Source organism: Mobula birostris, chromosome 21, assembly GCF_030028105.1.
Source record: "Mobula birostris isolate sMobBir1 chromosome 21, sMobBir1.hap1, whole genome shotgun sequence".
Lineage (NCBI taxonomy): Eukaryota > Metazoa > Chordata > Chondrichthyes > Myliobatiformes > Myliobatidae > Mobula > Mobula birostris.
Window position 1 is genome coordinate 3,479,690 of NC_092390.1, and position 288,358 is coordinate 3,768,047.

General features: G+C 42.1%; 1 protein-coding gene across 4 annotated transcripts; it reads left to right on the forward strand.

The window, feature by feature from the left end:
• The first annotated feature begins 33,772 nt into the window (after positions 1-33,772).
• xpnpep1 (X-prolyl aminopeptidase (aminopeptidase P) 1, soluble) lies at positions 33,773-156,189 on the forward strand. 4 transcript variants are annotated; one of them, XM_072238880.1, is made up of 21 exons: positions 33,783-33,868; positions 39,664-39,700; positions 43,985-44,103; positions 47,546-47,609; positions 51,666-51,770; positions 54,609-54,701; positions 55,194-55,337; positions 62,142-62,237; positions 69,021-69,102; positions 79,757-79,967; positions 83,217-83,306; positions 83,819-83,869; positions 84,074-84,132; positions 89,017-89,094; positions 109,942-110,013; positions 112,508-112,568; positions 118,660-118,729; positions 125,220-125,393; positions 136,830-136,906; positions 147,213-147,311; positions 155,843-156,189. In XM_072238880.1, exons 2-21 carry the CDS (start codon positions 39,688-39,690, stop codon positions 155,963-155,965), a joined length of 1,881 nt encoding a protein of 626 aa, XP_072094981.1. In that variant the 5' UTR covers positions 33,783-33,868; positions 39,664-39,687; the 3' UTR covers positions 155,966-156,189. The 4 variants fall into 4 exon arrangements, 3 of the variants coding, with proteins under 3 accessions (XP_072094982.1, XP_072094981.1, XP_072094980.1); XM_072238879.1 differs by lacking the exon at positions 33,783-33,868 and adding an exon at positions 33,937-34,227; XM_072238881.1 differs by lacking the exon at positions 39,664-39,700 and having other exon boundaries at positions 33,773-33,868; positions 155,843-156,188.
• Positions 156,190-288,358: the final 132,169 nt, after the last annotated feature.

Sequence of the window (288,358 nt, forward strand, 5' to 3'; positions counted from 1 at the left end):
TAACACTCTTGCACTCAGGTATTTGGTCTATATATTTTTTAATGTATTTTATTTGTGTCCTATATGTACTTGTTATCTTGCATATGCTTGATATCTTATATATGTGCCTTGTCTGTGTTTTCCTGTTGGTACTGTGTTTTGCACCTTGACCCTGGAGAAACACTGTTTCTTTTGGCTGTATTCATGGGTATTCATGTATGGTTAAATGTCAATTAAACTTGAACTTTATTATCCCTCTCAACCCCATTCTCCTGCCTTCTCCCCATAAACTTTGATGCCTTTACTAATCAAGAATCTATCAACTTCTGCTTTAAACTTAAGCATTGACTTGGCCTCCACAGTCATCTGTGACAATGAATTCCATAGATTCACTACCATTTGGCCAAAGGTAATCCTCCTTACCTCCGTTCCAAAGGGATATCGTTGTCAAGAACTTGCAACAGAAAATTGGTAGTTAAGGTTTTATGTTAACCAATTTTTACCTCACTATAATCCTTTTAATATCATCACAATATTCTTTAGTAAGAATCTTAATCTGTAACATTGATAAGCAAAATGGAGACATATTCACAATGCTCAGGAACACATTTCTCTCAAGTTGTGAATTTGAGAACTGATCGTGCTTTGTCATGTTATATAACTAAGCCAACACATTTGCTCATATAGGATTGGTATTGAACTGGAATTTAAAAAGTGTCTTTCATCTTTGGATACCAATCCTACCAAAATTAGGCTGATTCTAATACATAAATTTTGGTCTACACTTCAGTAACTAATTTGGAAATTTATCTTACTGAGCTAACTTTTATGTGAATCATAAATTGGATTTCAGGGGCCAAATATCAATCTGCTGGGTCGGGACACAGGTTTAAATTTCAAAGATTGACACAGACCTGTAGATTGACTTTAGCTCTTACCATGTTGTACAAAAAGTGGAATTATTCCTGACAGAACATCAATGCCAGAGGCCCTTGAATTTCAGAGTTTGTAATATCCATTTGCAATTACTTCCTCCATTTTTTAGCAGCAGACTCCAGTTTTCTTGCTCAAGTTCGGGTAAATCCTTTGAAATCCTGAAATCTTGGCTCTTAGCTGTGAATGTGCAGAGGTTCATTTAACACTTACATTTAGCAACCGTAAAAAGCTTACCACATTGTCTTGAGAAGGGGTTGGTGTGAGAACTTGAGACTACTTATCCATTATGTGTTTCTCTTTGTTTTTTAAATGTGCGTATCCATCATACTGTATGCCTTTAAAGGGAGTAAAGAACCAGAACAGCTGTGTACAGTTCCAGTCACAAAATAAAGTTTAGGCAACAGAATGACTGGTCTCTGTGTATTGCTTGAGTAAGTGACTCTCAAAGAAACAGAACTATTTTGTAAAGCATTTTTAAGAGAGACTTCCCTAAATGTTTGGGATTCAAAGTTCAAAAAAGGTAATATTTATTATCAGAGTACATACATGTCACCACATACAACTGTGAGATTCTTTCTCTGTGGGCCTACTCAGCAAATCTATAGAACAGTAACTGTAAACAGAATCAATAAAAGAAGTGCGTAGAAGACAACAAACTGTGAAAATGCTAAATAAATAAATAAGTAGCAATGATGAGAGCATGAAATAACAAGATAAAGAGTCCTTAAAGTGAGATCAGTAGTTGTGGGAAGATCTTGATAGATGAGGGTAGTTATCCTCTTTTGTTCAAGAGCTTGATGGTTGAGGGGTAGTAACTGATATTGAATCTAGTGGCGTGAGTCCTGAAGCTCCTGTACCACCTTCCTGATGGCAGCAGCAAGAAAAGCACATGGCCTGGCTGGTGAGGATCTTTTATGATGAATGTGGTTTTACAACGATAGCATTTCATGTAGATGTGCTCAATGGTTGGGAGAGCTTTACCAGTGATGTACTGGGCCAAATCCACTACCTTTTGTGGATGTTCTGCTCAAAAGCATTGGTGTTCCCATACCAGGCTGAAATGTAGCCAGTCAATACACTCTCCACTACACATCTATAGATGTTTGTCGAGGTTTTTGATGACATGCCTAATCTCCGCATACTCCTGAGGCACTATTGTGCTTTCTTTGCAATTATATTTATATGATGCCTCTGAGATAGGGACAGACAGAAATTTAAAGTTACTGATCCTCTGATGAGTACTGGCTCATGGACCTCTGGTTTCCCTCTCCAAGTCCACGGTTCCTTGGTCCTGCTGACATTGAGTGAGAAGTTGTCATTAAGTCACAACTCAGCCAAATGTTTAATCTCCCTCTTGTAAGCTGATTCATTACCACCAAATCTTATAAAGATTCAGTATGAATCGTTATAACTCTTTCCCCTCAAATTCTCAGATCAGTTTCCCCTGCAACCCAATTACTCTTTGTGAATAAGAAACAAAATAAAATAAATGGTCCAAGGCTCTGACTTTGCCATTAAAGTAAATCAGACTGCATCAGTATAAAGTGTAGAAGCCTTGTATTCTGGGTGTTTATTATATGCATTATGGTAACTATTCAGGTGAATGGGGGTGTGGCAAAATATAACACTCGAGTTTAACACAAACTGCTGGAGGAACTCAATGGGCCTGGTAGCATCTGTAGAGGGAAATTTATGTATAAGGTCAAGATCTTTTGTCTGGATCTGAAATGTTGACTGTCCATTTTCCTCTAGAGAATCTGCCTGAATCCCTGAGCTCCTCTTGCAATTTGTTCTTTGCTTCATCTTCTGGCATCTGCAATCTGAGTCCCAATGCCTGTGGCACTTGAATTCAGTTAATAATCTGGAAATTAATATAGAAAGCTTATCTTTGATAAGCATGACCAGAGATTAAGGGAGCCAGGGCTTTACTCTTTGGAAAGGAGGAGGATGAGAGGAGACATGATAGAGGTATACAAGATATTAAGAGGAATCGATAGAGTGGACAGCCAGCACCTCTTCCCCAGGGCACCACTGTTGAGTACAAGAGGACATGGCTTTAAGGTAAGGGGTGGGAAGTTCAAGGGGGATATTAGAGGAAGGTTTTTTACTCAGAGAGTAGTTGGTGCGTGGAATGTACTGCCTGAGTCAGTGGTGGAGGCAGATACACTAGTGAAATTTATGAGACTACTAGACAGGTATGTGGAGGAATTTAAGGTGGGGGGGGGTTATATGGGAGGCAGGGTTTAAGGGTCAGCACAACATTGTGGGCCAAAGGGCCTGTACTGTGCTGTACTATTCTATGTTCTATGACCACAAAGGGCAGATTCTTAGACCTCTTTGAAATGCGATGAGCAATAAACGATAGCCTTGCAGGTAGATATTTGAGCCCTCAAAATTAAAAATAAAGCATGCTTCTGAAGTTGAGTCTGCCTTTACTTATTATGGGCCATTTGTAATGGAGACTTACTGCTGTGACTATTCTGAAAAGTCAAGTGGTCCATAGGTTATGACAAGGCCTCAGGCAGATCCAGTGGCCCTTAATCAAAATACAGTGAAATGTGTCTTTTGCGACAATGACCAATACAGTCCAAGCATATGCCGGGGGCAGCCCGCAGGTGTCACCATGCTTCCAGCACAAATATAACATGCCCACAACTTACTAATCCTAACCGGTACATCTTTGGAATGTGTGAGGAAACCAGAGCACACTGAAGAAACCTACATGATCATGGGGAGAATGTGCAAACTCCATACAGTAATTGAGCCCTGAATGCTGATCGCTGGCATTGCAAACTGTTGGGTACCTTGGATAAATTGTCAGGCAATGTAGTAGAGAGGAGTACAATTGCAATCTTTAAATGGAATTTGGACATGTTCACAGAGAGAGAAGATTTAAAAACAATATCAGGCAAATGGGACAAGCTGAGGAAGACACCTTGACTGGCATGAACAAAGGCTGTATAACTCCATGACTCTAAAAGCACTTTAAGATGAACTAACATGAGTAAGGTAAACTCAAACCAATTAACAGTTCTTAACTTCGACACTTATAGTCATCATCTCTTAAAATGGATGCGTAGGGCTACATACACGCCCATCAAAAATGCAATGCTCAGGGACTGAATGTGAAATGCCTCAGTCCCAAAGGTTCAAACATAGTCACCCCCGTGCTGAGTCCCCTAGTAGAGGTGAAGGCAAATGTACCAGCATGTGACACCTAGCTTGTTTCCAAATGCTTTGCTGCAATGCTTGTGCACAGAAGTGTGGAAAAGAAGTCAAATATGATTGAGACATATATTTCTTAGGATACTGTGTGAATCTGAGGCCAAGGACTGGAGGCTTGAGGTGTTCTGTCCTGGGGTTGGAGCGTGTGAGTGGGTGGATGAAAAAGGGCTTTGTTCTGCTATTGTCGTTGTTGCTCTTTGTTGTTTTACTGAACATTTTGGACATTGTATGCTTTACCTATCACTTTGCAGCTAGCCTCTTTCTCCTCTCCCACCTCAGACATCTCCCCCACTTCCTTCTCTGTCCTGAAGGTTTGCGGGCCAAGACATTGACTTTACGCTTTTCCATTGATGCTGCCTGACCTACTGAGTTCCTCCAGCATTTTGTGTGTGATGATGTGTTGATGCTGGATTGTGTGGCAGCACTTGTGGGCTGCCTCCAACACTTAGCTGGCTGTGTTGGTTGGTCACACAGCAACACATTTCACCATATGTTTCAATGTATATGTAACAAATAAATCTGAATCTGAAGTAATACAAAGAAACTTCTGCAGTCCTCCATGTGCATATTTTCTCATTAAAGGGGGCTGGACACAAGCATCTGATGGTGGGAATATTTTTTTTAGATTATGAAGACACGCAGTCCTCTTTTATTGTCATTTAGTAATGCATGCATTAAGAAATGATACAATATTTCATCTGGTGTGATATCACAAAACACAGGACAGACCAAGACTGAAAACCTATGTTTTCAGTTGGATAATATGCTGTTAGTTTTCACTTTTTAGCTTGACCAATGAACCGGGTAAGGAAATCTCATTAAAAAAAAGTTCTGCTTGTCTGACTTTCTATTTAAACATTGTAAATATTCTGTGTGGTTACATTCACAAACAGAATGCAAGCCCAGAGCTACTAAAAATGAATCTATTGAAAATGAACTGGAATTGAAAATAAACTTTCCATCGACCGATGTGTGAAATTGATTTTTTAAAAAAATCTGGATATTTATTCCCCTTTAATTCAGGGAGAATTTAAATTAAACACACATTTTTCAACCAATATAGGAGACTGGAAATTCTTATCCCATTGCTCCCTGTGTAAACAAGGAAACTCTATCTCACTGTTGTAAATACACACATTGGAAACAGGAGCATTAAATTGCTGTGGGGTCCTGCAATATGAAATAAATTACAATCAGGATAAATTGTCACTACTAATTCAGTACCTGAAAATCAACACCTGAAATGACAGAATTGATCTTTGACACATAATAGATTCAACTGAGGGCAGACTAACTGCTTAATTTTCCAAAACAATTATTGAAATGACCAACTTTCCAAACATCTGAAGTCTGATCCTGATGACCACTTCTGTAAAATTACAATAGTGGCAATCAAATCTTGAATATGATTGAATAGTATTTATTGATTATATTAAAAAAATCAATGGGGATCTGTCATTATTATTAGTTATAATTGCAAGTCTCAGAGTTGCTGCATGCTAATGATTAAGTTCAAATAGAAGCATGTCCAACTATGTTGATATCCCAGCTAAGAAAGCTTATCAATGCCTCTACTTCTTCAAGAGGCAAAAGCAATTCCCTGTTGACTCTTATCAATTTTTATCAATGCACCATAGAAAACATTCTGTCTGGATGCATAACAGCTAGGTATGGCAAATGTTCTCCAGGAAACTGCAGGGAGTTGTGGACACATATTGTATCAGCACATCACAGAAATCAACCTCTCCTCTGTGGACTCTGTCTATACTTCTCGCTGCCTCAGTACAGTAGCCAGCACCCATCCTGGACATTCTTTCTTCTCCCTTCTCTCATCACGTAGAAGACACAAAAGCCTGAAAGCATAGCAGCTAGGATATCTTCTAGCCCACTGTTATCAGACTCCTGAATGGACCCCTTGTCTCATTATAATCTTGCACTTATCATTTACCTGCACTGCACTTTTTTGTAGCTAATACAATTTATTCTGCATTGTTATTGTTTTATCTTATTCTACTCCACTGCACTATATAATGGCATGGTATGTATAAACACTATGCAAGACAAGTTTTTTACTGTATCTGAGCACATGTGACAATAATAAACCAATACCAAGAGCAATACTAGTTAGAGCAGGTACCGAACATCATTGATAGAATATCAATTCTCTGACAGTAAAAATCCAGAAATTCCTGGTCAGTACATTTGTTGCCATTTTATCACTGGAGAAATCGCTCTGCTACAAAGAGGGGAGACTGCCTTTTTATCGCTGGTGAGATCGCTCTGCTATGGAGAGGGAGACTGCCTTTTTATTGCTGGCGAGATCGCTCTTTTACAGAGAGAGAAAGACTTGCCACTGTGCCTGGAGAATATTACCCAGGTTTTCTGCATTTTGGATATGGATTTAGACTATAGCCTTTTCTCAGTCTTAGAGTTTTTTGATATTCTGTTTTTCACCTGATCTTTCTCTTTTTTTTTGTGTGTGGATGGGGGGAGTTTGGGAGTCGATGTGTCTGTTCTGTTTTTGTTCATTTTTTTGTGCAGGGAGGAGGAATTTGGGGGTTGATGATCGTGCTGCCGTTCTTTTCTTCTTGTTTTCGTGGCTATCTGGAGAAGAAGAATTTCAGAGATGAACCTTTGAATCTTTGATCTTGTGTACACCACGGTCATTGGGAAATAGGTTTTAGCATAACTTGAACCATACTGCCACCTAAGTAAACATACTATATTGAAGAGAGTCTTACTCTTGTACTCCTGTTTGTAAACTATATTTGTGAACACCAGTATATATTAGGTGAATGTTAAGCTTTCTCCAGACTGCTACACAAACTTGCCAGATGGCAAAAGACCATTTCTCACCGCACATAATTCCATGTGTCAATGAAACTGCTAATTTCATCCTAATTGGGGCTAGTTTCGTGCTGTGGGTTTACATGAGGAACAGAGCTGAGGCTATTTCATTCAAGCTTAGCAGTTAACAGAGAGAGGATTCTTCCATCAGTGTGAGCTGGATCTTGAACCAAGGTCCAAGTAGTGAAAGGGTAGCCAGTTAATCTACTGTGCCAAACATTAACCACATGCCAGCCTGCTCACAGCTGAAGTGTAGACAACGCTGGACTCAATCACTGTCGTTTTTGGCAGTCAGTGCTTAGCATTTTACATCAGGATCTCTTTTATTTTTGGTGTTCTTGCAACAATTTTTTTTCTTCAAATTCAATTGAAGAGTTACTTGTGAGTATGGTCACATAATGTTTAAATCTAGAAGGCTGCATAAATCTGAAAATATGAGCTTGGGTCTCATTATTGAAACTGATTATTGTAAATTATTAAATAAATCTGTAAAAAAAGAAAAGGCTAACACTAGGACAGGCAATTATGTGAAACTATTGCATTGTCATAATATCTACTTTGAATCAGTTCACCTTATGAAAATGACAAGCATTTTTATTGATCCAGAGTCACTGGTTCACTATTAACTGCCATTAAACAGCCAAGAAATCATTCATGAGGCAGAGGCAGAAATACACGGGAGTTACAGGGAGATAGTCACCCCTAAGAGTCAGGAGACAGGTAGCTAGGTGACTGTCAGGAGAGTGAGGGGGAATAGATAGAATGAGCAGAGCACCCCTGTGGCCGTTCCCACCAATAATAAGTACATCATTTTGGATACTGTTGATGGGGACGACCTACCAGGGACAAGTTCCAGTGGTTGTGTCTCTGGCACCGAGATGGGGCCCTCAGCTCAGAAGGGAAGGAGGGAAAAGAGGAGATCAGTAGTGATAGGGGATTTGATAGTTAGGGGGACAGATAAGAGGTTCTGTGGAAGAGATCGAGAATCTCATATGGTCTGCTGCCTCCCTGGTGCTAAGGTTCGCAATATCTCAGATCGAGTTCTCAGTATTCCTAAGAGGGAGGGTGAGCAGCCGGATGTCGTGGTCCATGTAGGGACCAATGACATGGGTAGGAAGAGTGAGGAGGTCCTGAAAGGTGAGTTCAGGGAGTTAGACGCCAAGTTAAAGGACAGGACCTCCAGGATCGCAATCTCAGGATTGCTACCAGTGCCACGTGCTGGCGGGTTTAGAAATAGTAAGATAGCGCAGATCAACATGTGGCTGAAGACTGTGCAGGAGGGAGGGCTTCAGATTTATAGACAATTGGGCAGTTTTCCAGGGAAGGTGGGACCTGTTCCGGCGGGACGGTTTACATCTGAACTGGAGGGGGACAAATATTCTTGCGGGTAGGTTTGCTAGAGAGGCTCCAGTGGATTTAAACTAGATACATGGGGGGAGGGGAAACAAAGAGTAGGAACAGATTTAGGGGAGAAGGAAGAAAAAGGAGATAGTAAAGTTGTTTACGTCAGTGATAAACACAGAGTAAGAGGTGGAAAATTTCTTAAATGTATTTATTTTAATGCTAGGAGCATTGTAAGAAAGGTGGATGAGCTTCGAGCATGGATTGACACCTGGAAGTATGATATTGTAGCTACTAGTGAAACATGGTTGCAGGAGGGGTGTGATTGGCAACTAAATATTCCTGGATTTTGTTGCTTCAGGTGTGATAGAATCAGATGGACAAGAGGGGGAGGTGTTGCATTACTTGTCAGAGAAAATATTACAGCAGTGCTCTGGCAGGATAGATTAAAGGGCTTGACTAGGGAGGCTATTTGGGTGGAATTGAGGAATGGGAAAGGTGTAGTAACACTTATAGGGGTGTATTATAGACTACCTAATGGGGAGCAAAAATTGGAGGAGCGAATTTGTAAGGAGATAGCAGACATTTGTAGTAAGCACAGGGTTGTGATTGTGAGAGATTTTAGTTTTCCACACATAGGCTGGGAAGCCCATACTGTAAAAGGGCTGGATGGATTGGAGTTTGTAAAATGTGTGCAGGATAGTTTTTTGCAGCAATACATAGAGGTACCAACTGGAGAAGGGGCAGTGTTGGATCTCCCGTTAGGGAATGAGATAGGTCAGGTGACGGAGGTATGTGTTGGGGAGCACTTCAGGTCCAGTGATCACAATGCCATTAGTTTCAATATAATTATGGAGAAGGATAGGTCTGGACTCAGGGTTGAGATGTTTGATTGGAGAAAGGCTAACTTTAAGGAGATGCGAAAGGCTTTAGAAGGAGTGGATTGGGACAAATTGTTTTATGGGAAGGATGTAACAGAAAAATGGAGGTCATTTAAAGGTGAAATTTTGAGGGCACAGAATCTTTATGTTCCTGTTAGGTTGAAAGGAAAGGTTAGAAGTTTGAGAGAGCCATGGTTTTCAAGGGATATTGGAAACTTGGTTCAGAAAAAGAGAGATATCTACAATAAATATAGGCAGCATGGAGTAAATGAGGTGCTTGAGGAATATAAAGAATGTAAAAAGAATCTTAAGAAAGAAATTAGAAAAGCTAAAAGAAGATACGAGGTTGCTTTGGCAAGTAAGGTGAAAATAAATCCAAAGCGTTTCTACAGTTATAGTAATAGCAAAAGGACAGTGAGGGATAAAATTGGTCCCTTAGAGAATCGGAGTGGACAGCTATGTTTGGAACCAAAAGAGATGGGGGAGATTTTGAACAATTTCTTTTCTTCGGTATTCACTAAGGAGAAGGATATTGAATTGTGTAAGGTAAGGAAGTTATGGAAACTATGATGATTAAAGAAGAGGAAGTACAGGCGCTTTTAAGCAATATAAAAGTGGATAAGTCTCCGGGTCCTGACAGGATATTCCCTAGGACCTTGAGGGAAGTTAGTGTAGAAATATCAGGGTCTCTGACAGAAATATTTCAAATGTCATTAGAAACGGGGATGGTGCCGGAAGACTGGCGTATTGCTCATGTTGTTCCATTGTTTAAAAAGGGTTCTAAGAGTAAACCTAGCAATTATCGGCCTGAGAGTTTGACGTCAGTGGCGGGTAAATTGATGGAAAGTATTCTTAGAGATGGTATATACTTTATACTTTATTGTCGCCAATCAATTGATACTAGAACATACAATCATCACAGCGATATTTGATTCTGCGCTTCCTGCTCCCTGGATTACAAATCGATAGTAAATATTAAAAATTTAAATTATAAATAATAGATCAGATATAATTATCTGGATAGACAAGGTCTGATTAGGAACAATCAACATGGGTTTGTGTGTGGAAAGTCATGTTTGACAAATCTTATTGAATTTTTTGAAGCGGTTACTAGGAAAGTTGACGAGGGTAAAGTGGTGGATGTTGTCTATGTGGACTTCAGTAAGGCCTTTGACGAGGTTTCACATGGAAGGTTAGTTAGGAAGGTTCAATCGTTAGGTATTAATATTGAAGTAGTAAAATGGATTCAGCAGTGGCTGGATGGGAGACGGCAGAGAGTAGTGGTGGATAACTGTTTGTCAGATTGGAGGCTGGTGACTAGTGGTGTGCCTCAGGGATCTGTAGTAGGTCCAATGTTGTTTGTCATACACATTAATGATCTGGATGATGGGGTGGTAAATTGGATTAGTAAGTATGCAGATGATACTGAGATAGGTGGCGTTGTGGATAATGAAGTAGGCTTTCAAAGCTTGCAGAGAGATTTAGGCCAGTTAGAAGAGTGGGCTGAAAGATGGCAGATGGAGTTTAATGCTGATAAATATGAGGTGCTACATTTTGGTAGGACTAATCAAAATAGGACATACTGGGATGGCAGGACTTTCATATGATGAAAGATTGGATGAATTAGGCTTATACGCGTTGGAATTTAGAAGATTGAGGAGGGATCTGATTGAAACGTATAAAATCCTAAAGGGATTGGACAGGCTAAATGCAGGAAGATTGTTCCCGATGTTGGGGAAGTCCAGAACGAGGGGTCACAGTTTGAGGATAAAGGGGAAGCCTTTTAGGACCGAGATTAGGAAAAACTTCTTCACACAGAGAGTGGTGAATCTGTGGAGTTCTCTGCCACAGGAAACAGTTGAGGCAGGTTCATTGGCTATATTTAAGAGGGAGTTAGATATGGCCCTTGTGGCTAAAGGGATCAGGGGGTATGGAGGGAAGGCTGGTACAGTGTTCTGAGTTGGATTATCAGCCATGATCATACTGAATGGCGGTGCAGGCTCGAAGGGCCGAATGGCCTACTTCTGCACCTATTTTCTATGTTTCTATGTTTCTATACATGGTAAATGGTAGGGCATTGATGAATGCAGTAGAACAGAGGGATCTAGGAATGATGTTGCATTGTTCCCTGAAGGTGGAATCTCATGTGGATAGGGTGGTGAAGAAAGCTTTTGGTATGCTGGCCTTTATAAATCAGAGCATTGAGTATAGGAGTTGGGATGTAATGTTGAAATTGCACAAGGCATTGGTAAGGCCAAATTTGGAGTATTGTATACAGTTCTGGTCACCGAATTATAGGAAAGATGTCAACAAAATAGAGAGAGTACAGAGAAGATTTACTAGAATGTTACCTGGGTTTCAACACCTAAGTTACAGAGAAAGGTTGAACAAGTTGGGTCTTTATTCTTTGGAGCGTAGAAGGTTGAGGGGGGACTTAATAGAGGTATTTAAAATTATAAGGGGGATAGATAGAGTTGACGTGGATAGGCTTTTTCCATTGAGAGTTGGGGAGGTTCAAACAAGAGGACATGAGTTGAGAGTTAAAGGGCAAAAGTTTAGGGGTAACATGAGGGGTGAACTTCTTTACTCAGAGAGTGGTAGCTGTGTGGAACGAGCTTCCAGCAGAAGTGGTTGAGGCAGGTTTGATATTGTCATTTAAAGTAAAATTGGGCAGCTATATGGACAGGAAAGGAATGGAGGGTTATGGGATGAGTGCAGGTTGGTGGGACTAAGTGAGAGTAAGCGTTCGGCACGGACTAGAAGGGCCAAGATGGGCTGTTTCCCTGCTGTAATTGTTATATAGTTATATGGTTATAAGAAAATCAGCAGGTTTTATTAAATTGCTACAAATAAACAAATCGAGGATAATAAGATGGGGCATCCATCAACTGAGCTGTGTAACGCACTTGACGAAAGTAGATCCACCCTGACCAAAAAGGTTACATTCTCAATAACATCTGCAAAAATGGCATGTTGGTAAATCTGACCCGTTAATTGGCAATGATCTAACTCACGGAATCATATCTTCCAGCTAATATCTATCATGGACCTATCATAGATGGTGGAACAATCTACAGTTTAGAGGGATCTTCAGCATTGACTGTGGATTATTTGAAGTCTAATGGCAGCAGAGCAGGAATGGAAGACCACGTTTGGTTACCACATTGAGGGAACAGGGGACTGGAAGACATTCAGGCTGCAAAGCCAAAGGTTTCTGGTCATGACTTCATTGAACTCTTCCTGCACATCCTGGCGTTCAGATGACTAATCAGTATATGTCTATGCTGAATGCCAGCTGGAAGAAGCATCGACGTCAGCAAGAGTGTGGGCCATACAGTACGTGGCATTGACATTGTCTGTATTCAAGAGTGGCTTAGTAATGCCATTACCATTTGAGTTTATCTGTACCCTAAACAACACGGATTCCAGGCTGGTTCTGCAGTAGGTAATAAGGAAACAAACACAAGGATAAGTATACCTGACCTCATCTTCACAAATATATTAATCATAAATACTGTACACCAGTTGACAGCAACCCTCTACTGTGTTGTGTGTGAACACTATTGTGCTATTTTAGATTCAATCAAGCAGCTCGAACACATGCAAGTTGACCCATCAGCAGCCACAGAATTATATTGCACCCCAAATGATCTTCAGTGTCCCTCATATATCATTGTCACAACCAAGGAACTGACATTGGCTCAATAAAGATTTACAGTTCATACCATAATAATTGAACAAACTCAGTGAGGGTAACACCTGGATCCTTAATCCGCCTATTGAACTATTATCTTTGAGAAAACATGATGTGGGAGGGAGTAAAATGATCAAGTCAAGTTTACTGTCATTTAACTATATACATGTACATCAGATATATAGCCATTTCATGTATATAGAAACAGGACAACACATCTCTGAACCAGGGTGTAAAGCACTGTAGTACACATAACACATAACACGTGGTTACTTATGAAGGTAAGGATAAAATCTACAGATGAGTCACACATAAATAACAAACTAATGTGCATTAATAGTAAATATTGTAAGTACAGAACAGAGTAATTAGTGATACTTTGAATACGATGCAGCAGAGAGTTCAGAAGCTTAATGGCCTGGGGCAACAAATTGTTTCTCATTCTTGTTTTTATGCATCGTATCTCCTGCCTGATGGTAGAAAGTCAAAGAGGATGCTGGATGGGTGGGTGAGATCCTTAATAATACGAAGGGCCCTGCGTACGCAACAGTACGAAGAAGTAAAAATTGCTTAACAACGTAATTGTATTCTGGAATAATATTTAACAACCATTAATAATTCATTTAATAACAAAATAAAAGTTGCAAAATTTACTAAAGAAATCTATATTTTGGAATTATTTGAATGCAGATGCCCATGTTTCTAATGGAATAATTATTATTACAATTTTGTGGATTGCCACATTACAGTACTCCAAAAGAAGTAAGAACATTACACCAACTCTTTTCAATTGCAGTTCGGGATAGTTGTAGTTCTAATCAGAGCAGGAAAACAATCTATCCACACATTGCACTGTAGAGTATTTATTAATATTCAATGCAGCTAGGTTATTTATTATGCACTTCACTGAAGCCTTTCCAATTCTGCTCTGGTAAGCTATCCTTACTATTAACATCTGTGTAACTGGCTGACAGACTACATACCAGAAAATGACACCAACTATCTTTGTTATTTTCCTTTTGTGAAGTTGACACTCATCATTGTGAGTGATAGTGAGGTTTGAGTAATGGGTGACTTCACAGCTCTGGGTCCCCACAATGCCTGAGTTAGAAAACAACAGAACATCACAGTAACAGACTTGTTGGCTCACAAAACTCTGCTGGACTAATTAAGATAATGACACCTAATCCCTCCTTCCTGTACATGGTAAATATCCCTGAATTCTCTGCATATTCAAGTGACAACCTATAAGCCTCTCAAGCACTTCTTTCATATCTGTCTCCACCACCAACCTGGAAGGGCATTCCAGACACCCATCATCCTCTGAGTAAGAAACTTGCCAAGCACATCTCCTTTGAACTTTACTCCTCTCACCTGAAATTCATGCCCTCTGGTATTAGACATTCGCCCCCTCGGAGAAAGGTACTCACTGTATACCTGTGCCTCTCATAATTTAATGAACTGGTATCAGGTCTCCCCTCAGCCTCTACCGCTCTGGAGAAAAAAAAAAACTCTAGTTTGTCTAACTTCTCCATATAGCACATGCCCTCTCATAGTTATGGACAAACAGAATACTTTAGTTCAAGAAGTTCAAAGTTCAAAGTAAATTATTATCAAGGTACATACATGTCACCGCATACAACCCTGAGACTCATTTCTTGAGTATACACAACAGAATCCAATAAGACAGACAAACAACCATTATGCAAAAGACTACAAACTGCAAATAAAAAAAAATAATAAATAAATATATAAGTAATAAATATTGAGAACATGAGTTGAAGAGTACTTGAAAATGATCCATTGGTTGTGGGAACATTTCAGAAAGTTCAGTGATGGGGTGAGTAAAGGTGAGTGAAGTTAACTCATTTGGTTCAAGAGCCTGATGGTTGAGAGGGAATAACTGCTCCTGAACCTGGTGGTGTGAGTCCTGATACGCCTGTACCTTCTTCCTGATGGTAACAATGAGAAGAGAGCACAGCTTTGGGGGAGGGCATCCTTGATGATTGATGCTGCTTTCCTGCAACAGCACTCCATTTAGATGTGCGCAGTAGTGAGGAGGGCTTCACGTGTAATGGACTGGGCTGTATCCACCACTATTTGTAGGATTTTAATGCTAATATGGTACAAAGATTGACAGTAAGGTCAGTATCTGGAGGCAACAAATGTAATTACCTAAAAAAAAATCAGAAGAAAACTGAGAAAGTGAGTTTCACTCAGTGAGGAAGAGTACATTGCCCAGAAGCTTGACAGAAGCAGATTTATTAACATGATGAAGAATCTGGGCCCAAAATATTGACTGTTTATTCCTCTCCATAAATGCTTCCTGACTCGCTGAGTTTCTCCAGTATTTTATGTTATTTTAGATTTACAGCATCTGCAAAATCTCTTGTGTTTAAGATTCATTAACAATCTTTGATGCAATGTGGCAGTGAGGAGTTTTTGAAATAAGGGAAATTTTAGCTGTCTGGAGTCATACATGACACAAAGGAAGATAGTGTTGGTAGTTGAATGATCATCATCTCAGCTTTAATATCTTTTTGCAGGAGATCCTTGGGATGTAACATAATGAAATGGATGATGAATTGGTTATCAGACAGAAATAAATGGATCTTTGTCAGATTGACAGGTTAGGAATATTAGGTACACAGGGCCTGGACCCAAGCGATTCGTCATCCAGATCAAAGAGAAGATTGCATATTATATTTCTGTCGAATATGTAAAATTCCACGGAGATCTCAAGAACATAGAGACAAGGAAGTGAGAAGGCATGGCCAGAGCCAAAAATCTAGTTGATTGTCACATGCACGAGTGCAATGAAAAACCTACTTGCAGCAGCATTGGAAACATGAATTAAACATAAATTATACACAATTGGGTAGAGTAGCCGTTAGTATAATTATACTACAGTGACCCAGGTTTAATTCCACCACTGTCTGTAAGGAGCTTGTACGTTCTACCTGTGTCTCTGTGGGGTTTGTCCAAGTGCCCTGATTTCCTCGCGCTTTCCAAAGACGCATGGTGTTTCTGTGGAGTTTGTCCAAGTGCCCTGATTTCCTCGCACTACTATGGGAGGAAACCTACAGTGTTTGCCAGCAGGTTAATTGGTCACATGGGGTGTAATTGGTCACATGGGGTGTAATTGGTCACAGGGGGTGTAATTGGTCACATGGGGTGTAATTGGTCACATGGGGTGTAATTGGACACATGGGGTGTAATTGGTCACACGGGGTGTAATTGGTCACACGGGGTGTAATTGGACACATGGGGTGTAATTGGTCACATGGGGTGTAATTGGTCACATGGGGTGTAATTGGTCACAGGGGGTGTAATTGGGTGGCACAGGTATGTTGGGCCAGAAGGGCCTGTTACTGCACATTATCTCTAAATAAATAATAATAAAATAAATTTCTACAAGAAAGATTACAATTAGAGCAAAAACATTAATTTCAGTCCAAAGCAATCAAAGTGTTTGGTGTTGCTAAACTGTAGTGATTAGGGTTCAAGAATCAAATGGTTGAAGGGAAGTAGCCGTTCTTGAAGTCGGACCTCCTGGCTGACGGCAGCTGTGAAAGGATTGCATGGCCGTGATGGCGAGGATCTTTGATGATAGATGTTGCCTTTTCGAGTCTGCACCTCTTATAGGTGCTACCCCTGGTGGGAGGGATGTGCCCATGTTGTATTGGACAGAGTCTACTACTCTGCAGCTTCTTACATTCCTGGCAGTTGCAATACAATATGGACTTATTCACTACGATGAAAGGCTCCAAAATGGCAAGTATGTTTTAAATCAGGAGTTCCCAATCATTGTCTACAGACCCCTCAGTTAAAAAAACCATAAAACCACACAAGCTGAATTAGGCCATTTGGCCCATCGAGTCTGCTCCATCATTTCATCATGGCTGATCAATTTTCATCTCAGTCCACAATCACCTGCCCTCTCCTCCTTAGAACCCTCTCCAATGTCAGCACATCCTTTCTTAGATAAGGGGTTCAAAACTGCTCACAATACTCCAAATGAGGCTTCACCAGTGCTGTATAAAGTCTCAATATTACATCCTTGCATTTATATTCCTCTCAAAATGAATGCTAACATTGCACTTGTCTTCTTCACCACTGACTCAACCTGCAAATTAACCTGTACAAGAACTCCCAAATCCCTCTGCACCTCAGAATTTTCTCTCTATATGAAAAATAGTCTATGCTTGTATTTCTCTGAACCCTTTCCAATGCCAGCACATCTTTTCTTAGATAAGGAGCCCCAAACAGTTCACAATACTAAAGGTGAGGCCTCCTCAGTGCCTTATAAAGCTTCTGTACCACATTCCTACTCTTACATTCCATAATATATTAGAGTATGGCAATTACTGGGCTAAAGTACAGAATCTGCCCTTTTGAATGGTCTTAACCACATTTTTTTAGCCTACGGCCCAAATGAGATTTTACTGTCCCACTTTATGTACCTCCAGGCAGTCAGATTTTGCCTGAGCTATGATGATGTCATAACTTTTGCCATTGTTGGTTACAGTGCTTGAGGTTGGACTTAAACAACAGGTGATTGACCGTGGTCATTAATCCATTGCAACAAACTTCAAAACATGTTTGCCAGCATTTCACAAGAAAACTGAAACATTTCGTTGCTTACCACCAAATCTGGAAAGCCCCATACAATTGGAGAACTAATACTGCAAGCACTAAGGGAGATTCTGAGTACATTTTTGCGTAAGTCACCAGAGCAAATAATTAAAGCAACTTCACTCAGTGATAATACTATTCATGAAGAAATTGATGGAACGACTGAGAGGACAGAAGACACATTGTGCAACATACTTAGGGACAACAGAATCAACTTTGCCAAGCAATGAGTCTTTGCTTCTTGGTTATGTTTGCTTCATAAAGGATTAAATCATGATTCAAGAGTTGCTATTTGCACCAGGACTAGAAACATAACAAAATGGGAGTCAATAGACCTATCAAGTGTGACAGTGGGAAAGTATGTATGGAACTGGAGAAAACAGCAGAGGTACTTAATGAATACTTTACATCAGTATTCACTATGGAAAAGGATCTTGGTGATTGTAGTAATGACTTGCAGCAGACTGAAAAGTTTGAGCATGTAGATATTATGAAAGAGAATGTGCTGGAGCTTTTGGAAAGCATCAAGTTGGAGAAGTCGCCGGGACTGGATGAAATATACCCCAGGCTACTGTAGGAGGTGAGGGAGGAGATTGCTGAGACTCTGGCAATGATCTTTGCATCATCAATGGGGATGGGAGAGGTTCCAGAGGATTGGAAGGTTGCGGATATTGTTCCTTTATTCAAGAAAGGGAGTAGAGATAGCCCAGGAAATTATAGACCAGTGAGTCTTACCTCAGTGGGTGGTATGTTGATATAGAAGATCCTGAGTGGCAGGATTTATGAACATTTGGAGAGGTATAATGAGATTAGGAATAGTCAGCATGGCTTTGTCAAGGGCAGGTCGTGCCTTACGAGCCTGATTGAATTTTTTGAGGATGTGACTAAACACATTGATAAAGGAAGAGCAGTAGATATAGCGTATATGGATTTCAGCAAGGCAACTGACAAGGTACCCCATGCAAGGCTTATTGAGAAAGTAAGGAGGCATGGGATCCAAGGGGACATTGCTTTGTGGATCCAGAACTGGATTGCCCACAGAAGGCAAAGAGTTGTTGTAGACGGGTCATATTCTTCATGGAGGTCGGTACTCTTCGTGATTTTTATAAATTACCTGGATGAGGAAGTGGAGGGATGGGTTAATAAATTTGCTGATGACACAAAGGTTGGAGGTGTTGTGGATAGTGTGGAGGGCTGTCAGAGGTTACAGCGGGACATTGATAGTATACAAAACTGGGCTGAGAATTGGCAGGTGGAGTTCAACCCAGATAAGCGTGAAGTGGTTCATTTTGGTAGGTCAAATATGATGGCAGAATATAGTATTAATAGTAAGACCCTTGGCAGTGTGGAGGATCAGAGGGATCTTGGGGTCCGAGTCGCTAGGACACTCAAAACAAGCTGTGCAGGTCGACTCTGTGGTTAAGAAGGCGTATGGTGTATTGGCCTTCATCAATCATGGAATTGAATTTAGAGTCAAGAGGTAATGTTGCAGCTATATAGGTCCCTGGTCAGATCCCACTAGGAGTACTGTGCTCAGTTCCGGTTGCCTCACTACAGGAAGGATGTGGATGCCATAGAAAGAGTGTAGGGGAGATTTACAAGGATGTTGCCTGGATTGGGGAGCCTGCCTTATGAGAACAGGTTGAGTGAACTTGGCCTTTTCTCCTTGGAGTGACGGAGGATGAGAGGTGACCTGATAGAGGTGATGAGAGGTATTGATCGTGTGGATAGTCAGAGGCTTTTTCCCAGGGGTGAAATGGTTGCCAGAAGAGGACACAGGTTTAAGGTGCTGGGGAGTAGGTACAGGGGAGATGTCAGGGGTAAGTTTTTTACTCAGAGAGTGGTGAGTACGTGGTAAAGGCTGCCGGCAACGGTGGTGGAGGCGGATACAACAGGGTCTTTTAAGAGACTTTTGTATAGGTACATGGAGCTTAGAAAAATACAGGGCTATAGGTAGGGACATGTTCGGCACAACTTTGTGGGCTGAAGGGCCTGTATTGTGCTGTAGGTTTTCTATGTTTCTATGTTTCAATATTTGGGGTTGTTGAGCAATTTTTCAAAGAGAAGGACATTCCGCTCACCAACATTCTTGCGTGTCCAACAAATAAGGCACTATCAATGCTAGTACACCACCATGGGGTTATTACTTTCTTGAAAAAAAGCTGGACCTAATATGTTTACCATTCACTGTATAATTCAAAGACAACATCCAGTTAAGAAAAGTCTAAGTGATCGGATGCACAAATCATTAAATACTGTTATCACTGAAGTAAATGAAATCAAGGCCCATGCTCTGAATTCTTGACTATTTTAAGAGCTTTATATTGAGAATCATGAACAGTTTGAACACTTGTAATTATGCACAGAAGTCAGATAGCTCTCAAAAGGAAACTGCCTGAGAAATTTTCATGAACTTTTTGAAACTCTGATAAAATTCTTTGAAGACTCCAATGCTGCATTCAGTAATCAACTCAAGCATATTAGGCAAGACATTGCATATTTGTCAGAATTTTTTGCAGAGCTTAATGAAATCAATCTTCAATTGCAAGGAAATGATATGAACCTTATCAAAATAAAATCACTATCATCTCCATATTTCTGTTCAAGTTAACCTTTGACAGAAGTGCATCATCGGCTGTCACAACCTTTTCCAATTTTTGATCCTCTCTAAGTTGGAAGAGAAAGATGGAGTACCAGATGATGATCTTCAAGTAAACTGTGTCCACCTGGGTGAGCTGCATAAAGACATGTCAGAGAGATTTCAGGATCTTCTCTTGATCCAAATTCCAGATTGGGTAATAAATCCATTGCTGAACACTTGTAATGAGGAATGAATAGGAATGACAGAGGAAGAACTGATCTCGCTACAAAATGATTTTGAGCTGAAGCTGAGTTTCATAAAATCATATCAAAATGTTTGATTGCAGGAAGAAATCTCTGAACATTATTCTGCATTGTGGAAAAAAGGTCAAAATGTTCTTCATTACCTTTCTAATATCACATTTAGCGGAGTGCCGTTTCAGTCCAGCCACCCAACTTCTTTCAAAGCAATGAAACAGACTGCAACTTATTGAACGCAAACACGAGGAAATCTGCAGATGCTGGAAATTCAAGCAACACACATAAAAATTGCTGGTGAACGCAGCAGGCCAGGCAGCATCTATAGGAAGAGGTACAGTCGCTGTTTCAGGCCGAGACCCTTCGTCACACAGAAGAGATGGAAAGAGATTTGGAAGTGGGAGGGGGAGGGGGAGATCCAAAATGATAGGAGAAGACAGGAGGGCTGGGGATGGAGCTAAGAGATGGAAAGTTGATTGGCGAAAGGAATATGAGAAGATCATGGTACGGGAGGCCTTGAGGGAAAGAAAGGGGGAGGGGGGGAAGCCCAGAGGATGGGCAAGGAGTATAGTGAGAGGGACAGAGGGAGAAAAAGAGAAGAAAATATATATAATAATAATAATAAATAAATAACAGATGGGGTGCTAAGGGGAGGTTGGGCATTAACGGAAGTTAGAGAAGTCAATATTCATGCCATCAGGTTGGAGGCCAACTTAGGCCTCCCGTCCCATGATCCTTTCATATCCGTTTTGCCAATCAACTTTCCAGCTGTCAGCGTCATCCCTCCCCCCACTTTCTACTCCTATCATTTTGGATCTCCCCCTCCCCCTCCCACTTTCAAATCTCCTACTATCTCTTCTTTCAGTTAGTCCTGACGAAGGGTCTCGGCCCGAAACGTTGACTGTACCTCTTCCTAGAGATGCTGCCTGGCCTGCTGCGTTCACCAGCACTTTTTATGTGTGTTTCAACTTATTGAATGTGGGGATCTGAGACTCCTTTGGAGTGACAATCAGCCTGATATTGAGAAGCTGATATCACTGCACCAAGCCCATCCATCTCATTGAAAGGAGAAAAAGCAATGAAGCAGTGAATCATTGGAATCTCTACACACTAAAATTGTTGATGAATATTGTTTTCACTGTAATAAAATAATGAAATCATTTTATTTGTAGCTTTAAATAGATTTGAATATTTTTGTAATTATTTGTTACTGCTTTGAATTTGCAGTTTCTATTTTCTTTCACTGTGCATCATAAACCATTTTTAAAAAATGTAATGCCTGAAAGAGAGTAAGAAACACTGGGTATGTGGTCTGGGATTCAAGGGGATGGTAACCCAAAAACTTTGGGAACCACCTGTGTAGAGCTTTGTGCTCTATATCAATATTGGCAGAGACACAGAGGAAGATGGTGATTAGTTACACATGTTTGACACTGGGAAAAATTCAGGAATGCTAATGAAAATATCCTGTCTAATTCTGTGATTGCCCTGTTTTTACCTAGTAATGACTATTCCAGGCAGAATGGATAGTTTTGTGTCTTTAAAAAAAACAGCGTGACACAGTCAAATAGCTAGGCTATTGATTTCAAAGCAAAGACTGCCCTCTCGAGGCAAACAGTGAAATGTTCAGAAAACATGATTTCCTGCATTGAAGATCTATATGGACCCAATAATACCTTACAGTATCAGGAATGAAAAGCTAGTAAAATCTAAATATGAAGTTTAGACATAAAATCCAGGGACTTCAAGAAAAATATCTCCTCTTATGACTGTAAGAGGCCTGGAGTCCATTTTCTTCTCTTGTGCTCACTTCAGTGAAGTTCTGTTTCTTTCTAGTGCTCAACAAGATGGCCTTAGCAAAAGTTTACAAGAAAATGTGAGCTACGACTTGTTTCTCACTGCAGTCTCAGGGCGTTTGGTCTGTTAGTGTATCATTTAAAAGATGTGGGCATTATTGGCAAGACTATTGTCATACTTAACTGTCCTTTGCAAGTAATTATGAATCACATTTTTGAACTTCTGTACCATAACCTCTTTACCAGAAGGACTGAAGTTCAAGAAAATGTCTGATCACCAGGTACTCTCATGCACCAAAGGTTCTCCCATTTTCTGTCAGCTAGAGAGGTCCAGAAAATAGACCTAGAGAAGAAATTGGTATACGTTTCCTGGTTAGGATAATACTTAACTGGTACCCTATTGAGTGATGACACTTCCATATGCAGAGTCATTGATTTCTAGGTCATGGGCTTGGGAAATGCTGTTGGGAACAGTGAGTGAGCAAGATCGTCACACTCAGGCACCTTCTTCTGACAGCAGTGAGCGAGGGGCTGGTAGATGGCACTGAATACTCTCTCGCCTTGCATGCTTGCCTCAATGTTTCAATCTTACTCACAAGATTGGCGAGAGATAGAGCTGATCATGGACTCACACTCTGTCTCTAAATTTATTGTATCTTCTATTTTTATTTCAGATTTCCAACATTTGCAATTTTTTTTGTGATTTTGTTCATAAAGAGTTTAATAATCAATCACCCCACTGCATACACAAGATACTACAGATGCTGGAATCTGGAGCAACGAACAGTCTGCTGGAGGAACTCAAAGGGTCGAGCAGCATTTATGAGAAGAAAGGAATTGTCGATATTTTGGGTCCTGATGCAGAGTTTGTTACCCCATTACAGACCATCAATAAACAATACTGAGCGCTAAATTGCTCTGTCTATTGCTAGGATCACTTAGATCCACAGCCAATCCTTGATCAGGCTCCAACTTAAGTGATATTTAGCTTAACTTTAGGATAAAAGTATAAAGTAAAGTAAAAGGTGGGAATATTTGGTGCATATATTTGCAGAGGTTAACAGCATAGAAGGAGGTTATGGAGCACGCCATGTCGATACATGTTCATCTCTTTTTCCCAACTCTGATGAAGTGCCTTCAAACTGAAAAATTTCTCTCTATTTCTCTTTCAACGGGTGTCACTCAGCACATCAATCTCATCCTCATCGAGGTGCTGAGTGTTCACAGCATTTTCTTCATCTATATCTATACTGTGTCCAGGTCAACCTTGTTTCCCAGCTTTTGTTCTTACTTCTGCAGGTTCTTCCAGTGTTCTTTGCCCCCTTCACTCCTCACTACCCTTTCCAGATCCCACAACTCTTCTCAACTTCCTTCTAATCGCTCTGTCATTTAAATTGAATCTGTGTTCTCCAGTTAATGACCTCTCCGCTGGGGGAAATAAGTACTTTCCGTTCACTCTGTCTTGACATCTCATAATTCTGCACATTTCAATCTCCCTTCATCTCCTTTCTTCCAAAGTAAGAAAAGTCATTGCCATAATTATAAAACTCCAATTCTGGGAACATTCATTTAAATCATTTCCTTTCTGCCAGTAGTCCTGTTACATCTTTTCCATGGAGAGAAGTCAAGAGGGTGAATGAAATTTGTCATATGTAAACACTACAGAACTTAAAGAGTTCCTTAGTATTAATCAGAGGCATCAGGGTTGGAAAATTGCAGTTGTGCACAGGATGTTAAACAGCTGAGGTTGTCTCATCTGACAACAAATTCAATTTGTGAACACCTGAGCACCTGAGTGCTTTCTGTCATATTGGGCTATCATGCTGACAGCTGCCAACTTTATCCAAGTCTATGAGTTTATTATACTCTGTAGCCCATCACAGTCTGGCAGATCATAGCTAGATTCCAGCTGTCACAGACTAGTTGAGGTCTCTTGTCACTGTGTGAATGAATACACTATAATACAGACTGCAGGGCCATAGAAATAGATAATTCAAGCACAAAAGCTTAAGGTCATACATTGAAGCTTTCAGTGATATTCCTCTCAACACCCTCTACACTTCCCTCCTTGAGGTCAGATTTACTCCTTTATGCTTTACAGTTATTTTTCTAACAATACAAATGGATTAGTAGGGGAAAATACAATGTTGCAGCCATTCCAAAAACTTGCTTGAAAGACTGGCAGTGCTGTAGAGTTTAGACATTTCAGATGTGAGAGCGAGTTATTTTATTTAATTTTTCATTTTTAAATCTTTTTATTAATTATTATTGATGATCAACAAAAAAACATTAAAGTAATCGTCAATATGTACAATGAGAAATTAAATTACCAAATAACTGATTAACAAAGCTAAACAATATATCAATAATAAGAAGAAAAAATAAAATGTTAAAACTATTTTTATTTGGAAAAAAGAAAGAAGGAAAAAAGAACCCCTACTAACTAAAACAAAAAAAACCCCTACTAACAAAAAAAAAACAGAAAAAAAAACATTGGGAGCACAACCCTGGAGCTATACGTCATACAAGCTTCCATAAAAGAAAAACATCAATCCGCCAACTCAAATCCATTTAAACAAGAATTAGAAGGAAACCATCTTAATTAACTCAAATCAGATGATAGTAGCGGGCAAAAGAACCCCACCTTTTCTCAAAGTCAAATCAAGGATCAGTTTGACTTCTGATTTTCTCCAAACTAAGACATAGCAAAACCTGATATTTTATTTTGTTTAGAGATAGAACATGGTAACAGACCTTTCTGGCCTTGCGAGCCCACTCCCCCAATTACATACATGTGACTAATTAACCTACTAACTTGTTCCCATCTTTGGAATGTGGGAGGAAACTGAAGCACCCGGAGGAAACCCATGTGGTCATGGGGAGAATGTATAAACTCCTTGCAGACAGCGGCACAATTGCACCTGGGGAATTACACTAGCTGCTACCAAGTATGTTGTTCATTTCTTTAAGAAGGGCAACAAAGACAAACTCAGAAACTATATGCCAATGAAACTTATATCAGTGGTGGGAAAATTACTGGAGTTGATTCTCGTGGACAGGATTTACTCACAATTTGGCAAAGCATGGACTTATTAGAGAAAGTCAGCAGAGCCTTGTTTGGGAAGAGAATGCACCAGGGTGTTTCCCAGAATTGTAAGTATTAACCATAAGGAGGGGTTAGACAAAATGGGATTGTTTTTGCAGGGGCGTCAGAGGCTGAGGGGAGACCTGATAGAGGTAAATAAAATGAGAAATAAAATAAATAAATGGGGTAGAATTGATAGTTATTTCCCAGAGTGGGAATATTAATTATAAGAGTGCACAGGTTTAAGATGAGTGGGGCTTTGTAGAAGTAGATCTGATAGCAATGTTTATGATGTGTTTAGACCAAGGGTTCTTAACCTGGGGTCCACGGACCCCACAGTTAATAGTTGTGGTCTATGGCGTAAAGAAGGTTGGGAAGCATTGGTTTAGAAAGACACATGAGCAGGCATGGAATAGAGAGGTACAAACTATGGGATTGGTTCGAAGGGCAAACACGAGGAATTCTGCAGATGCTGGAAATTCAAGCAACACACATCAAAGTTGCTGGTGAATACAGCAGTCCTGACGAAGGGTCTCGGCCCGAAACATCGACTGTACCTCTTCCTAGAGATGCTGCCTGGCCTGCTGCGTTCACCAGCAACTTTGATGTGTGTGGATTGGTTAGAATGGCATTTTGGGGAATGCAGATATGGTAGGCTGACGGACTGTTCCTGTGCTGTACATTTTTATGAATCTGCCTCCAGCAGTACGTGCAAGACACTAACCACTTGATGTATAAAAATGTTCTCCTCATGTCACTTTTGGTTATTTTTGCCAACAACTTTCATTTTTCTCTGATTCTAAACCCTTCAACTTCTGTGGTATCTACTCCGTCCATACCTTTCATTGTGTGGGATCTTTTCTTCAGCTGAGCAATTATTTTTAGAAAGCTAAACCAGAGGTGTGATGAAAAATGATGGAAGGATTTAATAAGTTTGGCAGCAACTATGAACTGAGAAACAGAGAAAGAGATATTGAGTCAAGTAGCACGTAAACCAGCCCGTGAGTAAATACCCCTTTACACCCCCATCCCATTTTATCCTCCCCTACGTACTCATCAACTATGCCCAATTTACAGTGGCTAATTAAACTACCAACCCCAAAAATAAAAGACAATGCTGGAAATAATTGGGAGATTAGAAGGATTTATTTATGTATTATTTTGTAATTTATATTATTGTTTATGTCTTGCACAGCAAACAACAAATTTGACAACAAAAGTTGATGACAGTAAACTTGATTCTGATTCTGATCTGTGGACAGAGAAAGAAGATGTAATGGACATCATTCAGTTCAATTCAACTGAAGTTTAATTGTCATTCAACCATACATGAGTACAGTACTCAAGAATACAGTCAAACGAGACAACGTTACTCTGGGGTCGAGGTGCAAACACAGTACCAACAGTCACACACAGCACAAACTACACACAAGATAGTAAGCAGAAATGGTATCACAATCACCCGATAAAAGATATAAAACTCATGCCAACAATCTACAGTCGACCACAACAGAGTTTGCTCTCCACATAACGAACACCAGGAGGAAGGGCAGCACTGATCCAGTCCAGACGCTACACCATACCGCCCAGTGGAGTACACCAGCTCCGGTGCCTCTCCAAGGTAACACCACGGCTTGAGGCCCAGTCCCCTCACATAGAAGACAACAAGCACACACAGAGTATCAGTAAACTACAACCACACAAAATATTTATGTATATAGTCCAGACCCTTCAGTCCATTGAAATCTTCAGTTGACTCCAATAGAGCTTACCTTCTGCCGAGTGGACACTGATTCCAGCCCGGATGCTGCTCCACACTGCCCTTGGAGGGGCGCACTGGCTCTGACATCTCTCTGCTGGCAGCTATAAACAGGCAGCACCATATCTTGAGGCCTAGTCCTTGCTGCCATAGAGGCCACGCAGCTCTCCTGCCACTCATCCCTGCTTTTAGCCAATAAATCAGTGAATCAAACTTGTGGAATACCAATGTCCAAAAGGGTCTTGCAATCACAAGAAAAGTGACCAAGATGGCCACTCACTATTAGACTGTATGCCGCCGTCAACTCAGGCAGCAACACTTCGTGCGGCTCCTTTATTATCACCAGCAGTGAGCAGCTCACTGATGCTGAAAACCTGCAGTACTTTAAGTTTTTAATGTATAGCAGGATCTTGCGATAATGAGAGATATGTTTAAGTAGGACAGCGGCACCTTTTGTTGACCCAGTGGAAGCCACTGTGACCAAATGGGCTGCCATGTTACCAGAATTATGGAGTTGGAATTAGTTTACTCTTGTCACATGTACTGAGATACGGTAAAAAGGTTCTCAATTCATTATAGTATATTGAGAATGGACAAGGTAAAATAATAACAATGTAGAATAAAGTGTAACAGCTAACAAAAGTACTGAGCCACTGCAGTGCAGATAAACAATAAAGTGCAAGATCATATTTGATCACTTTACGTGAGAATTGATGGGTCTTGGTACTGACGAGAAAGGCAGAATTTTCCGAATTCATCTTTGAATCCTGAGAGACATTATGGAGCCTTAGAAAAGAACAGCACAGAAGCAGGTCCTTTAGTCCATGCTGAACCATTTAAACTGTCTAGTTCCATCAACCTGCTGCACCCAGACCATAGCCCTCCATACCCTTTCCATCCATGTACCTATGCAAGTTCCTCTTAAACATTGAAACTGAGCTCACATACACACATGGGCTGGCATCTCATTCCACAATCTCATGACCCTCTGAGTGAAGAAGTTTCCCCTTGTGTTCCCCTTAAACTTTTCAACTTTTACCCTTAACCCATGACCTCTGGCTCTAGTCCCACTGAACTTTGGTAGGAAAAGCCTGCTTGCATTTACCCTATCTATTTTGTGTTCCTCTATCAGATCTCCATTCCATCTTCCTAGTTCCAAGGAATGAAGTCCAAACCTATTCAATCTTTCCATGTAGCTCAGGAACTCATTCTGGCAACATCCTTGTAAATTCTCTCTGTACTTTTTCAATGCTATTTACATTGTAGGCCTCATTAACATCTTACACAAATTCAACATAACATCCCATCTCCTGTACTCAGTACTTCGATTTATAAAGGCCAATGTGCCAAGAGCTTTTACAACCTTATTGACCTGTGTCACCACTTTCAATGAATTATGGACCTGTATTCCCAGATCCCATTTTTCTACCACACTCCTCATTGCCCTACTGTTCACTGTGTAAGACCGACCTTGGATGTTTTTACCGAAGTGCAACACCTCACACTTGTCTGCATTAAAATCCACCTGCCATTTTTCAACCATTCTTCACTCTTGCATCCCATTGCAAACTCTAATAGTCTTAAGAACATAAGAAATAGGAGCAGGAGTAGGCCATCCGGCCCATCAAGCCTACCCCGCCATTCAATAAGATCATGGCTGTTCTGTCTGTAAAGTCAGCTCCATCTACCTGCCTTTTCCCCATAGCCCTTAATTCCCTTACTATGTAAAAACCTATTAACTGATTCTTAAGTATATTTAGTGACGAAGCCTCAACTGCTTCCCTGGGCAGAGAATTCCACAGATTCACCACTCTCTGGGAAAAACAGTTTCTCCTCATCTCCGTCTTAAATCTTCTCCCCTGAATTTTGAGGCAATGTTCCCTAGTTCTGGTCTCACCTACCAATGCAAACAACTTTCCTACTTCTGTCTTAACTATCCCTTTCAAAATTTGGTCTTCCTTGCTGTCCACTACACTCCCAATCTTGGTGACATCTGCAGATTTGCTGATCCAGATTTTGTAACCACATTATCATTGATATATAATAGATGACAAACATCAACCGAGCCAGCACTGATCCTTGCATCACTTCAGTAGTCACAGGCAGAGAGGCAGCCATCTACTATCACCCTCTGGCTTCCCCCAGAAAGCCAATGTTAACTACAATTCACTACCTCTAATGAAAGCCAAGCGATGGAACCTTCTCGACCAACATCCCATACGGGACCTTGTCAAACAGGTATACATACCACTTTGGACACCACTGGGGGGGGAATGACCAAGCAAAGGACAGTCACAGTGGTCAGGTCTCTGGCACCGAGTCTGGCTCTGTGACTCAGAAGAGAAGTGGGTGAACAGGTGAGCTGCAATGATAGGGGACTTGTTAACTAGGGGAACAGAATGGAGATTCTATGGATGAGAACAAAATTCCCAGATGGTATGATGCCAGGGTGAGGACATCTTGGATCAACTCCTCAGCATTCTTAGCTTTGACCAACAACCAATCCACATTTGGGATTGGTTAGCAAAAGCAAATTAAAGGAAGGCAGAGGCCAGCGCAGCGGCCATAATCACAGCGGCCGCTGGTTGAGTGGATAGTCAGAGTGGTGATCTTGACGCTTTAGCTCTTTAAGGCTTCAGTCAGAGAAAATAAAAAAAGAAAAGCTCAAATTTGTTTTTTTTCTTCTTCCCTTCTTTGTATCTGCTCAGCTAGGGACAGTAGAGATGTCAGGTAGGATAGTGGATTGCTCCCCTTGTGGGATGTGGGAAGGCAGGGAGACCTCCAGTGTCCCGGACGACTACAACGGCAAGAAGTGCATCCACCTGCAGCTTTTAAGAAACCACAGTAAGGAGTTGGAACTGGATGAACTCTGGATCATTTAGCAGGCTGAAGGGGATAATAGATAGGATATATAGAGAGGTAGTTACACCCAAGGTACAGGTCACAGGAAAATGGGTAACAGTCAGGAAGGGGAAAGGGGTTAAGGAGCCAGTGCAGGGTACCTTCGTGGCCATCCCCCTCAACAACAGGTATATCACTTTGAATACTGTTGAGCATTTGACCTAACAGAAGAAAGTCACAGTGGTTGGGTCTCTGGCATTGAGTCGGGCTCTGTGACTCAGAAGAGAAGGGGATGAAAAGGCATGTTGTGGTGATAGAGGATTAGCTAGTTAGAGGAATGGACTGGAGGTTCTGCGGGCGAGAACAAGATTCCAAGATGGTATGTTGCCTCCTGGGTGCCAGGGCCCAGGACGTTTCAGATCGAACTGTAAACATTCTTAAATGGGAGGGTGTACAGCCAGAGGTCATGATCCATGTAGATACCAGTAACATGGGTAGGAGGAGTGGTGAGGTTCTATATAGTGAATTCAAGGAGTTAGGTGCTAAGATAAAGGGCAGGACCGCCAGGGTTGTGATCTCAGGATTGCCACTCATGCCACGTGTTAGTGAGGTCAAAACTAGGAAGATTACACAGTTTAACATGTGGCTAAGGAGTTAGAAACATAGAAAACTTACAGCACAATACAGGTCCTTCAGCCCACAAAGCTGTGCCGAACATGTCCCTATCTTAGAACTACCTAGGCTTTAACCCATAGTCCTCTATTTTCTAAGCTCCATGTAGCCATCCAGGAGTCTCTTAAAAGACCCTATCGTTTCCGCCTCCACCGCCGCTGGCAGCCCATTCCACACACTCGCCACTCTCTGCGTAAAAAACTTCAGTTGATGTAGGAGGGAGGACATATGATTTTTGGATTACTGGGCTCTCTTCCAGAGTAGGTGGGGCCTGTACCGAAAGGACGGTTTGCACCTGAACTGGAGGGGGACTAATATCCTAGCGGGAAAGTTTTTTAAAGTTCCACGGTGTAGGGGGATGGGAACGAGATTTGCAGATTCTGGAGGCAGGATTTGGTAAGAACCCAGACAAAGTTAGGAATCAAAAGGTTGAGCATGGTGTTCTGAGCTGCGTATATTTTAATCCAGAAGTATCATAGGAAAGGCGGATGATAGTGCTGAAGGTGAGGTAGCTGGTTTACAGAGACAATATCCAGTGAGGAAAGGCTGTTGATAGGGTAAATTTGCAATTGACAGGGTAAGTTGCAACATAAAAGGCAGACAAAATCAGAAAGGGTAAATACAGAACTGAAGGTGTTATATTTGAATGAGATGAATCATGGCTGAAAGAAGATTACAGCTGGGAGCTTAATGCCCAAGGATACACATGGTATCGAAAAGACAGGAAGGCAAAACAGGCAGCATTGCCCTATTGGTAAAAAATTAAATCAAATCATTAGAAAGAGGCAACATATAGTCAGAAGGTGTTGAATCATTGTGGATAGAGCTAAGGAACTGGAAGGGTAAAAAGGTCCTGATGGGAGTTGTACACAGACCCTCAAGTAGTCCTAAGGCTGTGGTCTACAAATTTCAATGGGAGATAGAAAATGTATGCCAAAAGGGCAATGTTACAATAGTCATGGGGGGTTTCAATATGCAGGTAGATTGGGAAAATCATGTTGGTGCTGGATTCCAAGTGGGGGAATTTCTAGAATGCCTATGAGATGGCTTTTTAGAGCAGTTTGAGACTGAGCCCACTAGGGATTCAACTATTCTGGATTAGGTGTTGTGCTTAAGATAAAAGAACCTTTAGTGTCAAATGGTCATAATATGATCAAATTCACCCTGAAATTTGAGAAGGAGAAGCTAAAGTCAGTATTACAGTAGAGTCAAGGGAATTACAGAGGCATGAGAGAGGAGTTGGGCAGAATTGATTGGAAAAGGACACTGGTAGGGATGATGGCAGAGCAGCATTGGCTGGAATTTCTAGACGCAATTTGGAAGGGATAGGATATATACATCCTCTCTTATTCCTTAATAGCCAGTTAGCTTTCACACACTTTCCCATTGGGACTTCTATGTACTGAGTATATAGATTATTTGATTATATAGGCATCCGTTAGTCTCGTGAGACCGTGGATTTGCGCCTTGGAAGGTTTCTAGGGCGCAGGCCTGGGCAAGGTTGTATGGAAGACCGGCAGTTGGTCATTGTGCAAGTCTCCCCCCTCCACGCCACCGATGTTGTCCAAGGGAAGGGCACTAGGGCCGATACAGTTTGGCACCGGTGTCGTTGCAGAGCAATGTGTGCTTAAGTGCCTTGCTCAAGGACAGAACACGCTGCCTCAGCTGAGGCTCGAACTAGTGACTTTCAGATCACTAGACCGACGCCTTAACTACTTGGCCATGTGCCAATACTGTACTGATTAAGGCAACTTTCTAAAAACAGTTACAACCTCTATTCCATCTAGTCCTTTGACATTATGGGAGTCCCAATCAATTCGTGGAAAGCTACAATCAAGAAACCTTTGTTCCTTGCAACAGTCTGTGATCTCTCTGCAGGTTTGTTCCTCTCAATGCCGCGGACTGTTGGGTGGTCTGTAAAGTAGCCCCATTAACATGGTCATATCTTTCTTATTCTTCAGTTCCACTCACAATGCAACACCAGACAAGTTATCCAGTCTGTCCTGGCTGAGTTCTGCCGTGACATTTTCCTTGACTAGTAACACCATCTCCCCTTCTTTAATACCTCCTGCTCTGTCGTACCTAAAGCAACAGAACTCCAGAATATTCAGCTGCCAGTCCTGCGCTTCCAGCAACCAGGTCTCACTAATGGCTACAATATCATAATTCCAGGTATTGATCCATGCCCTGAGCTCAGCTGCTTTTCCTACGATACTCCTTCCATTGCAATATACCCAGCTCAGGACATTAGTTGCACCATGGTCAACCTTTTGATTCCTGACTTTGAGTTTTCAACATCTCTCTCCACTATCTGTTCTGGGCCTCTGGTTCCCATTCCCCTGCTACTCTAGTTTTGAACCCCATTGTGCAGCACTTGCAAACCTTCCCGCTAAGATATTAGTCTGGGTCAAACAATCTCTTCTGCACAGGTCCCACATTCCCCAGAGGAGAGCCCAATGATCCAAAAACTCCTCAGCCATTTGTTAAACTGAAAAATCTTCCCATTTCTGGCCTCTCTAGCACGTGGCACAGGTAGCAATCTTGAGATCACAACCCTGGAGGTTGTGCCTTTTGACCTAGTACCTATCTCCCTGAACTCACTTTGCAGAACCTCGTCCTTTCCATGCCATTGGTACCCACATGGACCACGACCTCTGGCTGTTCATTCTCCCACTTAAGGAGTCGATCAGAGATGTCCCGGACTCTGGCACACGAGTGGCAACATAACATCCGGAAAACTCGTTCTCGATCACTAAACCTCATTTCAGTTCCTCTGACTAATAAATCCCCTATCTCCACAGCTCGTCTCTCCCGCCCCCCTCCACCCCTCACTGAGTCGCAGAGTCAGGCACGGTACCAGAGAACTGATCACTGTGACTTTCCTCGGCTTGGTCATTACCCCCCACCAGTATCCGAACTGATATACTTGTTGTTGATGGCTCCAGAGGCTGACAGACCTGCCAATTCTATTTTCCCAGTTTTATCTGTTTTTATTTTCATGAGGAGTTGTCTGTATGGTCCTTCTTTTTCGTATTTATTTTGTCACCACGGAAATACGTGCTATATTTCAGAGAGGAGAATGCTGTAGAAACGTATAACAAACAGTTAATAGAAAGATGTAAAAGATATACCCGGCAGCAACATCCACATCGCGCAGCTCGAAAGTGCCGGCAACAGTTGCGGTAATACGCATGCGTCAATGGGCGCCGACTGCGCACGCGTCGATCTCCCGGCTGCGGTGGGATTGACGGGCATGCGCGGCGTGAGACCTGCTGGTAGACAAATGGCGTTCTCTAGCCGGTGAGGATTCGCATCAGGAGATTGGGAAATCGGTGTGAGGTGAGGTGTCAGGGCGGAATTAGAGGCAAGGGTGAAAGCCAGGGGTAGAGCGTAGAGAACCAAAGGGGATTTGTAATGGACAGAGGAAGGGAGATTGAAGTTGGGGTGAGTTGTGGGGAAGGTTTGAGGATTGAGGTGTGTCGAGTGCCGGGGCCGGATGTTAGAGGGGTTCGTATGCATGGGCCACAGTGGAGTTGAACATGAGCTGATGGACTAGGTCAGATTGAGCTAGGTGAGCCATGCCCAGCTATGGGAGAGGGTCACATGACAGCCATGTTTCTGCGGAAGTCATAGTTGGGTGTAAATCGAGGCTTTGGTTCAAGGGGCTTCGGAAAGAGGATGTTAAGCAAATAAATTGGGTAAGTGCAAGAAAGTTTTTCCTTAAAAATTAATGTGCTGATTTGGGCAGGAATAGAAAGATAGAAGAGATGAATGTGTGGCTGATAAACTACTCCAGGGTTTCATCTTCTTGGGGACCATTAAAATCTCTTCTTGGGTATGAGTGACCTCTACAAAAGGGATTTATTGCATCTTAACTGGAGAATAATCAATATCTTGGCTGAGAGATTTGCTTGTGTTACTCAAATTATTCAAAGTACATTTATTATCAAAGTATGTACAAATTATACAACCTTGAGATTCATCTGCTTACAGGCAGCCACAAAACAAGAAACCTGAAAAAACCCAATTTAAAAAAAAAGACCAACACCCAATATGCTGAGAAAGGGGGAAAAAAAACACGATCACACATACAATAAAAGCAAGCCACAGCATTCCGAACCAGATTAAACCTATAAATCCAGAGCAGCCTCAGCAGCCCCATAGCCTCAGTCTCATTACATCACAGAATGGGACGCATTGCCCTGAAGCTCGCATTCACTAAGCATGTAGGAGCTAGAGTAGTCTCACAGACTCTGTGCCACAGAGATGGAGTAAGCGCAGTGGAAGAGCAAGAAGAATCATCCGGACACACTGTCTTTTCAGTCTATCTGAGAAGGCGTTTAAATTGTATTCACTGGGTTATGTCCCGCTCTGGGGTTAGATCTCTCCGGCCAGCGCAAGGAATTTCATGACCTTTCCAAATCAGCTTGGCGCTTGGATTGATCCAACCTCGCTCCTGGTTTAGGTGGGCGAGCTCCAAAACTCCTCCAAATCCTCTCCGATTCGCTCATTGCAACTCCGACTTCATCTCAATCTTGCTTCTCCTCAAACATGCGACGCTCCAACTTTGCATCGCACCCGCATGGCTCACCCTCGAGTCAGCCTCCCCCTCGCATGCCTCTTCATTGTTTGTGATGCTAGTTTACCACAATTTATCACAGAAAGAAGTGTTATTAATAATGTATTCAGTTGTATTTTTTGCCTTTTGATCAACTGGTAAGCTGTTGCCCAAATTCAGTAGCTCCATCTTAAACCAGGAGGAGAGTTTAACTTAGTTTGACAGGGGGATGGGAGCCAATGGACCAGTAGAGGGATTGAGAAGAAGGTATATGTCCTGCCCAATATGTCTGTAAGGAAGGACTGGCAGGATCAAGGTAGTAGACACAATGAGATGAACAGGATCAAACTGTGTTTAATTTAATGCTCGGAGTATTAGGGTAAGAGCGATGAACTTAGAGCATGGAATGATGATGCTGTGACCATTGCAGAGACTTGGTTGAGAGAAAGACAGAAGTGTATTTATTATCACTAGCATAAGATATGAATTTTGTTTTGTGGCAGCAGTAAAGTACAAAATATAAAAACTACTATAAGTTATAAAAAAACAGAGCAGAAGAGGAATGGTGAGGTTGTGTTCACGGACCATTCAGAATCTAAACATGAAAGGGAAAAAGCTGTTCTTAAGCCAGTGTGGGTCTCCTCCCTGCAGGTAGTAATGAAAAAAAAACATGTCCTGAATGATGAGGATCCTTATTGATGGATACCAGCTTTGGAAGATATCCTTCATGGTGGAGATGGTTGTACCATGATGTGGTTGGCTGACTCTACAACCTTCTGCAAACTCTTTCAATCCTGTGCATTGTTGGAGAGTTCATATCTGGCAGTGATGCAGCCTGTCAGAATGCTCTCTAACGTACATCTGGAAGAAATTTGCTGGAGTCTTTGATGTATCAAATCTCCTCAAACTACTAACCAAGTGTAGTTCTGACTTAATTGTTTCAGTATGCTGGGGCTCGAATAGATCCTCTGAGATGTGGAAATGGGTAGAAGAGGTGAGCTGTGGTGATAGGGGATTCGTTAGGTGAATGGAAAGCAGGTTCTGAGGATGAGAACGAGATTCCTGGTTGGTATGTGCCTCCTGGGTGCCAGAATCTGGGACAATTTGGTTTAATTCCTCAGCATTCTGATGTAAGAGGATGAGCAGCCAGAATTTGTGGACTATTTAGGAACCAATGACATGGTAGGAAGAGTGACAAGGTTAGGGAATTAGGTGCTAAGTTAAATAACAGAACTGACAGATTATGATGTCAGGATTGCTACTCAGGCCATGTGCTAGTGAGGCCAGAAATAGGAAGATCATACAGTTTAACACATGGCTGAGAGTTAATGTAGGAGGAAGGGTACTGGATTTTTGGATCATCGGGTTCATAGGGAAGGTGGGACCTGTACAGAAGTGATGGTTTGCACCTGCTGGTGGGGGGGGGGGGGGAGAGGGCTAATATCCCCGCAGAAAGATTTGTTAATGCAAGGGGGGGGAGTGGATGGATTTAAACTATAGTTGATGGGAACCAGAGTGCCATAGTGGTGAGGTTGTGGAGAAAGATGTTAAGTCCTCAGACAAAGTCAGGTATCAAAAGGTTGAACATGGTGTGACTAATGTCCTGAGCTACGTCTATTTCAATAAAAGGAGTATTGTAGGAAAGGCAGATGAGCTCAAGGCATGAATCAACACATGGAATTATAATATTGTAGTCATTAGTGAAACTTGGTTGCAGGAGGGGCAGGACTTGTTGTTTTAGATGCGACTGCAGGAGTGATTAAATGGGGGGGGGGTGGCGTAACTAACCAGGGAAATGTCATGGCATGCTAGGTCAGGACAGATCAAAGAACTTGTCCAGTGAGCCTTTTTGGGTGGAACTTAGGAATAAGAAGGGTATGACCATGTAAATAGGGCTATATTATAGACCACCCAATAATCCACTGGATTTAAAGGAACAAATTTGTGGAGAGATTGCAGACTGTTGCAAGTAGCATAAGGTTGTTATAGTAGGTGATTTTACCTTTTCAAATATTGACTGGTAGTCCTATACTGTAAAAGAACTAGATGGGATAGAGTTTGTCAAATGTGTCAGGAAAGTTTTCTTAATCAGAAGAAAAGAAGTCTCAATGAGAGAGTGTGCGATGATTGATCTACTATTGGGGAATGAGACAGGGCAGGTGACAGAAGTTTATGTAGGGGAACACTTTGCATCTAGAGATCATAATGCCATTAGTTTCAAAGTAAATATACAAAAAGATAGGTCTGGTCCTCGGGTTGGGATTCTAAATTGAAGAAAGGCCAATTTTGAAGGCATCAGAAAGGATCTGGTGAGTGTGGATTGGGACAGGCTGTATGCTGGGAAAGGAACTCTTTCAGAAATGAAATTTTGAAAGTACAATGCTTGTACGTGTCTGTCAGAATAAAAGGATAAAATACCTTCCAGCTAGCCTCTTTTCCCTCCCACCACCTTTTAATCCTGTTATCTTCTCCCTTTTTTCTCAGTCCTGAAGAAGTGTCTCAGCCAGCATAAGTGGTGAACTCAAGCTTGATTTCAACATTTAAGAGAATATTGGATATTGGATACTAGGGATATGGATAATGATGGTCTGGGTGCTGATTGATGGGACTAGGCAGTTTAAGTGGTTTGGCATGGACTAGATGGGCCAAAAGGCCTTTTTTCTATGCTGTACTTTTGTGTCAACCTTGATTCTAATTCAGATTTATTGATCATGCATACATTGAAACATACAGTTAAACGTGCCCAAAGATGTGCTAGGACAGCCTGCGAGTGTTGCCACACATTTTGGTGGCAACATAGCATGACTACAATTCTCAGCAGAACAATTGACACCAGCCTCTGTTCTTCAAAAAAAAAGTACCACGGCATGTTTTGGGTCCACCTGAGACACGGACCGATGGACTCTTGCATTAATCTATCACTTGAAAATGGCACCTTCAACAGTACAGCCTGTTCTCAGTATTGTACTGGAATATTGATTTAGTTGCATGCACATGCGGAAGTCGAATTCAGATAAAGTCACTCAGAGCCCCGATAAGTATAAACATTTTATTCAAAGCACCCAGGGCTTACTTGGTTATTCGCTCAAACAGGAACAGTCTATGACTGTTCCTGTCCAGTCCACCAATTAACTCACAATTCCCCTTAGAAAATGGATATAGTCGTTCAGCTACCCCCCACAAGCTGGAATCAGATTTATCTATTGCTTGACAGTACCAAGAGACAAATTACAGAATAGCTATAATGGCCTCATACACAAACAGGCTGGAGTGGTCTTATCCCTGCGCTTGACAGCACGCTGAGGGTAGCAGACACCAACAGAATCAACAAACTCATTCGTAAGGCCAGTGATGTTGTGGGGATGGAACTGGACTCTCTGACGTTGGTGTCTGAAGAGAGGATGCTGTCTAAGTTGCATGCCATCTTGGACAATGTCCCCCATCCACTACATAACGTACTGGGTGGGCACAGGAGTACATTCAGCCAGAGACTCATTCCACCGAGATGCAACACAGAGCGTCATAGGAAGTCATTCCTGCCTGTGGCCATCAAACTTTACAACTCCTCCCTTGGAGGGTCAGACACCCTGAGCCAATAGGCTGGTCCTGGACTTATTTCCTGGCACAATTTACATATTACTATTTAATTATTTATGGTTTTATTACTATTTAATTATTTATGGTGCAACTGTAACGAAAACCAATTTCCCCCGGGATCAATAAAGTATGACTATGACAAGGAAACAAAGATCTTGAAACACTGTCTTATTCCGAGAAGAAAAATGGCTCGGCATGGCTTAGCCCATCTGTTGATCATCAGCGGTTTCTTTCCGAAAGATCAGGCTGCTATTGTTTAACTAACTTGTTAGCCCTTTTACATACTTTATCACACGGATCCGTAGAGTGTGACTTGAACTTGATGTTCTAATACTAAATGAGTAAATAGGTTCAGTATTAAAAATTTCATAAACAGAAAAATAACTAAAATTTTGCTCTGCCAAATTGATAACAGAACTGTAGATTGATTCAGCTATTCGGCTGTACTTTAGTTTTAAGAATTGTTAGACCAATTGATTAAAAAAATCAGTGGTTTACTTGAGATATTGTGCGGTATATGAGATCTGCTTTCAGTCAGAAATTGTCTATTTAGCAATTCATTCAATGCCTAATTAGGCATCCTGTATGTTGGATTACACGCTAAAGGCAGCCCAAGACTTGCACAGGTGTTTAAACCTTAAGTTGTGATCTTGCATTAGATCACATGTGTTTTAATTTTAAGAACATCTGATACTGCAGATTTGATGCTTTATTGGTATCCAAAGTCCTCAGCTTTGCAGTAATGATAATCACCCACCCCAACTACACAACTTGCTAAGTTAACTTGATAGTAGAATGAAATTTCATAATGACTGTTGAGCAAGTTTATTGTAGGTGAGGATTAATATGTTACAGGTTTAGATGCAAATTAATGTTGCCTGGGGGTAGAAGGGATAGATAACAAACTAGCAAAGTAAAGTTGAATTGTAAAGGGCAAGGTCATATGTTCTTCCTGGTAATACACTTCTGACATCTCAAGGCACCTACACTGTACCTGCAAAAGATGGATGTTAAAGGTAAGTGATCTCCACTGTGCGCTTTAGTTTCTTGTATTTTAAAAAATTCTCATTAAGTATCAAGATTTTCCTGGTTTGTATCAAAATTGGCTGGCGGTGATAAAAAAATTATCACCTTGTAATGTTAAATCTGTTTCTCTCTACCCACTCCTGTTGACTAGTATTTCTAGCATTTACAATTTTTATAGCACCCGCAGAGCTAGTATAATTGGTGAATTCAGAAACTGTTCTATCTTGTAATGCAAAATTACTGATTCTGGGATACTTTTCTACTGTGGTTTCTGAGTTATTGAAAGTTTCCTTGAGTCTTCTTGAACTCATCTTAAACCAGACCTTTGTGGCGATTGGAAATAGCTGTGAGTTTGAGTAACTATGAAAATCCAGAAACTTTTTTAGGTATGATTTGGATCAGATTGAGTTTAATAAGGTGTTGATTAATTTTAAACACCTACTCGGATGACAGAGCTTGAAATACTGAAGTATTTGTCACACCATATAATTTTTAGGTTTAAAGAAGGATGTAATTTAAATCTTTGTTGTGAGAAGTTCTGAACCGGTATAATGATGTGTTACTAAAATATAATAACTCGCTTTTGTCAGATACGTTATGCAGATCATATGGAAAAAAATTCTATAAACAATAATGAGATAATGAGTTCTGAATTAACATGAAATAGTGAAAACCCCTGATCAATTTTAGAAATTAGTTCCATGCAATGTTTTTTGCCCAACTGTTCAGACGTGGTGGGCTTTGGTTTAATGTAGAATCCAAAATGTGACGTTTCTGACAGCAGTCAGAATTAGAATCAGGTCTATTATCACTAATGTGTGTTGTGAAATTTGTTGTTTTGAAGCTGTAGCACAGTGCAAGACATAAAACATACAGGAAGAAATAATTCCTCCTTCAGTCTAGAATCTCAATCAGTTGAGTGCTCAAGTTTGTCTTGTTGCCCATACCTTCTGATTCAGTGAGATAGTTCCAAGATAATTATGGGGATTTTAATATGGAAGTGGATTGGGAAAATCAGGAAGGTAATGGATCTCAGGAGAGGGAGTTTGTAGAATGCCTGCAGGATGGTTTTTTGGAGCAGCTTATCCAGAAGTCCACCAGGGGACCAGCTGTTTTGGATTGGGTGCTGTGTAACGAACCTGAAGCGATTAGGGAGCTGGAGGTAAAGGAACCCCTTGGAAGTAGTGATCATAATATGATTGAGTTCAGTTTCAAATTTGAAAAGGAGAAGCTGGTATCAGGTGTATCGATATTTCAGTGGAGCAGGGGAAATTACAGTGGTATGAGAGAGGAACTGGCCCAAGTCGATTGGAAAAGTAAGCTAAATGGAGGGACGGCAGAGCAGAATTAGATGAAATTCCTACAAGAAATAACAAAGATGCAGGAAAAATATATTCCAAGAAAAAAAGAAAATCATGAATGGAAAAATGGCACAAATGTGGCTAAAGAGAGAGGTTAAGGCAAAAATAAAAGCAAAAGAAATGGCATACAAGGAAGCAAAAATTAGTGGGAAAAATGAGGACTGGAAGGCTTTTAAAAACTTACAGAAGGAAACTAAGAAAGTCATTAGGAAAGAAAAGATGAATTATGAAAGGAAGTTGGCGATTAACATAAAAAAGGATACTAAGAGTTTTTTTAAATATATGAAGAATAAAAGAGTGACAAGGGTAGATATGGGACCGATTGAAAATGATGCTGGAGAAATTATAATGGATAACAAAGAGATGGCGGAGGAACTGAATGAGTATTTTGCATCAGTCTTCACAGTGGAAGACATGAGCGATATACCTGATAGCCAGAGGTATCAGAGAATAGAATTAGGTACAGTCAAGGTTACTAGAGAGAAAGTGCTTGGGAAGCTAAGTGGACTAAGAATAGATAGTCCGGATGAGGTGTACCCAAGGGTTCTGAAGGAGGTGGCTTTGGAGATTGTGGAAGCATTAGAAATGATCTCCCAGGAATCAATAGACTCTGGCATGGTTCCAGAGGACTGGAAGGTCGCAAATGTAGTTCCGCTATTTAAGAAAGGAAGGAGGCAGCAAAACGAAAATTACAGACCTATTAGTCTGACATCGGTAGTTGGAAAGATATTGGAGTCAATCCTCAAGGACGAAGTTATGAAATACCTCGAGGTGCATGACAAGATAGTCGGAAGCCAGCATGGTTTCATGAAGGGAAGATCCTGCCTCACCGACCTATTGGAATTTTTTGAGGTGATCTCGAATAAGATTGACAAGGGAGAGGCTGTGGATGTTGTGTATTTGGATTTTCAAAAGGCCTTCGATAAGGTGCCGTATATGAGGCTGCTTAATAAGATGAGAGCCCATGGAACTATAGGAAAGATATTAAAATGGGTGGAGCATTGGCTGATAGGCAGAAAGCAAAGGGTGGGAATAAAGGGGTCCTATTCTGATTGGTTGCCGGATACTAGTGGTGTTCTGCAGAGGTTGGTGTTGGGGCCGCTTCTTTTTACGACGTATATCGATGATTTGGATTATGGATTAAATGGTTTTGTGGCGAAGTTTGCGGATGACACCAAGATAGATGGAGGAGCAGGAAATGTTGAAGAAATGGAAAGGTTGCAGAGAGACTTAGTCAGTTTAGGAGAGTGGGCAAAGAAATGGCAGATGAGATACAACGTTGACAAATATACGGTTGTACATTTTGGAAGAAGAAATAATTGGGCAGATTATTATTTAGATGGGGAGAAAATTCAAAAATCGGAAGTGCAAAGGGACTTGGGGGTCCTCGTGCAAGACACCCGAAAGGTTAACCACCAAGTTAGATCGGTGGTAAGGAAAGCGAATGCTATGTTGGCATTCATTTCAAGAGGAATAGTGTATAAGAGTAAGGAGGTGTTGATGAGGCTCTATGGGGCATTAGTGAGACCTCATTTGGAATACTGTGTGTAGTTTTGGGCCCCCTATCTTAGAAAGGATGTACTGATGTTGGAGAGAGTTCAGAGAAGATTTATGAGGATGATTTCTGGAATGCAGGGGCTAACATATGAGGAGCATTTGTCGGCTCTTGGACTGTATTCATTAGAGTATAGAAGAATGAGAGGGGATCTCATAGAAACATTTTGAATGTTGAAAGGGTTGGACAGAGTAAATGTGGAAAGGTTGTTTCCCTTGGTGGCTGAGTCCAGGACAAGAGGCCATAGTCTTAGAATTAGAGGGTACCCAGTTAAAACAGAGATGAGAAATTTTTTTAGCCAGAGGGTCATGGATTTGTAGAATTCGTTGCCACATACAGCTGTGGAGGCCCGATCATTGAGGGTGTTTAAGGAGGAGATTGACAGGTATCTAATTAGTCAGGGTATCAAGGGATATGGGGAAAAAGCCGGAAATTGGAACTAGGCGGGTGAATAGTTTAGCTCATGGGGGAGCTGCGGAGCAGACTCGATGGGCCGAATGGCCTACTTCTGCTCCTTTGTCTTGTGATCTCCTGAGCAAGATGATATTTCAACATCTCCCATCATCCTACATTTTTCTAAGTAACATATATTTTCTTACAATGACCAACAATATGCAGCGGAAATGCAATTTCACGTTGTCAAGCACTGCCATCCCACTTGCATCTTCTGTAATTTGGGCATGCTGTCCTTGATGTGGGAGATGATGATGTCTGTTATATAATTTGAGGCCCATCACTTGAAGTGGGATCGCCTGATTTCAGAATATTTATTGCTGTTAGCTTTATAGGAAAGGAAAGGTCCCAAATAGAAGAGAAAGTAAATTTTAAATATTGTTTTAAATTATACATTAAAAATGACTAGAATCCATTATTGAGATTTGTGGACACTGGTTTGATTTGATCCTGATTTTGCTCTCTGGGATTCTGAAACCATAACCAATGTGTCGCGTATGTCAGGGTGGCACGGTAGCATAGCAGCTAAAGCAGTGCTTTGCAGCATGCCACCTGTCAGATGGGGTTTGATTCCTGCCACTGTCTGTAAGGAGTTTGTACATTATCCCCAGTACAGCTCTGATTTCCTCCCATGTTCCAAAGGTGTAGAGTTTGGGATGGTAAATTGTGGGCATGCTATGTTGGCATTAGAAGCATGAGAACACTTGCAGGCTGCCCCAGCACATCCCTGTCACAAGGAAACATCTCACTTTATGTTTCAGTGTACATGTGACAAAACTAAACTTTCTTTAATTTTAATTTTTCATGCTGCAACATCATTTGTTTTCATTTACCTTTGAAAGCCAGGGCTGTTATTGAGGAGTCACTGTAGTTGCTAACGCTACTTTTCTATTGCCTAATTGCAGCAGAAAGAATCATGTCCCCGAAAGTCACAACAGAGCTGTTGAAACAGCTGAGACAGGTGATGAAGCAGATGAAGGAGCCAATTCAAGCTCTGATTGTGCCTTCAGGAGACAACCATCAGGTACCCAGACCAGTCATCTCAACATTAGAAATAATTATGCCACATAGAATGGAATTGCTATTTAAATTGGTTACCTTTCAGTCCTTAACTGTATTCCATGTTTTCATTACATTCACCTTTTACATACACAATGTAAGTCTTCACACCTTTGCTGCCTTTCAATGAGGTTACACTACAGCATTGTTTTTTCCAGCTCTATCCCCATACTGTTTGATGTACTCAGTGGGGTTCGGAGATAAGGTAAGAATCTGAAATCAGTCAAAAACAACATAACTGAGATGAAGCAAAGCCTCTTCACCTAGCTGGCGAGGAACCTGTGGAACTCTATCCAGGACAGCTGTGGTAGCTCGTTATTGATTACATTCAAAACAGATTGATAGATTTCTGAAAATTAAGAGAAACAAGGGAGGTGGCTATAAGCTATAGGAGCAGAATTGTGCCATTCAGCTCATCAAGCCTGCTGTGCCATTGAATCACAGCAGATCGTTTTCCTTTTTTTTGGCATGTGCCTGCATGCGAGTCTGTGCGTGTGCGTCTGTGTGTGCGTGCATGCATCCATGATGATGTCTTTTTCATGGCTTTTTTTACAAGGTGCGGAACGAGAGAGACTGTGTGGCGTGCCACTCCTCACACAGACATTTTTGTAGTATTTTCCCCTTATTTTACGAGGTCGAGTTGTGATCTCGACACTCAACCTGGCACGGATGGAAAGCGTACTCGGGAGTGGACATGACTGGTTTTGAACCTGAGAACCTCTGCTCTTGGGTCCGGCGCCAATGTCATTGCGCCACCAGCTGGCCCACAGCAGATCTTTTTCCAACCCCATTCTCCCACAAACTTGCCATGACCTTTAATTCCCATACTAATCAGGATCCCATTAGTCTCCACTTTAAATACACCAAATGACTTTGCCTCCACAGCACTCTGTGGCAACGAATTCCAATTTGAAGGTTTGGGTGTATGTAAGTTGTTGACAGCGGAACACAATACTGGCAATCATTTCTTCACCTAGCTGAAGAAATTCCTCCTAATGTAAAGGGATATCCCTTTCTTCTGAGGCTTTGCCCTCAAATCCTAGACACTTCTACTAATAGGAACATCACCTTCAACATCCACTCTATCCAGGACTTTTTGTATTCAAGTTTCAATGATATGCCCCCCCCCACCTTATTATCTCTGAACTCCACTGAGTACATCAAACAGTATGACATCAGATGATTTCCTTTGGTGCCCATTGCCTTCAGTTTTACCAGGCACCTTGTTCGTCCATCGTCGACATCAGTGAGGACCTCGGCACCATTATGATGGTGTCGAGACTAGTGCGTGATTTGGATTTAAGTGAGGGAGAGTTGCGCAGAGTCAGCCTCACTCTCTCTTCCCAATTCCCATCTGGATCCAGTGACAAGACAGAGTCAAGACGGCTGGAGATGGGACTAGGCGCAGTGGATGACCAGGACATCTTCTGTGTCTTGTCCTACTCTACACGTTCCACAACACTTGCAGAGACCGCCTTCTTGACCGTTGGACCTTCCATTGATCTCGTCTGCTCAATCCGCCGGAGTCTGTCTTCACATGCTGGGATAGACAACTCCCTATCTCATTGAGGGTTTGAGACCCGTCGGCTACCCTCACCTGGTTTAGCCGGCTTGTTGAAGCTGTTGCCCAGGGTGTGGCCGCTGTCGCATGCAAACAGCTTCGGGGAGCCACAGGTGAGAGCTGAGTGCCAGGTGGGGACCAAAGGTGGACTAACCACCTTGAAAAGGACGCGACATGTTCCCCACCAGAGGTGCTACCCCTCCCTGACACCCCATACACGTGTTCCATCAAATGCTGCCTTGAAGGCGGGAGCAATCGTTGTAATCTTGCCTCTGGAATTTGGCTGTTGGCTCCATTGCTATGATAAGTTCTAGAGCTGGGTGGTCCTAGCAAAATGTAAACTGACTTCAGTGTGTAAGTGCCACATGGTGGATTGTCAACCACAACTACCATCACTTTGCTAATAATTGAGCACAGATTGGTTAACAAGATTGAATTTTGATTTTGATGAACAACACAGATCTAATTGATTTTCTATGCTGCTAGTAATGCTAGGTCTGTAACTTGTCCTTGGCTGGAAGTGCAGCTAATCCTAGAGCATGGCTCTTTAGTGCTATGCTGAAAGGATGTCTGATACTGTAGTGCTTGCTATATATATTGCCCTTGAACAGGGGAGGGGAAAAAGCTACAAAATGTACTCGATACAGCCCAGTCCATCACAGGTAAATGTACTGGATACAGCCCAGCCCATCACAAGTAAAGCCCTGCTCACTATTGAGCACATTTACAAAGAGCATGGTCGCAGGGAAGCAGCATCCATTGTCAAGGACCCCCACCATCCTGGGCGCCCCCTTCTCACTGCAACCATCAGGAAGGAGATACAGGAACCTCAAGTTCCACACCACCAGTTATTACTCCTCAACCACAGGGATAACTTCACTCACTCCAGTACTGAACTGATACCACAACCTATGAACTCACTTTTAAGGACTCTAAAACTTGTTTTCTCAATATTTATTGCAACTTATTAACTGTTATTATTTTTTTCTTTTTGTATTTGCACTGTTTACTGCTTTTTGCCCATTGGTTGTTTGTCTCTGTCGTGTGGGTTATTCACTGATTCTTTTGTGTTCCTTTCTATTTTCTATGAATGCCCATAAGAAAATGAATCTGGGTAGTACGGTATATGGTGATATATATTTACTTTGATAATGAACTTCCTTTGAATTTTTCAGCTATTTTTCCTTCCTATGTCAAATGTTTAATTGTTGACCACCATTCACAATTTAATATGATAGGACTGATCTGGTTAGTTATGAGGTTGCTTTGCTCTGTCTAGTAAATGCTGTTTTTGTTGCAGGCAAGGTGAGATGGGTTACTCCTGACATCAAGGCAGCTTTTGATGGACTGTAGTATTAAGGTGCTTGATAAAACTGAAGTCAGTGGGAAAACACTCCAATGGTTAAAGTCACAGAAAGGAGATACAGCTAGTCTTAAATATTACTTTCTACTTTTTTAAACTATTCTCCACTTTAGATGTTTCTTCTCGGATATTGCATTCTTGTATTTTATTTAAAAGGAATCACACAATATTTAGCTGATGATGAACTGGTCAGTTGCATTCTGTTTTACATTGCCATGTATATTATATTCAGAATCCATCCATTGTCTCAGTTTACTATGGATAATTATGATTTGTTTGCACCCACCGGGCAGCTTTCAGTCATAATTGCATTGCCCTTTAGTGACCTTTTGAGTAATATCTAGCTTCTCTGTTATTGAGACTAATAACTGCTTCACTGACCACAGACAATAGCTTTATCAATTAGCATAAAGTGGTTGATCTGCATTATATGATTATGTTCTTTGCTGTCTCTGTTAAATTCATGCTTGTTTTTCTTCTTAGAGTGAATATATTGCTCCGTGTGACCGTAGGCGTGAGTTTCTTTCAGGTTTCGATGGTTCTGCAGGTCAGTAAAATTTAGTGTCAAAATTCATGAAATGCTGACATAATCTGATATAAATAGATTATTGTGGCTGAGGTATTGTTTAAATGAATGCACTTTTAATGTATAATACAGCTGTGCATTTCCATGTGTATTAATCCAAAGATGTTCGTGTGTAATTATGATAAACCATAGACAGGTACCTTGAACTTTGGATGGGTTTCTGGAAAGGAAAACAATAATCAGCAATTCTTCTTGCAGAAAAAGAGGATGAGATGTAACTTTATAGAAGTGTATAAGATGATTAGAGGCATATAGTGCCTATAAAAAGTATTCAGCCCCCCCCCCCCACCACCCCGGAAGTTTTCATGTTTTATTGTTTTACAACATTGAATCACAATGAATTTCATTTGGCTTTTTTGATGCTGATCAACAGAAAGAGACTCTTTTGTGTCAAATTGAAAACTGATTTCTACAAAGTGATCTGGATTAATTACAAATGTAAAATACAAAGTAATTGATTGCATAAGTATTCACCTGCTTTAATATGGCATACGAAATCATCACTGGTGCAGCCAATTGGTTTTAGAAGTCACATAATTAGTTAAATGGAGATCACTTGTGTGCAGTCAAGGTGGTTCAATTGTTTGTAGTAAAAATACACCTGTATCTAGAAGGTCCAGCTGTTGGTGAGTCAATATCCTGACGAAAACTACACCATTTCTGGTTGGCTGCCAGTGACTGGTGGTGTTCCGTAGGGGTCGGTGTTGGGACCGCATCTTTTTATGCTGTACATCAATGATTTAGATGATGGGATAGATGGCTTTGTGCCAAGTTTGCAAATGATGGAAGACTGGTGGAGGGGCAGGTCACGTTGAGGAAACCAGTAGGCTGCAGAAGGACTTAGACTAGGAGGATGGGCAAGAAAGTGGCAAATGATATACAATGTTGAAAAATGCATGGTCACACACTTTGGTAGTTGGAATAAATGTGCAGACGAGGAGAAAATCCAAAGATCTTAAATGCAAAGGGACTTGGGAGTCCTTATGCAGAACACCCGAAAGGTTAACTTGCAGGTAGAGTCGGTGACGAGGAAGGCCAGTGCAATGTTAGCATTCATTTCAAGAGGCCTAGAATACAAGAGTAGGGATGTGATGCTGAGGCTTTATAAGGCACTGGTGAGGGCTCCTCATCTAAGAAAAGATTTGTTGGCATTGGAGAGGGTTCAGAGGAGGTTCATAACAATGACTCTGGGAATGGAAGGGTTATCATACAAGGAACATTTAATAGCTCTGGGTCTGTACTCGCTGCAATTTAGAAGGATGAGGGGGGATCTCGGTGAAACCTTTCGAATGTTGAAAGGTCTCGACATAGTAGAGGTGGAAAGGATGTTTCCCATAGTGGGGGAGTCGACAAGACAGCCTTGGGATAGAAGGGTGTCCATTTAAAACAGAGATGCAGAGAAATTTCTTTAGCCAGAGGGTGGTGAATTTGTGAAATTTGTTACCACTGGTAGCTGTGGAGGCCAGGTCATTGGATGTTTTTAATGTAGACCTTCATAGGTTCTTGAGTGGACACGGCATCAAAGGTTCTAGGGAATGGGGCTAAGGAGGGGGGAAAAGGATCAGCCATGATTGAATGGTGGATCAGACTTGCTTATGGACTTATGAAGACAAGAACACTCCAGTTAACTCCACAAAAAGGTTATTGAAAAGCACAAGTCAGGAGATGGATACAAGAAAATTTCCAAGTCATTGAATATCCCTTGGAGTACATTTAAGTCAATCATCAAGAAATGGAAAGAATATAGGACAGCTCTAAATCTGCCTAGAGCAGGCCGTCCGCAAAAACTGAGTGACTGTGCAAGAAGGAAACTAGTGAGAGAGGCCACCAAGAGACCTATGACAACTCTGGAGAAGTTGCAAGCTTCAGTGACTGAGATAGGAGAGACTGCGCATACAACTGTTCCCCAGGTGCTTCACCAGTCACAGATTTATGGGAGAGTGGCAAAAAAACTCACATGAAATTTCAGGTAGAGTTTGCCAGAAGGCATATGGGAGACTTTGAAGTCAGCTGGAAGAAGGTTGTATGGTCTGATGAAATCAAAATTGAGCTTCCTGGCCATCAGGCTAAACGCCATGCCTTCAAAAACACATCATCCCTACCGTGAAGCATGGTAGTGGCTGCATCATGCTGCGAAGGTGCTTCACTGCAGTAGGTCCTGGAAGACTTGTGAAGGTAGAGGGTAAAATGAATGCAGCAAAATACTGGGAAATCCTGGAGGAAGAAGATTTGTTTTCCAGCAAGACAATGACCCTAAGCATAAAGCCAAAGCTACACAGGGATGGCTTAAAAACAGAGTTAATGTCTTGGAGTGGTCAAGTCAGAGTCCAGACCTCAATCCAACTGAGGATTTGTGGCTGGAGTTGAAAAGGGCTGTTTCCTTACAATCCCCATGCAATCTGACAGCTTGAGGAGTTTTGTAAAGAAGAATGGGGAAAAATTGTGTCCAAATCTACAAAGCTGATAGAGACCTATCCACACCGACTCAAGGCTGTAATTGCTGCCAAAGGTGCATCTACTAAATACTGTCTTGAAGGGGGTGAATACTTATGCAATCAATTATTTTGTGTTTTATATATGTAATTAATTTAGGTCACTTTGTAGAGATCTGTTTTCACTTCGACGCAAATGAGTCTGTTTGTTGATCAGTGTCCAAAAGGCAAAATTAAACCCGCTGTGATTCAATGTTGAAAAACAATAAAACACAAGAACTTCTAATACTAAAATATTTTTTATAAGCACCGTAAACGAGGTGGGCAAGCCAGTACTTTTTTCATGAGAAGATGTAATTTTATAGTAATTGGAGGAATGTATAGGGGAATGTCAGTTTTTTTTAACCTGGAGAGTGATAAATGTGTGAAACACACTGTGCGGAGTGGTGATAAAGACAATAACATTGGGGACATTTAAGAGACTCATGGATGAAAGAAAAATAGAGGGCATTTAGGATGTTATAGTAAGTTTTAAGATTGGTACAACGTTGTGGGCTGAAGGGTCTGTTCGATGTTGTACTGTTCTGTGTATGGAAGGAAAAGTGAAGAGTGAAAAAAGTGAAAAGTGCCCCAGAGAAGGTCCAGATGAATTTCATGTGAAGTATAGAACATAGAAAAGTACAACACAGTGCAGGATATTGTACCAACTTTTTAACTTGCTCCAAGATCGATCTGGCTCTTCCCTCCTACATAGTCCTCTATTTGTATCATCCATGAATTATTTTGGTAATGAAAAGCTTAATGTGTGAAGAGCATTTGATGCCTTTGGGCCTGTATTTGATGGAGTTCAGAAGGATGAGGGGAGATCTATTGAAACTTACCTGCTACTTAAGGGCCTGGATAGAATAGATGTGGAGAGGATACTTCCATTCGTAAGAGTCTGGGATCTGAGGGAACATGTTCAGAATAACTGAATGATCCTTTAAAATTGTAGTGAGGAATTTCTTTGGCCTGAGGGCAGTGAATCTGTGCAATTCATTGTACAGAGTGCTGTGGAATCACTTATTTATCCCACATATATCAGAATATACAGTGAAATGCATTGTTTGTGTTAACAACCAGCACAACCTGAGGATGCGTTGGGGCAGTCTGCGAGTGTTGTTGCACATCCAATGCTAGCATTGTACGTACATAATATTCAGCAGAACAACACAGGCAACAACAATAAATCATCAACACACTACTTGTAAAGAATCATCTCTGGTGGATAGTGTAGAACTGTTTTGAGAGGGAGAGGGGCATTCAGTCCATGAACTTGCTCTCTCCAGTGCCCATATTTACTCCAGCACAACTTTAAACCATTTCTCAAAATCAGCTGCTGAACCCGTCAGCAATCAGTTGGTGAGTACATTGTGATTTGATTGGAGTGTAGGAAATTTGGTGACTGCATAAATGATTTCCCTACTAACTGCACTTTGTGCTTTAGTTGTAAATAATATGGAATGTGCTGAGGGTTAGCAATATGGTTAAGTAAACAAATTTCATGACACATGCTGGTGATAATAAACCTGATTCTGGTCTTCAGGTACTGCAATTGTAACAGAGGAGTATGCAGCCATGTGGACAGATGGGCGTTATTTTCTTCAGGCTGCCCAGCAAATGGATAAAAACTGGATCCTAATGAAATTGGGTGAGTGATTGCATGTACATTTAGCTTTTAAGAGATCAGACTAATCAATAATTAACTGTATCATGGAGTAGTATAAATTCTGATATGTGTAGCGTCCATCTGTACCTCCCCTGACCAGTGAGGGAAGTTAATTGTTCTGAAGTTTATTTCCTTGTGTACTTGCTCATTGTTGTGGATTATAGGTGCATGGAGTGAGCCATTTGGCCCATCATGCCTTTCCTGGCTCTATGAAAGAGCTTATCCAATTTGCCTGCCTTTAGTCCTCTACTGCAGTGATCCTCAACCACCGGGCCGCAAAACATGTGCTACCGGGCCGCGAGGGAACGATATGAGTCAGCTGCACCTTTCCTCATTCCCTGTCACGCTCTGTTGAACCTGAACATAGGGTTGCCAACTGTACCGTATTTGCCGGGACATCCTGTATATTGGGCTAAATTGGTTTGTCCCGTATTTCCCCTGTTAAGGTAGAGCGTTCCTATGAAACCTTTTGTGCCAAAATGACGTAAAGTGAAGAAGCAATTACCATTAATTTATATGGGAAAAATTTTTGAGCGTTCCCAGACCCAAAAAATAACCTAACAAATCATACCAAATAACACATAAAACCGAAAATAACACTAACATATAGTAAAAGCAGGAATGATATGATAAATACACAGCCTATATAAAGTAGAAATAATGTATGTACAGCGTAGTCAGGAAGATTAAGCCAAAACCAATTAGTGGAAAAAAAAATCGGTACGTACGCGCATGCGCACGCCACGTATGCCCACGCCATGCATGCGCAAGGCTTCATGGTCATGGTAGTCTTTCTCAGGGTAAACACATGCTGGTGAACACAGCAGGCCAGGCAGCATCTATAGGAGGAGGTACAGTTGACGTTTCGGGCTGGGACCCTTCGTCAGGATTTGACTGCTACCTTTGTCCCTTATTTGGGAGTGAGAAAGTTGGCAACCCTAACTGTAAAAGACATGTTGAGGTGAGTTTAACCCTACTTGAACACTCCACCACCCCCCCGGGTCGGCTGGTCAATAGTAAACTGGTCCGCGGTGCGAAAAAGGTTGGGGACTCCTGCTCTACTGATCAGACTTCATTCATGTGGGTGATCTGTATTTAGACTTGTTCAAAATTGCAGCTTCAGTTACAAGCATATTGCATATTGTGATGTCCTTAAGTCACAAGTAAATGGGAAACTTGGAAAAGGTCCGCAAAAGGAAAGGAATCGCTTGAAGTTTTGACCCAAAATGCTGCCAATTTCTTTCCTCCCAAAGATGGTACTCAACCTGTTGAATTCCTCCAGCTGATTTTGTTGCTCCAAATTCCATCATTTGTAGTTTTTTGTATCTCTTCGGATACACTATTTTTGTTTAATTTGGTAATCTTACTCTGTCTGGGAAGCTTGATCTTTTCTCAATATTCAGCATTTTGTATGTTCACTTTTCAGGCTCCGTGTTGTGTAAAATTTACAGGATTATATACTCTGTGGCCACTTTGTTAGGAACAGGAGATGTAGTAACGTGGTTATGTGAGTTACTGTCACCTTTCTGTCAGCTTGAAGCAGTTTAGTCATTCTCCTGGACCCCTCTGATTAACAAGGCATATTCGTCCACAGAACTGCTGCTCACTGGATTTTTTTTTGTTTTTCACACTATTCTCTGAAAACTCTTGTGAGAAAATCCCAGGAGATAGCAGTTTCTGAGATACTCAAACGACTATGTCTGGCACCGACAATAATTCCATTGTCAAGGTCACTTAGATCACATTTCTTCTCATTTTGATGTTTGGTCTGAACTACAACTGAACATCTGGATCACGTCAGCATTCTTTAACAAGCAGGTGTAGAAGTGTACCTCATAAAGTGCCCACTATTTGATACCTGCCTAAAATTGTGAGTTGGAATATTTGTGCCGATAGTTGATTTGTTTTTAAATGTGCTTGGAGTTGTCCATGGTTGAGTGGGCAATGACAGATCACGCTGTTGAATGTGAAGACAAAATTCAAGGCTGACTGCAATGCAATACCAGAAGAGCACTGTGCTGTTGGAGGTACCATCTTGTGGAAGATGTGTTGAAACCAGAGACTTATCTAATCTCTCTCAAATGGATATAGTAGATTCATTGACAATGTTTTAGAGAAGAGCTGGTGAATTATCAAAGGATCTGAGTGAATACTTCGATCAAGTAACCTCCCTGTATAGACTGATTAATTGAACATTATTCTGTTATTGTAGTGGAAACTTGTCTAGAAGGATGGGGGAGATCTCATTGAAACTTTTCAGATGTTGAAAGGCCTAGACAAAGTGGATGTGGAAAGAATGTTTTCCAAGGTAGAGAGTCTAGGGCAAGAGGGCACAATCTTAGGATAGAGGGGCGCCCTTTCAAAACAGATGCAGAGAAATTTCTTTCGCCAAAGGGTGGTGAATATGTGGAATTTGTTGCCACATGCAGCTGTGGAAGCCAGGTCATTGGGTGTATTTAAGGCAGAGATTGGACATGATATCAAAGGTTACGGGGAGAAGGCCAGGAACTGGGGTTGAGGAGGAGGAAAAAGGATCAGCCATGATTGAATGATGCAGCAGACTCGATGGGCCGTTGGCCTAATTCTGCTCCAATGTCTTATGGTAAACAGGCTGTAAAAGTTAAATGGAAGTTTCACAATACCTTGAAAGTATGCTTATAACTGAAACTCCAATCTTGAGTGAGTAAATTTGACTGCTGTACCTATTTTATAATAGTTACATAGCTTCAAGGTATTTCTTTAGTTTTAAAGTACTTTGACCAGAAGTTAAGAAAGACACTGTATGGATAAAATTAAGAAAAAAACACTTTATTTATTTAGGTTTAAAGAGCACACCAAGCCAGGAAGATTGGCTGATAAAGGTATTACCTGAACAGTCAAAGGTTGGTGTGGATCCTTTTATTATTGCATATGGTAAGTAAATTTTGCATATTACCAATTTATTTTCAGGATTTCCTCTCATTTCCTTGAATTGTCATTGTTCATAAAGGTTATAATATGTAGAACAATCGCGTTAAGGTTTGTGAACCCTTTGATATATTACATCTCACTATTGGGTTTAAGTTTTTCATCACTGTGGTATTAAGTTTTTAATATTTTTTAATGTAGTTTTAAATTTATCACTATTGTTTAATTTGATACTTTCTAGAGAGTAAGGTCTTGGGGCAGAATATGTAGTAAGTGTTTAATACATAGAAACTGCTAGTTTTTTGAAGATAAATTATCAAAGATACTTCATGACATGGCAAGAACTATTACTGTTTTAAATTTTGCATGTTTAGGCTTTCTCTATGTGTCTTAGCAATAATCATATTTAGATTGGAAATAGAAATGAAAAACATGAAAAGATGGCCTTTAATTTTCTGTGTTTTCTCGTGCCTTGGCATACCTCTGCGCATTTTCCAGATCAATGGAAAACATTATCTAAAGCACTGAAGAATGCAGGTCATATTCTTGTGCCTATGGAAGAAAATCTTGCTGATATGATTTGGAAGGATCAGCCGAGCCGACCTTGTAAACCTTTGTTAGTTATGGATTTGAGTTATACTGGTAAGTCTGCTATCTTTTGAAAAAACCTTATTTTGAGCTAAAGTTCAATAAAGTTGAAAAAGATCACTGGTTTTAAGACATTTGGAATTGGTCTGATTTTTTTCTTAATATCTTAAGCCATTCCATGCTGCTATTTTGAATACAGCCCAAAATTTTAAAATGATTTTAATTGTTACGTGGAATTTCTATTTCAAATTTTATTCTTTGAATACCACAAAAGGTGGCTTTCTGTATCAAGGCAAATGAATATTTTAGCATGCACATCTATTAATTGTATGTAGAGTCACAGTACCCTTTTGCTCTTCTAGTTGGTGCCAAGAATTCATCTGCCTGGTTCCATGTACACCTGGACCATAGCTCTCTATACCCCTCCCATGCATGTACCTATCCAAATTTCTCTTAAATGTTGAAATCAAGGCCATAACCACTAATTCTGCAGGCAGTTCTTTCCACACTCTCACCACCCTCTGAGTGAAGAAGTTCTCCCTCATGTTCCACTTAAACGTTTTACCTTTCACTCTTAATCCATGACCTGTAGGTCTTGCGTTTTACTTCTGTCCATCAACTAATTCAAAAGTGAAAGGAGTAAGCCGTCTCTTAAAACTATTTTCAAAGTCTTCAGGGCAAATCAAATGTTTTCATGTGCAGCTACTTTTATGTATTTAAGTCAATCTTAGCAGTTAATGGTTTAGATAATGTGGTAAACTGAATCAGCAAATTTGCAATTACACCAAGATTGGGGGCATAGTGAACAGTGAGGAATGCTCTCAAACTTTGTAGAATGATCTGCCTCAGTTGGACAAACGAGCTGGAAAATGGCAGATGGAGTTTAATGTAGTTGAGTGTGAGGTGTTGCACTTTGTGATTACCAACCTGGGTAGGAATGAGATATGCTTTGAAACAAGGAGTGTCACAATGCATCTCAGAACCAAGCACAGAATCACACAGAACCTCGGAGGGGTTAAACAAACTAGGGGTTTTATTAACAAAAGAGGCAAAGTTGAACTGTAGAACTTACAAGACCAGACATTTCAGACCAAAGCCCTTCAGCTGATGAAAGGACTCTGCTCGAAACATTGGCTGTTTACTCTTTTCCATAATGCTGCTTTGCCTACTGAGTCTCTCCAGCATTTTGTGTGTGTTACCTTGGATTTCCTTATGTTTGAGAACTTGCAAGGTATTGTATAACTTAGAATAACTTGGCCAGAACTTCACTAGGCAAGGATAAAGATGGCCAAGCATTGAGGGGTTAGTACTGCCACCTTAAAGGCACTGTAGCACATGAAAGAAACTGTGTTACTGGGTTAATTTTCCTAATAACTTTAAAAGGGCCAATAAAGTGAGGGGCTAGTTTCTGTGATTCTAGTTTGAGTGGAAGTTCTTTAATTGAAGGCCAGACCTGCTCTACAGAATAGCATGAGGGACTTAGTCACCTTTTTCTGTTGGCCTTGTCCATTTACTGGGCCAAACTCTCTTCCAGGGTCTCCTTGGCCTTGAGCATCTCTGTACAAATTGTTCATCTCCGGGGACACCAACCTGTCCATCCTGATCAGAGAAGAGTGGAGGCTGAATCATAAATTGACATTTGAAGGGAGTCATATCCAGTGATGAATGTTGAGTACCGGGGTGACCTGCTTCCAGACTAAATGGACACTCCAAGGGGATGGATTACTGGACACCAGGCAGCGAAGGATTTGCTCCAAGTCCTGGTTCGTCCTCTCAATCTGTCCATTAGTCTGACGATAGAATCCCGAGGAAAGACCAGATGTAGCCCCAATCAACTTGGAAAATATTAGCCAGAATTTGGAGATGAATTGGGGACGTCTTTCTGAAACAATGTCAGTGGGAAAACCATGTATACAGAAAATCTGGTGCATAAGAACTTCTGCAGTCTCTCAGGCTGTTGGTATCTTGGTTAGAGGGATTTTTCAGCAAGCCTTGGAAAAGTTATCGACCACAACTAACATAAAGGAATGTGATGGGGGCAGACTGGTAATAAAACTTGGAGAAAGGGAGACCAGGAGCATGAAGGAGTGGGTAGAGGTTGAAGAAGGCCTTGAGGAGGGGAATTAGGATCTTTTAACAGGTACAAATGTCACAAGCCTGAATGAATGACTTAATGTTCTTATATATAATGGGCCACCTGTTATCTTAGAAGTGTGACCCCATTTAAGGATCTTAGTTAGATTACAACTCAGGCAGGGTGTATGATCAGCCAGGAGGACCACTTACCTTTCACTCAGTATAATGGGTTCTAACCTCTCCATATCTAGGGTCTCAAAAATGCATTGGTAGATGATTTATAGACCCAGGAGGATATGTTATAATAAAATTAAAACAATTAAAACAATGACCAGTGGGCTTGTCAGGAATTCAGTCTTTTCACACCCTGAGTATAAGCCAAGTTCCTACAGTCCGTCCAGAGGATGAATGGGTGCCTAGCCTCCTCAAACCAATGCCACCATTCCTCTAGTGCCAACTGCACTGGCAAGAGATCTCTATTCTGATGTCGTAATTCACTTCAACTGGTGATGGAAAAATAGGCACAGGGATGAAGTTTCTAGTCAGCAGTGGATCTCTGAGATAAAATGGCACCCACTTCAATATCAGAGGCAACTACCTCAACGATGAGTGGTAGCTCGGGATCAGGTGGATGCAGAATTAGGACAGTAACAAAATGGTTCTTCAGCTTTTTAAAAGCTGTCTCAGCCTCTGGGGACCAACAGAAAGAACACTGATGTCTTTTTGGTCATATTTGTCAGATGGGCCGCTATTGACCTATAGTTTCAAATAAACCTCCTGTAAAAGGTTGCGAACCCCAAAAGCTGTTGAACTTTTTTAACCGAAGTAGGTGGAGGCCAGTCTTGTACTGCACGTTTTTTTTAAGATCCATAAGAACATTTCCTTGCGAGATGACAAATCCCAAAAAAGAAACTTTGAGGATGTGAAACTTACTCGTCTCTAATTTCACGAACAGGCAATTCTTTAACAGGCACTGAAGAATCTGTCTTGCATGTGTTACCATAAAGACCATAAAATATAGGAGCAGAATTAAGTCTGTTGGCCCATTGAACCTGTTCCACAGTTTCGTCATGGCTGATCCATTTTTCCTCTCAGCCCCAGTTTCCTGCCTTGCCACCGTATCCCTTCATGCCCTGGCCATGCAAGAATCTATCAACCTTTGCCTTAAATATACATAGACTTGGCCTTCACACCTGCTTGTGGCAAAGAATTCCACAGGTTCACTACTCTCTGGTTAAAGATATTCCTTCTCATCTCCGTTTGAAAAGAATGCCCCTCTATTCTGAGGCTTAGTCCTCTGGTCTTAGACTCTCTCACCATATGAATCATTCTTTCCACATCCACTCTATCAAAGCCTTTCATCATTTGATAGGTTTCAATTAGGTCACTCCTCATTCTCCTGAGTTCTAGTGAATACAGGCCCAGAGCCATCAAGCACTCTTAATATGAAAATCCTGGAATCATTTTTGTGAAACTCCTTTGAACCTTTTCCAGTTTCACATATTCTTTCTATGATAAGAGGCCCAAAACTGCTCACAATACTTAAAGTGAGGCCTCACTAGTGCTTTGTAAAGTCTCAACGTTACATCCTGGATTTTATATTCAAGTCCTCTTGAAATGAATGAATGCTAACATTGCATTTGCCTTCCTCACCAAAGACTCAACTTACATTTTAACCTTTAGGGAATCCTGCACAAAGACTCCCAAATCTCTTTGCGCCTCAGCTTTTTATATTTTCTCTCCATTTGGAAAATAGTCAACCTTTTAATTTCTTCTACCGAAGTGCATGACCATACATATCCCAACACTGTATTCCATCTGTGATTTATTTGCCCATTCTCCTAATCTGTCTATTTCCTTGTGTAGCCTCTCTACTTCCTCAAAACAACCTGCCCCTCCACTTATCTTTATAGTATCTACAGACTTTGCAACAAAGCCATGAATTCCATCATCCAAATCATTGACATATAACGTAAAAAGAATTGGTCCCAACACAGACCCCTGTGGACCACCACTAGTCACCAGCAGCCAACCAGAAAAGGCTCCCTTTATTCCTACTCTCTGCGTCCTGCCAACCAGCCACTGTTTTTTCCACATTAGGATCTTTCCTGTAACACCATGGGCTCATAACTTGTTAAGCAGCTTCATGTGTGACACCTTGTCAAAAGCTTTCTGAAAATCCAAGTACACAACATCAATTGATTCTCCTTTGTCTATCCTACTTGTTATTTCTTCAAAGAATTCCAACAGATTTGTCAGGCAAGATTTTCCCTTGAGGAAACCATGCTGACTATGGCCTATTTTATCATTTGCCTCCAAGTACTCCAAACCCATATCCTTAACAGTTGATCCAACATCTTCCCAACCAGAGGTCAGACTAACTGGCCTATAATTTCCTTTCTTCTGCCTCTCTGCCTTCTTGAAGAGTGGAGTGACATTTGCGATTTCCTGTTTTTCCAAACCATTCCAGAATCTTGCAAGATCATTGTTGATGCTTCCACAATCTCTTCAGCCACCTCTTTCAGAACCCTGGGGTGTGCACCATCTCGTCCAGGTGATTTATCTACCTTCAGACCTTTCAGTTTCAAAAGAACCTTCTCTCTAGTTACTCCAACTTCACGCACTTCTGCCCGCTGACACTCTCGAACTTGCGGCATACTGCTAGTGTCTTCCACTGTGAAGACTGATGCAAAATACTTATTCAGTTTGTCCGCCATTTCCTTGTTCCCCATTACTACCTCTCCAGCATTGTTTTGCAGTGGTCCAATATCCCCTGTTGCCTCTTTTTGCACTTTATATAAACGTATATCTGAAGAAACTTTTGGTATCCTCTTTAATATTATTGCCTAGCTTGCTTTCATATTTCATCTTTGCCTTAATGACTTTTTTAACTACCTTCTGTTGGTTTTTAGAAGCATCTCAATCCTCTAACTTCCCACTAATTTTTGCTCCATTATGTGCCCTTTCTTTGGCTTTTATATCTCTTGTTAGCCACTGTTGTGTTATCTTGCCTTTATAATACTACTTCCTCTTTGGGATGTATATATCCTGTGCCTTCTGAGTTACTTCCAGAAATTCCAGCCATTGCACTGCCATCATCCCTGCCTGTGTTCTTCTCCGATCAATTCCGGCCAACTACTCTCTCCTGCGTCTGTAATTCCCTTTACTCCACTGTAATATTGATATATCTGACTTTAGCTTCTCCATCTCAAATCTCAGAGTGAATTCAATCACATTATGATCACTTGCCTTAAGGGTTCTTTTACCTTAAGCTCTCTAATCAATTCCGGTTCATTGCACAACATCAATCCAGAATAGCTGATCCTCTAGTGGGCTCAACCACGAGCTGCTGTAAAAAGCCATTTTGTAGGCAGTCTAAAAATTCTCCTCTTAGATCCTGCACCAACCAGATTTTCCCAATCTGCCTGCATATTGAAATCCTCCATGACTATTCTAACATTGCCCCTATTGCTTGCATTTTCTATCTTCCAGTGTAATTTGAAAACCACATCCTTACTACTGCCTGGGTTTTTTTTTCACCCTTGTAGTTTCTTAGCTCTATCCACAATGATTTGACACCTTCCAACCCTATGTCACCTCTTTGTAATGATCTGATTTCAGTTTTTACCCACAGAGCAAAGTCAACCCCACTGCCTTTCTGCTTTTCCATTCAATACAATGTGTATCCTTGGACATTAAGCTCCCAGCTATAATCTTCTTTTAGCCGTGATTCAGTGATGCCTGCAGCATCATGCATGCCAAGTTGTAGCTCTGCTACGTCATCTACCTTATTCCATATACTGTGCACATTCAAATACAACACCTTCAGTCCTGTATTCACCTTTTCAATTTTGTCTGCTTTTTACATTGCAACTCATCCTTTTGACTGCAATTTTGCCCTATAATGCTTCTCATAGGAATTCAAAAAAATCAAAATATCATTGCGATACACAAACATGAACTTTTTAAGCATTCCCCTCAATGTCATAAATAAATGCCTGAAAGACGACTAGAGTGTTGACCAGTCCAAAGGGTATTACCAAGTATTCATAATTGACCTGTCATGGTATTAAAGGCTGTCATCTTAAAGTGAGACTTCGGATCATTGGCCTTCAGGAATCAGGGCACTGAATGCAGGAGTTGGGATGTTACACTGAAGTTCTATAATACATTGCTGAGGTGGAATTTGGAGTATTGTGTGTAATTCTGGTCACCTACCTAACAAAATATATCAATAAGATTGAAAGAGCGCAGAGAAAATTTACAAAGATGTTACTGGGGTTTGAGGAGCTGAATTATAGGGAAAGGTTGCATAGATTAGGACTTTATTTCTTGGAGCATCAGAGAATGAGGGGAGATTCGATATAAATATACAAAATTTGAGGAGAATAGTTAGAGTAAATACATGCAGGTTTTCTTCACCTGAGGCTGGATAACACTAAAACCATGGTCATAGGTATAGAGGGAAAGGTGAAATGTTTAAGAGATGAATTTGTTTTCAGTGCTATGATATTTTGTGCTATCCTTGCCTGACAGTGTAGACTTGAGTTTCCTCCACTCAAGTACAAAGCTTGAGTAATAGTGATTTTATAAATTAATTTTGTCCATTGAACTGCAAGATCCCAGATGTGAGCCCAGAAGTTTGTTTTGTACCTGATGACCCCTAAGGAAATGACTAAACCAGTGAAGATCGGTTTAACTTTTGAGATACAATGGTGCTGAGTGTTGTTGTGAAAGTACAATTTAAAATTTTCAACAATTGTGCTTTTAACTTCCTTTCAGGTATGTCGTGGCAAGACAAAATTGTGCAACAGCGTGCAAAGATGGCAGAGAAGAATGCCAGTTGGCTGGTGATCACAGCCCTTGATGAAGTTGCATGTGGGTACTCTTTCATTATTTGAAGTTATTGTTACTTTTTAAATTATAGAACAAAATATGATAATACTGCTTGTATTCATTCATACAATGTACGCAACACAGGAAGGAACCATTCTACTCCACTGAACCATGTTAATGTTTATGTTCCACAAAAGTCTCTTGCCCTATTTCCTCACATTGTACTGGTATTCCTTTCTCCCTCAAGCATTGATAAATTTTCTCTGCCCTTACTGTTTTCTTAGCAGCTTCATGTGGGAGCAGATTTTACATTTTATCAATAAGTAAAGTCTTAATTCCTTAAGGAATTGGGGTCAATGTTGGGGGAAATTTTAGACGAAGTAAGTTCCTACAAATGGTGGTATGATGGCACATTGACCCATACAATCTGTAGTTTCTTTCTTTGTGTTTCTCTTTTTTTCCCCTTCCCCTTTTTACTTCCCTTCATCCTTCCTTTATATTCAGTTTCCGTAGTTAAAAGTGACATCTCATCTAACAATGGCTTATTCCCAGGACAGTTCTTAATAATGTACAATGTTCTTAAACTTGTACATTGTAGTGTTGGCTTGAAAATTGTTCAAGCATTAGAGCAAAGTTGGAATTTTCAACCTTCTGATGTTCGAATGGAGATGCTCTGTTTAGACTACACTGACATTGAGTGGTCTGATGGATAATGAAGATGTCATTGTGTTACTTCTGCAAAAACCAAAATCCTTGTAGGCAAACTTTTATTTTATATGAGCATTTAATATCTTGTTCCAGGGTCCATACGTACCTCTATTTTTCATTTACTTTATCTCACTTGAGCTACAGTACCACCAGCTCTTTACAATTATGGAATACTTTTAAAGTGGTGGGAGGTGAAAATGTCTTAAATAAGAGTTCAGTTTTGCAGGATAATTCTCGTGAGTCTAGACAGCTGGGTGTAGGAAGTCACACTTGATCATTTCTGTTTAATGGATGAAAGAGCATTGGCTATACATGCTCTCTTCCTGTTAATCAGTTCATTGACTGCAGTGGATGAGAGTGTGTGGAGGTAAACATAACTGGCAAGAAATTCATTTTTAGGGCCTGCAGTCAGTGTATATCTCCCGTAGCTGTCAGTGGGATATCCTGGCAGGAAAGTTTAATAGAGCTGTTAGGGAGGGTTTAAACTAATTTGGCAGGGGGATGGGAACTGGAATGATAGATCGGAGGAAGGGGAAAACAGAAATAAATCCAAGATAGTGAGCAGTAAAGATGTCAGGAAAGACAGGCAGGTGATGGGGCAAATTTGTAGCCATTGGGATGAGTTACAGTGCAATAAAGTTGCAGTGAAATCAAAGCGAAAAGTATCAAATACTGGTCTTAAGGTGTTGTACTTAAATGCACGCAGCATAAGGAATAAGTTGGATGATCTTGTTGTACAGCTACAGATTGGCAGGTATAATATTGTGACCATCACTGAGATGTGGCTAAAGGATGCATGTCTCTGAGAGCTGAACGTCCAAGGATACACGGTGTATCGGAAGGATAGGAAGGTAGGCAGAGGGGGAGGCGTGGCATAGCTTTATTGGTGAGAAATGATATTAAATCAGTAGAAAGAGGTGATATAGGATCGGAAGGTGCAGAATCTTTATGGGTTGAGCTAGGAAATCGCAGGGGTAAAAGGACCCTGATGGCAGTTATTTATAGGCCTCCAAACAGCTGCAGTGATGTGGACTACAAATTACAACAGGAAATAGAAAAGGCTTGTCAGAAGGGCAGTGTTTTGATAATTGTGGGGGATTTTAACATGCGAGTGGATTGGGAAAATCAGGTCGGCACTGGATCTCAAGAGAGAGAATTTGTAGAATGTCTGTGAGATGGCTTTTTAGAACAGCTTGTTGTTGAGCCCACTAGGGGATCGGCTGTACTGGATTGGGTATTGTGTAATGAACTGGAGGTGATAAGAGAGATTGAGGTGAAGGAACCCTTAGGAGTCAGTGATCATAACATGATTGAGTTTACAGTGAAATTTGAAAAAGAGAAGCCGAAATCTGATTTGTCGGTATTTCAGTGGAGTAAAGGAAATTACAGTGGTATGAAAGAGGAACTGGCCAAAGTTGACTGAAAAGGGACACTGGCGGGAAAGGTGGCAGAGCAGCAGTGGCTGGAGTTTATGCGAGAAGTGAGAAAAGTGCAAGACAGGTATATTCCAAAAAAGAAGAAATTTTCGAATGGAAAAAGGATGCAACCGTGGTTGACAAGAGAAGTCAAAGCCAAAGTTAAAGCAAAGGAGAGGGCATACAAGGAAGCAAAAATTAGTGAGAAGACAGAGGATTGGGAAGTTTTTAAAAGCTTACAAAAGGAAACTAAGAAGGTCATTAAGAGGGAAAAGATTAACTATGAAAGGAAGCTATCAAAGAGGATACTGAAAGCTTTTTCAAGCATATAAAGAGTAAAAGACAGGTGAGAGTAGATATAGAACCGATAGAAAATGATGCTGGAGAGATTGTAATGGGAGATAAGGAGATGGCGGAGGAACTGAACGAGTATTTTGCATCAGTCTTCACTGAGGAAGACATCAGTAGTATACCAGACACTCCAGGGTGGCAGAGAAGAGAAGCGTGCGCAGTCACAATTACGACAGAGAAAGTACTCAGGAAGCTGAATAGTCTAAAGGTAGATAAATCTCCCGGACCAGATGGAATACCCCCTCGTGTTCTGAAGGAATTAGCTGTGGAGATTGCGGAGGCATTAGTGATGATCTTTCAAAAGTCGATAGATGCTGGCATGGTTCCGGAGGACTGGAAGATTGCAAATGTCACTCCGCTATTTAAGAAGGGGGCAAGGAAGCAAAAAGGAAATTATAGACCTGTTAGCTTGACATTGGTGGTTGTTAGAGTCGATTGTCAAGGATGAGGTTACAGAGTACCTGGAGGCATATGACAAGATAGGCAGAACTCAGCATGGATTCCTTAAAAGAAAATCCTGTCTGACAAACCTATTACATTTTTTTGAGGAAATTACCAGTAGGCTAGTCAAGGGAGATGCAGTGGATGTTGTATATTTGGATTTTAAGAAGGCCTTTGACAAGGTGCCACACATGAGGCTACTTAACAAGATAAGAGCCCATGAAATTACAAGAAAGTTACATACGTGGATAGAGCATTGGCTGATTGGCAGGAAACAGAGCGTGGGAATAAAGGGATCCTATTCTGGTTGGCTGCCGGTTACCAGTGGTGTTCCACAGGGGTCCGTGTTGGGGCTGCTTCTTTTTACATTGTACATCAATGATTTGGATTATGGAATAGATGGCTTTGTGGCTAAGTTTGCTGACGATATGAAGATAGGTGGAGGGGCCGGTAGTGCTGAGGAAACAGAGAGTCTGCAGAGAGACTAGGATAGATTGGAAGAATGGGCAAAAAAGTGGCAAATGAAATACAATGTTGGAAAGTGTATGGTTATGCACTTTGGCAGAAGAAATAAACGGGCAGACTATTATTTAAATCAGGAAAGAACTCAAAGTTCTGAGGTGCAACGGGACTTGGGAGTCCTTGTACAGGATACCCTTAAGGTTAACCTCCAGGTTGAGTCGGTGGTGAAGAAGGCGAATGCAATGTTGGCATTCATTTTTAGAGGAATAGAGTATAGGAGCAGGGATGTGATATTGAGGCTCTATAAGGCGCTGGTGAGACCTCACTTGGAGTTCTGTGGGCAGTTTTGGTCTCCTTATTTAAGAAAGGATGTGCTGACGTTGGAGAGGGTACAGAGAAGATTCACTAGAATGATTCCAGGAATGAGGGGGTTAACATATGAGGAACGTTTGTCTGCTCTTGGACTGTATTCCTTGGAGTTTAGAAGAATGAAGGGAGACCTCATAGAAACATTTTGAATGTTGAAAGGCATGGACAGAGTGGATGTTGTTTCCAATGATGGGGGAGTCTGGTACGAGAGGGCATGACTTAAGGATTGAAGGATGCCCATTCAGAACAGAAATGCGAAGAAATTTTTTTGGTCAGAGGGTGGTGAATCTATGGAATTTGTTGCCACGGGCAGCAGTGGAGGCCAAGTCATTGGGTGTATTTAAGGCAGAAATTGATAGGTATCTGAGTAGCCAGGGCATCAAAGGTTATGGTGAGAAGGCGGGGGAGTGAGACTAAATGGGAGAATGGATCAGCTCATGATAAAATGGCAGAGCAGACTTGATGGGCCGAATGGCCGACTTCTGCTCCTTTGTTTTATGGTCTTACGGATATGATTTTCCAAGCTTTGTCATTTGAGGTTGATCAGTGGCAGGAATGACTTATTCTTGAATTTTGGCAGAGAGGGTAGATTGCACTGGTCCACTACCATACTGGGTGGGTACAAATGCAGGCAGTATAAATGTGATGGAACTTGGATTCTTCTGTATTTACATTGGGTAATACATCTAACATCAAGAAGTTAAGTCATTAAAATGTGAACTCTTCACTTAACTCACACCAATTCCTCAACTTCAATCCTTTGCCTATGTTGATGTCTGCCAAATGTTTCAAGTGATAAAAAGACCATAAGACAAAAGAGTAGAAGTAGACCATTCGTCCCATTGAATCCATTCCATCATGCCAGATTCACTTTCTCTCTCAACCCCATACCCTTCCCTTCTCACCCTAGCCTTTGACACCCATATCTATCAAGGACCTATAGACCTCTATTTTAAATATACCCAATAACTAGGCCTCCACAGCCATTTGTGGCAATGAATTCCAAAGATTCAACACCTTCTGGCTAAAGTTAAAGGAACGTCCTTCTATTCTGTGGCTGTGCCTTCTGGTCCTGGGCTCTCCCACTACTGGAAACCATCCTCTCTACGTCCATTCTATCTATGACAGGGATGTGTGGTGATAACCCAAGTAATGCAGAGATACTGAAGTGGATTAAACAGTTCAATGAATATTGATAAGAACTGTGCAGAACAAAAGGAAAAAATAATAAATGTTAGGCCAACAAGATCATTAACTAAAACTCTCAGACCAAAGCTAACACCAACACTGTGGCCTGTAAGTAGTAACTTAAAACTAAATTAATTCTGCTCCTTTACAATGTCAATCTCAGCTATAGTCTTCTTTCCTAGAATGAGGGCTAAGGTAAGCAAGGAGCGTAGCTGGTGCTGTGCTTTGGTGAAGACTCAACAAGATTGAGACGAAAGGAAGGGAGTTAAATACAACCACTAAGAAACTAATTGACTGGAACGTGCGTACTCAAGGGCGTGATTGCCGACCCCGTTAGACGTCAGCCTGTAAGGGTGCCCAGACTCCGTGGTTCTGACAATCTGGGCTTTTCGGTAGGTTTAAATGATATCCCGATCATTCTTTTAAACTCCATTGAATACAGGCCTAGACCTTCTCTGGTCTCTCTCTAATGCCAGCACATCTTTTCTTGGATATGAGGCCCAAAACTCACATTACTCCAAATATGGTTTGACCGATGCCTATAAAACCTCAGCATTATATCCATCTATATTCTAGTCTTGTTGAAATTAATGTTAACATTGCATTTGCCTTGTTTACTACCAATATATTATGAATCTATTCTGCAATGAATAGTTGGCATTTGCAATGTATTTATAGCGTCTTATTTAATAGCAATCTATACTTTTGTTACTCTGTATAATGCTTTTCTTCAGTATTCATAAATTGTTAAATCCCATTTACAGCTCTGCTGTGAGTTGTTGCTGTGAGACCATTGCAGTGCTTGTACTTTGTCATTGGTAGGTGCTGCAACTTGTATACCTTTTATTCCAGTGATGCATAGGCCATTTGTTTGGTATTGCATCTGACAGTGATTTTGAAGTGTTTAATTTCAAGCTATCAGCACTGTAGGATAAATGATCCGTAGAGTTTGACTGAACATCTAACCATTTAAATCATAAATGGCAATTGATCAAATAATCTGAAATTAAAATATCCTCTAGCGTTCATGACCACAAAATTATTAAATTATCATAAAAAATGGTTTGTTCATAGGATTATTAATATATGGCGAGACCTTGGGGTGCTAGTCTATAGCTCCCTGAGAATAGGGTGAATGGGGTAATGAAAAGAGCATTTGGTAGAGGCATTGAGTATGAGAGTGTAGGTGTTGCAGTTGTACAAGCACTGATTCAGTAGCACTTGCAGTATTGTGTACAGTTCTGGTCCCACAGTACAAGAAAGATGTGACAGCAATAGAGAGAATGCAGAAAAGGTTCACCAGGATGTAATTTGGTAGTTGTAAGGTGAGACTGATCCTGCTAGAAATGTGGGAGGTTGATGTGTTATCTTTACAGAGCTTTAAAAAAATTGTTGAGATGCCAAGATAGAATCTTTGTGCTGGTCTAGGGGAGTCTAAAACTAGAGGGCCCAGTTTAGGTTAAGAGGGGAAAAATTTCAAGGAGATCTGAGGGGCAAGTTTTTCCACACAGAATGGTGAATATCTGGAACAAGCTGAAGAAGGCAGATACAATTACAATCTTTGAAAGCCATTGGATACTTGTATAGCAAGGGCATAGAAAGATGTGGACATCACAGTTGCTGTGGTTACCGTGGGCAGAACGGGCCCCTCTCTATGAATGCTTTAGGATTCTAACAAGTGCTGCAAACAGAGCCATAACTGGAACATGTACGTTTTTGAAACAGAAAAATGGTTATTATCTGTGATTTTGAGATTTAATAAGGTAAATGAACAGGAGTTTGTGCACTCAGTGGAGATATTCAGCAAACTCAATGTCTGTTTAGTCTCCAACCTTGACAAAGTTAAGTTTAATTTCTCACCTTTCATCTTCTATTTTGTTTCTTTTCACAGGGCTGTTCAACCTTCGTGGCTCTGATATAGACTACAATCCTGTCTTCTTTGCTTTTGCTATCATTGGTCTAGACTCCATCAGGTAACTCAGTTATAAAAAGTACCTCACATTTTACATTACCTGAAGACATTGTTGCATAGCTTTTAAATTTATTTCTAGTGTATTTTTCTAAGACTGTAAAATGCTTCATCGTATTAAACTTTTATGGCTGTGACTTTAAAGCTTCAAAATTATACACTTACAGAGATGGTTAACTCAGCAGGGATCTAGAGGAGATATTCTGATTTCAATAAAAGGTAATTTTAGTGTAAGTGTTTAAATTTGATTGGCTATCATGAAGTAGATGACACAATAGACTCTTAGCAGTAGGCTGAAGGCAGTTTTGGAATTGAGAGAGGAAATGGGTTCTGTCTAGTTAGCAAGTTACTATAATTATAATAGCTGTGATAAAGCTATTATTGTTGTGAATTTCACAGAATTGTTGAGGTTGAGGGAGGTGGGGCAGAATTATATCAGTACTTTGAGGAAAACTCGGGATGGGTCTAACTCAATGGGACAGATATCTTGCTTCATTGACTGCCCCCTGTGCAGTCTAATTCTATGGCATACATTTAGAGCTACCTTATATAGGAGAGACCAATAGCCGCAGGCCTGGAGTTAATATATATTGGTTTCTCTATATAGCAAAATAGTGTAGTAAGACTAGTAGAATTGGGAAAATGCAATACAATATACATTACCTTCCATCTAATACTTTTAGACTATTCAGAGTTTAAAAAAATTCTTTCAGACTAAAAAAACACTAACAATTTCAAGCCAATTACTGCCCAAATAAAATCCTTAATGTAAAGTACATATTTTAAACATTTTGAGCGCCTTAGATGTATTTTAATAGGCATTTATTCATTGAAGAGAGTGAATCTAAATCACCATTGCAGCTGTAACATTTGTCATATAACCTGAGTTTTTTAAAATCAAATTTTGGCACAAACATTTCCCAAGCTCTCCAATTTCCTATACCCACATTTAAGCTGCATTCTGCTACTGCAGACTAATTATGTGAATATATTGTCTGTCAAATACATTTCTTATTATTTTTTTCATTTACTCTCTGTTTGTGTCAGTATTTATTATCCTTTCATAATTGCCCTTGAAGTGATGATGGGATGTTACCTTAAACCATCACTCTTTGTGTAATGCTCTGATTTCCTACGTATTTTCTCCAAAAAAAAAACAATTTTCCTTTTTTTATCTTCGGGAACTTATTTTGTCAAATATAGTCACATCTGCACTCGGGAGGCGGCTTTCATTTCCAGACATCATAGATGTCCTCGTTCATCTTTCTCTACTATTGATGCTGCCTTCACCTGCATCTCCTCCATTTCCTGAACATCTGTGTGCACCCCATCTTCCTGTAGCGTTAACAGTGATAGAGTTTCTCTTGATGTTACCTACCATCCTATGAGCCTCCGCATCCAACGCATTCTTCACAACATCTGCCCTATCAAAGGGGTGATACTACTAACCATATCTTTTAACCCCTCCCCCCCAAAAAAAGGGATTGCTCCCTCTGCGATTCCCTACCCCATTTGTCCTGATCAGGGCCCCAAGCAGTCCTTGGTGAAGCAACACTACATCTGAGATCTGATAGAGTTGTCTATTTTGTCCGGTAATCATGATGCGGCCTTCTCTACGTTGGTGGGAATGTAGGGGACGCTGTAAATTGGGGGACTGCTTTTTCGAGCTCCTCCGCTCCATAGGCTACAAGTGGGACTTTCCAGTGGCCAAATATTTTAATTCTGATTTCCATTCCTGTTCTGACATGACAGTCCAGGGCCACCCCTTGTGCCAAGGTGAGGTCACCCTCGGTGGAGGAGCGATACCTTGTGTTCTGTTCTGGTAGCCTCCAACTTGATGACATGAATATCAATCTCTCCTTCCAGTGGAAAATATTTTCCCCTTACCCTCCCCTATTCTTCTGTTCCCCACTCTGGCCTCTTAGCTATTCTTACCCGTATTATCACCTTCCCCGGGTTCCCTCCTCCGTCCCTTTCTCCCATGGTCCACTGTCCTCTCCTGTCAGATTCCTTCCTCTCCAGGCCTTTATCTTTCCTACACTTGTAGGAAATGGCTTCACTTGTCACCTTCTAGCTAGCCTCCTTCCCCTCCCCCAACCTTTTTATTCTGTCGTTTTCCTTCCTAGTGCTGAAGAAGTGTCTCAGCTCAAAACATCGACTGGTTATTCATTTCCATAGATGCTGCCTGACCTGCTGAGTTCCTCCAGCACTTTGTGTGTGGCTTTGAATTTCCAGCATCTGCAGACTTCCTTGTGTTCATAGTTTATGCTAATCGATTCAGTAGGATTTTAGGCTTTTTAGTGCAATTCAAACTTTTACTGAATAATATCGGATGTTGTGCCAACATTTTTAACCTACTCCAGGGTCAATCTAACACAGCCTTTCTCAAACTTTTAGCCCTGGAGGAACCATCGAAATAATTTTCAGGTCTCGGGGAACCCCTGCATAAATATTATTATATCCAGAGCTTGCAATGTGTTAGCATGATCATTAAGTTGTAGATAATAATCCAAAAATAATTGTCAATGGTCTTGAGTAGAGAATGAATTTTTACCCAGCCTTTTTTTGGAAAAAAAGCAGTTAAGCTTAGCTTACCTTTCTTGAGATTTCTCAATGCAGAATCAAACTTGAGATAAGCACACCCGGATTTCACCTTCAACTGAAATGAGACAATTTTTGTCCTTGCTCTGATGCTTGTTAAACAAGAAAAAGCTTGCTCACACATGTAAGAAGTTGAAAACTGCAGCAAAATGTTCATTGCCTTCATACGAATGGCAGAAATCCAGAACTTGTCCAGGGGCAGGTCAGTAAATCTTGTCTTGGGTGCATGATCAGAGTGCAGCTCACAAAGTTCTTCATCTTCTCTCAAAGTCAAGTTCTCAGGCTGAGCAAAAGATTTAGAGAAAGGGTCCCTGCCCAGTCATACACTTGTTTTGAAAGGGAGGAAAAAATACTAATAAATTTTGTTTTGCAGTTCTTCCAGATGTTTTTCAATAAGACTCAAGACTTTTTGATATCCTGCTTCACTCTCAAGCCCAAGCAGCAGTGGAAACATTTCAAGATCTCCTTTTATAGCATCGTTTTTCCAAAGATTCCATTTCCTTTTAAATCCAAGAATCTTGTCACTTGAAGTCAAAATATTTTCTCCCGGGCCTTGCAGAGACTTGTTCTACTGGTTCATATGATGAAAAATGTCTGTTAAGCAGGCTAGTTTCTGCAGTCATTCTTCATCTTCAAAGCACTTGGCAAAATCTGGCATACTATTTTCCTGAAAGTACTCCTGCAATTCACCTTTCAGTTCCAACACCACGTTGAGAACTCTTCCTCTGCATTTCTGTATGTAGCAGGAGATTGGTGTGCTCTTTGTCCAGGTTTTTCAGTTTTTTAAACATTCTTGAGTGAACTGGTCTTGAAGCTACTAAATAACTTGCTTCCTGACTCCTTTTACTGACTGTGACTTTATTTTTGAAACCTTTAATCTGTTCGTTTGGAGGTTCCAATAGTCGTTTAAAATAATTAACATGTTTACATGTCATATGGCTGTGATTTGTAGTTAAGTGTCTTTTCAATTTTGCTGGAGCCATTGCTGCATTTGTAAGTTGTCTGCCACAGACTAGGCACAGTGGAATAGGGCAACTTGGATCACCGGTCCATGTAAAACCCATTGATAAGTAGCTTTCACTGTAAAGATATGGTCCTGGCTAACTACTTCAGCCCCACCCACAGTTTTTGTCTCCAGGACCCAGAAGAGGCTGGTGGACTTCTTCTGGGGCAAAAGGAGACATAGGGTCTCTGCTGTGGTCCTGAGTCTTCTGATCACAGAGGGCGGTCAGTCATTGGTGTGTGTGTGCACCCAGCTGGCGGTTCTCTGCCTCAGGACCCTGCAGAGATACCCACACTGTGACCACCCTCAGAGATGGCATGAACTGGCGATGTACTTTCTCCACTGGGGACAATGCCTGCAGGAAGGCATGCAGCTTCCAATGGACAGCATCAGCCATGCCTCTTTGAGGGATCTGCCTCACTTTTACTGAGAGCCTTAGAGGGTATGGAGTCTAGTCTCATCCAGACAGGGTGCCCTTGTGCTGGAGGGGGTGCTGCGAGGGGGACTGGTCCCTATCTTATCACAGTGCGTACAAGGGGCCCAGGGAAGTGGAGGAGTTGGGGCGGCACCACCACCTGATGAGCTGGAAGTGCTCGTCAGACCCAGGTCTCAGTATACCACGTGGGAGAAGGTCCCGCACATGTGAGCTGTCTCGCGGGGATGCCCACTGTGCCGTTCCACAATTCTTCAAAGTGTTTCTTGTACGAGCTGCTCTTGCACACCTTTCACTTTCTTGCCTTCGTCTGTTGACCAGGCTCACCTTTGCAATCTGCTTTACCGTCTGGCAGTGGAGGAGCTCTCCTGTATATTGGGGACGTGAGGTGACAGGTATTGAATAGGGTAGTACCGTGCAACAGGTCTTTAAGGAGGTTCACTGACACCCTGTCCACCTGTCCTTTCTGTGTCCGGGAGGAGTCAGTATATGTGAAGTGTGAGAGGCTGTAGCCTCTGTTTGAGTGTCTGAAGGGGTGGCTGCTCAGGTCCTGGTTGCACTTCAGCCCTGCGCTCCTCAAATACGGGCACCCCGCGCAGCGTGCAGAAGGGGGCGGATCATGAGGAGGATCTACTGGATCAAGGGCCATTCATGGGTCCAGGCATCGGGAAGCGGGGGGGAGGGAAAGATGTGGTTAGTGGTGGGATCCCGTTGGAGGTGGCGGAAGTTACGGAGAATAATATGTTGGATCCAGAGGCTGGTGGGGTGGTAGGTGAGGACCAGGGGAACCCTATTCCTAGTGGGGTGGCGGGAGGATGGAGTGAGAGCAGATGTGCGTGAAATGGGGGAGATACGTTTGAGAGCAGAGTTGATGGTGGAGGAAGGGAAGCTCCTTTCTTTAAAAAAGGACGACATCTCCCTCGTCCTGGAATGAAAAGCCTCATCCTGAGAGCAGATATGGCGGAGACGGGGGAATTGCAAGAAGGGGATGGCATTTTTGCAAGAGACAGGGTGAGAAGAGGAATAGTCCAGATAGCTGTGAGAGTCAGAAGGCTCATAGTAGACATCAGTGGATAAGCTGTCTCCAGAGATAGAGACAGAAAGATCTAGAGAGGGGAGGGAGGTGTCGGAAATGGACCAGGTAAACTTGAGGGCAGGGTGAAAGTTGGAGGCAAAGTTACTACCACTGAGCACATCTTTCCCTCCCCCCCCCCCCCACTTTCCGCAGGGATCGCTCCCTACGCGACTCCCTTGTCCATTCGTCCCCCCCATTCCTCCCCACTGATCTCCCTCCTGGCACTTATCCTTGTAAGCGGAACAAGTGCTACACATGCCCTTACACTTCCTCCCTTACCACCATTCAGGGCCCCAGACAGTCCTTCCAGGTGAGGCGACACTTCACCTGTGAGTCGGCTGGGGTGATATACTGCGTCCGGTGCTCCCAATGTGGCCTTCTATATATTGGCGAGATCCGATGCAGACTGGAAGACCGTTTCACTGAACACCTACGCTCTGTCCACCAGAGAAAGCAGGATCTCCCAGTGGCCACACATTTTAATTCCACATCCCATTCCCATTCTGATATGTCTATCCACAGCCTCCTCTACTGTAAAGATGAAGCCACACTCAGGTTGGAGGAACAACACCTTATATTCCGTCTGGGTAGCCTCCAACCTGATGGCATGAACATTGACTTCTCTAACTTCTGCTAATGCCCCACCTCCCCCTCGTACCCATCCTTTATTTATTTTTATACACACATTCTTTCTCTCACTCTCCTTTTTCTCCCTCTGTCCCTCTGACTATACCCCTTGCCCATCCTCTGGGTTTCCCCCACCCCTTGTCTTTTTCCCTGGGCCTCCTGTCCCATGATCCTCTCATATCCCCTTTGCCAATCACCTGTCCAGCTCTTGGCTCCATCCTTCCCCCTCCTGTCTTCTCCTATCATTTTGGATCCCCCCCTCCCCCTCTCATTTTCAAATCTCTTACTAACTCTTCCTTCAGTTAGTCCTGACGAAGGTTCTCTGCCTGAAACGTGGACTGTACCTCTTCCTAGAGATGCTGCCTGGCCTGCTGCGTTCACCAGCAACTTTGATGTGTGTTGCTACAAACATAACATTACCACTGTGCAAGACAGATGAATCAGTAACATTAAACTAGATTACAATTTGAAAACAAAACATGGTGACTGTTAAGGTAGAGGTAAAACACTGACTAGATTCACACAGGAGATTCTGCAGATGCCAAGAACCTTGAGCAACACACACCCAAAATGCTGATGGCACTCAGCAAGCAACACAGCATCTATAGAAATAAATAAAACAGCCAATGTTTTTGTCCTGAAGGATCTTATCCTAAAATGTCAACTGTTTACTCCTGTCCATAGATGTTACCCAACTTGCTAAGTTCCTCCAGCATTTTGCGTCTAGATTCACACAAGGCAATATTTTTTTCAGTAGGTCCAGTCAGAATTATACAAGTGAACACTCAAACAAGTAACAGTTGACTGATTGCTTTAACAAGTTTACAATCATTCATTACTGTTCATACCCATACATAAGCCTTTGCAAAAAGTCTTCACAGAAAAAAACACAAACTTGAAAAAGTACAAATTGTCCTCCTAATAACAAAATAACAAACAGATGCTGTAATATTATGTCAATATGATACCAAGAACCTCAGGAATTAAGGACACTGTTCATTCACAATATGAATTCTGGTCAACTCCAGGAAAGCTCCAACATGTGATCCTAGCGCTCGCAGTGGCGGGCAGTGACCGAACAGCCCCATACCAATCTCAGTCCAGTACGGCAGTGCGCAGTAGGACTGTGCTTATTTGGTTGAGTCCATTCTCAGTATTTGATGCGAGATAGGGGAGGGCATTGATCATTGGTGAGCATTGTATTGCATGGAAGGGAGGATGATAGGCTGATAATTGGGAGCGCTGTATTACACGGAGGGGAGGACAGTAGGCCAATAACTGGTGAGCTCTGTATTGGACGGAGGGGAGGACAGTAGGCTTATGAGGAACGCTGTATTGCACAGAGGGGAGGACGGTAGGTTGATAATTGGTGAGTGCTATATTGTATGGAGGGGAGAACAGTAGGCTTATGGGGAGTGCTGCGTTGCATGGAGGGGAGGACAGTGCGTTTTCTGAACATCGAATGGACTCGCCCAACTCGGGCTGTGACATCAGCCTCTCCCTCTCGAATTACCTCCATCAACTTACACATCACTGAGTTATGGGAGCGAACAAACTACCGGTGTGGTAGAAAATTGGAGGGAAATTTTCATTCTAAAGGCAGTCCAGTGCGGCGATTTTTGAAGAGGTATAAGATGGAAGAGGAAGATTCTGGGCCAAGGTCTAAGGACAATTCTGATAAGGTTAATGATGAAGAACTACAATCTTCTGAGTCATTTCACTTCTCTAGTGCAACAACAGACACAAGAAGTCCGTCTTTTTATTTTACGAAACTATACAAGTTTATTTGATTCTGAGATACATCCTGCGGATGCGCTGGGACACATCATCAGTGATGTAACCTGGGGTCATCGGGTGTTTCAGATGTTTCAACATCATACACCCTCGCCCAAGCAACCCAGCCGGGGTTGATCAGACCCCAGCTTGTGCCCCAGCAGCACTGGCCCACTGATCACCCCTCCTGATCCATAGCTACCTGGAGGCTCTCTCAGCGACCTCTGTGATGGTCCTGATGGCTTTCCTCTTGCCAGTCCCAGTGATGCCAAGTAGGGTGTAGACTCTGCAGAGTGAGCGGCCAGCAAAACCCATTGATAACAGATACACCAAGTACAAACATTAAATATGAATAAATTCAAATTAAAATATGATTACTATTGTTTATAAAACAGTCAGTTCCCGGGGGGGGGGCACCGCTCCCGAAATCCCCCGGTGCTCCCATTGTGACAGCATGCTCCCTCACCAAGGACAGCTGGGCATGAACGTATCCTCAGAAGAGGGGCAGGCAGTCGGCCCAGCTTTCTCCCTGAGCCTCCTGTCCCATGATCCTCTCGTATCCCTTTTGCCAATCACTTGTCCAGCTCTTGGCTCCATCCCTCCCCCTCCTGTCTTCTCCTATCAGTTTGGATCTCCCCTCCCCCTCCCACTTTCAAATCTCTTACTAACTCTTCCTTCAGTTAGTCCTGACGAAGGGTCTCGGCCTGAAACGTCGACTGTACCTCTTCCTAGAGATGCTGCCTGGCCTGCTGCGTTCACCAGCAACTTTGACGTGTGTTGCTTGAATTTCCAGCATCTGCAGAATTCCTGTTGTTTATGTTATGTTTGTGTTGCTTTTTCATATTTTTCTATAATACTCTTGTCTATGCAATTTATTTACATCCTGATATCCACCAATATCTATGGTTCACTGCACTTTTATGCATCTGAAGTATTTACAGCACAGGAAAGGATCAGTTCGCACATTAGGTTTATGTCTGTATTTATGCCCCTCATGAGCTTTGTCCCATCTCGCCATCAATTCTCTTGCTCTTATCCAGTTTTCATTTAATGCATCCATGTTATTCCCTTTAACCACTTCCCATGGTACTAATCTTCTGTGTAAAGAATTCAAAAAGGCTTGTTTATTTCATAATCGTTATTGTATTTATGATCTGTATATATGGTCACACCTGCATAGAAACATCTGTGTAACTTCTTGCAGCTTCAAGTCTGCCACCAAGGATCCAGCTTATCAAAACACTCACCAATTAATCATTGTATTGATTGTTTGTTGTCCTAATCTCTGAGCTACAGAGAAAATGTGATCATTTCTTGCATCCTGCGTAATTCCATCTTCTTGGAAGACTTTGATTTCTTATTGAGGACATTTTCTGGACCTTTTCTTGTGCTGTTCAATTAAGCCAGCCATTTAGGAGCCTGACAAGCTAGGGATAGTGGACTACGCTGCATCAGAGTCTGATTTTCTCATTCCAACTGAAGTCCCAGTGTTCATCTGCCAAATCTAGCATAAACTGCTGATTGGCAATCTAGAATTAATATTTTATAATACTTGACCAAATATGTGTCTTGTATCATATTAATATCGCAAAATGGTGAATATTTTGCTTGTCAAACACTTTATTGTATCTTTTTCAGCTCAGTGTGATATCTAGCTGAGCAAAATGAGCACAGGAATTATTCTTAGATATACAGTCAGAGAGCCTTGGAATCAATCACATGCCATAGAAATAGGCTGTTCGGCACCACATCTACATGGACCATTATACTTGTCGATACTAGTCCCATTTACCTGTATTTGGTCTGTACTTTTCTATGTGTTGTTGATTCAAGTGACTGTCAATATGCTTTTAAATGTAGTGAGATACCTGTCCACCATCTCCTCAGGCAGCATGTTTAAGATCCTAACCACTGACAAAAACATTTCCCCTTGGATCCCTTCTAAAACTCACTTTGTTGTTATTCCCTGTTGCTTAAGTCAGCCGTGCTAAGGGGAACATGGTATCTTCACTATCTGTTCCCTCATAGTTTCATATATCTCTATCAGGTCATCCTTCAGGTTAATCCTGTCTAGGGAAAACAGACCCAGTCTATCCAATCCCTTTGAAACAAACTACATGTTGGAATAGAGGAGATTGAGGGAGTGACCTAATACAGGTGCATAAGATCATGAGAGGCATAGACAGAGTGAAAGCACTTGGTCTTTTTCCCCAGGAGCAGGTCATAAAATAGCTATAGATTCAAGATGAAAGGTGAGAGATTTTCAGGGGACATCAGGGTGCCTTCACACAAAGGGTTGTGCATGTTTTGACTGAGTTACCAGAAATAGTGGTTAAGGTGAGCACATCAGCAATACTTAAAAACCATCTAGATTAGTATGTGGATAGGAGAGGTTTCAAGGGTTAAATGAAGGCAGATGACACTAGCTCACTGGCCAGCACAGTTGCATGAATGAGGTGGGCTGAAAGGCCTGTTCCTTGCACTATTTGTCTACAAGCCATTAACAATTATAACAAACATTGTGTCCCAGCATTAATCCTTGTGGTATGACTTTGGTCACAGGATCCCCATCAGAAAAGCACTCTGTCTTCTATAGCCAAGTCAATGTTAGATCCAATTTGCTAATTTTCATTGGATCCTACAGGCTCCAATTTTGGCCAATTCATAATCACTCAATCAATATTACTAGGGTAGATAATATATTTCTTTTTAATATCTCATTACTGTTCATTGGAGCTTTGGTATAAGGGTGCTGCATATATTGCAAACATCTTATTACTTGTGAAGTATTCTTAATGTCCTGAAGTCTTTGAAATACCTCAAACAAAATCAGAAAGTAACTCATAAACCTGGCATAAGCTTCTGATATTTTCAGTTTTTGCTTTGGTTTTACAGTGTTTGCAGTTTTTTGATTTTCTTAAAAATTCGTATATCTATATATACTTACTGTAATTGACTTATTTTTTTCTCTTTGTGTATTATCAAGATTGCATTGTACTGCTGTCACTAAGTTAATAAATTTTACGACATATGCTTGTGATATTAACCCTAATTCTGATTATCTTTAATGTGTACTAATGGTGATTGCTTGCCAAATTATCCACACCACAGTTCTCAGACTTTTATTTTCCCTTTCTTCACTGCAGACTGTTCATTAATGAGAAGCACATGGAAGACCCTGCTGTGCGAGAGCATTTGCAGCTTGATTCAAATGCAGCACCTGACTTCAGAGTTCATATACTCCCGTATGGATCTGTTCTGAGTGAACTACGGGCTATTTGTTCCAATATGAATTCCAAGGAAAAGGTCTGGATCAGTAGCAAAGCCAGCCATGCTCTTTCAGAAGCGATCCCAAAGGTTTGTCATCACTGATATTAATCTGACCAAACAAACCTGAAATCTTGTTGATTATAATCATAATGTATATAGCTCAAGCTTTGTTAGCAAGACAGGTATCCAAAGTAAAAGTTATCAGGAAATGGTAATTATATTGAGCTTTTAAGAGTGTATTATGACTCTGACATTTATTTAAACTCTGGGCTGCACAGGCATTGAAATTGTTCACCTTATTCTAAAGCGGACATGGATTCCAGTTGCCACTTTAGAAGATCTTAAAGGAGTAGGGAAGATTTGTCCTCACAATGATTATCCTACTGAGAAAAGTTGTCTAGCTTTACCTTGTCCTGCATTAATTGTTGACAACTGCAGATTGTTCTCAGCACCATACTGTTGAAGAAACAGATGAAAATGGCTGGTGATGATTTGCCATTAATCAAGAAGCTCTGAACCCCTTCATTAAATATACCCAATGACTTCACCTGCACAGCTGTCTGCGACAATGAATTCTGCAGATTCACCACCCTCTGGCTAAAGAAATTCTTTCTCATCTCTGTGCATAATGGATGTGCCTTTATTCTGAAGCTGTGCCCTCTGCTCCTAGACTCACCTACTATAGGAAACATCCTTTCCACATCCACTAGAATACAAAGTCTGCAGATACTGGAAATCCAAAACAACAGACACAAAACTCTGCAGATCAGGCTGCATCAATGGAAAAGTCAATATTTTGGGCCAAGACCCTTCTTCAGGACTCTGTGTTCCTTCACTCTATCTAAAGCGTTTCAGTGACATCCCTCTCATTCTTCTAAACTCCAGTGTGTACAGGCCCAGAGCCATCAAAAGCTCCTCTTATGTTAACCCTTTCATTCCTGGGAATATTCTTGTGAACTTCCTTTGAACTCTCTCCAATGCCAGCACATCTTTTCTTAGGTAAGGGGCCCAAAACTGCTCTCAATACTCCAATACTCCAGTGCAGTCTGTTCAATGCCTTATAAAGCCTCAGCAATGCATTCTTACTTTTGATTTCTTGTCTCTCGAAGTGAATGTAAACATTGCATCCCCTTCCTTACCGACTCAGCTTGCAAGTTAACCATCAAAGGAATCCTGCATGAGCACTCCCAAGTCCCTTTGTACGTCTGATTTTTGAATTTTCTCCCATTTAGAAAATAGTCCACACCATTATTCCTTCTACCAAAGTGCATGACAATGCACTTCCCTGCATTATATTCCAATTGCCACTTCTTTGTTCATTCCCTCAATCTGCCCATGTTCTTCTGCAGACACCCTAGATCCTCAGCACTTCCTGCCCCTCCATCTATCTTCATATTGTCTGCAAACCTGGCCACAAAACTATCAATTCCTTAATCTGTATCATTGACATATGACATGAAAAGAAGCAGTTCCAACACAGACCCCTGCGAAATACCGCTAGTTATGGCAGCTGACTCAAGAAAGTTCCTTTATTCCTACTCTTTGCTTTCTGTTTTGGAGGGTCAGACACCCTGAGCTGATAGGCTGGTCCTGGACTTATTTCATAATTTACTGGCATAATTTACATATTACTATTTAACTATTTATGGTTCTATTACTATTTATTATTTATGGTGCAACTGTAACGAAAATCAATTTCCTCCGGCATCAGTAAAGTATGACTATGACTATATGACTGTCAGTCGGCCAGTAATTCAAGAAACTATTGTTGTGCTGACCTTTTAACATACTCCAAGATCAAACTTGCGCTTCCTTCTAGTATAACCGTCCATTTTGTTCATCCATGTGCCTACCTAAGAGTCTTAAATATCCCTGATGTATCTGCCTATACCCGCACCCATGGCAACATGTTCTAAGCACCCACCACTTTATCTGAAAAAATTACCTCTGACATCCTCCTGTAAAATTATGCCTTTTATTACATGTTTCTGGCCTATGAAAGAGGCAAGCGCTGTTGACTTTATCAAAGCCTCATCATTTTATACACCTCTGTCAAGTCGCCTATCATCCTTCTTATCTAGAATTCATATAGACTTTGGTTCACGTGTTTACAGAAAGCAAGTTGAGAAAATGTCCTGTTAGGTGCATGCTCTGGGTAGCCTGCATCAACACAGAGCTGATATACCATCACTTTGTCATTGTCTTTGCTAAATGTTGACAATTTCAACCTGACAGATTGTCAGGCTGATCAGGGGTTATTTTATCTTTTGACAGTGCTTCATTCAGCACTGGCATTAAATCACTTATCCAGAACTGAATGGCTTACAGAAGAGGAAATGACAGGAATGCAGATCAGATTGGATAGTAATTGAAGAAGATTATACCTACCCTGCTGTGCATTTCAATTTTATTTGTATTTAGTTCCATTTTTGAGCTCTTGCTGTCTTTTAAATCCTTCATGAAAGTAATGCATTAAGCAGACCTCAGATACAAGAATTTCAGATGTACAGACTACGCATTTGGCTTCCAACTCATGCCTTCAAAATTGTCATAACTTCCTGTATGTTATTGGCTCTCTTTCTTCCTGTCAAAGTGTGGCCAAGGCCAGAATCTCACTGTGGTATTAAGTGTAGATCTGACAGTCTTTAAATAAAAGTGGGAGATCAGCAACACAGTAATTCCCAAAAGTTAGTGCAGCTTTTTATTGATGTGGTTTGTGCGCAGCACAGTTGAAGGTTGGTAATGGGACAAGCTTTAATTTTTGTGGGTAAACATATAAAATTAGAGTTTGTAATCATGATAGTGTAGCAGTTAGCACAATCACTTTACAGTGATCACTAATTTGGGTTAATTCTGCCACTGTCTGTAAGGAGATTTTATGTTCTCCCCCTGACTCTGTGAATTTCCTCTGGTTACTTTGGTTTCCTCCCACATTCCAAAGACATATGGGTTAGGGTTAGTAAATTGTGAGCATGCCATGTTGGCACTGGAAGTGCAGAAACACTTGCAGGCTACCCTGGAACAACCCTCAGACTTGACGTAAAGTGATGCATTTCATTGTGTGTTTTGTTGTACATGTGACAAATAAAGTTAATCTACACCAATCTCAGCAGCAGGTTGTATTCCTCTCCTAGTTTATGCTTCCATTGACTCAAAAAGAGTAATGAGGAGAGATGTTCAATAGGTGGCTAAACTATTGGCACTCATTTAAATGGCTGACAAAATTTGTCTCTAAATGTTTTTAGTTACTGGTTTTCTCATTTCACAATATGTCAAAATTGTAGAACAAGAATTGAATTGAGCATTAATAAACTATATTTATTTTGATTTCAACAGATGCTGAGGCTGCAGACGGTTTACACTCCAGTCTGCATTGCAAAAGCTATAAAGAATCCAACAGAGATTGAAGGCATGAGGCGAGCCCATGTGAGTAACTTGATCATTAGTTTCCTCCTAGAATTTTTGTACTTGCTTTCATGTCTGGAACGTTTTAGTTATCTTGAACCATTGAAAATGGCACTTGTACATAATCTACCTGCAATATCACTGTTCCAATATATTTTTTTAGTGTGTGCAAATTAATGGGAGTATTTTATATCAATGCAAGATCTTGCCTTTTTGTTAATTTGAATTGTTCTTGGTCAAATTAATCAATTTAAGCTTCAATTTTTGCAGTACTTTGAGCCTACTGTAGTATTTTTGCTTGAGTACTGTAAGGGTACTTGCAAGATATTTTTCTTGCATGAATTTCTGCAGTTGCCTGCTTCTCATCAGGTTATGACCTCCAGCACAAGGTGTTGGATTTTAGGTGGGTCTTGCTATCCCCATTTGAGGGGAAAATGTTTGCAATCCTTTAAAAAGTAAACACAGAATCATGCAGGCATGATAAAAGAAATAGCTGGGAATTAACTAATTTGTTGTATGTTTTTAAATGCCAGATTAAAGATGCAGTAGCTCTCTGTGAATTGTTTGCTTGGCTTGAGAAGGAGGTAAGAAATCTTACATTTGTTATTGCTGGGATTGTTTCACAGTTTTCGTTGTTCATTGGAACTCATTAACGATCATGAAACACCTTCTATAATAACCTTCTATAGAATATTTGTAACAACATCATTCCTTGTATTCACTTTTTTGCCAGTTTCTTTTTGTATTTCTATTGTACTGATTTATCTGCTAAAACTGGAACTTTGCAGGTTCCAAAAGGCAAAATAACTGAAATAGATGCTGCAGACAAAGTTGCAGAATTACGCAGGTAAGGCTGGCATGTGTTTATCATTAAATGAAATATGTGAAACAAGCTAAACACTGTTCCCTATTTCATAGGGAATTTGAGGAGATTTGCTGAGATGGCAAGTATGCAGAATGAGAGGCAATTTGAGGAGACTAAATCTTATATTTTTGCAAAATTTAATAGAGCAAGATTTGCATGATTGGCAAAATTGCTCCAGCTGACCAGGTTAATTGACAATAGACAATAGGTGCAGGAGTAGGCCATTCAGCCCTTTGAGCCAGCACCACCATTCACTGTGATTATGGCTGATCATCCACAATCAGTACCCTTTTCCTGCCTTCTCCCCATATCCCTTCACTCTGCTATCTTTAAGAGCTCTTTCTAACTCTTTCTTGAAAGAATCCAGAGAATTGGCCTCCACTGCCTTCTGAAGCAGAGCATTCCACAGAACCACAACCCTCTGTGTGAAAAAGTTTTTCCTCAACTCTGTTCTAAATTGTTGACCCCTTATTCTTAAACTGTGGCCTCTGGTTCTGGACTCCCCCAACATCGGGAACATGTTTCCTGCCTCTAGCATGTCCAATCCCTTAATAATCTTATATGTTTCAATCAGATCCCCTCACATCCTTCTAAATTCCAGTGTATACAACCCTAGTCGCTCCAATCTTTCAACATATGACAGTCCCGCCTTCCCGGGAATTAACCTCGTGAACCTACGCTGCACTCCCTCAATAGCTAGAATGTCCTTCCTCAAATTTGGAGACCAAAACTGTACACAATACTCCAGGTGTGGTCTCACCAGGGCCCTGTACAACTGCAGAAGGACCTCTTTGCTCCTATACTCAACTCCCCTTGTTATGAAAGCCAGCATGCCATTAGCTTTCTTCACTGCCTGCTATACCCGCATGCTTACTTTCAGTGACTGATGAACAAGGACACGTAGATCTTGTTGTACTTCCCCTTTTCCTAACTTGACACCATTCAGTTAGTAATCTGCCTTTCTGTTCTTGCCACCAAAGTGGATAACCTTACATTATCCACATTAAACTGCATCTGCCATGCATCTGCCCACTCACCCAACCCTGCATTCTCATAAAATCCTCCTCACATTTCACACTGCCACCCAGCTTTGTGTCATCTGCAAATTTGCTAATGTTACTTTTAATCCTTTCACCTAAATCATTAATGTATATTGTAAATAACTGCGGTCCCAGCACCGAGCCTTGCGGTACCCCACTAGTCCATTTTCATAGTTACATTCTCAAAAAATTCCAGAAGATTAGTCAAGCGTGATTTTCCCTTTGTAAATCCATGCTGACTTGGACCTATCCTGCCACTGCTATCCAAATATGCTGCTATTTCATCTTTTATAATTGATTCCAGCATCTTCCCCACCACTGATGTCAGACTGACTGGTCTATAATTGCCTGTTTTCTCTCTCCCTCCTTTCTTAAAAAGTGGGATAACATTACCTACCCTCCAATCTGCAGGAACTGATCCTGAATCTATAGAACATTGGAAAATGATTACCAATGCGTCCACGATTTCTAGAGCCACCTCCTTAAGTACCCTGGGAAGCAGACCATCAGGCCCTGGGGATTTATCAGCCTTCAGTCCCATCAGTTTATCCAACACCATTTTCTGCCTGATGCGAATTTCCTTCAGTTCCTCTTTCCACTATTACATCTGGCAGATTGTTTGTGTCTTCCCTAGTGAAGACAGGTCCAAAGTACCTGTTCAACTCATCTGCCATTTCCTTGTTCCCCATAATAATTTCACCAGTTTCTGTCTTCAAGGGCCCAACTTTGGTCTTAACTAATTTTTTCCTCTTCACATACCTAAAGAAGCTTTTACTATCCTCCTTTATATTCTTGGCTAGCTTACCTTCGTACCTCATCTTTTCCCCCTGTATTGCCTTTTTAGTTATCTTCTGTTGCTCCTTAAAAGTCTCCCATTCCTCTGGCTTCCCACTCATCCTTGCTATGTTATACTTCCTCTCTTTTATACTGTCCTTGGCTTCCCTTGTCATCCACAGTCGCCCCTTACTCCCCTTAGAATCTTTCCTCTTCCTTGGAATGAACTGATCCTGCATCTTCTGTATTATTCCCAGAAATACCTGCCATTGTTGTTTCACTGTCATCCCTGCAAGGATATCTTTCCAGTCAACTTTGGCCAGCTCCTCTCTCATGGATCCATAGTCCCCTTTGTTCAACTGCGATGCTGACACTTCCGATCTTCCCTTCTCCCTCTCAAATTGTAGATTGAAACTTATCATATTATGGTTACTACCTCCTAATGGCTCTATTACCTGGAGTTCCCTTATCAAATCTGGTTCATTACACAACACTAAATCCAGAATTGCCTTCTCCCTGGTAGGCTCTAATACAAGCTGCTCTAAGAAGCCATCTCTGAGGCATTCCACAAACTCCCTTTCTTGGGGTCCAGTATCAACCTGATTTTCCCAGTATGCCTGCATGTTGAAATCCCCCATAACAACCGTAGTATTACCTTTGCGACATGCCAATTTTAACTCTTGATTTAACTTGCACCCTATATCCAGGCTACTGTTTGGGGGCCTGTAGGTAACTCCCATCAGGGTCTTTTTGCCATTACAGTTTCTCAGTTCTATCCATACTGACTCTGCATCTCCTGATTCTGTCTCTCTCCGCCCCCCCTCCCCCGCAAGTGACTGAATTTCATTCCTCACCAACAGAGCCACCCTCTGCCAACCTGTCTGTCCTTACGATAGGATGTATATCCCATAATATTCATTTCCCAGCCCTGGTCCTCTTGCAGCCATGTCTCTTGTTATTCCCACAACATCATATTTGCCAATTTCCAACTGAGCTTCAAGCTCATCCACTTTATTTCTTGTACTCCGTGCATTCATATATAGTACTTTTAATCCTTTTAAAGTAATACTTTTATTCCCCTCACCTTTCACATCGATTCCTATTGCACTTGGCCATACTCTCCAATCCCTTTCTGAGCTTTCTGCCCCTTTAATTCTGTTGTCTTTCTTAACTTTTCTTATTCTCTCTTTCCCCTTAACTCCATTCTTATATTTCCAGTTCATCCTCCCCCCCCCCCCCCCACTACCTAGTTTAAACACACCCGTGTAGCAGTGGCAAACCTGCCTGCCAGAACACTGGTCCCCCGTCTGTTAATTGGGGAGCTCTCTTGATGTTCATTAGACATTTGATCAGGTTAAGGTCAGGACTCTGACTTGACCACTCAAGAACATCTATTTATTTGAAGCCACTCCATGATTGCTCTAGCAGTGTGCTGCTGAAATATGAACAACTTCTTCAATTTAAGCTTTCTGGCAGAGGCGAGCAGGTTTTTATCCAGACTCTCCCTGTATTTAGCAGCATTCGTCTTCCCATCCATCCTGACCAGATTTCCAGTCCCTGCTGCTGAAAAGCATCTGCATACCATGATGTTACCTCCACCATACTTTACAGTAGGGATGGTGTTACCCGGCTGATGCACCGTATTAGATTTATACCAATATTAGATTTACTGCTTAGTGTTGAGGCCAAGAAGTTCCACTTTCGTCTCATCTGACTGCAAGACCTTCTCCCAAATTTTTGCAGTACCTTCTAAGTGATGCTTTGCAAAGTCTTTAGGGGCAAGGAAATTTTTTTTTTATTTTTTAGCCATGTCTTTTTCCTTGCCACCCTTCTGTAAATATTCTTTTTGTGGAAGGCCTTAAAGATTCTGGAGCAATGACTCCATCTCCAATTGCAGCCACTGATTTCTGCAGCTCACTCAGTGTGACTGTTAGCGCCACAGTAGCCTCTTTCAGGAGTGCCATTCTTCTTCTGGCAACTAAGTTTTGAGGGGTGGCCTGACTTTAATATATTTTAATCCTACTTTAATATTTTAATTCTACTTTAATATATTTTAAATTTAGAAAATGGGACAGTAAAATGTGAAAATGATTGTGAGGGCTGAATACTTTTTCAGGGCACTGTATGTGCATCAAGGGAAAGAATATTAGTAATTATTTTTATCAAAGTAACATAGAAAAATCATTGTACTTTTTCATGTCTTTTTCTGTATACCAAGGTAGAAATCTGGAAGTAGGCTATCTGCTCCCTGTCATGGTCTAGAAAGATTTCAATGAAGGGCTGCAGAAAATGAACATACAAGGTTGATAGCTCCCTCCTTGAAGAATCTACTCCTCATCTGAACTTTTAAAATCAAATTCTGATGTTATTTAATAACTTGAATCAAACAATGGAAGTAAAATAACAATTACGAGCCTGCAGTTAAAAAACATTGAATTAAGCAAGTGCTTTGAATTCAATGCCGCCTGGCTATAATCAATCTGTACTTTTTAATGAAGAAATCATTTTATGGTGGTCTGTATTCTGTCTGATTTGCTCATTGAAACTACCTCATTGCATGATTCAATGGCACTATTTTGATTATGTAGGACTTTAGGGTTTGTATAAAACTCCTTAGGCTCGGCAGACACTCCAACATGCCTTATATCCCTGTGTTTTTTTCCCTGCTCAGTATACAAGTTCGGGGGTAGGTAGAGTCCCAGACACCCAGCTTCAATCCTGACCTCCTGGTGTTAACTGTGCAGAGTTTGCATTTTCTCCCGGTGATTATGTTGCACCGATTGTATAGTGAGTGATAGAACCTAGAAAGAGCTAATTGGAATGTTGGGAGAATTAAATTAAGTTTATTGGATGGCATTGACTTGCTGGGCAGAAGGATCTATTTCCATGCTGTGTGACTTACAGAATTAAAACAGGATTATTGGATGTAATACGAGATAACCAGTAATTTATTGCAAGAATAGTTTGTGGTTTAATTGATTATGAGTTTTGCAATTTCAAAGACAATTTTTAAAATATTGCTTGTTTTAATTCCCTTATTAATGTTTTGCAGCCAGCAAGAAAAATTTGTAGGCTTAAGCTTTTCCAGTATCTCCAGCAGTGGCCCAAACAGTGCAGTTATTCACTACAGGTAACAAATAATTAGACTGAATTCAGAGTTAAAAGTGCTCATCTTTGAGAGTTTTGTTTAAGATCTATGAGACTATTTCTCCTAAGTACTAAATGGTTAACCATATATGTAAATAATGATTAAATCTCTTCCTATTTCTTCAAGAATAAGAATGAATAGGGAGAACTGAAAACAGAAATAATAGAATAAGATAATATTGATTATGTTAGTGGTAAATAATAGTGATCAAGAGGAGGACTTTAGAACCTTTTCTGATTAGCTTCCAAATTTATCCCTGTGGCTATTACTATGGAAATTCTGAATTATTGATCAGAAAGTGCGCAAGTGTGTCCTTGATTCCCCTCAGTACAATGCAATGTATTAATAAGGAAGGCATTTTGCCTTAAGAATGAAAAGCTTGCTATCATTCTGGCAAAACAGATGGTACATTCCTTAGTGAGTTTAAATGAGATACTTTAATAAGTTTTCCTGTCATTTTAATAGTGAGTGTCACATGGAACATGGGAGCAGATGTGGACTATAGTAGCATGATTAGTTTACTCAGCTTCTCAGCTTGCCGTGCCATTTAACATAGTCTTGGCTGATCGAATTATAATCAATTCCATGTACCCTGCTAACCATAGTAACGTTTCAGATACTCAAAGACTTTGTTTTCACTGCCTTCTAAAGAAGAGACTCATGGCTGTATGAGTAAAATTCTTATGTCACCTCTGTCTTGCATGGGTGACCCTCTGCTGTTGAATGGTGACCACTAATAATGATTCTGTCATAAGTAAAAAAAAGCATTCTTCACTAGATCCATCCTGTTACATCACTCAGGGTTTTGTTTCAATCAAGTAGTTCTCTATCCTAACTCAAGTGTTTACACGTCTAGCCTATTTAACCTATCCTTGTAAGATAACTTGCCTATTACAGGTATTAGTTTAATAAATCATCCTTAAGTTGCATTCAAAGCACTCACATCCTTCCATTTGGAGGGGGACTGGTACTGTGCATAGTCTTTTAAATGTGATCACATTAATTCCCTATATGGCTGAAGCATAACTCCCCACATTTTAACCAGTTCTCCTGGCAATGTGATAGCATGCTTAATTGCTTGCAGTATCTGTGTATTGGCATTTTGCAATTTGTGCATCTGGACACCCAGTTCCTCCTGCATGTAGAACTCTACAATTTCTCACCATTGAGATCATATGCTTTTTTAATTTAATTTTCCTTTTAAGTGGCCGATTTCACATTTTCCCAATTATGTCCAATTGCTTGATCTTTACACATCTAAACTATCTATATCTCTGTGTAACTTCTGATGTTCTCTTCATAGCTTACTTTCTTTATATCATCAGCACATTGAGCAACCATTACATTGCTGTCCTCTGTCATGGTCCGGTCCGTGAAGTCTGCATTCCGGTTCACGGTCTGGTCTGTCAATTCCTTATTCCAGGTTTTCCTGTTTTCCCTTGTTCCATTGGGTGCCGTAATTGAGGCACCTGATTCTCGTTTCGGGCTGGCACATAAATACCTCTCAAACCAAGGATTCTCTGCTGGACTGTTCCCTTTCCCCTCCTTCTGTCAAGTTCAACCACCAGAGTGAGACTGGAGCCTTGCCATGCCAAGATAAGGAACTATCTATCGTTGAGTTTGGAGCCATCTCTTTGTGCCCCCCTGTTAGTATCCGTGTCAAGAGGAGTCCCGGCCTTAGGTCCTTGTTCCCAGGGAGGGGTCCTGGCTCTGTGTTCTGTGTTCCAAGTTCCAGGTGCTGTGTTCCTGTCCTGTCCAAGTCAAGGCTTCGTGTTCTCGTCCTGTCCATGTGCCTCGTCCAGTCCAGGAGTCCCTCGGCAAGTGTCCTCGGCAGTCATCCCGGCCCTGCATCATAGAAAGGTCCCGGCCCTGCGCTCGAAGGAGGAGTCCTGGCTCTGTACCCAAGAGCTGAGCCAAACCTAGTCCAAGAGCCACGTCCTGCCCTGGAGTACCTTGCCCAGTCCACGTCCAAGGCTCTGAGCATCCAGTTCAAGTCGAAGGCTCTGTGTTCCAAGACCAAGTCCAGGTGCCGTGTTCCAGCCCTGTCCAAATCTGAGCTTCATGTCCTAATCTAGTTCTGGTGCCTCGCCCAGCCCAGGAGTTCCTCTCCCAGCCTGGTGCTGGAGATTCCTCATCCTGTGCTTGGGTACCTCGTCCTGTGCTGGGGTACCTCGTTCTTTGCTGGAGTACCTCACTCTGTCCTGGAGCCACGTCCTATCCTTGCCAAGATTCAAAAGATTCAAAAACTTTATTGTCAATCTAACGGTACATCAGCTCTGCAGGGCAGAATGAGACAGCGTTTCCCAGGAGCAGTGCAATCATAACATAACAAACACAACACTAAATAATAAATATAACAATAAATAGTAAAACACAACAGCCACATGTCAGTTAAAATCAAGTTATAAGTGTCCAGTGCAAGTTAAAAGTGTCCAAAGCAGAGTCAGGTAGAGCAGCTATTTAGCGGTCTGACTGCCTGTGGGAGGAAACTGTTTAGTAGCATTGTGGTTTTAGTTTTGATGCTCTTGTAACGTTTGCCTGTTGGCAGAAGAACAAACAGTTCAAGATCCTAGTCCCGAGTCCTCGCCTAGATCCAGGGTCCGAGCCCGAGTCCAGACCCAGGTTCCGGGTCCCTGTCCTGTCTCTGACTCGGAGTCCTAGCCCAGGCTCCTAGTTCCAAGTTCCTTGTCCTGGTCCCGCTTTCCTAGTCTTAGTCCTAGCCCAGGCCCGGTGTCCTTGTCTCGTCCTGGGCCTGTGTCCATGTCCAGTGTCATTTCTTCCTGACTCCCCTTGCTTTCTTGATAAACCCTGTCCTGTTCTTAGTACTTCAGTGTCTGTATCTTGCATTTGGGTTCACTCCCAACGCCCCCTGGTAATATCCTCATCCAAATCATTTTTATAAATTGTAAAAAGTTAAGGACCTAATACTGATCCATATGGCAGATCACTCGTATATATCAGCCAAGACTGCAGATACCAGAAACTGGACCAAATGGTTACTCCAGAAACTGGACCAAATGATTACTGGAGGAACTCAGTGCAGATCAAGGATCTCAACCCAAAACATCAACTGTCCTGTTCTCCTTACTAAGTTCACACGCACAGTAGTTTTTTTTTGTTATTTTTTATCTCCAGAAAAGCATGCATTTACACCTACTATCTCTGCTTATTAGCCAAGTTTCTATAACTGCCAAAGTGTTACCTCCTTTACCAAGAGCTCTTAATTTCTGAAAAATCTTCTACATGATGCTGTTTTAGATGCCCTCTGGAAAACTAAGGGTAATACACCCTGGATTGGATAGCGAACTTTGTCTTGGGCATAACTGCCCTGGGTTTCCTTGCACTTAGTTGCATGAAGACGGTTGTTCCCAGAACTTTTCTTCTGAGTCACAACTCCTGGGACACAGTTTTGGTTTCATCTTTTTCTGCCATTGGCTTTGCTGGCCATGAGGCAACTCCAACTGCTATAGCCATTGGTCCCTTTAATTTATGCTCTGTACTTTTCCTCCAGTGCACATTCCTCACTGGATCTGTTTAGGTCTGCTCTGTGACTGATGGAGATTTGTTCTTTGCCTGCTTCTGTTTTGTACTGTGTCATCCTTCCTGTTCTCCTTTTATTCCTTGACCTGTTGCTCCTTCGGTGGGATGACAACAGAACTAAAAGTCTTAAGTTCCTGGTACACTAGTACAGCCAAGAATACATCTATGTGTGGTGCTGTAGATGGAAAGAATACATATAGAGTCTGGAAAGTATCTTCAAAACAAACTTTCAGAATCAGGTTTAATATCACTGCCAAATGTTGTGAAATTTGTTGCTGTGTAACAGCAGTGCAGCGCAATACATAATAAAAAATCTCTAAATTACAGTAAGAAATGTATATAAAATAAATTAAATAGTGCAAAAAGAGAGCAAAAAAAAGTGAGGCAGTGTTCATGGGTTCATTGCCCATTCATAAATCTGAAGGTGGAGGGAAAGAAGCCGTTCCTGAAATAGAGTGTGGATCTTCAGGCTCCCTAATGGTAGCAATGAGAAGAGGGCATGTCCTGGGTAATGATGGATGCCGCCTTCTCGAGGCATCACCTTTTGAAGGTGTCCTCGATGCTGGCAGGGCCAGGCTAGGCTGCAGCCCAGGAGCCAGAGCTGCAGAGGGGCCCAAAGTAGGTAGCTATCATCATGGCAGACAAAAAAAAATACGAGAGTGGAGCACAAAAAAGAAAAAAGAAACAAAAAGAGGACCGTGAGAAAGAAGCATTAAAAAAGACATTGAAATTGACAGAATTTTTAAAACCTGTTCTCGACGATGCAGCAGTACCATCGTTCTTGTCACAGTCTGAGACCGGTGGACAAACGGAGACTTGTTCAACAGCTAGCGCTAGCACCAGCGTTAGCACAGGACCACCGTCCTTGCCACAGTCAGCAGCTAACGTTGAAGAGGCAGTGAGCATGACTTTGGGATTCCCGACCACAGAGGCCTCCGAACGACCAAGTCGGGCCGCCATTAATGTTAACGTTACCGCTATTGAGGATCCTTATGGCACTGATCCTGCTTGCTGGGGGAAGGAAACGTTAGATGATTCAGTCCAAGCATACTGGACTAAGAAAGGGCCGGAGTCCTGCCAGAAAAAGGATGTGGATATCAAAACCTCGGAACGAGTATACAAACAGCAAAGACGTTTTTTCCTCCAAATTTCACTTCAAACGCAAGCTCGTAAATGGTGAGTACAATATCAAGGCAATGGCTCTTATATTCCCCTTCCACCGGCTGTGTGTTTTGTTTTGCTTGCCAGATCTTCAGTGATGGTAACTGTCAGTCCATCTTCGAAACTGGCTTTAGCAACTGGGAACATGCCGCTGAGTGCATAGGAGAGCATGAAAATAGCAAACACCACAGGAAAACGATACTGACCTCTGAGCAAATTGTGGCATTGCATTCTTCAGCGCTTTGAAAGTGCAAGTGTTGCATTGCAAGCTGTAAATCTAGACCTGGGTAATGCTGTGGATTTGGTTAAATCACTACATGGGTACATAGCAAGCTTGCATGATCAATTTGATATTTTTGAGACCCAAGCTAAAACTATGTCTCCAACAGTCTCACAAGTGTACAAAGAAGACACCCAATGACAAAGAAAACGTAAAACGTGAATCCTGAACACCTGATGTTGGCTTGTCAGCCAGAGAAAAATTCTCAGCTACTGTATTTTTTGGTTGTGATGGATAGATTACTTGCAGAAGTTGATTGCAGATTTGCATCATATAATGACCTTAACAACATATTTAGCATCCTAAACAATATCCCTTCTCTCTCTGTACAAGATCTGCACAAGAGAGCGTCAGATCTCCAAAGCAGATATTGATCTGACTTGGAGTTAGACTTTGTGGAGGAGATTGTCCATTTCAGGGAATTTGTAAGTGGTAAAGATACTTCATCAGCATCAGAGCTTTTATGCTTCCTCAGAGGAAAAAAAACTTGGCAGGTCATCTTCCCAAATGTAAGCATTGCTTTGAGGCCTTACTTGACTCTCTCTGTCACAAATGCAAGTGGTGAATGATCTTTCTCCAAGCTCAAGCTAGTGAAGAATAGGCTCAGATCCACAATGGGACAGGACAGGCTGAATCAACTTACTCTGATGTCACTTGAAAGTGAACTTGTTAGGAAACTGGATTTTAGTGATCTGATCAAGGACTGTGATGCGAAGAACTCCAGAAGAACTAGTCTTTAATTTTGAAAAACAAGCATTCTGACTTTGTAAATATCTAGGCTTGTATGTCAGTACTGTTCCTGTTTTCGTGGCAATAGGCTAATAGTTGACTGTTTACAAACCTAGTAAGTAATATGTGGTTTTTACTCTGCAAGCCACACAGCACAGCAATAGGTTAGTATGTGCTAGATCTCATTTTTCAAAAAAATTTTTGGAGTATTGTCAAGTTTCCTAGTTTGCCATAGTGCCATCTCTCTTGGCCTTTTTGTCTCTCATTTCCATTTTACTTTCTCAACACATGGTTGAGAAAAATACCTAGATAAAAATGCTTTGGCAATGTTTGAGAAATAAGGCCTATGGTATATGCAGAAATAGCTAAATAAAGATTTAAGGTTGGGTACATCATACTTCGTCTCCCTCATAACTTTTGTGACGAGAATACACATAAAATTAAGATGTGTGCTGGCCTGGGTTAGCATCAGTGGCATCAGCAGTTGGTCTGCCACCTGTCCTCAGGGGAAGGAGAGATAAGGAACAATGAAGCAGCATGTGGAGATGTTAATGAAGGAGCCATCAGTCTGGGTATTGCCAAGATCGGCTCCCCCTTTGAACCCTGAACTGTTTGAAGTGATGGACAGGCGATACCCCAGCAGGGGGATAAAAAGGGACAGGTTCGCTAAGGCAGGACACACACACGACACCCGAGGTAACAAGACCCTGAAAGCGGTGCATCTCTCACGAGTCGGTGGGAAGTACCGGACCTTAAACGCACAGGGTGGAAAGGTACAATCAGCGGGAACCCGGTGTGTGTCCACCCTCGCTTGGGTGCAGGGTTCACTGCAGAGGATCGACCGCATCTGGAGGAGGGGTCACAGTCGGTGACCTCAGGTGGCATCACCAAGGACCTGCCCGAAAGTTGCTTGTGGGCAATATCGCCGGTCTGTGAGTAGAAGCCGTTTCTGAATGATCAGTCGTTCTTGCTTCTCTCTCTCTCTCTCTCTCTCTCTCTCTCCCTCCCCCCAACGTTGTCCATCGCCATGGCAACGATTACTGCGAACTGAACTAAATTGGACTGAACTTTTGTGTCACTTTGAAATTTGGTCATTTACCCCTAGACAACGATAGAGCTTGATTGATGCTGTTATCTTAATTCTGTGCACATGTGTGTTTATCATTGCTGAACTGTTGCCTTTATTATCCTTTCAATTACTGTGTTGCTTGTTTCTTTAATAAAACTTTCTTAGTTCTAGTAATCCAGACTCCAACTGAGTGATCCATTTCTGCTGGTTTGGCAACCCAGTTACGGGGTACGTAACATAAGTGGGGTTCTCGTTCGCGATTTTGAACGCTAAATTTGGGACGGAGTAAATTGATTGGGTTAAAATTCCCGAAAGAAAGAAAAGACAAACAGCAGAAATGGAGGCTGAGGAATTTATAAAGGCGCCGACCTTGGAGGCATTAGAGGATGCCAGGAAATCGGAATTGGTAGCTGTGGCCAAACGGTTGAATCTTGCTAAGGGGAAGTCGACAATGAGGAGAGAGGAGATACACAGAGCTATCGTAGAGCACTATGTATCTAAAGGTGTGTTTCCCCAAGGCGAGCTGGGGGTGGTGTCTATTGAAAAACCTGCTGGAGACGCGGTACAGGTGCAGCTTGAAAAACTGAGACTCGAGCACGAGTTCCGGGTACGACAGTTGGAGCGAGAAGAGAAGGAGAGAGAGTTAGAAAGGAAAGAGAGAGAGAGAGAGAGACAGTTGGAGAGAGAAGAGAGAGAGAGACAGTTGGAGAGAGAAGAGAAAGAGAGACAGAGACAGTTGGAGAGAGAAGAGAGAGAGAGAGAGAAAGACAGTTGCAGCAGTTGGAGAAACAGAGGGAAAGGGAATTTGAATTGGAGAAGTTAAGGTTAAGGGCAGAGCAGGGGCTCGTGCCGAACCAAGGTGGAGGGTTCCGGGCGGCCCAGGAGGTTAGGCTGGTTCCCCCATTTTGACGATACCGACGTGGATCGGTACTTCCTCCATTTCGAAAAAGTGGCTATAAGTCAGGACTGGCCGAGAGATAAGTGGGCTGTGTTACTTCAGAGTGTACTGAAAGGGAAAGCCCAAGAAGCTTACTCTGCTTTGTCCGCGAAAGATGCCCAGAGGTATGAAGTGGTGAAAGAGGCCATCCTCAGGATTTATGAGTTGGTCCCAGAGGCATACCGACAGAGGTTCCAGAATGCGAGGAAGCAGTGGGACCACACGTATTTGGAGTTTGCCCGTGAGATGCAGACATATTGTGAGCGTTGGTGCGCCTCGAAGGGGGTAGATGGAGATTATAACAGACTGCTGCAGCTGATCCTGATTGAGCAGTTTAAAGGTTGTGTCCCTGAGCGTATGAGACCCTACCTCGATGAGAAAGAGGCAGCCACGTTAGCCACAACTGCTAAGTTAGCGGATGAGTATGCGTTGACGCATAAAATGAAGTTCGCCCCGAGTAAAGGCTACCAGAAGGGTAGTCAGGACGGCGGGGAGAGTCCGCTGGAAAAGTCAGAAAGTAAGCCGGGGACTAGTGAAAAGGATAAGGTAGACCGGGAGCAGTCTGGTAGGAAGTCCCCCGGGGTCGTCTGTTATAATTGTGGGAAAGCCGGACACTTTGCGTCCAGGTGCTTTGCCCCAAGGAAGGAGACGGGGAAAGGAAAAGCGAAAATTTTGAATGGCTGTATCGAGCTGTTAAGCGAACCGCTAGGGACGGTCAGGTCTGCCAAAGTTCAGGAAGGGCGCGAGAGGATTATCTCGGCTGGATTGGTGTCAGTGAAGGAGGGGTTAAAACTAGTTCCAGTGTGGATCTGGAGAGACACGGGAGCGTGTCAGTCACTAATACTGAAGAGTGTATTAGAGTTTAGCTCAGAGACCCAGACTGGGGAGGTAGAGGTCAAAGGTGTTGGGGAAGGGACAGAGTCAGTCCCTTTGCACCAGATACACTTACAAAGCAACCTGGTCTCTGGGCCAGTCACGATCGGGGTGAGGTCCGAATTACCGATGAAAGGCGTGGAAGTCTTGCTCGGTAATGACGTCGCCGGGGGAATCGTGTTCCCAGTCGTGAGATTGACAGGTCAGCCTGCCAGCATTGAGGCCCCGCCGATGGACTCACAGGTTCATCACGGGACCGCGGTAGTGAATTTAGCTGAAACGTTTCTGCCAGACTTGTACGAGACGGGGGTAGAAAATGAAAAGAAGGACTGTAGTGAGACAAGAGGTAGTGAGGGAGCTGGGACAGACGTAGCAGTAGCCAGGAAAGAATTTGTGCAGACGCAGGAGCGAGACGAGGGGCTGATGGTTTCGGCAAAGACAGCTCTCTCTGACACAGCTTTAACAAGGGAACTAGTAGGCTATTGTGTGGAGGAGGAAGTGCTAAGGAAAAAAGGGAAATCCAGTACAGTACCCGCAGATGAGGAGTGGGGGGTGGTGCAAAAGAGTTATGGGGATGAGGTTTTTAACATGGCCCACGAGGTACCCCCCGGTGGACATTTTGCGGTGCTGGAGGAAACAGTTGGTGGAATCATGAAAGAGGTTTACCAGCTGCCCAGGGGGAAGGATGTTATTGATCATGACCGACGCGAACTGAGACGGTCACAGGCTTTTGATATGCTAACAAACCTAGTCGGTGTTAGCGTGGAAATCAATGAAGCTAGAGGCCCCCTGATAAGAGAAAAAAACCATTTTGAAAAGATTAGTATGGGATCGATCAGATGGGAGAAGGCTATTGTTTTGGCCAGGTCTACTGATAAGGTCTCTCCCTTAATCCCCGAACAAAGCGAATCTTTAGCAGAAGTAATTAAACGACTCGCACCCGTGTGTTTGATTGTCCCGAGGCAATGCAAAGAACTGGGACGTTGGGTGATGTCTGTTACAATAGGCCAGCCTAGTAAACAACATTCATATATAATTAGTAATTTAGTGACTAAAGGGCTGACGAACACAGAGGTGTGTATTGGCAATTTAATACTGCTGTCTGAAGCCAGCTTGATAGTGAACCTTGAAAAAAATGAATTCGGCCACACGAGGGTCACTTACCTGGGAATTGTGGTGACACGGGGCAGCTGGCAGCGATGCAAGCTACAGTGCAGGCTATCGCTGACCTCCCAACCCCGACAGACAAGAGGGCCCCCAGAAGGCTCTTGGAGATGGTGGGGTACTGTAGGAAGTTTTGAAATAACTCTGCGGTCACTACCCCCCCCCCCCCCACTAAGTCCTTGCGAGAGAAAACTGAGTCGGAATGGGACGACCCTTGTTATTGTGGGCTGGGACGAAACCAAATGAGAGGTTACATTGATCGCAATTCATCAGTGTTTTTGGCCACTATGAAGTTTGCTGAGTTGGAGCCTGGTCTAAGGGATTATTAATAACACATATAAAAGGAACAGAAAATGTGATGACTGTCTGTCAAGGTGTTGACAACTTCAAACTCGCTGTGTTAGCCAAATAGCTGATAAAGATGTATATTTGTGTGTGTATCAAATAATATATTCATGTTTGTAATTTTTACCTCCCGGTAAAAATCCTTAAAGGGGGGAAGTGTGACAAGAATACACATAAAATTAAGATGTGTGCTGGCCTGGGTTAGCATCAGTGGCATCAGCAGTTGGTCTGCCACCTGTCCTCAGCGGAAGGAGAGATAAGGAACAATGAAGCAGCATGTGGAGATGTTAATGAAGGAGCCATCAGTCTGGGTATTGCCAAGATCGGCTCCCCCTTTGAACCCTGAACTGTTTGAAGCGATGGACAGGCGATACCCCAGCAGGGGGATAAAAAGGGACAGGTTCGCTAAGGCAGGACACACACACGACACCCGAGGTAACGAGACCCTGGAAGCGGTGCGCCTCTCACGAGTTGGTGGGAAGTACCGGACCTTAAACGCACAGGGTGGAAAGGTACGATCAGTGGGAACCCGGTGTGTGTCCACCCTCGCTTGGGTGCAGGGTTCACTGCAGAGGATCAACCGCATCTGGAGGAGGGGTCACAGTCGGTGACCTCAGGTGACATCACCAAGGACCTGCCCGAAAGTTGCTTGTGGGCAATATCGCCGGTCTGTGAGTGGAAGCCGTTTCTGAATGATCAGTCGTTCTGGCTCTTTCTCTCTCCCTCCCTCCCCCTGACGTTGTCCATCGCCATCGCAACAATTACTGCGAACTGAACTAAATTGGACTGAACTTTTGTATCACTTTGAAATTTGGTCATTTACCCCTAGACAACGATAGAGCTTGATTGATGCTGTTATCTTAATTCTGTGCACATGTGTGTTTATCATTGCTGAACTGTTGCATTTATTATCCTTTCGATTACTGTGTTGCTTGTTTCTTTAATAAAATTTTCTTAGTTCTAGTAATCCAGACTCCAACTGAGTGATCCATTTCTGCTGGTTTGGCAACCCAGTTACGGGGTACGTAACACTTTACTAAGCCAACTAAGCCTAGGTCAATTTTTGAGTACTTTAGATGCTGCCCTTCAAAATTAGAATCTGCATTACTTTCTGTCCTCCCTCTTAAAGCCTGTAAGTTTATAGCCTACCTATTGTACTAAACCAATATCTTGGTCCACAGCTTTGATATTTAGACCAGTACGACCTTTGTTCTTGTTCTTGCCTTTTTTTGCTTGGTACAGCAGCATTTTACGGTGTCGGCAGGGAGCCATCAGGGCCTCCAGCTGCACTAAATCCGGTCCTGGATGCTGAGGAGGGTAGTACCCATGATGGGGCTGGCTAAGTTTACAATTTTCTGCACCTTTTTCTGGTTCTGTGCAGTGACCCTCCATACCAGATGTTGATACAACGAGTTAGACTGATCTTCGCAGAACATCTGTAGAAACTTGAAGGTATCTTTGGTGACACGCTAAGTGCCTCAAACTCCTAAAGAAGTATCGCTGGTGTCATGCCTTCTTTGTAATTGCATCATTATGTTGGACCCAGGATTGATCTTCGGAGATGTTGACACCCAGGAGCTTGAAACTACTGATCCCTCAATGAATCCCGATTTCCTCTTCCTGAATCCCACAATCGGTTCTTTGGTCTTACTGACCTTAAGTGCAATATCTCACTCCTGTACACCACCTTGTCACCATCTGAAATTCTGCCAACAATAGTTGTGTCACCAGCAAATTTAGTGGTGGTGTTTGAGCTATGCCCAGCCACACATGGGTGTAGAGAGAGTAGAGCAGTGGACTAAGCATACATCCTTCAGGTGACGAAGTCTAGTCCTGACGAAGGGTCTCAGCCCGAAACATGGACTGTACCTCTTCCTAGAGATGCTGCCTGGCCTGCTGCGTTCACCAGCAACTTTGATGTGTGATCCTTCAGGTGTGCCAGTGTTGATTGTGAGCAAGGAGGAGATGTTATTTTCGATCCGCACAGATTGGGGTCTTCTGGCAAGGGGGTCAAGGATCCAGCGGCAGAAGGAGGTACGATGGCCCAGGCTTTGGAGCTTGTTGATTAGAACTGAGGGTATGATAGTGTTGAATGGTGAGGTGTAATCCATAAACAGCAGCCTGACGTGGATAGTACTCTTGTCCAGGTGATCCAAGGCTGACTGGAGAGTCGCTGAGATGACATCTGCTGTAGACCTATTGTAATAGGCAAATTGCAGTGGGTCCAGGTTCTTGCTTAGGCAAGAGTTGATTTTGGCCATGACCAGTCTCTTAAAGCACTTCATCAGAGTAGATTTGAGTGCAACTGAACAATAGTTGTTAAGGTAGCTCATCCTGCTTTTCTTGGACACTGGTATGATAGTTGACCTTTGGTAGCGGGTGGGAATCTCTGACTGCAGCAGTGAGATTGAAGATGTTCTTGAGCACGCAGAGCAGTTGGATGGCACAGGTTTGCAATGCCCTACCATGTCCCTGTGCCTGTGCCTTGTGAAGTTCACACTCTTGAAAGATGTTCTGACATCTGCTTCAGAGACAGAGATCACAGGTCACCAGATGCTGCAGAAATTCATATAGGTGTAATTTTATTCTTCCTTTCAAAGCATGCATAAAAGACAATTTGCTCATCTGGGAGTGAAATATCACAGCTATTCATGATGTTAGGTTTTGCCGTGTAGGAAGAAATGGCGTGCAAACCCTGCCAGAGCTGATGTGCATCTGACTCCGTCTCTAACTTCAATTGGAATTGTTTCTTTTGCTCTTAAAATAGTCTTTTGAAAGTTGTACTGGGACTTCTTGTATAGACCTGGATCACTGGTCTTGTATGCCACAGATCTAGCCCTTAGCAGACTACGAATCTTGTGGTTTATCTTGATGAAGTTGGTGACAACTGTGGCATATTTATTCAGATCTGAAGATAGGTCTCTGAATTTTGTCCAGTCCACCAACTCAAAGCAGTCCTATAAACGCATCTCTGCCTCCCTTGACCACAGTGGTGATGTTGTGGTGAGGATTGGAGCTTTCTCCTTATTACAAGCTAATGTATATGGGGGGGGGGGGGGAGGAGGGAAGCACTCATCCTAGAACAAATTTTCTTCAATCCAAAGTTCTCATTTTTCTTCTATTATTTCTTATTTACTTTAACCCACTATCTCTACCCCCATGTGCTGTGCATACACAGAGATGGCCTTCTGCAAAGTCTAACTTCAGCACCTATGCTCTTTGTGAGCTGTGTGTAGTTCTGCTTTTACCTTCAATGTATGGTGACAACTTTCTGTCCTAGACTTTTATGAAGCTCTTATTAGGCTGGTATGTGGGCATGAGTTCACTATAGTTCACCTGGTTTACAATTGTCGCTCAGGATGTTTGGAGCTTTTATGGACTTCCACTGCCTGGTACCAAACATGTAGAAGCCCCTTTATCTGACTGCTACATGCTCACCACCCCTATCGCTCTCTCTGCTGTGCTTCAGAACCAAGAATTCACTATTCTTTCCTATGAATTCACTATCCCCTTCTACAAGTCCCAGTTAGCACAGATTCCATTAGCACTCTTTCCTCTGTAAGTTTCCAGAGTAATAAATGAAATAATAGTGTGGGGTCTGTCCTCATAACTTTCACCCTTTTCACCGGGACAGATATTAAGCTGACTGGTTTGCAGTTTTCTGCTTTCTCGTCTCTTGAATAAGTAAGTCACATTTGTTGTTTCCTGATATCTAATTAAACCTAATAAAGAACTTCCTTACAAGCCGGTTGTTTTAGAACCGTAGTTCTGACAATATTCTGAATGTATTAGACTTGGCATTTTCATGAGCACTCAATAATAGTGCATTTTATGGCGTCTTAAACTGTTAAAAGTTGTTTATATCTCACATAAAAATTAGACATAGGAGCAAAATTGGGCCATTCGGCCCATCAAGTCAGCTCCGCCATTTCATCATGGCTGATCCATTTTCCCTCTCGACCCCATTCTCCTGCCTTCTCCCTGTAACCTTCAATGCCATGACTAATCAAGAACCTATCAACCGCCAGTTTTTATACACTCAGTGACCTGGCCTCCACAGCCGCCTGCGGCAATGAATTTCACAGATTCGCCACCCTTGGGCTAAAGAAATTCCTCCTCATGCGCATTAAATTCCTCTGTTCTGAGACTGTGTCCTCTGGTCCTAGAGTCCCTCACTATAGGAAACAGCCTCTCCATGTGCATTCTATCTTGGTTTCAATGAGAGATTCCCCCTCATTTTTCTAAATTCCAGTGAATACAGGCCCAGAGACATCAATATTCCTCATACGATAACTATTTCATTCTCACAGTCATAGTCTATTTCTCTTTTCAACCCACTCTATTGTCAGCACATCCTTTCTTAGATGAGGGAACCATAACTGCTCCCAATACTCCAAGTGAGGCCTCACCATTGCTTTATAAAACCTCAGCATTACATCCTTGCTTTTGTATGCTAGTCCTCTTGAAATGAAAACTAACATTGCATTTAGTTACCTTCCTCATCACCAACTCAACTTGCAAGTTAACTTTTAGGAAATCCTGCACGAGGACTCAATTTCATCATCCAAATGAAAGCCATGGTCCCAGCACAGACCCCTGTGGAACACAACTGTCACCTACAGCCAAGTAGAAAAGGTTCCCTTTATTCCCACTCTTTACCTCTTGCTGATCAGCCAATCCTCTATCCTTATTGGTATCATTCCTGTTATACCATGGGCTCTATCTTGGTAAGCAGCCTTGTGCAGTCCCTTGTCAAATACCCCTTAAAATTCCAAGTACACCACTTCCACTGATGCTTTTTTTGTTTATCCTGCTTGTTATTTCTTCAAGGAACCCCAGAAAGTTTGTCAGGCAAGATTTCCCTTAAGGAAACCATGCTGACTTTGGTCAATTTTAACATGTGCCTTCAAGTACCCTGAGACCTGATCATTAACAATCGACTCCAACATCTTTTCTCAACACTGAGGTCAGGCTAACTGGCCTATAACTTCCTTTGTTCTGCCTCTGTCCCTTCTTGAAGAGTGGAGTGACATTTGCCATTTCCAGTCTTCCGGAACCATGCCAGAACCTAGTGATTCTTTTGAGAACATTAGTGATGCCTCTCGAAGTTTCAACATACTGCTTGTGCTTTCCATAGTAAAGACTGATGCAAAATTCTTAGCTCATCTGCCATTTCCTTGTCTCCATTACTATCCCTCTTGCGTCATTTCTCAGCAGTCCAATATCTATTCTTGCCTCTCTTTACACTTATATCTGAATAAAACGTTCTTATTGGCTAATTTACCTTTGCATTTCATCTTCTTCCTTTTAGTTGCCTTCTGTTGGTTTTTAAAAATTTCCCAATCCTCTACCTTTCTGCTAATTTTTGCTTTATTACTTGTCCTCTCTTTTGCTTTTATGTTGTCTTTGTCTTTACTTTGTCCACACTGTTGCATCATCCTGCCTTTAGAACACTTAGTGACGACTGAGCTCATCAGTTTCATCAACTTCCATCTTGACACCTTCCTCCCCTTTCTGAATATCTCCATGGTGGAGGCGGAAATGATAGGGTCTTTGAAGAGACTCCTGGATAGGTACATGGAGCTTAGAAAATTAGAGGGCTATGGATAAACCGAGGTAGTTCTAACGTAAGGACATGTTCGGCACAGCTTTGTGGGCCAAAGGGCCTGTATTATGCTGTAGGTTTTCTATGTTTCTGTTTCTGTCTCCATCTCTCATTTTCTGCAACTTCTGCCATCTCCAAAGAGATCCTACCACCAAACATATCTTTACCTTCCTCCCCCCCCCCCTCCGCTTTCCACAGGGATTGCTTCCTTCGTGATTCCCTCATACATTCGTCTATCCCAACTTATCTCCCTCCTGTTAGCTTAACCCTGCAAGCAGCCAAAGTGCTGCACCTGTCCATTCACCTCCTCCCTCACCTCCATTCAGCGCCCCAACCAGTCCTTCCAGATGAGGCAACACTTTACCTGCGAATCTGCTGGGGTCGTCTATTGTGTCTGGTGCGGACTCATCTACATTGGTGAGACCTGTTGTAAATTTGGGGACCGCTTCATTGAGCACCTCTACTCCATCCGCCAAAAGCAGTACTTCCCAGTAGCCAAACATTTTAATTCCAATTCCCACCCTTTTTCCAGCATGGTCTCCTCTTTTGCCAGAATGAGGCCACTCTCAGGGTGGAAGAGCAACACCTTGTACTCCATCTGGGTATATCCAACTTGATAGCATGAATATCAATTTCACCTTCCGGTAAAAGAAAATTTCCCTCCCCTTCTCCTTTTCTTCTCTCCCCGCTCTGGGCTCTTCCTTCTTCTAGCCTGCCTATCACTTCCCTATGTGCCTCCTCCTTTCCTTTCTCTATGGTTCACTCTCCTCTCCTATTGAATTCATTCCTCTCCAGCTCTTTACCTTTCCTACCCACCTGGCCTCACCTATCAGCTTTTAGCTATCATCCTTCTCCCCCCCCCCCCACACCTTTTTATTCTGGCAATTTCCCATTCCTCTCTAGCCCCGAAGAAGTGTCTCGTCCCAAAAAGTGGACTGCTTATTCATTTACATAGATACTGCCTGACCTGTTGAGTTCCTCCAGCATTTTGTGCGTGCTGCTTTAGAATACTTTGTTGAGATGTATCTATCCTGTGCCTTCTGTATGGGTCCCAGGAGCTCCAGCAATTACTGTTCTGCTGTCATCTCTGCTAGGGTCTCCTTCCAATCAACTTTGGCCAACTCCTGTCTCATGCCTTTATAATTCCCTTTACTCCACTATAATACTGATAAATCTGATTCTGCCTGTCAGATTGCAAAATTCATACAGAAGCGTAGCACAGAACCTTCAGTCCATCTAGTCTACACTGAAAACATTTAAACTGCCTACTCCCATCAACATGTACCAGGACCATAGCCCTTCATACCCCTACCATCCATGTACCCATCCAAACCTGAAAAAATGTTGAAAAAATTGAGCTTGCATATACCACTTGTGCTGGCAGCTTATTCCACACTCTCACGACCCCCTGCATTTCCTCTCATGTTTCCCTTACACTTTTCACCTTTCACCCTTAACCCATGAACTCTGGTTGTAGTGCCACCCAACCTCAGTGGAAAAAGCTTGCTTCCATTTACTGTCATAATTCTGTATACTTCTATCAAATTTCCCCTCAATCTTCTATGTTCTAAGGAATAAAGTCCTAACCTATTAAATCTTTCCTTATAACTCAGGTCCTCCAGACCCAGCAATATGCTTGTAAATTTTCTCTGTACTCTTTCAACTTTATTTACCTGTTTCCTGCACAAAATACTCCAAATTAGGCCTCACCAATGTCTTATACAACTTCAACATAGTATCCCATCTCCTGTACTTCGTACATTGATTTATGAAGACCAATGTGCCAAAAGTTTTCTTTATTTACCCGTGACGACAGTTTCAATTAATTAAGGACCTGTATTCCAAGATCCCTTTATCCTACCTCACTCCTCAGTGCCTTACCGTTCAGTGTGTAAGACCTACCCTGGTCGGTCCTACCGAAGTACAACACCTCGTACCTGTCTGCATTAAGTTCAATCTGCCAGGTTTTCAGCTGGTGCAAATCCCTCTGCAAGCTATGATAGCCTTTCTTCATGTCCATTAGGACCCCAATCTTGGTGTCATTCACAGATTTGCTGATCAAGTTATCCACATTATCATTCAATCATTGATAAAGATGAGAAACAATGGACATGGCACAGATCCCTGTGGCACACCATTAGTTACAAGTCTCCAGTCAGAGAGGCAACCCTCTACTAACCCATAAAAAAGACACACAAAGTCAGGTTAATGACAGAGGCCTGCTCTCCTCAAGAACGATCTATTTATGTGCACCATGCCTGGATCAAAACAACTTTCAGGGGACCTTAGAAGCAGAATTGTAGAGATACATGAAGCTGGGAAAGGCTACAAAGTCATTTCTAAGGACCTGAGTGTTCATCAGTCCACAGTATCAGAAATTGTCTACAAAGGGAGGAAATTCAGTACTGTAGCTACTCTCCCTAGGAGTGGGCATCCTGCAAAGATCACACCAAGAGCACAACGCTCAATGCTGAAGGAGATGAAAAAGAACCTAAGGGTAACAGTAAAAGACCTGCAGAATTCTCTAGAACCTGCTTAAGTCTCTGTTCATGTGTCCACTGTAAGAAAAACACTGAACAAGAATGGTGTTCATGGAAGAACACCACGGAGGAAACTAGTGCCCAATTGTTACACATCTCAAGTTTGCAAAAGACCACCTGGAGGTCCCACAACGCTTCTGGGACAGACGAAAACTTTTTGGCAGAAATGCACTCCGCTATGTTTGGAGGAAAAAGGGCACTGCACACCAACACCAAAACCTCATCATAACTGCGAAGCATGGTGGGAAGGAGCATTGTGGTTTGGGGCTGCTTTGCTGCCTCAGGGCCTGGACAGGTTGCAATCATTGAATGGAACAATGAATTCTAAATTATATCAAGACATTTTACAGGAGAGTATCAGGGTAGTAGCCTGTCAGCTGAAGCTGAATAGAAGTTGAATGATGCAACAAACCAATGATCTGAAACACAGGAGTAAATCAGCAACCGTATGATTGTTTATGTTTTGGAATGGCCAAGCCAGAGTCCAGTCCTTAACTCAATTAGGCTGATCTGAAGAGAGCTGTTCCTGCAAGGTATCCCAGAAATATTGATGAACTGAAACAGTTTTGTATGGAGGAATGGTCTAAAATTCATCCTTGCTGTTGTGGAGGTCTGATCAGCAGCTACAGGAAACACAAACACGAGGAAATCTGCAGACGCTGGAAATTCAAGGGACACACACAAAAAATGCTGGTGACCGCAGCAGGTCAGGCATCATCTATAGGAAGAGGTACAGTCGACGTTTCAAGCCAAGACCCTTCGACTTCTTCCTATAGATGCTCCCCGGCCTGCGGCATTCACCGGCATTTTGTGTGTGTGTAGCTACGGGAAACGTTTGGTGGAGGTTATTGTTGCTATAGAAGGTTCTACCAGTTATTAAATACAAAGGTTCACATACTTTTTCCAGCAGTGACTGTGAATGATTGAACAATGTGCTCAATAAAGACATGAAAAGATATATTTGCGTGTTATTAGTTTAGACAGATTGTATTTGTCTATTATTGTGAAATAGATGAAGATCAAACCATATTTTATGAGCAGTTAATGCAGAAAACTAGGTAATTGCAAATGGTCCATAAACTACTTCCTGCAACTTTATATCTGGTCCCTTACAATACCTTGCAATAAATTTCCCACAACTGATGGCAGACTCACCAACCTATAATTTTCTGGTTTATGTTTAGAGCCTTTCTTAATCAGCGGAACAATATTAGCTATCCTCCTATCCTCTGCTATCTCTTTTGTTGCTAAGGATAATTTAAATATCTCTACTAGGGTCCTGACAATTTCTGCACTTGCCTCCTGTAGGGTCTGAGGGAACACCTTGTCCGGCCCTCTTCCGCCCTGATTTGTCTGAGGATAATAAATTCTCTGTAATCTGTATATCTGTATAATGTCCCTGACCTTGCTGCTACTTTGCCTCACTTCTATAGACTCTGTGTCTGTCTCCTGCGTAAATACAGGTGCAAAAAATTTATTTAAGGTCTCCCCCATTTGTTTTGGCTCCACACACGGATTACAATTCTGATTTTCCAGAGGACCGATTTTGTCCCTTGCAATCCTTTTGTTCTTAAATATCTGTAGAATCCCTTGGGCTTCTCCTTCACCTTTGCTGCTGGAGGAACTTCATGCCTCCTTTTAGCCCTCCTGATTTCTTAAGTGTTCTCTTACATTTCTTATACTCCAGAAGCACCTCATTTGTTCCTAATTGCCTATATCTGATATGCACCTCCTTTTTTCTCTTAGGGGAAGGAATGTCGACTCAGACACGAGAGGCCTGCATCAGGCATTTTCGTGCCTTACAAGGCGCAGATTGGAAGTCTGTGTGGGGTGCCACTCCTCGCACAGACACTAGAGCAATGTGTGGTTAAGTGCCTTGCTCAAGGACACAAACATGCTGCCACAGCTGAGGCTCGAACTAGCCACCTTCAGATCACTAGACTACGCCTTACCCACTTGGCCATATGCCCAACAAGAACCAAGAAAATATCTTTTGAAAACCAAGGTTCTCTACACTTGCAATCTTTACCTTTTATTTTGGCAGCCGCATACAAACTTGTACTTTCATTATTTTGCTTTTGAAGGCCTCCCACTTACCAACTGCACCTTTACCAGACAACAGCTTGTCCAATTCAACTGGTGCTGAGAAATTGCTCTTTGTTGTGTGAAGGAATATTTGAGGGGAAGAGCATGTGTAATCTTTACTCTATCCTTGTCGAAGTTTGACTTCGACAGGAATGGCAATTCATAATATCACCTGGTGCCAAAATTAGATCAAAACAAGACTATTAACACAAAGTTTATTTTCCTATTTACCAATTTGATAACATACCAGACTTAATACTGTTATGCTTGCAAATGAATTGGAGATGAGTAAGTAACCGTAACTAGAAGATGTGGAATGAAGGTAGATAAATGGACCTCCAGCACAAGGAATTCATCTGAAAGTTGAATGGCAACACAAATTCAGTGGGCTAAGCAATCAACTCCTGTTCTATAAAGGGAAGTGTTGTGCAGTTTAAATAAAATCATTCAATACTTGAATACTGTATTATTTGAACTCCAAATCTCTCTCATCATTTTTAGGCCTATCCCAAGTACAAACAGAACTTTATCAACAAATGAAATCTATCTTTTGGATTCTGGTGCCCAGTATCGGTAAGACTAAGTACTAAAATAACTTGCATAAGTATTTGCAACACTTCAGGTAAAAAAAAAATTGAAAATGTGGACTACTAATCCCATTGCTGGAGTAAAGAATTCAATTTTACCAGTGCACATTTAGCTAAGAGATCTTTGTTAATTGTTCCTGGGGGTTCTGTATTGTAGATGTAGTTCATGAACACATTTTAATTGTTTTGATGTAAAATTGGGGGAGTTATACACAAAGGGATCATGTTCTCCACTGGTATCCGGAAGTTCAATCCCCGGAGAATTATTAACCTTAACTGAACCTGCCTTCATTCTTTGAAAGGTAGACAGCTTCTGTTAACAAAGAACACAAACAAGGTGCTGGAGGATCTCAGCAGGTCAGGCAGCATCTATGGAGAGGACTAAACAGTTAATGTTTTCAGCTGAGACTTTTCATCAAGACTGGAAAGGAAGGGAAGCGAAGTCAGAATAAGATTACTGTTTTCTTTGACCCAGTAATTTATCCTATTTCCTCTTTTTCCATTATCTATTCTGGTTCTCCTCTAATCTCTCCTCAGCTGTCCATCACCTCTCCTCCTTCTCTTGGTCCAATGTCCTCTCCTATCAGACTCCTTCTTTACCTCTTCCATCTATCACCTCTTAGCTTCTTTCCCCTCCCTCCTTCTCCAACCCACCCTCACTACCACTCACCTAGTCTCACCCATCACCTTACAGCTTCCCCTTCCTCCACCTTTTTCTGGCTTCTTCCACCTTTCTGAAGAACCGAGTTCCTTCAGCATTTTGTGTGTGGTCCTGAAGATTTCCACCGTGTGCAGAATCTCTTGTTTTTGATTTTCTGTATACAAACTACTTAATGATCACTCACTGTGATCTGTTTTATTGGGTAAGTATTTTATTTATAAATTTAACTGTCATACTAAGGTGTTTGTAGTTTTTGTAAGTTGTGTCATGTAAATGCATCGAGACACAAAAGGTTGCACATGCCAGGATCAATGTTAAAAAAAGAAACCAGCTGCTGCAGGAACTCAGCAGGTCAGACAGCATCTGTGGAGGCAGAAGGATAGCTGACCACCTGTTTCAGCAAAAGAACATAAAGGGAAAATGGTCAGTATAAAGAGGTAAAGCATAAGCTGCTGCAGAGTAAAAGGAGTTGGAATAGATGGCAACGCACACAAAAGTTACTGGTGAACGCAGCAGGCCAGGCAGCATCTCTAGGAAGTCGATGTTTCGGGCCGAGACCCTTCATCAGGACTAACTGAAAGAAGAGCTAGTAAGAGATTTGAAAGTGGGAGGGGGAGATCCAAAATGATAGGAGAAGACAGGAGGGGGAGGGATGGAGCCAAGAGCTGGACAGGTGATTGGCAAAAGGGATATGAGAGGATCATGGGACAGGAGGCCTAGGGAGAAAGGAAAAGGGGAACCAGAGGATGGGCAAGGACAGAGGGAGAAAAGGAGAGAGAGAAAAAGAATGTGTGTATATAAATAAATAACAGATGGGGTACAAGGGGGAGGTGAGGCATTAGTGGAAGTTTGAGAAGTCAATGTTCATGCCATCAGGTTGGAGGCTACCCAGATGGAATATAAGGTGTTGTTCCTCCAACCTGAGTGTGGGTTCGTCTTTACAGCAGAGGAGGCCATGGATAGACATATCAGAATGGGAATGGGATGTGGAATTAAAATGTGTGGCCACTGGGAGATCCTGCTTTCTCTGGCAGACATAGATGGGTCAAGTGGGAGTGACCCATCAAGTGAAGGGTGGCAATGCCATCAGAGGTTTGGAGGTAATGGGTGGAGACCACAAAAGGCTGTATCTGATGAGAAAAAATGATGAGTGGAACCAGATAATGAAGGAATGCTGGGCAGGCAGGAAAAGTGGGGTCTGCAGAGGGGATAGGGGATAAGCAAGTGGGTTAAGTGTGTGGGTGAAAGGCGGATAGAACCAGATAAGCTAGAGAAAGGAAATTGGGTTACAGAGCTGGGGAAGGGTGACTGAGAGGCATTGGGTTCTGTTAGATGGAAGGGGTGTGCAAAAGGGCCTAGTAGATCAGAAAGAGAAAGTAACAGTGAGCATCTGTAAGAGACTGTAAATATACAGTCTATGGTGTTGCAGCATTCAACCTTAAACCTCGTCTTAGTCATCTCTCTTCATTCAGGCATGAAATGTCTCATGGTAGACTCCCAAAGGCCTGGTTAACATTTATTTACCTTGAAAGATTGGTAACAAAATAACATTACTCTTTGTGTAGGCTTGTAAGCAAACTGGCTGCCGCATTCCCTACATTACTGCAGTAACTGAACTCCGATAGTGATTTAGTTTGGGATGTCCTGAGGTTGATAAGGGCTTTGTGCATTCTTTCATCCTTTAAATGAATATGCAGAATTACTCTTTGTGATTTATACTTTTTGGATCGAGGCAGCTTTAATACTGCTACCACATTTAAAAAAAAAGATAAAGGTGTTTCCTTGTAGAAGTTTGAGTTGTTCTTTTTGTTCCAATTAGGGATGGAACTACAGATGTCACCCGCACAATGCATTTTGGCACTCCCACCGAGTTTGAGAAGGTATGTTACCCTTTTAAAGAGATCCAGTGCACCATTGATTATTTATCTACAGGAGGGACTATAAAATATCAGCTGTGTTGTTACATCCATCAATGAAGGATGAACCTCTGAGGAATGAGCATTTGGAAAACCACATAAAGTTCAAAGTTTAAAGTAAATTTATTATTAAAGTATGTAAATTTCCATATACTACCTTGAGATTCATTTTTTGCAGGCATTTACAGGGGGAAAAGAAAGAAACTAAATAGAATTTACCAAAAGCTATACATAATCAAATTGGTCCCGCTTCGTATCAGCGCCGGACTCCAGAGCGAAGGTTCCCAAGTTCGAATCCAAGTCGGGTTGAGCGTCGAGCTAGCAACTCGGCCTCGTATAAACAAGAATAGCTTGCTACAGAAACACCGTCATGACGGTGCCCCAATAACTCCACTGCCGAGTTAAGGGTGGTGGTGGTTGTTGTTGTTCTTCCTCCTCCTCCTCATCCTCCTCCTCCTCATCCTCATCCTCCTCCTCTCCCCCCCGCATCCCCCCCCGACCAATATGTCAAAAAAAACTGAGAAAACGAGTTGTAAAGAGACCTTGAAAGTGATCTTTCGGTGGTATAGTCAGTTCACAGTAGTGGTTGAAGTAAGTGTTCTGATTGAAGATATCCATGCTGGTTCAAGAGTTTGATGGTTGTAGGGTACTTACTATTTCTGAGCCTAAGGCTTCTGTACCTCCTGCCTGATGGTAGTAGTGAGGAAAGGGCATGGCCTGGATGGTGGGATTTTTTCGTTAATGAATGCTGCTTTCTTGTGGTAGCACTCAGTGTTAACATACTCATTGGTGGGAAGGGCAATACTCTTGTGGGAAGAGCAGCACTGAAAGCTATGTGATGCTGGATCATGCAGATGGCTCATGGTATTTCCAGATAGCTTGAAAGTCTGTAGAGATCTTTTGCATTGGTAAATGGTTCATTATTATCCCATGTACAGAGATAAAGTGAAAAACTTATATTTTCATGCTGTACAGACAGAACATACCAAATGCAAGTGCATTGAGGTGCATTAGAAAAGGGAAAGCAAAACAATGTAATGGGTTACAAACTAAAACACTGAGTTATAGTTCCAGAGAAAGTGCATTGCAGGTAGATGGATCATGATGAGATCAAGAGTTCATCTTCATTGTAATGGCCTATTATTGTCACAGGTACCATGACATTTCAACCCTGGGAGAAAGATGCTGCCGTCTACTCGATCTATGACTCTCATAATCTTAGAAACGTCTATCAAAGGTTCATTCATTATCAAAGTATATAACTCTGAAATTCTTCTCCAGATAGCCACAAAACCAAGAAAGAATGGAAACACAATCATCAACTCCCAAATCCCCCCTCCCCGCACAAAAAAGAACAAAAACGGAACAGGCACATCGACACCCAAATCCTCCTCCCCCTCTACAAAAAAGAACAAAATCGGAACAGGTGCATCGACCTCCAAATCCTCCCCCATCCCGCACAAAAAAAGAACAAAATAGGAACAGGCACGTCGACACCCAAATCCTCCTCCCCATACAAGAAAAGACAAAGAATTAGGTGAAGAACATAGAATATAAAAAAATTACTTTTAAACAAAAGAAATCCATTGTTCAGAGTGCAAATCCGTACCCATATCCAATACCGCTGAAAACTTGGGTAACATTCTCTGGGCACAGTGGCAGACCATACAGGCTTCCCTCTCTGGCAGCAGAGCAATCCCACCAGTGGTCAAAAGGCAGGCTGTCAGTGCTTACCCTCCACATTTGCCTCGATGTTTCAATCTTCCTTGTCACTTTAATTGGTGAACAATGGAAGCTTTACTCAGCAAAATGAAGTTGAACATCACCTCGCGTCCTGTCCTGCAGTCTCCTCACCACATATTTCACGCTCACTGCCTCCCTTCAGATCTCCTTTCACCTTCTGCCAGTTCAGAGAAAAGAATCCAAGTTCATCTAATCTTTCATTATAGCACAGACCCGCTAATCCAGGCAACATCTTGGTAAACCTCTTCTGCATCCTTTCCAAAGTCTCGACATCCTTCCTATAATGGGGTGACCAGAACTGTATAGAATACTCTAGATGCAGTCTAACTAATGTTTTATAGAAGTGCAGCATAACTTCCTGACCTCTGAACTCAATATCTTGACTAATAAAAAGCCAGACACACCATATGCCTTGTTAACCACCTTATCAACCTTTGCAGCCACTTTCAGGGAGTTTTGAACATGGACCCCAAGATCCCTTTGCTCACCAACACTGTTACTTGCCTTAATCAGTTGCATTATTTTTAAGAGAGCATACGCAACCCTGTGCTCAAGTTTGAGACAGGATCTTTGTATTTCAGTGGCGCCCATAGCGTTTCCCATTAATAATGACTGCTCTCACTCACCTGATACATTCTACATCTCGTTGTTGTAGAATGTAGATCTCAGGGTGTTGGAGTATGAGGCGAGGGACGGGCCATATCAGATCACTGAACTATGGGACTCAGTTTGCAGGCTTCAAAACTCTTTTTGTGGTTATCGTTTGCATGATGTTTTCTTTTTCTCTGCACATTGGGTGTCAATGGTTTTTTTTATGTATGGGTCTGTTTGAGTTTCTTTGTTTTGTGGCTGCCTGTTAGGAGATGAATCTCAAGGATACATACATTGACAATGAATGTACTTTGAGCTTTGATTTGCCATATCCTGATATCATCACTTTTGTGGTTTGAAATTTTAATGTATCTCTTATGGAGCTGATTGCCTTTTGTCTTGTCATTCTTGACATGACCTATTGTTTTCCTTGTACATTTGGTCATGTCATTTTGCTTTGTCCCAATCTTAAATAAATATATCTTAATGTGTGCGCACATTGAAAAACCAGTCTGTTTGAATAGCTGTACCTGCTTTTAGAACACTGAGTATCAAGGCACACAATTGAATTGGTTTGGGCAGATCCAAGTTAATATCAGTGTTTCAGTATTAACAATATTCCCACTGACTATCTTCCCCAAAGGTTGATTTATGCTTGTGTGCAAAGCTTGCGCCGTAGCCTATGCAAGTGGGCAACGCCATTGTGAGCATCTATGCTTGTGTGTTGGTGTTTCTGAGTCGCTTTGCAATTCGGGCACGTTTATGTCACGCATTCGCACGTCGCGCATGCGCACACACCTACCCGTGCAAGGCTTCGTGGTCATGGTAGTCTTTTTCGGGGTAAACAAGTTTAAAGCGAGCGTCTTTTTTCATAAAAGCGATATGTGTCCTCCATAATTTCGGAGGCCTGTAAAGCTTTATGGAAAGCATTGCAGCCAGAGTTCCTTCCCTGCCCTTCAGTCGCCCAATGGGAAGCTATTGCAGCGTAGGAGGAAATACGATACTACCAAGCGGACCAATCGCAGTTGTTGCGGTCTGTGTTACCGCGACGCGTAGTTACATTTTGGGAGAGGTGCGCTTCAGGCTATGGCGTAGGGATCCGCGTAGGCACTGCGTAGGGTTCGTGGCTACGCCGTACCTACGGCGTCAGTTTGACGCACAAGTCTTAACAGCCTTAACAGTGCTATCATGTTATCAGATTCTTCTGTGCTTGAGACCTGGTGGATTCTTGCAGCCCGCTCAATTTGGCAAGGAGGCTTCAAGGTTGTTAGAATCATAGAGTTAGAATTTAATGTGATGGATGGTTTGTGTGGGGAATTGACTGCATGGAGCAAGGTGGGTTCAGTGCAAAAAACAGTGAACTTAGAAGAAACTTCTGTCTAGTGAAGGTTGAAAATTTGAAATTAAGTTCTACAGAGATTGTTGAGGTAAACAATATTAATGATGAAAGATCAAGTGAAGTATAAATGCCAGCACAGATCTGTGTCTGTTTTATATCCTGTTATTCTGAGGGATATTTTTTAACCTCTGTTAACTGATCGCATCTGTCCTCTATGACACTCTCCCCATAACAATATTGATAATTCCTAATTAGTTTGTCTTTATTGATTTTGTGATTCAATGAATAGGTTTTCTGTAGAGGCACTAAGAAGAAAGATTCTTTGAGATTATCAGTGAATTATTTGGCATGTGGTTTCTTTGCAGGTGTAAATTGTAACTACCCATTCAGCTGATTTGCAGGATTGCAGGTGATTCTCAGAGATTGCGCATATGATGACATGACAGAAGTCAACATCCAGTTTATACTCAAGTTTGTGTTTGCACAGGTGCAATAGAAAACTTGTGGTAGCATCACAGGCATGCAGCATTAGAGACACCAACACACATGAGAAACTAGCTAAGTGATAGAATTAGAACAATAGAAGTTATTGCTGTGCAAAGTGGTGATCGCAGTGCTATGCTTTGGTTATGATTAGGATTGTGCAAAAACTGAGTGGTTGAAGGAAGGTCCATTTCCGACACCTGCCTCCCCTTTCCAGATCTTTCTGTCTCTGGAGACAGCTTATCCACTAATGTCTACTATAAGCCTACTGACTCTCACAGCTATCTGGACTATTCCTCTTCTCACCCTGTCTCTTGCAAAAACGCCATCCCCTTCTCGCAATTCCTCCGTCTCCGCCACATCTGCTCTCAGGATGAGGCTTTTCATTCTAGGACGAAGGAGGTGTCTTCCTTTTTTAAAGAAAGGGGCTTCCCTTCCTCCACTATCAACTCTGCTCTCAAACGCATCTCCCCCATTTCACGTACATCTGCTCTCACTCCATCCTCCCGCCACCCCACTAGGAATAGGGTTCCCCTGGTCCTCACCTACCACCCCACCAGGGTCGAACATATTATTCTCCATAACTTCCGCCACCTCCAACGGGATCCCACCACTAAGCACATCTTTCCCTCCTCCCCCCCCCACTTTCCACAGGGATTGCTCCCTACGCGACTCCCTTGTCCATTCGTCCCCCCCATCCCTCCCCACTGATCTCCCTCCTGGCACTTATCCTTGTAAGCGGAGCAAGTGCTACACATACCCTTACACCTCCTCCCTTACCACCATTCAGGGCCCCAGACAGTCCTTCCAGGTGAGGCGACACTTCACCTGTGAGTCGGCTGGGGTGATATACTGCGTCCGGTGCTCCTGATGTGACCTTCTATATATTGGCGAGACCCAATGCAGACTGGGAGACCGCTTTGCTGAACACCTATGCTCTGTCCGCCAGAGAAAGCAGGATCTCCCAGTGGCCACACATTTTAATTCCACATCCCATTCCCATTCTGACATGTCTATCCACGGCCTCCTCTACTGTAAAGATGAAGCCACACTCAGGTTGGAGGAACAACACTTTATATTCTCTCTGGGTAGCCTCCAACCTGATGGCATGAACATCGACTTCTCTAACTTCCGCTAATGCCCCACCTCCCCCTCGTACACCATCTGTTATTTATTTTTGTACACACATTCTTTCTCTCACTCTCCTTTTTCTCCCTCTGTCCCTCTGACTATACCCCTTGCCCATCCTCTGGGTTCCCCCCCTCCTTGTCTTTCTTCCCGGACCTCCTATCCCATGATCCTCTCATATCCCTTTTGCCAATAACCTGTCCAGCTCTTGGCTCCATCCCTTCCCCCTCCTGTCTTCTCCTATCATTTTGGATCTCCCCCTCCCCCTCCCACTTTCAAATCTCTTACCAACTCTTCCTTCAGTTAGTCCTGACGAAGGGTCTCGGCCTGAAACGTCGACTGTACCTCTTCCTAGAGATGCTGCCTGGCCTGCTACGTTCACCAGCAACTTTGATGTGTGTTGGTTGAAGGAAGTAGCTGTTCTTGAACCTGGGAGGCTGTAGCAGATTGACACAGTCCATGACTTGTGATGATTGTAGGTTTACCACCATCTTATAGTTAACTTGAAATTACTATTTGGTCTTGGTTTATAACTTTGTGCAGTTTAGTTTCTGGCCAATTATTGTCTTGAGAGAACTAATTACTATTTGCATGTTCTGTGGATAAATAACTCTTGTGTGCATGGGATAGGGTTTCGGTATCTAGCATATCATGTAATCAAATTCATCTTGATTTGTTTCCCCAAAGTTAAAAGTTCAGAACTTCATTGCAAAAATGATGTATGGTTGTGATAAGATGCATTTTATCTGATCTTTTATATGCGTCCTCTAGGAGTGCTTCACTTACGTGTTAAAGGGACATATCTGCCTGGGTTCAGCAATTTTCCCAAGTGGCACCAAAGGTAAGTTAGTTGAATGAATGAAGCAAAATGAAGACCAATTACTTACAGCCATGAGGGAAAAATAATACACAAATCGATTCAGCACTCAGCGTGTAGGAGTGTGTTTTAAAGCAAACCAAGGTACTGCTGAAATTTGACAATTTGAACAAGCAGCAGATATTATGCCTGTTTTCTTAACAAGTTCATAAATGTCAAATGCTGCTGTTCAGTGTTAACTAATGGGAATTTTTTCAAAAAAGTTTATTTGGAAAAAAAAATTATTTGTCGTAAGCACAAGGTTGTGATTGTAGGAAATTTTAACTTTCCACACATAGACTAGGAAGCCCATTCTGTAAAAGGGCTGGATGGTTTGGAGTCTGTCAAATGTGTGCAAGATAGTCTTTTGCAGCAAAACACAGAGGTACCAACTAGAGAAGGGGCAGTGTTGGATCTCCTGTTAGGGAATGAGTTAGGGTAGGTGACGGAGGTATGTGTTGGGGAGCACTTCGGGTCCAGTGATCACAATACCAGTAGTTTCAATATAATTATGGAGAAGGACAGGACTGGACCCAGGGTTGAGATTTTTGATTAGAGAAAGGCTAACTTTGAGGAGATACAAAAGGATTTAGAAGGAGTGGATTGGGACATTGTTTTATGGGAAGGACGTAATAGAGAAATGGAGGTCATTTAAAGATGAAATTTTGAGGGTGCAGGATCTTTATGTTCCTGTTAGATTGAAAGGAAAGGTTAAAAGTTTGAGAGAGCCATGGTCTTCAAGGAATATCGGAAACTTGGTTCAGAAAAAGAGAGGGATCTACAATAAATATAGGCAGCTTGGAGTTAATGTGGTGCTCCAGGAATATAAAGAATGTAAAAAAAAATCTTAAGAAAGAAATTAGAAAAGCTAAAAGAAGATATGAGATTGCTTTGGCAAGTGAGGTGAAAATAAATCCAAAGGGTTTCTACAGTTATATTAATCGCAAAAGGATAGTGAGGGATAAAATTGGTCCCTTAGAGAATCAGAGTGGACGGCTATGTGTGGAGCCAAAAGAGATGGGGGAGATTTTGAACAATTTCTTTTCTTCAGTATTCACTGAGGAGAAGGGTATTGAATTGTGTAAAGTAAAGGAAACAAGAAGGGTAGTTATGGAAAGTATGATGATTAAAGAAGAGGAAGTACTGGCGCTTTTAAGGAATATAAAAGTGGATAAGTGTCCGGGTCTGGACAAGATATTCCCTATGACCTTAAGGGAAGTTAGTGTGGAAATAGCAGGGGCTCTGACAGAAATATTTCAAATGTCATTAGAAACGGGGATAGTGCCGGAGGATTGGCGTATTGCTCATGTGGTTCCATTGTTTAAAAAGAGTTCTAAGAGTAAACCTAGCAATTATCGGCCTGTGAGTTTGATGTCAGTGGTGGGTAAATTGATGGAAAGTATTCTTAGAGATGGTATATGTAATTATCTGGATAGACAGGGTCTGATTAGGAACAGTCAACCTGGATTTGTGCGTGGAAGGTCATATTTGACAAATCTTATTGAATTTTTTGATGAGGTTACTAGGAAAGTTGAAGGTAAAGCAGTGGATGTTGCCTATATGGATTTCAGTAAGGCCTTTGACAAGGTTCCACATAGAAGGTTAGTTAGGAATATTCAATCGTTAGGCATTTGATGGAGACAGATGTGAAAGCACAGAGGAACATCTGGAGAAATTTCTGAAACTCAGGTTCGCTGCCGCTGTTAACTGGACAATCGAGAGTCTTCCGAGGGAAGGCCCCAAAATCTCCGGCTTTGCCTGCTGCTGGCAACCGAGATTGAGGGCGAATCATTCGGATAGAGATGGTATTCGGTGTTGGAGAGCTAATCAGAGGCTCGAAGTTTTCGGACGACTCTGAGTCGGACTGTAGTCGGGCATGGCAGGGAGAGTTTTCTTCCTTCTCCCATCTGCGTGAGATGTGGGACATTTGAGAGACTTTGAACTTTTAACTGTGCCATGGACTGTTCTTCATCAAGTTATGGTATTGTTGAACTGTTGTAACTATATGTTATAATTATGTGGTTTTGTTAGTTTTTTTCAGTCTTGGTTTGTCCTGTGTTTTGTGATATCACACCGGAGGAAATATTGTATCATTTCTTAATGCATGCATTACTGAATGACAATAAAAGAGGACTGCATGTCTTCATAATCTAAATCTAATATCAAAGTAGTAAAATGGATTCAGCAGTGGCTGGATGGGAGACGCCAGAGAGTAGTGGTGGATAACTGTGTATCAGATTGGAGGACGGTGTGTAGCGGTGTGCCTCAGGGATCTGTACTGGGTCCAATGTTCTTTGTTATATATATAATGATCTGGATGATGGGGTGGTAAATTGGATTAGTAAATATGCAGATGATACTAAGATAGGTGGCGTTGTGGATAATGAAGTAGGTTTTCAAAGCTTGCAGAGAGATTTAGGCCAGTTAGGAGAGTGAGCTGAAAGATGGCAGATGGAGTTTAATGCTGAAAAATGTGAGGTGCTACATTTTGGTAGGACTAATCAAAATAGGACATGCATGGTAAATGGTAGGGCATTGAAGAATGCTGTAGAACAGAGGGATCTAGGAATAATGGTGCATAGTTCCCTGAAGGTGGAATCTCATGTGGACAGGGTGATGAAGAAAGCTTTTGGTATGCTGGCTTTTATAAATCAGAGCATTGAGTATAGGAGTTGGGATGTAATGTTGAAATTATATAAGGCATTGGTAAGGCCAAATTTGGAGTATTGTGTGCAGTTCTGGTCACCAAATTATAGGAAAGATGTCAATAAAATTGAGAGAGTACAGAGGAGATTTGCTAAAACGTTGTCTGGGTTTCATCTCCTAAGTTACAGAGAAAGGTTGAACAAGTTAGGTCTTTATTCTTTGGAGCGTAGAAGGTTGAGGGGGGACTTGATAGAGGTGTTTAAAATTATGAGGGGGATTGATAGAGTTGACGTGGATAGGCTTTTTCCATTGAGAATGGGGGAGTTTCAAACAAGAGGACGTGAGTTGAGAGTTAACGGGCAAAAGTTTAGGGGAAACATGAGGGGGAACTTCTTTACTCAGAGAGTGGTGGCTGTGTGGAACGAGTTTCCAGCGAAGTGGTTGAGGCAGGTTCGATGTTGTCGTTTAGAGTTAAATTGGATAGATATATGGACAGGAAAGGAATGGAGGGTTATTGGCTGACTGCAGGTCGGTGGGACTAGGTGAGAGTAAGAGTTCAGCACAGACTAGAAGGGCTGAGATGCCCTGTTTCTGTGCTGTAATTGTTATATGGTAGCAACTGTAAATAAACAGAGTGAATGGTCAGTGTACCTGCAAAACAATGTGCTAATGTTACTCGTACAGGAAATGTGAAAATACTTTGGTGATACAGTGCTCTGAGGTTGTAGCTACCATGAAGGAATGGGAAGGCTGAAGTTCTGTTCACAAGAAAAGAGTAGGTAGTGATGAATTTCAAATTTAATTATCATTTAGCCATACATGAATATATCCAAATGAAAGAGCTTTCCTCGGGGGCTAAGGTGTTATCTGTAAGTTAATTTATAGGATAAGTGCAGAGAACAAGTTCAAGCTTATTTGTCATTCAACTATGCCCAAGCGCCCATGAATACAGCCAAACAAAGCAGCGTTACTCTGTGGCCAATGCACAAACCCAGAACCAGCAGACACAGAGCACATGGCACACATAGCACATATTAGATACCAAACACGTACAAGATATCTGTAGAATAGTCACACAAAAAAAAAGGTCCAAGATCCTGAGTCCATGAACTTTGCACAGTCTGCAGTTGAACACAATGTAGCTTGTCTTCTGCCAAGTGAACACTGGGGGATAGCACTGACTGCAGCTTAGACTCTGAGCCACAACAACTCCGGTGGACTACTCCGCTGTCTCGGACGGCTGTAAACAGGCGACACTGCGGCTTGAGGCCTAGTCCTCATTACGACTGAGGCACACAGCTCTCCTGTCATCTGCCAATAAAGTAGTGAATTGAACTTGCAACATTCTACACTGGCAATGTCCGACGGGGTCTTGTGATCACGAGAAAAGCGACCAAGACTATCACTTACTGTTCGACTGCATACCACCTTTGCATACTGACTCCTTCGACACCTTTCTGATGCAGGCTGCAACACAATCCACACGAAGTCCTGTTCCTTCAGTTCCTCAGCCAACGAGCAACTCTCTGATGGGGTAGATCTGCAGTACTTTAAGTTCTTTCTGTTCAGCAAGATCTTACAATCATAAAAAATATGTTTATAAAAGACATTAACACCTCTGGTTGACACCATGGAAGCCGCTGCAATCAAATGCGCTGCCAGCACAGGAAGGTTCCACTTAGTGCTGGAGTCCAAAACTATAGTTGCTTACTGTCGAATTGATAGTAATAAACAACAAGCAAATTCAGTTGGACTGATTTGTCAAGAGTGCAGTGAGAATCTGAAACTTAGAACTGTCACAAAGAACAATGCAGGCGAAGATCCATTGTATGTGTGGGAGATGTTGGTAGATAGGTGGGGTGTGGGAGGAAGAAATACTCAGACCTGCAGATAGGGTTGGAGTAAGGGAGGAGAGGTTCATGATGAGCACAATGAAGATGAGACTACAGTTGCTAGAATCTGGAGTCCCACTCACAGCGATGGAGGAGCCTCAAGACCAAAATGTTGACAGTCTGTTCCTCTTCATAGATGCTGCTTGACCCATAATGAGCTCAAAATTAATGAAGTACTCTGCTACAGATTCCACCGATTTCACATGTGAAAGTAGAATACTAGTTCTGTGAAATACACAAAATCCTGGAATAACTCAGGAGTAAAAACAGTTAGTGTTTCAGACTGAGACTTTCATCAGTTCCTCCAGCATTTTGTGTGCCTTACTCTGAATTTCCCACATCCCCAGAATCTCTTGTGTTTATGATCTGGCAGTTTTATGAACTGTATGTAATTCTGGTCTCACAATTGAGGAGAAATTTGAAAGCCTTGGAAAGAGTGCAAGAAAATTTGGAGATTGGCTATTTTACAGAAAAAGGCTGCAGAAGCTAGAATTTTTCTTCATACAGCAGTGAGGATCTAGAGGAGATGTCATTGAAAGAGTTGCAAACCAGATAGAAGGCATATAATATGGTAGCAAAAGAATCAAAGATTACATGAAGGAAATCCAGATAGGGTGCCAGCATCTGGAATTCATTTCTGAATGGTAGTGCAGGCACATTCTAATGGCTTTCAAAGTTGAATTGTATCAGTACTTGGTGGGAAGTGGGGATTTGATTGAGGGTCATAGTGATGGGGTTAAAAATTGTAGCAGTAGCTGGGAAGGAACATGATGAAATTAAAGGTGGAAAAATATACAGCTTATTACATTTAGTGCTTTTGCAGAAAAAAATATTTCGGGTAGTCTCAAGAAAAAGGAGAACATAGCTAAACATTTCAGAAAAATTGAATTGGAATCCCGGTCTATGGGGATGTGCTTTGAGCAGACTTCACTCATACAGGAATGCAATTGTATTAATCTTGCAATGATTTCTTACTGCTTTTGTTTGGTGTACTGCAGACGACCAATAGTCTGAGGTTCTGCATTACAAAGGTGCTGTTTCAGCCGAGCTAACTGAGATCAGATGTGAATGTTCTCATTATGTACAGAACTGAAGGTATCTAGGTCTTCCCCTCTTAATGTAGTATGCAAATAGAGGTGATATTTTGGAGAATTAGAAGAGCTAGGATTGTCCTCACTCAGAACAGTAAAAGATAAAGAAGACCTCGGTAGAGATGTTCATAATCATCCAGTAATTACAGAATGAGGCTCAGTAACTGCAGATAGCTTCATTTGCTCAAAAGAGTGAATTGTGATTTTTTTCTTGCATATTGACCAGTGAGCTGCACTGCATTGACTAAAGAAAAGCAGATTCAGTAGCAACTTTTATAATTGATTTGAATAAATAATTAAAGGGAAATATTGTAATAATATAGAAATGCAGGCGGAGTGTGTGATGAAAGCTGAAGGTAGTGGTTTCAAAGAATTAGCAAAATTAATTAATCTAACTTGTGGACATAGTGAATTATAGAACCTTAGAAGCAGCAGATTTAGCTCAGAGTTGCTGCAACAGTCTGCAAGAGAAATTCAGAGGGTCGAACAGCATTTGTGGGAGGAAAGGGATTGTTCTTGTTCAGTTCGTGATCCTGCATCAGGACCAAGACTATCTGTCATTGTAATAAACAGCTTCTTTAGACCTGTTTTACTGTGCCTGATGATCCTCTAGTTTTGCCAGTGCTGTAGACCTAGATAAATGAACCACCGATCTTGTCCTGTTTCTTTCCTAACGTTCCATGGTAATACACTCATTTGGACCAAATCCTCTGGGAATTCTGAAGTGCTATGTGATGAATCGATAACTCCTCTCAAACTTTCTTGCATGTGGTCACTTTCTATATAGGGTTGGGTACATAGCTAATTTCAGTATACTTACTTCGACTATATTTTCATTTTTGTTAGGACACCTCATCGACTCATTTGCAAGAGCCAGCCTTTGGGAACATGGCTTGGATTATCTTCACGGCACGGGACATGGAGTTGGATCTTTCCTGAATGTCCATGAAGGCCCTTGTGGTATTAGTTATAAAACGTTTGCTGATGAACCTCTTCAGGCTGGAATGATTCTGAGTGATGGTGAGTAAAGGTGAAATACAACAAGTAATGGTGTCTGTATCTGATCATTAGGCAGGAGACCAGAAAGAGAAAATGACAACTGAGTTCCAGGGGTGAGGAGCTCGCAAGCCCTTGTATTGGGGTCAGGTAAACTTTTAGCTAGTTTGCTGGTTTTCAGTACAAAACAGCTTGGATTGTGCAGAAGTTTATGTCAATGAAACATTTTGTCAAACTTGTCACCTTTAACCATAGAAAGTGTATAATGTCTCCTATGAACAACAGCTAGAGTACTCCATCACTCTGAGTTGCGCACTTACAAACGAATGCTCAGTGACACAGTCATTGCACTGAGATTGTCAGCAACTTCTGGCTTTCTTGTGTGTGCTACTTAAACATGGAAATCAGGAGGCTGGTGTTAGTAATATGCCGAGTTTCCACAGGATGCACATTGCAGCTTTTGTAGATATATCTATTATGAATCACTGACACAACTTCAACTACACCTAGTTCTCACTTGGAAAATTAACTTTCAAGATCCAAGATTGTTTATTGTCATTCTTCAGTATACAATTGTGAGGAAGAACAAAATGATTGTTACTCCGGATCTGATGCAGCATAAAAAAGCACTGTAAGCTTGCAGAACAAAATCAATAAAAAGAGAAAAATTCAATAAATATAAAACACAATATACTTATACTTATATACTTTATTGTCGCCAAACAATTGATAATAGAATGTACAATCATCATAGCGATATTTGATTCTGTGCTTCCCACTCCCTGGATTACAAATCGATAGTAAATATTAAAAATTTAAATTATAAGTCATAAATAGAAAATATAAAAATGGAAAGTAAGGTAGTGCAAAAAAAAAACCAAGAAGCAGGTCTGGATATTTGGAAGGTATGGCCCACATCCGGGTCAGGATCCGTTCAGCAGTCTTATCAGAGTTGGAAAGAAGCTGTTCCCAAATCTGGTTGTACAAGTCTTCAAGCTCCTGAGCCTTCTCCTGGAGGGAAGAGGGACGAAACGTGTGTTGGCTAAATGGGTCGTGTCCTTGATCATCCTGGCAGCACTGCTCCGACAGGTGCGGTGTAAAGTGAGTCCAAGGACAGAGATTGGTTTGTGTGATGTGCTGCGCCGTGTTCACGATCTTCTGCAGCTTCTTCCAGTCTTGGACAGGACAACTTCCAGGTTGTGATGCACTCTAGAAGAATGCTTTCTAGTAGTAGTAGTCATACTTTATTGATCCCGAGGGAAATTGGTTTTTGTTACAGTTGCACCATAAATAATTGGTAATAAAACCATAAATAATTAAATAGTAATATGTAAATTATGCCAGGAAATAAGTCCAGGACCAGCCTATTGGCTCAGGGTGTCTGACCCTCCAAGGGAGGAGTTGTAAAGTTTGATGGCCACAGGCAGGAATGACTTCCTATGATGCTCTGTGCTGCATCTCGATGGAATGAGTCTCTGGCTGAATGTACTCCTGTGCCCAACCAGTCCATTATGTAGTGGATGGGAAACATTGTCCAAGATGTCTACGGTGCATCTATAAAAACTAGTGAGGATTTTAGGGGACAGGCCAAATTCCTTTAGTTTTCTCAGGAAGTAGAGGCGCTGGTGGGCCTTCTTGGCAGTGGACCAAGTTAGGTCATTTGTAATATTGACCCCGAGGAACTTAAAGCTTTTGACCTGTTCTACTTGCGCACCACTGATGCAAATTGGGTCGTGCGGTCCACTACTCCTTCTGAAGTCAACAACCAATTCCTTCGTCTTGCTGTGGTTGAGGGATAGGTTATTGTCTTCGCACCATGCCACCAGGTTCTTAATTTCCTCTCTGTACTCAAACTCATCATTACCCGAGATACGGCCTACAATTGTTGTGTCATCAGCAAATTTATATATTGAGTTTGATAGAAACTTGGCTACACAATCATCGTTGTATGGTGAGTGCAGCAGGGGGCTGAGTACACAGCCTTGTGGGGCACCGGTGCTCAGAGTGATTGTAGAGGAGAGCTTGTCCCCTATTTTTACAGCCTGGGCCCTGTCTGTGAGGAAGTTGAAGATCCAGCTGCAGATCTGAGTGCTAAGGCCCAGGTTCCGGAGCTTAGGAATCAGTTTATTTGGAATGATGGTATTAAAGGCAGAGCTGTAGTAAACAGCAGTAGCTGCTGTTCCTCCTCCATCTTGTCAGAGAGCAGGACTATGTCATCTGCAAAATCGAAATCTGTGAGTGTAACTGGTCTGACCCTTTTGGTTCGCCCTGGTTTTATGGTAAAATCAAGCTTGTCATGATCTTTGGTAGCTTGACGCAGAGCGTAATCAAGGACGATTATAAAGATGTAGGGTGCCAGAGTGTCTCCTTGCAGCACACCAGCTAGGAGCTTGAACACTGCTGTTTCTCCGTCTGGTGATACAACTTTCGCCATGGTTTTGGTATACTGAAATGGCTGACTGGAAACTTTGAAACACTAAGAATTTAAAGCTAGCACCATTATTGGGAGTCAGAGAGGCTGTTGTGTCTGTGTGCTGCTATTTTAGAATTGTTTTCAGAGGACCTTTTAAAATTGCATATAGATCAGTATTTATTCTGTTGTTTTAATCTTTTGCCTTAATCCCATGCGTATGACGCAGACTTTAATCTGCATGCACTGACTCAGATATGAATGGTGCTGTCTGCTTATTACTTTCTGATCAGTTGTTCAGCATGCCTATTGGTTGACTAATCATGGATTGTCATAGGTCTTTAAGGATAGCATCAAATTCAATGTGGCATTGGAGGTAAAGAGTTCCATATTCTACAATTTCCCAAGATCTTCCAAGCAGCTCTTTCAGGTCAGTGAAAAGCATAGACCCTTCATTGACTTCATAAGACCTGGTCCTCGACGCCTTCTTGTGCAACTGGATCCTTGATTTCCTCACTCACTGACCCCAGTCAGAACGGACTGGCAACAGCATCTCCTTCATAATCAGCATCAGCATTGGTGCACCACAAAGCTGTGTGCTTAGCCCTACAGTAATAATATTAGTGTGAGTAGAGCAGTGAGTTAAGTACAGCTCAATTGCCAAATGTAAGTTTACTGACGACACCACTGATGTTGGCTGAATCAAAGGCGCTGATGAATCGGCATAAGGGAGGGAGATTGAAAATCTGGTTAAATGGTGCTACAACAACAACCTCTCACTTAACGTCAGCACAACCAAAGTTCTGGTTATTGAGTATAGGAGGAAGAAGCCGGGGTTCCAAGAGCCAGTCCTCATTATGGGATTGGAGGTGGAGCAAGTCTGTGACTTTAAGTTCCTTGAACCTGCAAGTAAGTGCCATTTCAAAGAACACACAGCAACCACCTCTTCTTAGAGGTTTGTGCAGATTTGGAATGTCATCTAAAACTGTGCCAGACCTCTATAGGTGCACTGTGGAGAGTATGTATACTGGCTGGTTACATCAGAGCCTGCTATGGAAACACCGATGTCCAACAATGGAAAAGCCTACAAAAAGTGGTGAACACACCCTAGTCCATCACAGGAAAAGTCCCTTATCATCATTAACTACATCTGCAAGGAGTGCATCCATCGTCAAGGACCCCCACCATCCAGGCCATGTTCTCTTTTTGTTGCTGTCATCAGGAAGGAGGTACAGGTCCCATACCACCAGGGTCAGGAGCAATTATTACCCTTGAAATTTTAGGCTTCTGAACCAGTGTGGATAACTTCACTCACCTCAACTCTGAACTGATTCCACAATGTATGGGCTGATGTTCTCAGTATTCTGTATTTACTTGTTAGTTTATGATGAATATTATTTGCTTTTGTATTTACACATTGGTTGTCAGTCTTTGTGTGTAGTTTTAAATAAATTCTATTTTATTTCTTTGTTCTACTGTGTGTGCCTGCAAGATAATGAATCTCAGGGTGGCATATGCATACTTTCATAATAAATTTGCTTTGAGTGTAAATATCCAGGTCAGCTAATAATTGCAGTGTCAGTTTTTGCCACCAGATGTCAGCATATCTCATACTATGGATGTCTGTAAAAGATAGTTTGTTGAATGTGGAAGATATCTAAGGGTTAGGTTAGCTTGACAACAACTTTAATGCAAAAATGCACTTGATTTTATTTAAAAGTGAGTTCCATATAGAAGGAAAATTTGTTTCTTCTCTTGTCCAGCCTTTCACAAATAATCAGAGGATTTATAATTAACACAGTGGTCTCATTTATGATCATGTTAGTCAGTTAGGAATCTGACAAGGGATTGGGGTGAAAGTAAGTTGATCAAATTAGATTTGAATAATTCATTGTATTATTGTGAACTATTTAATGGAAGCACATCACGCAAGCCAATCTTCCGTCCGTGGACTCACTTTACATCGCACACTGTCGGAGCAGTGCTGCCAGGATAATCAAGGACACGACCCACCCAGCCAACACACTTTTTGTCCCTCTTCCTTCCGGGAGAAGGTTCAGGAGCTTGAAGACTCGTACGGCCAGATTTGGGAACAGCTTCTTTCCAACTGTGATAAGACCGCTGAACGGATCCTGACCTGGATCTGGGCCGTACCCTCCAAATATCCGGACCTGCCTCTCGGTTTTTTTGCACTACCTTACTTCCCATTTTCCTTTTTTCTATTTATAATTTAAATTTTTAATATTTACTAATTTTAACTATTTTTAATATTTTGAATAGTTAATATTTGTAATCCAGGGAGTATGAGCGCAGAATCAAATATCGCTGTGATGATTGTACGTTCTAGTACCAATTGTTTGGCGACAATAAAGTATGAAGTATAAGGTATAATAGTGTTGCAGGGGTTCAGTGACAGTAATTAGGAAGGGGTCTTGTAAGTAGGATTCAAATTTACAATTAGCAAGTCTGCATTAAGTTCATCTGAATGATAAACCTTTTTTTCTGAGCTTGTTTTCAAGAACTAAAGTTAATGCTTTCAATCAACTTATGTAAGTAACAGTATATGGACTGAGCTGCCAGTGAAAGTAGTTGAGGCAGGTACAATCCCAACCTTTTTTAACCCACTGCCCCCCAAAGCACCATCATATTTGCCGTTGCTCCTCTTAGGCACAATATACTTTCCAGCATCCCCATAATGTAAAAGCATGTCTGCCATATGCTAACATGAGAAAAATAATTCTGCTTTAAATTTTTATTTATCTTTAAACCTGGGGCTTACACAGTACCTGAGCACTTACAAGAGCTTCGCTTTCAATGTGATCCTTGAGCGTGATAGTTTTTAGCAAGAGTTGAAATATCTAGTTCAAGTTGTGACAGCAAAAGCCTTAAGTCCCCATGCGTAACAGTGTCCAAGCAGTTTCTGTTTTTTGTGAGTATGTGGTTCACTGCACTGAAGCCTCTTTCAATAAGGTAGGAGGATGAAAATGCAATGAAGAGCAGTTTGGCTGTTTTCCAAAGACCAGGAAACTTCATATGACAGTGTAGCCACATGCCACAAAAGCCAACATTTTTGAAAAGCATGTTTGCTTCTTCATAATTCTGAATTTTTGATAATTTCTTCTTGCAAGCTGTCTTCCTGTTCTTCTGCCTTGCAAAGAAATGGGTTAATTACCCAGTCCAGAATTTCCAGACTATTCAGATTCTTGAATCGATTCTGAAAATCCTTCAATGATTGCTGGTGTAAGCAGTACACTTGCAAATCACCGTCTTTGAAAGAGAGTGCTATACTTTCCATGCAGGGAAACTGAGAACACTCTTCTCCCAATGTTTTCCTTATATATTTCCAATTTTCTGATAAAAGATAAAAGTGGACACTGCACTTTTCACCTGGATTAAATTGAAATTCTCACCCTGCAGTTTCATATTTAGAATGTTCATTTTGTTATGCAGATCAGCTAGGAATGCCACATCTCCACGTAGAAGTTCAATCTTGTTTCCCAAGCTCTTGTCGACTTTAAGCAAAAGTTCAACCACAATGCCAAAAAGTTCAAAGAAGCGTTTTAAGTAGCAACCTTCTGACAGCCAACACACTTCAGTATGAAGAAGCAAGCGTTCAAATTCTTCATCATTATCTTGGCATAACTGGCAAGATATTCTGCTATTTAATAGATGAGCTTTAATTTTGTTTATAGCAGATCTTATAAGAGTTGTGCTTGAAAAAAGTCACCGAGGTTTTTGGCTGGGAGGTGTTGACAATGAATTACGCAATGGATTGCAAACAGACTTGGAATTTCTTTTTTCATAAATGCCACTAAACCAGCATGGTGACCTGTTATTATATGATGCTCCATCTGTTGCACAAGAAATCATGCTTAAAATTGGAAATATTTTATCCTCAAATACATTTTGAGCTCATTTTAAATTGATTCTTGTTTGATATTTCATTTTAACTTTTTACAAAAGAGAATCTCTTCATAAATTTTTCCATTTTTGATAAACCATATATATGCCATTAGCAATGCTCATTGTTTCACACGCCTGACTCATCTAGTTGTATCCCAAATTCTCTTTTTTTTTGTGACTCTGTGTATAGTTGATACTTAAATGTCTTCACTCATTTTGTTAATAAGACGAGCTGCAGTTATTATCCAGGGGAATTGATTTTAAAATGCCAGTATCCATTTTGAGAACAGTGGTGAGCTCTTCTGATACAGCAGGCATTCTTAATCTTTCGCCAATTGTATGAGATCTTCCACATATTGCTATTATTTTGGAAATGTTATAAAAAACATTGAGACCCCTATCAAGGTAAATTTTAGCTTTCTTGGCAAATGACTTGACTGTGCAACCGTTTTTAAATGCTTCTTTCATCTTCTGGAACCGAGTAATACTCTTCCAGAGAGTCTTTTACGGATGTGTTCCTGCAATCTTGATGGTTTCATGGCTTCATTAGGCAGAACAGTATTATAAATAAGGCACATGGAGCATTGCTAATCTGACGGGAACGGAATAAAATCATACTCTAGGTATGTAACATTGTATTGACACATTTTCTGTAGTTCATGTTTCTTAGCTGGATTAGAATTCAAAGCTTCACCACCTTCAGATGCATAGAGATCACGCCATACATATTTATCCATCAGTAATGGGGCTAAATTAAAATAAAAGAACTTAACACAAACTGGGAATGCCTATTGGATGTTGACGATGGCAGCGAGTTAGCACGGTTGGTCAGGTCTCATGCCTCAAGTTAGGGTGTCACTTACCCCCCCCCCCCCAAGAATCTTGAACGACCAGCTAATGTCCCCTTAGGATACATAGCCACCCACTTGGGAGGCAGCACTGCCCCCGTTGGGAATCACTGATTTGAAAGTACATGAATAGGAGAGGTTTACAGGGATATGGCTAAATAAGTGCAACTGGGTTAGCGTTGATGAGTTGAGCTGAAGGGCCTGTTTCCATGTTGTTTTATTCCAACTCCTTTCATGTTGTTAAATAGTTTACCCAACCGTATCCCCCAACCACTTCATTTGTCCAATGATCTTGCTGTTCTGTGGTGATGTGGGCAAAATATCTGCAGTTATCTCAGCAATAGTGGTCCATGTGCTTTTGAAGTCATGTTGAACTTGATGCTCTTTGGGCTACTGAAGTGATAAATACAGGTCTTTTTAACTTTGCCTTTTTGTCTCCAGTGTAGTAACGTCATAGTAAAACAGTTTTGTCTGGTACTGCAAAAAGAATATAAAAACTTCACTGAAAGATTAAATTAGTAATATAATCATCTATTCTCAATCAAATTTGCAATTCTCAACAGTACAGGATCATTTACTTTAACAATCGTCAAGAGAAATGCTTCAATTCTGATTAGAAGATGCAGTGAAGTTTATGTAAGGAGATGTTAAATACAGATGTATTTAATGTCTCTTTACATTAAACAGGTGTTAATTTGGGCTCATCGGAACCAGTATATTTTGGCCTAATTAAGCGGCCGTCCCAATTAGTTAGTTCCATGGAAATAGTTAAAGATGTATTAAAAAAGACAAACTACTGTTTAACTGAATAACAAATTAGAACACTAACAATACTACCAGGTACTATAAAACTGTAATTCCTAATAATTATCGACAGAGCAATTCATCCAGTGTATGCTGCTATCTTTCATTGACTGTAAATGAGCAAAATTAGTGCAGACACCTAGTGTGGATAATGGTCTGCTTTCAGACAATGCTTTCGATAATTGCATCATCCAAATCTTCATCTTAATTGAAATGTTCAAGATTACTATTGATATCTTCAAATTTTTTGTAGTCCCTAACTTGATGAAATAGTGAAATAGTTTCATTTTCATTATCAACATTTCTGGCACTTCCAAACGTGAAGGCTTGAAACTGCAGTAAGCTGAACAGTTCTGAATTGTCTTACTGCTAGTTTCTCGCCAACTATCAGTGACAAAATTTGTTGCTTTTTGAACACCAACATGCAACTGGTGCTACTTAAGAACTGTTCACAGTATTGTGTTTAACAGCCACTGAAATGTACATGACTGATGCTAGTTAGAAACTGTTTGGCAAGTCTCCCTGTCCCAAATAAGTATCTCCCCTGAAAAACTGTTGGCCCAGTTAACCAGAATTCACCATATAGGATGAGCGCCCTTATCTAAAATTTCAAAGTCTTCCAAAATCTGATTTTTTTCAAGCGCTGTTGTGACGTCACAAATGGAAAATTTTACTGAGCACTGGGAAGGTTCCCAGGCAATGCACAGATCTCTGAACATCTCAGACAGTTCTGAGAAGTGGCTTCACATATGTATTGAACAGAAGTTAATGAAAAATAGAAAAATGCTGCATAAAGCAAAAAATGAAGTTCTCGATCATGTATTGAAAGAATATGTTCATCAGTGTTGGAGTGAGCGTGTGCCTTTTAGTGGTATGCTGATCATGAAACAAAGTCCAAGAGCAATGAACTGAAGATTATTGTGATTATTCATCAGGCTGGTTGCAAAAATTTAAGAAAAGGCACAACATTTAATTTTTAAAGATTTAAAAAATTTTAAAGATAAAATGTCAGCTGATCAAGATCCAGCAGAGAGATTCATTGGAACACACATGTGAGGATAATCACCGATGAACATCTAACCCCAGAACAAATCTACAATGCTGTTTGCTTTTATACTTTACATAAACCTAAAACACAGATACAGTGTGCTGCAACCTTTTAATCAAACATGGCATCGTAGGTGGAGACCGAAAGCTGTCGTCGTTTCTCGTTGTTCAACAGCTGATTCATGTTAAATTTTCAATATATTAATGGTATGTAATAATATTTACTGTTAAGTACATATGTGTGGTGAACAAGTGTAAGAACCAGTGGCACATAAATTAAGAATCATAAATGATAGTGATACCAAACTATCTCACTGTACTTCTGGCCGCAAGTATCTTGGACACGGGGTGCTCAACCTGTGTATTGATGTGAACATTGGGTTGGTTTATTATTGTCACATGGTGTAAGTTACAGTGAAAAGCTTGTCTTGCATACTATTCATAAGGATCAAATTACTATACAGCGTATTGAGGAAAAACAAGTTAAAACAATAACGGGGGTGGGGAACGTCGACTCAGTCCATGAGAGGCTTGCGTCGGGCATTTTCATGCCTTACAAGGCGCAGATTGGAAGTCTGTGTGGGGTGCCAATAACAATACACCATAAAGTGTAACAGCCTCAGAGAAAGTGCAGTGCAGGGAAGGGAAGCAAAATGCTGGACCATAACGAGGGAGGTTGAGGTCAAGTGTCTATCATATCATCCTAGAAATTATTTTAATAGTCTTATAACAGCAGGGTAGAAACTGTTCTTGAGCTTTGGTAAAAACTTTCAGGCTTTTGTATCTTTTGCCCAATGGAAGAGGAGAGAAGAGAGAATCCCCTGGATGAGCAGATCTTTGATTATGCTGACTGCTTTACTGATGCAGCAAGAACTGTAAACAGTATCCATGGGGGCAAACCTGGTTTCTGATTTGCTCAGCTGTCTCCACAGCTCTGATTTTCTTGCGGTCACGTCCAGAATGGTTGCCATGCCAAGCCGTTCTGCATCCAGATAGGGTGCTTTCTATAGTGCATAGATAAAAATTGTTAAGAGTCAATGGAGGCATAACAAATATCTTTAGTCTCCTGAGGAAGTAGAGGTAATGGTGAGCTTTCTTGGCTGTGGCATCTACATAGTTGAATCAGGACAGGCTATTGGTGATGCCCACCCCCAAAAATTTGAAGCTGTTAACCTCATCACAGGAGCATGTGCACTGCTCCCCTTCTGGAACTCATTTGTTTTACTGACATTGAGGGAAAGTTTGTTGCCATGACTAAGCTTTCTATCTCCTGACTTGTTATTATCTGAAACATTACGGTGGTATCATCAACAAACTTCTAGATAGAGTTAAAGTAGAATCTGGTCATGTAGTCATGGTTATACAGGAAATAGTCAAGGATGGAGGATACAATCTTCTGGAATGCCAGTGTTTAGAATAATTGTTGCAGAGGTGTTGCTACCTATTCTGATTGATAGCAGCTTGTTGGTCAGGATGTCAAGGATCCAGTTGCAGATGGAGACATTGGCTCCCAAAGTCCCGAGTTTGGTGAAGAGTTTGTTTAGAATTGTATTGGAAGGTGGGTCTGTAGTCAATAAACAATAGTCTGATGTAGGCATCTTTCTTGTCAGATACTCCAGATACGAGCATGGGCTTTCTGAAGGTGGCATCTGCCATGGACCAGTTTTGAGAGAATATCGTATTTTCCAAAAATGTACTTTATCATTTTTAATTTTGATACTTGTCTGACATCACTTCTGACAGAGCTTCTATCTCCAACCCACTCCCCGTCTCCCACTCCAACCTCCCCGTCTTGCTTGCTTGTTTTCCTACCGCTTCTGAGTCAAGTTTATCCAGTGCAGAGAGTTACTGGAATAGTATTCAGTCTGCTAGACCTTTGCCTGAGAAATGTGACAAACTGGTAAAGTAGTGAAAATTGAAATTGTTGCTGGCAATCATGTTCAATTGTATCTGAGTCCAGTACTCGATTGAAATTTGGTATTCATTGTTAATATGCTCTACGCTCAGATATTCTACTCTTTTAAAATCAATCGTTCTTTGCCAAGTGATACATTAAAGTACCAAAGGCTCAGAAAATTGAAAATAAATGCAGTAGTCATCAAAAACGTCTCTTAAGTTGGTTGTGTTCTATTCCCTTTCCCAGCGAGACGCCACTGATTGCTTAATTATACAAGCATCAATGATTAAAATTCACGGTAGAGAGAGGAATCCTATCATAGAAAGCAGTGCCTTGAAAGGCCATAGTACATAACTTGGTATGACCTAAAAGAAACTGACTTGTTGCATTGCTATCAAAGCTAATAGTGAAAAAATGAGACAAAGCATTAAAACTGAATTAACAATACCCCTTTTGCTCTTCATGCAGTAATGGCCATCTGACATAACTAATGAGCACAATGTTTGATATCCGGAGAACATTAACTGACAAATTTCTGTCTTTATTTTTAGAGCCTGGCTATTACGAAGATGGTAGTTTTGGAATACGGATTGAAAGCATATTTCTGACAGTACCCGCAAAAACCAAGGTAAATGATCAGCCCAAGGTTTTTGTCTTGTTCCGTGCAATTCAGATTTTACAATATTGGCTGTATAAAGAATCCTGTTGGCTGGACTTTTCCCCTCTGCTGGGTGTCGTTCAAGATTATTTAATCTACCTTGTAACATCTACCTTGTTTGAAAATCAAGCTTGGACTTCATTCACATCTCAGCAGGATTCTTGGGAAATAGAGCTGAATATTGAGTTGTAGCGTAGGTTGTATGCAGCTCACCTTTCACTGTTGCAAATTTCCATTCCATGCAACTACCCTCTACATGATCTTTCAGAAATTGATGAGTCAATTCATACAAAAGTAATGATTATTTCAGTTATACAGAGAGGAAATAGGTCTGTGTATGGCGAAAGGTTTTCTCTTGGGTGAGCTGAAGTGATACTTCATCCATTGGTTTTGGACCAGATTCAGTGTTAGTCCAAGCAGCAGAAAAATATATTGTAGTCTTCTGGAAACTGTGGATGAAGCTGTATTGTACATAAAAAACTATAAATTTTATCAGAATCAGGTTTATGATCACTGGCATGAGTCGTGAAATTTGTTAACTTAGCAGCAGCAGTTCAGTGCAATGCATAATATAGAAGAGAAAAAAAATAAGTAAATCAATTACAGTATATGTATTTTGAATAGATTAAAAATCGTGCAAAAAACAGAAATACTGTATATTAAAAAAAAGTGAGGTGGTATCCGAGGGTTCAATGTACATTTAGGAATCGGATGGCAGAGGGGAAGAAGCTGTTCCTGAATTGCTCAGTGTGTGTCTTCAGGCTTCTGTACCTCCTACCTGATGGTAACAGTGAGAAAAGGGCATGCCCTGGGTGCTGGAGGTCTTCAAAAATGGACACTCCCTTTCTGAGACACCGCTCCTTGAAGATGCCCTGGGTGTTTTGTAGGCTAGTACCCAAGATGGAGCCAACTAAATTTACAGCCCTCTGCAGCTTCTATTGGTCATGTGCAGTAGCCCCCCCCCCCCACCCCCCAATATCAGATAATGATGCAGCCTCTCAGAATGCTCTCCATGGTACATCTATAGAAGTTGTTGAGTATATTTGTTGACATACCAAATCTCTTCAAACTCTTAATGAAGTCACTGTTTTGCTTTCTTTATAACTGAATCTATATGTTGGGACCAGGTTAGGTCCTCAGAGATCGTAACACCCAGGAACTTGAAACTGTTCCACTTCTGATTCTTCTATGAGGATTGGTATGTGTTCCTTTGTCTTACCCTTCCTGAAGTCCACAATCAGCTCTTTCATCTTACTGATGTTGAGTGCCAGGTTGTTGCTGTGACACCACTACACTAGTTGGCATATCTCGCTCCTGTATGCTCTCTCGTCACCAAGTAACATTCTACCAACAATGGTTGTATCATCAGCAAACTTATAGATGGTAGTTGGGCTATGCCTAGCCACACAGTCATGGTTATAGAGAGAGTAGAGCAGTGGGCTAAGCACACACCCCTGGGGTGCACCAGTGTTGATCATCAGCGAGGAGGAGATGTTATCACAAATCCACACAGATTGTGGTCTTAGAACATAGAACATAGAAAACCTACAACACAATACAGGCCCCTCAGCCCACAAAGCTGTGCCGAACATGTCCTTACCTTAGAACTACCTAGGCTTACCCATACCCCTCTATTTTTCTAAGCTCCATGTATCCATCCAGGAATCTCTTAAAAGACCCTATCGTTTCCGCCTCCACCGCCGCCGCCAGCAGCCAACTCCATGCACTCACCAATCTCTGCATAAAAAAAACTTATCATACTTCCAAGCAACTTAAAACTATGCCCCCTTGTGCTAGCCATTTCAGCCCTGGGAAAAAGCCTCTGACTATCCACACGGTCAATGCCTCTCTTTATCTTGCACACCTCAGTCAGGTCACCTCTCATCCCCCGTCGCTCCAAGGAAAAAAAGCTGAGTTCACTCTATTCTCATAAGGCATGCTCCCCAATCCAGGCAATACCCTTGTAAATCTCCTCTGCACCCTTTCTATGTTTTTTTTAGATTATGAGGACGTGTAGTCCTCTTTTATTGTCGTTTAGTAATGCATGCATTAAGAAATGATACAATATTCCTCCGGTGTGATATCTCAAAACATGGGACAGACCAAGACTGAAAAAAAAGCGTCCTTCCTGTAGTGAGGCGACCAGAATTGAGCACAGTACTCCAAGTGGGGTCTGACCAGGGTCCTATATAGCTGCAGCATTATCTCTCCATTCTTAAACTCAATCCCACGATTGATGAAGGCCAATGCTCCGTATGCCTTCTTATCCACAGAGTCAACCTGCGTAGCGGCTTTGAGTGTCCTATGGACTCAGACCCCAAGATCCCTCTGATCCTCCATACTGCCAAGAGTCTTGCCATTAATGCTATATTCTGCCATCATATTTGACCTACCAAAGTGAACCACCTCACACTTATCTGGGTTGAACTCCCATCTGCCACTTTTCAGCCCAGTTTTGCATCCTATCAATGTCCTGTTGTAACCTCTGACAGCACTATCCACAACACTCCCATCCTTTGTGTCATCAGCAAATTTACTAACCCTTCCCTCCACTTCCTCATCCAGGTCATTTATAAAAATCACGAAGAGTAGGGGTCCCAGAACAGATCCCCGAGGCACGCCACTGGGCTCTGGCCTCCATGCAGAATATGACCCGTCTACAACCACTCTTTGCCTTCTGTGGGCAAGCCAGTTCTGGATCCACAAAGCAATGTCCCCTTGGATCCCATGCCTCCTTACTTACTCAATAATCCTTATCAAATGCCTTGCTAAAATCCATATACACTACATCTACGGCTCTACACTGGTCAGTGTGTTTAGTCACATCCTCAAGAAATACAAACAGGCTCATAGGGCACGACCTGCATTTGACAAAGCCATGCTGACTATTCCTAATCATATTATGCCTCTCCAGACGTTCATAAATCCTGGCTCTCAGGATCTTCTCCATCAACTTACCAACCACTGAAGTAAGACTCACTGGTCTATAATTTCCTGGGCTATCCCTACTCCCTTTCTTGAAGAAGGGAACAACATCTGCAATCCTCCGGAACCTCTCCCATCCTCATTGATGATGCAAAGATCATTGCCAGAGGCTCAGCAATCTCCTCCCTCCCTTCCCATAGTAGCCTGGGGTACATTCTGTCTGGTCCAGGTGACTTATCCAACCTGATGCTTTCCAAAAGCTCCAGCACATCCTCTTCCTTAATATCTACATGCTCAAGCTTTTCAATCCACTGCAAGTCATCCGTATAAACGCCAAGATCCTTTTCCGTAGTGAATACTGAAGCAAAGTATTCATTAAGTACCTCTGTCATCTCCTCTGGTTCCATACCTCTGCTATCTCTTCCGGTTAGAAAGTTGAGGATCCAATTGCAGAGGGAGGTACAGAGGTCCAGGTTCTGTAACTTCTCAATCAGGACTGTGGGAATGATGGTGTTAAATGCTGAGCTATGGTTGATGAACAGCATCCTGACACGGGTGTTTATGTTGTCCAGATGGTCTAAAGCCATGTGAAGAGCCATTGAGATTGCATCTGCCATTGACCTGTGGTGGCATATATCTAGCATTAAATTAATAGTTAGTACAAATAGAGCAAAAATACTGAGATGGTGTTCTTGGCTTATTGTTCATTTGGAATTCTGACGGCAGAGGGGAAGGAGCTATTCCTAAAATGTTGAGTCTGTGTATTTAAATTCCCGTAACTACTTTCTGATGGTCAGAATAAGAACAGAATGTGTCCTCGGTGATGGGATTCTTTATTGATGGATGCCAGCTTTTTGAGCCATTGCCTATTGAAGTTATCCTCATTGCTTGGGAGGCTGGTGTCCATGATGGAGCTGACTGAGATTGCAACCCTCTGCAGCTTTTCCAATCCTGTGTGCTGGCTCCTCCATACCAGCTGGTGATGCAAGCGGAATACCCTCAAATGTACAACTGTAGAAAACTGCTTGATTCTTTGGTGACATATTAAATCTCAAATTCATAATAAAATATAGCTGCTGACATGCTTTCTTTGTAATCATGATCTTGGGCTCAGGAAAGATCTTCTGAGATGTTGATACCCAGGAATTTGAAGCTGCTTACTGTCATTGTGATATTTTCTTGCTGGATTCAAGAATATCACAGCCCTTTATTGCAAGAATATCACAGCCCGAAGGTAAGGAGTTTGTACCTTCGTTCCGTGAGCCTGTGTGCTTCCTCCCACGGACCAGAGATGTACCAGTTGGTAGGTTAATTGGTTATTGTAAATTGTCCTCTGATTAGGCTAGGGTTAAATTGGGATTGCTGGGAGGCGTGGCTCAGAGACTGGAAGGGCCTACTCCACACTGTATCTCAATCAATAAACAAATATTTCCACTTGCCTGATTAGATCAATTATTGTTGTTTCTCAATCACATTATTACCTTACTGAATCACTGTGATAAATTAGCCAGGCAGTCCCACATGGCTGAGCAAAGAACACATGCAGTTTATAACCATTTTCAAATATTGCTTCTTCAGTGTCCAACTTTGCCTCATATTTTGCATTTCCATTCTCATTCTTAAAAACATCATTTGCCAAAGTTGGAAATTCTCTGCTTTCATTATTTTAAGTGTATTTTTAAAGATTTTAATAGAGCAAATATATTAGCCAACAAAATGAAAGATTCAACAAAATGCATGCCCTGGTGTGCTTAGTCAATATTAGTTCCTCAGTTTGATTTTGTTGTTTTTTGTTTAGAGAATCAGCACGGTAACAGGCTCTTCTGGCCCAATTAGCCTGTGCTGCCCAATTACACTCACCCCTATGCCTTTGGGATATGGAAGGAAACCGGAGCACCCAGAGGAAATCCACACAGTCGGGAAGAATGTACAAACTCCTTACAGACAGCGGCAGCAATTGAACCTGGGTTGCCGGCACTGTAAAATGTTGCACTAACTTGTACCGTGAAATTCCTCTCTCCACCATGAATTTTAATCATTAAGCAATCAGTGGTGTTTCACTGGGAAGGGGAATGGAACAAAAAAATTAGGATACTTGTTTCTCACGACCACTGCATTAATAGTTCAATTCCCTTTATTTTAAATTTTCTCTGAGCCTTTGATACTTTAATGCATTCTCTGGCAAAGAAATATTAATTCTAAAATAGTGATATTGTAATAACACATCATTATCATGTAGCTTTTTCTGGGGTCTCGCTATGTACTTGCTTTCTATATCATAGTAGACTACTCTTCAAATGTTCATTGCCGTGGTATGATTTGAAAGGGATGTGAATGGTGCTTTTAAATGTGCTTCGGTGCACAGATCCTGAAAGAAACGAAGCAGACTGCGCGCTGTTATAGTCTTGTGGCTAGCTGTCACCTGAGTGCAATTGCTACTAATTAGCCCCCATTTTGATTTGAACATTTTCTGTCCTTGTTACTGTTATTATGCACAACATGCTGGTGCAGATATTTTATTCAGCATTGGGTAATCTAGACATTTTATTTGCAGGCAAGTAGCATCTGAGTGCAGATGTTCTGATGTTGAATTCTTTATAGTAAAATATTATTACCATGGTGTTGAAACAGCAGCAGCCTTAAAATCTATTCTTTAGAGAGACTTTTGTCTAAGAGTCTGGACTTCAGTTATTGACTTCAACCTCAGCGACCTGCAGTATACTCTGCTTCAGATCAGCTGTCAACTGAGCAATTTGTTCGTTAAGAGCCCTATCAGCCTATCTCTGACAGTTCATTTATATCAAATCATTCATTATGCCTCGGTTATCACTGTTTAGTGCAGACAGGTTCGTGTTTCACTTCATGAATTCTTGAAGGAAGTTCAAAGTAAACTTGCTATCAAAGTACATGTATGTCGCCATATACAACCCTGAGATTCATTTCTTGTGGTCATTCAGAGTAAATAGAAAGAAACAATATAATCAATGAAAAACTGCAGTTGCGAAAAAATGGACAGGCAGCCAACGTGCAAATGACAAATAGTGCAAATGCAAAAAGAGAAAACAAAATAATAATAAATTAATAAAAAGTATTGAGAACATAAGTTGTAGAGTCTTTGAAGGTAAGCCTATTGGTTGTGGAATCAGTTCAGAGTTGAGGCGAGTGAAGTTATCCACACTGGTTCAGGAGCCTGATAGTTGAGGGTAATAACTGTTCCTGAACGTAGTGCTGAGGCCTAAGGCTCCTCTACCTGCTTCCTGATAGAAACAGTGAGAAGAGAGTGTGGTCTGGATGGTGAATGTCCTTGATGATGGTAGTCCTCATTTATAATATTAACCATCTTGTGCTCATCTCCTATTTCTAGTCCATTTGCATTTTTAATAATATTCACCTCTGGCTATCCTTTTATCATTGAAATCATCGCTGGACTGTTTGTACCCATTGCAATTTTCACAGCATGTTTTCTTTTTAACAAATGATGATAATATTGGAAATGCCAAAGGAAAATAGAGTATGTGTAATACAGAGTAAGGTAATTAGCAATGAAATTAGCAACTTTGTAGATTAAGCAATTCGTCAGATCTATCCAGCAAATCCTTAATACACCTTGCTATGGATTCTGACCACACTTGTCTAATTTGGTAGCAGTAACGTTCTTTCTTTGGTAGCTCTCAATCGGTTTGGTGATGCTGAAGAAATACATTGTTATTTCAATGAAATAGGGATCTTAAAAAGTCTCAAATGATGAAGAGACAGTCATCACTTATTAAGTAAAATTATAACAATTCTGATTTTTCAAATCTCACTTATGTTATTCGATTATGAATATACATCTAATTCTTGACAAACACAATTACTAATCGATTACAGGTTTCCCGCACCATCCGAAGGTAGAGCGTTCCTATGAAATGGTTTGTAAGCTGGAATGCCGTAAAGCGATGAAGCAATTACTATTTATTTATATGGGAAAATTTTGTGAGCGTTCGCAGACCCAAAAATAATCTACCAAATCATGCCAAATAACACATAAAACCTAAAGTAACAGTAACATATAGTAAAAGCAGGAATGATATGATAAATACACAGCTTATATAAAGTAGAAATATTTTTCCACAATCATTGCCTGAACTGTTCTCCGTAGCGAAAATCTCACGCAAGCGCCGTTGGCAAAAACACAGCGCAAGCGCTCTCCAGTAACCTTTAAGCCATGAAGCTGCCAAATCATGCCAAATAAAATGTAAAAATACACAGCCGATATAAAGTAGAAATAATGTATGTACAGTGTAGTATCACTTACCAGAATTGGGACAGCGTCGAGCACATTGATGATGGTGTGTTAGGCTGAGTCAGAGGTTGGGGTGGTGCAGTGGCCCCTACCCTCCGGGCAGCAACCTGATATATTGCCACGAAGCATGCAGGGGTCCAACGGTAGCCGGGAGGCACACAGCACATCTTTAAGATAAAAGCCGAAATAAACAAGCTAATTAATTAGGTGCCACCCAGCATGTAATTGTCGGCCCAGATCAGAGGCAATTGCCGGGCGGTACCTAATTAATTAGCATGTTTATTTCGGCTTTTTTCTTAAAGATGTGCTGTGTGTCTCCCGGCTACCGCTGCATTCTCTGCGAATCGGTATCTGCCCGCAGCCTGGGTGTTGGAGTGGTGGGACACTGGGGTGTCATCTCATCTTTGTCTGTTTCCATTAGAGCAGGCAGCTCATCTTCTTCTATCTCTGCCTGCCTTGATGTCGAAGGTCGAGGTTCGTCGTCTGCTGTGGCTGATGTGGAAGGCTTGCTTGACTGCTGAGTCTCACGCATTTTTCTATCATACAGTTCTTTGTAAGCACTCAAACTATCTTGCAAATATGCCCTAAAGCTACGTACCCTTTCAAAATTAAAGTTGTACTTTATCATTACTCATTCGGTTTCAATTGTTATCCTTTGCTCTTCCAATTGCATCAGCTCTTCATCTGTCAGTTCTTGGTCATTGGATGCCAAAACCTCTTCAACATCATCTTCGTCAACTTCCACAAGCCAAACTCGCTTTGTCCTTACTTTGTTCACCACGATCAAAACGCTTAATTATGTCTAGTTTTACGCTAAGTGTAACACCCTTACGAGCTCTTTCAGGCTTTTCCGATACCTTAGAACTCATCTTGCCAACGGCTGCTCACAGGCATGTGTTTAAGCAGTGCCGGCGAGAATGCAGCTCTGAATCCGGGAGAGAGCGGCTGCTCGGGGCGCGCGCTGCTTTTTTTCTTAACAGTGTAAACACCTTCTGTTAGCGAAAACAGGGTACTAATGTAGGTCTTTCGTAACAATGAGGTTTCGTAAAGCGAACGTTCGAAAAGCGGGGGACACCTGTACTCGTATTTCAAATAAGATCAAGCTAGACTCCTAATGTCCTCCAGAAGATGTTTCACGTTAATTGTTCTTAATCTTATTTGTGTTCACGTTTTTACTCTGGAAACTGTTATCTAGTTTTGTCTACAGCATCACAGATCTTCCTTTTTATTCACTTCTCCCTTATTCGCTTTTCTTTCATCTTAAAACACACCTCTAACTTTCTTTCGTTATTATGAATAGTCTGTTTTTCTCTCTCTATCTGATCCATTGAATACTTACAGCAATAACTTATCAAGTAATCCACACCCAACAGTGCATGAGGAAAATCCCACTGATTTTGCCTTGGCAAAATATATTCTAGAGTCATATTTTCTTTAGTGCTGCCGCATTTACCTTGCTGTGCTTCATATTTCTCATGCTACATTCAAATATATTACTTTCTGACAAATCTATCCGATTCTCATTTGAATGAAGCAGTACTTTGCCCCAGCTTGTCACATAGATTGACCCACAGCTCACTGAAATATTCATTTTGCAGATGCATTTTGAATTTGCCTTCCCCTACCTTAGGAAAAATAAAGTTTGTAAAAAAGATTTTTGTTTCTAACATGATTCTAGCTTTCTGTTTGGTCCCCCATTGATTGCATTGCAGTTAAAAATTGATCATCAGCATGATTACTGAAGCATCGATTTGTTACTTTAAAGCTGGTGGAAATCCCTTGGAGTCTGAATGTTGAGCTAGAGATGATAATGACAGGCAATATAACATGACTGGTGCAGGCATACAACTGACAAATAGGCACGAATGATTAAGTAAATACGACAAAATTGATAAAATGCAAGTCTTATAATCCCTGGAATCCTCCTTTTCAGATAAATTCCTGCTCTCCCTTTGAGCAATTATTGTATGGACAGCGAGGTGTCTCCCAGTGGAGGTTGGTTGTAGGAGATTTGTAGCCCATTCTTTAGTTAGAGCCTTCAACATTTTGGGCATCGAGGGAGAGAGGAAGAGGAGAGCCATCCGCAGTACCACTGATGCAGCAGAGAGGGCCTCAAGATGGCTGTGGCTCAAAAGAGGGGAGCCATGGAGTCATAAATAGCTAGCCATCTGGACACAAGCTGGGGTCTGATCAGCCCCGGCTGGGTCGCCTGGAAGAGGTTGTATGATGTTGAAAGACCCGAAACACCCGATGATTCCAGGAACATCACTGAAGATGTGTCCAGAAGCATCAATAAATGTATGTACACAGCAAAGATACATTAGGGAAAAAAAAATATTTACAGATCCACTCAGTGGCCGATTTATTAGGTACAGGAATGGAACCTGGAGTTGCTGTAGCCCATCCATTTCAAGGTTCAATATGTTATGCATCCAGAGATGCTCTTCTGCACACCACTGTTGTAATGCATGGTTGTTTGAGTTACTGTCGCCTTCCTGCCTGGCCATTCTCCTCTGATCTCTTTCATGAACAAGGCACTTTTGCCCACAGAACTGCGACTCACTGGATGTGTTTTATTTTTCACACCATTCTCCGTAAACTTGAGAGACTGTTGTGCATGAAAATCCCAAGAGACCAGCAGTTTCTGATATGCTCAAACCACTCCAACTGGCACCAATAATCATTCCACAGTTACAGTCACTTAGATCACATTTCTTCCCCATTTTGATGTTTGGTGTGAACAATAGCTGAACCTCTTGACCAAGTACACATACTTTTATGCATTGAGTTGCTGGCACATGATTGGCTGACTAGATATTTGCAACATCAAGCAGATGTACTTAATAAAATGGCCACAGTATATATGGCAAAGGATGGTGAAGATTTGTTTTTCTGGTTAGACCTGCACTTATAATGGTTAGATCATCATAAGATTTATAATCTGTCATTGCTGGGCAAAGTGAGCTATATGTAGTTATTGCCTTGTTTTTCACCAGTAGTTCACTAAAGTAGCTTTATGTAAGAAAATCAAGCATTAATTAATAACAATATTTTATTTTTGTTTAGTACCAATATTTGAACAGAGAAAGCCTGAGATTTGAAGCATTGACTCTTGTCCCAATTCAAAGCAAAATGGTGAATGTTGAGTTACTCACTGAAAAAGAGGTAAGAATCCATTGTATTTGTTTAGACATGAATTAAGGATCACCTTGGATATCTGTGCATCAATTGGGAAGTATACAGGGGAGGTAAAAAAAGGCTGCAGATGCTAGAACCTGGAACAACCAGCAATCTGCTGGAGGTTTTGACCCTAAACATTGACACTTTCATTCCTCCCACAGGTGTTTCTTGTTCCTCCAGCAGATTGCTAGGTGCTGAAGTATATTGTGGTTGGTTGCTTGTTAGTTATAGTTTCACAGAGTATGTGCTTTACAACACAATGATGTGAACAAGATTTTTGGTTGGACTGTTAATTTGAGAACTAAACAATGTTAACTAGAGCTAATTATCTTTTTGAACTTAATTGCTAGCAAATATACACACTTGTTACAAATACAATTAATATGGCACAAGATCCCAATGAGCTCCATGTCTGTATTGCTAGTCCTAAGTAATCTTTGTCAAAGTTTTATGGATATTCAAAGTAAATATTAGTGTGGGAAAGAATTTCGGAGTTTAGTTTCTAGACAGCTTAATGTGCAATATTAACAGTGTAAAAGTCAAAACCAGCATATGAGGGCATGCAGAGATTTTGGAGCCTTATAGGGGTAGACAAGGTTACTGAGGAAGGGAAGGATGAAGCTGCAAAGGGATTTGAAATGTGAATTTTAGAGTAGAGCTGATTCCAAACTGTTGTTAATATCAGCCGGCCAGCAAACATGGGAATGCACTTGTGCAGGTTAGGGTGCAGAGTTTTGCATTATCTTGAGTCTGTAGAAAGAAAATAATGTCTTGACATAGTATATTTCATGATCTCTAGAAGTCATAAGCTACATTTAGAGCTAGTGAAGAATTTTGAACTTAATGTAGAAAAAGTTGTAGTTAATTTGAACTTTGTGGGCTTGCATACAATTAAGTATATGCTGCATTGGATTGTGCCCTGTCAGTGAGAGGGAGCATGAGAGAAGCTACGTTTTCAGTTAGGTTCATTGTTCAAGGTTTAAAGGCAGTGCTTCACGGCAGTTGTTTCGAGTTAGACTGCGCACAAGCGGAGAACAGGATTCATTTGAAAGGGTGAATAAAAATGAGGCAGGGGCAAGCAGAACAGTCATTATGTGAGTGGGCTAGTGTTGGAGTGGCTGTGGCTCATCAGGCCGGAGCGAGCTAAGTTGCTTCTTCACTATACTTTATTCCTTGTCTGTTAGGGCACAGTTGTGCAGTGGCAATGGCTTCAGGGGCAGTGTTTGGTTCTGTGACTGAGATGTGGGAATTATGGGAGACCTCCAGCCTCTCACCATGTGCACCACTGCGTGAGGGTAAAAATAGGATGATTTGGCAGATGAATGCGTGACTGAGGAACCGGTGTAGTGGGCACCACTTCCGTTTCCTGTATCATTGGGATCTCTTCTGGGGAAGGTACGATCTGTACAAAAGAGATGGGTTGCACCTTACCCAAAGGGAACCAATATTCTTGCGGTCAAGTTTACTGGAGCTGTTCGGAGAGCTTAAACTAATTTGGCAGGAAGAACCAAAGTGATAGGGTTGATGATGAGGTAGTTGGTTTACAAACAGAGGCAGAATGAAATGAGACTGCTAGCAAAGAGTGGCTGATGATAGGGGAAAATTGCAGTCAACTGGATGTGTTAAATGTAAAATGGGGACAAAATTGAAAAATGTGATGAATATAGGACTTAAGGTGTTATATTTGCATGCGTGCAGTATACAGAGTAAGGTAGTTGAACTTGTAGCACAGTTACAGATTGGCATGTGGGGTATTGTGAGCATCACTGAAATGTGGCTGAAAGAAGATTATATGGGAGCTTAATGTCCAAGGATACGCATTGTATCGAAAGGTCAGACAGAAATGCAACGAGGGTGGAGTGGCTCTGTAGGTTAAAAAAAAATATGAAATCAAATCAGAAAAAGGTGACATAGGATCGGAAGGAAGGTGTAGACTGTGGGTTGAGCTAAGAAAGAGCAACGATGTTGATGGTAATTGTATACAGACCTCCAAACAGTAGTAAAGATGTAGTCTACAAATTATAACGGGAGATAGAAAATGCACGTCAAAAAATATAATGTTACGATAATCATGGAGGATTTCAATACGCAGATAGATTGGGAAAATCAGATTGATGCTGGATCCCAAGTGGGGGAGTTTGTAGAATTCCCATGAAATGGCTTTTTAGAGCCCACTAGAGAATCAACTATTCTGGATCGGGTGTTGTGCAACGAACCTGAATTTATTAGAGACCTTAAGGTAAAGGAACCCTTAGGAGATAATGATCAGAATATGACAAAATTCACCGTGCAAATTGAGAAGGAGAAGTTAAAGTCAGATGTATCACATTACAGTGGAGTAAAGGGGATTACAGAGGCATGAGAGAGGAGCTGGCCAGAACTGATGGGAAGGGAACACTAGCAGGGATGACAGCGAGCAGCAATTGCTGGAATTCCTGGGAGCAATTCAGAAGGTGCAGGATAGATACATCCCAAACACAAGTATTCTAAAGGGAGGGTGACGCAACCATGGCGGACAACAGAAGACAAAACCAACATGAAAGCCAAAGAGAGGATGTATAATAGAGCATAAGTTAGTGGGAAGTTAGAGGATTGGAAAGCTTTTAAAAACAAACAGAAAGCAACTATAAAAGTCATTAAGCAGGAAAAGGAATACAGGGGTAAGCTAGCCAATAATATTAAAGAGAATACCAAAAGTTTCTTTAGATATATAAACTGTAAAAGAGAGGTGAGAGTAGATATTGGACCACTGGAAAATGATGCTGGAGAGTTAGAAATGCAGGACAAGGAAATGGTGGTCAAACTGAATAAGCATTTTACATCAGTGTTTTAGGATACTAGTAGTATGCCAGAACTTCAAGAGTGTCCGGGGGCAGAAGTAAGTGAAGTTGTCATTACTACAGAGAAGCTGCTTGGGAAACTGAAAGGCCTGAAGGTAGATAAGTCACCTGCATCAAATGGTCTACACCTCAGGTTTCTGAAAGATGTGACTGAAGAGATTGTGGAAGTATTAGTAACGATCTTTCAAGAATTAGTGGATTCTTGTATGTTTCCGGAAGAATTTTGCATCAGTCTTCACTGTGGAAGGCGCAAGCAGTATGCTGGAAATTCGAGAGGCATTAATAATGTTCTCAAAAGAATCACTAGATTCTGGCATGGTTCCGGAAGACTGGAAAATTGCAAACGTCACTTCACTCTTCAAGGAAAGAAAGAGGTAGAAGAAGGGAAATTGTAGGACAGTTAGTCTGACCTCAGCGGTTGGGAAGATGTTGGAGTCGATTGTTAAAGGATGTCGTTTTAGGGTATTTGGTGGCACATGATAAAAACAGGCCATAGTCAGTATGGTTTCCTTAAGAGAAAATCTTGCCTGAGAAATCTGTTGGGAGTTCTTTGAAGAAACAAGCAACATTCTGAACAAGGAGAATTGGTGGATGTTGTGTACTTGATTTTCAGAAGGCCTTTAACCAGGTGCCACACATGAGGCTGCTTAACAAGCTACGAGCCCATGGTTTTGCAGAAAAGATTCTAGCATGGATAAAGCAGTGGCTGATTGGCAGTAAGCAAAGAGTGGGAATAAAGGGAGCCTTTTCTAGTTGGCTGCTGGTGGCTAGTGGTGTTCCATAGGGGTCTGTGTTGGGACCATGTCTTTTTACATTACTTGTCAATGATTTGGATGAAGGAATTGATGGCTTTGTGGCCTGTTAGACAGTATGAAAATTGTGGAAGAACAGGTAGTGTTGAGGAAGCAGAGAGGCTACAGAAGGACTTGGACAGATTAGGAGAACGTGCAATGAAGTGACAGGTGGAATACATAATCGGGAAAGATATGGTTGCAAGGCTGTGGGACCGGATGGCATCCCAGGGCGGGTACTTGGGATATGCGCGGCACAGCTGGCAGTGTAGAGTGCCCTCGTGTTTCAAAACATCAACCATTGTCCCTGTGCATAAAAAGACCAAGGTAACATGTCTGAATGACAGCCTCACCTCAAAAATATAAGCAAATACTTTGATAAGCTGGTCAAGGACAATATCTGTAGCATGCTACCACGCACACTGGACTTCCTACAGTTCACCTACAGACACAGCCGATCGACAGATGATGCAATAGCCACAGCTCTACACACCATCCTTACATATCTGCAGAAGGATGCTTATGTGAGAATGCTGTTCTTGGATTACAGTTCAGCATTCAACACTATAATTCCCTCCAGGCTTGACAAGCAGCTCAGAGACCTCGGCCTTCACTGTGCCTTGTGCAGCCGGATCCTGGACTTCCTGTCCGATCACCGCCAAGTGGTAGGATGCACTCTCTCACCTCTGTCCCTCTAACCCTCAACACAGGAGCCCCTCAGAGCTGTGCCTGAGACCCCTCCTTTACTCTCTGTATACCCATGACTGTGTTGCCACACACAGCTCCAATCTGTTAATTAAATTTGCTGACGATACGACATTGATTGGCCTTATCTCAAAAAATAATGAGGCAACCTACAGAGAAGAAGTCATCACCTTGACACAGTGGTGTCAAGAATCCTCTCCCTCATATCACAAAAACAAAGGAGCTGGTTGTGGACTACAGGAGGAATGGATACAGGTTAACCTCTATTGACATCAACGGATCTGGGGTTGAGAGGGTGAACAACTTTAATTCCTCGGCATACACATCACTGAGGATCTCTCATGGTCTGTACATACCAGCTATGTGGTGAAAAAAATTACAACTGTGCCTCCTTCACCTCAAATGGTTGAAGAAGTTTGTCATGAGTCCCCAAATCCTGAGGACTTTCTACAAGGGCACAGTTGAGAACATCCTGACTGCCTGCATCACTGCCTGGTATGGGAACTGTACTTCCCTCAATTGCAGGACTTTGCAGGACTCTGCAGAAAGAGATGTGGACAACCCAACACATCTGTAGGTGTGGATTTCCCACTATTCAGGTTATTTTCAGAGACAGGTGAGTGAAAAGGGCCCGAAGGATCACTGGGGACCCGAGTCACCCCAACCACAAACTGTTCCAGCTGCTACCATCCGGGAAACAGTACCGCAGCATTAAAGCCAGGACCAACAGGCTCCGGGACAGCTTCTTCCAACAGGCCATCAGACTGATTAATTCACACTGATACAATTGTATTTCTATGCTATATTGACTGTTCTGTTGTACATACTATTTGTTACAAGTTACTATAAATTGCACATTGCACATTTAGATGGAGAGGTTATGTAAAGATTTTTACTTCTCGTATGTGAAGGATGTAAGAAATAAAGTCAATTCAATTCATGCATTTTGGTAGAAGAAATAAAAACATAAACAATTTTCTAAATGGAGAGTAAATTCAAAAATATGAGATGCAAAGGGATTTGAGAGACTTCGTGCAGGATTCCCTAAAGGTTAATTTGCAGGTTAAGTTGGTGGTGAGGAAGGCAAATATTAACATTCATTTCAAGATGATTAGAATAAAAGAGCAAAGATGTAGTGTTGAGGCTTTATAAGGTGTTGGTGATTCCTCACTTGAATTATTGTGAGCAGTTTTGGGCCACTTATGTAAGAAAGGATGTGCTGATATTGGAGAGAGTTTAAAGGAGGTTCACAAAAATGATTCTGGGATCATATGAAGAGGGTTCGATGACTCTGAGCCTGTACTTCCTGGAATTCAGAAGATAGAGTAGATGTGGAAAGGATGCTTCCTATGTTGGTGGAGTCTAAGATCAGAGGACATAGCCTTGGAATGCAGGGATGTCCAGTTAAAATGGAGATGAGGAATTTTTTTAGCCATAGAATGGTGAATCTGTGGAATTTGTTGCCACAGGCAGTTGTGGAGGCTAAGTCATTGGGTGTATTTAAGGCAGAGGTTAATAGATTATTGATTAGTCAGGGCATGAGGGGATATGGTGAGAAGGGAGGAGATTGGGGCTGAGAGGAAAATGAATCAGCCATGATGAAATGATGGAGCAGACTCGGTGAGGCAAATGGCCTAATTCTGCTCCAATATCTTCATGGTCTTGTATGCCTATGACCAGATAATCTGCTTCTTAATTAGTAATGCCCTTTGGGGTTATAAAAATCGGCCTTTTCTCTAGGGAAGGGTGACATATTTCTTCTAAAGGAGGTGTAAGTTGCTCCTTCACTCTACCCCCCTTAGCCCCCTTACCCCTCCCCGTTATCAGAGTGACATGAAGCCATAGGAGCAGGTGGTGTGTGTGATATGAGCAGCTGCTGCATGTCACAAGTCCTTGTTTTGTGACCACTGACACCAGGCAATCTCTGAAGAATATTGATAATGGCTGGGGTCACTTGTTTTGTAAAGACACTGCCCAGAAGAAGACAAATGCCAAGCCATTTCTGTAGAAAAAATTGTGAAGAACAGTCACACTCATGAAAAGACTGATTGCCTATATTAGTGGTCTCCAACCTCCGGGCTGCGGACCAATACCGGGCCACGAAGCATGTACGGGTGCAGCAGTAGCCGGAGCACACCTAGCACATCTTTAAGAAAAAAGCCGAAATAAACAAGCTAATTAATTAGGTGCCGCCCAGAAGCCGGTCTTCATTAGAGGAACTGAGGTGGAGAGGGTCAATAACTTTAAACTCTTCGGCATTAAGGATCGATGTTTCTCTCTCTGAAAAGTGTCAGAGGATCTGTCCTGGGACCAGCACGTAACTGTCATTACAAAGAAAGCACGGCAGCGCCTATACTTTATTAGAAGTTTGTGTAGATTCAGCATGTCACCTCGATCCTGACAGCCCTGTCTTTTCAGCCTGTCTGGGCTGGCGTTTAAATTGACCAAACAATGGAACAGCTAAAGGCTCCAGAGCCCTGGAAAGAAGAGTGAACATCACATAGAGCAAGTGAAATCAGCAATCGCCTCTGAACTGGGCCGACATTTATGTGCTGGGCGGCACTTAATTAATTAACTTGTTTATTTTGTTTTTTTTCTTAAAGATGTGCTGGGTGCACTCCAGCTACCACCGCACCCCTGCATGCTTCGCGGCAATGTATCGGTCCGTGGCCCGGAGGTTGGGGACCACCGGCCTACATCATACAACACTGCACATAATGAGCAAAAGATTCTCTTGGGGAATAATTGCTGTTTGAAATAGTGTCTTGTTTGTTTTGAGGAATAAGGCTGTAATTGATATCCCCTTGAGAAATAACATCTCCATCAATACAATTGTTCCTGACCTGCGCACTAGATTGTTGGCTTCAGATGGAGTCTTTTTCTGTTGATCAGTGTCAGAAAAGCAGAATTAAATTCACTGTAACAAAATGTTATAAGACCATAAAGCATGAAAGCTTCTGGGGTGGGGAATGATGACTTTTTAGGGGAATTGTACTCCATACTGAGAAGTGATAGTTCACAGGAGGTTGACGAAGTGAATATTGGACAAGCTTAGGTAAAAGAAAGGCAGTGAAGTTTCTAGGGCTGAGGGTGGGTGTGGAGTTGTAGTTCATAACGTGAAATAAAGTTCATTTTCATGTCATGAAGGTTCAAACTTGACAATGATTGGGGAACAGAATTTGTTGCAATGAGGTAGTTGTTAGTCCTTAAAATGTTGTCAACTGGTTGTCTCATCTAGGTGATCATGGCACTGTAGATTGCCAGTAAGACTGCAGAATCAATAGCAGCTCATCACCTACTACATATGAACATCTTAATCAGCCATTTAAAATGAACTTCAAAATTGGTTTTGAAATCTATGAATATTTATTTCGTATATAAACTGTGTGCCATTTCCTAAAATGAATGTTCTGAAATGTAAGAGAGAATGAAAGTGAAAAATTATAATAAAAAACGAGAAACTCTGCAGATGCTGGAAATCAGAGCAACACACAAAATGCTGTAGGAACTCAGCAAGCCATACAGCGTCTATGGAAGAAAGTACAGTCGATGTTTTGGGCCAAGGCCCTTCAGCAGGAGGGTCTCGGCCCGAAATGTCGACTACTTTTTTCCATAGACGCTGCCTGGCCTGCTGAGTTCCAGCATTTCGTGTGTGTTGAAGAATTATAAAATGCTGTTTAGAGAAACTGAAATATTGACTAGATAAATTACCACAGACTAGATTTGAATGAATAAAGTTTGGCCCAGCAGGAAGATGCAAAGGCAAATTAAAGCTTGTACTTTTATAGTTTCCTAAATAGTTAAAATTTGTGGGTAATTGGATTTAAAATAATATTTATTTCTGCAATGTACTTGAACAGGAGTTGTATGGCTGACAATATGCACTTGTACTGACAATATGCACAATTATTTGACTGAAATCTCTTAATTCCGTGGACCCATATGTGATTAGAACAATTATAGATTTATCAGGCACCCTTTGGAGTGTGGGAAAGCCATCTGGCTCTACATTCTCGAATGCTAAGATCTCTTGTCTTGCAAAGACTGATTTCTTTTTGTTTTCATTACTCATTTGTATCAAAACTCAGTTCCTTTTGATGCTCTCAACAGAACACTTAACTTTTTTTTTGCTGTGCTTAACTTTATGATGAATAATCCCACTTTTATCAATGTCTTTCAGCGTGATTGGCTGAACAGCTACCACCGGTTATGCCGAGAAGTGATGGGAGCAGAACTGGAGAAACAGGGAAAACTGAAAGCGTTGCAGTGGCTCATGAAGGAAACGGAACCAGTCAGCAGATGATGGGCCAAATGAAGTTTGCAAAAGGAAACATTTTATCTCTCTAATCTAATTTTGACCTTCTGTAAAATGTACTTGACTGATAATTCAACATCATAATACACTCCCAGAGCTGGAATGATTTCTCCTTTAATGTTGCTATGTCATTCTTACAAAATAAAGTATCTCATGTTTCTAAGTTTTCAGTACCTCTATTTCCTTCTGGTTTGACTTTCAAAAAAACTTGCACCTCCTCCCATGAAACTTTTGTAATATAACAATTTTTACAAAGATGTTTTAGTCAATGTTTTTGATCACTTTGGTGCTTAGAAATGAAGGAGTTATTTAAACTATAAAACCTAGAAGTAGAATTGAAATTCAATGTCCGTACATGCAGCCAGCCACAAAACAAAATCAATAAAACCCATCTTTAAAAAAACTATCGAACACCCAATGTGAAGGAAAAAACAAATCATGAAAACAATAAAAATAAGGAAATAGCATTTGGAACTCAAGTTCACAAAGTAAGTCTACAGCCACGAAGCCAGTCACAACCAATCCAGGAAGTTAGAGAAGTCAATGGCATGAACATCGACTTCTCTAACTTCCGCTAATGCCCCAGCTCCCCCTTGTACCCCATCTGTTATTTATTTATATACACAAATTCTTTCTCTCTCTCTCTCCTTTTTCTCCCTCTGTCCCTCTGACTATACCCCTTGCCCATCCTCTGGGTTTTCCCCCCCTTCCCCCTTTTCCTTCTCCCTGGGCCTCCTGCTCCTCTCATATCCCTTTTGCCTATCACCTGTCCAGCTCTTGGCTCCATCCCTCCCCCTCCTGTCTTCTCCAATCATTTTGGATCTCCCCCTCCCCCTCCCCCTCCCACTTTCAAATCTCTTACTAGCTCTTCCTTCAGTTAGTCCTGACGAGGGGTCTCGGCCTGAAGCGTCGACTGTACCTCTTCCTAGAGATGCTGCCTGGCCTGCTGCGTTCACCAGCAACTTTGACGTGTGTTGCCAATCCAGGAACCTGTTAGTTGCCGGCCACAGCCTTTTAAAACGGCCAAACAGTGGGTCATTCCTCACTCCTGGACCCGGGCCCTGGCACTTCATTACACCTTCGGGCCCGGGACTGCTATCTCGGTTTGGCCCATACCTGAGCTTTCCGATCCGGTTAGGCGCTTGAATTGGTCATGTATCAGCTTATCCTTGCTCTCAAGCCTGGGGCCTGCCTCAGATCTGCTGCTTTGAATCACCTTAATGTCTGCTCCAGCAATTGCTATACATTTACTCATTCCTCACCCTCTCAGGCCCAGGCCCTGCCACCTTGATTTGGTGCATACGTGCCACGCTGCAACCTTCCTACACCTTCAAGACTTAAGTTCACACCACAAAAATGCCATGTTATACAGGTGGTTCATAAGCTCAACTCTGAAAGGGAAGTTACGGGTTATTGATTGCAGTGATCATTATTGAGAAAAACTGTAATTAATAAAGTAGATCATAGTCTTGTTTGCCGCCTGCCAACAAGTCGTTGTGCTTCACCAGTGCCATCTTAAACCACTTGATCCATCCAGTCTGCTGTGCTATTCCATAATTGCTGATTTATCCCTGTCAACCCCATTCTCCTGCCTTCTCCCATAACCTTTGATGCCTTTACTAATGAAGATCCTATCAGCCTCCTCTCTAAATACACCCAGTGACTTAGCCTCAACAGCCATCTGTAGAAGTGAATTCCACCTTTTGGCTGAATGAATTTTTCCTCATCTCTATTTCTAAAGGGATGTCCCTCTATTCAGAGGCCATGTTCTCCAGTCCTGGACTCCCCCACCATGGGAAACATCCATCTATCTAGACCTTTCAATATTTGACAGATTTCAATGAGATGCCCTGTAGCAATGGATGAAGTATTCATTAATTCTGAGATCATTGTTTGGGTAGCTTTATTATTTGAGATTTTATTGAATTTGTACAAAGTACTGCTACATATGAACCCCAGTAGTCTCAGCCTTGTTCAACATCCCCCTTAGCTCACCTCTGCACCAGCCATATGTTGGTTTTAAAACCTTATTCCTTTGCTACTTTCCTCCCTTGCTTTGGCCTATTCTTTCCCTGTAAGCTTTCCAAAATATTCAGTCTTCTGAGATACATATTCTCCAAAAAATGCCTTTTATACATTCCTGAATTCCAAAAACTGTCCATGGGTTTGCTTGACTTTTCATGCCTTGAACCTAGGCTTCAAGAATTTCTTCCTGAAGCCCTGTTTCTACTGAACACATCTATCCTCAAGACCTTGATCTCTCTCGTACTTTTGTAAATCGTCTTCTAGTTTTCCTTGATAATACTCTAGTGAAAGCAATTCATCACAATGTGGTATTAGACAAAGTTTAACAACTTTTGTAATGTGTGTATCATTGGTAAATCCAGAGTGGGTTGCCCTATTAAAATGGCACTGTGCCACCTTCTTGCGTACTTCTTGTCCTGTATAATATGTTCCCACAATTCCCTGCTGTTTGAGGAGGGAATTCCAGGATTCAGGGTCAGGTTTATAATCATCTGTAAATACGTTTTGTGGCAGCAATACAGTGCAAGACAAAAACATGCTGTAAGTTACAATCATAATGTCTTTATCTGTCACATGTATATGGAAACGTGCTGTGAAAGACCAATACAGTTTGACAATGTGCTGGGGGTAGCCCACAAGTGTCGGCATGCTTCTGCCACCAACATATTATGTTTGCAACTTACCCTAACCCATAGGACTTTGGAATATGAGAGGAAGCACAAGCACCCATGCCATCAGGGTGGGAACATACAAACTCCTTTCACACAGCAGTGGGAATTGAACCTGGATCTTGCAGCTAGCACTGTGAAGGATTATGGAAATCACTATGCTGCTAAACTGTCCACAACAAATAGTGCAAAGCAAGAATAGCGAGACAGCATTGTTGGGTTAATGGACCCATCTGATGGCAAAGAATTAGTAAGACTGCACTAATTTGAGCATTCAACTAGTATGCAAATGACAACACACTGCAAATACAAAAAAATTAATGAAGCAATAATTATTGAGGACATGAGATGAAGAATCCTTAAAATGAGTCCATTGGCTGTTGGAACACATCAATGATGGGGCGATTGAAATTGAGTGAAGTTATCTTCTTTGATTCAAGAACATGATGGTTGAGCATAGTAACTGTTCCTGAAACTGGTGGTGTGAGTCTTCAAGCTCTTGTAACTGCTTCCTGATGACAGTGGGGAGAAGGGAGCATGTCCTGGGTCTCTGATGATGGATGCTGCTTCCCTGCAATAACTCTTCATGTAGTTGTGCCTCACACATAAAAGTTGCTGATGAATGCAGCAGGCCAGGCAGTATCTCTAGGAAGAGGTACAGTCGACGTTTCAGGCCGAGACCCTTCGTCAGGACTAACTGAAGGAAGAGTGCGTAAGGGATTTGAAAGTTGCAGGGGGAGGGGGAGGGATGGAGCCAAGAGCTGGACAGGTGATAGGCAAAAGGGGTACGAGAGGATCATGGGACAGGAGGTCCGGGAAGAAAGACAAAGGGGGGGGGGAACCCAGAGGATGGGCAAGGGGTATATTCAGAGGGACAGAGGGAGAAAAAGGAGAGTGAGAGAAAGAATATATGTATAAAAATAAGTAACAGATGGGGTACCAGTGGGAGGTGGGGCATTAGCGGAAGTTAGAGAAGTCAATGTTCATGCCATCAGGTTGGAGGCTACCCAGACGGAATATAAGGTGTTGTTCCTCCAGCCTGAGTGTGGCTTCATCTTTACAGTAGAGGAGGCCGTGGATAGACATGTCAGAATGGGAATGGGATGTGGAATTAAAATGTGTGGCCACTGGGAGATCCTGCTTTCTCTGGCGGACAGAACGTAGATGTTCAGCAAAGCGGTCTCCCAGTCTGCGTCGGGTCTCGCCAATATATAAAAGGCCACTTCGGGAGCACCGGACGCAGTATATCACCCCAGCTGACTCACAGGTGAAGTGTTGCCTCACCTGGAAGGACTGTTTGGGGCCCTGAATGGTGGTAAGGGAGGAAGTGTAAGGGCATGTGTAGCACTTGTTCCGCTTACGCGGATAAGTGCCAGGAGGGAGATCAGTGGGGAGGGATGTGGGGGGACGAATGGACAAGGGAGTTGTGTAGGGAGCGATCCCTGCGGAATGCAAAGGGGGGGGAGGGAAAGATGTGCTTAGTGGTGGGATCCCGTTGGAGGTGGCGGAAGTTACGGAGAATAATATGTTGGACCTGGAGGCTGGTGGGGTGGTAGGTGGTAGGTTTGTCCGCCAGAGAAAGCAGGATCTCCTAGTGGCCACACATTTTAATTCCACATCCCATTCCCATTCTGACATGTCTATCCACGGCCTCCTCTACTGTAAAGATGAAGCCACACTCAGGTTGGAGGAACAACACCTTATATTCCGTCTGGGTAGCCTCCAACCTGATGGCATGAACATTGACTTCTCTAACTTCCGCTAATGCCCCACCTCCCCCTCGTACTCCATCTGTTACTTACTTTTTTCACATATTCTTTCTCTCACTCTCCTTTTTCTCCCTCTGTCCCTCTAAATATACCCCTTGCCCATCCTCTGGGTTCCCCCCCCATCTTCCTTCCCGGACCTCCTGTCCCATGATCCTCTTGTATCCCTTTTGCCAATCACCTGTCCAGCTCTTGGCTCCATCCCTCCCCCTCCTGTCTTCTCCTATCATTTTGGATCTCCCCCTCCCCCTGCAACTTTAAAATCCCTTACTCACTCTTCCTTCAGTTTGTCCTGACGAAGGGTCTCGGCCTGAAACGTCGACTGCACCTCTTCCTAGAGATGCTGCCTGGCCTGCTGCGTTCACCAGCAACTTTTATGTGTGTTGCTTGAATTTCCAGCATCTGCAGAATTCCTGTTGTTTATGTAGTTGTGCCTATTGGTGGGGAGGGGTTCACCAGTGATAGACTGGGCCATATCCACTACTTTTGTAACATCTATAGATACTTGTCAAAGTTGTATATATCATGCTGAATCTCTGTAAATTCCTTATGCTTTCTTCATAATTGCTCTTACACACTGGGGCCAGGGCAGGTCCTCCAAAATAATGACATAGAGGAATTTAAAATTGCTGACCCTCTCTACTGGTGATCCTCTGATGAAGACTGGCTCATGGACATCTGGTTTCCTTTCTCTGGAGTCAATACTCAGCTCCTTGGTCTTGTTGACATTGACTAAAAAGTTGTTGTTATGGCATCACTCAGACATTTTCAGTCTCCTTCCTATATGCTGATTCATCACCACAGGGGGCTAAGCACACAAACTTGTGGTTCATAGAACCATAGAACATTACAGCAGAGAAACAGGCCTTTTGGCCCTTCTTGGCTGTGCCGAACCATTTTTCTGCCTAGTCCCTCTGACCTGCACCTGGACCATATCCCTCCATACACCTCTCATCCATGTACCCATCCAAGTTTTTCTTAAATATTAAAAGTGAGCCCGCATTTACCACTTCATCTGGCAGCTCATTGCACACTCCCACCACTCTCTGTGTGAAGAAGCCCCCCCCCCAAAGTTCCCTTTAAACTTTTCCCCCTTCACCCTTAACCCAAGACCTCTGGTTTTTTCCTTCCCTAGCCTCAGTGGATAAAGCCTGCTTGCATTCACTCTATCTGTACCATCATAATTTTATAGACCTCAATCAAATCTCCCCTCATTCTCCTACGCTCCAGGGAATAAAATCCTAACCTATTCAACCTTTCTCTGTAACTCAGTTTCTCAAGTCCCAGCAACATCCTTGTAAACCTTCTCTGCGCTCTTTCAACCTTATTAATATCCTTCCTGTAACTTGGTGATCAAAACTGCACACAATGGTCCAAATTCAGCCTCACCAATGCCTTACCCAACCTCACCATTACACTCCAACTCTTATACTCAACACTTTGATTTATAAGGGCCAATGTACCTAAAGCTCTCTTTATGACCCTATTTACCTGTGACGCCACTTTTAGGGAAATTTGTATCTGTATTCCCAGATCCCTCTGTTCCATTGCTCTCCTCAGTGCCCTACCATTTATCTTATATGTTCTACCTTGGTTTGTTCTTCCAAAGTGCAATACCTCACACTTGTCTGTATTAAACACCATATCCCATTTTTCAGCCCATTTTTCCAGCTGGTCCAAATCCCTCTGCAAGCTTTGACAACCTTCCTCACTGTCCACTACACCTCCAATCTTTGTATCATCAGCAAATTTGCTGATCCAATTTACCACATTATCATGCAGATCATTGATATAGATGACAGATAACAATGGACCCAGCACTGATTCCTGTGGCACACCACTAGTCACAGGCCTCCACTCTGAGAAGCAATCCTCTACTACCACTCTTTGGCTTCTTCCATTGAGCCAATGTCTAATCCAATTTACCACCTCTCCATGTATACCTAGCGACTGAATTTTCCTAACTAACCTCCCATGCGGGACCTTGTCAAAGGCCTTACTGAAGTCCATGTAGACAACATCCACTGCCTTTCCTTCATTCACTTTCCTGGTAACCTCCTCGAAAAATTCTAATATACTGGTTAAACATGGCCTACCACACACAAAGCCATGTTGACTGTCCCTAATAAGTCCCTGTCTATCCAAATATTTGTAGATCTTATCTCTTAGTAGTCCCTCCAATAACTTACCTACTACTGACGTCAAATTTACCGGCCTATAATTTCCCAGATTACTTATAGAGCCTTTTTTAAACAACGGAACCACAGGAGCTATCCTCCAATCCTCCGACACCTAATCCACAGATACCGACATTTTAAATATATCTGCCAGGGCCCCTACAATTTCTACACTAGTCTCCTTCAAGGTCCGAGGGAATACCCTGTCAGGTCCTGGGGATTTATCTACTCTGATTTGCCTCAAGGTAGCAAGCACCTCCTCCTCTTCAATCTGTATAGGTTCCATGACCTCACTACTTGTTTGCCTTATTTCCATAGACTCCATGCCAGTTTCCTTAGTAAATACAGACATAAAAAACCCATTTAAGATCTCCCCCTCTCTCTTCATCTTTATCAGAGTTCCAATATCCCTTGAGAACCAAAGTTCCTTACTCTTATTCACTTTGCCTTTAATCCTGACAGGAACATACAAACTCTGCACTCTCAAAATTTCTCCTTTGAAGACCTCCCACTTACCAATCACGTCCTTGCCCAAGAATAACCTGTACCAATCTATGCTTTTTAGATCCTTTCTCATTTCTTCAAATTTGGCCTTTTTCCAGTTTAGAACCTCAACCCAAGGACCAGATCTATCTTTATCCATGATCAAGTTGAAACTAATGGTGTTCTGATCACTGGAACCAAAGTGTTCCCCTACACACACATCCGTCACCTGTCCTAACTCGTTTCCTAATAGGAGATCCAATATTGCATCCTTTCTAGTTGGTACCTCTATATATTGATTTAGAAAACTTTCCTGAACACATTTTACAAACTCTAACCCGTCTAGACCTTTAACAGTATGGGAGTCCCAATCAATATGTGAAAAATTAAAATCCCCTACTATCACAACTTTATGTTTCCTGCAGTTGTCTGCTATCTCTCTGCAGATTTTCTCCTCCAATTCTCGCTGACTATTGTGTGGTCTATAATACAACCCCATTAAAGTGGCCATACCTTTCCTGTTTCTCAGCTCCATCCATATGGCCTCGCAGACAAGCTCTCTAATCTGTCCTGCCTGAGAACCGCTGTAACATTTTCCCTGACTAGCAATGTCACCACACCCCCCTCCAAACCTTCATTCCTCTGCCTCTATCACATCTGAAACATTGGAACCCTGGAACATTAAGCTGCTGGTCCTGCCCCTCCTGTAGCCAAGTTTCACTAATGGCTATAATGTCATAATTCCATGTGTCAATCCACGCCCTCAACTCGTCTGCCTTCCTCTCAATACTCCTTGCATTGAAATAGACACACCTCAGAAACTTATTACCACCACACACAACCCTTCTATTTATGACTTTGCATGAACTTTTAACAACATTCATTTTCACCCCCATTCCACTATTTGCTCTGGCACTCTGGTTCCCATCCGCCTACATCATACTTTCCATAACTACCTTTCTTGTTTCCTTTACCTTACACAATTCAATAACCTTCTCCTTAGTGAATACCGAAGAAAAGAAATTGTTCAAAATCTCCCCCATCTCTTTTGGCTCCGCGCATAGCTGTCCACTCTGATTCTCTAAGGGACTAATTTTATCCCTCACTATCCTTTTGCTATTAATATAATTGTAGAAACCCTTTGGATTTATTTTCACCTTACTTGCCAAAGCAGCCTCATATCTTTTAGCTTTTCTAATTTCTTTCTTAAGATTCTTTTTACATTCTTTATATTCCTCGAGTACCTCATTTCTTCCAAGCTGCCTATATTTATTGTAGATCCCTCTCTTTTTCCGAACCAAGTTGGAAAAATGTCGCTTGATTTAACTTTATAAGAGGTGAGAGTATTCAAGCCCTGCCACAAGAGTTGAGCATCCTTTGTTGATTCTAGTTTGGTTCGGAATTGCCAACTTGTTTGTGAAATGTCTTTCCAGAGATTGTATCTGGATCTTTAACTTTCTTAGTCACCAGACCTCGATGCTTCTGATCTGGTTCTCAGCAGACTGCTGATCTCATAGTTTATCCAAGGATTTTGCTTGGGGGCTCCGAATGATTTTGTGGGGACACACTTGTCTACAACTGTTTTAATAAAATCTGTGACAACTATGATGTATTCACTCAGATCCCGACATAAATCCTTGAACACGGCCCAGTCCAATGACTCAAAGCAACCCCTGCAACCACCTTTTTGTTGTCCCAATCTCTAGACCTTTACTCTTTGGCCTCTGCCTGTATGCAAGTAAGAGGACAGACAAATGATTCGATTTATTGAAGTGTGGTCTGGGCATGGAACAATGTTTTGGGACTTCTGGTGCTACAGGTATATACTGATGGCAATTGGGCAGGGTTTCTTTCAAACAAGTCCAGTTGAAGCCCTCGACTATGATTTGAAATGCATCAGGATGACTCTTTCTTGTTTGGAGATGGCATCACGCAGTCTCAAGCACTTCATTATAGTCGGCCACTGGTGATTTGTAAGCTGCAGTTAGTATTATGGAGGAGAACTCCCTAGGTAAATAGAACAGATGGCATATGACTGTTAGGTGTTGAAGGTCGGGGAGCACAAGTTCAACAAAACTGCTATGTCAGACCACCACCGATAGTTTATCTTGAAACACACAGCTCCAGCTTTTGCCTTTTCTGAATCAGCAGTTCGATCCATAGAGAAAATCAAGAAGCCTTCTAGTTTCAACCAACATGATGACCTGATTTGTTGGTCCATGGCCCCTTCTATTGCCACAATGAAGCCTCACTCAGGTTGGAGGAGCAACACCTTATAGTCTGTCTGGGTAGCTCCCTGCCTGATGGTATGAACATTGATTTCTCGAACATCCGGTAATGACCCGCCCTCCCTTCGCCATTCCCCATCCCTATTTCTCTCTCTGATCTTATTTCCTTACCTGCGCATCACCTCTCTCTGGTGCTCCTTCCCCCTTCCCTTTTTTCCATGGCCTCCTGTCCTCTTCTATTCAGATTCCCCTTTCTCCAGCCCTTTGTCCCTTTCACCAATCAACTTCCTAGGTCTTTACTTCACCCTTTCCCCCGTCCTGGTTACACCTATCACCTACTACCTTGTATTTCTTCCTTCTCTCCTCCGACCTCCTTACTCTGACTTCGCAGCTTTTATCTCCAGTCTTGATAAAGGGTCTTGGCCCAAAATGTTATCTGTTTACTCTTTTCCATAGATGTTGCCTGGTCTGCTGAGTTCCTCCAGCATTATGTGTGTGTTTCTTGGATTTCCAGCATCTGCAGATTTTCTTTAGTTTGTGATTAGCCTTTTGCTTTGATTGCTGTATCTGGCATGCTGAGAGAAAGCCAAGTCTCGCTCAGACATAGAATACAACAGTCTCTCATTTCCCTGCAATACAGCAATCTAGCCCTTACATTCCTGAACCAACAATTCCAGATCAGCTTCTCCTCAGCCATCAGTTTTTTGAGTGGTCCCATGAACTCATGAACACTACCTCTGTTATTCCTTTTTTTCTGCACTATTTATTTTTGTAAGTTATTGTAATTTTGTGCCTTTGTACTATTGCTGCAAAGCAACAAATTTCATGTCATGTCAGTTATAATAAATCTGATTGTTTATGATTTGTGCAAGTTCTTTGATGATTTTCTCTTCATATGGTGATGATACACTCTGATGTCATTGACTGGTTTTGATGAATAAAGAATACGTTCATACAGTGGCTTTCTTGTTTGCTCATGAAAATTGATGATTTGTGGAAAGTGTCTCCTTTACACACTCTCTATATTTACACTCTTTATGTTTCCCTTATTTCTGATTGTATTCTTGTATTACCTAGCTGGTTGAAATTGCCTGTAAAATAGAAATTAATATTAGTATTTCAGTGTTCCCTTCCATAGTTCTGGTCTTTATTTTATTAATATGAGTTAAGGCCATTGGCAATTTACCAAAACTACTTTAAACAAATGTTTAGTTTTTCCTCCTAAAACTAAATTAAACTAAAATGCTGATATTACTTTTACCAAGAAATGTTCCTGTTCGTTTTCTGTATCTTTCTATTTTTGTTTAATCTTTTAAATATAGATAGTCTGTTCAGTTGTACTGAGTAGCCCCATTTTATTTTGCAATTTCATTTGTTTCTACCCTGGTGATAAAAGTTTATTCGTTGATATGTAACTTCAAGAAATTTAGCTAATATTTAGTTGTAGTGCACAGATCTGATATTCATATCCTTATGAAGCAATTGACAACTTGATGGATGATTGATATTCAGTCTCAGGCCTTGGCAATTTGTCCCTGTAACCCAAAGCAATGCTCTTTCTCCTAATTTAGAAATGTATTTGTGTTTGAAATTTATAGCTGTGGCATTTTTGGAAAAGACTTTCTCATACTATAGTGCATGGATACACGGAATGAGCTGTCAGAGGAAGTGGGTATGATTACATGTTTTAAAAGACACTTTCAGTAGATGTGTGCGCAGAAAAGATATAGAGGGACATGGGCCAAACTGCAGGCAGAAAAGATATAGAGGGACATGGGCCAAATTGCAGGCAGATGGGACTAGCTCAGGTAGGTAACTTGGTCATCATGGAAGAGATATGCTGAAGAATCAGCTTCTATGCTTTAAGACCATCAAATCACAAGATATAGGAGCAGAATCAGGCCATTTGGTCATCGAGTCTGCTCCACCATTTCATCATGGCTGATCCATTTTCCCTCTCAGCCCCAATCTCCTGCCTTCCCCACGTATCCCTTCATGCCCTGACCAATCAAGAATCTATCAACCTCTACCTTAAATATAGTTAAAGACGTGGCCTCCGCAGCTGCCTGTGGCAAGAAATTCCGCAGATTCACTGTTTTCTGGCTAAAGAAATACTTCCTCGTCTCTGTTCTAAAAAGACGTCCCTCTATTCTGAGGCTGTGCCCTCTAGTCTTGGATTCTCCCACCATAGGAAACATTCTCTTCATATCCACTCTATCAAGGCCTTTCACCATTCGATTTGTTTGAATTAGGTCATCCCTCATTAGTTAAAAAAAACATAGCAAAAACATAGAAAACCTATGAATTCTTCTGAATTCTAGTGAATACAGACCCAGAGCCATCAAACGCTCTTCATATGACATGCTGTTGAATCCTGGAATCATTTTCGTGAACCTCCTTTGAACACTCTCCAGTTTCAGCACATCCTTTCTAAGATAAGAGGCCTAGATCTGCTCACAACACACCAAGTGAGGTGTCAACAGTGCTACATAAAATCTGAGCATTACATCCTTGTTTTTACATTCTAGTCTTCTTTGAAATGAATGCTAACATCGCACTTGTCTTCCGCACCACAGACTTAACCTGCAAATTAACCTTTAAGGAATCCTGCACAAGGACTTCCAAGTACCTTTGAACCTCAGTTTTTGTATTTTCTCTCTATTTAGAAAATAGTCTGTGCTTTTATTTCTTCTACCAAGGTGTATGACCATACATTTCCTGACACTGTATTCCGTTTGTCACTTCCTTGCTCATAATTCAAATCCAGCTAAGTCTTTTTCTTTGCTTCCTTAAAACTACCTGCCCCTCCACCTATCTCCATATTTTCTGCAAATTTTGCAACAAAGCTATCAATTCCATCATCTGAATCATTGACATATAATGTAAAAAGAATCGATCCCAACACAGACTCCACTGATCACTGGCAGCCAACCAGGAAAGGTTTCCTTTATTCCCACACTTTGCCTCCTGCCAATCAGCTACTGCTTTATCCATGCTAGAATCTTTCCTGTAATACCATGGGCTTGCAGCTTGTTAAGCAGTCTCATGTGTGGTACCTTGTCAAAAGCCTTTTGAAAATCTAAGTACACAACATCAACCAATTCTCTTTTATCTATCCCACTTGTTATTTCTTCAAAGAATTCCAACAGATTTGTCAGGCAAGATTTTTCATTGAGGAAACCATACTGACTATGGTCTATTTTATCATGTACCTCAAAGTATTCTGATACCTTATGCTTAATAATCGACTTCAAGATCTTCCCAACCACTGAGATAAGACTAACTGACCTATAACTTCCTTTCTTCTGCCTCTCTCCCTTCTTGAAGAGTGGAGTGACATCAGCAATTTTCCAATCCTCTAGAACCATTCCAGAATCTAGTGATTCTTGAAAGATCATTACTAATGCCTCCACAATTTCTTCGGCTACCTCTTTCAGGACCCTGGTGTGTGCACCATATATTCTGCTGCTGACTTATCTACCTTCAGACTTTCAGTTTTTCAAAAACCTTTTCCCTGCTAATGGTAACTTCACACACTTCATGACCCCTATGCACCTTGACTCCTGGAACTTCCAACATACTGCTGATGTCTTCCACAGTGAAGATTGATGCAAAATACTGATTCAGTTCATCTGCTATTTCCTTATCCCCATTACTACCTTTCCAGCATCGTTTTCCAGCAGTCCAATATCAACTCTTGCCTCTCTTTTACACTTTATGTATCTGAAGAAATTTTTGGTGTCCTCTTTAATATTATTGGCTAGCTTGCTTTCGTATTCCACCTTTACCTTCTTAATGATTTTTTTTAGTTGCCTTCTGTTGGATTTTAAAGTTTCCCAATCCTCTAACTTCCCACTACTTTTTACTCTATTATGTGTCATTTCTTTGGCTTTCATTTTGGATTTGACTTCTCTTGCAGCCACAGTTCTGGATGCTTGCCTTTAGAATACTTTGTCCTCTTTGGGATGTATATATCCTATGCTTTCTGAATTGTTTCTACAAATTCCAGCCATTGGTGCTCTGTCATCATCCCTGCCAGTGTTCTTTCCCAATCAACTTTGGCCAACTCCTCTGTTATGCCCCTGTAATTCCCTTTACTCCTGACAGATCTGACCTTAGCTTCTCCTTCTCAAATTTCAGGGTAAGTTGGACTGGATCATATTATGATCACTTGCCCCAAAGGTTCTTTCACCTTAAGATCTCTAATCAATTTCGGTTCATTGCACAACGTCAATCCAGAATCACAAACAAGAGAAAATCTGCAGATGCTGGAAATCCAAGTAATACACACAAAATGCTGGAGGAACTCAGCAGGTCAGGCAGCATCTGTGGAAAAAAGTACAGTCGACGTTTCAGGTCGAGACCCTTCAGCAGGACTGGAGAGAAAAAGCTGAGGAATAGATTTGAAAAGTGGGAGGAGGGGAAAGAGAAACGGCAGGAGATAGGTGAAACTTGGAGGGGAAGAGATGAAGCAAAGATCTAGAAAGTTGATTGGTAAAAGAGACAGACGGCCATGGAAAAAAGAAGAAGTGTGGGGGGGCGGGGTGCGGAAGGAGCACCAAAGGGAGGCAATGGGCAAGCAAGGAGGTAAACTGAGAGAGGGACAAGGGGATGGGAAATGATGAGTGGGGGGTGGGGGGTGTGGTGTGGTGGAGGCGTTACCGGAAGTTTGAGAAATCAATTTTCATGCCTCCATGTTGGAGGCTACCTGAATAGTGGCCACTCATTTTAGTTCCATTTCCCATTCCCATTCTGATATGTCCATTCATGGCATCCTCCACTGTCGGGATAAGGCCAAACTTATGTTGGAGGAACAACACCTTATATTCCGTTTGGGTAGACCTGCTAAAGGGTTTCGGCACAAAATGTCAACTGTACTTTTTTCCATAGGAGCTGCCTGGCCTGCTGCGTTCCTTCAGTATTTTGTGTGTGTTACCCAATCCAGAATAGCTGATCCCCTCGTGGGCTCAACCACCAGCTGCTCTGAAAAGCCATCTAAGCATTCTAGAAGTTCCCTTTCTTGCAATCCAGCACTAACCTAATTTTCCCAATGTACCGTGCATATTGAAATCCCCCATGAATATTGTAATATTGCCCTTTTGGCACGCATTTTCTAAACTCCCCTTGTAATTTGTAGGCCACATCCTTTCTACTGTTTGGGAGTCTGTATATAACTCCCATCAGGGTCTTTTTACCCTTATAGTCCCTTAGCTCTATCTACAATGATTTAACTGTATGTCACCTCTTTCTAATGATATGATTTCATTTTTTATCAAATGAGCATCGCCACTTCGTCTGCCTTCCTGCCTGTCCTCTCAATACGATGTGTATCCTTGGACATTAAGCTCCCAGCAATAATCTTCTTTCAGCCATGATTCAGTGATGCCTACAACATCATACTTGCCAATCTGTAACTGTGCTACAAGTTCATCTACTTTATTCTGTATACTATGTTCATTCAAATACAACACCATCAGTCCCATATTTGTCTTTTTGAATTGCAACTCATCCTGTTGACTGCAATTTTGGCCTATCATCAGTCAGTCAGTGGGTGCCATAGAAACCATAGAAGCCAGAGGAAAAACTACAGCACAGAAACAGGCCTTTTGGCCCTTCTTGGCTGTGCCAAACCATTTTCTGCCTAGTCCCACTGACCTGCACACGGACCATATCCCTCCATACACCTCCCATCCATGTACCAGTCCAATTTGTTCTTAAATGTTAAAAAAGAACCCGCATTTACCACCTCGTCTGGCAGCTCATTCCACACTCCCACCACTCTCTGTGTGAAGAAGCCCCCACTAATGTTCCCTTTAAACTTTTCCCCCCTCACCCTTAACCCATGTCCTCTGGTTTTTTTCTCCCCTTGCCTCAGTGGAAAAAGCCTGCTTGCATTCACTCTATCTATACCCATCATAATTTTATATACCTCTATCAAATCTCCCCTCATTCTTCTACGCTCCAGGGAATAAAGTCCTAACCTATTTAACCTTTCTCTGTAACTGAGTTTCTCAAGTCCCGGCAACATCCTCTTAAACATTCTCTGCACTCTCTCAACCTTATTAATATCCTTCCTGTAATTTGGTGACCAAAACTGAACACAATACTCGAGATTCAGCCTCACCAATGCTTTATACAACCTCATCATAACATTCCAGCTCTTATACTCAATACTTTGATTAATAAAGGCCAATGTACCAAAAGCTCTCTTTACGACCCTATCTACCTGTGACGCCACTTTTAGGGAAATTTGTATCTGTATTCCCAGATCCCTCTGTTCTACTGCACTCCTCAATGCCCTACCATTTACCCTATATGTTCTACCTTAGTTTGTCCTTCCAAAGTGCTATACCTCAAACTTGTCTGTATTAAACTCCATCTGCCATTTTTCAGCCCATTTTTCCAGCTGGTCCAAATCCCTCTGCAAGCTTTGAAAACCTTCCTCACTGTCCATTATACCTCCAATCTTTGTATCATCAGCAAATTTGCTGATCCAATTTACCATATTATCATCCAAATCATTGACATAGATGACAAATAACAATAGACCCAGCACTGCTCCCCGTGGCACACCACTAGTCACAGGCCTCCACTCAGAGAAGCAATCCTCTACTACAACTCTTTGGCTTCTTCCATTGAGGCAATGTCTAATCCAATTTACCACCTCTACATGTATACCTAGCGACTGAATTTTCCTAACTAACCTCTCATGCGGGACCTTGTCAAAGGCCTTACTGAAGTCCATGTAGACAACATCCACTTCATCCACTTTCCTGGTAACCTCCTCGAAAAACTCCAATAGATAGGTCAAGCATGACCTACCACACACAAAGCCACATTGACTGTCCCTAATAAGTCCCTGTCTATCCAAATGCTTGTAGATTCTGTCTCTTAGTACTCCCTCCAATAACTTACCCACTACCGATATCAAATTTACGGGCCTATAATTTCCCAGATTACCTTTCAATCCTTTTTTAGACAACGGAACAACATGAGCCACTCTCCAATCCTCCGGCACCTCACCTGTAGACATTGACATTTTAAATATATCTGCCAGAGCCCTGTAATTTCATCACTAGTCTCCTTCAAGGTCCGAGGGAACACACTGTCAGGCCCTGGGGATTTATCCACTTTAATTTGCCTCAAGACAGCAAGCTCCTCCTCCTTTTTATTCTGTACAGTTTCCACGATCTCACTACTTGTTTCCCTTAATTCCATTGACTTCACGCCAGTTTCCTTAGTAAATACAGACCCAAGAAACCCATTTAAGATCTCCCCCATTTCTTTTGGATCCACACATAGCCGAACACTCTGATCTTCAAGAGGACCAGTTTTATCCCTTATAATCTTTTTACTCTTAATGTACCTGTTAAATCTCTTTGGATTATCCTTCACTTTGACTGCCAAGGCAACCTCATGTCTTCTTTAAGCCCTCCTGATTCCTTCTTAAGTATTTTCTTGCACTTTTTATACTCCTCAAGCACCGTATTTACTCCCTGTTTCCCATACATTTCATACAACTCCCTCTTCTTCTTTATCAGAGTTGCAATATCCCTTGAGAACCAAGGTTCCTTATACCTATTCATTTTGCCTTTAATCCTGACAGGAACATACAAGCTCTGCACTCTCAAAATTTCTCCTTTGAAGGCTTCCCACTTACCGATCACATCCTTACCCGAGAACAACCTGTCCCAATCCATGCTTTTTAGATCCTTTCTCATTTCTTCAAATTTGGCCTTCTTCCAGTTTAGAACCTCAACCCTAGGACCAGATCTATCTTTATCCATGATCAAGTTGAAACTAATGGTGTTATGATCACTGGAACCAAAGTGCTCCCCTACACACATTTCCATCACTTGTTCTAACTCATTTCCTGATAGGAGATCTAATATTGCACCCCCTCTAGTTGGTTCCTCTATATATTGATTTAGAAAACTTTCCTGAACACATTTTACAAACTCTAACCCATCTAGACCCCTAACAGTATGGGAGTCCCAATCAATATGTGGAAAATTAAAATCCCCTACCACCTCAACTTTATGATTCCTGCAGTTGCCTGCTATCTCTCTGCAGATTTTCTCCTCCAATTCTCGCTGACTATTGGGTGGTCTATAATATAACCCCACTAATGTGGCCATACCTTTCCTGTTTCTCAGCTCCACCCATAAGGACTCAGTAGACAAACCCTCTAATCTGTCCTGCCTGAGCACTGCTGTAATATTTTCCCTAAAAAGCAATGTTACCCCCCCCATCTTTCATTCCTCTGCCTCTATCACATCTGAAACAATGGAACCGTGGAATATTAAGCTGCCAGTCCTGCCCCTCCTGTAGCCAAGTTTCACTAATTGCTATAACGTCATAATTCCATGTGTCAATCCACGCCCTCAACTCGTCTGCCTTCCCCGCAATACTCCTAGCATCGAAATATATACACCTCAGAAGATTTTTACCACCACTCACAACCTTTCTATTTGCGTATTTGCTTGAACTTTTAACATCATTTATTTTCATTCCAGCCACACTGTCAGCTCTGGCACTCTGGTTCCCATGCCCCTGCAAATCTAGCTTAAAGCATCCCCAACAGCACTAACAAACTTCCCTGAAAGGATATTGGTCCCCTTGTAGTTCAAGTGTAACCCGTCTCTCTTATACTGGTCCCAACTGCCCCAGAAGAGGTCCCAATGATCCTGAAATCGGAAACCCTGCCCCCTACACTAGTTCCTCAGCCACTTGTTCATCCTCCAGAGCATCCTGTTCTTACCCTCACTGGCATGGGTGCCGTCCTGAATCCGGGGCTGGTGACTATGCGCTTCCATCTTCTTCGATCTTGCGACAGCACCAAGTACAGCCTCTCCTCCAGTTTGTTCTCGCTGGCCGCCTTGGCACCGCCCGCTGCCGCCCCCGCCGCCCCCGCCAAACTTAAGCCCGCGTCCGCTTCTTCGAGCTCGGCCCTTCCTTAGACAGAGGCCTTGGGCAGGTCCAGGCACACGGTGCAGCGCCCACGTTCATCATGTCTCTTCTAACTGGGTGCATAGCATACGATTCGTGGATACGTGGTGAGGCTTTAATCTCTTCCACGGAAGATGGCTGTTGGCTCACAAGGAACTCATCGGCTATTTGTCAGGTCTTGTTTACTTTTAGTTCTACAGGGTGTCCTCACACCCTCCTCACCAGGCTAAGTCCAGTGGGGGAGCCAGCCCAAGTCGTCGACCACTCGACCACAGCCTCCAGCCGAGCGCTGGGCACCCCCTCCTGACAAATCTCTCCGAGTGCCTGGTGCCCGACCGAAAATCTATCACCAACCTCTCCTTGATTGAAGTCTCACAACACATTGCCTCTGTTTGTAAACCACCTACCTCATCTTCAGCCAAAGTTCTCATCCCCTTGCCAAATTAGTTTAAACACACCTGAGCAACTCTAGCAAACTTGTCCTCAATGATATTGGACCCCCTCCAGTTCAGGAGTAACCTGTCACTTTTGTATAGGTCGTACCTTCCCCAGAAGAGATCCCAATGATCCATAAATCTGAACCCCTGTCCCCTGCACCAGTTCCTCAGCCACACATTCACCTGCCTAATCATCCTATTCTTACCCTCACTGGCACATGGCACAGGCAGCAATCCGGAGATTACTACCCTGGAGATCTTGTTTCTCAACTTTCTACCTAGCCCCCTAAAATATCTTGTCAGTACCTGCTCACCTTGTCTACCTATATCATTGGTGCTAATATGTACCAAAAGTTCTGTCTGCTCACCCTGACCCTTGGGAATGCCATGGACCCGATCCAAGACATCCCTGATCCGGGCACCAGGGAGGCAACATACCATCCGGGTATCTCTATCACACACACAAAACCTTATCTCTGTTTCTCTGACTATGGAATCTCCTATCAACACTGCCGTCCTCTTCACCGCTCTGCTCTTCTGAGCCATTGCACCAGACCCAGTGCTAGAGAATTGGTCACTATGGCTCCCCCCGCCCCCAGAGGATCGCCCCCCTGCACAATAGTATCTAAAGTTGTATACTCATTATTGAGGGGAATGGCCACAGATGTACTCTGTGTATTTCCCCTCCTTTCCCTCGTATGAGCAAAGTTCATCGAACTGCAGCCCCAGTTCCTTAACACATTCTCTCAGGAGCTGCAACTTGCAAACCTTCTGCAGATGTTTTTATCTCCCAGACTTCCCACATTCCACAGAGAGTACAAAACATTGCCTCTGGAGCTATTTTCACTAAGCTACTATGCCCTAACAGTTGAGGAATGAACAAATAAGAATACAGAGAGAGTAACTTACAAGATACTTTACCTTGCCCAAGCCTGATCTCACCAGGCCTGATGAGCCAAAGCCACTCTAAAGACTGGCACACTCAGAGACTAGCCACTCCACTTACACTTGACTTATTTTAATCAGCTCTTTCTAATGAATACCTCTTGCTGACTGGTTGCTTCTCAACTCAGAGAAACTGCAGCGAAACTCTGCCTCTAAAATCTTGATCCTCGTCCTGGTTAAAGGGTAGCTCTTTTACACACCCCTAACACTGATTGTCCAACTCCTGATTCCACCCCTGATGTTTATTGCTCTGTGACTTCATTATCTCTTGTGTCAACGATGAATGAATGCTAAATCGAAGCACACAAGTTTGTCTTACATCATGAGATATATGCAAATGATCAGGGTCATAATCCTTTCTTTAAAATAACTGGTCATGCTTAAAATATCATCCTGGAAATACAAACTTCTCCCAAAGCGTTTCGACCCGAAACTTTGACTGTACTTTTTCCCAAAGATGCTATCTGGCTTGGCCTCCAGCATTTTGTGTATGTTACCCGGATTTCCAGCACCTGCATATTTTCGCCTGTTTGTCCCCAAGGTGGATTATCTTTGTTCAGCTCTGCCTGATTTTATGTACCAAAATGAAACTATAAATCTGTGCCATTGTTATTTATTGTTATGTTATTGTAGCCCCCCTGGCCAGCCTCAGGGTTGCTCAGCTCGCTGTCGTCTAGGGAAACAGCCTCGGCCCCGCCAAACTGGATAATTAGTTTGTGTGGATGCTGTGTGAGGTACCCCACCCCGCCCAAATAACAGACTATACACCAGATGCAATTAAATGATTTACAGTTTATAGATATTACTGGAATTATATAATTAATAGAGAATAAAATATAAAAGGAAAATAAAAGGCTCCACACTTATCAAAGTTCTATCTCTTCGTGCACAGAACAGATGGAGCTCAAGAACCTTCTTCTTCACCCTGCGACCTCTCAGACCACCTCGACCGGCCGCCTGGGACCAACAACCGTGGTCGACCAGATGCTCCACACGAGTCCATCTCCATCTCCTCGCCGAACGCCCTCCTCGGGGTCCGACCCCCTTAGCGGATATCACAGCACCTGGTCCATCCTCTGTCTCGCTCTCCCGCCTTCTGCCCCAAACCCCACGCATACAGTAACTTCAAATACACCAAAACCATAACAACTATCCCAATTGGTTCATAACATCTCCTATCAGTAACGTGATTCAACAAACTGCTAGCGGGAAGAACTTTCTCAGCGTTTAACATAACAAAGAAGCATTCCTAAGTATAACATAACAAAGAAGCCATTTTAATTAGCCTCTGCAGTAACATAAAAGATGAAACCCCCTTACATTATTTCAAGATACAGCACAGAATTAGGCCCTTTCAGCCCAACAACCTGGAGCCATCCAATTACACCCATGCAGCCAATGAACACATTAACCTGTAGGTTTGTGGTCTGCTGCAGGAAAGTGGAGCACATGAGGAAACACACCCAGTCACGGGGAAGGATGCACAGACTCCTTATAGACAGCAGCAGGAAGTCAAACTGGATAGTTGGTGCTGTAACAGTGTAATGCTAACTGCTACACTACCCATTATTAGAATGAAGAGTAACTGACCAACACTAAACTAGACTTGACAACCCGCCTTAGAGTACTGAAATGTTATGTTTATCCAGTTATGTTACATGGCTCAGAATGTTGGACAATATCTAGTAACATGAAGAAAAGAATTGAAGCAGCAGAGATGTGGTTTTTGAGGAGGATGCAAAGAATATCATGGACGAAACGAATATCTAATGAGGATGTCATGAACAGAGCAAACACAAAAAGAGAAATAATGTTTGAGATGATGAACAGGCAATGTGACTTCATTAGACATGTGATTAGGAAAGAGGAGTTAGAATGCACAGTAATTATGGGAAAGATTAAAGGGAAGAAAGCAAGTGGAAGGCAAAGACAAATGATGATGGAGACAGCAGCCAGAGAACTGGAAATGAATATCAATGAATTGATCCACTTGACCCGAAATGGGAGTGTGTGGGCCATGGCAGTCAAAGCTCAAACTGGGCACGGCTTCTGATGATGATGATGATGATGATGATGACCCTAGTTCAGAGCCATTATCCCAGGTCTGGGTGTATTGATGCCAATTCTGATGAAGGTCATTGATCTGCTTCTCTTACTACGGATGCTGCCTGACTTCCTGTATGTTTTCATCATTTTCTGATTTTATATCAGATGTCCAGCACCTGCAATTTTCTTTTTTGTTTGACGTTCTTATGAATGTCATTGGGTGATGTCTACTGCTACGGTGATTGAAATGGGTTTGCTCAGCACAGAACAGAACTTGGCAGCTGAAACGTATTAGTGGCTATAAGTAGTCTGTGGCTGTGAAGCCTTCTGTTTTCTCGTACATTTTGCAAGATATTCTGAAAGAGATTCTTTAATGTCTTAATACAAAGTCACTCTCTTTGTTCCTTGTGACTTATGAAATGTTCATTAACAGGATAAAATGAGTGTACTTGCATTAATCACCTTTGAATCCATCCAAAGTTACCTGAGCTGTTGTTACAGTTTCCTTAAGTTGAGAATTAATGAATAATCTGTCACATCAGCCCAAGTACAATGTGTGTTTGAATAAAAGTGACTTGTGAGAGATTATGCCAGCAGCAGAGAAGCCCTGATTGAAATATATTCCAGTTAATGAAACAACTTGTTGTTTTTTCTCTCTCGGATTAGCAAAATGAAGTCCTGTCTTTTTTTCTTTCAGAACTAGCAAAGTAATACTCAGTGCACCTATCTTTCTCTAAATTCTTGTGAAAAAGAAACACAATGTAATGGTCTAGAGTTATGAAGTAAAAAGAAATGTGGTATAGTAGTCTATACTTACAAAGCAAAAGTGATCCTAAAGAATATAAATTTCTTTCTGTGAATTCATGGAATGTTGTTTGCTCTAGCTGGTCCTTCCTGGTAATAATTTGTATTCTATGCTTTCTCCTAAATCTTGTATGTTTTGCTGTATCTTAAATGCTGTTGCCGTTTTTATTACTTGCTCTGCCTTATCTCGGACTTCCGGTAAGATATCAGCACACTCTGTCACCGAGGCCTCTCCGGGTCTAAAAGATAGTGCAAATGTTCATCTTAAATGTTTTTCTTGTGTTGCAAGACCCTGCTGAACATTGATAACACAAAATACTCAAGTTTTGTTCATTAATTCATCAGCAAGTTGGACAGCAGATGGACTTGGGTTATTGTGCGGACCAGGCCCTCATGGTGTGGCATCACCTGTTGAACCAAGGGGTGGAGAGTCTGGAAGTGGTGTGGGAGAGTACTTCGACTCCCAGTCTATAGGCAGAGACTAAAGACTACAGCACCAGTGGTGAAGGTCTAGGGAGGCAGAGGAGTGCCTATGGAATTGCTTTGAGTCGATGAACTGGACGATATTCAGGAATTCATTTTTGAACCTGAAAGAATACGCCAAAATTGTCACTGACTTCATCAAGACCTATGTGGATGAGAGTGTGCTTTCAAGAACACACCGGGCATATCCAAACCAAAAGCCATGGATGAACCAGGAGATTCGTAGCCTGCTGAAGACTAGATCTGTAGCATTCAAGACTGATAATCATATCAGAATAAAACTTCATTTGTGTGAACTCCTGCAGCATCTAGTGACTCGGTAGTCTCTCTCTCAGAGACTGATGTCAGAACATCTTCTAGGACAGTGAACCCTAGCAAAGTGTCAAGGTGTTTAAAAATTATATGTAATTCAAAGAAAGCATTGTAACTATAGAATTCCAAATTCTATTGTTGTCGATTACAAATTACAGCAGGAGGTAGAAAAGGTGTTTCAGAAAAGCAATGTCATGATAATCATTGGGGTTTTTAACATGAAAGTGAATTGGGAAAACTAAGTCAGTTCCTGATCTCAAGAGAGAGAATTTGTAGAATGTCTAAAGGCCAACTTATACTTCTCTTTGAATCTACACCATAGGTACGGCGTAGCTGCGTACCCTATGCCGTACCCTACACCACAGCCTGATGCACACCTCCCCGAAAATGTAACTATGCATCGCGGTGGCGCAGACAACAACAGCTGTGATTGGTCTGCTTGGTAGCATCGCATTTCCTCCTACGCTTCTTCTCATCAAATAGCCAAATCTACCTGCCGACATCCAAAAATATTTGAAATGCATTTCCTCGTCCATGTCTCTCAGTGGCCGGACAAGCACAGAAAATTTACTCTCCTTATGCCTCAATCCATCCAATGGTCGTAAACACCATCTCCTCCAATGTCTTCTCTCTTTTCTGCCTTGCAGTAATTCCAACGCACAAGTATAAATGCTCACAACGGCGTAGGTCACTTGCGTAGGCTACAGCGTAGAGCCTATGCAGAAGTATAATTCAGCCTTAAGGGATGGCTTTTTAGAACAGCTTGCTGTTGAGCCCACTAGGGGATCAGCAGTGCTGGATTGGGTCTTGTGCAATGGTCTGGAAGTGATAAGACAACTTAGGTTAAGGAACCCTTAGGAAACAGTGATCACAAAATGATTCAGTTCACATTGAAATTTGAGAGGGAAAAAAATCCAATGTATTGGTATTTCAGTGGGATAAAGGAAATTACAATGGCATGAGAGGAGAACTGGTTGAAGTTGACTGGAAAGGGACATTTGCAGGAAGGACAGCAGAGCAGCAATGGCTGGAGGTTCTGCAAAAAATGAGGGAAGTGCAAGACAGATATATTCCAAATAAGAAGAAATTTTCAAAGGGAAGAAGGACACTACCGTGGTTGACAAGTGAAATCAGAGCCAAAGTAAAAGCAAAAGAGAGGGCATACAAGGAAGCCACAGAGCTAGTGGGAAGATAGAAGATTGGGAAGCTTTTAAAAATTTGCAGAAGGAAACTAAGAAGGTCATTAGGAAGGAAAAGATGAATTATGAGAGGAAGCTGGCGACTAATATCAAAGAAGATGCTAAAGATGTTTTTAAGTATATAAAGGGTAAAAGAGAGTCGAGAATAGATATAGGACCAATACAAGATGACACTGGAGATATTGTAATGAGAGATGCAGAGATGGCACAGGAACTGAATGCGTATTTTGCATCAGTCTTCACAGTGGAAGATATCTGCAGTATACCGGACATTCAAGAGTGTCAGGGAAGTAAAGTTTGTGTAGTGAAAATTACAACTGAGAAGGTGCTCAGGAAGCTTAATGGTCGGAGGGTGGATAAATCCCCTGGATCTGATGGAATGCACCCTTGGGTTCTGAAGAAGTAGCTGGAGAGATTGTAGAGGCATTAATAATGATCTTTCAAGAATCAATAGATTCTGGCATTGTACCAGATGACTGGAAAATTGCAAATGTTACTCCACTATTTAAGAAGGGTGGGAGGTAGCAGAGAGGAAACTATAGACCTGTTAGCCTGATATCAATGGTTTGGAAGTTGTTGAAATTGATTGTTAGGGATGAGATTACAGAGTACCTGGAGGCACATGACAAGATATTTCCTGAAAAGAAAATCCTGCCTGACAAACATACTGCAATTTTTTGAGGAAATTACAAGCAGGGTAGACAAAGGAGATGCAGTAGATGTGGTGTACTTGGATTTTCTGAAGGTTTTTGACAAGGTGCTGCACATGAGGCTGCTTAGCAAGGTAAGAGCCCATGGAATTACAGGGAAGTTACTAGCATGGGTGGAGCATTGGCTAAATTTGCCAATGATACAAAGATAGGTGGAGGAGCGGGTAGTGTTCAGGAAACATAGAGCCTGCATAGAGACTTAGATAGTTTAGGGGAATGGGTAAAGAAGTGACAAATGAAATACAATGTTGGAAAGTGTATGGTCATGCACTTTGGTGGAAGAAATAAATGGGCGGACTATTATTTAGATGGGAGAGAATTCAAAATGTAGAGATGCAAAGGGACTTTGAAATCCTTGTGCAAGATACCCTAAAGGTTAACCTCGTGGTTGAGTCAGTTGTGAAGAAGGCGAATGCAATGTTGGCATTCATTTCTAGAGGTAGAGAATATAAGAGCAGGGATGTGATGTTGAAGCTCTATAGGGCACTCGTGAGACCACACTTGGAGTATCGTGTGCAGTCTTGGGCTCCTTATTTTAGAAAGGGTATACTGACATTGGAGAGGGTTCGGAGAAGGTTCAGAGAAGGTTCACAAGAATGATTCTGGGAATAAAAGTGTTACCATGTGAGGAACGTCTGGCAGCTCTTAGGCTGTATTCCCTGAAGTTCAGGAGAATGAGGGGGGATCTCATGGAAACATTCCGAATGCTAAAAGACCTGAACAGATTAGATATGGCAAAGTTATTTCCCAAGGTAGGGGATTCTAGGACAAGTGGCCACGACTTCAGGATTAAAGGACGTCCATTTAGAACTGAGATGTAGAGAAATTACTTTGGTCAGAGGGTGGTAAATCTGTGGAATTTGTTGCCACGAGCAGCTGTGGAGGTCAGGCCATTGGGTGTATTTAAGACAGAGGTAGACAGGTTCTTGATTAGCCAGGGCATCAAAGGGTATGGGGTGAAGGCAGAGGAGTGGGGATGACTAGAAGAATTGGATCAGCCCATGATTGAATGGTAGGGCAGAGTCAATGGGCTGAATGGCCTACTTCTGCTCCTATATCTTATGGTCTTATGGTCTTAATTGTCTTTTGATCTTTAGCGTAGAAAAATGTCATGTATTGTTGGGTCAGGAGGCCTCTTCTAAGATTGTCTCCAGCATGATGCCTGTTTGTGCTGAATAAAGACTTCTATGTCACCAGCTTCAATGTCTCTGGTGACTGTGAGCACAGTACAACATCTAGGGACTTGCGTAGGTGAGTATTTTTAAGATTAGCACCATTGCCTAGATCTGTTCAGGTCAATGAAGACAGGATCATGAAGTATCACAAACACAGCAGAGAGATGAGCTGGTAGATGTAGAAGTTGTGTGTGTGTGTGTTGTGTGTGTGTGTGTGAGTGCATTCGTGTGTGTGTGTGTGTGTGTGTGCGTTCGTGTGTGTGTGTGTGTGTGTGTGTGTGTGTGTGTGTGTTGTGTGTGTGAGTGCGTTCGTGTGTGTGTATGTGTGTGTGTGTGTTGTGTGTGTGAGTGCGTTCGTGTGTGTGAGTGCGTTCGTGTGTGTGTGTGTGTGTGTGTGTGTGTGTGCGCGTGTGTGTTGTGTGTGTGAGTGCGTTCGTGTGTGTGTATGTGTGTGTGTGTGTTGTGTGTGTGAGTGCGTTCGTGTGTGTGTGTGTGTGTGTGTGTGTGTTTGTTTGTGTGAGTGCGTTCGTGTGCGTGTGCATGTGTGTAAGATACCAGACATTTTTGGATAATTTGCAATGGGCATTTACTAGCCGTTCCGGATGCCAGTGCCAGTGGGATGCACATATACCTGTTCCAGAAAATATATATTAGCAGATTCATTTGCAAGTGTGTTTGTGTGTTTTAAGATTAAGTCTGTAACCTTGGTGTAACAGTTTTAAATGCAAAGGAATACAACAGGCATTATGAGTTCAGGTACACATAAGTGGCAGATTACAGGGTACATACCCTGTGGTGTTCAGTACACACTGCCTAATTTGTATCTATCATTTATATTTTGTGTAATGTGGGAATTAGTATGGAGATGTTTGAGGGAGAGGTTATCCCCATATATATCCACTGCAATGACACCTGTTGAGATCAGGTAAAGGCAGGTTGAGAACCCAGATGACCCCAGCCAGGCCTTGACCCTGATTGCATCAATCCATAAGTCCTTCACCCCTGGGGAGAAGCAGAGCATTTTGTCACGACTGTCCTCTCTTAAGGTCACCTGTGGGAATACGGAACTCTGGTGCAAGCTCGAGGAAAAGATTGAAGTTCAATAGATGCACTCCAAAGATATCCATGTGTTGGTAAAAGCAAAGAGCCCAAGCGGTATGTGGGACAGGATGGCCCAAGGGGTGCAGGATGGTACATGGGCAACTACTGGGAACACCAGAAATGAAGAGAGATATCACCTCTTTAAAGAGGAAATGAAGCAGCAACTGGGGGAGGTGAGGGTAACTGGGGAAGAATAACATCAGGGATTCAGAGAGCTGATGAATCTGCGATGGACTATGCGGAATGTAAAAATCAAGCAGACGAGCAATATTCGGGGTTGAATAATTCAGGGAGGGGTGACCCAGTCTAACTGAAAATGCTGAAGGAAAGGCTAAGGTTAGCCTACCAGGAAGTTGTAGATTTGGGGATAGCAGTAAGATCAGCCTACTCCACAATAGTATCATGGGCTGGTGAGACAGACCAGAGGAGAAATGTCGTTAAGTGGCTGTAGTGGATGTAGCTGCAGGTTTGTCACAGAGAACTTGGAGTGCCAGCAACTCGACACGTAACATGGAACTGCTGGAATAGATGTGGAAGGGTAAAGGAGATGAGTTGTTACAGTTGTGTTCTGAAAAGAGAGGATGGTGCGAGAATCACACACCAAGGCAGTGGTGCCCTCTTTCTCTGGTTTGACTGCTGACCAGATTATAGAGCTGATGTAGTCAGACAAGCTACTGGCAGCAGCCCCTGTTCCAGTGGTGGTCATCCACAGATGTACACAAAAGCTTTATTAGGGGGCTGACAAGGTGAAATGTTGGCGAACACGGGGTCATCAGTATCAATAACAGATCTATCTCTGCCCACGACTGGAGAGGCGATTTACATTACCAGTGCAGGAGGTGAAACAGTGAGGGTGGAGAGAGGTCAGTCCCAGGTACCTGAGATTGTGGGAGTGCAGCTTCCTGTGGATTTTTGGGTGTGCCCAAACAATGAAGGTACTATCCTGGGGATAGATGCATTGAGTAAGGCAGGTGCGATCACAAGCTCAGGAAAAGGAGAAATAACATGGATAAGACAGGGACAGTGAACATGTGTGACCCACAGAGCGGCTAACATGGCCCACAGAGAGACAACAGCCCCAAGCAGGGAGATGTGTGGGGATCATGTTAGGTAGGGACCAAGCAGACAGGAGCTGTTAAAAGTGCTGGAGCTGCCTGCAGAGGTAGCAGTGATGGAAGTAAAACATACCAGAAAGTTTTATAAAGTGTTATTAGGAGGTAATTAGTAGTTTTCTTTGCTTTGTATCTTTGCCACCGATAAATAGTCACCATCTAAACTAGAAGAATATTTATTTTGCGAGTGTCTGTGCTATCGTAACTATATGTGCTGTGTGTGAGTGTATATACTGTGTTTTGCGCCTTGACTCCCATAGAAATAATGTTTTATTTGGCTCTATACATGTGTATAGTGAACGACAATGAAAAATTAACTTATCAGGTATTTCTGGCAAAGCATTTCACAATCTAGTAACTGTGGAAATATTTACACTGATTTTCCTTTTCATTTTATTCCTCTGTCAGTTTGCCAACAAGTATAAGACAATTCTGCTATTTATCTTGCAAAATATTTCATCCTTTTGAAAATCTCTGTTCTCTCATTTCCTCCCTGCAAAGTAATCTCCAATCTTACAGATTCGATAACTTTTGAGACTAAATCATTAGTTGTGTGGTTCTAACTTTCAATCTACACTAAGGACAAAAGTTTAATTACTAATTGATTGTATTTTGTGTCTGGTACTTGAGGAACTTAAACAAAAAACGCTTTCAAACGTTGATCATTCAGTTTTAGCCTTGATTAATATAAAAACAAGTTACATATTTGAAATTAAAATCAGAATCAGAATCAGGGTCAGGTTTATTATCACCGGCATGTGACATGAAATTTGTTAACTTAGCAGCAGCAGTTCAATACAATACATAATCTAGCAGAGGAAAAAAAATAATAAATAAAATAAAAAATAACAATAATAATAAATAAACAAGTAAATCAATTATGTATATTGAATAGATTAAAAAATGTGCAAAAACAGAAATACTGTATATTAAAAAGATAGTGAGGTAGTGTCCATGGATTCAATGTCCATTTAGGAATCGGATGGCAGAGGGGAAGAAGCTGTTCCTGAATCACTGAGTGTGTGCCTTCAGGCTTCTGTATCTCCTACCTGATGGTAACAGTGAGAAAAGGGCATGTCTTGGGTGCTGGAGGTCCTTATAATGGACACTGCCTTTCTGAGACACCTCTCCTTGACGATGTCCTGGGTACTTTGTAGGCTAGTACCCAAGATGGAGCTGACTAGATTTACAATCCTCTGCATCTCCTTTCGGTCCTGTGCAGTAGCCCCTCCATACCAGACAGTGATGCAGCCTGTCAGAATGCTCTCCACGGCACAACTATAGAAGTTTTTGAGTGTATTTGTTGACATGCCAAATCTCTTCAAACTCTTAATGAAGTATAACCTCAGTCTTGTTTTCTTTATAACTACATCAATATGCTGGGAACAGGTTAGATCTTCAGAGATCTTGACACCCAGGAACTTGAAGCTGCTCACTCTCTCCACTTCTGATCCTTCTCTGAGGATTGGTATGTGTTCCTTCGACTTACTCTTCCTGAAGTCCACAATCAGCTCCTTTGTCTTACTGACATTACGTGCCAGGTTGTTGCTGTGGCACCATTCCACTAGTTGGCATATCTAACTCCTGTACGCCCTCTCGTCACCACCTGAGATTCTACTAACAATGGTTGTATCGCCAGCAAATTTATAGATGTTATTTGAGCTATGCCTGGCCACACAGTCATGTGTATATAGAGAGTAGAGCAGTGGGCTAAGCACACACCCCTGAGGTGCACCAATATTGATCGTCAGGGAAATAATCAAAATATTTCTTTGCAATGTTATTTGACACTAATTCCAGTAAGATATTACAGAAAAGTGTAATTTTTCCCATTTAATTGTCTCAAAGGTCTTCATCAACTATTTGAACTGCGGATGAATTTGGCATCATTTTTACCAAAGACTGTAAAGGATAAAAGAAATATGAAGTTTTGCTTTTGTAAGACAAAGGTGGTGATGAAGTCTGAAGCTGAGATGATAATGTTCTTAAAGCTGTTCATGTATTTTTAAATAATACTGAGATGTTACATAAACACAGGAGATTCTGCTGATGCTGAAAATACATACAATAGTCTGGACGAACCCGACGGGTCAGACATCATCTTTGAAGAGGAATGAAGAGCTAACATTTTGGGCTAAGACCCTTCATAAGGAGTCATACTTTCTGGACAAAGGGTTTCGGCCCAAAATGTAGTTTCTTTATTACTCTCCAGAGATACTGCCCGACTGGCTCAGTTCATCCAGCGTTTTGTGTGACGTGTTGCGCATACTGCTATCTCATACTCAGTATTCACTAGATGCATTAGAACTCCATGGCAAGTATCTTTTCTCTCCCTCAGAGCAAACATTTCAGTTTTTTTATTTTCGAACTCCTGTCCTTAAAAATTTTGTTTTAGAACCTTTTTGGTCCTTCTGCCAGTTACAAAATCCGCATGCTCTATTTCATTATCTCAGTCTTGGATTACAACGGTTTAATATATTATTAGTCATGTAGTAAAGTATCCGACCAGATTAGCCAGGTGAAAGATCCTGATGAAGTGTCTCAGCCTGAAACATCGGCTGTTTATTCCCCTTCATAGATTCTGCCTAACCTGCTGAATCCCTCCAGCATTTTGTGTGTGTTAACCAAGTCATCTTCATAGTTTAGTATTCTCATCACTTTCTTTGCTTCTTAAAGGGAATCATGAAGGAGGGGCTTTGCATTTTGGATAATTCCATCACAACTTTAATAACCATACAGTGGAATTGAATAATAATCAGTTTTAACCAAATCACATCTTTTACCTATTGCTTTTATTCATCAGTTCTTTAGATAAGAATATCTAATGAAGATATGTATGTGGAGCTGCAAAAATGTTTAAACATGAATGCATGCCATCTCAACTCGGTTCATGAAAAGTACTAAAGTACAGGATGAAAGGTTTGCGAAAACTGCTGAATTGCCTATGGGGAATAGCCTGCCTATTGCCACTGTGTAGTTACTGCATGTGCCATTGTCAGGTCACATTATATAACTCCAAGTGGCCAGTAGTGTTCAGATGTGTAATAATCGGCTGTGCCTCTGTGGATGCTAAACTGAATGAAAAATTTGTGGGTTCAAGTTCCACTCTAAAGGCTTGGCACAGAATTTCAGGTACCTCTCCAGCGCAAGCCTGAGTAAGATCGCTTGCAAATATTACAATGGGATGGGATTTTAATCTCGGATGGATGTAAAAGATGCAGTGGTATTGCTTTGAAAGAACAACAGACAGATTCCTTCCAATATCCTTAGCAATATTAAAAAGATAATTGGTTGTTTCTGAATCTTTTAGTGTACTGTTTAGTTATAACATTTTCTACAATAACATGATGACTACGTTTTAAAGCTTGGCAGTGGCTGTAAAACCCTTTTGGAATATCCTGTGGTTGTGTTAGTGGCCTTATAAATGAGAATCGTAGATTTATACAGCAGGGAAATAGCCTCTTCATCCCACTGAAACTACATTAGCCTCAGGCACTTCTTTTACAGTAATCCCATTTTATTCCCTCCACCCAGCCCTCCCCTTTCTACTTCACATGAGGAGCAATTAATTCCCCAGCTCACAGGCTGTTGTAACGTGAGAGTAAACTGGAGCACCAAGCAGAAAAGCACAGGCATCATTCACAAACTGCACAGGGCACTACCCGAGGAGGTCACTGTCAACAATTGCACTATTAGCAAATGTAGCAGAGACCATTCCTGTATTTGGATGAAACAATGAACATTTTATAACCATATAACAATTACAGCTCGGAAACAGGACATCTCGGCCCTTCTAGTCTGTGCTGAACTCCTACTCCCACCTAGTCCCACCGACCCGCACTCAGCCCATAACCCTCCATTCATACAGGAGCCATTAGGAGGCAGTGACCATAATATGATAAGTTTTAATCTACAATTTAAGAGGGAGAAGGGAAACTCGGAAGTGTCAGTATTACAGTTGAACAAAGGGAACTATGGTGCTATGAGGGAGGAGCTGGCCAAAGTTCAATGGAACAATACCCTAGCAGGGATGACAGTGGAATAGCAATGGCAAGTGTTTCTGGGAATAATGCGGAATGTGCAGGATCAGTTCGTTCCAAAGAGGAAGAAAGATCGTAAGGGGAATAAGGGGAAGCCATGGCTGACAAGGGAAGTAATGGACAGTATAAAAATAAAAGAGAAGAAGTATAACATAGCAAAGATGAGTGGGAAGCCGGAGGATTGGGAAACTTTTAAAGAGCAACAGAAGGTAACTAAAACGGCAATACGCGGAGAAAAAATGAGGTACGAAGGTAAACTAGCCAAGAATATAAAGAATATAAAAGCTTCTTTAGGTATGTGAAAAGGAAAAAAATAGTTAAGACCAAAATTGGGCCCTTGAAGACAGAAGCGGGTGAATTTATTGTGGGGAACAAGGAAATGGCAGACGAGTTGAACAGGTACTTTGGATCTGTCTTCTCTAGGGAAGATACAAACAATCTCCCAGATATAATAGTGGCCAAAGGACATAGGGTAATGGATGAATTGAAGGAAATTTATATTAGGCAAGAAATGGAGTTGGATAGGCTGTTGGGTCTGAAGGCTGATAAGTCCCCGGGATCTGATGGTCTGCATCCCAGGGTACTTAAGGAGGTGGCTTTAGAAATCGTGGACGCTTTGGTAATCATTTTCCAATGTTCTACAGATTCAGGATCAGTTCCTGTGGATTGGAGGGTGGCTAATGTTGTCCCTCTCTTCAAGAAGGGAGGAAGAGAGAAAACAGGGAATTATAGACCGGTTAGCTTGATGTCGGTGGTGGGAAAGATGCTGGAGTCAATTATAAAAGATGAAATTACGACACATCTGGATAGTAGTAACAGGATTGGTCCGAGTCAGCATGGATTTACGAAGGGGAAATCGTGCTTGACTGATCTTCTGGAATTTTTTGAGGATGTAACTATGAAAATGGACAAGGGAGAACCAGTGGATTGAGTGTACCTGGACTTTCAGAAAGCCTTTGATAAAGTCCCACATAGGAGATTAGTGGGCAAAATTAGGGCACATGGTATTGGGGGCAGAGTACTGACACGGATTGAAAATTGGCTGGCTGGCAGAAAACAAAGAGTAGCCATTAACGGATCCCTTTTGGAATGGCAGGTGGTGACCAGTGGGGTACCGCAGGGTTCAGTACTGGGAACGCAGCTGTATACAATATATATTAATGATTTAGATGAGGGAATTAAAAGTAACGTTAGCAAATTTGCCAATGACGCAAAGCTGGGTGGCAGTGTGAAATATGAGGGGAATGTTATGAGAATGCGAGGTGACTTGGACAGGCTGGGTGAGCGGGCAGATGCAGTTTAATGTGGATAAATGTGAGGTTATCCACTTTGGTGGTAAGAACAGGAAGGCAGATTATTATCTAAATGGAGTCAAATTAGGAAAAGGGGAAGCACAACGAGATCTAGGTGTTCTTGTACATCAGTCACTGAAAGCAAGAATGCAAGTACAGCAGGCAGTGAAAAAGCTAATGGCATGCTGGCCTTCATAACAAGGGGAGTTGAGTATAAGCACAAAGAGGTCCTTCTGCAGCTGTACAGGGCCCTGGTGAGACCACACCTGGAGTACTGTGTGCAGTTTTGGTCTCCAAATTTGAGGAAGGACATTCTTGCTATTGAGGGAGTGCAGCATAGGTTCACAAGGTTAATTCCCGGGATGGTGGGACTGTCATATGTCGAAAGATTGGAGCGACTGGGCTTGTATACTCTGGAGTTTAGAAGGCTGAGAGGGGATCTTATTGAAACATATAAGATTATTAAGGGATTGGACACGCTGCAGGCAGGAAGCATGTTCCCGCTGATGGGTGAGTCCAGAACCAAAGGCCACAGTTTAAGAATTAGGCGTAGGCCATTTAGAACGGAGTTGAGGAAAAACTTTTTCACCCAGAGAGTGGTGGATATATGGAATACTCTGCCCCAGAAGGCTGTGGAGGCCAAGTCTCTGGATGCTTTCAAAAAAGAGATGGATAGAGCTCTTAAAGATAGCGGAATCAAAGGTTATGGGGATAAGGCAGGAACCGGATACTGATAGTGGATGATCAGCCATGATCACAGTGAATGGAGGTGCTGGCTCGAAGGGCCGAATGGCCTACTCCTGCACCTATTGTCTATTGTCTATTCCTTTCCTTTCCATATAGCTGTCCAATTTAACTTTAAACGACAACATCAAACCTGCCTCAACCATTTCTGCTGGAAGCTTATTCCACACAGCTACCACTCTCTGAGTAAAGAAGTTCCCCCTCATATTACCCCTAAACTTTTGCCCTTTAACTCTCAACTCATGTCCTCTTGTTTGAATCTCCCCTACTCTCAATGGAAAAAGTCTATCCACGTCAACTCTATCTATCCCTCTCATAATTTCAAGTCCCCCCTCAACCTTCTACGTTCCAAAGAATAAAGACCCAACTTGTTCAACCTTTCTCTGTAACTTAGGTGATGAAACCCAGGTAATATGCTAGTAAATCTTCTCTGTGCTCTCTCTATTTTGTTGACATCTTTCCTATAATTCGGTGACCAAAACTGTACACAGTACTCCAAACTTGGCCACACTAATGCCTTGTACAATTTCAACATTACATCCCAACTCCTATACTCAATGCTCTGGTTTATAAAGGCTAGCATACCAAAAGCTTTCTTCACCACCCTATCCACATGAGATTCCACCTTCAGGGAACTGTGCACCATTATTCCTAGATCCCTCTGTTCTACTGCATTCTTCAATGCCCTACCATTTGCCATGTATGTCCTATTTTGATTAGACCTACCAAAATGTAGCATCTCACATTTATCGGCATTAAACTCCATCTGCCATCTTTCAGCCCACTCTTCTAACTGGCCTAAATCTCTCTGCAAGCTTTGAAAACCTACTTCATTATCCACAACGCCACCTATCTTAGTATCATCTGCATATTTACTCATCCAATTTACCATATGTGACAAACAACATTGGACCCAGTACAGATCCCTGAGGCACACCACTAGACACCGTCCTCCAATCTGACACACAGTTATCCACCGCTACTCTCTGGCGTCTCCCATCCAGCCACTGCTGAATCCATTTTACTACTTCAACATTAATACCTAACGATTGAACCTTCCTATCTAACCTTCCATGTGGAACCTTGTCAAAGGCCTTACTGAAGTCCATATAGACAACATCCACCGCTTTACCCTCATCAACTTTCCTAGTAACCGCTTCAAAAAATTCAATGAGATTTGTCAAACATGACCTTCCACGCACAAATCCATGTTGACTGTTCCTAATCAGACCCTGTCTATCCAGATAATTATATATACCATCTCTAAGAATATTTTCCATTAATTTTTACCCACCACTGATGTCAAACTCACAGGCCAATAATTGCTAGGTATACTCTTAGAATCCTTTTTAAACAATGGAACAACATGAGCAATATGCCAATCCTCTGGCACCATCACCGCTTCTGATGACATTTGAAATATTTCTGTCCAAGCCCCTGCTATTTCCACACTAACTTCCCTCAAGGTCCTGGGGAATATCCTGTCAGGACCCAGAGACTTATCCACTTTTATATTCCTGAAAAGTGCCAGTACTTCATCTCCTTTAATCATCATAGTTTCCATAACTTCCCTACCTGTTTCCCTCATCTTACACAATTCAATATCCTTCTCCTTCGTGAATACTGAAGAAAAGAAATTGTTCAGAATCTCCCCCATCTCTTTTGGCTCCACACATAGCTGTCCACTCTGATTTTCTAAGGGACCAATTTTATCCCTCACTATCCTTTTGCTATTAATATAACTGTAGAAACCCTTGGGGTTTATTTTCAGCTTACTTGCCAAAGCGATCTCATATCCTCCTTTAGCTTTTCTAATTTCCTTCTTAAGATTCTTTTTACATTCTTTATATTCCTCGAGCACCTCATTTGCTCCATGCTGCCTATATTTATTGTAGATGCCTCTCTTTTTCCGAACCAAATTTCCAATATCTTTTGAAAACCATGGCTGTCAGGGTCCGGTCCGTGAAGTCCGCATTCTGGTTCACGGTCCGTTCTGTGGACTCAGGACTCTGGGTCGTCCAGCTGTCCCTTGTTTGAGTTAATCATAGGCACCTGATTCCCATCTTGGGGCTTGGAATATAAGTAGCCTTGGGGTTGAGTGTGAGCTGCTGGTTTGTCTTGTCAAGGTCCCCTGGGATCAACCTGCCAGTGGAAGGCTAGAGCAACCAATTATCATCTTTAGGCTGAGTTGGGGAACTATCCCCTCATGGAGCCTTGCTGTCAGTAGTTGGAGCTGTCTTTGCGGTATGGACCCGGTTGCTTCCCGGGCCAGCTGAGTGGCTGCTAGCTACTCTGAGCTAGGTAGGGATCTGGCTGTTTCCGTAGCCAGCTGTGGTTGCTGGCTGAACTGAAGCTCGGAGCTACCCCGGAACAGAGATAGAACTGTCTGTTGTTCTTTGGTGTTGTCTCTTCTTGTCCTCGGCTCCGTGGGGTAAGCCAGGCCGTTTTGCCGTTGCCCTGTGGGGGGATCTGTCTTGCCTTGTCCTCGCCTCCGTGGGGTAAGTTAGGCTGTTCTGCTGTTACCTGACGGATGGTTCTGTCCCAGCTTAGTGTGGAGAAGTTCAGTCCCGGCTTGTCTAAGTATAAGTCCTGGCTCTGTGTCTACGTACTGTCCTGTCTCATGTTGGTGTTGTGTTAAAGATGAGTCCTGGCTTTTCAAAGGATAAGTCCTGGCTCTATGTTAATGTGCAGTTCCCAGTCTGTCTCCAAGTTCCAGCCTCCGAGTTATCAGCCTCCGTAAGCTCAAGATCCCAGACCCCAGCCGGCAGCCAAGCTCACAACCCCAGGCCCCAGCCGGCAGCCAAGCTCACGACCCCAGGCCCCAGCCGGCAGCCAAGCTCACGACCCCAGGCCCCAGCCGGCAGCCAAGCTCACGACCCCAGGCCCCAGCCAGCAGCCAAGCTCACGACCCCAGGCCCCAGCTGGCAGCCAAGCTCACAACCCAAGGTCCCAGCCGGCAGCCAAGCTCACGACCCAAGGCCCAGGCCTCAAGCCTCAAGAGAAGAGACTCCAGCCTGTTTCCAAGTTCAGGCCTCCAGACCCCAGCCACGTCCTGTCCTGAAGCCATGTCATGTCCTTGCCTGGTTCTTGGGTCCGAGCCCAAGGCAAGACCCAGGTTCTGGGTCCTTGTCCAGTCTCGGGCTCGGAGTCGAAGCATTGTCTCCCAGTCCATGGTTTCTAGTCCTGGTCCCGCTTTCCCTAGCCCAAGTCTGCGTTCTTGTCCCAGCTCCTGGTCTGAACCCTGTCACGTCCCTACTCCAGTCAAGTCCTGTTCCTTGTACTTCAGTGTCTGTGTCTCACATTTGGGTCCATTCACAGCACCCCATTGTGACAATGGATCTCTCAAACGTTTAACCTTTCCTTTCAACCTAACAGGAGCATAAAGATTCTGTACCCTCAAAATTTCACCTTTAAATGACCTCCATTTCTCTATTACGTTCTTCCCATAAAACAAATTGTCCCAATCCACTCCTTCTAAATCCTTTCGCATCTCCTCAAAGTTAACCTTTCTCCAATCAAAAATCTCAACCCTGGGTCCAGACCTATCCTTCTCCATAATTCTATTGAAACTAATAGCATTGTGATCACTGGACCTGAAGTGCTCCCCAACACAAACCTCCGTCACCTGACCTATCTCATTCTCTAACAGGAGATCCAACACTGCCTCTTCTCTAGTTGGTACCTCTATGTGTTGCTGCAAAAAACTATCCTGCACACATTTTACAAGCTCCAAACCATCCAGCCCTTTTACAGAATGGGCTTCCCAGTCTATGTTTGGAAAATTAAAATCTCTCACAATCACAACCTTATGCTTACGACAAATATCTGCTATCTCCCTACAAATTTGCTCCTCCAATTCTCACTCCTCATTTGGTGGTCTATAATACACCTCCATAAGTGTTACTACACTTTTCCCATTCCTCAATTCCACCCAAATAGCCTCTCTAGATGAACCCTCTAATCTATCCTGCCAGTGCACCGCTGTAATATTTTCTCTGACAAGCAATGCAACACCTCCTCCTCTTGTCCCTCTGATTCTATCACACCTGAAGCAATTAAATCCAGGAATATTTAGTTGCCAATCACACCCTTCCTGTAACCATGTTTCACTAAAAGCTACCACATTATACTTCCAGGTATCAATCCATGCTTTAAGCTCATCCACCTTTCTTATAATGCTCCTAGCATTAAAACAAATGCATTTAAGAAATTTTCCACCTCTTACTCTCTGTTTATCACTAACAGCGCAAACAACTTTACTATTTTCTTTGTCTTCCTTCTCCCCTACATCTGTTCCTACAATCTGGTTCCCCTCCCCCTCTTGTATCTAGTATAAATCCACCACAGCCTCTCTAGCAAACCTACCTTCAAGAATATTTGTCTCCGTCCAGTTCAGATGTAAACCGTCCCGCCGGATCAGGTCCCACCTGCCCTGGAAAACTGCCCAATTATCTATAAATCTGACTCCTTCCCTCCTGCACCATGTCTTCAGCCATGTGTTGATCTGCTCTATCTTTCTATTTCTAAACCCGCCTGCACGTGGCACTGGTAGCAATCCTGAGATTGCTATCCTGGAGGTCCTATCCTTTAACTTGGTGCCTAACTCCCTAAACTCACCTTTCAGGACCTCCTCACTCTTCCTACCCACATCATTGGTGCCTACATGGACCACGACATCCGGCTGCTCACCCTCCCTCTTGAGAATACCGAGAACTCGATCTGAGATATTGCGGACCTTGGCAACAGGGAGGCAACAGACCATTCGTGATTCTCAATCTCTTCCACAGAACCTCTTATCTGTCCCTCTAACTATCGAATCCTCTAACACTACTGCTCTCCTCTTTTCCCTCCTTCCCTCCTGAGTTGAGGATCCCATCTCGGTGCCAGAGACGCAACCATTGCAACTTGTCTCTGGTAGGTTGTCTCCATCAACAGTATCCAAAACGATGTACTTATTATTGGTGGGAACGGCCACAGGGGTGCTCTGCTCATTCTGTCTATTTCCCTTCCCTCACCTGACAGTCACCCACCTACCTGTCTCCTGACTCTTAGGAGTGACTATCTCCCTGTAACTCCTGTTTATTTCTGCCTCTGCCTCCCGAATGATCCGAAGTTCATCCAGCTCCAGCTCCCTAACTCGGTTTGTCAGGAGCTGCAGCTGGATGCACCTTTCGCAGGTGTAGTCATCAGGGACTATTGTGCTCGCCCTGACTTCCCACATACTACAAACGGAGCACTCAACTACCCTAACTGCTGCCTCCATTACCCACCCTTAAGGTAATTAGATTTATTAAAGGAACTTACCTGGCCTTACCTCACAATTTTCTCCCAGCATATGCGATTTTCTCTCTCTCCAGGGCCCAGCCAAGTGGCAAAATGGTGCAGGACAAATTTCTCTCCTGTTGATTGAGTTTATGTGGTTTGGATCAAAATACAAAACATTGGAAGGACGTGATTGTAATCTGAACAAACAAAATTAGTGTGATAGACAACCGGGGTTAACATAATAGACAAACAGGATTAGTGTAACGGACAATTGGAATTAGTGTAATTGATATATGGGGTTAGCGTAATGGACAAATGGGATTAGTGTAGTGGATAAATGGGATTAGTGTAACGGATAAATGAGATATTAGTATATTTGGTCAAATGGGTTCATGTAATGTGCAAATGGGGTTAGGGTAATGGGTAATTAGGATTAGTGTAACAGTTAATGGTTAGTGTAATGGACAAATAGGATTAGGGTAACAGGGAAATGGGATTATCGTATTTGGGTAAATGGGGTTAGTGTAATGGTCAAATGGGTTAGTGTAATGTGCAAATCGGGATAGTGTAATGGGCAATTAAGATTAGGATAATGGGCAAATGTTGTTAGTGTGATGGACAAATAGGATTAGTGTAATGGGTAATTAGGATTAGTGTAATAGTTGATGGTTAGTGTAATGGACAAAGGGGATTAGTGTAATGGGAAAATGGGATTATCGTATTTGGGCGAATGGGGTTAGTGTAATGATCAAATGGGGTTAGTGTGTTTGGATAAATGGGTTAGTGTAATGTGTAAATGGGGTCAGTGAGATGGGTTTAGTGTAATTAGCAAATGGGGTAGTGTAGTTTAGAGTAATGACAAATGGGTTTATTATAATGGACTATTGGGATTAGTGCAATGGAAAATGGGGATTTGTTCAATGGGAAAATGGGGTTAGTGTGTTTCGCAAATGGGGTTAGTGTGTTTGTCAAATGGATTTAGTGTAATGGGCAAATGGATTTAGTGTAATAGGCAAACGGGTTTAGTGTAATGAGTAAATGGGATTTGTGTAATGTGCAAATATAGTTAGTATATTTGGGCAAAAGGAGCTAAAGTAATGGGCAAATGGAGTTAGTGTAATAGACAAATGGGGTTAGTGTATTTGGACAAACAGGTTAGTGTAATGGACAACTAGGCTAGCACAGACATGTTGGTCTGAAGCACCTGTTTCTGCTTGGTATGGCTCTGACTCTTTCAAAAGGTGAAGTTTACAAAATGTTAAAATCATTGAGTGTCATTACAAACATTTCATTACTCCATGGTTTCAGTGAATAATGCCTCCTGATGTAACTACAATCTATTTCCTCAAAAGTCTTTGGGTTACTGTTAGTCTAGGCTGTCAGTCAGCTCTATTTCAGAACTTGTTGCTCTGATTGCTTGTGATTGATTAAGAATGATGTAATGACGTAATATATGCTTCACAATTTATTAATGCTGCTGCTATTACAAAATAATTTATTAAAATCAATAAGGAGAAAGTAATGTAATTTGAAGGCTGCTAACAAAAGTCATTCTGTAGTGGGTTAAAATGCTCTTAAATAACGCTTTCATCTTAAACACTTAAAATAGCGCCCCATGTAGGTTTTGCTAATTCATTCCTGTCTTAAAATCTAAGTCATCATTTTGTGAATAAAATACTGTAAAGGCTACGTAAATGATCAAAAGTACTCCATTTACCAAATGATTTCTATTAAGTACATAAAGGTCACAAGCATTTGACTTAGGGCAGCCCACACAGTTTAGAAGATGGATGACGTGGTTGGGACAGATTTTCTGGCTGCTGTTGGGCTGGAGGGATCTTCTGCCATTTGGGAATGTGGTTCATGACATTATAATTGCATCTTGCAGAGATGTCTAAATGGTTGAGTTAAATGTCATAGAGTTATTGAATATTACAGCACAGAAACAGGCCATTCTGCCCATCTTGTCTGTGCCGAGCTATTATTCTGCCTAGTCCCATCTGCCTGCACCTGGACCATACCCCTCCCATCCATATACATATCCAAATTTCTCATGTGTTCATCTACCACTTCCTCTGGTAGCTTGTTCCACATTTTCACCACACTCTGAGTGAAGAAGCTCCCCCTCATGTTCCCCTCACATATTTCACCTTTCACCCTTAACCCATGACCACTCGTTCTAGTCTCACTCAAACTCAGTGGAAAAGGCCTGCTTCAATTTACCCTATCTACTGGATAGCACTCATAATTTTGTATCCCTCCATCCGTTCTCCCCTCATTCTCCTATACTCTAGGGAACAAAGTCCTAACTTATTCAACCTTTCCCTATAATTCAGGTCCACAAGTGCTGGCAGCATCCTTGTAAACTTTCTTTGCAATTTTTCAATCCTTCAATCCTGTCCTAATTCATCTACAGGTCGCTCTCAGTTGGCCTATGATTTTATTGAAATATATTGCTGGGTGACCACGTGTCTGGCTTGCAAACTGTTCAGCCTTGACTTGAAACTGCAGAGTTGCGGACACAGCTCAGCATATCATGGAACCCAGCCTCCCCTCTATGGACTTTATTTATATTTCTTTCTGCCACAGTAAAGCAGTCAGTAAAGAACCCACCCACATTCCTTCTCCTTCTCTCTCACACTGGGCAAAAGATTAACAAAATCTGTAAGCACGCACCACCAGAATCAAGAACAGTATCTATCCCAACATTATCAGACTCATGAATGGACTTCTTTTTGGATAAGATGGATTCCTGACTTCACAATCGAGCTTGTTATGATCTGGAACATTATTGTTTACCTGCGTGCACTTTCTCTGAAGATGTTACAATTTATTCTGCATTGCTGTAGTTCATTGGTATAGTCAGTACACTGTGTAATGACTTGATCTGCATGAATAGATGCAAGATAAGCCTTTCACTATATCTCAGTACATGCAGCAATGATAAACCAGTATCAGTAGTTCTCAGCAATGGAGCCTTGTACCCCAGGTTGACCTGTTTTGTGCAATGTAAGAAAACTGAACCTACGTCTTCTTTCCAGATATTTTCATTAAAATCATCTTTGTAATAATACTGATACATTATCCAAAAGTGTCTGACAAAAAGTTTTCTCAGGGGAAACCCTTCCAGTGAACTGGAAGACTGCCCTGCTTATTTAATTACTCTGGCTACAAAGCCAGATGAAATATATTGAGAACCAATGTCTAGATAAAAGCAAGACGCCCTGATATGGGACAAATCTGTCCCATAATTCTTTCAACTCTAACTTCTTTGCCTGTAGGTAGTTCCCGACATTTTGAGCATGCAAAATTCCATGGAAGCCATGGTAATGCTTATGATTTTAAACTCTGCGAGCAAGATAGTTATTTCAACTCATTATACGAGTAGGGATTTGGCAAGTTCTGTCGAGCCAAATGGCCTGTTCTTGTCAAAAACTTTTTAATGTTCTAATGTTCTAAGAAGAAATGAATGTGCATTACCAGTTGAGAGAGAATGGACCTCCTACAACCAAGTTTGATTTGACTTTTAACATTGAACTTGCTTACCCAAAGCAACATCCTCTAGGCTTTTATGGCTGTCTGTTCCATTCATTATAACTTCCACCAGCATACCTGTGGCATTCAAGCTCATCTTGACATCAATGTGAAATGACTGAACTTGGATACAGCCACTTCAGTAGTGAAACCATGCGATAAAATAGGACAACACAGGTTTCCATATGAACAGCTACTTTCCCTGTAATCATAAAGTTAATTTATTGGAAAAATAAATCTAAAATTTTCTGAGCCAAATTAGTAGTAGGATAAGGCTGTGTTTTTATTTTGGTTATGCATTCTAATTAGACTAAAATATTTTTGATTAAATTTTTCAAAGATCCGACAACTGAATTATAGAAAAATGGATAATTGTATTTCCCTCAATGGCAGATTTGAATTCCTGGATCCCATCTTGATTTTGCATCAGGAAGTGTTTGAAATCTTACGCACATTTTATCCAAGGAAGCAAATGAGCTTGGAGGCATTGATGCAATAATTGCTCATTATGCTGCTGTACCCAAAACCTGTTTTCCTTGATTGAAAAACTTCACAGAGACACAAAAATCTGTAATATTGCATCAGTGAACCCTTTTCATAAACTAGGGAGGTTCTACTTGGGCAGCACGACACAGTTCTTAAATCTGAGTAATATTGAGTATGTAACTATTTATAGAAGTGTCATTCTCCACGGGCAGGTGAAGCAGAGCTGAACTTATTGCCATGCTGAGTCAGACAATGAGCAAAGTTTTTCTGTTCATTTTAAACACTTCTCCATTTCCAGCAGTAGCCACAGGACAAGTAATGTTTAAGTTAATACAGAGTCTTTTAAAAATTTTTTCAAGGAATGTGGACATTGACTGCAGGGCCAATATCTATTGTCTACCAATGACTTTTATTCCCCAAAAGATATACTTCAAAAATGTGCAAATTATGTAATACAATGCATTCGCATGTTGCCATTTAGAGTGCACCAAAATTCAAACGTTCAAAGTAAGTTTATTATCATAGTACATATATGTCACCATCTACCTGTTCTATGTTGAGATTCATTATCTTGCAGGCATTCACATTAGAGCAAAGATATACAACAGATTCAATGAAATCAGTTACACACTGCAAGCTGACAATCAATCAGTGTTCAAAAGAAGACAAAGTGCAAATACAACAAAAAATAAATAATGAATAAATAAATATTACTGAGAACATGAGTTGTAGAGTCCTTGAAAATGAGTCCATATGTTGTGGAATCAGTTCAGTGTTGCTAGTTCAGGAGCCTGATGGATGAAGGGTAATGACTGTTCCTGTACCTGGTGGTGTGAGATCAGAGGCTCCTGAACCTCCTTCCCGATGGTAGCGGTGAGAAGAGAGTGTTGTCTAGATGGTGCGGCTCTTTGATAGTGGTTTTTTTCTGGCAGTGCTCCTTGTAGGTGTGCTAATGGTTTCCCTCTGATTGATTGGGCTACATCCACTACTTTCTGTAGGTTTTTCCGTTTTTGGGTTTGGGTTTTCCTTTCTCTCTATAATGTCCCAGTCCATTATTGATACGTAGTGACGTAGGTTTCAGGCTGAGAGTGTGTGCCAGTAGAAGGCTTCCTCAGCTGTTACCTATTCCCATGGAATCACTGTGGTGGCTGTCCCAAACGTTCTGCATGGCCCCCAGTTGATTGCTTGCATTTTAAATAGTGCCAATCTGCAACCTCTGCTTGTGGTCAGCTCCTCGCACTGGAACCACCAGGGAGAGCAAAGCAAGGTTTTCACCAAGTTGATAATTGTCGAGCCACAGAACAGCCTGTTGGTAACCGGGTGGCACAGTGGCACAGTGCTTTACGATACCAGTGACCTGTGTTCAATTCCCACTTCTGTCTGTAAGAAGTTTGTAAGTTCTCCCACAGTCCAAAGATGTACTAATTGGTAGGTTAGCTGGTCATTGTAAATTGTCTTGTGCTTAGGCGCCTGCTGAACAGCAGAGCTTGAAGGGTCGGAAGGGCCTATTCCACAATGTGTTTCAATAAGTAAGAAAATAACAGGGGGACAATAACAGGATGAGCTCCAACAAGGGCAGATATGTTCCCTTTCCAACTTTTACAGATGCATATTCCAGAAGGAGATTGATATCTGCCTTAGTCCCCCAGAACATAATTATTTTTACCTCAGAATGTACTCTGTTCACAAATCATAGGGTTCTGTTTTGAAATTGTCCAATTTGCCTTTGAAATCTAGCAACCCAAAGGGAGAGAAGACTTTTATCCAACTAGTGTGTGCTCAGTTTGCATTCAGGTCCTGGGAATGAAGAACAGTGTATAAAACTGCAGGCCATCCACCCCTCCCCTCCCCTCCCCCTACTAATATAAGGAAGAGTTCATGAAATTTTTACTGGGTTTTAGGGATCAGAATCAGGTTTATTACCCGTCTTATACGCCGTGAAATATAAACACAAGAGATTCATCAGATGCTGGAAATCCAGTGCAACACACAAAATGCTGAAGGAACTCAGCAGGTCAGGCAGCTTCCTTTCCAGTCCTGATGAAGGTTCTCGGCTTGAAGTGTCGACTGTTTTTTCCCCTTCTTGCATGCTGAGTTCCTCTAGCATTTTGTTGTGGATGACGTGAAAAATGTTGCAGCAGTACAGTGTAAAGGCATAAAGTTAGTGTCAATTTCAAAATAAATAAATAATGTGAAAGCAAAGAAATAATAAGGAGTGTTCATGGATCTGATGGTGGATGGAAGAAGCTGTTCCTGAATCATTGAGTGTGGGAAAACAGACTCCTGTATCTCCTCCATGATGGTAGTAATGAGAAGAAGGCATGGGTCGTGTGGTGAATTCTATCTCACTCTTGCTCACCTTCACCATTTGAGATTTTTTCCACAAGAGTCACCTGCAAATTTATAAATGGCATTGGAGCTGTGCAGAGATTTACAATCATGAATGTAGGGAGAAAGACTGAAATATATGGGCTAGGTGTTATATTTGGTGGATTTTTCTCAATATTAAAGCAGCATTTTGAGTCACTCTCGTGCTTTTGATGGAAGTTACCACTGGGGTGCAATGTGACAAGACAGAAATCAGAAAAATGAGGGGTGACCTATATTCAGACATATGTGTTCGTCCATCGTCGTCGATGAGGACCTCGACACCATTATGATGGTGTCGAGACTAGCGCGTGATTTGGATTTAAGTGAGGGAGAGTTGTGCAGCGTCAGCCTCACTCTCTCTTCCCAATTCCCATCTGGATCCAGTGGCAAGACAGAGTCGAGAAGGCTGGAGATGGGACTAGGTGCAGCGGATGACCAGGACGTCTTCTGTGTCTTGTCCTGCTCTACACGTTCCACAACGCTTGTAGAGACCGCCTTCTTGACTGTTGGACCTTCCATTGGTCTCATCCGCTCAATCTGCTGGTGTCTGTCTTCACATGCTGGGATAAACAACTCCCTATCTCACCGAAGGTTTGAGACCCATCGGCTACCCTCACCTGGTTTAGCCAGCTTGTCGAAGACGTTGCCCGGGGTGTGGCCGCTGTCACATGCAAACAGCTACGGGGAGCCACAGGTGAGAGCTGAGTGCCAGGTGGGGACCAATGGTGGACTAACGCCTTGAAAAGGACGCGACTTATATTCAGACATATAAGGGGTATTGCAAGACAGAGATTGAGATGTTTTCACTAATAGGATGGTAATGAACATAATGAAATAATAGCAACACACATAAAAAATGCTGATGAACACAGCAGGCCAGGCGGCATTTATAGGAAGAGGTACAGTCAACCTTTCGGGCTGAGATCCTTCGTCAGGACTAACTGAAAGAAGAGATAGTAAAAGATTTGAAAGTGGGAGGGGGAGGGGGAGATCCAAAATGATAGGAGAAGACAGGAGGGGGAGGGATGGAGCCAAGAGCTGGACAGTTGATTGGCAAAAGGGATATGAGGCTGTAGATACGAGGATCATGGGATGGGAGGCCTAGGGAGAAAGAAAGGGGAGGGGATCCCAAAGGACGGGCAAGGAGTTACAGTGAGAGGGACAGAGGGAGAAAAAAAAGAGAGAGAAAATAAATAAATAAATATGGGATGGGGTATGAAGGGGAGGTGGGGCCTTAACGGAAGTCTGCTCTCACCCCATCCTCCCACCACCCCACTAGGAATAGGGTTCTCCTTGTCCTCACCTACCACCACACCAGCCTCCAGGTCCAATATATAATTCTCTGCAACTTCTGCTACCTCCAACGGGATCCCACCACTAGGCACATCTTTCCCTCCCCCCCCTTCTGCTTTCTGCAGGGATTGCTCCCTACGCGACTCCCTTGTCCATTTGTCCCCCCCATCCCTTCCCACCGATCTCCCTCCCGGCACTTATCCTTGTAAGCGGAGCAAGTGCTACACATGCCCTTACACTTCCTCCCTCACCACCATTCAGGGCCCCAGACAGTCCTTCCAGGTGAGATGACACTTCACCTGTGAGTCGGCTGGGGTGATATATTGCGTCCGGTGCTCCCGAAGCGGCCTTCTATATATTGGCGAGACCCGATGCAGACTGGGAGACCGTTTCACTGAACACCTACGCTCTGTCCGGCAGAGAAAGCAGGATCTCCCAGTGGCCACACATTTTAATTCCATGTCCCATTCCCATTCTGATATGTCTATCCACGGCCTCCTCTACTGTCAAGATGAAGCCACACTCAGGCTGGAGGAACAACATCTTATATTCCGTCTGGGTAGCCTCCAACCTGATGGCATGAACATTGACTTCTCTAACTTCCGTTAATGCCCCACCTCCCTTCGTACCCCATCCCTTATTAATTAATTAATTTTTCTCTCTTTTTTCTCCCTCTGTCCCTCTCGCCAAAACTCCTTGCCATCCTCTGGGTTGCCCTCCCCCCTTCTTTCTCCCTAGGCCTCCCGTCCCATGATCCTCTCCCTTCTCTAGCCTCATATCCCTTTTGCCAATCAACTTTCCAGCTCTTAGCTCCATCCCTCCCTCTTCTATCATTTTGGGTCTCCCCCTTCCCCGCCCACTTTCAAATCTCTTTCTATCTCTTCTTTCAGTAAGTCCTGATGAAGGGTCTCGGACCGAAACATCGACTGTACCTCTTCCTGTAGATGCTGCCTGGCCTGCTGCATTCACCAGCACTTTTTATGTGTGTTGCTTGAATTTCCAACATCTGTGGATTTCCTCGTGTTTACGATAATGAAATAATAATAGAAGGGGAATTGAAAGATGGTGAAAGCAATCTGTAACTCAGGAAGAATCAATAAAGAATGGAATAGAGGAACCAGTTCAGGACTTAGGAACTTATAAGTTCATTGATGCCTCATGTTGTTGATAACTTGGTCCAGAGACCTTGATATTCCCACTGAATTCAAACCAAGGTCGAGCACAAAACCATAAGGATTATAAATGTGTGTCACATAGAACAACCTGAATTTGTACAGCAATATTGTTTTAAATTTCTTGAGGAAACCCAACGGGTGATGATGGGGTATGGATCTAATGGGTGATGACGAGGTATGGATCTAATGGATAATGGCGAGGTATGGACCCAATGGGGGATGATGGGATACAAACCTAACGGGTGATGATGGGGTATGGACCTAACGGCTGATAACGGGGTATGGATCTAACGGGTGATGATGGGGTACAGACCTAACGGGTGATGATAAGGCATGGATCTAACGGGTGATGATGGGGTATGGAACTAATGGTGATGATGGGGTAAGGATCTAACAGGTGATGACGGGGTATGGATCTAACGGGTGATGATGAGGTATAGATCTAACGGGTGATGATGAGGTATAGATCTAACGGGTGATGAGGTATGGATCTAACGGGTGTTGATGAGGTATGGATCTAACAGGCGATGAGGTATGGATCTAACGGGTGATGATGAGGTATGGATCTAACGGGTGATGATAGGGTATGGATCTAACGGGTGATGATGGTGTAAGGATCTAATGGGTGATGACGGTGTAAGGATCTAATGGGGATGACGGTGTATGGATCTAACAGGTGATGACGGGGTATGGATCTAACGGGTGATGACGGTGTATGGATCTAACGGGTGATGATGAGGTATGGACCTAACGGGTGATGACAGGGTAAGGATCTAATGGATGATGATGAGGTATGGATCTAACAGGTGATGAGGTATGGATCTAACGAGTGATGATGGGGTATGGATCTAACGGGTGATGGTGGTGTAAGGATCTAATGGGTGATGACGGTGTAAGGATCTAATGGGGATGATGGGGTATGGATCTAACGGGTGATGACGGGGTATGGATCTAACGGGTGATGACGGTGTATGGATCTAATGGGTGATGATGAGGTATGGACCTAACGGGTGATGACAGGGTATGGATCTAACGGGTGATGACAGGGTAAGGATCTAATGGATGATGATGAGGTATGGATCTAACAGGTGATGAGGTATGGATCTAACGGGTGTTGATGAGGTATGGATCTAACGGGTGATGATGAAGTATGGATCTAATGGGTGATGATGGGATATGGATCTAACGGGTGATGATGGGATATGGATCTAACGGGTGATGATGGGGTATGGATCTAACGGGTGATGATGGGGTATGGATCTAACGGGTGATGACGGTATAAGGATGTAACGGGTGATGATGGGATATGGACCTAACGGGGATGATGAGGTATGGATCTAACGGGTGATGACGGGGTATGGATCTAACGGGTGATGACGGTGTAAGGATCTAACGGGTGATGATGGGGTATGGATCTAACGGGTGATGATAGGGTAAGATTCTAACGGGTGATGATGGGGTATGGATCTAACGGGTGATGACAGGGTATGGATCTAACGGGTGATGATGAGGTATGGATCTAACGGGTGATGATGGGGTATGGATCTAACGGGTGATGATAGGGTAAGATTCTAACGGCTGATGATGGGGTAAGAATCTAACGGGTGATGACAGGGTATGGATCTAACGGGTGACGACGGGGTAAGGATCTAACGGGTGATGATGAGGTATGGATCTAACGGGTGACGACGGGGTAAGTATCTAACAGGTGATGATGGTGTAAGGATCTAACAGGTGATGATGGGGTATGGATCTAACGGGTGATGACAGGGTATGGATCTAACGGGTGATGACGGTGTATGGATCTAACGGGGATGATGGTGTAAGGATCTAATGGGTGATGATGGGGTATGGATCTAATGGGTGATGATGGGTTATGGATCTAACGGGTGATGATGAGGTATGGATCTAACGGGTGATGATAGGGTATGGATCTAACGGATGATGACGGTGTAAGGATTTAACGGATGATGACGGGGTAAGGATCTAACGGGTGATGATAGGGTATGGATCTAACGGGTGATGATGAGGTATGGATCTAATGGGTGATGACGGGGTATGGATCTAACAGGGAGTGATGGGAAATGGTCCTAATGCCAGCAAGTGGGATTAATGGTCATTGGGGCTTGTGAAATGCGTGCTTTACCAAGTTGAACAAGTTGAGTGAATCCGATCAACTTGAACTCATTCTCACAATCTCCTGCTGCTTATATAAATTGTATTGTCTACTTCAATTCCAAATTATTGTAGTTTATTTTTTTCTATAGAAGAATGTACAATCTGTCTAACATCACACTTCAGTTAGGTTTACTACCAAAATTGACTTTTTTTTGAGTAAAGAAATTAAAAGGTCATCTGGTGCCTTTTTAAAGTGACTGGTTTAAAATTCTGTGCATAAATTATGACATCTACGGGGGCGCTGTTGAGCCATGAGCAAGTAGGACTCACCCTCCTGTAGCTCTGGCAGATTTGATATTAAAACTTCATTTACACAAAGTCAGTTTGAGGTTTCGGGTGCCAAACGAAGGGGAGTTGCTCTTCAATACATACCAGAAGGAGAAAGAGTGAAGGAGTGCGCTACAAAATGCCGAGAAGAGGAATGGCTAAGGCAGAGACGAACGAAAAAGCAGGCCCAATTGACGCCTCGGAGCTCACGTGTGAGGGCCACGTGGAACCACGTGCACAGAATATAGACAACAATTCGGTGGCCATAGAGTCACTATGTGTTTAGCTAACTACAGTGAAGTCAGACATCTGTAAGAAAATTGAATAAAAGGTTGCAGAGGTAGCAGTTGCTTTGAGAGGTGAAATTGCTTCGTTGAAAGCGGAAAATGACGCTGCGATTATCGCATTGAAAGCCCAGATGAATACACAAGATCAAACTCTGAAAGAGATAGCAGAGTCGGCTAACGGAGCTTCGGGCATAGTTGTGGAGCTGGAAAGCAAAGTGAAATGACTTTGTGGGCAAGTTGAACAACTTTCTGAAAAATACCTGGATTTAGAGGGATGTTGGAAATGACAGAATCTGAGATTTGTGGGCCTACCTTGGGGGAAGGAAAATGGGCAGAAGACAAGAAATTTTGTGGCACAGATGCTAAAAGAAGCTCTAAACCTGGAAGAAGCTCCGGTGATAAACGGAGAACATAGAGCACTTCGGAAGCACCCGGGGGACGACGAGGCGCTGCGACACCTGATTGTGAGGATCCATTATTGCCATGTATTTGAAGATATAATGCAGAAGGCGATAGGTACCAAGAATCTACAATATCAAGGACAAAGGATTCAGATCTTCAGAGACCTTCCATCCACAGTGGCTAAATGACATGTGGTTTTCACACCAGTCAGGAGGTTGCTGCGAGATAGACCTGGAGTCAAGTTTGGCCTCCTCTATCCTGCGAAGCTACGAGTGGCAACTAATGGAACCGAGGCGGTGTTTACAGATCCAGAAGAAGCTCACCGGTATGCGGAATGTCATTTGGGAAATGCTGAGAAGTGACTGTGCACAGTGAGTAGAAACCCCTTACAGAATGAAAATGCCCCAAGTAAAGCTGCGCGATAGGAAATTGTGAATATTTCGAACATTAATGAGGCCCAGCCTTTAATCCCTGTAGAAAACAGGAGTCTTTGAGTTATATTTGGATTGTACTATGTCGGATTAAGGCCCTATGAGTGCACAGATAGTGATAAGAGTTGGTCTAAACTGGTGTTGTACAAGGAGTATGTTGTTAATGGTGCTAGAGTAAGTTATAGCTTTGAGAATCACACTTACTTTAACATCTCGATAATCTCTGTCTGCTAGTTTTTCTCAGTTTTTTCATTCCGATGCCAGATTTGGCTTTGTGACCATCTATATAACTGGGGAGCTACTAAATTGGTTCAGAGAAGTGCTTGGGATCAAGAAGTTATTCCTAGAGTTTTGACAAGATGTATTTGTGTATGGAGATATGGTTTTTTTGTTGGTTATTTCGAGCTTTCAAGGGTGATGGGGGTTGTGGGGGGAGGGAGGGACAGGAGTAGGACAGTGCTGTTTAGGATCCATTCATTTCTAATGACCGATGGATTTACAAGGTCCAGAACAGATCAAAAACATTATCATACAGATGTTAAATACTGAGAGGGTAGGAGGTCAGGGGACAAGAAATCGTATTACTTTTTGTTCCTGGAATGTAAATGGGATTAATGAGCCGGTGAAAAGGGGTAAAGTGCTGTCTCACCTAAAGTCACTACAGGCCGATGTGAGCTTCTTGCAGGAAACACATTTGAAGAATGAAGCTCACTGTAAAATTAGGGGCAAGTGGATAGGCCAAATATATTCCTCAAAGTTTCCAATGAAGTCTAGGGGTGTGGCAATAATAAATCACAGGCAACACACATAAAAATTGCTGCTGAACGTAGCAGGCCAGGTAGCATCTCTAGGAAGAGGTACAGTTGACGTTTCGGGCCGAGACCCTTCGTCAGGAACGCCTGCTGCGTTCACCAGCAATTTTTATGTGTGTTGCTTGAAATTCCAGCATCTGCAGATTTCCTCGTAATCGCAGAAACGTTCCATTTCATCACCTAACAACAATAGCGGACAAGGATGGGAGATATGTTACAGTTACTGGGCAAATACAATCTATGCCAGTTACCTTACTGAATATCTACGGACTAAACTGGGATGACCTGGAATTTTTTAGACGAGTTCTAGGATTGATACCAGAGGTCTCCAGCACTAACCTGATTATTGGAGGGGATTTTAATTTTGTTCTGGATACATATTTAGATAGATCTTAAAAGGAATTCTTTCCATAGCATCAGGCGCCTTCTTAATATAATGCATTCCCCAAGACATCCTAAGGAAGACCTTATAATATTAAGTTCAGACACTGAGAAAGCATTCCACCAAGTGGAATGGCAATACCTCTACAAGGTTTTGAAAAAGTTTGGAATGGGAGACAAATTTATAACTTGGATTAAGCTACTGTACAGTAACCCTAGTGCTAAAGTACTAACTAATCAGACCCTCTTGGAACCATTCAGTTTGCACAGGGCCACAAGACAGGGCTGTGCATTAAGTCCCTTATTGTTTGCGTTGGCCCTGGAACCACTGGCGGAGACTATACGTTCTCACCCCGAAATTTATGGGTACAATACAGAATATACTATCCACAAAATTTCCCTTTATGCGGACGATGTTTTATCATTTGTAACAAAACGATATATTACTATCAACACACATCAAAGTTGCTGGTGAACGCAGCAGGCCAGGCAGCATCTCTAGGAAGAGGCGCAGTCGACGTTTCAGGCCGAGAACCTTCGTCAGGACTAACTCCTGACGAAGGGTCTCGGCCTGAAACGTCGACTGCACCTCTTCCTAGAGATGCTGCCTGGCCTGCTGCGTTCACCAGCAACTTTGATGTGTGTTGCTTGAATTTCCAGCATCTGCAGAATTCCTGTTGTTTGCGATATATTACTATTCCAGTTTTGCTGGAAATAGTCAATTTATTTGGCACTTTCTCGGGGTAGAAGATTAATTGGGGGAAAAGTGAATTATTCCCAGTCCGAGTAGAAGAACAGGAGGAGCTTAAACAATTTCCATTCAAAATAACCCTTGAGAAGTTTACTTACCTTGGAATTGTAATAACCGAAAAGTATAGTTCTATATTTGAAGCAAATTTTTATCCCTCTAATTGAAAGGACTAAAAAGAAAATAGAAATTTGGAAGGCACTCCCAGTTTCTTTAGTGGGTAGAGTAAATGCAGTCAAGATGATCTCTCTTGCCCAACTGCTCTATCTACCTCAGAACCTGCCCCTCTATCTTACCAAAACCTATTATAAAGGATTAGATTCGATAATTCTACCTTTTATATGGAATTATAAGGCCCATCGAATTAGGAAAGAACATCTCTGCAAGAATAAGACTAGTGGGGGGCTGGAACTACCCAACTTTATTTTTATCACTGGGCTGCTAACGTCAGCCATATAGCATACTGGATAGATGATACAGTTGTACTTCCCGGATGGCTGGAGATGGAGCCTGAGGATTGCCTACCATGTTCATAGGGGCAATCATTATGTCCCCTATTCGGTTCAATAAAGCCTGTTATAGAGGCAATCCCATTATCCATAGCACCATACAGATGTGGAGACAAATGAGGAAGCATTTGAAACTCAGAACATTATCTTTTCTTGTACCTATATCAGTGAACACCTCTTTTATCCCTTCATGTATAGATGGGGCCTTTGATGCATGGCGAGAATTAGGGATACGCAGCGTTGGAGACTTATACACACAAAGGATTTCTGCGCCATTTTGGCAGTTCCAGGACAAATTCGGATTGCAAAAGAGTCATTTTTTCAGTTATCTCCAGCTAAGACGCTATATAAGATCACATCTTTCTGGTTTTGAGACAGCAGAACTTGATAAATTAGATAATCATTTAAGATCATGTTTAGGTTCAGAACACATCATCGCCTATCTGTATGATGCCATACAAAACGAATGTCATACAACAATGGATAATATTAAAAAAGAGTGGGAAAAGGAGTTGGGTACAGAGATAGAGGAGGTTATATGGAGTGTGGCTTTGGAGTATGTTAACTCCTGTTTCATCAATGCCAGGCATTGTTTAATACAATTTAAAATCCTACATAGACTACATTACTCAAAAGTAAGGGTTCATAAAATATTCCCAGAAGTGTCCCCAATGTGTGAGAAATGCAAGTCCTCGGAGACAAATTTGTTACATAGTTATGCTTTATGTCCCAGGATACAAGAGTATTGGAAGCAAATATTTAAGGTCCTATCGAAGGTACTAAAGGTTAGATAATACCAGACAACACACATAAAAGTTGCTGGTGAACGCAGCATCTGCGATTTCCTTGTGTTTGCGAGACAATACCAGACCCTGTTTTAATAATTTTTGGAACTTCTGCGAGGTCAAATAAATTCCAGGCTACCCAGCAACAGCTCCTGACCTATGGCATACTTAATGGAAAGAAACTCATACTGATGTTCTGGAAAAAGGAGGAAACTCCATCACTCAGACAATAGCTGGCTGCATTAATGGATACTCTGCATCTAGAGAGGATAAGATACGTTATCAAGGACAGAGTCAAGGAACTTGAAAAAATCTGGCAACCATTACTGTTGTATTTAGAAGAGACCGACAGCTGAGCTAAGTGTGGGGGGAGGTAGGACCTAAACAGCACATACGGGAGGGGTGAGGGGAGGGGAGGGCTGGGAAAGGGAACGGAGACGGGGTGGTAGGGTTTCCTCTGCTTTTTGCTTGTTTACTATACATACATTCATTTGACTTTCATTATGTTGTTATAAGAAAGAATAATAAATAAATAAATAAAGAAGTAAAATATGGTGTGTATGGGGTGTCAGGGAGGGGTAGCACCTCTGGTGGGGAACATGTCGCGTCCTTTTCAAGGTGGTTAGTCCACCTTTGGTCTCCACCTGGCACTCAGCTCTCACCTGTGGCTCCCCGTAGCTGTTTGCATGCGACAGCGGCCACACCCCGGGCAACAGCCTCGACAAGCCGGCTAAACCAGGTGAGGGTAGCCGACGGGTCTCAAACCCTCGGTGAGATAGGGAGTTGTCTATCCCAGCATGTGAAGACAGACTCCGGCGGATTGAGCGGACAAGACCAATGGAAGGTCCAATGGTCAAGAAGGCGGTCTCTGCAAGCGTCGTGGAACGCGTAGAGCACGACAAAACACAGAAGACGTCCTGGTCGTCCACTGTGCCTAGTCCCATCTCCAGCCGTCTCGACTCTTGTCTTGCCACTGGATCCAGATGGGAATTGGGAAGAGAGAGTGAGACTGACGCTGCACAACTCTCCCTCACTTAAATCCAAATCAAGCACTAGTCTCAACACCATCATCATCATCATCATAATGGTGTTGAGATCTTCATTGATGATGGTGGACGAACATAAGAAAGAAAGGAAAAAAGAAGCATTGTACTTTCGGACATTGTCGGTTGTGGTTAAGCTGAAGTTGCTTCACAATAAAAACATTTGAAAACTTTTTCAAAATAAATAAATAAATAAATAAATAAATAATGACATCTACCAAATTACTGAAAGTGCTTGTCTGTCAGTCTTGTTCAGACAATTAAACTATCAAAGTGTATAAATATGGAGTGGAGGTTTTGAATAACTATATTGATAAGTAATTACAATCTATATGTATGGGTAAACAAGCAAGTTAGATTATATATGTAAAAAAACTAACCTCCTTTCCTCACTGTTTACAACAGCTGCTTGTGGTTTTATAAAGTTACAAAGCTATTTATGGTGGACTTAAAGCTCTTCTCTTGGTGAAGAAATCAATCTTTCATTTCACTTATCAAACTGAAGCAAACATTATTGGCTGCTAATTGTACTTATCTTTACATACTAAATTTCAGCGACCTGTGGCAGAGAATAAAGAGAAATTATGTTTAAAATAATGTGACGTAGAAAGTCAGAGCACTATGGAAGTATTCAGCAGGTCAGATGGAGGAGCAGCACTACCATGAGGAAGAGCAATGAGAATTGTGTTGGAGGAACTCAGCAGGTCATGCAGATCTGTGGGAGGGAAGATCAGTACTTGATCAAAATGTTGACAGTTTCTTTCCTTCCTCAGATGGTGCATGAACCTGCTGTGCTCTTCCAACATGCTGGTTGTTGCTGCAGATTCCAGCTAGTCCGCGATGTCCCGTGTCACCATTAGCCAGAACTAGAAGAGGAGATGTAATTGGGCTTAGGCATATCCTGTTTTGTTTTCAAGATTTGAAGTATTAAGTGTTTGTACATATGCTGGGGCACCTGGAATGGTAATTTCATATTTTTAATTATTCAGAAATACGGCTTGGTAACAAGTCCTCCAGCCCAACAATCTCCCGGGGCCCAATTACACCGATGTTAACCCCGACATCTTTGGAATGTGAGAGAAAAGCAGAAACCCATGTGGTCATGGGGAGAATGTACAAACCCAGGTTACTGGTGCTGTAGTAATGTTATGCTTCTTTCTTTCTTTCTTTTTTTATTAATCATTCTATTGATTTAGAAGAAAAAAACCCCACTACAATCTAAGAAAAAAGGAAATAAAAGGGGACTGGGCAGTCCATTCTGAGGATACGACTTTCTGATCAAATCTAAAACTTTGAAAAAATGTAATTGGAAGAGTAATAAACCAAATATAACCATATAACCATATCACAATTACAGCACGGAAACAGGCCGTCTCAGCCCTTCTAGTCCATGCCAAACTCTTACTCTCACCTAGTCCCACCAACCTGTACTCAGCCCATAACCCTCCATTCCCTTCTTGTCCATATAGCTGTCCAGTTTCACTTTAAAGGATAATATCGAATCTGCCTGAACCACTTCTGCTGGAAGCTCGTTCCGCACAGCTACCACTCTCTGAGTAAAGAACTTCCCCCTCATGTTACTCCTAAACTTTTGCCCTTTAACTCTCAGCTCATGTCCTCTTGTTTGAATCTGCCCCACTCTCAATGGAAAAAGTCTATCCATGTCAACTCTATCAATCCCCCTCATAATTTTAAACACCTCTATCAAGTCCTCCCTCAACCATCTACGCTCCAAAGAATAAAGACCCAACTTGTTCAACCTTTCTCTGTAACTTAGGAGATGAAACCCAGGAAACATTTTAGTAAACCTCTTCTCTACTCCCTCAATTTTATTGACATCTTTCCTATAATTCGGTGACCAGAACTGTACACAATACTCCAAATTTGGCCTTACCAATGCCTTATACAATTTCAACATTACCACCCAACTCCTATACTCAATGCTCCGATTAATAAAGGCCAGCAAACCAAAAGCTTTCTTCACTACCCTATCCACATGAGATTCCACCTTCAGGGAACTACGCACCATTATTCCTAGATCCCTCTGTTCTACAGCATTCTTCAATGCCCTAACATTTACCATGTATGTCTTATTTTGATTAGTCCTACCAAAATGTAGTACCTTACATTTTTCAGCATTAAACTCCATCTGCCATTTTTCAGCCCACTCTTCTAACTGGCCTAAATCTCTCTGCAAGCTTTGAAAACCTACTTCATTATCCACAACGCCACCTATCTTAGTATCATCTGCATACTTCCTAATCCAATTTACCACCCTATCATCCAGATCATTAATATATATGACAAACAAAATTGGACCCAGTATAGATCCCTGAGGCACACCACTACACACCGTCCTCCAATCTGACACGCAGTTATCCACCACTACTCTCTGGCATCTTCCATCCAGCCACTGCTGAATCCATTTTACTATTTCAATATTAATGCCTAACGCTTGAACCTTCCTAACTAACCTTCCGTGTGGAACCTTGTCAAAGGCCTTACTGAAGTCCATATAGACAACATCCACCGCTTTACCCTCGTCAACTTCCTTAGTAACCTCATCAAAAAATTCAATAAGATTTATCAAACATGACCTTCTACACACAAATCCATGTTGACTGTTGCTAATCAGACCCTGTCTATCCAGATAATTATATATACCATTTCTAAGAATACTTTCTATCAATTTACCCACCACTGATGTCAAACTCACAGGCCGATAATTGTTAGATTTACACTTAGAACACTTTTTAAACAATGGAACCACATGAGCAATACGCCAATCCTCCAGCACCATCCCCGTTTCTAATGATATTTGAAATATTTCTGTCAGAGCCCCTGCTATTTCCACACTAACTTCCCTCAAGGTCCTAGGGAATATCTTGTGCCGACCCGGAGACTTACCCACTTTTATATTCCTTAAAAGCGTCAGTACTTCTTCTTCTTTAATCATCATACTTTCCATAACTACCCTTCTTGTTTCCTTTACTTTACACAATTCAATATCCTTCTCCTTTCATTTATCAAATGAAAATATTGAATAAAAGTCACCAGATTTGCTCAAATTTAAAGGATGTATCAAATGTCCGACTTCTTATTTTCTCTAAACTTAAACAGGACATAATGGAGGAAAGTCATTAAAAGACAGTAGGTGGATTAGAATCCTTCCACTTCAATAAAACGGCTCTCCTAGCCAATAAAGTTGAAAAGGCTATCATACGTTGAGTGGAAACAGGAATATTTCCTGCTTCGGATGAGATAATCCCAAAGATTGCCGTAAGTAAATTAGGTTATAGGTCCAGATCCAAGATTTTTGATAGAGTTTTAAAAACATCTCTCCAAAAATTATCTAGCTTTATACAAGACCAAAACATATGAGTTAAAGTGGCCACCTCAATATTACACCGGTCACAAATAGGATTAATGTTGGAAAAAATACGTGATAGTTTATCCTTTGACATATGGGCCCGGTGCACTACCTTGAACTGTATCAGGGAATGACAAATAGATGAGTTGTTAACTAAATGAATTATCTGAAAATGACTCTTGAAATTCCAATTCCCAAGCACATTTAATTTTATCGTTAGATATCATTCGTAAATTCAATAACCGTTTATAAATTAGAGCTATCAACCTTTTTTGAAGTGGTTTAAGCTGAAAGAGAGCATCTGTCATATTAGGTGGATAAGCAGAAGGGTAATTTGGCAGCAAACCACGTAATAAATTCCTAATTTGTAAATATCTAAAAAAGTGTACATTAAATAAATCATATTTATCCACTAACTGAGAAAAAGACATTGAACAATCCCCTAAAAACAAATCTGAAAAAGTTATTATTCTCTTGGTTTTCCAAATTAAAAAGGCCTTATCCAAAATTGATGGTTTAAAAAAATAATTGACATGGATATTACTAGAAAGAACAAAATTATTTAACTCAAAAAAATCTACGAAACTGAAACCAAATTCTTAATGTTTGTTTAATAATGGGATTTAAATCTTGTCTACTAATCTTAGAAAACAAAAAGGGAAGAGGAGCTCCCAGTAAAGAGGCCAAAGGGAACCGCTTCACCGAGTTTTCCTCCAAATCCAAACATGAAGAACATTCACGTATGTTTGAATAATGAATCCAAAAAGTGATGTATCGAATGTTAATTGCCCAATAATGCATTCTAAAATTTGGCAAAGCCATGCCACCATTCTTCTTAAATTTCTGCAATAAGGGTTTACTCAATCTAGGATTTTTATTATTCCAAATATAAGATAAGATTATAGGGTCTATTCTGTCAAAAATGTTTTGGGAACAAAGGAAGGATCTGCCTGAAATATATATAAGAATTTCGGTAGAACTATCATTTTAATAGTATTAATTCGACCTATTAATGATAATGTCATAGGTGACCATTTAGAAAGCATTTATTGGGCGTAATCAATTAATGAGAGAAAATTATATTTATAGAGGTCCTTAAAATTTTTAGTAATTTTAATACCAAGACAAGTAAAGTAATTTTTAGCAATATTAAAAGGTACATGATGATTTTGATTCAAGTAATTATTAATAGGAAATAACTCACTTTTATGTAAATTTAATTTATATCCAGAAAAACTGCTGAATTCAGAAAATATAGATAACATAGAAGGAATAGATTTCCTAGGATCTGAAATATAAACTAACAGGTCATCTGCATATAACGAAACCTTGTGTACTTTGTCCCCTCTCTTAATACCCTGAACAGTATTAGAATCTCTAAGAGCAATAGCAAGGGGTTCTAAAGCCAAGTTAAATAATAAAGGGCTAAGAGGACATTCCTGCTTAGTACCCTTGTATAATCTAAAATAAGGAGATTTTTGATTATTAGTTATAACTGCAGCCATAGGGGCATGACAGATCAATTTGATCCAGGAAATAAATCCCGGACCAAAATTAAATCTTTCCAAAACCTGAAATAAGTAAGACCACTCCACCCTGTCAAAGGCTTTCTCTGCATCAAGAGAAACAACACATTCAGATTCTTTAGATGGAGAAGAGTGAATAATGTTTAATAATCTTCGAATGTTAAAATGTGAATATCTATTTTCAATAAATCCAGTTTGATAATTGAAAATAACACTAGATAAAATACTCTCAAGTCTAGTAGCCAAGATCTTAGAAAGAATTTTAAAATCTGCATTCAGTAGAGAGATGGGTCTATAGGAAGTGCATTCAGATAAATCTTTTTTTAGGAATTAATGAGATTGATGCTTTTTAAAAAGTTTTCGGGAGAATCCCAGAAGATATGGAGTCAGTGAAAATTTGACATAAATGAGGTGTAAGTATTTTGGTGAAAGTCTTATAAAATTCCACTGTATATCCATCCAGTCTCGGAGCCTTACTTGGTTGGGAAGAGGATATAGCACTTGCTATTTCCTCTTGTTTAAGAGGTGCATCTAATGTATTCATATCTTGAATAGAAATTTTAGGTATATTCAATTTTTGCAAAAATCTGTTCATAAAAGTAATATTGTCTAAAAATTCAGATTTATAAAGATTAGAGTAGAAATCCATAAATACCTTATTAATTTCATAAGGATCTACCATTTCAGTTCTATCAGGTCTTCATATTTTCAGGATCTGTCTTCTAGCCATATTTGCTTTTAACTGACCAGCCAATAATTTGCCTGACCTGTCTCCATGTATATAAAATTGACATTTAGATTTTAGAAGTTGCTGCTTAAAGGGAAAAGTCGAAAACAAATTATGTTGTGTTTGGAGTTCCACCCTCTCATAGAGATCTTCACTAGGCATTACTGAATAAACTTTGTCTACTTCTTTAATCCTATTAGTAATCACTAAAAGTTCCGCCTTGGTTTTCCTTCTTAAACCTACTGAGTATGAAATTATCTGTCCACTAAGAAAAGATTTCATCGTATCCCAAATAATCAAATTTGACATTCCCTCAGTTGTATTTAATTCAAAAAATAGAGAAATTTGCTCTTTAATAACATTTACAAAGGTTGAATCTTGTAGCAATGAAATGTTAAATCTCCACTGAGGTAACTTCAGAATATTATTAGAGAACTTCAAAGTTAGTTTCACAGGTGCATGATCTGACAACGCAATCACATCATACGCACACTCAGCAACAGAGGGCACCAATCGTGTAATCAATTCTTGAATATTTATGGTATACATGTGGAAAAAGAGAAAAATCTTTTTCTTTATGATGTCTAAATCTCCAAATATCCACCAAACCGTATTCTAATAAAAAAGAATTAATACAAGTCGCAGCTTTATTAGGAAGCAACGGATTGGTGGATGATCTGTCAATCGACGGACTGAGACAGCAGTTAAAGTCACTGCCCATAATCAACTTATATTCATTTAAATTCGGCAGCACAGAAAATAGCTTTTTAAAAATTCAGGGCTATCTATATTAGGTGCATAGACACACACCAAAGCCACCTTTTGACTGCATAACAGACCAGTAACAATTAAATATCTTCCAATTAAATCAGTAACAGTATTAAAATGAACAAAAGGGATTTAGAATTAATAAAAATAGATACCCCTCTTATTTTATTTACTGATAAAGAATGAAATAAGGGTCCCTTCCAAAATTTAAAAGAACGATTTTCATTCTGTCTGCGGATATGAGTTTCCTGCACAAAAGTAATATCCGCACGGTGTTTTTAATTTCTTAAAAATCTTTCTGCACTTAATAGGTTAGTTCATACCATTCAAATTCCAAGATATTATATTAATTTTATTAAGATCCATGTTTAAAGTTTAATTTAAAAATTTTATAAAGTAAACTAATGCACAGGCGCAAGCTAAATCCGAAGAAAGGATAAAGGACAAGGGACAAAGCATGACTTGATCAGAAAGAAAAGCAAGATAATTGACAAAAAAACCTCTCAGGACTGCCCAGTTGAAAAAAAAACTAATCTAATAGACCCACCCACCTCCCACAAAGACCCGGAAACCATCCAATAGGTGGACAGCATGCTACTCTAATAACCCTTGACCCCGTCTCCAGATAGCAGCCCCTACTTACAAAGTAATATGTTACCACCACCAAAAAGACATAGCAAAGAGTACATAAAGAAATAAACAGTTTCCAAATATTTTCATATTATGTCTAACAATAGTTAACACCGAACTAACGACAGCCATCTTAAATCCATTTAAAATACGTAACCATGTATTCAAAAAAAAGATAAATCCAACCAACTAATATACTACAACTAATGTTAAAGACTTATAAATCAAGGAAAAAATAAGCAAATATATATATATTAAATACAAAACTATATTAACTATTAAAGCAAACAACAACAGATCTAAGTAAGTAAGTCCATGTCTGGGCACTCATAAAACGTGGAGTGGACTTTCATCGAAACCATAACAAACAGCTCCCAGCTAAGGATTAACTTTTCAAATTGCTTGTGAGGTGTACTTAAACTCCTTTATAAATTTCCAATCATCTTCCGGAGAGTCAATCTGTTTTGGACGAGTATTAGCTGGAGTAATTATCAGATGAGCCGGATAATGCAAAGAAGGACGACAGTTAATTTTATAAAGTTCAGCCATAACTTCCCGATATTTAATTCTTTCAGCATACATCTCTGGAGTAAAATCTTCAACTATACAAATCTTTTCTTCATTATAAATTAGATTATCCCTTTTCCTTGCATCCTGAAGAATAGCTTCTCTGTTTGTAAAATAATGCAAACGCAGAATCACAGGATGTGGTTTCATTTTGGCTGAAGGCTTAGGACATCAAATTCAGTGGGCTCTGTCCAGAATTGGACAGGCTTCGAGAATATCACTAAAAAGTGAATATAACATGTTCGAAAAAATCTTTAATGGCTTTCGTATTTAATGGCTACCAGTTTCCGTATTTTCAGGCAAACCCAGTATGCGTAAATTCATCCTGCGACATCTGCTTCCCAGTTCGATCATTTTCTTCTTAATTCTTGATAACTCTGAAGCAGCCTCATTAATTTTCTTTTCCATCAAAGACAACTTCAACTCTTGTTCTTTAATAGTTTGACTTATTAACTCCTGTTCTCTTTCAGTTCTGTGGGTGTTCTGTTTAAACGTCTGATATTGAACTTCCAGATTCTTCAAAGATTCCTGTACAGCGAAAAAGTTTTTTTCAAGCTTTTCATTAGCGTTCGTCAGTTTATCGATCTTGGTGTCCAGCGTACCGATCTTCGCATTAATAGCTTCTATTACAGAGAGTATTCTTTCTGAAGTAGAGTCTTCCTGTGATTTCTTTGTTTGTTCAACTTCGGGAAACATAGAAACATAGAAAATAGGTGCAGGAGTAGGCCATTCGGCCCTTTGAGCCTGCACCGCCATTCAGTATGATCATGGCTGATCATCCAACTCAGAACCCTGTACCAGCCTTCCCTCCATACCCCCTGATTCCTTTAGCCACAAGGGCCATATCTAACTCCCTCTTAAATATAGTCAATGAACTGGCCTCAACTGTTTCCTGTGGCAGAGAATTCCACAGATTCACCACTCTCTGTGTGAAGAAGTTTTTCCTAATCTTGGTCCTAAAAGGCCTCCCCTTTATCCTCTGTTACATGCTCAAAGAGATCTGTTTTTTTTGTGAGAATGCTGTAATGGTCTTTTGGAGGTCACCTGATGTGATTTTCCCGCCGATGTGAGGTCACGTGATGACATGTGCCCCGTGACTATATAAGGGTCGACTCAGGTGACGCAGTAGGGTTTTGAGTTTGTAGATTTCCAGGTAGAACGTGTTGTGCCTTCGTTTCTGTTGCATGTTTGTTTTTGTGACACAGTTTCATTTTTAAAACTGAAGGTGTGTTCTCTTACAAGATATCGTATTTGAACTGGAAATTTGTGGCTGGAAGTGCCAATTAACTCAATTCTGACAGTTTTGAAGGGAGAGTGAAGAATTCATCAAAGTGAAGGGTCAAGAGAAGTCGGCATCGTTTGGCAGTTTAATAAAGAATTGATCTTATTGAGTCTTCGTTGAAGAGAACCTGCATTGAGATAACTCTTGCAATAGCGCAATGAGTTCATGCAAAAAGGCTCTCTCTCTCTAAAAGGAATTTAAGGTCAGTCGTTTTAAACTGTTTATTTTCGGCATCAGGAATCCTGTGGACAGAACCGGCAGTAAAGGTGCGTTGGTGAAGAAATCCTTCTGCAGAGAAGTCTGTCCAATTGAATGTGTAAAGTTGTTGGACTTTCGAAGTTATCGCTTTAAGAATTGTATCTGACTGTATTGCTTTAAGAACTGTTTTCACATTTAACGCTTTAAGAACCAGAGCCGAGTGGAGTTGATGAACTGCTGCGTACCTATTAACCTCTGGTTAAAGTTTTCCTGTTTTTTTTTTCCTTATGGTTTATACGTGTTTAATAAATGTTCGGTTGTTTTTATAAAACCAGTCTTGATTAATCTTCATTGCTGCCGGTTACGTAACACCTCGAACTGTGACTCCTCATTCTGGACTTCCCCAACATCGGGAACAATCTTCCTGCATCTAGCCTGTCCAATCCCTTTAGGATTTTATACGTTTCAATAAGATCCCCCCTCAATCTTCTAAATTCCAACTAGTATAAGCCTAGTTCATCCAGTCTTTCATCATATGAAAGTCCATCCCAGGAATCAATCTGGTGAACCTTCTTTGTACTCCCTCTATGGCAAGAATGTCTTTCCTCAGATTAGGGGCCCAAAACTGCACACAATACTCCAGGTGTGGTCTCACCAAGGCCTTGTACAACTGCAGTAGTATCTCCCTGCTCCTGTACTCGAATCCTCTTGCTATAAATGCCAGCATATCATTCGCCTTTTTCACCGCCTGCTGTACCTGCATGCCCACTTTCAATGACTGGTGCATAATGACAACCAGGTCTCGTTGCACCTCCCCTTTTCCTAATCGGCCACCATTCAGATAATAACCTGTTTTCCTGTTTTTGCCACCAAAGTGGATAACCTCACATTTATTCACATTAAATTGCATCTGCCATGAATTTGCCCACCCGCCTAACCTGTCCAAGTCACCCTGCATCCTCTTAGCATCCTCCTCACAGCTAACACTGCCGCCCAGCTTCATGTCATCCGCAAACTTGGAGATGCTGCATTTAATTCCCTCATCCAAGTCATTAATATATATTGTAAACAACTGAGGTCCCAGCACTGAGCCTTGCGGTACCCCACTAGTCACTGCCTGCCATTCTGAAAAGGTCCTGTTTATTCCCACTCTTTGCTTCCTGTCTGCTAACCAATTCTCTATCCACATCAATACCTTACCCCCAATACCGTGTGCTTTAAGTTTGCCATGTACATATATATTGTGGCATGTTGGAACGACATGCAACGAGAAACAATAATATTCAACAATTGTAAAGAATAAAGTTAAAAGTTAAAGTATGCATAAGGAATAAAATGAGCATAAATACCAGCTTGCATTTACAATGTAAACAGCTTTATAAAACGTGATTTGAAGTGCAGTGATGGGGTAATAGATGGGGGGGGGGGTCAGGGAGCTAACGAGAATGTAATGCCAGACAAGTTGTTGAGAAGGATAAAGCCTTGTAAATGCTCACTTTCTTCTTGTGTCGTCCCTTGAGATTGAGCCTGTGTTGTTTCCACTCCCATTCTGTGGACTCTGAACAAGCTGAAGGGTCTGTTGCACGATCTTACAGTAGGTTGTGTTGTTTGGGATGTTGTTTAACGCTTTTACATTCTACACATGGCCTTGATGTGTTTTAGCAAGGAAACCTGAGATGCTTAGTGTCCTTCCCCACGGTACTTTACCACTTCGAACACACACACATCAAGGTAAGCTACCAAAACGTGAGAAAATCTGCAGATGCTGGAGATCCAAAGCTACACACACAAAACGCTGGAGGAACTGGGCAGGCCAGGCAGCATCCATGGAAAAGAGTAAACAGTCAGGGATTCAGGTTGAGACCCTTCATCAGGTCTCTTCAATAACCTGAGATGTGCTGCGTAGGTTGCCCTCACCTCCAACGTAGACAAGTGGCGAGGGACTGATGGTGCATGGCGAACCACTGGTGCCAAGTCTGAGTTCAAGCACTCTAGGTCAGCAGGCTATGTGTGGTGTTGGCACACTGGAAACATAGAACACGGAAGAGTACAACACAGGAACAGGCCATAATGAACTGCATCATTAATGTGTGCTTTCACTGTGCAATGGTACCAGAGGTTGAGGATGTGCCTGAATGATGACACTAATGTTACAGCAGAGTGGGTGGGGCTACAACCAACTTATCCCAACTCCCACCCGGCATCAAGTAGATGACGACTGGTAATTAGGAGTGGCAGAGACTTTCTTTTTCAAAATTAGTTTCTTAACTTCACCGCATAAGAGATAGAAACAGGAGCAAACTGTTCACCGCTCATTCTGCCCTGCCATTCACTAATACTGTGGCTTTTTATTTTACCTCGGATGACCCTCGCATTAACCCCACAGCCTCCATTCCGATCATTCCTAAAAACCTTTCTTGAATATGCTCAGTGAATGAGCCTAGGGAAAGAATTCCAAAGATTCACCATCCTTTGGGTGAGGATATCTCTTCTCACTTTCAACACACAGAGAATGCTGAAGGAACTCAGCAGGCCAAGCAGCATCTGTGGAAAAGAGTGAACAGTCGACGTTTCAGGCTGAGACTCTTCACCAGTCCTGATAACGGGTCTCGGCCCAAAGTCTCCACGGTACTCTTTTCCATTGATGCTGCCTGGCCTGTTGAGTTTCTCCAGTATTTTGTGTGAGTTGCTCAATTTTCCAGCATCTGCAGATTTTCTCTTGTTTGTTTCTTCTCACTTTAGTCTCTTTTTCTGAGACGGGGTCCCCTTGTTTAAGAAGTGAAATCACAAGGAAATCACCCTGCATCCACTCCATCGGAACCCAGAAGAATTTTACACGAAGGCAAAAACAGAGGTGTGGCAGCTAAGGCAACCAACACCTAACAAGAGGCAGTGCCTTGTGAAATGATCTATCAATAGACAGATCACAAGGTACATTCTGTTTGTAAAGGTGAATTTACACATAAATACACTACATGTTGAAAGGTTCATTTAATATCAGAGAATGTATATAGTATACAAGCTGAAATTCGTACTCTTCACAGACATCCATGAAACAAGAACCCCATAGATAGAACGATAAAGCCATTGAAGCCCTGAAGCCCTGAAGCCCCCTCCTATCGCACATGCAGCAGCAAAAGCATTAACACCCCTATCCACCCCCCTCCCCAGTTCCTCCAGGCGAAATTTTAACTACTTCGGTCAAATAACCAGTATCTGATTGGTTCACTGTAAGTTAAAATAACTTTGTTCCATTACCAAGAGAATCATTGACAGGAATTTAAAAAAATAGCATTTTACTGTTTATGGTTATAATGAATTAATGAATGTAAGGTGTAAATTATCTCCCTGTCACATTATCGACCTATGATTAAGATAATTACAGAGATTGAAATAAAAATAGCAAAGTACTTCTCTTCAGAGCTGAATAAAATGCACAAGTGGATTCGCTGAATAACGAAAAGTGCATTCTATGATTTGAACCTTTCAGATATTCTGCAGATAAATTCAGATTTTATGCGGTTAGATAAAACACAAAATTCAAGTACACAAAGATTTTGTAGAGTCAATTGGTTTATGGGATAAAAGATGCATTCAACAGATTTTCATTTGCTATTCTACACCTGTGGAACTAAGGGAAAAGATTAGCAAAGGTTAGTCTGAGTTTCTTGCAGACTGTAACAGGAGAAATTATGTTACAAATTAAGAAAATGGTAGGAAAAGGAAACAAGTATTTTATGTCCGTCTTTGCTGAAAAAGATGCAAATTAAAACCCTCCCAAAATTACTGCAGAGCAACATGTCCAGAGTGAATGACGACTGAAAGAAAATAGCATTAGTAAATAAAAATATATTGGAGAAACTAATGAGACAAAAAACTGATAAATCGTCAGGACCTGCTGACTCACATCACAAGGCTTTGGAGAGAATGAACGTACTGGTTGATATTTTCCATTTGCTATGAATTCCACAAAGGTACCAACTGTATATATTGGCAGATAATATAACCCTGTGATTTAGAAAAGAAAAGAGAAAGGGAGATGGAAAACTACATCAGGGAGAGAATTAGTACCTGTTATTGAGAAATGGTAACAGGATTTGAGGTTAATGTTACCCTTAATAGGACTGCACAGAATCAATGAATAAGAATATCTTTAGCCTCTCTTAACTTTTATTGGGATAGTAATGGATAGGAAGCTAAGGGTAAATAAGTTGATAGGCATTTAGTATATTTAGATGATGCCATGCAAAAGATTAACGTTTGTAAATGGGAACATGTGAGGTCCCGGGCTCAGTGCTCTCAGAATGTCCAAGGTAGTGTCGTCAATAGCATGATGTTACAACAGCTCGGGGCATCAGAGTTCGGATTTCAGTTCCGATGGTGTCTGTAAGGAGTTTGTACATTCGCCCTGTGACCGCATGGGTTTCCTTGATGTGATTCCATTTCCTTGCACAGTCCAAAGATGTGCAGGTTAGTAGGTTGATTGGTCATTGTAAATGTTCCTGTGATGTAGGTTAGGGTTGCTGGGCCATGCTGCTCATTGGATCAGAAAGGCCTGTTCTGCGCTGTGTCTCAAAATAAAAATAAATAAATAACCATCAAACACAGAAAAATACAGCACAGGAAACGACCTTTCAGCCCACAATGTTGTGCCAAACTAATTAAACTCATTTTTCAATGCCTAACTAAACCAATCCCTTAAGACCATGTAATGTCAATATCCCTTCATTCTCTGCCTATGTAATGTCAGTATCCCTTCATTCTCTGCCTATGTAATGTCAGTATCCCTTCATTCTCTGCCTATGTAATGTCAATATCCCTTCATTCTCTGCCCATGTAATGTCAGTATCCCTTCATTCTCTGCCCATGTAATGTCAGTATCCCTTCATTCTCTGCCTATGTAATGTCAATATCCCTTCATTCTCTTCCCATGTAATGTCAGTATCCCTTCATTCTCTGCCTATGTAATGTCAGTATCCCTTCATTCTCTGCCTATGTAATGTCAATATTCCTTCATTCTCTGCCCATGTAATGTCAATATCTCTTCATTATCTGCCCATGTAATGTCAATACCCCTTCATTCTCTGCCCATGTAATGTCAGTATCTCTTCATTCTCTGCTTATGTAATGTCAGTATCCCTTCATTCTCTGCGCATGTAATGTCAGTATCCCTTCATTCTCCGCCCATGTAATGTCAATATCCATTCATTCTCTGCCTATGTAATGTCAGTATCCCTTCATTCTCTGCGCTTGTAATGTCAATATCCCTTCATTCTTTGCCTATGTAATGTCAATATCCCTTCATTCTCTGCCTATGTAATGTCAATATCCCTTCATTCTCTGCCCATGTAATGTCAATATCCCTTCATTCTCTGCCCATGTAATGTCAATATCCCTCTTAATAATTGGGAGACCAGAAATGAATACAATATTCCAGATGCACCCGAAGCAGCATTTTATAAACCTGTAATGTAACTTCCTGTCTCTTGAGCTCAGTGCCTTAACTGATAAAGGCAAACATGGCTTCTTTACCAGCCTATCAAACTGTGTAGCTGCTTTCAGGAAGCTATAGGCCTGACGCCCACAAGATCCCTCTGTACATCAGCATTATTAATAGTCTTGCCATTAGCAATGTACTCTCCCTTTACATTTGATCTTCCGAACTGCAACACTGTTTCCCCATATTGGCAACAGATTTATATCACACCACTACAGTTAGAGGCAAGTGAGACAATAGTATGCTATATTCAAAATGGAAGTTGAAGCATTGCTGGCATCTTAGGAAATGCTCAAGGGATCAGAACCAGGTTTATTATAACTGACATCCATTGTGAAATTTGTTATTTTGTGGCAGCAGGTTAAGTGTGCACCTTCGGCCTCCTGTGCCTCCTCCCTGATGGTAGTAATGAAACGGGCATGTCGTGGATGGTGAGGATCGTTAATAATGGATGCTGCCTTCTTTAGACATTGCCTTTTGGTGGTGTTGGTTGTGCCTGAGATGGAGCTGGCTGAGTTTATAAACTCTCTGTGCCTCATTAGATCCTGTGCATTGGAAGCTCCATACCTGGTGGTGATGGAAACAGCCAGAATGCTCTCAACAGTGCATTTGTAGAAATTTGCTGGAGTCTTCGTCGCCATACTGTACGAAATGTCCATACGCTCATAATGAAGTATAGCCAGTGGTGTGCCTTCATCATGATTGCAACCTGTGTTTGGCCAGAGGACAGAAAGGCTAAGGGAGCCGTGAAAGGAGACTTACAGCATGTTTCATGCAGATCTCCACTCAGTGGCCACTTTATTAGGTACACCAGTACACCTGCTTCTTCATGGTATGTAATGTCCTGGTTCGTATTTTCACTGTTATGCTGTATGTATTTCATTTAGCAGTTCTGTAAGAGCAGTCTGTTCTGTTTTCAGCTTGTTTGGGTTATTGTTGAAGATAAGAGAGAGGAGAAATGTCTGCCATCCAATTAGGATGGTCTGATTAAGGGGAGGTTTCTCTGGTGAAGAACACCAAGGTTGGGCTTGGAGCTTTTGTTCGAGAGGAGGTGAAGAGAGAAGACACTCGGGAGAACCGGTCATAACATATGATCCTGTGGGAGACCCGTTTCTTCGAGATGGATTGTGAATGCTGTTTGGAAGCTGGTGTGTGCTTTCACGTTGACTGAGGACCGGCGCATGTGTGACAGAGAAGTTCAAAGTAAGCTCCAACTTGTGCACGTTTGACTGTTTAATTAGAATGGGCTCTTTTCTTTTTGTTATTCTTTACTAACCCTTCGGTTAAGATTCATAAATATAATTCCTTTAATCAAGTGCAGTGCACTGGGTGTTATTTCACAGCATTAATTTGTAACAGGGTAGCAAATTACACAGCATCCACACAAACCGGTTTTGGGGTGGGGTCGAGCACACCTCAATCTCACCAGTTTGGTGGGGCTGGAGGTCATCTGCCCTAGACTTACGCAGCGAAGGAAACCAGGGTGGTTCAGGCATGATCTAATCAGCCACACATGTACAGCAACTCAATACATAAAAGCATGCAGACATAATTAAGAAGTTCAGATGTTGTTCAGATATCAGTATGGGGAAGAAATGTGATCCAAGTGAATTTGATCATAGTTGGTGACAGAGGGGTGGTTTGAGTTATCTCAGAAACTGATAATCTCTTGGGATTTTCATGCACAACAGTCTCTAGAGTTTAAAGAAAACGGTGTAAAAAGGAAGTCCAGTGATCAGCAGTTCTGTGGGTGAGGGAGGTCAGAGGAGAGTGGCTAGGCAGGTTCAAGCTGATCGGAAGGGGACAGTAACTGAAATGACCACATGTTCTGCATCTGGTGAGCAGAAGAACATCTCTGGATGCACAACAGCTTGAACCTTGAAGTGGATGGGCTACAGCAGCAGAAGACCATGAACATACACTCAGTGGCCACTATATTAGGTACAGGAGGTGCTTAATGAAATGGGCACTAAGTGTACATTTTCTTCAAAGAACAACAATTTTAAAAATGATGTGGTGCATTTTGGAGTATTGTTCAGATTTATTAAATCTGCTAACACATTTGGAAGTTGTTCATTTATGGACATCGGTAATATCTTTCAGCACTGTCAGCTCTGGCTTTGAAGTAGTACTTTTTGTGTATTCATATGGGTAGCCTATTGCCGAGGATATTCTCGCTGTATTCAGAATGCATGGCAGAACTCTCTTCTGCTGCTGCAAACATGTTTAGAATGCACAATTCGTGTTGCAGATAAAAAATGTACCTGTGCCAAATAAGGTTCCCAGAAGCCTATATCCCCAGGCTGGAGATATCCACAAGGGCAAAATAAAAACTCAAATCTGATATAGTAAATGGAAATTGAAACTGTAAAAGGCAAAGTATAACTGCAGGCTACAATAGATGCAAGTGGAATAGTACAGAAGATTAATTCAGATGTAGTTTGCATTATTTTCGATTATGTAATGCAATATGCTGTAGTGGAATGTAATTATGAGGATCCGTGGCCTGCCATTGTACACATCTTTGCATTTGATAATGAAAATATATTCTCTCCCTGCTAAAGTGTTGTGGTTCACAAACTTCAACACGTACAGGCGAGCAATGCTCTGAGGACGATCTGCCTTTCTCAGAAAAATGCTTTTGTATCAAGCACATTCTTCCAGCAAATGCTGAGGAGCTGAAGGAAGCATTTAGTTGTAGCTGGTCTTTATTTAATATATAACATCACTACGGATTCCATATGCTTTCAGAGGTTACACTACTTAATCTTTCTGTGACATTGCTTATTGAGAAAAGTGAAAAAAGTAATTTGTTGATTCTTGTCCTGTAACTTGCTCCTTTCTGCATGCCTATTAGTTTCAGTACACCCTCATGTACACCATCAGTACACAGATGGTGGTGAATCTGTGGAACTCATTGCACACATGGCTGTGGAGGCCAAGTCATTGAGAATATTTAAAGCAGAGAATAATGGGTTGTTGGTTACAGTCCTTAGTAAACTGAAAGTTTAGAGAGAGAAGACAGGTGAATGGGGTTGAGAGGGTTAATAAAACAGCCATAATGGAATGGTGCAGCAGACTCCATGGGCTGATAGCTTAATTCTGCCCCTATCTCGTATGGTCTTGTCACTATGTTTTTTTCATTCTTTCTCATTACATCTGTGTTTCTTTGCTTTCCCACAGTCTTTTTACCCTTCTGAATTCTGTCTTATATCATAATATTGGGCCAAATGGCCTAATTCTGCTCCTGTGTCTTATGGTCTTACGTCGTGATCCCATAAAGCAAAGCACTGCTTTTACTGAGCCCAAGATTGTCCATCAGAATAATTAGCCAGTTGCAAAATGCCTTCATATTGCAAGGTCAAGAGAGATGCTGAATAAAGATAAGGGCCTATTGTTCTGATCTGGTTCATCTATTTTTAGTGATGTTGGCTGATGCTGGAGAGACAATTGTTGAGCAGGAAGTTGTAGTAATTCCCTTTGAATATTAACTGGTATTTTTAAGTTCCACCTGTATATCAAAATAATGATTTTGGGTTGACATGTCTTCAACAGGATGTCATTGCTGATAATAGAGAAGGCCTCTGTTACAGCCAAAGTCCTGGAGTAGCAAATGAAGTGCACACCTTTGGAATGTGTAAAGCTGTGGAATTTTTCCACTGGGAAATTTTGGGATCATAGAAGATTTGAAAATGAGATTGCATAATCTAATTTTCCTCTGCAATCTCCAGAAGAATATGTATTCTGTAAGTTGTGATTTCACTGACTTCTCCCTGGAGGGTAATCTTCCCTTGTGAGTAGAGGTAGTGTACTGTGAGCAAAGTGGTAAGGTTACTGGATTAATGTCCAGAAGTCTGCACCAATGCTTTGGCAACATGAGTCCTAGCCTAACAGGATGGTTGGGAATTTAATTTCAAGTAATCTGAAGCTTATATCAATATGGATATCTGTGAAATTCTTGGGTTGTTGTAAAAAATCGGTATCCATCAGAACATTCTCTTTACTCTAACCTGTTTAATTCCATATCTACCAATGCTGTTGGCTTATTACTGTTCAGTTCAGGGGCAATTAGAAGTAGAAACTAAATGATGTGTTTTTCTCTTGAAAGATTCATTGTGTACCTGACAAGAAAGCACTGCAAGAAACTAGCATCCATCATCATGGACCCCACCATCCAGGTCATGCTCTCCTCTCACTATTGCCACCAGGAAGGAGGTTCAGAAGACACAGGACCACACCACCAGATTCAGAACCAATTATTACCCTTCAACTATCAGGCTCCTGAATCTGTATGGATAACTTCACTCACCATAACACCAAACTAATTCCACAACCTATGGACTCACTTTCAAGGACTCTACAATTCATGTTCTCAGTTTTACTTATTTATTGAAATCTTGTATTTACACAGTTTCTCCTCCTTTGCCTATTGGCTGTTTGTCAGCCTTTGTGTGTAGTTTGTATTTCTCTGTTCTGCTGTGAATGCCTGAAAAAAGATGAATCTCTGGTTGGTATATGGTGACGTATAGATACTTTGATAACAAATTTTCTTTGAATTTTGAAGTCCAACCTTTATCCAGCGCAAAGACATCTAAGCTGTCCTTTCTTTTAAGTGTGACTGGTTCATGCTTAAGACCCGGTACACAGATGACAGATGATTTTTTTTGCTTCTCTCCTTTGCAGTTCTCCACTTTAAACCAACTCATTGTGTAGAGAAACCTCAAAGCACGTTACAACAAATGAAACCATTAGCAATGTAGATAGTTTGTATGGAATAAGCTCCTACAAACTGATTTGATTTGGAAATGAATGTTGGTTAAGAAAACATAACACCAGTGTACTGAGTTGGCAACTCGAGGTATTTTACATTCAGGCTAAGAAGAGGTAGGGTTTAAATTCACACGGAGAGGCTCAAAGTAAAATTGTTGACTGATAATCAGTAGCTCCTGTTATCCTACAATTAACAAATGTAACTGTGACAATTGTAATTGATTCAAAGTTTTCTCTCTTAACCTCAAAATCCAGCAAATACTGTAGAAACACATTTACTCACACTTCTTACTAACTCCTGACTACAGTTTTCATTAAACGCACCACAAGTGAAATGGTTTCTGCCTCCATTACAAAGTGTGTTTATATAATTGATCCATTAGTGCAATAATCTCTTGTTTAGTAAATAACTTAAATGCTAAGGTTCTAATCCTATGTGAAAGGTAGTTGTTGAATGTAGCACTACTCCCTGCCACTGTGCCAAATGATCATCCTGAAATGTTCTCAGGTATGTGGAGCTTGACAGAGAACCTAGTGTGATGCCAACTGAGCTGTGGGTGGTGAGTGGGGTGAGGAGTGGGTGGCTTGGCTCAGATGGAGCTGTTGGCTGGTTACTTGTGCCAACTATTAGATTTTTAGATCTATCAGATTAGCTATTTGAATTACTATCAGTTCAGATATCAAGGAGCCAAAGAGCTGATTATTGACTTCAGAAAGGGGGTGGTACACATACTCATGTCTATATCGACACTGTCGAGGTTGAGAGATTCACTTCCTAAGTGTGAACCTCACCAATAGTCTGTCTTGGTCTAATCGCATTGATGTCACAGCCAAGAAAGCTTACCAATGCATCTACTTCCTCCAGAGGCTAAAGAAATGTGCATGTCCCCTTTGACTCTCAACAAGTTTTATTGATACACCATAGAAAGCATCTGGCTGGTTGTATAATGGCTTGGTGTGGCAACTGACTGCAGGAAGTGGCAGAGAATTGTGGACAAAGCTCACCATAGGAAGCAACCTCACTATGGGATCTGTCTAAACTTTTCGCTGCCTCAGTAAGGCAGCCAGCATAATAAAGAGCCCAGCCACCCCAGATATTCTCTCTTCTCCGCTCTTCAATTGGACAGAAGATACAAAAGTCTGAAAGCACATAGCACGAAGCTTGAGGACAGCTTCTGTCCCATTGCTACCAGAGTCTTGAACAGATCTCCTGTACAATAAGCAAGGCTCGGCTGCACAATCGATCTCATTATGATATGATCATGCAATTAATCATTTACTTGCACTACATGTTTTGGTAGCTTTTACCCTTTATTGGTTTACCTTATTCTAGCTTATTGCACTGGGTAATGATTTGATCTGCATGAACACTATGCAAGACAAGCTTTTCACTGTATCTTGGTACATGTGACAATATTAAACCAATATCAATTACAACATAGAGGAATGAAGCACAGGGACAGGCCCTTCAGCCCACAATGTCTGTGCTGACCATGACCATGGACATGGCATCATGGTGGGCATGATAGTGGCTATATTTCATTAAGAGTTTGAGGAGATTTGGTATGTTACCAAAGACACTCGCAAATTTCTGTAGATGTACTGTGGAGAGCATTCTATTTGGCTGTGTCACCCTCTGGTATGGGGTGGGGGGGCTACTGCAGAGGACTGAAATAAGCTGCAGAGAGTTGTAAACTCAGTCAGCTCCATCATAGGCACCAGCCTCCCCAGCATCCAGGACATCTTCAAGGAGCAAAGCCTCAAAAGGCAGCATCCATCAGTAAGGACCCCCATCACCCAGGACATGCTCTCTTCTCATTGTGACCATCAGAGAGGAGGTATAGGAAGCACACACTCAACAATTCAGAAACAACTTCTTCTCCTCTGCCATCAGATTTCTGAATGGACATTGAACCCATGAACACTACCACACTACATTTTGTTTCTTTTTGCACTGCTTATATAATATAACTTCTTAAATATACTTTCTTACTGAAATTCACAGGTTTTATTATTATGTATTGCAATGTACTGCTGCCACTTAACATCAAATTTCACGACATATGCCAGTGATAGTAAACTTGATTCTGATGTCATTAGAATTTGTATCTTTGAAAGGAATCAAAGGAGATCCTGGTGATAGCCTGCTGTTGATGTTCAAAATACTTTTTAAACTTTGACACACCAATATTCCATTTGTAGCCTGGGAGGTTGATTCAATTTAAAACCTATCTTTTGGACGTTGTGAGTCCTTTACTCCCCAAGTAGTTATAATTGGACAACTCTCTAGTCGAGTGAACACAGTTTAAACTCATGGGGCTATAAACAAATGGAAGCAATTTCAATGCTTTATCGTCTGACTAGTGCATCCACAATGCGGAAAATTAAATTACGAAGTATGATTCAAATTAAGCCCTTTTCAAATCTGATTTTCTTATCTCTCTGGAAATTTGAGAGATAGTGAGACAGACTGGTTTTACAGCCTTAATAACCTTAGAATTTGAGAAATTTACTAAACAGGATCAATTATTTAGCACATTTAGATTGCTTTAATTTCCATGCACAAAGCAGCTGGCAGTAATGGAAGCACTAATCATTCCTCTTTACCATCCTTAAGGGAAACTATGGTCAGAGTTTAGTAAGAAATGTGTGTGGATGTGCTTCCGAGTTATTTTATGCTTGATATTGAGGGACCATTGAAACAATAACAGTATTTACAGTTTCAGCAAGTATTTGAAAGAAAGAAATGAGACTTAATTGTACAATAAAGGAAGCTATTGAGAATCAGTGGTCTTAGTTTGGACTTCTCTATGTGAAGCCTCCACTTGTGTTCCTTCACACTGTATCTTGAGTATTGTGCAGAGTTTGGGTTTCATTATCTGAGAAGGATGTTCTTGCTTTGGATTTCAGCAGATTGCCTCCTGGGATGGTAACACTGATGTATTTGGAGATATTGGGACAATTAGGTGCAGATTATTTATCATTTATTTATCTCATGTACCTTGAAACATACAGTAAAATGCATCATTTGTGTTCATAACTACCACAAAGCAAGGATGTGCTGGGGGTAGCCCACAAGTGTCATCACTCATTCTAGCACCAACATAGCACAATACTCAGCAGAACAACATCGAACACAACAAACAATAGAACAACAACAGCAAAACCAGCTCCTTTCCTCTCACTCACTCACTCACACACACACACACACACCAGCGCTCCAACTCCAGGGCAGGCTTTCTGCCTCTAGTCATCGGGCTTCAGTTTCCAATTGCCTTCAGGATTTGCTCTTTGATATTGAAACCTGAACCAGCCTTACAATCATGTAATCAAGCTGAGAAGAATAAGAAGGGACATTTTTTGAAACTCTCAAAATCCTGGCAGTACAGGACAGATTAGATGCAGGAAAGATGGTGGCAAATCCAGAATCAGGTCATAGACTGATGTATGGAAAAGTACATTTCGGTCTGAGGTGAGGAAAAATGTCTTCCACAGAATAAAATCATCAAACACGCTCAAAATGAGTTAGACACAGTACAAATTGCTAAAGAGTTTAAGGGATATGGGGGGGGGTGGAGGAAACAGTAGGAATGGGGGGGAGTGGAATCTAGATTAAGGGGCTCAACCCAAACTGTCAACTCTATAGATGCTGCCTGAAACATAGAGTTCCTCCTGAATCTTGTGTGTCACGTAAGCAGCAGAGTTTCCATAACAACTCTCATACGCCTTTCACAACTGATGTTGTAACAAGACCCATGAAAACACATCAGCATTTTGAATGTTGTGCTTTGTCTGAGGTTTTTCTTTTGTTTGTTTCTGAGCAGCTTACAAAACACACATCAGATTTATAAATTAGCTCCGAAATACAGGGAAATGGGTTGTTTTATGTCAACAGCAAACACAGTCCAAGGATTGCGCTGGGGGCAGCCCCCAAGTGTCGCATGCATCCAATACCAAAGTGGCCTGGCCAGAACTCACTAACCCTAACCTACAGTGTATGTCCTTTAAATCTGGGAGGAAACCAGAGCACCTTAGGTAGCCCAGCTGTCACTCCTTACAGACAGCAGTGGAAATCAAACTCCAAGTGATGACTGTTGATCCTGTAAAACATCACGCTAACCACTACACTACTGTATAGTTGCGAAAACGTGCCATAGAGGCAGACAAATATGGACTCTTGTGTCGCTATTTTGTCACTCCACTGTGTAGTCCCTTCAGGGTATGTTCACTTTGAAGAAGCTTCTCTACTCTCTTTGTGTCCAGATGAAGGATCTTGAACTGAAAATGTCGACTGTTCCTTCGACCCACTGAGTCTGTATAGCATCCTGTCTGTCGCTCCAGATTCCAGCATCCACAGTTTCTTCTGTCTTCCTCTCCAATTTGGCCAGTTGGTCATGACCACATTGAATGATAACGCAAGTTTGACGTGACAAATGGCCTTCTCCATCTCAAGTTCTATGGATCAATTATCTCTGTCAAAACAGTAGATTGGGCTGTTTCAACGTTGCCCCTGAATGTACACGCAGCAGCCACTTTATTAGGTACGCGAGTGGAACACCATGTGGTCTTCTGCTGCTGTAGCCCACCTACTTCAAGGTTTGACATGTTGAACCATCAGAGATGCTCTTCTGCACACCACCTTTGTAACACACGGTTATTTTAGATACTGTCGCCTTCCTGTCAGCGTGAAATAGTCCGACCATTCTCCTCTGACCTCTCTCATTAATAAGGCATTTTTGCTCACAGAACCGGCATTCACTGGATTTCTTTTTGTTTTTTGCGCCATTCTCAGTAAACTCTACAGACAGTTGTGTGTGAAAATCCCAGGAGATCAGCAGTTTCTGAGCTACTCAAACCAACAATCATTGCGTGGTCACAGTCACTTTCATCACATTTCTTCCCCATTCTGATGTTTGGTCTGAACATCAACTGAACCTCTTGACCATGTCTGCATGCTTTTATGCATTGAGTTGCTGCCACAGGATTAGCTGATTAGATATTTGCACTAATGAGCAGGTGTACAGGTGTACCTAATAAAGTGACTAATGAGTATAGCTTGAGTACAGAAAATATTGTAGTTCTCTTGTCACTCAAACTGAGTAACAGAGATTGATTTAATCTGACACATTTATTATTTTTTTAATATTTAATATTTACAGTATATACTTCTGTCTTCTATTGAAATAGATTTTTCTTGTCAACTTACTGTATTATGTTGCTGTACTTCCTGTTTCCAATGTTTTTCAAACAGACTATTGTCAGCAACTCTCAATTCTGTTTCTCAGGATTGATGGTGAATTTTGAGATGAGTCAATAAAGAAGCAAGAGCATCTTCCACAGTTGGGAGATGTGCTGGCAGGACAGATATGTACTTTGTGAGGTGGTATGTTCCTTCTACCTCCGTGTACTTCTTTATTTTCAACCAGAGATTGCCAATAATCTTCCGGAAATAGTAGGGGACAGAGCGTCCAGTGAGATGGAGGAACTGAGGGAAATACATGTTAGGAGGGAAGTGGTGTTAGGTAAATTGAAGGGATTGAAGGCAGATAAATCCCCAGGGCCAGATGGTCTGCATCCCAGAATGCTTAAGGAAGTAGCCCAAGAAATAGTGGATGCATTCGTGATAATTTTTCAAAACTCTTTAGATTCTGGACTAGTTCCTGAGGATTGGAGGGTGGCTAATGTAACCCCACTTTTTAAAAAAGGAGAGAGAGAGAAACCAGGGAATTATAGACCGGTTAGCCTAACATCGGTGGTGGAGAAACTGCTAGAGTCAGCTATCAAAGATGTGATATCAGCACATTTGGAAAGCGGAGAAATCATCGGACAAAGTCAGCATGGATTTGTGAAAGGAAAATCATGTCTGACGAATCTCATAGAATTTTTTGAGGATGTAACTAGTAGAGTGGATAGGGGAGAACCAGTGGATGTGGTATATTTGGATTTTCAAAAGGCTTTTGACAAGGTCCCACACAGGAGATTAGTGTGCAAACTTAAAGCACACAGTATTGGGGGTAAGGTATTGATGTGGATAGAGAATTGGTTGGCAGACAGGAAGCAAAGAGTGGGAATAAATGGGACCTTTTCAGAATGGCAGGCAGTGACTAGTGGGGTACCGCAAGGCTCAGTGCTGGGACCCCAGTTGTTTACAATATATATTAATAACTTGGATGAGGGAATTAAATGCAGCATCTCCAAGTTTGCCGATGACATGAAGCTGGGCGGCAGTGTTAGCTGTGAGGAGGATGCTAAGAGGATGCAGGGTGACTTGGATAGGTTAGGTGAGTGGGCAAATTCATGGCAGATGCAATTTAATGTGGATAAATGTGAAGTTATCCACTTTGGTGGCAAAAACAGGAAAACAGATTATTATCAGAATGGTGGCCGATTAGGAAAAGGGGAGGTGCAACGAGACCTGGGTGTCATTATACACCAGTCATTGAAAGTGGGCATGCAGGTACAGCAGGCGGTGAAAAAGGCGAATGGTATGCTGGCATTTATAGCAAGAGGATTCGAGTACAGGAGCAGGGAGGTACTACTGCAGTTGTACAAGGCCTTGGTGAGACCACACCTGGAGTATTGTGTGCAGTTTTGGTCCCCTAATCTGAGGAAAGACATTCTTGCCATAGAGGGAGTACAAAGAAGGTTCACCAGATTGATTCCTGGGATGGCAGGACTTTCATATGATGAAAGACTGGATGAACTAGGCTTATACTCGTTGGAATTTAGAAGATTGAGGGGGGATCTGATTGAAACGTATAAAATCCTAAAGGGATTGGACAGGCTAGATGCAGGAAGATTGTTCCCGATGTTGGGGAAGTCCAGAACGAGGGGTCACAGTTTGAGGGTAAAGGGGAAGCCTTTTAGGACCGAGATTAGGAAAAACTTCTTCACACAGAGAGTGGTGAATCTGTGGAATTCTCTGCCACAAGAAACAGTTGAGGCCAGTTCATTGGCTATATTTAAGAGGGAGTTAGATATGGTCCTTGTGGCTACGGGGGTCAGGGGGTATGGAGGGAAGGCTGGTACAGGGTTCTGAGTTGGATGATCAGCCATGATCATATTGAATGGCGGTGCAGGCTCGAAGGGCCGAATGGCCTACTCCTGCACCTATTTTCTATGTTTCTATGTAAGAGTTGGTGGAGACGTTGTCTTTCTTTGAGGAAAGTTTGCGCATATCCTTCAACCTTCTCCTCTGGTCCATGAAAAGTTTTATATAGATTGAACATAGACTGTTTTTTAAGGGCAAATAAAGACGGAGAAGGATGTCTTTTCTTTATGTGCTTCATATCACAAAAAAAAACAACCTGTGCAGGAAGAGCTATTTCTAAAAATAGATTGACTACAGGAAGTGGTGCTTATGCAGAATGATCTGATCCTCTAGAGCAGAGGTTCACAACCTGAGGTCCATGGACCCCTCCGTTAATGGAGGGGTTCATGGCATAAAAAAGGTTGGGGACCCCTGCTCCAGAGACAGCCAAACTCTCAAACACACAGGTCCAGAACACATGAATAACTTGCTCAAACATTGACTGTTTATTCCTCTCCATAGATGCTGCCTGACCTGCTGAGTTCCTTCAGCATTTTACGTGTTGCTCTGGATTTCCAGCACCTGGAGAATCTCTTATGTTTGTGTCAACTTCATTGTCATACGCAGGAACAATGAACAACTTGCAGAAGGTTCACAGGCACATAGCATCAGAGACATCACATTCACAAGAAAAACATAAAATAAACATAAATTTTACAAAGTTATACAACAAAGAAGGCAGTTAGTAAAAAAGCCTGCAAATGAAGCAAGGCAAATGACAGAAATGGTTCTCTAGAGTAAGGTGTACTTTGGGTATCGGGTCAGTGAGTTGGACCATGGTCAGTATAGGGCTCATGGCAAAGTCTACTGCAAGCAAGGAAAGGCAGACCAATGTTAATGCCCCCTCCCTGGCGAATATCTCCAGCACTGAAGTCCTAATCATACACAGGTTAAATTGAGCAGCCATACTCATTGGCGGGCACAAACCTCCTAAACACAATCAATTCTGAGATTTGCCGAGGAAAATGATCACCAAGTAGGCAGGAAAAGATTCAAAGGTGTACTCAGTGCCTTCTGGATGAAATCTCATAGTCAGACTCTAAGTTTTACCATAGATAAGCACTCTGGAAGTAGCACACCACTTTATAATCTTCCCACCTATCAGGCCCAGTCTGTGGAAGGGTGCAATTCCCACAATAGCCTCAAAGCCCACAAAGCCACAGTGGAAGCCAATCTGAGGACAGGAGAAGAGGAAGAGGAAATGGAAGTGTGTGGTTGGCCCAGCTGTTTTTCTGGTCAATGGTGACCACCGACAATATTGGTGATGGAGACTCAGTGACAGGGTAATATTGAGTGTCAAGGATAGGTGGTGTGAGCTGTATTGTCACTCGACCTTCTCTGGGGAAAGGAATTGATATTTCAGAGTAATGATGCCTCATCATTGATAAATGACATATTGGCAAATAAAGCTAATCTCATGTTGTCTTGCAATCTCTTGATTAATGCATTTGGTCAATCAAGACCAAACAAAAGTTGAATTTCACTAACAGCTTGATGTACTTTGCAGCTTATGCAGAGTATCATGCTAATTTCAGAAAGATGACATGTTACCTGTGTAATGTAGAGTAATAAATTCCATGCTATTGCTTCACACAAAATTCTGTGCAGATGCTGGGGTCAAAGCAACATGCACAACACACTGGAGCAACTCAGCAGGTTGGGCAGCATCTGTGGAAACGAACAGTCAATGTTTTGGGCCGAGGGTCTCTGCCTGAAGTGTTGACTGTTCGTTTCCATGGATGCTGCCTGACCTGCTGGGTTCCTCCAGCTTGTTGTGAATGTTGCCATGCTATTGCTTGTTTATCTGATGTACTGGGCATAGTGAAATCGACAATCTCATGTTACACTGGTTAGAGGAGCAGGCAGCAAGATACAGAGGAGGCAGGTTCTCAATTGCATTTAGGTGTCTATGCATTTGTCTGCCTCTTTGGCATATTTTCACAACTACGCAGTAATGTAGTGGTTAGCGTGATTGTTTTACAACGTCAACAGTCATGGCTTGGAGCTTGATTTCCACTGCTGTCTGTAAGGAGTGACAGCTGGGCTACCTTAAGTGCTCTGGTTTCCTCCCAGATTTTAAGGACATACACTGTAGGTTAGGATTAGTGAATTTTGGCCAGGCCACTTTGATGTTGGATGCATGCAACACTTGCGGGCTGCCCCCAGTGCAATCCTTGGACTGCGTTTGCCGTTGACATAAAACAACCCATTTCACTGTATTTCAGAGCTAATTTATAAATCTGATGTGTGTTTTGTAAGCTGCTCAGAAGCAAACAAAAAAACCTCAGACAAAGCACAACATTCAAAATGCTGATGTGTTTTCATGGGTCTTGTTACAATGTCAGTTGTGAAAGGTATGTGAGAGTGTTTTTATGGATATTCTGCTGCTTACATAAAAACAAAGTCATAAATCTGAATGTGCTTGTAAAGAAATGCAGCACAAACCTATTAATGGGCACCTCAGAAGTAGAAGTGCTAGATTTGCTGCCAATTCATCTACTCCCCACATTTTAGAGACTGCGTTTAATCAAAAGGATTGATGATCAAAGTGTCTTTCAAACTAAATCTTTCAATGGGAAAGTAGTTCCTATTTTGTATTTTAATTGTCCATTGATCACAACAACATATGAATTCCTGTTCACCTTGTGAAATACCAGTCAGTAAGAAATCTGAAAATAGCCATAAATCCTGCATAAAGAGTTTCTGAAGCAAAGAAAATATAGGCCAGCATTCCTGCTTTTCTAATGAAACACTAATCTTTCATTTCAAATTTCTTACCATCTATTTCTATCATTTTATTCTTTTTGAAGTAAGTCACTAAATTTTACACTGCTATGACCCTGTAGCTCCAGGCTACAGAAGTATTAAATTAGGTTTGGTTTCAAATGTTTGAAGGTTCCTGTTAGTTTGAAGAGCTCCTCACTGTGAGAGTGAATGTCCACACAATCAAACAAAATCACTCCAGTTCATTTTTATTTTGAATTTCATGCTCTGTATAGTGAAGGATGATAATATAAGAGAAAGAGTATGTTTTCTCTCCTTGAACTCAGGATTGAAATCAACAAGGACAGTAAGAACAGAGTAATCAATAAAGCAAAATGACTTCTTTACAGCCTATAGAGTCCAACTCCAGCAGCTTCCCTCATTATAAAACCTATACCAAGGCATGAAACACCAAATAGTTCATCCTGTACCTTGGATTTTATAATGTGTACTATATCACAGTATGGTTTTTGATTGTGGTCTCACAGTTGGACTCACACGATTCGGCCTAAACTCATGCCCTGTTTTAATATAAGGATAACTTTCCAATTCCACACATCCAACAGAGATTCTCAGCCATTGAAAACTCTTGGATGAGCTTTTGCAATTGTCCAATTATATGAACTTCAATTACCCTTTGCCCTTTTCCTCCATCTGCTCATTATTAACATCTAAAAAGTGGCTTTAAATCCTTCACTTGTTTGTTCTTCTTTATGTCATTTACTTCTTTCAGCCCTATTTCCTAAACATCTCTTTGTGCTGTCCCAATAGGGGAAAGGCTGTTCTGGATTAGGTGTTGTGTAGTGCATCAGATTTGATTAGGGAACTTAAGGTAAATGAACCCTTACGGCAGTATCATATTATCACAGAATTCACCCTAGAGCAGGGGTTCCAAGCTTTTTTATGCCATGGACCCCTACCATTACCGGGGGGATGGTCCATGGAACCCAGGCTGGGAACCCTTGCCCAAAATACAGAAGTTAAAGTCAGATATATCAGTATTATAGTGCAGTGAAGGGAATTGCGGAGGCATGAAAGAGGAGCTGGCAAAAGTTGATTGGAAGGAGGTACTAGCAGGGATGACGTCAGAATGGCAATGGCTGGAGTTTCTGGGGGCAATTTGGAAGATGCAGGATAGATACATCCCAAAGAAGAAATATTCTAATGCAACATGCACAAAGTGCTGGAGGAACTCAGCAGGTCAGGCAGCATCTATGGAAGTGAATAAACAGTTGATGTTTTGGGCTGAAACTCTTCTTCAGGACTGAAAGGAGAAAGATGCCAGAGTAAAAAGGTAAGGGTAAGGGAAGGAGACTAGCTGGAAGGTGATAGGTGAAACCAAGTGGGTGGGAAAGGTAAAGGGCTGGGGAAGAGGGGATCTGCTAGGGGAAGAGAATGCGCCATAGGAGAAAGGGAAGGAGGAGGGGATCAAAGGGGTAAGGTGAGAAGAGGTAAAAGGCCAGAGAGGTGAGTAGAAGAAGAGACCCGATGTAGATTGTGAGGCCGCTTCGCCAAGCACCTACTCTCCGTCCACTCGAACAAACAGGATCTTCCAGTGGCCACCCACATTAACTCCACATCCATATTAGAATGGGTGAACCTTGTATTTCGTTCGGGCAGCCTCCCACCTGATGGCATGAACACTGACTTCTCGAACCTTTAATAATGCCCCACCCCTCCCCCTCCTTCACCATTTCCTATCCCCTTTTCCCTCTCTCACCTTATCTCCTTGCCTGCCCATCGACTGCCTCTGGTGCTCCTTCCCCCTTTTCTTTCTACCATGGCCTTCTGTCCTCTTTTATCAAACTCCCCCCTTCTCTAGTCTTCGATCTCTTTCACCAATCAACTTCCCAGCTCTTTACTTCATCCCTCCCACTTTGGGTTTCACCTATCACCTTCTGTTTCTCACTCCACTCCCCCACCTTTTAAATCTACTTTTCAGCATTTTTTCTCCAGTCCTGCCGAAGGGTTTCAGCCTGAACCGTCGACTGTTTACTTTTTTCCATAGATGCTGCCTGGCCTGCTGATTTCCTCCAGCATTTTGTGTGTGTTGCTTGGATTTCCAGCATCTGCAGATTTTCTCTTGTTTGTGGTGTAATGCTGAGGCTTTATAAGGCACTAGTGAAGCCTCACTTGGAGGATTGTGCAGAGACATGGGCCCCTTATCTAAGAAAGGATGTGCTGACATTGGAGAGGGTTCAGACGAGGTTTATGAGTATAATTCTAGGAATCACATGAGGAGCAATTGTAATGGCTTGGGCCTGTCCGTGCTGGAATTTAGAAGAATGAGTAAGAATCTCCATAAGACCATAAGACAAAGGAGCAGAAGTTGGCCATTCGGCCCATCGAGTCTGCTCCGCCATTTTATCATGAGCTGATCCATTCTCCCATTTAGTCCCATATCCCTGCCTTCTCACCATAACCTCTGATGCCCTGGCTACTCAGATACCTATCAATCTGCCTTAAATACACCCAATGACTTGGCCTCCACTGCTGCCTGTGGCAACAAATTCCATAGATTCACCACCCTCTGACTAAAAAAATTTCTTTGCATTTCTGTTCTGAATGGGCGCCCTTCAATCCTTAAGCCATGCCTTCTTGTACTAGACTCCCCCATCATGGGAAACAACTTTGCCACATCAACTCTGTCCATGTCTTTTAACATTCGAAATATTTCTATGAGGTCTCCCCTCATTCTTCTAAACTCCAAGGAATACAGTCCTAGAGCGGACAAACGTTCCTCATATGCTAACCCTCTCATTCCCGGAATTATTCCAGTGAATCTTCTCTGTACCCTCTCCGATGTCAGCACACCCTTTCTTAAATAAGGAGACCAAAACTGCTCACAGTACTCCAAGTGATGTCTCTTTTCTTTTTAAATCATTTTATTAATTTTTCAAAATTATAAACTCAATAACAAAGTTGGTACAAAGAGATTGGAAAAATATTCATCAGCATATATAAAATGAATTTTAAGTAACATAGAAATAAAAAACTTCCAAACTCAAAATGAGATTAAACATTAACAAAGAAATAAAAAGAAAATAAATATATAAACAAAAAAAACCCCAAAAGAAAAAAAAGAAAAAAACCCCAAAAAAAGGCAAAACAGGGCTAGACCAACAACTTGTATCAGACAAGATCCAAAATGTCGCTAACTCCGCTCCTCTCATCATATAATTTTAGAAAAAAGATTCGGAAAGGTCAGATTACATCATATGAAAATGTTGCATAAAAGGTTTCCAGGTATCTTCAAATTTAACCGAAGGGTCAAAAATATCACTTCTAATTTTTTCTAAATTTAAACTTAATATGGTTTGAGAAAACCATTGGAATGTAGTTGGAGGATTAATTTCCTTCCAGTTCAACAAAATAGATCTTCTCGCCATTAAAGTAACAAAAGCTATCATTCGACAGGCTGAAGAAGACAAAGATCTATGTTCTACCATTGGCAATCCAAAGATTGCCGTAATAGGATGGGGTTTTAAATCAAAGCATAGAACTGTTGAAATAATATCAAAAATGTCTTTCCAATATTTTTCCAAAAGAGGACAGGACCAAAAGATATGAGTTAAAGAAGCCACTTCAGAGTGACATCTATCACAAGTAAGGTTTATATGGGAATAAAAATGAGCTAGTTTATCTTTGGACATATGTGCCCTGTGTACTACTTTAAATTGTATTAAAGTATGTTTAGCACATATAGGAGAAGTACTAACTAATTGAAAAATTTTATCCCATTTCTCTGTAGGTAGGGAAAGTTGAAGTTCCCTTTCCCATTCATTTTTAATTTTATCAGATATATCTGGCTGTAATCTCATAATTATATCATAAATTATTGCTATTAATCCCTTCTGCAAAGGATTAAAACCTAAAATTTTATCAAGAATGCCAGAAGGATTTGAAGTCGGAAAGGTAGGCAACGTAGTATTTTAAAAATTTCTTATTTGAAAGTATCTAAAAAAAATGGGATCTAGGCAAATCAAATTTCTCAGATAACTGCTCAAAAGACATAAAGCAGTTATCCAAAAATAGATCACGAAAACATATTATACCTTTCGTTTTCCATATCAAAAAGACTTGGTCCATTACCGAGGGTTGGAAAAAGAAATTAGATATAATAGGACTTGATAACATATATTCATTCAGGCCAAAAAATTTATGAAATTGAAACCATATTCGCAATGTATGTTTAACTATAGGGTTGAAAATTTGTTTATTCAATTTAGATAGTGCAAAAGGCGGTGAAGTTCCTAAAATGGAGGCTAAAGAAAACCCTTGTACAGAATGGCCTTCAAGGTTTTACCCAATGTGGGCTTGGAGTTAAATTCCAATCTTGTGTCCAAAATATTAATTATCGGATATTAATTGCCCAATAGTAAAATCTTAGGACAGGCAATGCCAAACCACCCTCTTTCTTAGATTTCTGTAAGTATTTTTTACTTAATCTGGGATTTCTATTTTGCCATATATAAGAAGAAATTTTAGAGTCAGTAGTATCAAAAAAAGATTTAGGAATAAAAATCGGTATCACTTGAAATAAATATAAAAATTTGGGTAAAACAATCATTTTAAAAGCATTAATACGGCCAATCAATGATAGAGATAAAGGGGATCATTTAATAATCAGTTGTTTAACCTGATTAATTAATTGTAAAAGGTTGAAATTGAATAGATCCTTATGTCTCCTAGTAATTTTAGCTCCCAAATAAGTAAAATAATCAGTAATCAATCTAAATGGAGAATTTCTATGAATAGGAACCTGCATATTTAATGGAAAGAGTTCACTCTTACCTACGTTCAGTTTATAACCAGAAAAGCTACTAAACTGAGCAAGCAAAATACTGCTGGAATAGATTTTCCTGGGTTAGAAATATATAATAGTAGATCATCTGCATATAGTGATAATTTACGAGTCTCATTTCAACAGGTAATACCAAATATATTAGGGGAGTCACGAATGGCAATAGCTAGCGGTTCCAAGGCAGTATCAAATAGTAATAGACTAAGAGGGCAACCCTGCCTAGTACCACGGAATAAATGAAAAAAAGGGGATCTTTCATTGTTAGTAAATACCAAGGCCAAAGGTGTAAAATATATCAGTTTAATCCAGAAAATGAATATCGGACTAAAATTGAATTTCCCAAGGGTATTGAATAAATATACCCATTCAACTCTATCAAAAGCTTTTTCAGCATCCAATGAAATGACACATTCTGGAATTTTGGGTGAAGGCATATAAACGATATTCATTAATCTCCTGATATTAAAAAAAGAGTAACGATTTTTAATAAATCCAGTTTGATCAGCAGAAATAATTTGGGGTAATCCATTCTCCAATCTTGTTGCCAATATTTTAGAATAAATCTTAGAATCGACATTCAGCAGAGATATAGGTCTATAAGATGCACATTCAGTAGGATCCTTATCTTTTTTAAGAATTAGGGAAATAGAAGCTCGATAGAAAGATTGTGGTAATTTACCTATTGAAACTGCATCCCTAAAAACACTACGTAGCCAAGAAGTTAGTGTAGTTGAGAAAAATTTAAAAAATTCTACTGTAAATCCATCTGGACCAGGTGCTTTTCCTGAGTTCATTGAAAAAATAGCATTCTTTATTTCCTCTACTGTAATAAGTACATCTAGTTTTGAACGTTCATTAGATGATAATTTTGGAATATTCAATTTCTTAAAAAATTCATGCATTATAGTGGGGTCATCAGGAAACTCTGATTGATAAAGGGAGGTATAAAATTCTTGAAAAGATTTATTAATCTCGTCATGGTCAACTGTCAAAGTGCCACCTTGTTTACGAATTTTAAGAATCTGTCGTTTAACCGAGGCCGATTTCAATTGATTAGCTAAAAGTTTCCCAGTTTTATCACCATGTATATAAAATTGACTCTTAGTTTTGATTAATTGACTTTCAATTGAAGATGATAATAAAAGGTTATGTTCCATTTGAAGTTCAACTCTCTGTTTATAAAGTTCTTGATTAGGAGCTATAGAATATTTCTTATCAACTTCTTTAATCTTGTCAACCAGTTTAAGTATTTCCTTATTAGTTCACTTTTTTAGTCCAGCAGTGTATGAAATAATTTGTCCATGAATATATGCTTTAAAAGCATCCCAGAGGATCCCACTGGAAATATCATCCGTGGAATTCGTTGTAAAGAAAAACTTAATCTGTTCATCAATAAACCTAACGAAATCTGAATCTTGAAGCAAAGAGTATTAAATCCCCATTGTCTAGAATTAGGAGATATATCCCTTAAGTTAATAAATAATTTCAATGGTGCATGGTCAGAAACAGCAATAGAATCATATTCGCAACCCGTAACAAAAGGAATTAATCGAGAGTCAAAGTAAGGTCTCACCAGCGCCTTATAGAGCCTCAACATCACATCCCTGCTCCTATACTCTATTCCTCTAGAAATGAATGCCAACATTCCATTCGCCTTCTTCACTACCGACTCAACCTGGAGGTTAACCTTAAGGGTATCCTGTACGAGGACTCCCAAGTCCCGTTGCATCTCAGAACTTTGAATTCTTTCCCCATTTAAATAATAGTCTGCCCATTTATTATCTCTGCCAAAGTGCATAACCATACACTTTCCAACATTGTACTTCATTTGCCACTTCTCTGCCCATTCTTCCGATCTATCCAAGTCTCTCTGCAGACTCTCCGTTTCCTCAGCACTACCGGCCCCTCCACCTATCTTCGTATCCTCAGCAAACTTAGCCACAAAGCCATCTATTCCATAATCCAAATCGTTGACGTACAATGTAAAAAGAAGCGGCCCCAGCACGGATCCCTGTGGAACACCACTGGTAACCGGCAGCCAACCAGAATAGGATCCCTTTATTCCCACTCTCTGTTTCCTGCCAATCAGCCAACGCTCTATCCACGTATGTAACTTTCCCATAATTCCATGGGCTCTTATCTTGTTAAGTAGCCTCATGTATGGCACCTTGTCAAAGGCCTTCTGAAAATCCAAATATACAACATCCACTGCATCTCCCTTGTCTAGCCTACTGGTAATTTCCTCAAAAAATCGCAATAGGTTTGTCAGGCAGGGTTTTCCTTTAAGGAATCCATGCTGAGTTCTGCCTATCTTGTCATATGCCTCCAGGTACTCTGTAACCTCATCCTTGACAATCGACTCTAACAACTTCCCAACCACCTATGTCAAGCTAACAGGTCTATAATTTCCTTTTTGCTTCCTTGCCCCCTTCTTAAATAGCGGAGTGACATTTGCAATCTTTCAGTCCTCCGGAGCATGCCAGAATCTATCGACTTTTGAAAGATCATCGCTAATGCCTCCGCAATCTCCACAGCTACTTCCTTCAGAACACGCTGGTGCATTCCATCTGGTCCGGGAGATTTATCTACCTTTAGACTATTCAGCTTCCTGAGTACTTTCTCTGTCGTAATTGTGACTGCGCACACTTCTCTTCCCTGCCACCTTTGAGTGTCCAGTATACTGCTGATGTCTTCCTCAGTGAAGACTGATGCAAAATACTCGTTCAGTTCCTCTGCCATCTCCTTATCTCCCATTACAATTTCTCCAGCATTACTTTCTATCGGTCCTATATCTACTCTCACCTGTCTTTTACACTTTATATACTTGAAAAAGCTTTTAGTATCCTCTTTGATACTATTTGCTAGCTTCCTTTCATAGTTAATATTTTGCCTCTTAATGACCTTCTTGGTTTCCTCTTGTAAGGTTTTAAAAACTGCCCAATCCTCGGCCTTCCCACTAATTTTTGCTTCCTTGTATGCCCTCTCCTTTGCTTTAACTTTGGCTTTGGCTTCTCTTGTCAACCATGGTTGCATCCTTTTTCCATTCGAAAATTTCTTCTTTTTTGGAATATATCTGTCTTGCACCTTCCTCACTGCTTGCATAAACTCCAGCCACTGCTGCTCTGCCGTCCTTCCCACCAGTGTCCCTTTCCAGTCAACTTTGGCCAGTTCCTCTCTCATGGCACTATAATTTCCTTTACTCCACTGAAATACCGACACATCAGATTTCGGCTTCTCTTTTTCAAATTTCACAGTGAACTCAATCATGTTATGATCACTGCCTCCTAAGGGTTCCTTCACCTCAATCTCATTGAAACCTATTGCATGTTGAAAGGTCTAGATAGAATGGATATGAAGCAGATGTTTCCATAGTGGGGAGCCTATGATTCTGATGTGAATGAGAGGACACAGCCTCAGAACAGAGGTACGATCATTTAGAATAGAGATGAGGAGGAATTTCTTTCACCAAAAGGTGATGAATCTGTGGAGTGCATCAGCATGGGCAGCTGTGGAGGCCAGATCATTTGGTGTATTTAAGATGTAGGTTGATAGATTCTTGATTAGTCAGGACCTGAAAGGTTACAGGGAGAAGGCGGGAGAATGAAGTTGAGGGTATCTGCCTTGATGAAATGGTGAAGCTGACTCAATGGGCCAAATGACCTAATTCTGCTCCTATGTCTTATGATATTGTGAACATAAATACAAGTTTAGGAGTGTAGCTCGGGTGAGTGCAGACAGGTTTTTTCCCTCACTGAGGGTGGGTGAGCTAAAACTAATTCATAGGTTAAGGGTGAAAAGTGAAATATTTAATGGGAAATTCCTTACTCAGAAGGTGGTGCAAGTGTGGAGTGAGCCACTAGGGGAAACGGTGAATGCAAGTTTGATTTGAACATTTAAGAGAAGTTTGGATAAGTACACGGATGGGATGTGTAAGGAGGGCTATGCTCTGGGTGCAGGTCGGTGGGACAGTTAATGACAGTTTGGACTAGATGGGCTGAGCTGAAGGATCTGTTCCTGTCCTGCAGTGCTCTATGACTCTCTAGGTCAGACAGAATCTGAGGAAGGAGAAGCAGGGTTAATATTTCACATGAATGCCTTTGTCTGATTTGCTGAGTGTTTCCAGAAGTTTCTGTTTTAACTTCAAATCCTTTTATTTTTCTTTTTAATTTTGCATTCTCTATGTGCTATATCTCACCTTCACATAAAAATATTCAATTAATTATGTCGACTACGTTTTTGATGTTCAAGTCAGGTGAGTATAGCAATGTAATCCTGATGTGAATAAGAGTACTTACATTGAGTTTTAATAATTTCAGATGACCAATTATGAAGGAGGGTTGAGGAAATAGACGAATATGTTGGTTTAATTAATTCTAGAGTGCGTACATTATGTCCTTGGAAAAAGAATGAAGCATATCAGTCTCCATTATTTCATGTTTAGCAACACTCTCTTATCCCCTTTGCTGGATCATAGTTGGAACTCATTCGACAAGTTAATTTAGAGTATTGTATACCAATACAATGAAAAATGCCATTACACGTAAAAGTTTTGAAGTATTAATGTGTATGATTTCTTGGCTATAATAAAGATGGTTTTGAAAAGTCTTTGTGTGATGCACAGAAGATGTTCAGACACTCATGTACTTGATGGAAGATAAGCTCACTCGTCCATTGTAAGTTTTTTGTTAAACACATCTCACTATTCTTAAATTATTTATTTGTTTATTTTTCAAACTTAAATTAATTTTTATGTCTTGCAATACACTGCTGTAATAAAAGAACAAATCTTGCAACATATACCAGTGATAATAAACCTGATTCTGATTCATAACATACTATGTTAAAACAGTATATTTTATGACACTTATGGGCTTCATTATTCCTGGAAAAATGCTTTAAATATTTCACTTTATCCGATTACATATTTATATCTGCTAAAAAAAAACTTTTGCTGGCAGAAATTAAAGCAATTACTTTCACACAAGCTTAGCTAATTTATTACCCGTAACAAATAAAAGCAGTTTTATTTATAAAGAGAACTCCTAGTTTCATTACTGTGAGGCTTTTGTGAGATGAAACCTATTGCCCTGTGGTGAGTTATATACGAGAATAGTTCAAACCTGTAATTGCCTCAGGTTGACTAATGCCTTGTTATAAGATATTCCCTTTTTAGTTTTAACTGTCTTAATTTTCAGTGTGGTTTCCGAAGAGTGAACCTTATTGCTCTGGATCACTCTTTCCCTTTCATTTATGTGTATGATATAATATTACGAGATTAGTTGATAGCATTACAGGAAGAAAATTATACCACACATTGCTATATCAGATTCCATTATCCACTCCTGCCTCAACCAAAGTTCTGCACTTTTATTTTAATTGCTTTTCTTTTGGGCTTGATAACAATGATGTTCCCCTTTTGAAAACAAAACATTCAGCACAATTTTTATGCCATAGCGGTTGAAATGTATGGGTGATGTCATGTTACTGTCGATTGTAGCCTATAGATTTCCAATAATTCTCATTGCTACTTTGCTGTCCTGCATTTAATTATAGTTAACAAGACCTGTAAACCTAATGCATACATCGACCTGGAATCTGAAAGAATAAAGTGCTTTCACTTTTATTTTTTTCAATTTGATTTGAGTTCATTGAATTACTGGGAGATGGAGTAATTTGTCATCACTATTCCAATCACCAAGTATATCTGAACTTTCTTGTGGGGGCTCTTGCCACTCCTGCAAGACGTCAATAACACTATTTCGAGTGGTACGTGCAAGAAAGTTTAAAGTTCAAGCTAAATTGATTATCGCAGTACACATATGTCACCAAATACAACTCTGAGATTCATTTTCATGCAGGCCTTCACAGGAGAACAAAGAAATACAATAGAATTAATGAACAACTACAGACAAGCAAAGACAACTAATGTGGAAATGAAGACAAACTGTGCAAATACAGAAAAAAAAACAAATGATAATAATAAGTAAATAAATAATACTGAGAACATGAGTTGCAGAGTCCTTGAAAGTGAGTGGATTGTGTTCAAATTTCAAAATGAATTTATTATCAGAGTACATACTTATCACCACCTACAGCCCTGAGATTTTTTTTCCTGTGGGCGTACTCAGCAAATCTATAGAACTGTAAATAGAATCAATGATCAACAAACAGTGCAATTTTAGTCAGAGGGTGGTGAATCTATGAAATTCTTTGCCACAGGCAGCTGTGGAGGGCAAATCTTTCCATATAATTAAGGCAGAGGTTGATGGATTATTAAGTGTTCAGGGCATGAAGGGATACAGGGAAAAGGCAGGAGAATGGGACTGAGAGAAAAAGTGGATCAGCCATGATGAAATGGCTGAGCAGACCCGATGGGCCAAATGGCCTGATTCTGCTCCTATATCTTATGGTCTTAATGGAAATATAAATAAATAGCAATAAATAACGAGAGCATGAAATAACAAAATAAAGAGTCCTTAAAGCAAGATCTCTGGTTGTGGGAACACCAGATATAGAGTGAGTGTAGTTATCCCCTTTTGTTCAAGGGTCTGATGGTTGAGGGGTAGTAACTGTTCTGAACCTGGTGGTGTGAGTCCTGAGCCACATGTACCTTTTACCTGAAGGCAGCAGCGAGAAAAGAGCATGTCCTGGGTGGCGAGGATCTTTGATGATGGATGCTGTTTTCCTATGACAGCATTTCATGTAGGTGTGCTCAATCGTTGGGAGGGTTTTACTCATGATGTACTGGGCAGAATCCACTATCTTTTGTAGGATTTTCTACTCAAAGGCATTGGTGTTCCCATAATGCAGCTAATCAGCACACTTTCCACCACACATCTATAGATGTTTCGTCAGGGTTTTGATAACATGCTGAATCTTTGCAGACTCCGAAGGAAGTAGAAGCACTGTTGTGCTTTCTTCGTCATTATATTTTCATGATGTGTCCAGGACAGGTTCTCTGAGGTAGTAACACCCAGGAATTTAAAGTTACTGACTCTCTCCAGCTCTGATCCTCCGCTAAGTACTGGCCCATGGATCCCTGGTTTCCCTCTCCTGAAGTCTATAATTAATTCTTTGGTCTTTCTAACACTGAGTGTGAAGTTGTTGTTATTGCACCACTCAGCCAGATTTTCAATCTCCCTTCTGTAAGCTGATTCATCACCATTTTTGATACAGCCCAGAACAGTGGTGTCATTAGCAAACTTGTATACAGCATAGGAGCTGCTCTTAGCCACACAGTCATAGGTGTAAAGTGAGTAGAGCAGGGGGCAAAGTACACATCCCCGTGGTGATCCTGTGCTGATGGAGATTGTGGAGGAGATGATTTTGCCAATCTGAACCGACTGGGTCTGCATGTGCAGAAATCCAGGATCCAATTGCACAAGGGGGTATTGAGGCCCAGCTCTTGGGGTTTACTGATTAATTTTGAGGTGACGATGGTATTAAATATTACAGCTGAGCTGTAATTGATAAAGAGAATCCTGAGGTCTGGATGTTCCAAGGTTGTGAAAAGAGCCAATGAGATGGCATTTGCTGTGGACCTGCTGCTTCGATTGGCAAATTGGAGCAGATCCAAGTTACCACTCAGACAGGAGCTGACATGTTTCAACACCAGCCTCTCAGAGCACTTCATCACTGTGGATGTAAGTGCCAATGGGCGATAGTCATTCAGACAGATTACCAGGCTTTTATTGGGCATTGGTAGATTAAAGCCTGCTTGAAGTAGGTGGTTATCATGCACTGCTGGAGCGAGATACTGCAGATACCCGTGAATACACCAGCCAGGTGGTCACCACAGCTCTTCAGTACTCGGCCAGGTACTCCGTCCGAATGCCTTCTTTGGATTCACTCTTTTAAGGGCAGCCCACATGTCACCTTCAGATACTGAGACCAAAGGATCATCGGGAGATAGGAGGTTGTGCGATGGTTCCTCCCTGTTCTGGTGGTCAAAGTGAGCACAGAAGACATTAAGCTTATCTGGAGCGAAGCTCTGTTGCCCACCCATGTCGCTAGATTTAATTTTGTTGGAGCTTATGGCAGTCACACATTCAGTGATCAGTTCAGTGTTGTGTGAGTTGATGTTGTCCATGCTCATTTAAGATATTGGTGGTTGAATGGTAGTAGCTGTTCCTGAAGGGACGGAGCGAAGTCAAGATGGCACTAAACGGCGACTCCTCTGCTTGCATCTTCGAGAACAGCCCTATTTCTATCTTTCATATCTCTTTTTTTCCTTTTCAAGGTTATTTTGAAGACCCTGACCTGGAGTTACACTCTGACTTTGGCTCTTTGTGGGAATGTGACCCAGTGCCCCGACTGAAGTGTTGTGGGAGAACATGGAACATCGGGAGCAGTGAGTTAGCTGCCGGGGATTGTGTATCGGGAGAGCTGCTCCTTTCTGGCACCGACTCTGAGCTCAGAAAAAGCGACACAACAGACTTCTAATATCATAAATCAGCAAGTTGTTTATCATGTCTCCCCTCTCACTGTGAAACAGGGACATCTCTTTTTCCCTTATTAGGGAGAGAGAGAGAGTCTGTGGTATGTCGAATTACCGGGTGAATGAGTAGTCTTTGGGGTACTGCAAGTCTGTGTCTTTATCGATGCTTTGCTGCACACTTGAGTGCTCGGTGGAGGGGGCTGATGCTTTTTTGCTGGTGGGGGTGGGGGGGTTGTTGCCCTGCTGCTGCTTGTGCGTGGGAGGGGATAGTTGAGGGGGTACATTGGGGTTCTAATGTTTAACTGTTATTCATTCTTTGGGTACTCCTCTGTTTTCATGGATGTTTGTGGAAAAGAAAGAATTTCAGGAAGTATATTGAATACATTTCTCTGACATTAAATGTACCTATTGAAACTCAATGAATCTGGTGGTATGTACTTCCTGCCTGACGGTAGCAATGAAGAGAAAGTATGCTCTGGATGATGTGTGTCCTTGATGATGGATGCTACTTCCTTGTGGCAGCGCTCTTTGTTGAAATCCTCACTGGCATGTGGGGACTTCCTGTGATGCCCTGGGCTGTATTCACCCCTTTTTGTAGGCTTTTCCCTTCTTGGGTATTGGTGTTTCTATACCAGGCTGTGATGCAACCAGTCAGGATACTCTCCACTGTACATCTATAGAAGGCACAATGGAATATGTTGCCGGCGGGTGGTACAGGCGGATACATGATGAGCATTTAAGGAACTTAGATAAGCACATGGATGATAGAATATGGAGAGCTATGTGGGAAGAAAGGTTAGATTGATTTTCTAGGAGGTTAAAAATCAGCACAACATCTTGGGCTGAAGGGCCTGTATTGTGCTGTAATGTTCTATGTGCTATATTCTATGTTCTATGCCCACCAGCAACTAGCACAATGATCCATCAGCCAGGTGTTGTTAACCTATGTCAGTTTAACCTTGACTTTTGCCTAGTGATCTCAGACTACTCATAATCATTTCACACATGATGAGAGTAAGTCTGGGAGGAGATGCCTCCATCCCATCAACCCTGGGAATTGGGTTTGATCCCAGGGGTAAAAGATAATTTGTTAAAGTATCTGTACTACATGAAACCTCATAATAGCTGTTAGCATTTCCCTTTTTGAGTAGTTACCTAACCTTGTGATCCATTGTCACCTTCAAAAGAGAGCTTCCATTCTGAGAGAGGACAATACGAAGCACAAGAGGAGACACAAGGGACTATAGATGTTAGAATCTGGAGGAACAGTGCTGAAGGAACTCAGTGGGTCAGGAGGGAAGTAGACTGTTGATGTTTTGGGAGGAAATCCTTCATCTGGATTGCTCTTCACTTCTCCATATTCCAGCATCTGTAGTGTCCTGTATCTTTGCTCCAGGGGGCAAAAAAACATTGAGAAGGAAGGTTGGCAACACCCCGAGACTTCTTCAGTCTGACCATACAGCTGACAGAATGCCAATTGACCTACTATTAGAGAAACAGGGTTCAGGCCAATCAAGGTGAATGAGGTGATAACTGTAAACTGATTATTGTTGGAAGTCCAGTCCTCTCACCCTTCATAAACCTGACCTTAACCCAAACTCTGCTGTCATTTTAGCAAGCACTAAGTCCTGCTCACTTGGACTTGCTGACCAGCTGTGGTTCTCAGTTCCACCCCCATCTCCTTATTCCCCCAGACATAAAATCTGTGTGTTCCTTCAATTAAACCCTCTTACTGTCACAATAGCAGGCCATTGAGAGCAAGGGTGGACCCAAATGCAAGACACATCTTGTGAGGTTAATTAAATTTAGTTTATTGTTTGATATCAGGAGAGCTAGGCAGGAGCAGGAGTAGCGAACTGGACAAGAACTGAGGACTACGACTAGGCTGGGACCAAGGGTCTGGGCTAGGACTCGGAATCGGCTCCCAGAACTAGAGGAGACATGAAGAGGCTAGTGTATAGACTCCGAGCCTGAGACTGGGCAAGGACCCAGTACCTGGGTCTTGCCTCGGGCTTGGACCCCAGAACCAGGCAAGGACATGACATGGGCTAGGGAGAGGAGGAACATGGGAACACAGAGCCTCAGTCTCGGGAGAGCAGGTACATGGAACCATGGACAATACACAGAACACAGAATCTGGACCCCTCCTTAGGTACAGGACATAGCGCCGGGACCCCTCCTTGGGTACAGGACATAGGGCCGGGACTCATGACCCTCTGCAGGGCAACGGCAAGACGGCCTGACTTACCCATGGAGCCGAGGACAAGACATGACAAGACATGAGACCTCCCCCCCAGGGCAACGGCAAGACGACCTGACTTACCCCACGAGGCGAGGACAGGATAAGACAAGACTTGACTCCCTGCAGGGCAAAGGCAAGATGGCCTGATTTACCCCACGGAGGTGAGGACAGGACAAGACAAGACCAACACGAATGAGCACCAGACAGTACCTATCTAGCTCTGGTGATGGAACTAGACCAAAGTGCAGGCGGGGGCTGCAGACTAGGGCTAGAGGCAAGAGGGGCAGAGAAGGGATTCAGACAAGGGGGTAAGACAGGAATCACAGACCGCCAGGGCCAGGACTAGACTCAGAACCGGGAAGCCGCCAGGGACAGGACTTGACATGGTACTTGAACGCCGCCAGAGCCAGGACGTGGACGTGGTACTTGGATGCCACCGGAGCCAGAACGTGGACGTGGTACTTGGATGCTGCCGGAGCGAGGACATGGTGTTTGGAACCTCCGGGTAGTGCCGAGCTCTCGACTTGGCCTGGGAACAGTAGACAGCAGCTCTTGATTCTCTCCGGCGGGTTAACTGACGGACCCACCTTGATGAGGAAACTTTGCAGGCTTGCTTCGGCGAGGTAACTGGACAGGGTTGCTCCGGTGAGGAAGGGCGAATTACCAACACTCGCTTTGGGCGGAGACAAGGCTTGCTCTGGCCAGATGACATTGGCACGCCTTGACTTTGCAGATGCTCCGGCACCGAATGGCTGAAAGCCGGAGACTATAAACTACCGGTTCAGCTGAGTGTTAATTGCCTCTAATCACCAAAGTCGAGGGACACGGGAAAACAGGGAATCAATGGTCAGATTGTAACATAAACAAGCTAAATTTAAAGGGACCCCGATACGGACCATGACACTTTCACATCCATGATCAGAATTACTTCACCTCTTACATCAGCGTTACCAGCTACTTAGACATTAAGCCTTGTAATTCCTTCAATAAAACTCATTGTCCCTCTCCTTCACCTTTCGCCTCCTCCTTTAAGATGTTCCACTTGGCAGGTGGTGAATTTGTATTCAGTAGAAATATCTGATGACCATAAAACCATGTTGATTGTCGTAAAAACCCATCTGGTTCACTAATGTCCTTCAGGGGTGGAATCCTGCTGTCCTTACTTGGTCCGGCCTGTATGTGACTCCAGACCCACAGCAACGTGTTTGACTCTTAAATGTCCTCTGAAATGGTCTGGCAAGCCATTCAGTTGTATCCAACCACTAAAAAGAAAATAATAAGGAATGAATCTGGACTGATAACCTGGCATCGACTTAGGCACTAGAAACAACAATGGCAAATCCAGCCTTGTCAACCCTGTAATGTCTTCCTTACTAACATCTGAGGACTTGTGCTAACGGTGTGTCTCACAGATTAGTCAAGTAACAGCCTAACGTAGCTGTGCTGACAGAATCATACCTTACAGTTAACATTCTGGACTCCACATCACCATTCCTGGGTACGTACTGTCTCACCGGCAGGACAGACCTAGCAGGGGTGGTGGCACAGTGGAATACAGCAGAGAGGGAGCTGCTCTGGCAACTCTCAACATCAACTCTGGACCCCATAGTCTCATGGCACCAGATTAAACACGGCCAAGGAAACCTCCTGCTGATTACCACGTACCATCCTCTCTCAGCTGATGAATCAGTACGTCTCCATGTTGAGCAGCACTTGCAGGAGACATTGAGGGTCGCAGGGGCACAGAACGTACTCTGGGTGGGGGACTTCAATGTCCATCACCAAGACTGGCTCGGTAGCACCACCACAGACTGAACTGGTCGGGTCCTACTGGACAGAGCTACTAGACTGGGACTACAGCAGGTGGTGAGGGAACCAACAAGAGGGAAAAACACACTTGAGCTCATTCTCACCAACTTGCCTACCGCAGAAGCATCTGTCCATGACAGCATCGGTAGAAGTGACCACCGCACAGTATGTGTGGAGACTAAATCCTGTCTCCACATTGAAGAAACCCTCCACTGCGTAGTGTGGCACTACCACTGTGCTAAATGGGACAGACATCAAACAGATCTAGCAGCCCAAGGCTGGACACATATGAGGCACTGTGGGCCATCAGCAGCAGTGCAATTTTACTCAACTGCAATCTGCAACCTCATGGACTGGCATATCCCCCACTCTAACATTACCACCAGGACAGGGGATCAACCCTGGTTCAATGAAGAGTGCAGGAGGGCATGCTGAGAATGACAGCAGGCATACCTCAATATGAGGAGTACTCTTGTGAAGCCACAATACAGGACGACTTGCACGCCAAACACCATAAGCAGCAAGCAATAGACAGAGCTAAGTGGTCCTACAACCAACAGATCAGATCTGAGCTCAGTGTTCCTGCCACATCCATCTGAGAACGATGGTGGACAATCAAAGAACTCACTGGAGGAGGAGGCTCCACAAATATCTCCATCCTCGCTGATAGAGGAGCCCAGCACACCTGTGCAAAAGATAAGGCTGAGGCATTTGCAACTATCTTCAGTCAGAAGTGCTGAGTAGATGATCCAGCTCGGCCTCCTCCAGGAGCCCCCAGCTTCCCAGATGTCAGTTTGCAGCCAATCTGATTCATTACACATGGTATCAAGAAACGGCTGAAAACACTGGATACTGCAAAGGCTATGGGCCCAGACAAAATCCCGGCAATGGTCTTGAAGATTTAGAACTTGCTGTGCCACTAGCCAAGCTGTTCCAGTACAGCTACAAAATTGGCATCTACCCGGCAATGTGAAAAATTACCCAGGTATGTCCTGTACGCAAGAAACAGGACAAGTCCATCCCAGCCAATTACTGCCCTATCAGCTTACTCTCAAATCATCAAAGTAATGGAAGGGGTCACCAACAGTGCTATCATACAGCACCTACTTGGCAATAACCTGCTTACAAATGTCCAGTTTGGGTTCCAGCAAGGCCATTCAGCTCCTGACCTCATCACGTCCTTGGGGTCCAAACATGGACCAAAGAGCTAAATACCAGAGGTGAGGTGAGAGTGATAGCCCTCAACATCAAGGCAGCATTTGACCAAGTATGGCATCAAGGTGCCTTAGCTAAAATGGAGTCAATGGGAATTAGGGAGAAAACCCTCCACTGGTTGGAATCAGACCTGGCACGAAGGAAGATGGTTGTAGTGGTTGGAGATCAATCATCTCAACCTCAGGCATCACTGCAGGTGCTCCTCAGGGAAGTGTCCTAGGACCAACCATCTTCAGCTGCTTCATGAATGACCTTCCTTCTGTCATAAGGTCAGAAGTGGGGATGTTTACAGATGACTGCACAATGTTCTGCACCATTCGTGGCTCCTCAAATAGTGAAGCAGTTCATACCCAGATGCGGCAGGACCTGGACAGTATCCAGGCTTGGGCTGACAAGCGTCAAGTAACATTCAAGCCATGCAATGACAAGAGAGAGACTCTAACCATCGTTCTTTGACAGTCAGTGGCTTCAGCCATTCAACTAGCTGAAGCGATTCAATTATGATGAACCAAGAGGCAAAGGGTGCACGGTTGCAGGACATAATCGCTTTAAGCCTCTGAGTGCACCCCTCTCCTCCATTTATTGAGCTGATCAAAGAAGTAAGGGGAGGGCAAAAGTGATGGAGGAGCAGGAGGCCTTTGTCTGCAGGGTACAGACCTTGCTAGTAGCCTCTGTTGCTGAAGGGACCCCCAAAGCCACACAGCAGGGGTTTTGCAGGATTTTGTGAAAGATTTGGGAGTTGAGGTATCTCGGATGTTATCGCGGGTGCTGTCACCAAGCATGACAAAGCCAATAGTGAGCCGGACACTGATGGAACGTACTAAGCAGAGGGCCACCATTGAACTGGTTCCTTGGGAAAGGGGAGTGAGCGGTTTTGTCTGTTACAACTGTGGTGAGGAGGAACACTTTAGGCAGGAATGTGAAGGATGGGAAAACCTCCGGAGAGTGATCTCGCAGTTACTTAAGCAGAAAGGGAAGTCGGGAAACAGCGAAGAGACCCGGTGAGGGAACGGCCTGGCGTCTTGGGGGGGGTGGGGCGGGGGGACACGTTCCAACCAATGTATCAAGGAAGAAACTAAAGTGAAGAACTCTATTCCTGAAGGCTTAGTGGGGCCAAGCTCCAGTTATCTCTACGGATCGATGGTATTTATGCTATAGCCAATCTTGACACAGGTTCTCAGGTTACTCTGCTGTACAGATCCTTTTACAGCTGGTATTTGCAGTAAAGAATAACACAAAGAAAAGGGCCCATTCTAATTCAACAGTCAAATGTGCACAAGTTGGAGCTCATCTTGAACTTCTCCTTCACTCACGTGCTGGGCTCTCGGTCAACATTAAAACACTCACCAACTTCCGAATGTCGCTCGGAATCCATCTTGAACAAACGGGTCTTCCACCGGAATGTATGCTACAACTGGTTCTCCCCAGCGTCTTCTCTCTTTATCTCCTCTTGAACAAAAACCCAAGACCAACCTTATTGTACCTCACTAAGAAAAACCTCCTGCTAATTGGATGACACACATCCCTCCTCTTCAACAGTAACTGAAACAGGTTGAAAGTAGAACTAACAGCTCCAACAGAGCTGCCAAATGAAATACAGTATCTACAGCATAACAGTAAAGATGTGAACCAGGGCATTATACTGTCCACCTACCACAAGCAGTCATGTCTCCATGACTTTGAAATAATTTGTCATCCTGTCATTAATAACACCTTTTCCAAAGGAATTTCGCGATAGTGGAACTTCCAATCCATTTGTAAATGGTAGTGACATATCTCACTTGGGGGATAGTCACAACCCTCTGTTCCCCCGGTGGTACATTGGCCAGCTGAACTGGGGGTCTCCTGACTCTTTGAGACCGCTATAGCCCATCACCTACATTGTCAGTTTCAGGCATTCCTTGGGGTACATCTGTTCTACATGGCGAGGTCTCCCCTGTCTATTACTCATGCCTTCTGGAGGCTCAGGCACCTCTGTCACTTGGCTGAGCTCAGCTTCATTCCCAGTTACTTTAGAGCCCCGCCCCTCTTCGGCATCCAGCTGCAAACCTACTTGTCCACGGATAGTTCTCCCCCCCCCCCCCCCCCCATTTTACCTATCTCAGCATGAGAAGGGTTGGAAATCTCTTCCTCAATTAGTGAGGAGTTAGCAAAAGGCAGCATGTACCACACCCCCATTTCCTCATCCTCCGAATCAGTATCCCACTCAGGGGCAGGGGCCAGTCTAAACTTTCCTGTTGTTGGTCCTTCAGTCTCGCCACATCATCGCAGAGTCCTCTTACTAGGTGTAGGATCCAGGTCGGGCTCTGGGTCAACACGCACCTCTTGTCCCAGAGGTAGAAGGTGGTTCAAATGGAGAATTTTGACAGGTTCATTCCCATCCTCTGGTTTCACTCAGAAAACTGGTACATTTGCCATCTGACTCTCTACGATGTAGAATTTTGACAGGACTATTCCCACCTTCTGGCTTCACCCAGAGAACTGACACGTTTGGCATCTGGCTCTCCTCTGCATAAGGCATAGCCACCCAGTGATCAGCCAAACTATGCTTCCCGGGTAGCCCCAGGTTCTTTATGAGAACTCTGTCTCCAGGCATCACTTGGGAGAACCTAATCTTTTGATCATATCTGCTCTTATTTCCTTGATTCTGCTTGGTAGCAGAGACCTCTGCTAGCTCATAAGCCCTTTGCAATTCCCTCCCATGTCAGGCACATACTTAAGATAGGTCGTCTGTGGCAAATCTTTCCCAGCAGTCCCAAAACAGAGGTCAACAGGCAACCCTGTTCCACGCCCAAACATCAAATAATATGGCGAGTATCCAAACAACAAGAATTCTGCAGATGCTGGAAATTCAAGCAACACACATCAAAGTTGCTGGTGAACGCAGCAGGCCTGGCAGCATCTGTAGGAAGAGGTACAGTCGACGTTTCAGGCCGAGACCCTTCGTCAGGACTAACTGAAGGAAGAGTTAGTAAGAGATTTGAAAGTGGGAGGGCGAGGGGGAGATCCAAAATGATAGGAGAAGACAGGAGGGGGAGTGATGGAGCCAAGAGCTGGACAGGTGATTGGCAAAGGGGATACGAGAGGATCATGGGGCAGGAGGCCTAGGGAGAAAGAAAAGGCGGGGGGGAACCCAGAGGATGGGCAACGGGTATAGTCAGAGGGACAGAGGGAGAAAAAGGAGAGTGAGAGAAGGAATGTGTGTATAAAAATACATAACAGATGGGGTACGAGGGGGAGGTGGGGCATTAACGGAATTTAGGGAAGTTAGAGAAGTCGATGTTCATTTTAGTTCCACATCCCATTCCCATTCTGACATGCCTATCCACGGCCTCCTCTACTGTAAAGATGAAGCCACACTCAGGCTGGAGGAACAACACCTTATATTCTGTCTGGGTATCCTCCAACCTAATGGCATGAACATCTACTTCTCTAACTTCCACTAATGCCCCACCTCCCCCTCGTACCCCATCTGTTATTTATTTTTATACACACATTCTTTCTCTCACTCTCCTTTTTCTCCCTCTGTCCCTCTGACTATACCCCTTGCCCATCCTCTGGGCTTTCCCCACCCCCCCTTGTCTTTCTTCCCTGACCTCCTGTCCCATGATCCTCTCTTATCCCCTTTTGCCAATCACCTGTCCAGCTCTTGGCTCCATCCCTCCCCCTCCTGTCTTCTCCTATCATTTTGGATCTTCCCCATCCCCTCCCACTTTCAAATCTCTTACTAGCTCTTGTTTCAGTTAGTCCTGACGAAAGGTCTCGGCCCGAAACGTCGACTGTACCTCTTCTAGAGATGCTGCTGCTTGCTGCGTTCACCAGCAACTTTGATGTGTGTGGCGAGTATCCAGTAGCTTCATTCTGTGTGCAGCTGTAGCAGTGGACCAGATGCCCAGTATGCTGACTCCTGAATCAGGTTTATTAGCACTGAGGTGAAATTTGTTAATTTAGCAGCAGCAGTTCAGTGCAAAAAATAATAAATAAAATAAAAACAATTATAATAAGTAAACAAGTAAATCAATTACGTATATTGAATCAACACACATCAAAGTTGCTGGTGAACGCAGCAGGCCAGGCAGCATCTCTAGGAAGAGGTACAGTCGACATTTCAGGCCGAGACCCTTCGTCAGGACTAACGTATATTGAATAGATTCTTTTTAAAAAGTGCAAAAAACAGAAATACTGTATTATTAAAAAAGTGAGGTAGTGTCCAAGGATTCAATGAACATTTAGGAATTGGATGGCAGAGGGGAAGAAGCTGTTCCTGCATCACTGAGTGTGTGCTTTCAGGGTTCTGTACCTCCTACCTGATGGTAACAGTGAGAAAAGGGCATGACCTGGGTGCTGGAGGTTCTTAATAATGGACACTGCCTTTCTGAGACACTGCTCCCTGAAGATGTCCTGGGTACTTTGTAGGCTAATACCCAAGATCGAACTGACGAGATTTACAATCCTCTGCAGCCTCTTTCTGCCCTGTGCAGTAGCCACCCCACCCCACCTCCATACCAGACGGTAATGCAGCCTGTCAGAATGCTCTCCACAATACAACTATAGAAGTTTTTGAGTGTATTTGCTGACATCCCAAATCTCTTCAGACTCCTATTAAATTATAGCCGCTGTCTTGCCTTCTTTATAACTACATCCAGCAGAAGTGGTTGAGGCAGGTTCGATGTTGTCATTTAAAGTTAAATTGGACAGATATATGGACAGGAAAGGAATGAAGGGTTATGGGCTGAGTGCAGGTCGGTGGGACTAGGTGAGAGTAAGAGTTTGGCACGGAATCGAAGGGCGGAGATGGCCTTTTTCCGTGCTGTAATTGTTATATGGTTACATGGTTACATCTATATTTTGGGACCAGGTTAGATCCTCAGAGATCTTGACACCCAGGGACTTGAAACTGTTCACTCTCTCCACTTCTGATCCCTCTATGAGGATTGGTATGTGTTCCTTCATCTTACCCTTCCTGAAGTCCACGATCAGCTCTTTCGTCTCACTGACGTTGAGTGCCAGGTTGTTGTTGCAGCACCACTCCACTAGTTGGCATATCTCACTCCTGTACGCCCTCTTGTCACCACCTGAGATTCTACCAGCAATGGTTGTATCATCAGCAAATTTATAGATGGCATTTGAGTTATGCCTAGCCACACAGTCATGTGTATATAGAGAGTAGAACAGTGGGCTAAGCACACACCCCTGAGGTGTGCTAGTGTTGATTGTCAGAGAGTAGGATATGTTATCACCAATCCACACAGATTGTGGTCTTCTGGTTAGGAAGCTGAAGATTCAATTGCAGAGGGAGGTGCAGAGGCCCAGGTTCTGCAACTTCTCAATCAGGATTGTGGGAATGATGGCATTAAATGCTGAGCTATAGTCCATGAACAGCATCCTGACATAGGTGTTTGCGTTGTCCAGGTGGCGTAAAGCAGTGTGGAGAGCCATTGAGATTGGGTCTGTTGTTTACCTATTGTGGTGATAGGCAAATTGCAATGGGTCCAGGTCCTTGCTGAGGCAGGAGTTCAGTCTAGTCATGACCAACCTCTCAAAGCATTTCATCACTGTCAATGTGAGTTCTACCGGGTGATAGTCATTAAGGCAGCTCACGTTATTCTTCTTAGGCAATGGTATAATTGTTGCCTTTTTGAAGCAAGTGGGAACTTCCACCCATAGCAGTGAGGGGTTGAAAATATCCTTGAATACTCCCGCTAGTTGGTTGGCACAGGTTTTCAGAGTCTTACCGGGTATTCCATCAGTACCTTCCATCTTGTGAGGGTTCACTCTCTTTAAAGACAGCCTATCATCAGCCTCTGAGACAGAGATCATAGGGTCATCAGGTGCAGCAAGGATCTTCACAGCTGTAGTTGTGTTCTCCCTTTCAAAGCAGGCATATAAGGTGTTGAGTTCATCTGGTAGTGAAGCATCACTGCCATTCATGCTACTGGGTTTCGCTTTGTAGGGATTATTGTTTTGCATACCCTGCTAGAGTGCATCCGATGTCACTTCTAACCTCATTCAAAATTGTCTCTTCGCCCTTGAAATAGCCCTCTGCAAATCATACCTGGTTTTCTGGTACAGGCCTGGGTCCCCAGTCCATTTGTTCTTCTTGCTGATCTCTAGGGTTCTCAGCAATGTCCAGTTGAACCCCTGGGGCTGGGGATCACCTTGAGGGTGATAACTCAGCTTCTCGACTCCAAACATGTTCAGTAACTCATATATGAGCCTACTCTCAAAATCCCTTTCCTGATCACTATGTGCCTGTCTGAGAAGGCCATAATGAATAAAATACTTTTCCAGTAACATTTTAGCCATGGTGGACGCCCTCTGATAATTTGTAGGGAAGGTTTGAGCATATCTGGTGTAGCGATCAGTAATAACCAAAACTTTCACCATGTTGCATGGTTCTATGGAGCCAGTTTGTTCCATTCTCCCGACAGTAGAGATGCAGCAGGGTGTTTTGTCTCTTCAACTTGAGCCATATCCCCTTTCGCAACAGCTAACCAAACAGTAGCTATACAAGGGTCAACTCGCTGAGCGGCGGCCACTTCCCCTGGACTCAACTCAGGCAACTGCTCTGTAGTCAGGGTGGTCAGGTGGCAGTAAGCTTGTGGAACGGCACACCTAGAAGCTCTGAAATGATCCATCACTCTGTCCTGCCTGTCCTTGCCTTGTCTCTGACTTCCCCATGACGGAAAACTGGCAGACTGCTTTCACACCAGCTACAAGAACGCTCTCTGCCCATTTCTGGCCCTTCATGCACACATCAGGCCAAGGTGTCCGCATCAATGTTTCAGCTTGCCGGCTGGTACTTCAAGCTAAAATCATAGGCAGACAACACCGCCATCCATTGATGGCCTGTATGTCCAATTTCACCGGGTCAGGATATAAGTCAATGGGTTGTTAGTGGTTCTCACTTCAAACTTGGCACTACATAGATAAGCACTTAACTTATCCACCACAGCCCATTTCAGTGTCAGAAACCCCAAGCTGTGCGTGAGGTAGTTTCACTTGGAGAGTGACAAACTCTGGCTCAGGCTGAGAAAAGCGACAGGTCTCAACCCTGTGCCCTGATCCTGCTATAGAACACCCTCTAAGCTTCTTGGTTGGTGTCTGTAAGCAATACATATGACAATTAGGGTTTCGCAAAAGCCAACACTGGCATTTTCATCAGCAGCTCCTTCAGCAACTGAAAGGCCTCTTCACCTTTTACATCCCCATCTTGCTCCAAAAGGTTTCAAAGTGCTACGATAAACTTTACCATCTTCTCATTTTGTCCTCCTCCCTTTCTTCCCCAAGGGAGGGTAACTGCACAGAAGGTGATTTAAAGGCTGACACACTTTATAGTCATCCTTCATGAACCTCTGTTGGTCCCCACAGAATCTAAGGGACAAGCATAGAGTGCTCACATTCTTGGTCCTTGCCCTAGTGGTCACTGCCTCCTTCTTTGACGGATCTGTAGCCTCTCTCTCCCATGAGACTATGTGGCCAACGTAGTTGACAGATGCCTTGCAGAACTGGCACTTATCCAGTGACAGATTTAACCCTTCAGTTTTCAGGCTGCCCTATCACCTTCAGTGACCTCATCTTGTGCTCTTACAGAGTGGACTCGAACACCATGAGATCATCCAGGTACACCAGCAGTTTTCTCCATGACACCCTGAAAAGTAGCTGGCGCTCCTGATATGCCCTGGGGCATCCTTTCAAACAGAAAGGCCGTAAGACCATAAGATATAGGAGCAGAGGTAGGTCATTCGACCCATCGAGTCTGCTCTGCCATTCAATCATGGACTGATCCAATTCTTCCAGTCGTCCTCACTCCTCTGCTTTCTCCCCATATCCTTTGATGCCCTGGATAATCAAGAACCAATTGATCTCTGCCTTAAATACACCCAGTGACTTGGCTTCCGCAGCCGCTCATGGCAACAAATTCCACAGAGTTACCACCCTGTGACTAAAGTAATTTCTCTGCATCTCTGTTCTAAACGAAGTCGTGCTCTCTTATAACCATATAACCATATAACAATTACAGCACGGAAACAGGTCATCTCAGCCCTTCTAGTCCGTGCCGATCTCCTACTCTCACCTAGTTCCACCGACCTGCGCTCGGTCCATAACCCTCCATTCCCTTCCTGTCCATATATCTATCCAATTTAACTTTAAACAACAACATCGAACCTACCTCAACCACTTCTGCTGGAAACTCATTCCACACAGTCACTATTCTCTGAGTAAAGAAGTTCCCTCTCATTTTACCCCTAAACTTTTGTCCTTTAACTCTCAATTCATGTCTTCTTGTTTGAATCTGCCCCACTCTCAATTGAAAAAGCCTATCCACGTCAACTCTATCAATCCCCCTCATAATTTTAAACACCTCTATCAAGTCCCCTCTCAACCTTCTACGCTCCAAAGAATAAAGACCTAACTTGTTCAATCTTTCTCTGTAACTTAGGAGATGAAACCCAGGCAACATTTTAGTAAACCCCCTCTGTACTCTCTCAATTTTACTGACATATTTCCTATAAATCGGTGACCAGAACTGTACACAATACTCCAAATTTGGCCTTACCAATGCCTTATACAATTTCAACATTACATCCCAACTCCTATATTTAATGCTCTGATTAATAAAGGCCAGCATACCAAAAGCTTTCTTCACCACCCTATCCACATGAGATTCCACCTTCAGGGAACTATGCACCATTATTCCTAGATCCCTCTGTTCTACTGCATTCTTCAATGCCCTACCATTTACCATGTATGTCTTATTTTGATTAGTCCTACCAAAATGTAGCACCTCACATTTTTCAGCATTAAACTCCATCTGCCATCTTTCAGCCCATTCCTCGAACTGGCTTAAATCTCTCTGCAGGCTTTGAAAACCTACTTCATTATCCACAATGCCACCTATCTTAGTATCATCTGCATACTTACTAATCCAATTTACCACCCCATCATCCAGACTCTCCTACCATGGGAAATAACTTTGCCATATCCAATCTGTTCAGGCCTCTTAACATTTGGAATCTATCAATCAGATCCCCCATCATTCTCCTGAACTCCAGGGAATACAGCCCAAGAGCTGCTAGACGTTCTTCATACGGTAACTCTTTCATTTCTGGAATCATTCTCGTGAATCTTTTCTGTACCCTCTCCAATGTCAGTATATTGCTTCTAAAATAAGGAGACCAAAACTGCACACAATACTCCAAGTGTGGTCTCACGAGTGCCTTATAGAGCCTCAACATCACATCTCTGTTCTTATATTCTATACCTCTAGAAATGAATGTCAACATTGCATTCGCCTTCTGTACCACCAACTCAACCTGGAGGTTAACCATTAGTGCATCCTGCACAAGGTCTTCCAAGTCCCTTTGCATCTCTGCATTTTGAATTCTCTCCCCATCTAAATAATAATCTGCCCGTTTATTTCTTCCACCAAAGTGCATGACCATACACTTTACAACATTGTATTTCATTTGCCACTTCTTTGCCCATTTCCCTAAACTATCTAAATCTCTCTGCAGGCTCTCTGTTTCCTCAATACTACCTGCTCCTCCACCTATCTTTCACATGTTTGGTGGGGCCAGGGATTGTCTTCCCTAGGCTTACGCAGCCAGGGAAACCAGAGTGTTTCATTGTGGGGCTTCATCCAGGATTGATTTCGTTGGATGCTTTGTGATTGCCCTGAGCATTGATCCAGTGGGTTTTGTGTTTAAGTCTGTGTTAAACTGTTGTTCGGTAAAGTGATTACGATATGGGGTTATGGATGCTGCAGGGGTGGAGCGGTGGTTTGATAAAGTGGCGGGAAAAAGTTTTGCTCTAGTTCAGACTAGCACTGATGTAATGGCAGTAGAATTGCTTGGTACTACTGGGGCCCCGGGGGGGGGGGGGGCATGGGTTGTCTATACTTTCCAGGAGGAGGGGAGTGTAGACGAGCGTGCCGAATCAGAAGCTGCCTCCCCTAGCTGGGGGCGGAGACTTCAAAGACAAGTTGCTCTCGCTTCTGCAGAGTGAGGGGAAGGAGTGGTCTGATGTAGAGGGTGTAATGAGTCCTCCAGCGAGGGCTGAGCATTCTAGGTTGGAGGTGGCCCCTACCTCCCTGGCGAATAAATGACGAAGTGCCCAGGTTCAAAGTCCCAGCTATTGCAGACTGAGCCTGTGCTCAGAAACGAAGCCCACCCCTAAAGGGGAAGAGGAGAATGAGACTTGGGCAGAGCAGACTTCTCTGTTGCTGGATGAGGGTCCGTGCTCTGATGATGAAAAAAGACAGCGTTTGAAGGGCTGGCTGTTGACTTAGTGAGATCCATAAAGACACAGAGCCCCTTTGCTACCCCTGCGGTCTACATGCAAGCACTACAAAAGGTGTTTGGTGCACCGGGATGCCCAGTGGAGTTAATGACAGGGTTTCAGAACTTGTATCAGGAGAAGAGGGGGAAGCTCTCTGCCTACCGTTTTCGGCTATAGAGGCAGCTAAATTGCTTGCGGCATAGAGAGGCCACTCAAATGGCTGAGGTGAATCAGTTAAGAATGGACCAAGTGGTGAAAGGCGCCCAGTCACCGGACCTGATTGTTTGGGGTCTCCGGATGTCTCATAAGATGCACCTCCCTCGTTTGTTGAGCTGATCAGAGAAGTAAGAGAGGAGGAGAATGCGATGGAGGTTTGGGAGGCCTTTGTCCACAGGGTACTGTCCTCGGTAGTAGTCCCCTTGGCTAAGGTGACCACTGATAACCCATCTCGGGGAGTAGTGAAGGAGCTCATGGCAGGATTTAGGACTGAGATGTCCTGGCTGTTAACAGTGTGTGTGCCTCCACCCCCCCACCGGATGATAGAGCTGATAGGGAGGCAGACCCCCTAAGGGACAGACTACGCAGAGGGCTGCTAGCGAACGGGGTCCCACGAGAAGGGGAGCGGCCAGTATTGTCTGTTATAACTGTGGTGAAGAGACACGTCAGGCGGGAGTGCGAAGGACAGGAAAACCCTCGGCAAGTGAGCCCCCAGGTAAGTAAGCGGAGAGACCCAGTGAGGGAACGGCCTGGCATCTCAGTGGGGAACACGTTCCCAGCAATATATCCAGGAACACCCTAAAGCAAAAAACCCTATTCCGGAAGGCTTAGTGGGGTCAAGCTCCAGTGTATTGTTACGAATTGAGGGTAGTTATGCTAGAGCCATGCTTGACACCAGCTCTCAGATTACTCTGCTGTATCATTCGTTTTACAACCAGTATTTGACGCATTTACCATTGATGCCACTCAGCGCACAAGAGATCTGGGGTCTTAGTACGGATGACCTTGTCATTGAAGCTGAAGTTTTCAGGTGTAGATGTGGGAGTGACTGAGGTCCTTGATGTGTTACTGCTGGCTTGTCTGGATCCAGTTGAGAGGACGAAGCTTCAGTTCTTGTGGGGACGAATACTCCTATTGTGAGGAGGCTAGTGGGAGCCTGCAAGGAGAAAGTTGGAGAGAACTTTCTGAAAACTTTGTGTTCTGAGCTGCTTTTGAGGAAGTGCGTGGCCGCACTGGTCTGGATGATGAGCATGAACGAGGGACTGTGTGGTTCACCCAGTCAAAAGCGGTCATGTTACAGCCTGGGGAAGTAGCGAGAGTGATGGGAAACCCCAAGTTTCCCAGTATGCTTGAGGCCGAGGCCCTCTCCGTGGATGCACCGGAAGACCACGAAGAGCAGTCAGGCTTACCTGCTGGGGAACTGCAGAAGCCCTAGGTTGTACAGGTGAACAGGATGACAATGAGTGTCAGGAACACTATGAAGAGGGGGGGGATGTCAATGGTGCACCTCTTCCCGGTGGCTGTAATGTCCCATGTCCCTGTGAGGCGAGCCGGGGAGAAACTCTCTGAAAAGAGGAAAGATGACTGCCGAGTCAGTCAACTTTGGGGACTCCCCGGCACCTGGAGGAAGAAGAGGTTGATAGAGAAAATGTTAAAGCTGGAAGATGTCTTTTCTACGAATGAGTTTGATGTGGGTTGTTCCAAGAGCACTCACTACACCATCCTGGTGACAGAGGGAACCACATTCAGTGACATTCAGTCACAGCAACTGGCACCTGCAAAGGTGGAGGACATTTGGCAGCATCTGTGGAAGTTGAAGGAAGCTGGAATCATCACTGAGTCCAGAAGCCTTTATGCATCTCCAGCAGTGGTGGCCAGGAAGAAGAATGGGAAGGTACGGATGTGTGTGGACTATCGGGCTCTGAACAGGCGTACAACCAGTATACAGAGCCGAGAATCGAGGATGCGCTGGCCTGCCTGAATGGTGTGAAGTGGTTCAGTGTGCTGGACTTGAGGAGTGGATATTACCAGATACCCATGAGTGAGGCTGATAAAGAGAAGACTTATCTGAAGTATGTGTCTGATTTGAGAAGGCAGCTGAAAAGGTCTTATGAATTAGCTGAGGTCTTGGCTGCCAAGCAGAATCAAGGAAATAAGAGGTGGTGTGATCAGAAAGTTAGGTTCTCCCACCTTCTGCCTGGAGATAGAGTTCTCAAAAAGAATTTGGGGCTACCTGGGAAACATAAGTTGGCTGACCATTGGGTGGCTATGCTTTTCGTAGAGGAGAGCCAGACGCCAAATGTGTCAGTTTCTGCGTGAAGCCAGAAGATGGGAATGGTCCTGTCAAAATTCTCCATCAGAACCTCCTACCTCTGGGACAAGAGGTTTGTGTTGACCCAGAGCCTGACCTGGACCCTACACCAAGTAGGCAGAATTGTGGTGACGTGGGAAAACAGAAAGATGAGCAGTGGAGAGACCTGAAGGGGACTTCACCATTGAATGTAGTACGGGCTCAGAGGATGAGGAAATGGGGGTGTGGTATATGTTACCCTATGCAAACTCCCCAGTAATTGACAAAAAGATTCTGAACCTTCCCACGCTGATGCAGATGAAATAGGGATGGGGTGGGGAGGGGGGACTAGCACAGGACAGGCAGGCTTGTGGCTGAATAATGAAGGGAGATTGGCTCTAAAGTAACTGGGAATGAGGCTGAGCTTAGTCAAGTGACGGGGGACCAGAGCTGTCGGAAGGACAGATAATGGATGGGCAAGGTCTCTCCAAGTAGCCAGGAACGATCCTGGAAGCATCTGAAACGGAAGAAATAAATGATGGGATAAGCAGGTCTCAGAGTCAGGAAATCCCCAGATAGGCTGGCCTATATCACAACAGGGGAACGGAGTGTTGCACCTATCCTCCTAGTGAGACATGTAACAACCATTTACTAATGATAGGAGGTCCTGACATCACAAAATTCCTTTGAAAAATATGTTATTAACAAAGAGATGATAAATTATTTCGAAGTTATGAGGGGATGACTATTTTTCTGGGTTGGGGAGGAGACAGTGTAACGCCCTGGGTCACATTTTTACTGTTATGCTGTGGGTATTTCATTTAGCAGCTCTGTAGGAGCAGCTGTTCTGCTTTCAGCCTGTTTGGGTTATTGCTGAAGATAAGAGATGAGGAGAAATGTGTGCCATCCAATTAGCATGGTGAAACTGGGAGAAGGTTCTAGAGAATGCTAGGGGGAGAGGTTTTGTGAGGGACACTAAGGTTGATCTTGGCCTTTGTTCGGCAAGAGATGAAAGAGAGAAGACACTGGAGAGAACCAGTGGGAAAACGTGAATCGATGGAGTCAAGGCACGGGGGTCTACCAAGGATCGGTGAATATGGCTTTTGGAAGACTTGAGCTCCAACTGTGCACATTTGACTGTTTAATTATAATGGGCCCTTTTTGTTTTTTCCCTTCTTTTCTTTTCTAACTCTTTGGTTAAGTTAACATTCACAAATATACTTCTTTATAAATGTATGCAGTTTGTGGTCTGTTATTTCATGCTGACGGGCTATTGCAGGGGCAGTGAGTCACACAGCGTTCACACAAACGGGGGTTTGGGTGGGTGAGACATTCCAACCCCACGGATTTGGTGGGACCAAAGTCATATACACCCTAAATGTATGAAGGCTGAGAAAGGTGAGTTCTTGCCATGGAATCCAGGGGCTGTTAGCGAGGGGCTAACAAGCCACATTTCCAGAGACATCCAGTAAAAGGGGGTTTCATATGTTTTCCCTATGACAGCAGGGGTTTCCTCTGGGTGCTCTGGTTTCCTTGCACAACCCTAAGACCCATGGGTTAGTAGGTTAACTACCCAAATTAGGATAATTAGGTGGTGTGGGCTTGTTGCAATGGAAGGGCCTGTTACAGTACTGTATATATTTATATTTAAAAAATAAAGAAAATAAAATGCTCAGCAAATAGTCCCAGTCTGTTCAACATGTCATAATAACCACGTACGATTTTGGTTATCATGCTAGCAAATTTCATTGAATCCATCATAAAGTGGTAGATTTAGATTGAAGGAGAATGAATATTGTTGAAGTCCTTAGGAAGAATTGGGTTGGGCACAGTGTCACAAGTCAGATTTAAAGCGTTAGGAAATGTGTGCATGGTTAAGGGGCAAAAGAGAGAAATATGCAGCAAATCATATTAATGCTGTGATTTTTGAGTCAATATTCTCACATATCCTCTCGGTAAATCCTAGAAATCTCTGGCCCTACCAGATCGTAAGAGTACGTTGACCAAGAGAACCGCAGTTCCTCACGTCTGCTGCTTACCACCATCTTCTCAAGGACAGAGATAAGCTAATACCGGTCTTGCTGCAAGGCCCACATCCCATAAAATTATTTTTTTATAAACTGTTCATTCTCTCTGGTCAAAATGAATCCTAAAGAAGACTATTCAGAATCAGAATCAAATTTATTACCACTGACATATGTCGTGGGATTTGATGTTTTCCAACAGCATTTCAGTGCACTCCAGAGCTTACCTTGTAAAAAACGACAGAGATACTCACTGTCCTGTGAAATACACAAGTAGATTTAAGACCAGATGATATTTAACAGCAGGAATAAACAAATGTTGGGCCTGCAGGAAAAACCCACAGCTCATAAAATCATTTTTAAAAATAATGCCCACACGTTCTGGTCAAAATGAATTCGAAGGAAGGCTATTTCAGAGGCCTGAAATATCGACTATTTATTCATTTCCATAGATGCTGCCTGACCTGCTGAGTTCCTCCAGCATTTTGTGGGTGTGTTGCTCTGGATTTCTAGCATCTGCAGAATTTTTTGTGTTTATTCCAGTGCTTGCCTTCTCAATAAAGACAAGGATATTCACTATGATAATTTGTTCATCAGGGTGGGGTTGGGGGTGCGGTTGGGGGTGGGGGTGGGGTCTCACAATCAGATTAGACAAGTAGAGTACAAGTTTTTAATCAGAACTCACTGCTGAAGATAAGAATCTATCACCATTTAATAGGATTTGTACTTGCAGGACCGCTTAAGTTTCATAATAGCTACTGCAAGGTAACTTGTGAAGGAAGGAACTGATTCATTTTGCTGAGAGTGGATCACTTAATCTTCTGACCTTACTTTCAGCCTAACTATTTGAGCACTGTGATAGCCATGTCGAACAGCTGGGATTTAGTAAATATCTCAAATCAGGAGTCATTACGAAAAGTTCCAACTAATTAAATGACTGTATATTAGAGATAGTGAGTTAAAATGTTCAACTTTTTAAATAAGTTTGACATTAAAATCACCTTGCATTTTCTGTTTTGAATTTAAATTGTAATCAATAAAATTATCGGATAACTTACTGTTAAAGCATTTATTCAGAATTATACAACCCAGAGTGTATAATATGTGCTGCCTGAAGCCTGAACAATTATTTAGAGGGAAAGGATTGTTATTCTTGCCATTTAGAATCATAGAATATTACAGCACAGAAACAGGCCCTTTGGTCCATCTAGTCTGTGCTGAACTACTCTTCTTCCTAGTCCCATTGACCTGCGCAGGGCCATAGCCTTCCATACCCCTCACATCCATATAAATCCAATTTCTCTTAGATGTTGAAGTTGATCCTGCTTCCACCACTTGTGCTTGTTCCACACTTTCACCACCCTCTGAGTGCAGGATGTCCTTCTCGTGTTTCCCTTAAACATTTCACCTTTCACCCTCAACTCATGACCTATAGTCTCATCCAACTTCATAGGAAAAATCATACTTGCATTTACCCTATCTATCTCCCTCATAATTTTGTATACCTTGATGAAATCTCCTCTTATTCCCCTACACTACAGGGAATAAAGTTTTAATGTATTCAACCTTTCCCTATAACTTAGACCCTCGAGTCCTGGCAACATTCTTCCAATCTTATTGATATTTTTCTGTGGGTAGGTGAACAAAACTACACACAATACTCCAATTTAGTCCTCTTCAATGTCTTATACAACTTCAACTCATAATATTCCAACTATTCCAACTCACAAGTTTTGTTGGCTTCAGTATACTTCGCTCTATTCTTGTTTTTGACAGAACAGCACCTTGCTGAAAGGAATACAAATAAGATGATGAGAACGTCGCCAGGACTTCAGGGCTGGAGTTATAGAGGAAGATTGGGCAGCTAGAACTTTATACCCCAGAGTGCATACAACTGAGGAGTGACTTTGTAGAAGGGGCAAGGGGGGGGGGGCAAAGATAGGGTGAATGCACACAGTCTTCTTCCCAGGGAAAGGGGACCTAAAACTAGAGAAGATAGGATTAAGGTGAGATGGAAAATATTTAAAAGGGACTTGAAAGACAACTTCTTCATGCAGAGGGTGGTGTGTATAAAAGTTCAAAAGTTCAAAGGTTGAAAGTTTCATTTATTATCAAAATTTACAGCTCTGAATTTCTTCTTCTCCAGATAGCCACAAAACCAAAAAAGAAAAGACTGGCAGCACAATCATCAACCCCAAATCCCTCCTCCACACACAGAAACAAACAAAAATGGAACAGGCACATCGACCCCCAAATCTCCCTCCCCAGATACACAAAATACAGAAAGATCAGGCGAAAGGCACAGAATATAAATAAACTAAAGGACTGAAAAAATGTCTACAGTCCAAGTCCATATCCAAAACATAGAAAACCTGGGTAACATTCTCTAGGCATAGCAGCTGGCCTTTCCCTCTCCAGTAGCAGAGTGATCGTACCAGCAATCAAAAGGCAGGTAGCCAATGCTTACCTTCCACATTTGCCTCAATGTTTCAATCTTCCTTGTTGTTTTAATCAGCAAACAATGGCAGCTTATTTGGCCAATGGAGTCGAACATCGGCTCATACCCTGCAACCATCCTGCAGCCTTCTCACCATGAGGTTTGGGCACACTGCATCTGCCTCCCGGAATCCCCTTAGAGACTACAGGAAGCTGAAACACCCAAATAATCTCCAAACTACAAATCACAGGCTCCAACAGTTCCAGAATGACACTCAAGATGAAAAACATAAAAGAAGAGAAATATATAGTTTCATGATCTACCCAGAAGATGTTGACTGAAGGAGTGTTGTACGCAAATGTTATCTTGACCAGAAGCAGAAGATGCCGCCTGTTAGACCATAAGATTGTAAGACAATAGAGGCAGAATTAGGCCATTCTGCCCATCAAGTCTGCTCCGCCATTTGATCATGGCTGATCCATTTCACTCTCAACCCCAATTACCTCCCTGGCTTATCGAGAATCGATCAACATCTGCCTTAAATACACTCAGTGACTTGGCATCCACACCCACCTGTGACAGCAAATTCCACAGGTTCACCACTCTCTGGCTAAAGAAATTCCTCCTCATCTCCATTCTAAATGGACATCCCTCTATTCTGAGGTTGTGCCCTCTGGTTCTAGACTCGCCCACTGTAGGAAAAATCCACTCCACATTCATTCTATCTTGTCCTTTCAGCATTCAAGAAGTTTCACTGAAATTCTTCCTTATTCATCTAAATTCCAGTGAGTACATTCCAGAACCATCAAACACTCCTCATATGATAAACTTTTCGTTCCTGGAATCATCTTTGTGAACCTCCTTTGAACCCTTTCCAATGCTTGATGAGGTCTCAAAACTGCTCAAAATACACCAAGGGAGGCCTCACCTGTGCCTTATGAAGCCTCAGCAATACATCCTTGCTTTTATATTCTAGTTCTCTTGAAATGAGTGCTAACATTGCATCTGCCTTCCTCACCACAGACACAACCTGCAAATTAACCTTTAGGGAATCCTGCACAAGGACTCCCAGGTCCCTTTGCACCTCTGAATTTTGAATTTTCTCCATGTTTAGAAAATAGTCCGCACTTTTATTTTTTCTACCAAAGTACATGACCTCACACTTCTGGACACTGTATTCCATCTGGATCATTTTCCTAACTTATCTAAATCCTTCTGCAGACTCCCTGCTTCCTCAACACTACTGACCCTCCACCTATCTTTGTTTCTTAGGAAAACTTGGCCACAGAGCTATTGACATATAACATAAAAAGAAGTGGTCTCAACACTGACCCCAATGGAACACCACTAGTTATTGGTAGCTAACCAGAAAAGTTCCCTTTATTCCCACTCTTTGCCTTCTGTAAATCAGCCACTCCTCTATCCATGCTACTGTCTTTCCTGTAATACCATGGGCTCCTATCTTGCTAAGCAGCCTCATGTATGGCAACTGGTCAAAGGCATTCTGAAAATCCAAGTACACAACATCTACCAATTCTCTTTTGTTTATTCTGCTTATTATTTCCTCAAAGAATTTCAACAGGTTTTTTGTTGCCTTCTGTTGTTTTTCAAAAGCTTCCTAATCTGCTAACTTCCTGCTAATTTTTGCTCTATTATATGTCCACTCTTTTGCTTTTACGGTGGCTTTGACTGCCTCTGTCAGCCATGGTTGTGTCATCCTGCATTTAGAATACTTTTTCTTTGGTATATTTCTATCCTGCTCCTTTTGAATTTCTCCCAGAAACCCCAACTATTGCTGGTCTGTCATTGTCACTGTTATGATCCCTTCCAATCAACTTTGGCCAGCTCCTCTCTCATGCCACTGTAATATTGATGCAGTTGAGTTTAGCTTCCCCCTCTAGGGTGAATTCTATCATGTTATGATCACTGTTTCCTAACAGTTTCTTTACCTTAAGCTCTCTAATCAAATCAGGTTCATTTCACAAAACTCAATCCAGAATAGCTGATTCCCCTACTGGGCTCAACCACGAGATACTCTAGAAAGCCATCTTGTTGGCATTCTACAAATTCTCCCCATGACTATTATAGCAATGCCAATTTGAAATGCATTTTCTATCTCCAACTAAAATTTGTAGCCTAAATCCTGGCTACTGTTCAGAGGCTTGTATATAACTCCCATCATGAACCTTTTATCCTTGCAGTTCCTCAACTCCACCTACAAGAATTCTACATCAACTGATCCTATCACCTCTTTGAAAGGATTTGATTTCATTTATTACCAGCCCCTCTGCCTACCTGCCTGTCCGATCAATACAAAGTGCATGCTTGGACGTTAAGCTCTCAACTATAGTCTTCTTTCAGTGATGCCCATAACATCATTGTTGGCCAGAAGGAACTGTAATCTACAAATCAATGAACAGAAGTCTTTGTTCTAGCCATGTGGTTGCAGGATTGGAGGTGGCCATTTTGTGAGAATGTCCTTGTAGCTGCCGTTTTATGAACTGTTTGTTGAACCGGTTCTTACTCAGGGATAGTTAATCAGAACAATTGTACGTGGACATAAAGAGCTTCTGCTAATGATTTGTTAAACTTGAGCTAATCACACAGAAAAATACTGGAGGAATTCAGCAGGTCAGGCAGCACCTATGGGCATGAAAAAGCAATCAACATTTCGGCCCAAGACCCTTCATCAGAACCATTTTCTGATAAGAAGCTGTTCATCATGTAGAATGACCAGCCTGTGCTCTGGTCATCTGGGTCAAGTGTTTGGCTGACCTGGTTAGGCTGATTTGAATCAGTCTGAGGTGAACAGAACAAAAGAAATCATCTAAGGCACAAGACTAGAGAAAAGAGCCATAATGGGCCACATCCAATGAGAAGCCGACATAGGTCAGTCAGATGACTTGACCCAATGCAATTGAAATATCATAGTTTGATCTGATAAGGAAAAAATAGAACTGGAGGATTTTGGGAGCATAGACAGTGAAAACTCTGTCGAGACCAACCATTGCAGACGTGGATGACCTCACATTGGAAACATGGAGATTATATCAGGCTCAAGAAGAATGCCTAGCCAACGTAGACTCCTTTTTCTAGGTATTACCTTTTCCCTTCTTTGACCATCCATGGAGGGGCAGGGAAACTTAGAGTATGTGAACACAGCTATTTAGTTTTGTGAACTGAGCCAGTGAAGGTACTTGTAAGTAAATACAGATTTTCTCTGTGCTTAACTGATCATTAAGGGTTAACCCTCAAGTTCCTATTGAAATTTTACCCACTCACCTTCATTGTATCGCCTTGATTCCTGATTGCATTACCCAAATCTGAGAAAAAGGCACCCTGTCTATGCCATTCATGGACTATAGACTCATTGAGCAAACAACACAGAGATACTGTAGGTCCTTTAGCCCATCTAGAACATGCTGAATTGTTTTAGTGCCTAGTCCCAACGACCCACATGTGGACCATTGCCCTCATACCCATCTCATCCATGTACCTATGCATACTTCTCTTAATTGTTGTAACTGCACCCCCCCCCCATCCAACATGTCCACTGGCAACTCATTCCTCACTCACACCATCCTCTGAATGAATTAAGTTCTCATTCAAGTTACTCTTAGATATTTTACCTTTCATTCTAGACCTATGAACTCTAGTTGTAGGCTCACCCAGCCTCAGCGGAAAAAGCCTGCTTGCATTTATCCTATTAATACCCCATGTAATTTAGTATGCCTCTATCAAATCTATTCAACCTTTCTTTGTAACTCAGGTCCTTAGATACCAGCAACATCTTTGTAAGTTTTCTGGGTATTCTTTCAAGCTTTCCTGTAGTTGGGCGACCAGAACTGCAGACAATATAGCTTCAAATACAGCTTCACCAACATCTTGTACTACTTCGACATAACATCTCAACTCCTGTACCTGATTCGTGTGGTGGATGATCTGTTTATTTTTGTGTGTGAGTGTGGGGGGTGGTGGGGTTGGAGGTTTGGTGCTACTGCCACTATTCTTTTCTACGAGGGAGGGTGTCAGGGATCGGGGATTGTTATGTGTAGGGAGTTGGTGATTGTTACTGTGGCTGTTTTTGTTATGGTGAGAGGGGAGAATTTTGGGGTCTGAGAGATTTGTTTCTTTTTTTTCATGTGGCGGGGAGTTGATGTCTTTTCTTTCTCAACAACCATGGTCTTTCTGTATTTAATGGCTATCTGGAGCAGACAAATATCAGAGTTGTATTGTACGTGCGTACTTTGACAAGGAAATGAACCTTTGAACCTTTGCACCCAGTGCTCTGGTTTAAGAAAGCCAATATGTCAAAACCTTTCTTTATGACACAATCTACTGGTGACACCATTTTTTTTTTAGCTTATGAGAACACTCAGTCCTCTTCTAATGTCATTTAGTAATGCTTACATGCATCAGGAAATGATACAATGTTTCTCCAGAGTGATATCACAGAAAACAGCACAAACCAAAGACTAACACTGACAAAACCACATAATTATAACGTATAGTTACAGCAGTGCAAAGCAATACCATAATTGGATGAAGAACAAACCATGGGCATGGTTAAAAAAGTCTCAAAGTCCCTGAGTCGATCGACTCCCGAGTTCCTGATAGCAGGCGGCAAAAGGGAGAAACTCCCTGCCATAAACCTCCAGGCACCATCAACTTGCCGATGCCTTGGAAGCAGCCGACCACAGCTGACACTGAGTCTGTCCGTCTGAAAACTTCGAGCCTCCAACCAGCCCCTCCGATACGGCCTCCCGAGCGCCATCCTCTGCCGAGCGCCTTCGACCTAGCCCTAGCTGCTGAAACAAGCAAAGCCGAGGATTCAGGGCCTTCTGCTCCGGAGATTCCGGTTACCACACAGTAGCAGTGGCAGCGAAGCAGGCACTTCAGAAGTTTTCCAGATGTTCCTCCGTACTTCTCATGTCTGAGTCCATCAAATCAGAATTGTGCATGGTCCCCTACTTGACAGATTACAGATATCATTCACCGGAGAGGACGCGCGTGCTGCCGTCTGCCATTTAAATGTATTCCAGATCCTGTTATTCTGCAATGCTTTTATACACCTCTATAAAATCAGCTCTCAGTCTCCTTTGCTCCAAGGAATAAAGTCCTGGCTTGTCGATCCTATTTTTACAGCTCAGTCTTTGTAAATATTTTTCGTACTCTTCTGAGTTTAATAACACCTTTCATATAGCAGAGTGCTTTCCCTCTCTTGGGAACCAAGCAAAAGTTCCCAGTGGTTTTGCGCAAATATTCTGCCTTACATTCCATTGTCATCACTGACTTCAGCAGCTCCAAGAACCATAGACTCATCCACTCAATCTTTATTCATCCACTCAGTCTTATATGTTATTTCTAATGATTTTCATATTATTACAACCCTGTGAAAGAAAATGTTCCAAAGCACTTTTCAACTTGCTACTTCTGACATGTTATCAGTTACCACAGCAGACACATTACACAAATCAAGGGCAGAATAGGAAATCAGATTTGGTTGTGTTGCTTGAGGGATGTAGACTAGGGCCGAGCCTTATTCTGTATATCTCTAAAAGTGCAATGAACCTTAGAAAAACGCTACCTCAGTTTAACATCCAATTCAGAGAACAACACCTGCATTAGCACGGTACTCCCTTGTTACTGTGCTGTAATTATCCACACAGATTTTGTGTTCAATTAACATAAGATTAAATTTAATTAGTTGTCTTTTAAAAGACATACCTGAACCACTTCCTCTGGTAACTTGTTCTACACACACACACACACACACACACACACACACACACACACACACACACACACACACACACACACACACACACGTCTGACTTTTTCCTCCATGACCTCCTCTTTTGGCATGATGAGGCCATTCTCAGGGCGGAGGAGAAAAACCTCATATTCCATCTGGGTAGCCTCCAACTTGATGGCATGAATATTGATTTCTCCTTTCGGTAATTTTATTCCCCTTCCCCTTCCCTCTTCCTCTATTCCCCCCCACTGGCCTCTTAGCTCTTCTTCTCACCTGCCTATCATTTCCCTTTGGTGCCCCTCTTTCTTCCTTTTCCTCCTATGGTCCACTCTCGTCTCCTATCAGATTTCTTCATCAACAGACCTTTACCTTTCCTTCTAACTTGGCTTCACCTATCACTTTCTAGCTATCCTCCTTCCCCTCCTCCACCTTTTAATTCTGGCATCTTCCCAGTCCCGAAGAAGAGTCTTGGTTCCTCCAGCATTTTGTGCGTGTTACAAGGGACAACTTTCCTTTCATACCAAGGGTGGTATGTATGTGTAATGAACTGCCAGAGGAAGTGATTCAAGCAAGGGAAATAATAACTTTTGAAAAGATAGTTGACAAGCAAATGAACAGGCAAGATTTAGAAGACTCTGGCCTAAAATTGTGCCAGTGTGAATGGAGTATCTTGATGGGACTAAGGGACATGGGTCAGTCGAGCTAATAGACCTCTTTTCCTGCAGTACAACTCTGACTGGACCTAATCTGGAGTATCTTCTCCCTGGAATTGTGGATGTCAACAGAATACATGACTTGAACTTATCGCACTTGAACTGAGGAAAGATTGGCAAATGTTTATAGTTTGTTACTGGAAAATATTTAAGTTCATCGCGGCAAATAAAAATTTACCCAAAAAAATGAAAACATTAAAATGATTAAAACAAAAACAACAGGAATTCTGCAGATGCTGAAAATGAGTCCTGACGAAGGGTCTCGGCCTGAGATGTCGACTGTACCTCTTCCCAGAGATGCTGCCTGGCCTGCTGCATTCACCAGCAACTTTGATGTGTGTTGCAATTATTAAAACAAGTCTGCTTTTCTAATCAGGATTAGGCTTTGGAAGAACTTTTGAAAGAAGTAAGAATTAAAAATTTGGGCAGCGTATGTTGAGCCAATTCTGTTCTATTGTAACACACACAAAATTCTGCAGGAACTCAGCAGGTTAAGCACCATCTATGGAAAGTCAACATTCCAGGGCAAGACTCTTCATCAGGGCTTTCTATTATTCCATTATCATAGCTATGGTGACCTTTGGTTTCAAACCCATTTCCTGTCTTACCTTTATGACTCTTAATTCCCCTGTGGTACAGAAATCTATTTGACCAAATTACCCAATATCCACAGTCCCTGGGATGTAAATTTTGTGTCAAAGAGTGACTTAACATGACCAAATTAGTCACTCCTTGATGTTGGCTGAAGAATACAAAATTTACCTTTATATAATAAACACGAGAGATTCTGCAGATGCTGGAAATCTTGAGGAACACCACAAAATGCTGATGGAACTCAGCATGTCAGGCAGAATCTACGGAGAGGAATAAATGGTTGATGTTTCAGACTGAGACCTGATAAAGGATAATAGATGCTTCTATGTCATGCAATAAGTAGAAATGCAATAATATATAATATTGAGAAGGTGCATTTTTTATTTTTGTGAATGAGAAAGGAGTTATGGAGGATACAAAAGCATTGACAAAAGCTAATGAAATGGAAGTTCAAGTATAGCTTGTTGGTATTCATTACAATAATTCTGTTCAGTTGTAGCATTAATGCTTGAATGTCATTTTTAATATTTCATTCATATGAAAATGAAGGCACTTATTGTTTACAACATATATAACTGTTTGCTGCTGATGAAAATACTTAGAATTTTCAATAAATTATAATTTTCTATAATTTTAACATACTGAGAAACAAATGTTTATTCCATAGAAGACCACTTCAATCTAACTGTCAAGCATGAACCTGTCAGAATGGAACAGTAGCATGGCTTGAGAGAAAACATTAATAATTCTTCTACACAGGCTCCTGATCTCTCAAAGATATCATAATAAATATCACCTACATACAACACTGTGAGCATTTACTTTCAGTGACGGCTGTGTGACATTTCATTACAACAGAATTAATACGCTGCTCATGCTGTATACACTTGAAACTGAACCAAATGCTGTACTTGATAAAATTGATGAGGCAGTTGGCTAGGCAAAGTAACTGCTAACTGCTTAATTCATACAAGATGCTGGAGGAGCTCAGCAGGTCAGGCAGCACCTATGGGGGGAACAAACAGCCAACGTTTCGGGCTGAGTCCATTCACTAGGGCTGAGTCCATTCAAAGACTATTTAAATTTTATTTTTTAATTTATCTTTATTGAGAGACAGCATGGGATAGGCCCTTCTCGCCCTTTGAGTCACACTGCCCAGCAACCCTATCCCAAACATGGGACAATTTACAACGACCAATTAACCTATCAGATGGTGCGTCTCTCGACTGCGCGAGGTCCAGCCTCTGAATCTGTTTGGCATTGGAAGCATGTGCATCATTTGCTGAGTTCAAAGTTCAAAATTCAAAGTAAATTTATTATCAAAGTCTGTATATCTCACCAGCTTCTGTAAGGTTGTTATAGCCAGGGGTGGTAATGGGGACAAGCTCCCACTACCTATTAAATGCTCCCAATGGCGTGTGCCTCAAATGGCCTCTGACAACGAAGTCCAGCTCCTGGCCTCCATGTGTGGCTTAGCTACTAAGTCAGGTGGAGCCATTTCTACTGACAGGAGAAGGGGCAAAGGTGGGTTACTGGAGTTGTAAAACCATTTGCTTCAGACAGATGGACCTCATCAGCCATGGTTGGCAGCTTATCAAGGAGAAGGGAAACTCTGATCTCAAACCTCTGCTGCTTTATGGGTATACCAACTCATAAGGAAGGTTTGGGAGTAAACCCTCAGAAGAATCCAGAGATGGAGTCCTTGAGTTCAACATTGACCGGCAACTTCTGTGAAGCCTAAGGCTGGTGCCAAACTGTTTTGGTCTGTGTTATTCCTTTGGACTCATCGGCTGCATGGAGAGGGGGAGCTGGCTGCATGGGCCATGGCTTGCCCTCCATACTGTACTGCCCTGGTCTGTGTATCCTGACAGCTGGGCCACGGCTTACCCTCCATGCTGTACTGCCCTGGTCTGTGTATCCTGACAGCTGGGCCACGGCTTACCCTCCATGCTGTACTGCCCTGGTCTGTGTATCCAGACAGCTGGGCCATGGCTTGCCCTCCATACTGTACTGCCCTGGTCTGTGTATCCTGACAGCTGGGCCACGGCTTGCCCTCCATACTGTACTGCCCTGGTCTGTGTATCCTGACAGCTGGGCCATGGCTTACCCTCCATGCTGTACTGCCCTGGTCTGTGTATCTAGACAGCTGGGCCATGGCTTGCCCTCCATACTGTACTGCCCTGGTCTGTGTATCTAGACAGCTGGGCCACGGCTTGCCCTCCATGCTGTACTGCCCTGGTCTGTGTATCTAGACAGCTGGGCCATGGCTTGCCCTCCATACTGTACTGCCCTGGTCTGTGTATCTAGACAGCTGGGTCACGGCTTGCCCTCCATACTGTACTGCCCAGGTCTGTGTATCCTGACAGCTGGGCCACGGCTTGCCCTCCATACTGTACTGCCCTGGTCTGTTTATCTAGACAGCTGGGCCACGGCTTGCCCTCCATGCTGTACTGCCCTGGTCTGTGTATCTAGACAGCTGGGCCACGGCTTGCCCTCCATACTGTACTGCCCTGGTCTGTGTATCCTGACAGCTGGGCCACGGCTTGCCCTCCATACTGTACTGCCCTGGTCTGTGTATCCTGACAGCTGGGCCACGGCTTGCCCTCCATACTGTACTGCCCTGGTCTGTGTATCTAGACAGCTGGGCCACGGCTTGCCCTCCATACTGTACTGCCCTGGTCTGTGTATCTAGACAGCTGGGCCACGGCTTGCCCTCCATACTGTACTGCCCTGGTCTGTGTATCTAGACAGCTGGGCCACGGCTTGCCCTCCATACTGTACTGCCCTGGTCTGTGTATCCAGACAGCTGGGCCATGGCTTGCCCTCCATACTGTACTGCCCTGGTCTGTGTATCTAGACAGCTGGGCCACGGCTTGCCCTCCATACTGTACTGCCCTGGTCTGTGTATCTAGACAGCTGGGCCATGGCTTGCCCTCCATACTGTACTGCCCTGGTCTGTGTATCTAGACAGCTGGGTCACGGCTTGCCCTCCATACTGTACTGCCCAGGTCTGTGTATCCTGACAGCTGGGCCACGGCTTGCCCTCCATACTGTACTGCCCTGGTCTGTTTATCTAGACAGCTGGGCCACGGCTTGCCCTCCATGCTGTACTGCCCTGGTCTGTGTATCTAGACAGCTGGGCCACGGCTTGCCCTCCATACTGTACTGCCCTGGTCTGTGTATCCTGACAGCTGGGCCACGGCTTGCCCTCCATACTGTACTGCCCTGGTCTGTGTATCCTGACAGCTGGGCCACGGCTTGCCCTCCATACTGTACTGCCCTGGTCTGTGTATCTAGACAGCTGGGCCACGGCTTGCCCTCCATACTGTACTGCCCTGGTCTGTGTATCTAGACAGCTGGGCCACGGCTTGCCCTCCATACTGTACTGCCCTGGTCTGTGTATCTAGACAGCTGGGCCACGGCTTGCCCTCCATACTGTACTGCCCTGGTCTGTGTATCCAGACAGCTGGGCCACGGCTTGCCCTCCATACTGTACTGCCCTGGTCTGTGTATCCTGACAGCTGGGCTGCAACATCAGTGGTTGATTCTGACAAATGCAGGGCCTCAATATTTCTCCATAAACTACACCAGGATTCATTTCTTGCAGGTATTGGGAATAGAACAAAGAAATACAATAGAATCAATGAGAAGCTACACATAAACACTGACAAACAATCAATATGCAAAATGAAGACAAACTGCACAAATGTAAACGAAGTAAATAAATAATACTGAGAAAATGAGTTGCAGAGTCCTTGAAAGTGAGCCTATAGGCTGTGAAATCAGTTCAATGTTGAGGTGAGCAATTATCCACGCTTGCTCAGGAGCCTGATTGGTGAAGGGTAGTAACTGTTTCTGAGTCTCCTGGTGTGGGACATAAGGCTCCCACACCTCCTGCCCGATGGTGGCCATGAGAAGGGAGCATGTCCTTTC

Excerpts from the sequence above, each read along its gene's own strand:
- xpnpep1 (XM_072238879.1), top strand. The coding sequence starts at position 34,108 with ATGCCCAGCTATGGGAGAGGGTCACATGACAGCCATGTTTCTGCGGAA. Across the intron at positions 39,701-43,984 it reads GCAAAAGATGGATGTTAAAG|CAGAAAGAATCATGTCCCCG; the intron begins GTAAGTGATCTC and ends GCCTAATTGCAG. Across the intron at positions 112,569-118,659 it reads CTCCCACCGAGTTTGAGAAG|GAGTGCTTCACTTACGTGTT; the intron begins GTATGTTACCCT and ends TGCGTCCTCTAG.